Below are 288,358 nucleotides of genomic sequence, written 5' to 3'. Positions count from 1 at the left end.
GAAAGAAAGTAGTCATGTCAGCTCTCAGTGCTTCATACTGACACAGCAACAGTGATTTGATCAAAGAAACAGTTATTGATCATATATCATACAGTATGACAGCATGCAGTAGACCCTCACACCGTTGTATTCTCTTCTACAGAGGGACAGAGAATGGACAGAAGAGGAGAAGATGAACATGGAGGAATCTGCTCTGCTGACCGGTGAGGATGGACATAGATATCTCGGAATATATGTGTGTGTGTGAGTATGTGTGTGTGTTTTAAGGTTATCTTGTCAGTGTTTATAGTTAAGACTGCTTGTGTAATGAATGGGCTGTGACAGGCTGCATGGGTTGAGAGCAGTCCAGTACTCCTCATCAGATGGGCAGGCAGGAGCAGTGAAGGCATATCTTTACCCTGGTCAGTAAAACAGCACAATGGACAATGGAGTAATTCAATGAACTCTAGTAACAGAAACGTCTTACTGAATAAAAGAACCTCAGAGGCTTTTGAGGAGTGCTCATTAGGCCTGGGACAAGTCTTAGTTGAGACTTGAGAGGAGCCCCATGTGAGGGGTGGGGCTTAGCCAACGTACATTGGAGCATGTGGTCATTCATTGTGATTAAATGAATTTCAGGATTAAATAAATGAGGTTTTACCCATTTAGAAATGCTACATGCAAACAGCACCAATCATTAACTGTCATAATAATATATTCCTTTATGCTGAAGCGCTGATATTATATTAAGGAGAATTGATAATGAATCATGTGATCGATTTTCCAGGCAGCCGTTACTTCTTTGTATTAAAAAAGATTTGCTACTCTTTAGATAAATAAAGATAAAGATTAAGATAACAACACAGATTAACAACATAAGTGTTTAATCCTGTTTGATTAATGATTAATGCATAATTAGCTGTCTAAGTTTTAAGCAGTGTTGCTTTTCATAAACACTGAGTAACACTGAACACATTTTCAAATACACAAATTCAAGTTTATAGCTTGAAGTGGTAGAATAATGAATCTATCATAACTGATTATTTCAGAATTAAAGGTAGAGAGCTTTCCTGGTCCTGTACTGAAGAACTTAATGAGCTTAATAGAAGAAAAGAAAGCACAGGAGGAGCAGATAAGGGAAGCTGAGACTGAACTGGAGACCTCAGTCAAACAAACAGATAGTAAAGAAGAAGCACTGGAAGAGGAAGAACATGGAGAGAGAGAGCGCATCAGACAGATCAGTCTGGAGATCAGAGAGATGCAGGAAAGAAGAGTGAGAGAAAGAGTGGAGAAGAGACAAAGAGAGGAAGAGGAGAGCAGGGAAAAAATGAGGGCTGTTGTGGAAGCTTTGAGGAGCTCAGCGGAAGCAGTTCTGAAGCTGAAGAAGAAGATAAAGCAGCACAAAATACAAGCACATGAACATAAACAAATGTTATCAGAGGAGAGAAATAAAGAGAAGAGGAGAGAGCTGAAGAGAGAAGTAGAGAGAGAAGGTGAGCAGATGAAGGAGGCTGAACAGGAGCTGAAAAGGCTGCAGGAGGAGAGGAGGAGGATGGTGAAGGAACTCCGACTGATGGAGATCAGAGAGAGGAGTGCAGTAAAGGAAGACAGATACTTCATTAGGACCCTGCCTGAACTCCTTACTCCGACTGTTTTAACACAGAAACTGAAAGAGTTTGAGAGTAAGATGGATGAGAAAGACAGACAGTTAGAAGCACTGAAACAGAAGATCTCAGAGATGGAGAAAAATGGAGAAAAGCAGCTGGAGGAGAGAAATAAGAGCTTAGAAGAGAAACACAAACAACTTCAACAAAAGGACACAGAATTAGAGGAACTAAGAAAGACCATAGAGAACCAGAATAAAACTATACATAAGAAGAATAAAGAGCTGAATGAGAAAGAGACTCTACTGGAGAATGCAGAGAAAGAGGTGGAAACCAGTAAAAAGCAGCTGGAGACACTGGGAGAGAAACTGCAGGAGAAGAGCAGTGAACTACAGGAGATGATGATCCTACTGGAGCAACAGAAAACTGAACTGAAAGAAAAAGACAAGCAGCTTGAAGAGAAGGAGAGACTTCTAATAGAGAGAGACACACAGCTACTGGAGAGAGACAAGCAGGTTGAGGAGAAAGACAGACTTCTAGAGGAGAGAAACAAGCAGCTGCAGGAGAGAACAGATCCAGACCCACCACTCAGGAGGAGAAACAGCAAGGAGTTGGATCCTCCAAACAGTGAGTAGTGTGTTAAAAGATAAAATATGCTAAAAGTGGATTTAAAATTTATTACTAATTCTACAATGTTGTTTGGATGTGTAAAATTAGAATTGAATATTTATTTACTGGAATAAAAAGTTTTATACTGCCTTATATGAGAGAGTTGTCAACTTTGGTGGAGAAATGTCCTCTAAAGGTTAATGGTTACTGTATCGTTTGGTGTCGTCAGTATTTCACAGAGTACCATAATCACCAGAATTCACATGTAATGTTGTGTCTCTCTGCCTCTTTTTATGTTCTTTACAGTGAGTGAAGAGTGCTCTAGTGCAGCCTCTCCGGTGTCCGTTCCTGTAGCAGAACTCAGGCTGGTGCTGCTGGGGAGGACTGGATGTGAGAAGAGTGCAGCAGGAAACACCATCCTGGGCAGAGAGGAGAGGAGCCAGGCTGGAGCGTCTACAGTGAGGCAGCAGAGTGAGAGCAGACAGGGGGAGGTGGCTGGGAGGCAGATGACTGTGGTGGACACTCCTGACTGGTTCAGTCCTGGACTCTCTCTGGAGGAGCTGAGACAGGACGTGGGACACTGTGTCCATCTGTCTGCTCCAGGACCGCACGCCTTCCTCGTAGTCCTACCAGTGAAGCAGTCTACAGGAGAGGAGAGAGGGATGCTGGAGAAAATGGAGGAGATGTTTGGAGAGAGATGTTGGAGGAACACCGTGATCCTCTTCACTGTTACTGATGAAGACCAAGAGAAGAACATTGAAGAGTTTGTCCAATCAGACAACCAGGAGGTCCAGAGACTTGTAGAGAAATGTGGGAACAGGTTTCACTGTCTCAACATTAAGGAGGGTGGAGATGGTTCTCAGATCTCAGAGCTGCTGGAGAACATAGAGAAGATGGTGGAAGGAAACAGAGAGAAATTCTACAGCAGTGAGATCTACCTGGAGACACAGTCTCAGATCAGAGCAATGGAGGCAAAGATCATGAAAGACAGAGAAGAAAGGAAGGTAAACGAAGAACAAAAAATCAAAGAGAAGCTAGAAAATGAGGTGAAGAACTCTCTGAGGAAGATAGAGGGAGTAATCCAGGAGCATGAAGGAGATATCAGACAATTAAATGACCGAACAACTGAACTGGAGAGGAAGATGAAAGAAGAGAGGGATGAGGAGAAAAAGAGAGAACTGCAGAGAGAGCTGGAAAGAGAGTTAGAGCGAAGAACAGAAATGGAGGAGAAGGTGAAGAGACTAAAGGAAAACAGAGAGAGGGAGAGGAGAGAGATGGAGGAGAGACACAGACAGGAGATGGAGGAGATCAAGGAGACGTATGAAGGAGAAGCCAGAATTGAGGCGGAGCGAGACCTCATGAAGATCATCCTGCCTGAACTCCAGAGAAACATTTTGGTCTCCAGGTCAAAGATGCAGGAAGAGTTCAGCAGACAGATGGAGCAGAAGGACACAGAGCTGCAGGAACTGAAGCAGAGATTCTCACAGCTTACAGAGACTCACTCACTTCTGGAGGAGGTTTATGAGAGAACCGTGAGGAGCCGCTCAGGCTCGGAGAGAGCTCCTCCAGCAGCAGAACAATCTAAAGGGATCCCTCAGAAGTTTAAGGATTGGTTTCAGTGATGAACAGAAAGCCCAACGACTCAGGATACACTGTGTGTTTAATGCATTTTAGGGCTGTTCCCAATTTGACTGACATGGACCCACACCTCACAATTGTGAGTGCCTGAAGTAAAAGGTACTAAACATCCCTTGCTGCTGCACTGAATAGCCTACATTAGGATGAGAAACAGTTGCAGTGTAGTGCTTTGAATATCAGTGTTTGAATATCACCCTTCCTTTAAAGTCATTTGAAATTTAAAAACAACCATAGTCTGTGTGACATTAAGAGTCTGTGTGAGATTCATTTTTGTGTAATTAAGGGAATTACACCAGCACAGAACTGGAAGGGTATAATTGAAAAAAAAGATTTGCTTGTGGTTAAGTTGCTGTGGATTACAGAAATACAAGACTGTACCTACTGTACCTTTTGCACAAATAAATGAAGGGATGCCCTTTGTTATGACCTCCTTCACCACTGGGAAGAAGACTATTATAGCTAAGATGTGCCAAATCACTTACTCACCTTTCTCTGCCCAGGAAAACACTATTAGAACGCCACTGCCACCTTGTGGAGCTAATGTTCTAATGTCTAATGTCTAATGTATAACTCATAATAAATAAGCACTGGTGCTTTCATGCTTACAGACAACAACAGAAGTAATGAACATGCAACTTGTCCTGGTGTTCACATAGTGAAACAACATGAAATCAGTCCCTAACCCTGGAAACCTAATGATAGCTAGACGACAAAAGGCCTCACCAATAGGCTGATTTGACAGAAATGAGCTTGACGCAACACCCGATGCCTGTAAAGTGAGCGAGTGTGTGTCTGTGCGTTTTTCTACTAAGCTTTTCTCCCCTCCTCATGGCCTGCGGCATGTGAGAGTTACTGGAGATCAGTTGTATGGAGTTCAGAATGATACATGATTAGACATGGGCTCATCAACAACAACAACGTCTCACAAGAGCAAACATGATCTCAGAGCAAGAATATATGCCCGGTACAAGATTCACAAAACACTTGGAGGATAATCATAACCGGATATTGGGCCATCATATCCTCTGAGCCTTACCTATAACTGGCTGATCCTGCAGTTCATTCTCAAACAGATTTCAGCTGCCATGTTATCTCCTCATCGTCTTGTCTGAGTGTGACTATGGTAGAAAATTTGGACCAGCTCAGATCAATTCAATTCAGATTTATTTATTTAGGCTTTTCACACCGAATGTTGTCACAAAGCAGCTTTACAGAGACTTGGGTTTGAGCCTCTTTTGAGCAAGCTAGTGGTAACAGTGGCAAGGAAAAACACCCCCAGGTCAAGAGGAAGAAACCTCTGGTCGACACCGGATCATAAAAATAATAAACAAAAAAGGAATAAAAACAACAATAAAACTAAACTGAATTAAGAGAAAAATAGTAAAGGTGCCGTCAAGCCACACAAGATGAAAATGTGAGTGAGATGATAAAGTCCATGCAGATAAACAGTCACAGGCATAATCACAGGCCCGAGAGCAGCACAGCGAGCAGGAGGGTAGTGAAGAGTCAGGTCAGACGGTACCAGGGTGGAACAGTTGGATCCAGGTATCCTAACACATGTGAAAGAGACAGATAGAAAACAGAAAGGAGGGAGAAACACAAGGGGTTAGGAGGAGCACAGGAAAACGTTAGGGGAGAGAGGTATATAGCATGAATCAGCATCAGGCAGACAGCAGGGGGCAGCTCAACACATAGAGGAGAGAAAAGAAAGGAGAAAATTAAGATGTTTTATTAATTAAGATGTTTATGTAGGAAATTAAGAGTCCTAGTAGGACCAGGAAATACAAATCCCACAACAGAGCAACATGACACTCCCTCTAAACCACACTTAAATCGTCTGAAAAACCACCAATGCAAAGAATGTGCTGAAATTTCAGTGTAGATGATTTTTAGATGAGGATTTTTTGCAACTACAACCTGAACAGGGAGGGACATTCTAACATCTGATTTGTCAGACTGAGTGTCACCAATTTGAATCATGCTGCCAGTTAGGCCGAGGACACACAACCAAATCCTCTGTGAGCTCCATAAGCTTACTTAGCTCAACTGTCCAGCCAGTTAGTTAACTATTGGGATAGGCTTTTTAACATACGTAGCAAGACTGCAGAATGTAGCAACGAATGCCTCTCTGTCAGCCTGGGGACGATATAATCAGTCCAAAGGATGTAAATGTGCCAGCCATAAATGTAGCAGTGTTTAATTCAGAAATAGTTTTTGACTCATTTTAAATGTCGGTGGCTACATGATTTATGTGGTGTGATTTCAATTTCAATTTGCTTTAATCCCACAGCCTCATTTTTTTAGATAATTATGTTTTTTTAAGGAAATAATTATTTTCGTATTTTCTTATCTTATTTTATTAATTCTATTTTATTCATTTTCATATGTAAATATGCTGCAGATTCCTTTTAAAAACTTGAACTTGGAACACATTGGAACTTATTTAATCTTTTGAATATAACGCTTCCAGATCTACAAATGAATAGACACTGTTTAAACTGAGGAATCTGAGGAAGATCCTCCTCCTCTCATTTCATTTAAACACTCATTTTTCATCTTTGGAGAAAATGTGAAATATATGAAATACTGTGATTGTAAAAGGTTTTAATGTAAATGTGAAAAGGGCCGGTCATGTGTGCCTGTCAGTGTGTGTATGTCTTACGTTGAGGTGAGTGCGTGTGTTCTGTGTTTATCTATAGAGAAAGTCAGTAACTCTCTCTAGTTTTTCTAAAACTTTTCTAAAAGTTTAAATTGTGGATCCCCAGCAGATCAGAGAGTAGGTTCACTACAGAAAAACTTGCTGGTAACATTGGCTTTAGATTCCACTCTGTAGGGATAGAGCGAGGGAGGACCATGGATACTGTTTAAAAAGAAGCTCTCTAAGCCATGCATCTCTAAGCCATGTATGTGTATGTGTACTTGAATTTACTTTTGGTTCCCCGGTCAGTCAGCCTCTGTCCCCCTCTAGCCAGCATCACAGGTGGTGTAGAATGTGTGGTCAAGTCCTTTAGGCAGGGAACTGAGCGAGAACACTGCAGTGAGTACTGTGTGTGGTGCTAATTAGCATTAAGTTTATTTATTGATTTATTTTATTCATCAATGTTAGAAGTGAACGGAAAGAATTGAAAAATCTGTCAGACAGGAATCCCTGTAACCCCAGTAACCTTCTCTAGTCGGCTTTTGTCGGTAGGACTCACAGGCCTGGTGGGACTAAGCTATGGTGCGACTGAGTCTCTGCTCTGTCTGTAGAGGTTAAGGATGCAAGGAGAGTTGCTTGAGCTGGATTGGTACAGGTGAGGTTTCAATGCAGTACATGGGACATCACAGCAATTTGGTCTTTAGGTACAGCTACTATTTTCCTAAATAGATCATTCAGAGACCAATGGAGTCCACTTATAGTCCCAAGCTAAAGGACAGCAGGGCAGTGTGTGTATATATAGCTGCAATCTAAATTATTCAACCTCCATTGCAAACTAGGTTTATTAGAAAATGTACAAACCTTCAGCTGTTTGCAATAAACCAATCAAACAAGAGCTATCTTTATAGCCCCAAATTCAGCACAAAATGACTCTTTTCATGACTACTTAAGATTTAACATTATTCAACACCTTCATAAGTCTTTAATACTTTTGCTGTTATGATCTGTGCAAATATGATGCATAGCCAAACACCATCTTCTGGCAGTGAGGAATCTTAGCCCATTCCTCATGGCCAGTTCACTAATATTCATGGTATTGTGTGCTGCAACCGCCTTCTTCAAATCCTTCTTCTGATGTCTTCTGAAATCAAGCCTTTGGTGGACTTTTGAGGTATGCTTGGGAGAGTTGTACTGTTGGAAGGCCCAATGGCGCCCAAGCTTCAGCTTCCTCAGAAGGCATGAATGGACAGTTGTGTTTTATTGTTTATTGTTCAGAAAAGTATCCCAAAACTTCTGTGGAGCAATGAAACTAAATTGGAACTTTTCAGGTATGTTTGAATCAGGAGGAGAAAGAATGAACCATACACTGAAAATGTACACCCTGCTTACAGTGAAGCTTGGTGGTGGCTTGGTGATACTCTGGGGCTTATTTGCTTTCCTTTGACACTGGAAACCTGCAGGGTGTGCGGGGCGAGATGGATTTAATCAAGTAGGAAATTCTAGGAGAAAGCATCATGCCTTCTGTGAGGAAGCTGAAGCTTAGGTGTCATGGGATCTTCCAACAGGACAATCATCCCAAGCATGTCAAGTCCACCAAGGCTTGGTTTCAGATGAAGTCCTGAAAGATTCTAGAGTGGACGTCACAGTCACCTGACTTCAACCACATTGAAAACCATCACACATACACAAAACTCCCTTTCTCTTCATCACTCCCCAAACAACTCTCTGAGACATGTACCAAAGTTTCACAACCTCAGTTGTCTGTTATGACTTGTGTAAAGCAGCCAGAAACTCCTGAACAATCAGGTGCACAAAGCTGAACACCTTCCCCAAATGCAACCCAAACCTGTTTAAAGATTTAAAAGATTTGCAAACGCCTGAGTACAATGACACATCTCTGACGTCAGAGCCACAACATTTGAGTCAGTGTCTTAGGGATCTGTTCATTCTCTGCTTTGTCCATAACTCTCAATCCGCAAAACAACAGAAGACTGGAATGTGGCACATGATGACAAGACTTCTGAAGGACTTGATGTATGTGATTTTCTTCCTGAAGTGTTCCCTTTCTGAGCTTCACCGAAACCCCAAACTTCTGTTACCTGGAGGGATCTGATTGGCTGAGGCTGGTTGAGTGGTTTTCCAGAAGAGGGCAGACTTAAGCAGATTCTCCTTGAGGAGGTGTGTTAGTAGAACATACGCAGAGGCTGATTCTGTTGCATCCCACAAGCTTGCATTGTTCTGGAAATCTAGAGGAGGTCAGCATTCATCCAGAACATCATGATGAATATAACTTTTTGGGCATCACAGTTATTCTTTTGTTCCTAGGAAAAAGTAGTGAAGTAGATCCTTCAGCCTGAGCTTATTCTCCTTCTTTACATGTAGCCCCCTAAAAGGGAGGTGAACTATGAAGAGGACATTTTTCTTCAGCTTAGTCCATAATGAACATCTAAACATCTTGATATACAGAAACCAGTCCTAATAAGAATATAAAGAGTTTGGGAATGAATATTTTCCTGTGTTATACATCAACTCCAATATTCCTTGAGAATACATATCTATCCATATGCCTCCTAGACAAAAAATGAGACACCTTGCATCTTTAAGGTGGTATTAACTTCAGGCTCCTGCAGATAGCTTTGCACAACGATGGTCGGGCTATAAATACCTGTGGGGTGTGATGGGATTCATAGATTGAGAAGAGGTGGTGCAGTGCAGTGCAGTGAATGTCCCTCACCCTGCAGGTATTTATAACCCCACCATCCTTGTACAACGCCATCTGCTTGAGCCTGAAGTTACTACCACTTTAAAACGCAAGGCAACTCATTTTTTTTTATCTTGGAATTTGTTTATATGTATATTTATTTATTTATTTATTTACATCAATTAGAAAGCTGTTTTAGTGATCTACAAAATGCATCAAGTTAAAGATGAAACCATTTTTAACATGCTAAGCTATGGTTTGTTCACAATCAGTGACTGGCCTGATAAATATCAAAGCTTTACAAATATTCTCCTTATATCTTGTTCCAACAATCAGTAGGTATGGGATCCTACAAGCAGCCGACTAGCACCCTGATAATTAAGATATTTGATGCCCACAAAGCAGGAGACCCCTATAAGAAGACAATTCATTTCCTCGATTTGCTTGGTTCTTTGGGCTTTGGGCTTGTCCTGTAGCCAGTGGCATGAGGCATATTTCAGTAGAAGAGGAATGAAGGAATTCCATTAAACTTAAGCACATCATCACAAGTCTGTGGGTAGATCTCTAAAGAGCAGTGCGTGCAAGACGGCCCAAGAATCTCACAGAACTAGAAGCTTTTTGCAGTACACTGCATAGACAGTGCAGGACACTTTAGACTGGCTGTTTGAATTGTAGTGCCAGGTGGTGGATGTAGAGTAATGCTGTCATGCTTTTCAGAATATGTCTGTGTATGTCTGCACCAAATCTGCTCTCAACAAGGCAATGTGTAGTTGTGATGCTGCCAATTAAGCCATAAAAGCTCTGCCCTCATGGTTTGACTGAAACAGTAAAACTACACTGTGATGTTTCAGCGGCTGAGTCTCAAAGTTCAAAGCTAGGTCAGAAATCTAATATTTTTTTATGCTGAACCTTGACCATAAAAACAATACAGGCCTTGCCAGTAATGCAGAGACACAGCCTATTGAAAATGTCTTTTAATCGAATTAAATCTATAATGCATATTAGGACCATCAGTTGGATTATTCAACCTTTTAACTAAGTTACAAGACTTTAACTAGCTAACTAACTTGTCAGAATACACATGATAATAAGCTCAAAATATACAAGCCTAAATTTAACAAGACTGATCATTCATTACCATCTGAACTTGTCAAACACAGACAATGCTTTTGCATTCATGTAGAGTACAGTGAGTCTATCTAATCTACTTTTTCATATTGATCATTATGTAGATCACCAGTTTACCCCATCATAATTTATTGTTTTATGAACCAGTAAGGTCCTTCAGATCCTCCAGACCAGTTTGTCTCTTTCAGCTGTTCCTACAAGCAGGACAAAAACATTTGGTGAGGCTGCTTTCAGCTGTTACGCCCCAGGGGGTGAAAGTAGCTGAGGAATATATTTAAATGCAAACCAAAAAAATTATTTATTACAAATTTTATTTTTATATAATGTTTTATAAACATTTCACAGTCTTCATTTTCAGTTATTTGTATTTACTGTTAATAATATTTATTTAACATTTAACACACTGCAGTCAGGCTTTACTGTCTCATTTACTGAGACGGCTGTGGAAGTCTGCATGTGCTGTTTGGTGTGAGTTGCTCTGAACGGTAGTGGGATAATGGACACGGAGCTGTACAGCTAAATGGGATTTTTTTTTTTTTTTCATTTTTCATATATGTACGAGGCAGTGAGCGAAACTCTTTGAAGGGGTTTACAAAGTCATCCAACTATTTTATTAAAAAAAAAAAAAAAAAAAAGTAATACGGGCGCTGTAAGAGCAGGGAGGTAAACGGGTGAAACGCGTTTATGTCTATAATGTACCTCCACGGATTCCGTCCGTTGCGTTGTCAACGCTACCAAAACAGTGGGGCTGCAGCTGCCCCGCCTGCTGCTGTCAGACTGAGGCAGCGGGCGGGCTGTCCAGTGCAGGCTGCGGCCAACTGTCAGGAGGTAAACCCCCGTACACCACAGTATGCTCTGCTCGACTGACTCTGCACATTAAAGCGGCGGGTGTACAGCAGTAAGTAGCCTGCTACTCAGCTTTCCTCCAGGAGAGAAAGAGGACCGAAGCGAGGACGGTTAACGGTCCTCTGACTGGGAAGCGAGCTAACGGCTAACGACGGGGCGTTGATTTCAGCAGACTCCGAGCACTTTCACATGTAGCTAGCCGTGAAGTGCTGTGATTTGTGCCGTCAGTTTAAAATGGTTTGTGGAGGACAATGGCCATTTTCTTATAGCATTAGCTAGGAAATATGTAGCTAGCCAGCCAGCTAGTGCTGGTACATACCGACTGTAGCTAGCAGGTTAACACAGCTGTCGTTTAGGTGGTCTGTAATGGGAGCGTTTGTCAGCTGGTCCACTTGAATTGGAGGTTTTCTAAAATCATGTTGTCTTCTAAAACTCAACTCGTGGGCAAAATGAGTCTCGGCCTTTTAATGTTGCACATTTATTGAGCTCAAAGAAAATGCCAGTTTGCTGGTGTCGTGCTGGCCAGCGAACATGTTAGCTTGTCTTACTCGCCTGCCCAGTTAGCTAGCTAGCATAGTTACATCAACATCGCATTAAATGCACTGGTGTAACCTTAGTCCGTGTATTGAAGAGCCAGCCCGCGAGTAAGGAGATTAGCTAATGAACCGCTCGGTACCACCATCACCTCCGTGGCATTATGAGTGAGCACTATGAGAAGGTTAAAGTGCAGCTTGAGCAGATAAGGTCGCCGGCTGAGGATGCGGACGGCGATGCTGCGGCGGCCCCGGCCCCCGCGCTCCCCGCTTTGTCCACCGTCCCAGCCTCGGCCCGGTCAGCCCGGAGGGAAACCTCCAGGACCTCAGTTCACCTGAGAAATCGCAGCAAGAGCCGGGGCAAAGCGAGCAGTCGTGACGCGAATGCGAATGTCAAGCAGGACTCGGACAAGTCGAGGGGACAGAACCGGCTGGGCAGCGAGCAGATGCTTCAGATAAAGGGCACGGGGAAGGTCCTGCAGGGCAAAGCAGAGACGAATGGCAGCAAAGAAGAGGACCGAGCCGAGAACGGGAAAGAGAAAGGGAGCAGGGTCGTGCAGAAGAGAAGATCTGTCACAGTGGATACATCCAAGGCGAAAACATCACTGGAGGCGCTGAAGCTCAGCATCAGACAGCTCAAGTGGAAAGAGGTGAGGAAAGCAGCCCACAGCTCGCACCCACAGGAGACAAGCGTGTGCAGCGTGGTGGTGGTGAGCAGCATACACAGTGCTTCAGCACTCGACTCTCAGTTCTGCATGTTTTGCACTTTGTTTACCCCATCGATTTTTCCATTTCTGCACAGTTCAGAAATTTCAGCAGTTGAGATGTAAACAGTGTCATTCGGTGTGGGTTCAAAATGGTTAACTGCAGAGGAACTTCACTTGACAGGGGTGGTCAGGGCATTAGGATGTCTGTAATGCAAGTGTAGCCTTTTTAATTCTATAGCACCGGATTTAATTTCTATTTAAATCTATAGCACCAGTGCACCTTTACTTGTGTCCTGAGGATTAAATGCAATGCTAAAATAGTGCTAAATCTGAATTTAGTCTTAAGTAGTCTGTATAATATTTCGGGGACTATTTTGCCTCACGATTCCCTCCATGTATCATTGCTGTATATGTTAGGAATTACGTTAGCAGTCTTTACAAATACCTGTATATGTTAGGAATTCCTATATATATATATATATATATATATATATATATATATATATATATATATATATATATATATATATTCATATATGTATATGTGTATATATTCCTATATACACATACACATATACATTTACTAACCTCTATAATTTATGTTGAATATCTATATTTCAGCAGACATCACCAAGTCTTAACCTTTGTCTCTCAGCAGTGCATGACCATGCTAGCATATGGTCCCTCCATGTATCATTGCACCTTTGAATATCTTTCAAAATAGCATTTTAGACCACAAGCTTTAGAAAATAATGGCTTTGTTATTCAGGCAGCATTTTCATGAAAATTTAATGATAATAGCCTTCTGTGAGGGAGCTCTTAGAGGCATTAAACTCTGCAGACATCTGGTTCTGTTCACATCATTGTGAATAGTTCTGCCTTGGTAAGTGTTTCACACTAAACCCACCCTGAATGACTTTGTTAGCATCCTAGTGAATTGTAGTATTTCTGAATTGTTTTATGGAAATTCAGTACTGAAAGAGTTTGGTTTAAAAATGTTTTCATCTATTTTTGTTTTCTTGTAAAATAAGTAGTTGGATCTGAGTTTACACATAGAGTAATTTAGTGGTATGATGATTATTTAGCCGTTTTATATTATTAGAGAAAGACAATGTTCATTCAAAAAACAATAACATCGTTAACAACATTGTGGAAATCAGTTCGTCAGTTTATCTGATATTTACAGGAAAATAATTTTATAAAACAAAAGAATAATTTGCTAAATATTTGTCTGCATTTGAATATAACCCAACTGATCTTATGGACAAACAGACAATTATATTGTAGTAATATTTAAACATATTTTGATCTGTGTTGTTCAGCTACAAAAGCCTATGTTCTGCCGATGGGCCGAAAGTGTTATTACAAACTTCTATTACCAAAGAATAGCCCCACCAGTTTGTACTGAAGCTCCTGTAGTTACTGAGGAATAGGCCTAGTTAATGGGTTAAGATGAAGATAATACTGTGAAGCTGTAGAGAAACTTAGCTGGGGTCAGTCGGCTGTTCTGTATCTGGTCACCTGTACTATCTGCATTAGTTTCACTGGTGCATTACTGGGAAATAATAAGTCACTGCAGGTAATAGGGATCATTTCTGACATGATTCTAGTAGCAGAGAGCTCACAGCACGTTGTCTTCACACAAACTGGTTTCTGGGTGGAACTTCTGCTTGCAGTATGTGGTCCTGCATTACGTTAGCAGTCTTCACAAATACCTGTATATGTTAGGAATTCATATATATATATATATATATATATATATATATATATATATATATATATATATATATATATATATATATACTCACATATACGTGTACAAACTTTACTAACCTCTATAATTTATTTATAATCCATATTTCAGCAGACATCACCAAGTCTTAACCTTGGTCTCTCAGCAGTGCATGACCATGCTAGCATATGGTTTCTTTCCATCGTCTGTGGGAGTCAGATGGTATTAAAACGAAACCATTACGCCCATTAATATATTAATTAGCTGTCAACAAAACCCTGCCCTCAACCTTACGTGCTGTGTGTCAGCTGCCTGGCGCACGACAGTCCATGCGCACACTGAATGAATGTCATCACTCTGGCTCTGTATCCACACGTGCGTTAAGGGCCATTGTAACATTAGGCCCTTCTCGTAAGACTCAGGTTTCAAATTAAAACGGTACCTGCTTCACCTTTTGTCCTGTCTCGTTCACAGACGACAAAGACATGGCTATAGTCATGACATTCTCGGTTAATGACGCTGACAATGACCATTAAACAAAACACCCTTTTATGCTACTATGTCGAACTCTGTTGTACTACTTTCTCCAGATATATGGGTCAGCACATTTGTAAGGTGCATAATTGTAAATGTTTAAACATGTTGAGCGTCATCTAAAGTAGGTCTAGTGATTAAAAGCATTAGACAAATTCTGAGGTATCAAAATACTCACACTACGGTATGATGTTCAGTTGTTATCCTGGAGTTTTAAGGTGAAGCTAAAATGGGAACATTTAAGGGGTATGTTGAGAATAGATGAAAGGAACACATGCTTTAGAAATAGACTAAGCATTGTAAATGCTGTATATTACAAATTTCTTTTATGGGTATCCAATATCCTTCAATACAGATCTGTCAACCTGCTACAGTGCAGTGGTATCTGATGCATTCCAAAGGCTGGTACCTTTTTCACTATTTAAATGAGACTGTATTGATATTTATCAGGAAATCTATGAGATAACACTACTTCGGTTTGGGAAAGTCCTGACCTACAGTGCAGCTTTAAAAAGTATGAGAAGCCAGTACAATACAATGATTGTCTTGCTCAAGGAAGGTCTCTACAAGCCTGAGGGCCAGTTTTTGAGGCTGAGCCTAGTCCTCAACTGAAGGGATATTAAGTGGAGGATCCCCACTGACAGTGTAATTAATCCTAGATTTAACTTAATCTGTGTCCAGAAACCACCCGTAGTGTTTTAGCCCTCAGCAGAAGGCACGACCACACAGCCAGGCAACCACACAGACGAGTGCATGTCTAAATCAAAGCTCTAATATAGCTCTTTAATAAGTTCCATCGTTTCACACATTGTTACTTGTGCTGATGGGAGGAATTCCTCGTACTTACTTGAGAAATCTCAGAATGGAAAGTGCATTTAGCAGCCTAGTTTCCATTTTCTACATTAGAGTTTAAAAGTGAGGATGAAGTTACAATAGTCTGATGCCTTTGGTTAGCTTTTGATGTGTCATGGTCATGTCGCGGCACTCTTTCAACACTGGTGAAACTGCTACCTGCTGACTTTAGGCATGTGGTCATGTTTTAGGTAGGAAATGATTAAGCATAATCTAGGATAATCTTAATCCATTCCTACCTCACTTCCCTTCCTGTGTCCTGCAGTTCAGCGCAGGCTAACTTATCAAAGCTATGCATACATTCTTTAGTGAAGTCCATTTTCATTATTTCAAATTTTGATACTGATATTGAAATGTTGAGCTTGACCAGTATCAGTGTTATATTTTTCCTAAAACACTGTTTGAGAGCTGTTTTAACTGAAGTGCATTAACTACTTAATACTCCAAGGCTTATTACACACGAACTACAGGGACTTCTGTGTAAACTGGTGGGGCTATGCTGACCGTTTAAGAGGTTAAATAATAATTAAATAATAAGTAATCTTTAAATAACAACGTCTACATACGTCTTTACATACAGTACATACGCCTTGTGGTATTTGGGTTATTCACACGTCACATTAACACCGGTGTGATTTATACAACATTATACAACCGGATTGGTTGAGAAGCGCTCTAGCTGTGCTGTTCTTTCGCAGTAGAACACAAGAGGGAGTGTGTTATCTTTAAATAACAGTATGGCTGGGATGAAATATGCCTTTGTGTTCTATTACTTTAATAACATCTTTTGCTGTACCAAACCTGGCTTGTGTGCCCTCAAGTGGTTGACAATTCAGTTCTTCTGCATCTGTAACTCTGTAATAGAGAGGATTTTTCCTTCTCTAACATGGTGTTGGTTGGTTACCTTCCGAATGTTGACACTCACACTGGTGACTGTACTGACATATGAAGCAGAAGAGTCTCTGACTGACTGCTTTTTACCTTGCCTATGCTTCACTAGGTCCCTCCTCCACACACTTGGTCTGCCCTCATATTCTAACCTACTGACAAGTTCCGTGACTTCCTGGCTCTTGCTTGAGCTTTTCTGTTTTTTATTTTTCGTGCCAGTCTCACGTGTCCTGGTTGACCTGCTAAACTCTGCCAAGTGATATCAATTAGGTCAGGATAATGGTAATTGGCTGGAAGACCCATGGCCTCATTCACTGGGTTTACACTAGATCTAACTAAGGGACTGCCTTATTCATGTACTCTACTCTGTGGTGCAAGCCGCTCTGCTGTAGCAGCATTTGGTGATGGGGAGAGAAAATTCTTTTGTTTACCTTTACTAGAAGAGAGATCATAGACAAGATAAATCATGACATAAATGATACGGCATATCTGTAATTGGTCTACTGCTACTGAATACGTCTGAAGGGCACCCAATACATTTACATGGATTTTTGTCACATAGTGTTATTTTGTACTGAGATTATTTAATTGTGGGTATGTTTATTTTTTTGCTGTTATTTTTCGAACATCTATTCAATTGCTTCCTCGCTGACTCCAATATAAATGGTGTTATAGAAAATATTGAAATCTGTAAAATCTTGTTATGGGCAGATAATTGCTTTCACAAATATTGGCATCTGTTAAAGGCTATGTACATTCTTTATTGAAGAGGTAAATAATAAGCAGGAACGTACTGATGTATTTATTAAAGCAGCAGTTGCATACCATAGTCTTGGAAACCAAGATTTTATTGTTTTGCATTATTTTATTAATCATCTAAATATTTAGTATATTTTTCTACTGGTGCCCGTCAAAGAGGTATTCCTGCTTTGCAACCAATGATTCTGGGTAGGCTCCTGACCAACACTACCCTGACCAATAAAAAGTGATTAAGAAGTTGAATGAATGAATAAATGAATGAATAATAGTGTAGGTTAAATGGCTGAAATAAAGAGTAAAGGTATTTGGAACACAGTGGTATTAGCTGTCTATTTGACCGTTTGATATGCTCACACATGCTGATGTTCATATCCTTCTCTCTGCTGATGTGGCTGTTTCTGGTGGGCTTTACTGGGTGAGGAGTTCAGGAGGTGCGTGTGTGTGTGTGTATGTGTGCACTCCTAAGAGACCTCAGGGAATATAAATACACACATACACGCACACACTCTGCACACATTCCTAATCTGATCACAGATCCTACTTTCCTTGGTGTGCCAGGTGCCTAATATAGGAGCACTGCTTCAGTCTCTATTAGCCTGTTAAACAGTGACATAATCCTCTGAGAATCCCGCTCAACCACGTAATCTTACATACTTGCAATACAACATAGCTTTTAATAGTACAGCCTGAAAAGGCAGGACTGTTTCCAGTGTCTTTCAGCAAAACATCTTTTTGTACATACTTGCTTTTTCCTTTCATAATAACTAATGGCTTTTGGTGCCCTTCAAACAACATAAATTGCAACACATACTTGCACTATATCTGGTAGAAGAGGCAAGGATACATGTGTGGATGTTAGTGGAGGTCTAATGCATGGAAAGTTAACCTATTAGGATTCAAGCAATCTGTAAATGAACTATACCATTTTTGAATTAAATGCTGTTATTATTCTTTTCTTTCCCATATGTCCCAGTTCCCAGTGGGCAGACGGACAGCCTGTGACATTTACTGGCATGGTGTTTCCTTCCATGACAACGAAAACATTGTTTCAGGACAGGTCAACAAGTTTCCAGGTAAGCAACATAGTTTGTCACTGAGTGGTTTCATGCTCATATCTGGAACATGGTGACCCATGTCTTTTTCCATATTACCTCACAAACCCTAACAAGAATTCTTTAAAACCAACATTCAGAACCTTTAAACCTCCCCCATGTTGATTATTTCAATAAAACAAAACACCAACACATGACTCCGCTCAGTCAAATCTGTGACATGGAAGCAAAAAACTCGAGCAGCTTATGTAATCGTTCATTAATCGCAATCAAGGTAAAATATGCAGTTAATTATGAGACTGATTTGAAATCACATCGCCCAGAAATATGTAGAGGGGTTTTAAGCTTCCCAGCATTGGGCTGTGGAGCAGTCGAACTGTATTCTCTGGAATGATGCTGCTCCCTCCAGTACTTTTGAAATGAGTCCAACATCCTGACCTCACTGCAGTCAAATTGCTGAATGCAATCAAATGATAACAGCAGTGTTCCAAAATCTAGTACAAAGCCTTTTCTGAACAGTAGTGGCAGTTACTCCAACAAAAGCAGAATAAACTCAAGAAGAAATAATGTCGGAGTAGGTGTCCCAATACATTTGTCCATATAGAATAGCTTAGTGTTTAAAACATGTTTGTTGTATTGTGTTAATGAACTTTTTGAGGTGTGACAGTAACAAGCCTATTATTATGAAGACGGTTAAGCCACAAAATCAATTATTCTGTTGGTTCACAAGAAATAGCAAAGTTCACAACAACTATTAAAGTGTGTTTTGAGTTGTGAAGGTTTACATACTCAGGTGGTGTCTTTTGGCCATGAGGGAGGGGATTATTGTCTGGAAAAAATTATCCCCACTAAGTGGGCCCTTGAATTAATTGAGGCCTTGAATTATAGATGAAACTCATTGCACTGATATAATGGGTGTTTCCAGAACAGCACTGACCGTAGCTTATGGAAGTTCATTACTACAATGCCTTTTCATTCTCTTGCCCCTGTGTCAGTTACACTGACCCTGAACTGCTATTGTAGCTTCCTTGTGATGTTAAGGGGAATAATGCATTTGGATTACTCCATGCCAACTCACCTAGGGCATGTCCAGGCACTTCATGGACTTTGCCATGCATATTTCTCTGTCCAGTTCTAAATTGAATTTTAAAAATAGAGTTAGCTATGTAAAGTATTACTGAACTGTAAATGGGTGCATAAATACAACACTATTAATGATTTTAAAATCAACTATTGTAATTCATAAAAATGTCCACAACATGATACGTAATTGGAGGATAAAGATTTTACGCCAGAAATGTAGGGGCCCTATTTTAATGATCTTTTGGCAAGCTGTCAAAAGTGCACAGCGCAGTTTGATTTAGGGCCTGTCTGTGTGTCTATCGTAATGATAGGAAAAGTACACCTTACCCGGAAATGCGCAAAAGGCATGTACTAAGTCCCTTAAGTATTCATGGCTGTTTTGGGCATAATGTGCAATAAACCCTTTCATTCCCTTTAAGAGCCAGGGGCGGCCTGACTTTGGTGGATTGCTATTTCAATGGCGCAAAGCTAGGGTGTAAGCGTGTTGGGCACACGCCTGTGACAATTCACTGCCCAGATAGCAATGAATGTCTGCCTAGGTTTTTTTCAGTCAGTGGCGCAGCTATGTTTTCAGTTGCCAAGATAGCAGTACACCAGAATTTTACCTGAACACACATTTAGAGAGCACTGCGATATATTCGCAAGCACCGTTGCTATTTAAACAACGCAGGCAGAAGACGTGAAATAGACTGTCGGCGGGGTGTAAGATAGCTATGAGCATCGCGATGCACCTTGCAAAGGGTGTAAGATAAGACCCTTAATCTTTCAGTCAGTTTTCTAAATTACAGTGAGTCCAAGAAGTATTTGATCCCTTGCTGATTTTCTTCGTTGGCCCACTAATAAAGACATGATCATTCTATACTTTTAATGGTAGATGTATTCTTACATGGAGAGACAGAATATTAAAAAGAAAATCCAGAAAATAAATCTAAGGAATATATATTAATTGATTTGTATTTCATGGAGTGAAATAAGTATTTGATCCCTTAGTATTCATTAGCAGTTCTGGCTTTTACAGACCAGTTAGACACTCCCAATCAACTTGTTACCTGACCTGAAGCCACCTGTTCTCACTAATCACTTGTGTGAAAAACACCTGTCCACAGAATCAGACAGATCACACAGATTTCAAGTCTCCAACATGGGTAAAACCAAAGAGCTGTCACAGGACCTCAGAGTCAGAATTGTTGACCTTCACAAAGCTGGAATGGGCTACAAAAAGATTAGTAAGGTGTTGGATGTGAAAGTAACAACTATTGGTGCAATTATCAGAAAGTTTAAAGAGTATAACATGACAATCAACAGACCTCGGCCCGGTGCTCCAAAGAAGATTTCGCCTCGTGGGGTGGCAATGATGCTGAGAACAGTCAGAAATCGTCCTGCAACCACTCGGCAGGAGTTAGCAAATGACCTGAAGGCAGCTGGGACCACAGTTTGCAAGGAAACAATTGGCAACACTTTGCGCAACAATGGATTCACATCCTGCAGTGCCCGAAAGGTACCCCTGCTGAAGAGAGCACATGTGGAGGCGCGCCTCAAGTATGCCAATGATCATTTGAAAGATGAACCAAGTTATTGGGAGAAGGTTTTGTGGTCAGACGAGACCAAAATTGAACTTTTTGGCCTCAACTCCACCCGCCATGTGTGGAGGAAGAAAAATGCTGCCTATGACCCCAAGAACACTGTGCCCACCGTCAAGCATGGAGGTGGAAGCATAATGTTTTGGGGGTGTTTCTCTGCCAAGGGTACAGGGCTACTTCACCGCATCACTGGGAAGATGGATGGAGCCATGTACCGCACAATCCTGAGGGACAACCTCCTCCCCTCTGCCAGGGATCTGAAAATGGGCCGTGGTTGGGTCTTCCAACATGATAACGACCCTAAACATACAGCAAAGGCAACAAAGGATTGGCTCAAGAAAAATCACATTAAGGTCATGGAGTGGCCCAGCCAGTCGCCAGACCTCAATCCGATCGAAAATCTATGGAGGGAGCTGAAGGTCAGAGTTGCCAAGCGACAGCCCACCAACCTTCATGATTTAGAGAGGATCTGCAAAGAAGAGTGGGCCAAAATTCCCCCTGGTGTGTGTGCTAAACTTGTGGTTAACTACAACAAACGTCTCACCGCTGTGCTTGCAAACAAAGGCTTTGCCACTAAGTATTGAGTGTGTTTGGCAAGAGGGATCAAATACTTATTTTCCTCATTGAAATACAAATTAATTAAAATATATTCTTTAAAATTATATTCTGGATTTTTGTCTTGATATTCTGTCTCTCCATGTTAGAATATATCTACCATTAAAAGTGCAGAAGGATAGTGTCTTTATTAGTGGGCAAACAAAGAAAATCAGCAAGGGATCAAATACTTCTTGGACTCACTGTATTTGGCAAAGTGAAAGTTGTATGTAGTATTTCTTCATATCTAGCGCTTCTTTGAATTATTACTTTCTGTATGCAAAATTTCTCTAGATTATCTCAAAAGGCATTAAAGCTGGCATTATGATTCAGACAAAAACTGACATCTTTTTGGGCAAGAAGTTGTTTTGAGTTTGATACTGAGACCAGTGTGGCAGCTCCTAAACAGAACTCATAATCACTGTCTGTTCGTGTTTGATCGGGTTGCCTGCATCATCGTCTAAAATAACCTTTATGATGCTTCAGAAAGTCTAAATTGACTATGTTCTTGTATTATTTGTTGTTGGCCCAAACTCTCTTACAGAGGAACTGGTATGCATAATGCCTTGCAGGCATATAGTCTGCATTGCAGGAAATTAAATTTACTAGTACGGAAGCTACAATACTTGTTCTTAGGTTAAACCAGGTTCATTTTTTGTTAAACAGTTACAACTCGGCTACTGTTATTGTAGTATAACATCCCAGTTTTTCTGTTCAATTTCAGGAATGATAGAGATGTTGCGTAAGATCAACTTAAGTCGCGCAGTGCGCACTATGCAAGAGCTGTTCCCGGAGGAATACAACTTCTACCCACGCTCGTGGATACTGCCTGAGGAATATCAGCTCTTCTCCACTCAGGTACGGAATCACATGGAAAACAACAGAACAGGATCATACTGTAAGGTCGAAGTACTGCACTGAACTATATTATGGTTACATGATTTCACAACTCACTAAAGTGGAGATGCTCCAGGGGTCCTACAGGCTTGGTCGTTGATTTCTCTGCTCTAACACATATACTAATCTTAGTAATGTTCAGGTGTTTGTGAAAAGAGAAATGATCAAATAAAACATTAATGGTATCTTAGTAATCATAAATGTACTCTGAGTTGCTGTTTTATTAGGTGTACTTGTCTATTTTATCAGCTCTATAATCTGGGTGCACTTTGTAGGTTTACAGTGACTGACTGTAGCCCATCTGTTGCGGCAGTTTATCAGCCACCTTTTTTTGTCCACCAGAGGATTCTACTTAAATACTACTCGGGTGGTGGACCATTTTCAGCACGGCAATAACACTGGTAGCATAAAAGTGGCCTTGTAGTAAGTGACAGTGATCCACCAACCAAAAATATCCAGAACCTATGGTCAGAAACAGATCTCTGATGAAGGAGGTGCAAGAACAAAATGTGCATGTGAAAAAAACATAAGATAAGATAATCCTTTATTAGTCCCGCAGTGGGTAAATTCTCATTCTCATTCTCAAAACATCTTTCGTCTCTTGACTGTGCACCCACAACATGTGCCTCCAAGGTGCTGTGAGTGTGTCTAATAAGGTGGACAGTAAATCTGAGTTTACATTATTACAGTAGACAGACAGTGGCAAACCAGATATTCGCAGTCAGTGGAAAATTCTGCCACACCTAGCAGCAGTGCTAAAAGTTTCCTTCCCCCAACTTTTGCTGTCAGCTGCACTGGCAGAATAAACAGGATATATATATATATATATATATATATATATTTTTTTTTTTTTTTTTTTTTTAATGGAAACATGTTTTTTTCCAGAAACACTGAGTGCTCGCAGTTGAAGTCCTGGCATACAAAAACACAAAGCCATTGTTATCCTGGCAGTGTAACCATGTTGCCTTCAGTTGCGTACTGCTGTTTTTCAGTGTTAACATGTGTTAACTGCAGAAGTGTTTAGAGTGTTTAAAAACCCTGTTGAACTTCAGCTATGCCTGTTACACTCATACCAACACACCAGTATCTAGAAAGTAATACTGCTATGCAAAGAATGACCCACCAACCACCCAAATAGATAAACTGGCAGCTTAATGTAAATTTTAATGTATCACTAACAGTTTTGACCACAGTCCAGCACAGTTTCTCTGACTCTGTGTCTTCCACAGGACCGCCTCAATTTTATTCTGGTCTTTATTTTAAAGAAAAAAAGTCATCATTATTGGGAATGAAATGTAGCTGTACAAACAAGATAAGATTAGGAATCTGGGTCCAATATTTGCACTTTATAATTTAAATCCTATGTAGAGCATATTACTATGTAGAGCTTTCCTGCGTTTAAGAAATATAGCATGAGTTAAGCCTTTTATCAAGCTGCATGATGCTGAAAAAATGACCTATACTTTTGTCTTCTCGCTTCTAGACTACTGCAAAGCATGTTTCATAGGACTTAGACACATTAGACCAAACACAACTTGTTAAAAATGTGGCAGTGAGAGTATGAATACAACAGGCAGGGGAGAGCATATTACATTTGTTCTAGCATCTTTACACTGGTTATCACCATCATACAGTTCCGAATGCCTGGCAGAATATGGTTGAAATTGTGTAAAAAAAAAAAAAAAAAAAAAAACACAACCAAAAAGGTATCAAATGCTGGCTTGCTAAATGTTCCAAAAATGAGTAAAGTGGAACACTTTACCAGATATTTGTCAGGCACCCACCATTACCAGCTTTAAAAAGCAACTGAAAACATATGTATTTAGATTGTTGTTTTTATAGAAATAGTTTAATTGATATTTTATTCGTGCGCATAACAATTTTTAATCTCTTATTTATTTAAATAATCGTATTTATACTTATATAATTTGCATTATTATTGTTGTAATAAATAAATTATTTATTTATTGTTAAAAGTTACATTGTTTTACTATGTTAATTTCCTGTTCTCGTTTCATAGATTTTTTTTATTATATTATATTGTGAAGCACATTGGGCTGCATTCTTTGTATAAAAAGTTCTATGTAAATAAAATAATAATAATAATAATAATAATAATAATGATTATTATTATTTCTGCCTTGCCCAGCCACAGGACCTTATATGTGGTCAGAGGTAGAGAGGAATACATGTGTAAGAAACTAATTCTGCCTAGCACTCCTTTACCAGAAGCATTTCTTATATATGGCATGCTGAACATAAATTGCTCCCTCTCACTCTTACACGCCCAGAGGCTATTTCCTAGGTCTAGCTGAGTGGAGGGTTACGTGCTAGTGATTGGTAAACTCAGAATTACTGTAAAACCTGGCTAAGCAGTTTAACTGCCAGCATCAGCTAATTGTGATTGACAAGTATGTTACAAGATCTAGTACAAAATCTAATTCTAAGCTCCCTCTGCATGCAACACACAGTGCTTTAGGGGTTTAGAACAGGGTTCTAAAGATCTTTGGGTTGGATAGATTGAACACAATCTATTGTTTATATATGAACATAATTTGTAATCGAGTCTTGTGACTGGTTGTGTCTGAAGTGCATATGTAATTGCAGATGCTGTAGAGGGCAGCAGAGTTCTTCTGAAGTGCATTTGCTGCAGGTTGAGTGGGAAGTGGACCTGCCATGTATTTTGTTTCTGTAGAGAAATTGTGTGGGCTGGAATTATGCAAAGTACAATAAGCCAGTAATGCCCTTGAACATAGACATATAGCATATATTTTCCTTTTCATCTTATTGCACTAAGAAGACATGCTTTTGTATAACAGTACACTATATAAGAAGTGCCTTATGTGTGCACTGTGCTCATGTCAGTGTTCATGTGATAATTTTTCCCTAATGCACATAGCCTATATGCATGTAAACAAGTGGCGTAACAGTACACAGAATTTCAGGTTTGATGCATCATTTAGTTGTGAGGTCAGTATTTGATTTGTATTTGATTTGATATTGTCTTTTGAGTTAAAAGTGTTAAAAATAAGTCAAATTATGCACAACACCAATTAGCTCAGAAAAAAAACCCAAATAACCCCCTAAAAACACTGTCCTTTTAAAGCAGCATTATGTGAGAAATGGTATTTCTTGCTCCCCCTACAGACGGAAAGTGTAATTTTACGCTGTAATTTATAAGCTGAGAGATACAGAACTAGCATCTGAAGTGAAAGAAGCATGTGCACTGACATGGTGGTGTAATATTAAGGGTATATTGGGCTTTAGGCATAGTGCAGTTTCTGATAGTGATACCATTTTTCTATTAACATTCCAGTGGAGCTTCAACAACTTTACTATGACAGGCTGCATTAACAGCATTAACAACTTCCATAAGGGCCCCTTAGAAGAGACTGAAGATTTCAAATTCCTCAGTTTGAGCAGTCAACCCTAGTAGATTGTAGATAGATTGTAGTAGATTCGTCACATTCATAGATTCATCTTGTCTTTTGTTCTTCATACCCTAAAGAGATAAACAAAACTGAACTGAACAAGCAACCCCATCCTTTTCATCACTGCAAAGTAATTAGCAAGTGCCACAAGTGGGGTATGCATACTTATTCACACATTTGAAAGTTTATTTATAAAGAACATTTGTGGTGTTTCTTTTTGCCATGCCGCTTGTCAAAGCCCTGCAGAGATCTTTGCATGGCTTTTGTTCCATATTGATTGCTAAATCAAGCAGTAATTTACAAAACCCATTAGTCAGAACTGCTGGTAAACACACCCTGAGCAAGCAGTTCCCCTAAATTAAGCTGCAAATCAGAAGACCTGGTTCCAGGCAAGTTACAAAATAATGAAATGTAATATTTAATTCATTTTTCGTTTCATATTTCATATTAATGGACTGGAATAATGAATATCTCATATTAAATATTTTATTTCACCTGTAACTCAGTATGTTAATCATATATTTTATTTACTGGGAGCTGCTATGTATTTGCTATAAGGACTAAAGGCTGATGTTTGATTCTGTATAAAGCAGAAGTGTCCAGTCTTGGTCCTGGAAATCTACCATCTCTGAGAGTTCAGATCGAACCAACTTGCTTCTCATATTCAGAAACCTCTGATGGTCTTAATGACATAGATTGGGTGTGTTAGATTAGATTTGGAGCTAAACTCTACAGATGGTGAGTAGATCACCCATAGGTAGGTAGGATTAGATACAATTTACGATCTTAGAAAGCTCACAGATGTGGAGCTTGTTTACATAGGTATCAAAGAAAACCATTATTTAAAAAAGGAAAACCAAAAGGCTTCCAAAGGCTTAGAAAGAGTATACAGAATTGTTTCCTGCACTGTCTTAAGGTTTTTCACCTATGCCTTTGACCTACCAGCCACTGTCATAATTGGAGACAATCCAGATATGGCTGGTCCTTAGACAGACAGCACCAGTGTTTGTCATTGTAACGGTGGTATGTTAAATCGATAACCTTGAAATTGGTTCAGCACAAAAAAATACCTGGGCACAAGAAAATATGTATCCTTGGGATGTTTGGTCTTAAACCACTTATTTTGGCATGAAGAACATCTCAAATATAACAGGAGAAATTACTGATGCTTTTGGAATGTGTTAAACCAACAAAGATTCCAAGAATGGCACAGAATCTGCCCCCTGAATCTTTCTTGGGAGCACAAAAAAATGTTAATCTTTCCAGAAATCCAAAAAGTAAATTAAATAAAACCCTCTGAGATTAACTGCAGGGTCTGCTTTTATAACACTGAAGAAGGAACAAACTTCTTTCTGAGAGAGCCTTGGCCTTAACCAAGTCTACAATAACTGTAACCCTCAGACCTCTATGCACTTGGGGCTGGGAGTGAAACTGTAATCTGCCCTAGGAAAATGTCACCAGGACCCATTGCTCTGACAACAGCTCAGATTGTTGAGTTTAGTGTTGTTCTTAAAATTTTTTTACCACTGTTTCACTCCCATGTTTCATTGCCAACTAAGTTTTAGAGGAACAGTTGTATGGCATTTCTCAGAGACGCAAAACCGGACTTAACTAGGCATCTCGACTAGAACATCAATTATAGTTAGCATGCTAGCTCAGTCTAGGGTATTAACTCATAGTTAGGATAGCTCGGTCTAGTTAGGATAGCTCAATGTAGGGTTTTTATACTACCAGCAAATAAGCGGTTCAGTATAAACGGTTCAGGCTAAACTCCACTGTGGCATTCTAAATACTCTAAAGGACTTTCATAATGTTAAATACTATTAACATACACTTTTGAAAAAAAAGACAAAAATCTTAAATTCTGACAATTGCTATAATTTACTACAGCATCACTACTAAAGGTATAGTTTCCTATTTAGTAATTGCTATATACTTGTTTCAGCATGACGACTTGGAAACCGGTTGTACGTGTAAGTTTAATTTTACTTGTATTAAGTGAAACAGAGCACTGACCATGAAAAAACACAAAGAAAAAAGTGACATGGATGACACAGAGCAATTTCCTTCAAAACTGACACAAGATTAGACCAAGAAACACTGAAACATTGGAGGGCTGCTTATAGTGACATCTGGGATAGGAGGGGTAACATGAGAAAGAAGGGTGGATACGAGGAGGAGCTTGAAGCCAAAACAAACATGAATACATGGGCAAAGACACATGAGACAGGTAAACAAGAAGGGCAAACAAAAATGGAGGTGCTGGGACTGATCATATGTTACAATACTCTATATAGTAATAATAATAAGTCTATTTTGATATACTCACTTGACTGTTGAGGTTTAATCTTTGTCATATTTCTGCTGGTTGTCATATATATATATATATATATATATATATATATATATATATATATATATATATATATATATATATATATATAATTGTTAGATAAGTAGTGATGGTCATTATGAAGTGGAGTGACAGTTTCCAGATGCCTGAACAGACTTTTCTCTACAATTCACAGATCCGACTCCTGAAGGATAATGACTCTACCCTGAAACCAACTTTCATTGTCAAACCTGACAGTGGATCCCAAGGAGATGGTATCTACCTCATACGGGACCCTGCTGACCTCCGAGCTTTTTCAGGCTCTCCAGTCAAGCAGGCAGTAGTTCAAGAATACATCCAAAAGCCCTTGCTTATTGACAAGCTCAAGTTTGACATCCGTCTCTATGTTTTGGTTCGTTCTTTGGAACCTTTAGAAATCTACATTGCTAAAGAAGGCCTATCCAGGTTTTGCACTGAACCCTACCAGGAACCCAGCCAGAAGAACCTCAGTCACGTCTTTATGCACCTAACAAACTATTCGCTGAACATACACAGTGGGAATTTTGTCCATTCGGACAGCTGTAGCACTGGAAGCAAGCGTACATTTTCTAGTGTTCTTTACCGCCTGGCTTCTAAAGGAGTGGACATTAAGAAAGTTTGGTCAGACATCATTGCATTGGTTATCAAGACAGTAATTGCACTTGTTCCTGAATTGAAGGTCTATTACCAAGCTGACATACCACCAGGAAAACCGGGACCTACTTGTTTCCAGGTGTGTACACATATCTATTTCTCCTTTTGCCCTGTAAAATGTGAAATATTTAGGAAAGCAGAACATACGTTCACATAAAAATAGCATCTCTATATGCAGTGGCTCAATACTGAGTTAGATTTGGTTTCAGTGCTGTGGAAAGAACCACATTTTCAAATTCTTTTTAGATATAATTATTTTATATAAAATTAAGCTTTCATTTCATTCTAACCCTGTCTACTGATCAAAGTCAACCGATTGATTTTTAAAGCAGTACCAAAGAAAGGAAAACATTTAGTATGATACACCATTATAGTACTACAAGTAGAGTTTTACAGGCATTATCCAAGTTACCCACACTGCAGAGAGAGAGACATTTGCTAAAGAAGATGGTTATTCCAAGTAGTTTCATGATTCCAGCACTGAGAGAAGTAAAGCCCATCACGCAACACTTGCCTCCTCCATTTACGTTTATTTATGGGATTTAGCTGATGCTCTTAGCCAGAGTGACTTACAAGGTTACTTGTATTACAGAGGTGGGTTAATGGAGTGTTAGGAGTCTTGCCCAAGGACTCTTATTGGTGTAGCGCAACATAGTCACCCAGACCGAGAATCGAAGCCCAGTCTCCCACGTGATGTGGCAGCTCAGCGGCAGGTAGTGGTGTTTTCTGTTGCGCCACACCAACCAATAACCTCCGGCAGTTACATATTGTTTACTTCAAAGCAAGACTCTGCACATAATAACTTTTTTGATCAAAGGTTATTGGTCTTGGTTGTGGTACAAACTAGATACAAAGTGTATATTTCAGAAACAGATTTCTGAAGTGTGCACTAAAGGTTCATTAAATCACAGCTAATTTATGGCATGCTGTTTATATTTAAGGTTAACTAAATTCAGCTGTATAGCAGCCCCACTGCTTTTGGAAGCTGGAACAAACCTAACCATTCGGTACTGGATTGTGTATTACTACAGTCCTAAATACAAGATTGAATCATTTTCACCAGTGTTACATTGCATCCATTGACATACATGCAATTGAACATTGGAATTTACAGCTTGTTTTACTCTCCAGACAATCTATGTCTATACTTCTGATACTGCTATTGCCTCATACAGTGTCTGACTGAAACGTTATGGTTTTGTCTGTTTCGTTCATATTTACTGCTGCACAAAATAAGCTGCTTAGCCACTGATTAAATATTCAACCAAGTAGCAATGCAAACCTGTGTGTTTACAACTATTCTAATTTGGTCAATTTAATTTCAACTGTATTTTTAAAGCAGTACAAAAGAAAAGAAAACATTTAGTATGATACAGCATTATAGTATTACAAATAGAGTTTTACAGGTATTAGCCAAGTTACCCACACTGCAGATAAGCTGCTTAGCCACTGATTAAATACTCAACCAAGTAGTAATGCAAACCAGTATGTCTACAACCATTCTAATTTGGTCTATATAATTTCACCTGTTGAAAAAGAAAAGCATTTGTATTAGTAAAGCTACAGTATGAATCATTTGTAGATACTGGGCTTTGATATCCTGCTGATGAAGAACTTAAAGCCTGTCCTGCTGGAGGTAAACGCCAATCCCAGCATGAGGATTGAACATGAACAGGAGGTACGTACATCACAAATATTATCAAAGAATATTTACACATATGCATTATAATATAATAATTATAATATATTTAATTATAATATGTAATTAACAGTGGCTAGCTGGTTGAATTGAAAGAAGGGTGTATGTTTAATATTTATTCACAGTGACAAATAAAAAAGGCAAATTTATAATGGATGATAATGAGTTATTTATTGTTGGTGTTATGTGCTACTGTGCTGCAGATCTCACCTGGTGTGTTTGAGTATGTACCCAGTCCAGTCGATGAGGAAGTCAAAGTAGGAGTTATTAGAGATACGCTGCGTCTCATGGATCCTGTCCAAAGAAAACCTCACATGTGAGTCTGCGCTCTCTCTCTCTCTCTCTCTCTCTCTCTCTCCCTTGTTCACTCTCCAGCACATCATTGTGTATTTTTGTCTTCAGTATCATATCAGTGCAACAAATGTGGGAGGGTGGAAGAATCATATCAGCACTGAACTGGATGCTCAGGCCTGGTACTTACATACATCAACAGTTATCTTATTTGTAGCTCTATAATCATTTCTTGGTCATACGAATGTGTTAACAAATATGTGGTTCAGCACAATATGTTGTTCCACATGGTATGTTAATGTGACATATGCCTGGCTCATTTCTACATGTGGAGCAGCACACGAGAGAGATGCACACAAGCATATTACAGTCAAAGCCTGACTGTACTTATCAAAAAGTAGACAATTACTTTGACAGATTGGTGACCGGAAAGTCTGGTAAAAAGGACAGCAGAATAAATCATAAAAATGTTATACTTTCCATCCCTTTATCCCTTTATGTTTTACGGTCCATTCCATCAAGGGTTCATAAGTGTTGTTAGCACACTGGTAACACATAAACTGAAAGAAATTTGCTAACATAGAGTTCTATGATAAGTTTATTTCCAAGGAGCATTTCTGATTTGAAATAGACATAATCACACACAAACATCTATGGACAAAAAAACTAATAATACCCTAGAAAAGATGCATCCTGCATGTGGTCAAACACTACAGCACTGACATTGGATGAATAGGTAACTGGACATTTTAACTGTGCTGTGCGATTATGTGAGACTGCTTACACTATTACTAGCTTGACAAATAGCATAGTTATCTAAGCCACTGAAAGCTGGACTGAAAATGACTCTGAAAAGACTGTAGGAATTGCTATTATGATCTTCTGGATAAGATTAGTCTGCAGAATTTCTTTTGAGGAATATAAACCATTTTCATTTGTTCTGCACATCATGGACCCAACTCTACTATTGAAGGTATATTGCTGCTGTGACTTAAGTAATGCTCTTTTGTTGGAATGCATAAGCACCTTCATTCCTTCATTCATCAAATCTCCCACTGAAACAGGAGCTGTGAAACGTCAAACAACCCTGAGTGATTAGCTCATTTGCATATTGAGGCCTTTTGCTGTATTAGTGCTGGAAAAGCCAGATTTGTGGTGCTGGTAAAAGTTGGATGAAAGTTGGACAGTATGCTATTATATATATATATATATGTGTGTGTGTGTGTGTGTGAAGGTTGAAAGTGAAAAGGTTGAAAAATCCAGCCCTAACGACAGAGAAGTGTGTGCATAGGTGCGCGTGTGTGTGTATATTTGTGAGAATGTGCATGTATGTGTCTTCGTTATGGTTCAAGGAAGTTGATGGTCTGCTGAGCCTCCTGCCTAATCCTTTGAGATGGAAAAATTCAATTCTGGAAATCCTCTGATGGAATTTCACACTTCTGTGGCTGCTTTCCTTCTTCCTCGGTCAGTCATGTTAGCTCTTTGAGGGTATGTGTGTGTGTGTGTGTGTGTGTTTGAGTTTGTTTTTGTACATTCTCAGGACACACGTCTTAACTTTGATTATATGGCCAGTGCAAAACTAATGGTCCTAATTTTCTGACTTTTCCGTCTTTTACTCCATGTTTCAGACTTCACAATGAAAAAATTGATTCCACTAAATATCAGCAAATTCTGGAAGCATAAGTGGCACCATCAGTAATGAAATGGAAGCTTAGAGTGATACAATCAATATCTCAAATCCACCATGAACTACTTAAAGAAATACAAGCTGAAGCTTTTGGCCCTTACAGTCTATTGACTAATCTTTCAAAATCTGTGGGTAGATCTTAAACATTCTGTGCAGCCCAAGAACTGAAAGTGTTCGGCAAGGAAAAATGGATGAAAAATCTTGAACAATAGAAAGACTCCTAGCCGGCTATTAGAATTGTTTGCAATCAGATATGTACAAATGTGTATTCATTCATTCAAGTACTGACATACCAAACTTTTATTAATTATTTCTGTTTTTTTAAGTGCATCAAAAATAAAGTAACAGTAAATGAGTAATTGCGGAACATATTGTAAGTTATTAAATAGTTCCTGACAATGACGGGGTAACAGACCCTCCAGACCCTCCCTTGCCAAATGAGCATGAGCTTTGAAGAGAAGGAGAAACTGGGGTGGCGATGGGGTGTAATTTTCATCACAAAAAGGTGAGGGGAGAGGAGCGGTTTTATAATGGGGCACATAATAACGGAGAGTTTGGGCATGATCCTTCTCTTTAGTTATTTCATAACGCAGTACCATGTAAAATTTGATCAGTTGTTATAAAACTTTTGCATACATTTATATGATGCAGATGAGACATTTAATAATAATAATAATAATAATAATAACAATAATAAGTATAAAGTAAGTAATAAATATTATTATTATTATTATTATTATTCTGTCTCACACATGTATGCAAAATGTTTTGACCTGTTTTTTTGACGGTTAATGAAACAAACATTGCATTTTTCAACATCAAATTGTTTATTTGTGAATAAAAAACATAACTGCCATAACCTTTGTACATAACAATAATATTATTTTAGTCAAATAATAAAAATCAGTAGTTGTGCAATAAGTTCACTTATTCACACTTTAAAAAGTCAGCACAACATGCAGTTTAACCAGGGGTGCCTAAACTTGTGTGTGTCTGCGCTTCTGTGTGTGTCTGTACCTTCTCCTGCTATTTTACACTTTGTCTTCCAGTGGCTCCACAGTGTCAGACCTTATTACCCCCGACTTTGTAAGGACACACACACCGTGTTTATGAACTCCAGGGAAATAAAAAGTTAAGTGTTTGTGTTTCTGAGGAAAATATGGTGTCATCCTCTTAGATGAGATGTAACTGAGACCTGTGTGTGTATGTGTCTGGGTGTGTGAACCAGATGCCTCATTACACATGGTTTTGACTTTAATACATATTAATTTATCCATCTAATCTGAGTTGTTGATATTATAAAGCAGGACCGTTGTGTAGAGCTTGGATGTCACAGAGGAAATACGGAAAACAGATTAATCAAGCTCTGCTCTGTGTGTGTGCGCGTGTGTGCGCGTGTGTGTGTTGTTTGTTTAGATTTTTCCCCTGTTCCCAGTGCAGCAAATCACCACTAGTGATCATTATGAATTCAGATCCATCCTGAGCATTGCATCTCAATCTATGACTATGCTCTTGTCTCAAATGATCTATTAAATTAAAATAAATGAAGCAGCAAAATTGTCTTCAGCCTTCAGAAACACGGTCACCACAGGTCCCAACTGGCTTATGGAATAGGGAGCTGAAAGTACCAACAAGAATTCTGTAATCACTCCCAAAGTTAGTAGAAGGCATAGAAGTGTGTGTACCCACACATCCACACATGCACACGTTAGGCCCAAACACAATTTACACTGGAAATGCATATCTGTTTCAGTGGCTCCTAGAATAATGTTTTTAATAATTGTTCTCATGACAGTACATTAGTAAATATGATCACTAACCATATATAACCAGGGTATTAAGGCTACACCAGTCGAGAAGCACAGCCTAGTAGATATGACAAAGTGCATAGAAATGCAGTAAAAGTGCAGTATATAAATAAGACAATATTTTTATATAAGACTATATATTTTTAGGGAAAATGCTGTCAAATTGTATTCCATTAAATCTAAGTAGCATGAACAATGAAACTGAAGGTGAATAAAAATTGTGCTTAGTTGTGCAAAACAAATAGACTTAGGCTAGTACCACTAGCTGTAGCAAGTTGTGGCAGATTTGTTTGGCTTGTTTATCTAAATTGCAATCTAAACGGTCTTGTAATCTTTAAATGTGTACCTTATTAGATAATCAATCATGGTAAAAATCAAAGGAGATTATTAACTCACAAATTTTACTCCACTAATAGTTCATGTTCATGTATGTTCTCTGTAACACCACTGGAAACTTAAGGCCACTAACTGCACAGCTAACGACTAGCGTCATGCTCAGTGGTGTGGCGGGTGGCCCGAAAGAGGTAGTCCTATTATGCTCTCTTCTTCCCAGCTACAAATGGCTGTTGCATCGCCAAGAACTAGGGCTGGGCAAGTTGGTAAAAATACTATATCACAATATTTAAAGATTTTTTCGTGGTACATGATATGTATCACAATACATGTAATAATATCAGTAGCAACAGATTCTTAAAAACTACTATTTAGATCCTCTCCCATACTGAATACAGTGATTTATACTGGACATCTGCTGCTCTTCATCTAATTAAACCAGTCTAATTACACTGTTAGTAATGGAACCTTCAGCTGATCAGTGTTTATTAAGCACTAACAGTATCCTCCATATGCTTAGAAAAGCATATTATCATGAAAATGTATCATAATACGATAAAATATGATCATAATGCCCAGCACTAGAGATTTAGAATTAATCTAGTAGAGAATTAATCTTCACAATCTTCCAATGATAGAGTCAACGCACCTTTGGTGTAGTTTCAGATGGGTATAATAGGTAATACGGTTTTTCACACCAGCTTATCCAGGTCCTACACCTCTCCTCTTGTGACTTCACTTTAGGAAATAGGTTGACATTCCCTGCCCTGGAAACCTCAAGGTATTGGCTGTCTAGTTTAAAAGTAATGTGATTATATTAGTGAAGTTCTGAAAGCTAGAGGTCCCCGTCCTAGTTGCCAAGCTATGACTGGACAAGCGATATTAAGGGAAGGGTTTAGTGAAAGGTCAGTAAAAAAAGTTTTGTCCCACTTCAGAGTATTGGGTAACGACACAGGCCGAGTAAAAAGAGGGATATTTGAAATGTCCTGGAGTGAAAGTAAAAAGTAAATAGCTTTCAGAAATGGAAGCACTTAATTTTTTATAAGGTTAATTTTTACCCAATTTTCAATAGCCAATTACCCAACCCCCTTGGGACCAGTAATGCTCGGGTCATAGTGGCAGCATCTTAGTCCTCTGGACCACTCAGAGCCCAGAAATGGAAGCACTTTAATAAATTACAGATACTTGAACAAAGTATTTAATGGGAGTGCTGACTGTTGAGACATGCAAGCCTCAAAAGTGCATACATGTCCAGTACTATTAAATTATGTACAAGCAAAATAATTGATTTCCTATTAAAAATGGAGCTGTTTTAGTTGCAGTGAGCTAAATGTCTAATTTAACTCAGCATTAATATATCATTCTGCATTTCTAGCTGTACTTAGAGTGTGAAAGCACCTAAGAGAATTAAAGAGAATTTACTGGTTTATCTTATTTTCTGTAGGAAAGCGCTAATGTGTGAACTTTCATCTAAAACAACGTTTTAAATTTTTGGATGTTGTGAGTGGTCACAATGCGCTTGGTGTGAGGTTATGGCTCTCGCTAGATGATTATAGAACAATCAGACTGAAACAACATAAGATAATATAATGTGCTCCTGCATCTCCTACATGGTGAAACACTGCTGTATTTTCTGTTCCTGCATGAGGATACTGTCCTTTAGACATGCCCTCATGACTTTACATAACTGTAGTGCTGCAAGTCATAAAACTTGTCATGAAAATAGAGCCCTCTTTCTTTCCAGCTCCAGTTGTTTACAAGATATCTCCCACTTTTGTGGGATACAGGCACAATTCCCAGTGCTTGCGCATAATATCGCTGATGTATCACTGATGTTGCAACCAAAGACGCTTGTGGTGTGACTGCTTTTTCTTTTTCTTGTATTCTGCTTTCTCTGGGATTTAATTTTGATTCATTTTTCTCAGATTTTCTCTTTCTTTTAGCAGATGCATTTTGATCCCCTTTTGTTTATTATTACAGCCTCTGCAAATGATTCTGCACGTTTCTGACTTTTCAGAGAAATACGTTTGTCAGTTGGTTATGGGTTTGTGGTTCAGGGTTGAGCTGGTAAACAAGTCAGTGTTCTTTTATGTTACTTCTCTAGAGAAGATTTTAAAACATTAATGCTGTACTGGGTTGTGTGTGTGTGTGTGTGAGAGAAAGAGAGAGACAGTAAGAGAGTGTCAGAGTCTGCAAGTAGATTTGTTAATGTGTTTATTAGGACTGTTTGTGAAGATCCTTCAACTTTATCTCTATCTGCATGGTCTGGATTGTGTGGTTGATCACCACAGACTATAAAGGAGCCGAAAACTTCCTCAATTAATGTTTCAAATATGGGACTAGGAAACATAATTGCAAAACTACAATCAGTACAACATAATTTAACATAAACGTCTGAAGCTCTGTCTGACTTTTAATTACTGGAACAACACGATAGGAAAGTAGTTCTGGTTACAATTTGCCTTCCACGTCACGGCAGACTTCTATTAGAACTTAATGAGTTTTGAGACAATTTTGAGAAGTTTTCTGTCTTACATAAACTTCACCTGTTTTCAACATTCTAAGCCTATCATGGTCTTGCCTCTACCTTACTAAGCTCCTTTATCTCTTCTGCATTGGAAATCTCGTTGTCCCACGTGCAAGACTCTCGTCAGTTGGTGGCAGGTTTTTCAATACTCTTGCTCCCAAACTCATTGTGGAACTCAATGTGGCCACAATCTCATTGACTGCTCTGCCCTCTCCTCCTTTTAAAACCATAGGTAATATCTTCCTCCTTACTCACCTCTAGTCTTCTTTCTGCAAGTTTTTCTTACTGTCTAGTCCAAGACCGAAGATACGATGAACATGAAGAATTGTTCCTGCGAAATGCATAGTCACAGATATGTAGGTTCACACCAACACATTGTCAGACACTTGAGTTATGTGTGTGTGTGTGTGGTTTTATGTGTTTGCCTGGTTGTGTATTTTGTATGGCCTGTCTGTGAAAAAGAGGTGCATGATTTTTCTGGCTGTTGCCAAGGTGACTTTCCCTAAGATATTTCGGTCTGTCTGCAGCGTCACATGTGAGAACTGCAGCACAGTAATTTTGTAGACGATTAAAATGTTCCAACCAAAGACAAAATCTGAGTGCGTTTCCATGTCAACAGGGCAACCCTTCTGGGTGGAGCTTCAGAAGATGCCATCGCTGTAGAGGCGGGGTCAGATGAGAAGGCGCAGCTGGTGGAGTCACTTCCCTCTTTGTGTTTAAAGCAAGTCTTCCCGAAGTACATGAAGCAGTTCAACTACCTACGAATGGTGGAGCGAATTGCGGACATTTTCCTGCGCTTCCTCGGAGTCAAAGGGACCATGAAACTTGGTCCGACTGGCTTCCGCACCTTCATCAGGCAGGAACATCCACTCCACTTTCATACTCCATTCACAGAGATGGCTATAATTAGTGCGGAGTGATTTATCATTCATGTCCAGATTGATACTGGTGTTACAACAATACAGATTCAACGTTTAAAGTATATTAAAAACATAGGTTTGGAAATGTGAGTAATGTATTAGAGAATGAAATGGGAAAATATGGAGCCAAAATGTACTTAGGTGAAGGGGAAAAAACTATGTTTAATCATACACAAGTACATAAAAGTAAACATTTTAACAAATAAAGGCTTTCTTTTCTTGGTGATGCTAGTTAGTTATTAATGAGCGTGCAGGTCCACAACAGATGTGCATAATAATGGGCAGAACAACTCAATCAAAATATTAGGAGTAAAAAGTGTTTTTCTCTTAAGTTATATAAACATAATATTATAAATATTATAAAATACAGTACAGTAAGAAGAAATCCTCTTCTGCACATTTGAATGCACAGTTGCTTTCTTTTTGCTGAATTGAACAAATGTGGCACATTTTAAGTTATGTTGGATTTTTTCCCCCAAAAATGTTCAATTCTGCTATAAAAGAAAAAGATTCTATTTTGATCCTAAGTTAAAGATTCTAAGTTTGCCATGAAGGATTTTTCCACTAATTTGCACATAGAAAATCAACAATCCATGTCATTTGAACAGTGATGGCCACGAGGGGCAGTGGTGGCTCAGCGGTTAGAGCCGGGATATCGATAACAGGGTTGTGGGTTCGATTCCTGGGCTTGGCAAGCTGCCACTGTTGGGCCCTTGAGCAAGGCCCTTTACCCTCTCTGCTCCCCGGGCGCTGGAGTTGGCTGCCCACCGCTCTGGGTGTGTGTGTGTACTCACTACCAGATGGGTTAAATGCGGAGGACACATTTCGCTGTACAGTGTACACTGTACAGTGACAAATACGTGCACTTTTACCTTTGACCATATGTCCAATAATCAAAATAACCACTGGGAGTAGCCACCACTGTCACTTCAACCACTGTACAACCAATACATTCTCAATGGCTCTGTATTCTCAATATTAGTATTGGCAGTGTGTTACATGACGTTTGTTAGATTTTACTGTTAGAAGTCTTCTTATTTATTTCCATAACTATTTGTCAACTTTTAACACTCATCCTGACTCCTGGCTCTCACACTAACACACTGTCTCTTTTAGGAATTGTAAGCTAAGTAACAGCAGTTTCACCATGGCCTCAGTGGACATCCTTTATATTGACATCTCACGCCGGTGGGCTGGCATGGTCCCAGACTCCAGAGAAGCTGGTAAGTGACCCATCAGCCAGATGAGCATGTACAGTATTTTTCAAAATGGATGGTTCAGGTTCTAAAATCTGATTGGCTAAGCCATGTTTTGAGCATTTTAAAATGTTAAAAATACACACGTATGAAATGAATTCAATGTTCTTTAATGTGCCTAATTATTAAAAGCATTGTGTAAAGTAACATTTTGGAGCAAGCAGATATTATCCTGAAATATTATAGGTTTTGAGAATGTAACTAAAGGCAGATTTCTAGAAAGTACTGCTTAGAAATATTTACTTTCACTCCTGAGCGTTACAGTTCAGAGTTTAGAGATGTAATACCTAAAATCATTTTAAAGACTTAACGTGACAATTCCCTTATTTTTTAGGGTTAGGTTTAGGACACAGTGGCAGGAGTGAGTTGCTTCACATCTAAAATCTTATAAGCAGTTTGTTTTAGACAACAGAATGCTCTGATCATTATACAGATTGTATGTTTTATCAAATGTGGTCACAGATCAAGGCTCTGAAGTGCTGAGTAAGCACCAGTAAGCAGCAGTCAAAGACAAGCAAGCTCAAAGCTAAACAACACTTATTCATGCGAAACTTAAAAAGCTTGATATTATAATGGTAATTAGAATTAAAACTACAGAAAAGTTCCTCAGCTGCTCAGTCCACCCCCACAGGTTTGTATGATAGATGAGTTTTATATGTATATTACAGTAAGCACATGTAGGCACCCTGTTGCAGTGAAAGCAGATAAACTAGGCGCCATAATGCCAAACAGCCATCATCACACCTGACCTCATACACTTTTCTCCTCCACTTTTTTGCAAAGAAATGTCTAGTGTATGTGTGCTTGAGTTAATGGCCCCAGAAAGTAATGCATGCCGCACTTTTAAATTAGCTCTTCTAATATGCGTTGTGATATGCATTAGGTTGGGGTCATGCTGGTATCATTTTCCTGCAGGAAATAGGTCCAATATGAATAATTCATACCTCATCTTGCCTGTCCTGATCATCAGAGAGTGAGAGTCAGAATGAGAGAGAGGCGGGAGACTTCTGGAGTGCGAGTCGTTCAGATAGCCAGAGGGGTGTGCCGTGAGGAGAATTCCAGAATGAGTTGTTGGTCATGTGCTGTGAAGGTTTAGTCAGAAACGTAAACATATCCTGAGTGGCGGTGTGAGGAGGCTAATAACAGGAGGATAAGGCAAGTGTTTATGAATAATAAAAGTGTGTGTTTGAGAGAGAGATTGGGCTGTTTATCCCTGAGGAGGGCAGGGAGAACACGGGAACAACTTTCATTAATAGTAATAAGTTTACTATAGCAAATAGCTGACTCAACATTTGCTCAATACACAGCTCTATAATTCTTTAATAAGTTCTTCACACAATTTCTCTCAATTTCATTTTTTAGGGGGGGGGGGATTAAGAGATTTTCTTTATTCCTCAAGATTCTTAACCCTCAATAATACAGAAAGACTTTACCATGCTATAAAAGAGGAGGAATAAAAGTAAAGAAATAAGCACCAGTAATACACACTCATTTGCCATTTTATTAGGTAAATCAACATGTAGCTGCACTTTATAGGTGTACTTTGTATTGTAGCACATCTGTTGTTGCATGATTTATCAGCCTCTCTCCACTCTGTCCATCAATAGACTGTAGGACCAGCTCAGAGCAGATAATATAGCTATATGGGTGCTGTAGCATTCTCACAACGATGGTAATAGTGCTGGTGCGTATAAGTGAGTGTCAGTCTTGGGGGTTTTACACAATGTATACAGGTAATAGACACCTTATTAGACACACAAACTCATGGTACTTCTTGTAAGTTCTCAATTTTCTCCACACATACTTTGTGTTAGCCTTCCTTTAGCACTTTATCAGTGGTCAGTTTCTGATCACAGAACCAGAGGACCAGTGTCAACTGGATTTTGTCTACTCTCAACCCAGCAGTGACACTGTTCATACCAGCCACTGACACTCACCATGCCACTACCAAAAGATGAGTCCAGAGAAGCTGAATGAAAGTGAGAGAGTATCTACATGTAACATTGGTGTGCACTATTTATGATTTTTTTTATACTCAAGTAAAAGTGTAAATGTACTGGTTTCAAAAATACTTAAAGTATAAAAGTAGAAGTAATGTAAGTAAAACAAAGACCAAAAGCTTAGGCTGTGCCACAGGGGTCTATAGTGCACTACCCCATCTCCTCAAAAGCACATTTTTCTGAAAGCTGTAATGACTGTAATGTAATATTAAAATGTTAATGTTAAAAAAACTAGGCTGCCTGTTTCAGCTGCATATCTGCCCATTGAAAATTTGTGCATTTTAGTATATCAGATATATTACAGGAGCATCTGTGTGCACTACTGAGCATTAATGTGTTTCATGGAGTGAAAATATGAATAGTAGTTGCCTATGAGTATTGAAATGGTGCAAAAAGTAAGGAGTAGAAGTAAAAAAGGCTGAAATATAATTACTCCAGTAAAGCGTAGATAACCAAAATTTCTACTTGGGTAAGATAAAGTATTTGTACTTAATTACTTGACACTTCCGTACACTATATGGACAAAAGTATTGGGAAGAGTCTTTCTCTCCTGTCAATAGAAGGCTTTCGTCTAGATTTTATAAGATTGCTTTTGATAGCATTCAGCTAGATGAGCGCCACCCTAACTCATCCCAAAAATATGATGGAGCACCATCATCCCAGAGAACACAGTTCCACTGATCCACAGCTCAATGCTGGGGGGCTTTATAGTCAATTCAAGTCAAATTTATTTGTATAGCGCTTTTTACAACTGTTGTCACAAAGCAACTTTACATAATCAGTATTTAGTAAAAGACAGAAAATCTGAGACCCCCAGTGAGCCAACGGCAACAGTGGCAAGGAAAAACTCCCTCAGAGCTGGAGGAAGAAACCTTGGGAGGAACCAAGACTCACAAGGGGGACCCATCCTCCTCTGATCAGAACTATTTATAAATTATTGATAAAAGTTACCAAACCATTGATACTGTTAAACTGCTCTGATCATAATATATTAATCATGGTGTAGTAGAACTTAATATAGTCATGGCAGTGATGGTCAGAGTAATGATAGTTAATAGTGGTAATATTAATAGTGGCAGATAGTTAAGAGTCCATTTAGGTTTTAACATGGTCATCAGACAGGTATCCTTGTTATTTAAACACACTAATGTATATGAAAGTGAAAAATATTATAGTTAAACAAGTGAATATATAGATGTTGAGTATTAGAAGGGGCTCTAACTATTGCTAACACTGTGGACTGGGAAAAGTTTAAATCCAGAGTCATGCTGCTTTGCCACCAGAGGCCGTAGTACAAGAGAGCACAACTGGCCACACTCACTCTTAAGCGATGTTGGCCGGCACAGGCATCTGTTAGCTAGTGTGGTGGTATAGACATACAGAAGCATTGTGTCGGCTGCCTGGCACTGCTGCATCAGCAGCAATTCCAAATAGTGCTAGGGGAAGCTACAAACGGATGGGTTAATTTGCAGTAATTTGCAAAAATTCAACAAACAAACAAAAAAAGTTGAGTAACTGAGTTGTACAACAGTGAAATTTCAATAACAGTTTGTTTCTGCCTCATGGTGTAGGTGTAGCTTTCACCTACAGCCAAAGAAATGCTTTTTATCAAATCGAGGTACACCTCAGCTGAAGGTGCAGAGAAAACCCAGAATTTCTCTCTCCCTCTCTCTCTTTGGCTGAAATCCCCTTTCCTCTGAAGTTCAGTATCATCTGTGCTTCCTTCCAAACTTTCAGGCTGCTCGATAACCTTGAGGAATCTCTTGTGACAATGCAGGCTTGTAAATGAAGTTTTAAACGGAAGAAATATGTAAATATAGAAGGTCTGTGATTAAGTTTTCATTGCCGTGGGGATTTGGGTTAGACTGTGTGTACTAAATAATAGAGAGAAGATACCCTGTGAATGAATAAATATGCAGAGAGAAATTCAGATGCATATGCATGACTCTAATTACTGTCGATGTTAATAAAGCTGAGTATCTTACTGTTTTGACTGCAGTAAGATAACTTCCTGTTTGGGAAGAAATTATGTCTCCAAGGTCTTTCTTCAAATCACGCTTAATGCTTAATTGAATGTCTTCATCTGTAACTTAAAGAGGAGGTTCAGTATTTAATTAAATCACCACCACTAAACAAACAGAACCTGGAACAGCAACAGCCTTTAAACAGCACCTTAGAATTCACTACCTGAAATGCTGAAATCCGTGTCCTAAAATGTTCTGAATAATACTTGGTCTGGCTCTTTGTTTCTGGACACCTTACTTGTCTGGAACTTGGTCCAGTAGCCCAAAGCCATCTAAAGAAAAACTGGTTGAGATGAAGAAAAACAAGCATGAAAACAGTTGAAATGTAAGACATCCATCTCAGAGGCTTCCTGTGAGAAATGTTTTACCAGTGGCTCTGCAGGTGATGAAAAGGGCAGTCAGTAATGTTACCACTCTAATGTGGAAACAGGTCTACTGCACCAACTTGTTACTGTACTTATGTATAATAATAATAATAATAATTGTATTGTGCTTGAGTATTATTCAGATACAACACTTTGCTAAATTTGACTAAATTCATTTTCAAGAGAAAAATATCATTTTTATGCTGAACATTTTCATCTTTTTTTTTTTTTTTTACAAACTCAAACTACAGATTTTCTTTTGTCTTTCCACTGTTTTCCAGCTTAACTGTTTAAGGTAAGTGCTGATAACAAAATGCAGAGATGTGAAGGCTGTGTAAAAATATTCTTAATGTTGCTCATTTTAAAATGATTTACCCAAAACCCAAATGTGTTTGACTTACAGACAATAATGCTTTGTCATTTTTCTATGATTGTAAATGTTAGTAAGCTGATATGTTTAATATGATATGTTGTATTTGCATTTACCCCAACATGGTAAATGCAAAAGGGTGATGGAAAGCTACATAGAGTGTCTCAGTCTGTGTATCTGAATGTGTCTCTGAACAGGGATGGGTCTGCAGGCGTTTGTGGAGGCGTTTTTCTATTTGGCGGCTCGTAGATTTAAGGCATTACCTCTGAGGGAGCAGGTGCTGTCTCTGCTGGAGCTCTGTGAAAGTGCTCTGGAGGGACAGGGGCACGTTGAGAAGTCACGGCCTCAAAAACAGCACTCAAGCATCAACCCTGTCCCACTTCATGCTACAGCACTGCCCGCACTCAACTCCCCCACCACCACACGCCGTCACCAGGACGACCGAGCCGATCAGACGCTGTGACCTTCTGCAAAGGGAAACGTGGAATGTTGACTACTTTCATGGATAAACTGAAGTGTCTGGTTTGAGCCTTAGAGCAAGGGAAAGAGAATGTATACTCAGCTTTAGATGAAGGAATGAAGACACCAACAAGAAAGTACAGGACAAAATCTTTGTCTGGGGACTGTAGTTGTCTCTTGCGCAGAGAACTGAGCTTGGGTCAAGTATGTATGTATATGTGTGTACACACACACACACACACACACACACACACACACACACACACACACACACACACACACACTGCTCAGTTACAGCTTTTTCTCCCCACCAGTAATCACACGCACATCAACAAGGAGGCTTCAGTGGAGTAAACCCATGTCAGTTGTGCGCTATGATGCCAATACATAGGGACTGCCTTATGACTGAGAGTATGCATACAAACAAGGGTTGTGTGACATTTGTGTGAATCGTAGGAGAGACACTTTACTTTTACCACAGAATCAGGGAAACGCAGACTCTCCATTCTTAAAGGGATTGGACCACACCATTGACTTCTGACTTCAGACAAGCAGCTAATCGTCCAGAACAGCCGTCTACTACTAACAAGCTATTCAAAAGGGCGGCCTTATATCACCACATGGTGTTGACACCAGGACATGGCGTTGAGTGCACTAAACGTTTACTTAAACTATTGTATTTATATTCATAGATTATTTTATTTTATTCAAAGTTGACTTTTTCACAAAAGAGTGACTTACCACAGTAGAACGGAGTTGGTTAGTAAATTGAAAAAGGCAGGTCTTTGTGAAGATCTCACAGGAATAATCATATATGATATTATTATAGTCTGATGAGGACTTTTTATTGCACTACCACTTAAGGCATCTAAATAGATTGGCTGATGTTTGCTTTGGATGGTCATGCAAAATAAACCTTGGGTTTCAGAGTTACATGTTGTATGTGATGTTTTCTGTTGCTGATCACTCTAGTCAGGAAGCTGCCTCAGCTACTTCCATTTACTTGAAAATGTATAGGTAGATTAAAGAGCACATTACACAGAGTATGTCACATTTGGGCAGCTGTACAATACCAGCCAAAAGCTACCTCACCAAATTTTACATCATTGAAGTGTTTTTACATTGCTCCTCAAAAACCTTGTATCTCCATGTTGAATCTGGCAGTTGTTCTTTGTGTCAATTCCCTGATGAGTGGACCAATAGAAAATCCAAAATGTTATTATACTGCGACTATACAGAGCAAACCAGTGGTATTAAAAGCAATATTCAGGGCTGCCCAGGCCAAAGAATGGAAGCTAGAATGTTGCTAATTGGTGGTTATTTGTTTCCATTCACAGTTAGCAATATTAGCATAACTGACCAAACATTTCCTTTAATAACATCTTTATACAGATTATTTCCATCTAAGCATTTGGCTCTCGTAGAAAAATATATTTTTAAGTTTTAATATAAATGTTTACACATGCAAAAAAAGCCCTGATTTGTAATATAAAACTGTCATAAATAGGTTTTGGGAAAATGCAGTAGGTTCACACTAACTTTTTAACTGTGGGCCTCAAAGTTTCTTTTATAATGACAAGCATCAGAACATCTAAAAGAACAGGAGGAAAACTTCTAGTTCTGGAAAAGGGAAATATGTCTGAACCCCCCCCCAAAGAAATGAAGACAGACAAGCAGATGTATAAAATAGCTAAATAAAATTTTTATTATCCTAGTTGCAAATGTACATAAATTGCACAGCCACAATTTTATAGTTCTTAACATGGACATATCTCTCTGTACATTATTGTTCTCGTCATTGTCCTCAAAAGAAGCCAGAGTCCAGCCAATACTTTACTTTAAACATACTTACAAAACTCCTTTCTACAAGGATTATAAAACATACAACGTAGTTTTGAATTCATTTATAGATTCAGGTCTCTTTTGACAAAGCTAATATACCACACAGACTGCTGAGAACTGATGAGTAAAGAACATGTTCCACTGTGAGTTATCTGATGTTCTAGATCTAACAAAGAAAAAAATGGCAGAAAAAGACACAAGTCTGTCGATAAAGAACCTGGAGACATCAGCAAATAGTCCTGTCTGTAAGCTGCTCTGTACAGTTCATGGCGCTTCTCAGAAATGTGGCGGTTCATCATTTGGCCAGCCTTGGTGACCACAGTTGGATGCTAGCAACGGAAACTCTTGAAATGCGTGGTCCCTTTATGCTACCACTCTGAATCTTAAACACCGGTAAAAGAAAACATCGCTGCAGCCCATGTTCACACATGGTGTCGTTGGCTACAAATCCGCTAGATAGAAGTGTGAGAATTAAGCACCACATTAAAAAGAATCAATAACAGACTCTAGTAAAGTGCTAGGACTGTAGCACTGACCCACGAAGGAGCACCTTGATTAGCTACTTATACATGGGCAGATCGACTGAGTACAGCCGAAACAAAAAAGTGTACGTAACTGAACCTCTTCACTTACACGTCTGCCTGTCTGGGTCACTGAAATGAGAGAAACGCATTCTGATCTACTGCTACATGTTCAAATGCTTGATTGTTGGTTTCAGATTGTTGGCCGATCGTTTCAGTTCAAAACCAAGAAATGAAGCATTATGTATGCTGGAAATGTCTTATCAGGTCAGTGACAGACAGCGGAGGAACTGAATCTGAAGTTCTGAAGAGGAATTTGTCAAAATCTGGGGATATTACTTCTGCATAAGAGAAACTGTATGCAGTTCCAGGAAAAAGAAAAACAGTGCATAGGCATTTAACAGGGCATAATGAAGCTCGAGTTTGTGCTTTATATATTCAGTAAACCAGCGTTAACACCTCTGAGTGATCTACAGCCCCCAAATCTTTTTGCTTTACAGACCAAAACGAATTTCGTGAATCAACAACGAGAGAACGCCGTCCACAGCCGACTACTAAAAAAAAAAAAAAAAAAAAAGCGGAAACAGCAGTAAGATCTTAAGTTCTAAATCAATGTGTGTGTGTGCGTATGTATATTTATATATATATATATAAAAAATCTATGTATATATTTCATTTTCTTTTATAGATTATTTACAGGACACACCTTGTCTTGCTACAGCAGAATTAATCACTGATTGACCTTTTAAAGAAGATTAGGTCAAAAATCTTCAACTATGTCCCAACACCCAATGCTTATGCATCGCCATATATTTATATATACTTAACAAAAAAAAAAAATTAAATAACAAGTGCCACATTTCTCTCATGTTCCTTACTGGCAAAATAAACTGTAAAATCAAATCTGAAGCCTCACATCTTACTGCTTTGCTAGGCTTGAGGAAAGCAGGCGACTCTTTTTGTACAGCAGAACAGAAATACAAAAATATACAAGCTCTGTGAGCAGAAACCTGGACTACACCTGGTAGGGCTGCGAGAGTGTCACACAAATCACCAGATTAGTGGACAACCGACCTGGCCTTCGAAGAAAGCAGTAAAAGCTTATAAAGCGATTAAGCCAAAGGTTTGCTGATAAGGTTATATGAAAGTATATATAAGAGCTTATACAGGAGTGATTGGGGGGGATACAGTTAGAATTGAAACTGCAGCTTGTGCGGATTACAACGAGGAAGTAGCTCAACTAGGCACAGAACAAATTAACTTCTCTATCCACGGCCAATCGCATCAAACTAATAAATTTATGAGTCTACAGAGGCCCCTTTAAGTGTAAATTATGGCAATAAATAATGCATAATGACCCAAGACTGAAACCAGGTGCACACCTGGTTTACTTGGTCTCAGGAAGAACTGATCGACTTCAGTGGATAATATAAAGCACATTGTAATGCACAGTTTATAATTATTTGCTAAACAAATAAAACAAATAAAATGCGTCATTAGCTTTGTCTATGCCACATGTTTTAAGTGTGTTCAATTCAGCAAATAATCAGTATTTGTGGATTAAAAAGTGCAGAAGTGAGTTCTCTGCAAAAGATTGTATTTACATTTAGAAATCAAACCAGTGGTGCCCAAAGTGCTGCATTCGACCATATATATATATATATATATATATATATATTTCTGCTTATAAAACCAAATCCATCTATTTGCAAAGACTAGGTTTTATACGTCACTCTTTGCAGCCATGCCTTGTAAACACTTGAAACATGGTTTAGAAAAACCGTTAATTTCTTCAGGAAGAGATGGAGGGGGGGGGGGGGTGGGTGAAGCTGCATTCCATTCTTAAGGCTTCTCTTTTTGAAGAACTTTCAAAGTGCACTATGTAGGGGAAGCTGGAGCATGTAGAGAAAGTGCAGTAGATGTGGATGCAAGGCGAGCGCTCGATGTTCTAGGAGGAGGCAGCATTACTCATTTGCTAGCTTGGCATCTAGGTTAACACCAAAGGGGACCGAACGCATGAGTTATTATGAATAATAAAATACAGCTTTTTCAACATAACCACTGGACACTGGAGATTTGAGGCTAGAGCTACTGCGGAGGGACAGAGAAGGTAGTGTCTATACGTCAGCAGTACGTACCAGGTAGGTCACTGTTTGGAAGTTCACTTGTTGACGTATAGGTACTCTAGAACAGAGATTTACATCTAGTGGTTCACCCTAAACTGAAGTAGTGGACACCCCTCGAGGTTTACTGCTTATCTTTGCTCCACAGTGCTCATCATATTATTTACCAGCTCTTCACAAGCACGGTTCAGGAGCCAACTTCCAAACCAACACTGTCTGCACGCTGACATTTCCCTTGCCTTTCCAAGTCTCTTTCCTACATCAGCACCGTCTTGGCTGTGTCTTCCCTGCACTCCGCCCTGCGCTTTCTGTCTGGATTAAGCCATAAATCTCTGCAGGCTGGCTTCAGCAGTTGGAGCTGTTCCGGAACTCTCCGTTCTCGGTGATCTGCAGTTTGGTGGGGTTGGTGGGCGAGATGCCGTTACGTGTCTGCATGCTGTAACGCTCCTTCAGCTGCGACAGAGCACTCATCAACCTGGCGTTGGCAGCATCCAGAGATGCTATCCGCTTCTCCTGGAGAGATGCACAGAGAGAGAGAGATGCACACACAGAGAGAGAGAGACAGAGAGAGAGAGAGAGAGAGAGAGAGAGAGAGAGAGAGAGAGAGAGAGAGAGAGAGAGAGAGAGAGAGAGAGAGAGAGAGAGAGAGAGAGAGAGAGAGAGAGAGAGAGAGAGAGAGAGAGAGAGAGAGAGAGATAGATAGATATATAAGTATGGTATACAGCAACAGAGAGAGGTTTCCTCATTTGAGGTGAGCGAGAGAAGGAAGAGAGAGGGGTTTGCTAATTTGAGGAAAGTTTACAACAGTTTGATGACAACTGTTTTAAGAAACCTTGAATATTTCCATGATTTGAATGAAACAAGGACTGGAGGAACTTTTTAAACAGTAATGCAGACAACAAAACAAACAACACAGTAAACAGAGAGTAAGGCCAGAACACAAGACTTAACTAAAGCACAATTACTTTCACATGATCATAACTGATCAGGATATTCCAGTAATAAACCCCACCTTTAAACACTCTAACCGTGCTGATATTTGGCATTGGCTTTATTACACTACAACTGTATCACACATTGATGGCAATTTACAAAATGCTGAGCTGAACCAAAGGTATTTCCAGTCACACAAGAGCAGGCTCTCATCTGTGAATAGGGAGAGACCAAAATACTGGAAACTGAAAGTCACTGATGTTTTTTTATTTATTCTAATGTAATAGCGTGTAATTGCAGTCAGAAAAACCCTGTTGAGATATGTACAGTACTGTGTATATAAAATCTTAAATGTTCCATTATGATCCAATATTGATAACATAACCATAACATTCACAGTCCAGATGTTGCACTGTGTCTTGTGCCATTAATGCATACTGGCTGAATTTAACTGATGAGTATGATAATGGGATGTAGTGTCATAAAGAATCAGACAGACATAAGACAGGAAAAATGGGAAGTAGCACCATAATTCTTCGCAATACCTCGGTATCTCTACACGCTGGAGTTCTGCAAAGAGTATTTTCCAGAGCCACTCATGTACTACTTTAATGATTAATCAGTGAAAAGTGAATTGGAATTTAAATAAGTATGTAGAGATGATCAAAGGCTGCTGAGAATGAGAGACCAGCGGGGGGAGGTAGAGAGAAGTTTTCTAAATTAAATTTTAAAGGCATTTGGTGCCATTTTGGCTCAGATTCACATCACTCTCAGTCCACTGCTGTATTTTAATGAAGTTTTCATGCTGTGTTCAGAGTTGGAATAGTGATCTTACTGCAAATGTGTTTATGTGCACACTCATTTCTTATTAGGAAAGTGCGGGTGGTTAATACTAGAGAAATGTGAATGTGTGCGTTTTAAAAGAAGTTTAAAAGTACAAAACCTTTTTTTTTTTACAAAAACTTTTCTCTAGTTTTTACAAAAAAGTTTTTACTTGCCGATCTCAAGTGAAGTAAAGAAGTATTTTGAAAGAGATTATATATATATATATATATATATATATATATATATATATATATATATATATATATATATATAGAGAGAGAGAGAGAGAGAGAGAGAGAGAGAGAGAGAGAGACATAGAGAGGGAGAGATAATATCTATCAGAAAACCAGGCAGGTATGCCATGTCCTGAGTTACGGAAACGATTAGCATATCAGCAATACTGCTGATATTAAAACCATCTCCATAACAGCAGATCATTTCTTTTCAAATCAGCAGCATTAGACTAATAATTATATTTGACAGATATTTCTAACCAATATTTAACAATGTATTTATTGAACTCCAGAAGAGCAGAATATTTGAGAATAGGTGATGCTGGACTAAATTACCTTTTTTTGGTTCATTTTACTACATACGTAATCTTATACAGAAAGTTACATTTGTGGATATCACCTACATACATCTATCTACGTAAATCTATACATAATGCTTATGTATTGACATCTAAGAGAAAATAGCCATTAGTTCATCTGTGAATTCCGTGAATAGGAGTTCATTCTTAGTAGTAATTGTTTAGTAAAGAATCACAGGAAATCAGGGCATTCTTCACTGGTTAAAAGGTCACTGGATTTAGGGTTCCAAGTCTTCTTTTTATTTACCCAAGACATTTCATTAGTTTTAGAAAATACAAAATAAAAAAAATATTAATAAAAAAATGCACATTTTTTTATTTCTGCCAAAGGACCATTTTACATGGACTGTTTCACTAATTGCCGAATGCCCTTTTCATTTAAAACGGGCTTCAGCAGGGGGCAGACAGAACACACACGTACCTGTGCATCTATGATTTTCTGTTTGGAGTCGACTATGGCCTGCATGTCAGCGTGATCTTTTTTCAGCTCCTCCTCGACAGACATCAACCTGCATCAACAACACAGAGGCATTTTAACACTCAGTATGCACGTTTTTGCAACTACAGAGAAGCAATTTCCTCTCACTATATAAATGTATCCCAGGCTGCTCGATCCTCTCCGTCTGGGTTTCTAGACACTTTGTAATTGTCTCAAATAGCTGTCTGCTCTATCCCTGTAGAAGACAGCTCTCAATAAGCAGAGACTAGATGAAAGCCAAACGCACGCTGACAGCTCCCCTCCATCCTGCCCGTTAGAAGCTCAGCGCTAATGATAAAGAACGGCAGTCAAATAGCAGCTTGTGCGCACCACACAGCCCCAAGTTCTGTGTTTCAGATTCTGTTTGCTTCCAATTCCATCCTGACCTGGGTGTAAAAATGAAAAATGATACCTGAAGGTGGCGTTTCTGAATGTTAGAATTGATTCTACTTATTATAATAATAATTAAACTTCTTGGGCAATTTTTTAGTTGCAGACATCTTTAAAATATGCTTGATGTAGTAGCTATAATTCACTGCTGCATTTACAGCCCCTCCAGGCACGCTTGTTTGTTTAGTGTGTTCTTAAAAATATATCAGAATAATGAGAACGCTAAAATAATTGAATTGAATCAAACTCTGGTGAACTGTGAAAAGAACTTAACTGTTTCATAAAAAATGAAACTACAAACTTTTAAATAACTACAAAACCAGTAGTCTTAAGGTCAGGGATTTAATTGTGATCCTCTCTCCCACCTGCTGATGATGCTCTTCATCTGCAGGTCCTTGTCATCCTGCTGGCGGCGCAGGCGTTCCTCTGCCTCTTCCAGCTGGGTCTGGTACTCCAGGAGCATTTTCTGTGCTTGCTCGTCCTGCCCCTGCAACTGCAGCTCACACTCCTCCAGCTTCTGCACAGACATACGCAGCTTCTCCTGCAGCATAACTATCTCAGCCTGGTACTGAGGAAGAGATGGAGAAAATGGATCTTTGTTAGTCAGTTGAAATGTAAAGAACTTGGTAAAGGTACAAAAAAAGGAAATGCTGATCAACTTGATTCAGTTCAGTTTCATTAATAAAACATCATTCTTTAGCCATGCTCACAAATCTAGGGATAGTCTGATCTAATCAGAAACACTGTTCTTGGTTCTGATCCAGGCATAATTAGCATTAGTGAATTTCCCCGCTCATTTCTTACTTTCTGTCTTTTAGCAATGACATCGGAACAAGAAAACCTATCTGAAAAACAACAAACCTTTATCTCTGTTTACACTGATCATCAATCACTCTGATTTACTCCTCAACGCCCCATTACTCTACTCTAATCTCCATCTGTTTTGCTAGAAAAACATGGCGGAATCCAGTAAGCTTTCTGTGTCGTGGTGTGCACAAAAAAACGTAAGTGAGAAATCATGTTTGTCCCTTTATGCAGAGGCTACAATAAATTAGTTTTACTGCACAATTGTAAGTAACTGGCAGATAAACACATCAATTGAAAGAACAATACTGGATCTGTATTTCGTCATTGGAACTGGATCAGAACTTTTTTTAAACAAACATTGTTGGAAAGCAGTTTTCCAGAAATCTGTTTGTCTGTTGCGGGCAATGCATATATGAAAGCAGTTCTAGCCACTTACTCCAATAAAACACAAACAAACACTAAACCAAATCTGGAATAGAGCAGAAAATAAAGGGAGTGGGAGAGGCAAAAACAGAGCATAGATAAGTTCAGGGGACAATACAAGAGCATCATCTTCATCATATAAGAAATTCAACACCAATATAAAAGATGCTGTTTGATAAGCCAGTGGCACTGCAAGTCAGCCTCATGAATATTAGCTGCTCAGTGTCAGTCTTACATTAAACCCCTTTATTGAGCATTAAACATGGTTTCTCAGTATGAACATTTAACCATTTAAAAAAAAAAAAAAAAACAAAAAAAAAAAACTAAACAACTGTAGGTAGCACAATCCTGTGGGCTACAGCTAATTTAAATAGGCTGGTTTTCTTGACAGAGATTTAGCCAGGATTGTATTTTTCTGGAACTGGGGGGGTGATGGGGATTCTCTACTACAAATACTTCATCACCCAGGATTGGGTTAGATGTTGGATCCTCAGGTGAATAACTACGCAGTCGCTCTACCATGCTATTATAGGTAGTGTCTTAGACTGTAGAAGCTTGTTCAATTCAAGGCCATATTAACTAGTAGACTTTAAGAGCTGCTGACTACAGCCCTGGCCACCAGGGGGCCTTGCAAGCATGATCGGGAATGTAATCACATTGCATCATTGCTGCCATAGCACAATGTCATTACTCCGAAATGAGGAAACCATTTTTAAAAACAGTATACATTACTCCAACAGTGTACTATGACCAACCCTACCTCACCCCACCCCCCGATTTCCATTGTCCATTCCACTGTCCATTCAGCAGGAATTGTTTACCCAATGTAAACGACAGGTGCCATTTTCAAATGGTAAAAAATGGATTTAATAAGTATATAGAGAAATACAGAATTTAGCAACAACAATGATATGCAAAGTATCTTACAGACACTTTGTACAAAGGTTTGTGGGCACCCCTTCTAATGAATACATTCAGCTACTTTAAGCACTCATAGCTTGTATAGTCCCTGTAAAAAAGTACTGCCAATAGAAGAGGACTTTTTAAAGAAGGAGATAAACATGAACCTACTGGCACCATAACAAATGCCAGACATGAACTATAGGGGTATAAAGCCCCCCCAACACTGAGCTGTGGAGCAGTGTTCTCTGGAATGATGATGCTGCATCCAGTGCTTCTGCAAAAAGTTGGGGATGAGGTGGGTGGTGATCATCCAACATTTCAATCTCACTAATGCTCTTCTTGCTGAATGCAATCAATAGTCATGCAGATCTATTTGTATGGCTTGTATACAGTCAATTTGACATGCAAGTGTTTGAAAAACAAAAACTGGGAGAATTCAACATTATTATTCTGATACACTTCAATGACACTTCAATGCTTTAATATGGTTGTTGGCCCTGAACCTCAGTACTTCTATATGCAGTACTGGGTCGCTCTCTCTCTCTATATATATTTTTAGAATTGCAATCATCTTCACAGCAAAAACAAAAGCAAGAATTCACTTTAGTTTCAAAACAGACAGATTTATAAAAAGCTTTCCAAAGACAGGTTTAGGTGAACTGACTCTCCTGTCTCCTCACAGCTGCTTAAAATGTCCTGTGTCTCACGAGAAGCACTTTTTCCTCACATTGCTCTGACACAATGAGTTCGGCTTTTGTTCAGCATTGTACTTTTCTCTCTTGATCTTGGGCAGTCGAGCAAGGCCTCTAGTGTTGTTGCAAAGTGTCATTCAGTTCCGTAGAACAGACCACAGTCGCCTTTTGCAACTGCTCAACAACGCAGCACAAATACTGAATCATTTGCATTCCTGTTTCTTCTTTAGCTCTGCCACTGATGTGTTTGATTAAGCCAGCAAAAATTTACAACACTAAATAAGTCCATCTGACTAGCAATCTCTTGCTAAAGAAGGAAATGATTGCATATGGGGAGCATTAACACTTCTAATAATTATAGAGAACAGTTTTGGACCTACCACTGGTTACATATTCCGCATTATACTGAAGTGTGGGCATAAACAGCATTGTCTCTGGAGCTGAACTGGATTAAACAGCATAGACGCCTAATTACAAATTGCCTCCACAGTGAACTGGCAAAAATTACCTGGAAATTTGCATGATAATGTATATTTACAATTTTTCTACCTTATTAAAATAAAAGTTGATTCCTCAATTAGTAATATAAACAGTGACAACCCTGATTTTACATCATTGCAATTAGAAATAAAACTGGTTACAACTGAAGGGACTTTATTCATATTAGATGCAAAAGCAGCACACCATGCTAAACTGCTGTCCCTGACCCACAAGTGGAAGAAAAGATGGGAGGCCCAGATACAGAATGCCCAGATGCCCTGATACAAAAGGTGTCAGACAGGGAAAGCAATGGAAAATTAAGGTAAATGCAACAAAAGAGAGCAAAGGCACAAATCTCTCACACACACTCAATGGTGGGGTATATTACAATATAACCTGACATATAGATGTAGTGTCACACAGGCATACAGTATCACAAACTACATTAGATCTATTTGAGCTGACTTTGAAAAAACATGCAGTTTGAAGCAAGTGAAGCAACTAATTGGTTTTAAATGCTATCTAGTTTTGCTGAATGGTCACTTTAAGGATGAATCCGTTCAAAATGACCATGCTAATGTCTTCTTAAACAGAAATGTGAATTGCGCCTTTAAATTGAACACACAGGAAATACACTGGATACACAACATGTGTGTTTTGGCGTTGGTGACGGTTGTGCATGTGTGTGAGGGGCTTGTTTACCTTGTCGCTGAGTGTATGCTCATCCCTGCGTGGATCTGTCTCTGAGTCTTGCTCCAAGTATGGCACATTCATGTTCATCAGCCAGGCAGCAGTTCGGTCCAAAGCACTGGGAATCACTGGGGAAGGGGCCTATTTCACACACACACACACACACACACACACACACACACACACACACACACACACACACACACACACACACACACACACACACAAGCATGAGCACAGTGAAGCTACATGAAGAAACATTCATGTGAAGAAACATCCAAAGTCACCACAGGACAAGCACATGCACAGTAGCAATCAAAATTGTGGGGTCACCAAGATTTATTATTTTTTAACTAACCTTGGACTTCATAATAAGGATGGCATTTTGTTGAACACGAATAATGAGGGTTGAAGTTAAATAAACCCAAAATAACAACTACCTGTTTTAAGACAACACAAACTTACTTCATTAAAAAGTAACAGAGAAAAGCCAACATTCATTGGAAAAGAAAAGTCTGTTCAAACTTTTAATGGACAATTGGTCTATATTCAGAAAAACAAACGCACCACACCACCAAAGGATAGGCATTCTGAAATACAGTTCAACACAGACACTGATAATGCCACAGAATTGTGGATATTAATTAGCATGACAATATGGGGAGAGTTTGCACGGTGGAGGTGTGTGAGAATGTAACAGGAGGATTCACTTCCTTTCAGTTTGTTCGATCTGTAAAAGTGGAAAAAGCATCAGAAAGCATCTTTCTGTCTATGTGCCACAAGATAACTTCCTAGCGCCTAGAGCCATCTATTCACCCAGAGATATAGATATGGCCTTGGTAACCCCACAGTCAATAACAGAGAGCGAGAGCGTACGCAAGAGCAAGAGAGTGAGAGCGAGAGCGTACGCGAGAGCGAGCGAGAGAGAGAGAGAGAGAGACAGAGAGATGTACTGGTGCAGCCCAGAGTTTTCCATCAATCATTCAAACCAATCAATCAAATCCCGGTAGAGGGTGCAAAGCATTGTGGGGTAGGAAATGCCCTTGCTCTCCCCTTCATCGCTGGACCGCTGAGTATAATCATCCTCCTCCTCTCACAGGGATGATTATAGTCGATGTGCCACAACACATTTACACTACAATGGCAGTCAATTATTTAAATCAACTACAGAAAGTATCATTAAGGTATAAGAGCTCGGTATAACTGAAGCTCTGTTACGACAGTGAAGATATGCATAAACGCTTCTGTCTGACTTATCCTGTTAGAATGTTTTTTGTTATATCCTGATAAGGGCTGTCAAAAATGTTCCATTTGTGATTAATTGAGCTATGATTAGTTTTTTTTTTTTGTTTTTTTTTACTGAACAGGAAAATAACATTATATACGAATATAAAATTGCAGTTAAACCCAGCACAGAACAAGTCATTTATATTGCGACTTTGGCTAACAGAAAGTACTGGAAATGTTCTAGTGTGTGTCATGTGTTGATTCAGCCTTCTCTGTGGGAAATATGGAATTATAATATGCTAATATAAATAATAATATTAAAAACAAAAATAGGAAAAGTGGTTGTCTACCAGTCCTGCTTCTTACTGTAAGGTAATATAAACGCTATGGACAAAATATTGGGACATCTGCTCATTCATTGTTTCAGTCAATTGATCTAGGGATCAAAAGGAAAAAAATGCTCCAATTTTGGAGCACTGCTGTGAATTATTATTTTTTGCATTCAGCAACAAAAGCGTTAGTGAGGACAGCTCCCCAACTTACCCCAAAAGTATTGGATGTAGCATCATCATTCCAGAGAACACAGTTCCACTGCTCAATGCTGGGGGGACTTACATTCCTATAGACCACGCCTGCCATTAGGCATGGTGCCAATAGGTTCGTGTTTATCTGCTTCATTAGAAGGGGTGTCCAGAAACATTGACATATAATCTACATGCCTACCATTATACAATATGCCATAATAAGGATTGCCTTAATTCTGTTACTTATACTCAAAAAAGACATTTCACTGTGTTTAGGTGGAATACGGCTCCTTTTAAAATCTGCAGGTTATAATTTGGCCACACAGTGGCCTCTAATGCAGGATAATATGTTTGGATAATATGTGGTTCTAACTTAGTCTAATCAAATAATCAAGTAATGATATGAAATTCATCGTGAGATCTACACCCACTACATAAGAGGAATGGTCTATGGTTCAAATGGAGGACACACACAATGTCGGTCATGTGGTTGGGCATTCTTTCTTTTAAGACAGATTAAAGGAAGTAACTAATTGCAGGACCTCTGACCTTGTGTCACTGTGAATGAAGCTGTTAAAGGTTCGTACAAGACAGATAGGGGAGTTAGGACAAGGGGTCAACTCTAATAACCATTTAATGACTGTGTGTGGGTGCACCATGTGTGTATTCTTCAGAGATTACAGCCAGAGGGAGACCGTAATGCACAAGGGGTGAACTACAGTGCCAGCCTAATCTGGATGTGTGTGTATATCTACATGTATCAAAGATGGATAGAATAGTGTTTGCATGCGTGTGTATGTACAGAGCAGAGCAGATAACACACTGTCTCCACAATCTAAAGAGGCTTGTCATTATCCACTCTGCTACAGACACACACACACACACACACACACACACACACACACACACACACACACACACACACACACACACACACACACACACACACACACACACACACACACACACACACACACACTCAGGCCGTCCATTAATTACTGTGATTAAATCCTGATCACTGCAATCTCTTAGTGCAGCACAATTACTGAATATACTGAGAAAGAGGCCAAGAGCATAAAAACAACTTGAAGGATTTTCCACTGATATGTTCTAATTACAATATTCATTCATCCAGGCAGCTATCTGTCCATCTGTGCTTTCATGAAAGGGTGCATCCATTCAGCCAGTGTTCTGGGACATCTTTTGACGCTCTCATAAAGAGTTTTGAGAATGATTCAATTCAACTCTCTCCTTACTGTAAATAAGCTAAAATAATAACAGAAGTTTACAAGCAAGCGTTATCCACAATAATCTAAATCTGTAGTGACAGAGGCTCAGACCACAGCCTGCATTTTCCCTGATATTAAGATACGCCATCCCTCTATCCACGCAACCCTCTTTCCATCCATCCCTTATATTCAAATCATGAAGAGGATGGATGGAAAAACCAACCCTTTATTCCATACAACCTACCCATTCATGCATCCCTTCCATCCATCCATCCTAGCCCTCCATCCACCCATTCAATCTATACAATCATCTCTTCTATCCTATAACCCTACCAATTAGCCAACAATTATAGCCATCCAACCCTTCCTTCCATTAATTTATCCACACATTCAACCATTTAATCCATCAATCCTTCCCATCCATTCAATCACACCATCCTATCAATCCTATACTATACTCTGCACAGACAGCCGGTGATACAAGTGGTTCTGTGTGTGTCTGGCATGTTGGCACAAATTCTTCTAGACATAACTAACCATTATTAACTACCCAACTATTGAAATGACTGCAATATTGGGGTAGGTAACAGACAAAGCACCTGTTTGTGCTGCGTCCGCTGCTTCATCTCTGGACTGTCCCCTTTGGAGGAGGAGCTCTGCTGCCTAATCCGCGCCCCACTTCCCGGCCAATCGGGCGATGAAGACATCACGCTGCCACTGGAAGGACGCGGATAGGGTGTGGAGTTGAGCATGCTGGGCGGAGTCCGTCCGCGAGGAGCACCGGCTTGCGTAGGTGGAGGAGGCTGATCTATGCGCCGCTGGGGACCAGCACTGTTTTGCCGTGGGACGGTGGGCTGACTTGAGTGTTGCGTTTCCGTAAGCGACAGCTGCCTCCGAGAGAACTCTCCTGAGCGCCTTGCCAACTCCTCATGGTTCAGGAAACTGGAAGGAAGCTTGCTTGCCCCTGCCCCGCCCATTTCCTCGTTGTTACTGTGAGAACTGACTGAGCTGTGGCATTCGGAACCTGAATCACCACCCGTTTGCCCTCTGGGTGACAGGGGTAACCCTGCTGCCATCTGATACACTGGGTTCTGGAAAGACAGGGGCGCCAGAAGTTGTGTCGGCCGCCCTGGAACCCCATCCGCTCCCGGGGCAGTGGGCTTTGGTCCTGGCCTGTGAAGCGTGGGACCTCCCGGCAGGTTGCCCTGGGGTGTCCGGGCATTCCAGGCCACCATGTGCTTCTCAACGTGCCCTTCCGGGACCGGCACGAGCTCTAGAGCTTTGGTGGCTTCCTGCAGGTCCACCATGGACAGGCTCTTGCTGCCATTGGCTAATCCCAGCTCAGGCTCGTTGGCCTCTGAGTAGCTAGAGCTGCGGGCGGGGGAGCCCTGCAGGCCGGAGGAGCGAGTGACAAAGAAGAGGTCCTTGTTCTCGGGGGTTGGAGACGGAAGCCGTGTGAAGTCTACCAGGCTGAACAAGAGGAGCAAAAGGAAAGGGGATAATATTAGCATATATTATTTTACTGGGTCACAAACGAAACAGAATCCGGTAGTATTAGTTAAATAGTGACTGTCAGTTCCACACAAAAACATAAGATGACAGTATATGACATTTATTTCTTTCATAGATTGCTAAATATGTTCACACTTAGTTCTCAGGTTTCTTAACCTACATCCAGTTAAGCAGGGCCAAATATGTTCTCTTGGGTTTCTGGCCAAGACCCTCTCTTCAAACTATTTTAATGACTTGATATACTGCATGCAATAAGACACAATTCATCTTCATAACACTGTTATTTGACTTTCCACTAAAAGTAAGCATGCAAATGACTCAACTAGAACCACACAGGTAACTGGAAGAAGTACGAGCAACTAATTCGGGTTAAGCTTGTTCACTCACTCAATTTGCAGAAGCTATTTTTCATGACAATGACTCATCAAAATCCAAAATCACACTCAGCACTGGTTGTTACTTTATCCGCAAAGGCTGTCCTTATTTTTATCATTGCTAAGCCTCTCTTCTCAAAGAGCCTGCCCTTGCCTTATCTAGCCAACCCCTCTTCTAAAGACACTGGGCAGTCTGCTTTACAGCTCATTCCCTGACGACATTTATGGAAGCCAGAGTGAAAAAAGGGCTTTTAATTGCAGGTTGTCAAAGACACAGACACACAGACACACACACACACACACACACACACACACACACACACACACACACACACACACACACACACACACATATATATATAAAAGAAGATAGAAGAGCAGAGAGAATAAATATACTGGGGGATCATATGAGAGAAACACAGAGGACAGAGACAGACACAGAGGGATAGAAGGAGGGGGGGCAGGGTTTTGTCTGGCCAGAGATTATGTTAAAATAAATTAGCAGTGTCTGGCTTATTAAAGTTAGACAATAAAGGCTGTCTGGCCGCAAAGAAAGACGGACAAGGAAAAAGAACGAAAGAGAAAGGCTCATTTCACGTCTTGTTTCATCTGTCTTGACTTGACTGTGGTCTGGACTTGCTGTCAGTGAAGACTGTTGTGAATCTTCGCAAACCCTCAAGAGTGAAACAATATTTGCATTCTAAACGTCTCGACGGATCTTACATGTTGTGTGCAGTATATTTAGCACTATTCCCAAATATATATTCAAAGCAGCAATATGTAGCATTGGTACTTTAAAATATAAATAATCCATTTAAAACAAGGAGAGCAGTGTTTCTGCCGTTGCTACTCTAGATTCAGCACTGCGGTTTCTGCACTGGTGAAGCAGGCAGGATAACTTTGTATATGTCTGTAAAATATGAATATACTAATAATACAACTGTACTCTACTGTAATAAAGCGCAAATTACACTTTCCGATTGTGAAGAAATGCCAATTCTGGCAAAATATTGCTTTAATTACTGCAAGGTATCAATAAAATCATAATTACTTTACATGCACTTCATACAAGTCCTAAGTTTTTTAATTATTATAAAGCAGAACTTACAGGCTGTACCTATAGTAGTATTAAAGGTGTACAACCAAACAACATTCATTGATGCTATGCGTCTGTCAACAACCAAACATTAAAGAAACTTGTGTTTAAAAGTTTAACATTGTTTAACAATTTAACAAAGTTAAACTTTTATTCATCTCTTTAAAGGTTAACATCATGACTACATTAACCTGCATATTAGTTATTATTAGGTACGCTCAAGCCTTACCCTGACAAGTCATTGTCAATGGACATTTTCTGCAGACCAGTGGAGATGCTGCAGCCAGGGACGGGAGGAGAAGGGACACGATCAGAGGGTGCAGCCACCTGAACACTTGATGGATTGGTCAGGGCAGTGTGAACATCCCTTAGGATTCTGGGAAGTGGACCCAGTTTGGAGCCTGCAGTCTGAGGACAGAAGTTAAAGGCAGCATTAAAACAAACTATAGGTCAGAGGTTTTTTGAATAATATAGAAGCAATTAGGTAAAAAAAAAAAAAAAGAATGAAATGCAGTGTGCTGGTTTCGCAATTTCATTGCTTAAAAAACCCTTAACAAACAAAAAACAATAAATAAAAAAATAACCACCTCCCCACAAAAAAAAAACAACAAATAAAAAACTAGAATGTCCTGTGATGTGGGGATCTAAGGGTACATAACTTGGTAAACAATATATGGTAAATTGTTAATTTATAACAATTTATAACTATATATATATATATATATATATATATATATATATATATATATATATATATATACACACACACACACACACACACACACACACACACACACACACAAAATGACATTTGATCAGAGCCTGGAAGAGACAATCTTACACCTTTTTTTCCTACAGAAGTCAACTTTCCAACGCTCCTCTGAAGTGTTTAAAAATTTTATAAAGCTTTAAAATGTTTGGCCGAATCTTTAATCATTTAAATGGATCTGGTTCAGCTGCCTTTTGAGTAACTGCAATGTTTCTGTCGTTAAAGAGATCAAAGGCTTTAGATGGAGAGGGCAACATCATAGATAGTTTTTGTCCCATGCAACCTAGCACGCAACACCCTAACAGTGGTTGCTCCATGGATCACATCTAAATCTATCTTTGATGCCGTCATGTCCTTTATCCGACTATTAATCAGTTATAGCCACAGGGGACCAATGGATTTTTCATGTTTAGCTCAAAACCTGTGAGCGAAAGAGCCTTTTAGATTATGTAAACAGGCTATTCATAATTCAACACCAAAGTGCAGCCATGAAATTCGCTCTTTTAGAGTAGAGTTAGTCTCAGAAAGTAGCTACAAGAAGCTCAAACTTTAAGAGTATCATAGCAACTGAGCTCTCATACAGTAATACAATTCATGAAAGTAGAGGTCGGCAAATGGACAATATTTTAGCATAATAAACAGTATGCTTTGCTGAATGTAGAGATCATCAATACTTAAAGAACACTGAGTAACTGCATATTTAATTACCTAGAGCATATCAGTCCAGTTTAATTGGATATAGTGCAGCAATTATCATGATATAATATTTTTCCATATCATCCAGCTCCACAAAAAAAACAACAACTGTGCATTAGAGTGATTTCAGCACAGTTAAGATGTGCTGTTAGACACATCTGGAATGATACAGTGACATGGCACAACATGATACATTTGACAATGTTTAAGTAATTTAAGTTAGTCTGGTAAGGAAATCAAGAGGTTATGGTTGCAAAGCAACATAACAGTCAAATAGTGGTCCCTGAACTGCTCAATGGTGTTAAAAACTTCAACAAGAGTGTGGGTCTTGAGCGTATATAGCAAGCACACTGCACCAAGAACAGCAGATTAGAGCTAGCAGAGATACAGTTCTGCTGCAGAAAACAAATAATCCACTGTCTTTACACGGCACTATCCTCACTTGACCTACCTAAAGTGAACTTGGACTCTGAAGTGTGTACTGGTACACTTCACACTATACACTACTCTGCATACTACGCTGCAGGGCATAGGAGATCCGTTTCCTACAGTAATGTAGAAAAGGCACTGTGAGAGAACTCACCTGATCCATTTGGGACACCACCTCTGCCAGTAAGGAGTGCAGGGTGGAGAGTTCGCGGCCCAAGTCGATGTAGCCCTCAAAGCCAGCAGTGTTGGAGATGGTCTCTGGGTTCGAAATTTCCAGCAGAAAGCGCTGCATGTTGGTCCACTCATGCTCTAGAAACTGGTTCATGAAGGACATGTACTCCTCTTTGTTGCCAAACCTGAGAGAGGGAGACAGTTTGGGTATAAGCCTTCATTATTTGTTACCCACATCAGGCCCATTTCCAGAACAAAAGTGACTTTGGCATGGGTTTACATCACCATGCACAAGCAGGCAGCAAAACACAACATAACATAATTAAGTAATGTGAATCACCTCTACCTGCCACCTGTCATCTAGCAATAACCATGACGTACTTGGTGAAGTTGGCGAGGTTCTGAGTGACCTTGGCGATAAGTGTGAGTGTGCGAGCTGTGCGGTCGTCGGGGTACTCCTGGGTCAGATTGAACAGCGAGGGGGACATGATGGCTGGACACAGGAACCGCAAAAACAAAGAGGCGCTGATCAAACGCTCGCTGATGTCTGGTCGCCCTCGGTTACCACACTCCTGTCGCCATGATGCAAACACCTCTTTAAGTTCTCGTGGGAAAACGCTGTAAAAAGCAGAAGCACAGTAAGTACAGTCTCTTAGTTTCAATTCTCACCTCTAGTCCAAATAAGAGGCCAACAAAACATCCACCAAGAATACAACACTTTTTCCCCCTAACAAAGTGAATATATATTTAATGTCTCCAGCACAGACACATTTCTGTGATGGCCTTTCCTAAGCACACTTACTCATGCTCTTATTTCTTATGTGTATAAACGATGTCAGAGAGTCAGGTATTATAATTCCAAATGCTTGCATTTTACTAAGCATCATCCACTGTAGCGAGATTTTGTACTTGGAGTGTTGCCTGTTGCTATAGTTACCAGTAGGAGTTGATGATTTTGCAGAAAGCCAGCTCACAGCACATCTTCAAGTTGCTCTGGTGCTCAGGAAGATCATTGGGGGAACACTTTGATGGGTCTACCTCACAATTCTCATCTGACTCATACAAAGCTTTAATAAACTCCCCTACAAAGAGAGAGAGAGAGAGAGAGAGAGAGAGAGAGAGAGAGAGAGAGAGAGAGAGAGAGAGAGAGAGAGAGAGAGAGAGAGAGAGAGAGAGAGAGAGAGAGAGAGAGAGAGAGATCAAAGCTTAATGATTACATATTCTATGCATATAGTATTCTATGCAATAACTTCATATTGTTATAGTAATTGGACAGGGGATTAAAGTAAATTAAAGGTATGATTTAACAAGTAGTTCATGTGATTTTTTAATTCGTATAATGTTTTTTTTTAACATTGTTCCAAAGCATCTGTAAAGAAATCTAGGGTCCTAAACCTAATAAGAATCAGAGAGCAGAATTAGAACCTTATATGGGACATATATGAGTTAATGACTGACTGATGTGTCAGTTGGCCAATAACTCATTACTCATTTCTGAAGTCCCACAGATTTATTGGCATGAGCAAAACGTCTACATACGAAGCTCTGATGCTTAGTTGTATTGTGAAGACTTTATGAATTCCTTTTAATGTTTTAGAACGCAACTCAATTTTAAGAATCATACCTGACCCTCAAAAAAAGGTATCAGAAATGTTATCTCCATGATTTAGTACAGAAGTGTCATATTGGCAAAGCTGCAGTAATTAAGGATTAAAACATGGCAGGTAAGAAGTTGTGCATCAGCACATGGCAAGTTCAGAAAAAAAGCAAGCTAATTTTACAGGGTCACGAGGTAAAGAGGTAGAAAATAGCAGTTAGACTATGTTATAAGGAGAAGGCTTCCCCCTGCATAAGCCTCAGTAAAAAGAAAGCAGCACATGTGGATGAGTGCAGTTTAACCCATGTCCAGTCATCTTTGGCACTGATTATTCTAATCTTGCTCTGTTTGTCATTGTTTTGATTATGACCAAGCATAAAGTGTTCTCTCTCAGGTCCTCTGAGGATAAAGACACTCAGGTCTATCTCTTTTTTTGACTTTCACATGTCTCAGCCAATCCAAAGAAGTGAGCTGTTCAATAATGTAACAGTGCTTCACAGACACATTAATCTAAGAAAACAACCATACATTATTCAGCACCAGCAAATGTGCTCCTAATGCAAACCTAAATAGATACATGTACACAGATTCAACCACATTTTACACACACACAGACACAGACACTACTGATATAAGTAGTGTGAAATGCACAGCCATATTTTTGCAGGTAAACAGGCATTAAGGGCATTCTGGGGTCTCAAGTGCATTCATTCATTTTAGAGATTACCTGAGAGTGTGTGTATTGATCTAAACTTATCAAAAGGTCATCAGCAATATAGTATAGTTTAAACCCATTTAACCTTATTAAAATATTCATATTTCCCTTTTGTCAAACTTTAATGACAAATAGCCTAATAAAAATAGGTCCAAAATTATTTAAAAGAAAAACTTATTTATTAAATGCCAAAAATGTATTTGCTTCTCCTGAAAAGCAAGTATTTGTTCTGAAAGTTACAATATGCTGGTTTGCTAGTTTCTTTAAAACACCAACAATAAGCAAAATATGCCATTGTTAGCTTAACAACAATGTTGGAAATAAGAAAAGCTGATACTGATATGAGGATGGCATCTTCCTTGTGTATACCTGTTGATGTTGATGCATAAATACTGATTAAATACAATGTATATATTAGGAGAATATCCACCTGTCTTAACATTTAAAAAGGCATTTATTTGAAGCAGGTTACAAATGCAGAATCATACAAGTACATACTCCCCTAAATGGTAACAGTTTTTTTTTCTTAACATATATCTGCCTGTATTAGGATCATAGCAAACCCATGGAAAATTGGAAAACCCATACCAGTTAACAAATGCCTGCGCCGGTCAACATCGCTTTAAGAGCAAGTGATTAAAATACAGATTTTTAGATAATTAGGGCTGCTCTTTTTCTCTCTCTAACACACACACACACTTCAGATATCTTACCAAGTGCATCCTGTAGATACTTCTGGCCCACAAGTTTTAGGTATTCCTCAATGGCCTTGGTGCCCAGTGTGTTCTCACGAAAGATCAAGTGCTCATTTTCCCCACACCGATCCACCTCGGACATCATCAGATCAGTCAAGAAGTCCTAAATAAACAAAGAAACAACGAAGGTTTCAGTCTGACAATATACAAACATCCACAGACACAAAGAGCAAACTAAACATTACACTTCACATCACACTTTAATCTGTTCCTGCGGTCACTGTGACTGAGGCTAACAGACAGCCTCTCCTGACAGGAGGGCAATATGACAACATTGTTTTTTTTTTATATTGTTTGATAGTCAGTACATAAAGAACACCGAACAACCGCATGTTTCATTAAAAAGAAAGCACAAATCAGAATATATAATACATCATTTTATTGGATTTAGTACAAAAAAAAAAAGTCACTATACTAAAATATGCAATAATAGTTGAGAGTGTTTGTTTGACTCGACACTGGCACTACCTTATTTTTTTTTTTATTGAGAAGTAGTAAACAGCCACTGTACCTAACCCAACAAACGCACTGTTTTCAGCAAACTACTAATGCTCAGTTACTGTCTTTAATATCATAAAAAATAAATAAATAAATAAATAAATAACAATAAATTCCAACTGTGAAGCAAGGGGGTGGTTCCATCAGGTTTTGGAGTTCTGACTGGTATTGAACAGGAGTAGAGGCCTGGACGACTGGGGAAAAAGTCTAACAAGAGCTGAAAGCCTTTTACCAACAAAAGTGTTTGCAAACTTAACTCCTGCCAAGGGCTGCCTCTGTAAAGAGTCCAAACTTTTGCACAGGCCATAGCGATGATATTTAGTTTTTGATGTTATGAAAGGTGCAGCAACTAGACTGACGCCCTCAAATGAATCACTAAATGTTTGACTGATATGACACCCTGATCTGTCCGTTTCTGAGGGTGTCATTTATCCAATAATACTGCAGACTGATTTCTTGTATGATTAATCACTATATATAGCAATATAACCGCAATTCATTTTTGCAGTCCTAAAATAAAATCAGGAAAATAAAAGTGAAAGAAAGCTTTTTGCACTCAAGTGCAATTCTGGTCTAATCAAAGCTAACCAGCAGGGAACCAATCAGGAGTTGATTTGTACAGGGCGCACACAGAGTTGTGCATTGGTATGCACAAGCACCTGCACTCACAAACACACTCAGAGAAAACAACATAATTTAGTTCCAATACCCGGCAGGTTTGTACTAATTCAGTAGGTGTAAATATGTGTTCGGAACAACAGACAGGTTGGTAAAGGTCTGAATCAGGAATAGTACCAAGGTTGCCTCATATCCAGCTTTCCAACAGAGAGCGTGGAGAATGTACACACTGTACTCCCTGCTCCCACCACTGGTTTCATTCTTCAAAAAGTACAGCAGGCGATTTTATAACGCAGGATTGGTCAGTTAGCCGTACAACTGAAGCCAAAAAAGTCAAAAGAAGGCTGTCAATTTAAATGTTCCTTATTCCTCCCCCCAAATTGGAAGGAGCTTTAGTACTCTTTTGCTTAAAATAACTGTTCAGAAACAAAGCTGTATTACAGTCGATCAATGTTATTTATTAAAATGTGATGACCATACCAGATGATCACTTAAAAATAAACACTGAATAAATACATCAGAGAGAACAGAGATGTTTCTGTGTTATAGGTGTGATTCAGTCTGGAGCACAGGGAAGACACACAGGGAGGCGGAAGAGTGAACTTCCTGCACTTTTCATCACAAAGCCAGCAGCAGGACAACCAGTGAGTCAATAAAGGGGCCTGTGGGAGAGTCTGCAGCTAGAAACTGAACAGTGAGCAAAAATCACTAACAAAAACATCGCAGTAACATTATTGACCCCATTTACACCTGGTCACCTGTATTTGGATTGTATCCTGGTAAGATGTTAATCACATGCATTTACAATTGGTAGTCAAAAGTGTTTCCTGTTAGTCGGACGGAAATCTGATTGCTGTGTGGGACAGAATATGCAAATCCACTCATTACACAGCAACCAATCGTTTATCCATTCAGCCTTTTTCTGTGCTGTGATCCCTTCAAATTTGTAATTTTACATGCCATGATGCATTTCTTCAAACTTCCACACTGTACGAGAAAACATCTGTGTTTGGACTGCCTGGGAGGAGGTTTTGGTCGTGCAAAGAGGAGTTTTGGTTGTGGTGGGAGAGGTTTTGGTTGCTGAGTGTGTATTGGAGAGACGGATGCGTTTCCACTGATTAAATGCATCTCAGACCACCTCCTGAAGTGGTTTGGGCTATTACATTACCATGCGTTTAGAATGGTGTACCCGGCTCTGATGCATCGGCCAGCACTGCACTGAAGTGATGTGGGGAGAAAATGCCATCTGCCCACCCTGGAGAGAGCAAGGCCAAGTGTTCTCTCCAGGGGCCTTGGCTGCCATCGGCTAGCATCATGACCCTGATCATGGCTTCTTCTGGGTTCTTCATTCTTTTGTTTCACATTATTTAACAGCTCTACAAATATGCAACCAAGATGCTAACAGCAAGCGCTAGTCTCAAAAGCTACAAACTAACCACTCATCATTGAAGCACACAACAAACAAGAAGGGCCTTAACCAGGGTGAATTTCAAGAGCACAGCTTTGCCATGTGCTGGATGCAAATAGCACACTTACTCGTCATTCATCCGTACCAGGGAAGTACCCAAGTAATTTCACAGCCAGTTAATTGAATAAAAAAATTAATGAAGACTAACATCAGAATGTTTTGACATCCCCCTAAGGTCACTCTACCCCAGTGTAGTCACAAACTTACTGTGCCTCAGTTTAGCCCACTTTACTGTACCTCAACTGAAGAAAGGAGATTTGTGTTACACCTGGCAGTTCTCACAGTAGTAAAACTCATCCTGCCAAAGAGCAGTGAGCTCTTAACTCTGGGTCTAAGCTTCTCATGTAGAAATTCAAGGGAGAACGCTGTTCTCAGAATGATGACTCTTTCTCAGCCCATCGATTTTCCCCCTCTTTTTTCTACTTTTCTGTCAGAGCGCTCTTCCCTCGTATCGCTTCCTCTCTCTCGCATTTATCCAGCCCTCGCACTCCTCCAACCACATCCCTCTCTGTCTTTTTCTCTCTCTCTCTCCCCTTCTCTCTCATGACACAGCACAAATGTAAATAAGAGAGCGCTGAGCTGAATATTTTGCCCGGAACGAAGCGGTTTTCTGCCGCACCGCTAAGGACAACGTTCTCTGAATCAGCTAGTTGTGCTACAGCTTATTCAACCTTGCTGTAATAAAAATAACCCCAGCCATGCCTGGAAGCCACCGAACATGAGGCTCAGATCCAGGATCAGTCCTCCGCTCAGTCACTATTGATCCAACTCACTTTGCGTCAAAAGTTACGCTGATCCCAACACGATATTTGCAGCTTTGGGCTTCAGCAACTGTAGGCAAAAACAACTTTCATGGGTGCAGTCTTGAAGTTAGGCCCAAGAAAACATGCACTTGCCACAAGCATTCCTGGGCATGTTCCGGCACATAATCTGGGTATGGCAGGTGCAGGAGAACGCTGCCTCCCTAAATACTGTGCCAACTGTAGTTTGGTAGAGGAGGAATAAAGGTGTGGGTTTGTCTTTCGTGGTTTCAGGTCCTTAGTTCCAGTGAAAGGAAACCTTAATGCTATAGCAAACAGTAACGTTGTAGATTGTGGAACAATTCGGGGAAGACACCTGGCCGTTCTAACATGACAACCCACCACCCAGATAAAATGAACTTCATAAAGAGTCTGATGAGTTCAGTGAGAAGTGCAAAAAAACGAGAATACAGATAAAAATGAAAGGCAGCATTGAGATCAACGCTGCATGCTGACTTTGGAGTCAACGTACTTCTAGTACTGCATGACTGACAGAAACTGGTACATGTGATTACTTGGACGTATTACTGTATTTGCGATCACTGAACTGACATTTCAATACAATCATTGAGAACACTTGAGATTTGTTGGCGCATGTTTTTCAGAAGACACAACGTACCCGCGAGGAACAAGAGAAATTGGTCATCGCACCCTCATCAGAACTTACTGTGATTCATTAGAATGCTCCATTTACTGAGCAGTGCTATTTATAACTGTGCGAGCACTTGATTCTGATTCAGCCACCATGAGTTCTGGCTTTTTGTTCTTAAGACTAAATTAGAACTGAACAATAATTATCATGCCATTATTTGTGCACCTCTCACACAGTCTTAAGAGACTCTTGCACAGCCCAGGAAGCCAAAATCTGCCAAAATACCTAGATAATGCAAGATAATGTAGAACCAAAAAAGAGAGGAATTATTTCTGTATCAGCTACCTGTACACTGTCTGAGCAAAGATTATACAAAGGAAAGATTCCCAATGTTCACCTAAAAGTCTATCCGAGACGGGCTACCGAGTGGCGCAGCAGTCTAAGGTTGGGCCCATCATCAAGAGATCCCTGGGGATCCTACAGACATTCGGTCAGGGACAATGCTTGCAATGTTAGGTTACGTAACAGAATTGACCGTGTTCTCCTTCGAGTGTGTTCATCTGGCCATAGATGCTGCATTTGCAGCAGTTTAAAAAGGTGCAGCTCAATGTCCATTCCAGCACTGGTAGCACTGTGATATGGGAGAACTGGCTATTATGTAGGAATTGGAAATTACAAATATTTTGGGGGAAAATTAATTACAATTTAAAAATGTGTGAAAAACAACAAATGAGAACAAAGCAGCATGATTAGTCTTGTGCAGGATTACACTCTTTTAGAAGCAAATAAACAGGGGTCAAACATGCGACCTGCAGGCAGGAACTGACCCAATTAAGGTTCTAACCTGGACGGTTAAACAACTGGATGACCCTTGTTCTCAACGGTGATTTTATAAATTGGAGTAATACTGTTTACTAAGAGAAATCCTAACCTCCCCACAAGTTAAAACAGACCGTCAGCTGAGCCGAACAGAATATCCATTTGAGCCGGGGGCAGGACCAATCTGAATCTTGACTTGTCAGGGGCGGGATTTCTACCAACATCGAATTCAATGAGAAAAATGCCTCAACTTACCTATGTAGAAAGCATTCACACAGCAGGTCACACTGTGTGGAACTTACCAAATGTCAATCACAGTACGTCTTCCTGCTTCCTCAGAAGGACAGAACCTGATGTTCTTCGGAGATGTTAGCTAGTACAGTTAGAGCTCTGTGTACCTGCAAATACTGAACACTTTCACTGTTCATTAACAGGTTTAATGGAGCATATTATGATACTGCTGAGAGGGGCTGTACAGAGGGCTGAAAGTTAGTGTTAGTCAGTCAGTGACCCAAATGTCAGTCAAGTTGATAAGCGGTCATTTGCCAGTCAGTCGGCAGGCAGGGCGATGTTGCACTTGCACACTTCAGCTCGAATGTGCTAATGATCTATAATTCTCCATTAGCAAACTAAGAACTTCTTACCTCTTTTCTAAAGACCGGATCACAGTGTTGGGTTTTCTAATAACAGTCAGTCTGCCCCGCCCTTCATAATGGGCTGTGTGAATGTTGCCTGTTACCTTAAATGAGTTTGACACCCCTGAAATAAACAAATCATGAGCGTGTCCAAGTGTGTGCTGGGGTTTTACACTGAAATGAGCTGAAACAGAATGTCAAATTCTTGTTCTGTGAGATTCTCGTTTTGTTACCTTACTCTTAGGAGGCAGCCTGGTTACTAAACATCAGTTGAAACACCACCTCTTTTTTTTTAGCACAGATTATTAAGTAAACTTCAAGGCAAAGGAAACAAGAACATTTTTTAAAATATGGGCCCTAAAATTCTCACTGCCTTTGGCAATTGGGGAGCCAAGAGAAATAGACATTTCCCAAGCTCTGTGACATTCTTGCGAAATAAACCACAAAGTTGTTTTGTATTCACACAGATACACACATACATACACAGCTCTGAGGCTAGACGCTAATCAGAAATAGCCAAGAACATTCCATATTACTGTCAGAACCAATCAGCTAACCCATACCTTATTCAAAATCAGAGATATACTTGCGCACCCACACACCCAACCACCCACCCACCCACACACACACACGCGCGCACACACACACGCGCGCACACACACAAATGAGGAAATCGGGCATAAGAGGAGAGAAAGAAAATGCAATAGAAACAAACATATGAGAAAAATCTAAAACAGGGAGGGGAGAGGGAGCAGGCTAAAAACAGTAAGGAGAGGGAAGGGGTGGGATAAACAAGGCACAGGAGAGATAATAAAAGAAGGGATGGGAGGATTAAAGAAAGGATAAAATCCCAGAGAACAGAGCTCCCTGGAGGCTGCATAGCCTGGCAGCGAAAACTCATAAAGGCAAGACCATCTGACAGACACAAGCAATAATGTGTGTGTGTGTGTTTGTGTGTCCATACAAGCAACTTAGTACCAACATTATCTTTATATAGGAGTGTTAGACAGCTCTGGACTGGCCATGGAGTGTGAAAAGAATGTAAAGGTCAGTCAACGCCTGCATCAACACCTGCATCTTACTAACTATATGATTTAGTATTGTGAATTTTCTTTTATTTTATAGGTGTGTATCTGCAACCAACTAGTCTTCATATTACTAAAACACTGACTGGAAATAGAGGGAGAACACAGCAATTAGGATAGAAGAGCCCTGAGCATCAGCAGACCTACTGCTACCCAATCTAATGTCCGACCTGTTTCCTTCTGCAGAAGAAAACACACAGCTTACATCACATCACACAGTGTGACAATTTAAAGTATCTGAATGCATTAGAAAGGGGTGTCCACAAACATTTGGACATACTGTACTTATCCACATATCCTCTCTAACAACAAAACCTTTTGAACTGATTATAAAGACACACTCAAATGCTTTAAATAAAGGGAGAAGAAATTTCTAATCAGGTTAGATCTGGGATGTGGGAGGACCGTGTTATTACAAATGCTGTTAGAAACAGGGAAAAGGAACAACTGGGATCTAATCTGTATGTGCAAGTTGTCAAATTGGCAGAGTTTGTGATATCCGGAGTGTGTGTAGCTGTGTTTTGTCGTTCCCCGGACACTGTTATAGCTTTAACACATGCTGTGGCACATATTAGACTTGCTTAGCTGAGGTGCACATCCAGCACAGCCATCCAACAGCTGGAGTTCTTCTACTCTCTTAGCTTTATGGAAATACTGTAGAGAAATTCTGCCAACAACACAGGGAATAACAGTGTTTCTCAATCCTGTCCTTCATATTGCAGTGATCTCCCTGCTAACTCTTTAGAGTTACATTTACAAGCTATGCAGGAGTCTGAAATGGGAGTGCCAGGGCACAGAAAGCACTGGATTGTGTAGCATGGTAGCTGAAACCTAGACATAGGCAAGGGAGGTTACTTGAGGCTAATCAATAGCCTCCTGCTTGGTGTTTCAGGGGCTGTGTTTCTCTTTTCACCCCCAACTGATCTCAGGCAGACAGGCAGAAGATAGGGTTGCAGGGCTAACAGTATGCCTCCTGAGCCTTCTGGGTGTGTTTGTGTGTGTGTGTCTGTATATATCTAGTGTCCTCAAGGTACCTGGAAGGCTTGCTTGTAGCCTTATGTGTGTATGGGGAACTAGAGTGCTAGTTCACAGAGAAATAAAAATGTACACAATTTTGCAGCTCAAGCAAGTTGATCAGACAGGGACTTTTAATTCTATAGTTTGTAATGTAGCCAACAAGTAATAGAAACCTTAACATTGATGGCATCACTTAAACAGCTCTTTTATGGAAGAAGTAATGCAGGTTACTACAGACTAGACATTAGACTAACTGCACTTTGAGGTAAGTGTGAGATTTACCAGTGCCTGTTGCAGATGCTAATTGGTGGATTAGAAGATTGCATTACTTGTTAGCTACATTTGCATTGTAGCTCCAGTAAATTCTTTAGACAATGATTTGATTTTAGATTTTAGAGAATGACTGCTAAATAGAGTTTTCACCATTGTTTTCTAATGTCTGCAATCAAACACAACTCAGCAGGCACACAATGCACAGAACAGTTCTTCTTGGGATATTGCAAAAGTTGCACTGTGGGCTGACTGAAGTGAATGGCACTTCTACAGAGGCGCATGACTTGTGTAATAGCTGCCAGGGTGATGTGCTGTCTTAGACCAGAAATGGCATCCTTTCAGAAAGAGCCTGCCTTAAAACCCAGCAGAGCGTGTGAGAGAGAGAGAGAGGGAGGGATGAAGAAGAAGAGAAGCAGAGAGAAGGCAATGGAAGGAAAAAGAAGGAGTGTAAGACAAGCTAAGAGGATAGGGCGGTGGAGTGGTTGCAGAAAGAAGAAGCGGGGGGTGGGGGTAGGGGAGTAGAATGTGGCAGGCTGACGAATGGGGAGGGGAGAAATGTGCACCGGAGGAGAAAAGAGATAATGACTATGCCTACGACAGTAATAGAGAGTTAATAATGAGAAATACTAATTTTGCTCCACCTGAAAGCATTTCATTAGCCATTATTAGGATTACATAAAGCATTATTACAAGTAATTTCGTGAGGAACACACACAGATGTAAAGGTGCACAGCAATAAGGGTGGGTAACTCCCCACAATACTTTCTTTATGATCTATGCAGCTGTTTAGTGATCCAGAGGTACTGAAGATACACATAATAAGAAGCATCCAGATTTATACGACAATGATGATAGATCTACTAGGTATGCATTGATATGATGACAAGTAGTCTGATGAGGGCATCCAGTGTTTTACTGCATACACAGTATTTGCAGATAGTAAGACATTTACAAAATGTAGAAACTGAGACTTTATAATGAGTATTATGAAGAATTATAACAGTGTCTGTTTAAGGATAACAAGCACAGCAAAATCAATAAAGTACAGACGTTGTAGATCAGTAGTACAGCATCACCTAAGCATCCGGCACTTCTGGACCATTAAAATAAAAATAAATAAAATATAGATTGTTGAATTTAATGTATAAAAGGGAAATGGGAATGTAGCAAATGTAGATTTGTGGTACAAATGCTTAAAGCTACTTTTTCAGCTACTTCCAGCATGATTCAGGTTACCAAATATACTGAAAAGCGTGTCAGGGCTGAACATAAATGACAGAAAGATTGCACTTTTAATCAGGTATTTACATGAACAGTAATATCTGAATAATCCAACAATTCCTTAGCAGCTCTGTCAGTAAAATATTTTTTTAAACCAATAATAGAAATGTATTCTCAGCTACTCTCTTAAGTTCTCCAATCGTATAAGCAGCACCTCGTTTTACATGCATAAGCTGCTAGTTTAGGAAAGCTTATTCTAGTTAGTTTAGCTGCTTGGCTAAGTGGTTTTACACACTGCAGTTAATCACCTTGTTTGTGGGCTTTCATTCAAGCTGTCATTCTCTAATCTGAAACACATAAGCACGGATTTGCAGCATTCTGTGGAAAAAAAACATTTCTCCGCAGATGTCAAAATAAGGAAATCATGCCTTTTTTGACAACCAGCTCACAATTCATGAGCCACGTTACCAGCTCTAATTTGCAGTACCAGTCATAAAAAAAAAGCATCTGTCTGGGGCAGATCTACATTTTTAGGGACCTATGTCAATCCCAATATGATTCTGATCTTTCTGCATCCCCAATATCACCATAGCGCCCACTCCTAAACAAGAGAGACCTGTGTTTTAGCAACTGCTAATAGGAGAGGTACTGTGTAGTGTGTGTGTGTGTGTGTGTGTGTTCAACAATCAAAAACCATCACAGTGCGAGTCTACTGAATCACACAAATCACATTCATGTTAGTAGATGATAAAGTTGGTCATATAAGCCACCGAAACAAGCCGCACACAAACATCTAAAAATCTCCCGCCACACTTAAGAATGTCTGTAGATACAAAAACAAAACTCCACAGCCTCTATATTTTCCAATTACGGAAACAGGAGTCATCCAAATGTCAAGATTCCTAAAATAATTGTCCTGAGTCATAGACACGGCCGGCTTTGTTCCGACTCTGCTGGGCTCGGCCTAGTTCAGCTCACCCCGGGAAAAAGTGCCTGCGACTTCCGAGACACTGCAGACCAACAAACCTCATCAGCCTGACAAAAGGGCCAGCTTCGTCTTCACCCTGACCTAATTTGGCCCGAGCTTATTTTGGATCCAAATCTTTTTGCTTTTTCCAGCACAGGACAGCGTGCTGGCACGCTAGCAAGTTAGGCTGGGACCAAAACTGGATGGTATGGGATCTATTCAACGCTCACTGCAAGTCAAGATGGACTTAATAAAATCTCACCAAGATCACACATCTCAGTACAATACCACTAAACTCCAACTCAGCAAAAACAGTTCTTTTAGCAAGTGAAAACATTTTAGACAGTCAACAGAAGTAAAAAGCAGAACCACCTAGTTTAGGATTTCAAAGAAATTTAATTAGTAGAATTACAAATGCAGTAACAAGAATAAAATGATTATTTTAGTAGCTCAGTAGCCCAGCCTCACCATTCTGCTCGTCATATCTAAACATGTGCCCAAATTAAGAAATTATTGCGCATCCCTAATTTCCACAGTAGCATCTTAAGGAAATCTTATTCTATTGGGAGATAATTTAGCTTGTTTTGTAATACTAAACATGAAGAAATTATATGAACTACCAACAAAATTAGAATTTTACTACACGAAAGCATTTAAAACAAGTAAAATATACATATAAATTAAATAATGTTTTGAAGTTTTTAAATATTAAAAAATAAGCACTAGATTAAATATCATTTCACTTGCCAAAATATTATTTTTGCAGTGTATTGACTAAAGTTGATGAACTTGATCTACAATTAATTTAAATTGAAGACATTCACATTTTTACTGTATTGCATTGTATTTCTACAATTCTAGTAATTCTAGTACAATACTTGGATAACTACTCCTTCCTATGTTAACGTTACATGTCTGATCCAGCATCTGTATTACACCACATTGTATACAAGGTATTGTATACAAGGTAATCAAACTGAAATGTTTGGGGAACTAGTCACATCACTAAAATGACTGGCCAGGCTTTGGGCCAGCTATGTGCAGTCTTCCACAAGCCCTTTCAAGAGGATCTAGGCCACTGTCTAGACTGTTTAGTGCACTATAGGACTAGGGTGATATGAAATGTTTCTTTTCAGCACCAATCATGGAGCATATTAGTGTGCCAAGGCGTGAACACATGCTAATGCACATGAGAATTGGGTTTTTACAGCCTTCCTCATAACGTATGCCCTTGGAACGCCCGGACATTGATGTGGGTATTCCAGTTTTTAACAGCCCGTGTCCCTCAGGCCTGCTTTCAGGGCCATGGTAATTGAGTAACAATAATTAACAACCGTAGGCTAACAGCCCTGACCATGTCTCTTGGGACCAGTAGGGATGGGTGGGCCAGGGACAGACGGGGTGTATGTGATGCCAGATCCCTCTGCAACTGAACTCTGCCAGGACCGATTGGGTCCAGTCACTGCCAATCACCCTCCGCCATCCTCCGTCCTCCACAGTCGATAGGGTGTAAGTGCAAGTGACCAGAAAAGCAGCAAGCTAATGACATGCTAATAATGACACCGGGGCAGAAAGCAAATCTCAAAATCAGCGCTTGGCACATAATGAGGCGGAGCAGCCATTCCTGGCCTACTGACCATGTCTAATGACACTTAGGAAGAGTGGATGGTGAAGCAGCACAACTTTTGCAGCACAGTATGCATTTTCTCTGTGGAAACGCTAGCTGAAAGAACGAGGATCGTTAAAATATCGGTTCAGATGAGACATGATAACTAAGGCTGCCGAGGTAATCTTGCTCTGTTATTATTCTGAGGATTAATCGGGTGATTTAACGGAACGAACAAGAGCGATGTATAGTCTTTCAAACTAAATACCTACTTTATTGGAAAAGGCAGACAGATTAAGGAATTACCTTTCTTTTCATTTTTTTCTCCCAGTATGGTCCTGCCACTTAGCCCACCCATTCATAACTCCTCTTAGCACTAACAATGCTACCGGCACTAGGAGGGTAAGGACTTAACACAGGTCTCCTCCTATACATGGGATTGCCATCTTTTTGAACTGCCACTGATGTGGCATCGCTGGACAGCAGACACACTCTAGCTAGCTGCACTAGCCAACAGCCACACCAGTATAGTGCAAGTACAGTGTATGCTTAGTATAAGTTAACTTGCATGTACTCAGCATTTCTATTTTATAAATATCTGTTCTCTTTTGGTACTAAATGCATATTTTCTACTCACTTTTGCGCCTGTGTAATGTGACGTGACCATAAACATGATTTGATCTGCCAATTTGCACAAACGGTGATGATGGGAAGAGAGCACAATCATCCACCAGGAGAGAGCATGGTCAATTGTACTCCCTTGGAAGGGTGCTGACGCCAAAGCAGCATGGCTCGCTATGGGATCCTGGATCATAGAGATAGTGCATTTGACAGCTGAGCCAATCTAAGCCCTTAGAGGTGTACAGATGGACAGATTTGACCAATTTTTTAAACTGATATTAGACGTTATATTTGGTGTTTATTGTATATTTTGGAAAATGTTTCCATTATGTTTATTTTAGTGCATTTGTAGATCCACAGAAAACAAACATATTTCAGAAATGCACATTTAGCCCCAATTTCTACATTTTGTGCAGACACAAACATGAATAAATATAATCATATTGTGAGATTCCTTATGTGCAGACCATCACTGTCACACGAAAACCTTGCATATCCAACATGGCAACTTTATAGAAGATTTATTTTTTTATACATTGTAAAAGACAGCATCAGATTACGCCAAAAGAAGATAAGAATTATCAAAATTACCAGCCTGCAGCTTCTTTAACTGCATGAACCTCAAGGCCTATAGGCTATAAGATCAGGCATCAAAGTATTGAAGGCTTTGGTTTGGAATTTAGTTTTTGGTGTCAGCGGGTTGATTACATTCTCAACAGTAAACGCATCTGCAACTCTGCAGAAGGTTCTGACCACACAACCGAGTCACTGAGCCCCTTTGCAACTTACGCAGTTGCTGAAACGCTTCTGTAACAGATTAGTCGATTACTGAAATAATCTTTGGCTGCGGCCCTAAAAACAGATTATGAGTCATGTTCCATCAGCTGTGAACGGCTTCACTCCATCGATGGGCATCTTTCACTGGTTGGATGAAACGCACACAACGAGACACATGGAAAAGGAAAACGAGGCTTGCTGAAGCTCGGCGCCATTCATGTATATCAATTAACTTGACTCCAGCTGATCACATGGACAAATATAGGCACCACGCTGTCAGTCCACCCACAGTACAAACCTGTTTCACGGTTAATTTAGCTGATTTTCTACAGCCAGGGAGAAAAGGCACCAGTTTCTGATTGTGCGAGCGCAAAGCTCAGAGCGGGGGATGCAAAACCATACCTAGTTCCAAGCTTCAAAAGCAAATAAAGATCTGCAGTGCTGGCCCCCTGCCAGACAGCCTTTAGAATGACCCTAATTACACACAATGGTGCAGTCAGTCACTTTTCCAAAACTAGTTTTGTGCCTAAGCAAGCTAATGACCTATCATGGGAAGGTGATGACTAGAGCCCAACAGATAAGATATGATTAAATCTTGATCATATCTAGTATTTTGTATTTTGAGATTATTGTAAGAATACAGTATGATTATTCAACTTGTCCCCAGACATTTTTGCATTTCATGTTGTGTAGTTAAATCATTTTATTTTTTCAATCTTATTTTATTGGCAGATTCATTTAGCTTGTTTAAAACAAGCATTATCACAAATGTTTTGGGATATGCAAAATGATCTGCCAACAAAATGATCTGCCGACACCCCCAAAATAAGGTGAATAATCCTACTGGATTTGTAGATCAACTCAACTTACTGACTGACATGCATTTGTTTTTGTTATGTTTACCAGGACAGTGTTTGGGGTTTAAGTTTACCAGTTCATCCCGTACTAAGAGCAATGAGTCATTATTAGCTCCAAGAGAGACCAAATAGCATAGCCCTATTCAAATTCACAGAAATCTGTAAATTCTTGGTTGATTTTATTGATGAACTGTTTGGGCCTTGATCAAGACAACAAAAATGGTCGAGAACAGCTTTCATAGGTCCTACAGTGATTACGTCTGAAGAGGTTATCAGCAGTACGTCTTTACTCTGTCCTGTTCTGTGTAAAACGTGAGCATGACAAGAACCTCACTGCAGTCTAAACACGCTCTCTAGAAAATGTCATACGTAAACCAGAGACTCCACTCTCCTCCACCATCTATGGCCATTTTCCTTTCTGTGTTTAGATCACCCTGTGAGTCACCACAAATGCACTAATCTATCGCAGTAACTGAAACTCCGCCAGTCAGGCCAGACAGAAGCTCAGGCAGCCAACAGAGATGGCAGCTGTTGAGTTAGTCCCTACCTAGCTGGGGTGAAACAGGGAGAATTAGTTATTTTGCTTGGTGGAGGGTGTGGTGAGGTGTCAGCCCTGGAGGGGGGGATAATCCCTCCTAGCATGAGAAACACAACAGCGATCCACATTAAGACCCCAAATGTACCTCTTTACCCTTGTAGCCATGCCGTTTTAACAGAGGAGGATCGGTACACATTCAAAAACAGGACCTTTTGCAATCAAAAAGTAACGCTGTTTACAGTGCTCTTCTGTATATTCCCCTCCAATCTCTCACTGCAATCATAGTACATTCTTAAAATATTCTCTGAAGCTGAATGACACCAAGATTTCTTAGAATAACTCGCCATGCAGCAAACACTCACTATTCCAATAAAACAGACACAGAACAGTCTCATATGACAACAGTCCCTTCCTGTACTGACCAACCTGCCTAACACAGGGACGAGTCCCTTATTCGGTGCCCCAGAATCGCCTAATACAGGCCTGATCGGATACTTGTGCTGTCAGAGATTATAGTAAATGCTTCAAGCACGCGCATTAATGTCAGCAAAATCAATTTAATTAAAGATACGCTAGACGTCCAATTCCTCTAAAATGCTACAGCAGAACAACAAGGACATCAGAATCCTACTAGTATTGGCAAATGACTCTATAAAAAATGCTTGCAGGCATGGGACCGAAGTTTAGAGCTGACTGATCTTCAAAGTTATTCTTGGCGATTTGATGATTTACACAACTTTACCACACTTCTAGGGATCAACATTACAACAATACATTTCATTACCAGCACCGGCAGATATGCACATGAAAAATATGGGATATTCAGCATTAGGCCTGTCACGATAACAAAATTTTCTGGACGATTAAGCGTCTCCTAAATTATTGCGATAAACGATAATATTGTAATTTGCAGAGTAAAATGCGATGTCTTTTATCTCCTTCAGAATCCCGTCTTTCACTTCATTATATAAAGCTGGCATGGCAGTTTGAGAGATGTACGTTTTCTTTGGCAATTCGTACTGCCTGTCAAACATTTTCAGCATGTTTTCGAATGCTGTTTTTAAACTTATCGTGGACACGTCCATTTATCGTACGATAAATCGATAACGTAATTAACGCGGCAGGCCTAGTCAGCATCATTTCTTTTTTGACAACCCTTTCAAAAATGTCTATTTGTGACTTTCGAAATATGCAACCATTTGTCATCATCAGAGTGCAGTGTCTTACCTAGTGCATGTGCACTATTTAAAGGCATGCAAGTGTTACCATTCAGTGCTCTTCTGATCTGATAAGCAAGGGTCTTACCTTGGCTTTACCAGTGCTCTGCAGGATGTGTACCAAAGCGCAGGCCATTTCCTCCTTGTTCTTGACACTGATGGCTGGTTCCAGCACGGAGCAGAGCAGCATGTAGTTGTTTGTGGTGTATTCAGCAAACTCTTTGTACATCTCCATGGGCAGAATGTTCATGCTCTGGTAGCGGGCCTTGATGCGGATCATGGGGCCCGCTGTCTTCCCTTTGCTTGGGTTGGGTGTGCTGACTTGGTACCACTTCTCAACCAGCTGCCTGCTAGTAACGGTCTCTACTGGGATGTTCACCAGTCCCACGTAATTGTTCTTGTCCTTTTTCTTCTTCTTTTCGGAGTCCCTGTAGATGTGAACTGTGATGTTTTGGACAGCAGGGAGGTTAGAGAACTCAAAGTGTTCCCCCCAGAAGACATTGTCCGCCTTGAGCTTACAGGTGGTGCGGGCGTAGAGGGCGTCGTCCAGGCACAACTCGCAGAAGTATTTCTTTTTGGCTGGCAGGTCTTTTGCTTCGATGACCCACAGCCGGAGCATGTTTTCCACCCGACGACTGTTGTCCTGGAGACAAGAGAGAAAATGAGTGAGGTCGTTGAATTGCTGGAGCATGTAGGGCAGTAAAAGATGATTACCGTATGAGCATGATCTCGAAAAATGACCACCAATGCAGATACAGCTGCCGGTTTGACCTGGCAATTAAATAACCTTCAGTTTCGGGTCATCTACTCCTGCCTGGCAATTAGATGGTTTCTGCTATATATCATTTCATGCCCTCTACTATAAAGGCTGGGGGGGGGGGGGGGGGGGTTATAAACATTGCATGACATCATTCAGCAGTTAAACTCATTCACCGCTGACTGTGAGAAAGACTGCTCAAAAAGAAAATCAGCATTCCAGAATGAGACCAACTGTGCTGGACCTCCAGCCAGTGTACCTGAAACCATCTACTCTAGAGTAAACCAATATTCACATCCATTTAAGTTAAGAGTGAGTTTAGCTTTCAAACAGGTGGTAAAACACCTCACTACATTTTCAGGGACTTAAAAGTTGTTTTTGAACTAAAACATCTACTGCAGAGGTGCCCAAACTGCAATGCATGTTATTTTATCTGCCCAAGACACAAAATACCAAAGTAATTATAAAGGTAGATAGATGAATAAAATATTAAAAGTATTTTATGATGCATTATAGTTTGTTACAAAAGAGCTTCACATTTGCAATTTAATAGGAAAATAAGAAATTAATAACTGATATTCATACTAAAACTGACATTTTTTTAATGTCAGTTTAATTACTTTAATCATGTTTATACTAATATGCATACTATACATAAAAAAGCAACAAGGAAATACAGCTAACACCTTTTTATTACTGATTAAATCTCCATTTAACAGGACAAAATTACACCAACAGTAAACAGTTTACACAAAATCAACTCAATCCAATCAAATTATCACTTAACTTAACTTAGAATGTGCTCTCTCAATAACAGTTGAGAGTAAAGTTGGTAATTTGAGAAATTAATTCCATTACTTTTAAGTGATACTTCGTACTTTACCACGGCCATTCTAATTTTTATAATTTCAAACCTGTTATTAAAAATGGCATTGCTGTTCTAAAGGGAACTTTTCATTTCTGCATCAGATGTTTTACTGTGGTCTGTGCATGGTCTTCAAGAGGAATCAAACTTTGACAGTCAAGCTATCTGTGCTTTAAACTGGAATGTGCATACAAACTTAAGTTCTTGACCATTGTATCCTCTCTTAATGCTCAGTTAAAAAAACAAAAACAAATTGCTTGTCTGTTTTCCGATTCATTCTGTTTATTATTCTAATTTAAATTATTTTAATGTTAAGACTTTAACACTTTGTGGTTAATAGCCTATAGATGTTTACTGAAAAAGTAATATATATATATATATATATATATATATATATATATATATTGCATTAAAAAAGTAATATTTAGTAATATGAATAGTTTTAACCATGTTTGGTCAAAAGGTCTCAGCGACTGAAAAGTCTAGTGCATCCCTATTAATAATATATACACCAATCATCCATAGCATTAAAATTGCTGTATAAACAAACAGCTCTGGCCTTTCGAGGCATGGACTCCAGTCATAGCCAGTATGAACTTTTTCTGCAATTTGTGCTACAGTAGCTGTTCTTTGAAACTGGACTAGTCGGGCTAGCCTTCCCTCCCCACTCCAATGTCTTGAGTCTTGGGCACCCGTGACCCTCCTGCGAGTTCACTTTACCCAATCAGTGGTTTTAATTCTATGGCTGATCAAAAGGGTGAGAGGTGGGTTTAGCTTATGGACAGGCCAAAATAAAAGCCTGTAATGATGATAATGAAACAGCATTATATTTGTTGATAACTAGCTATTTAAAATGTTCCCACAAGCCACCACACAAACAAACAATCAAAACCAGGGAGTACCAGCTGATTTTGTAATCTGGCTTCTAGTCACACACTATGCTAATTATGCAGACAGAAGAAGCCTCCTATTTCAGTTACCGATAGCTGAACTATAATATTCTCCTTCTCAAACTACCAGCATCTGCCGGTGAGTGCCGTTTGTTTACAGCCAGACATTCTAAACCTTATGGCAAGGCACACCCTAGCAATCTATCAGGCAATTAAAATTTATATCTTGAATGATGGAGGGATCCTCACCACATCCTGAGACAAGCTGCAAGCAAGGCAAAAAAGAACCCATTGACAGACACAACCTACTCTCTCTCTCTTTTTAAAGAACTAATTAGTTGTTAATTTGTTAAATAATAAAAGATGAGGGCGGGGTGAGCTGTCTTACTGCCATCATTTCTTGGCGAGCTTTAAGGAGCCATATGTTTTGTGGCTCCCATGTCTGAGCAATGGTTTAATTAAAGAGAAGGGGAAAAAAAAACACCTGCCCTCATTTCAAGCACTCAGAAAACTTTCCTCTCCTGCCATCTTTCCCAGTGTGCTCTGCACATCCTGATGATAGAGTTCAGGTGTGTCAGGTGTGACAGCACCTCTCTACAGTGAATGGGGTAAGCACAGCTCCATGTAGTGGTCTTTTACCTTGTTTGGGTGGACAGCTCGCCTCAGGTTTTCCATCCATTTGTCTCTTTCGGCGGCTGAGCGACATGAGAAGCACTTGCTGCCAGTTGATGTGCTCACCTACAGTGAAATATAGCTAATTAGACCCATGTTGGTCAGATTACAGGTCGTTCAGGCTTTAACAGTGGTATCATCATTTGATATGCTTTCCTCTCTTCTCTCCTTCAGGACATAATGGCTGCTGGCACAATCATAGAATGTAGTGGCAGGTAAATGCACAAACGTTGCTTACATACCTCTTTAAATTTGAATTTGTTGAAATGTGATACCAATATAAATGTTGAAATGTAGAAAATGTAGAAACTTTTTTCACAAACTCCCTGCGAGAACCTACGCCCTGCAATCTTGTGTATAACTGGGAGTAACTGTTTTCTTAGTCCATTCTGGTCTAAGCTATAACTTGCAAATTAGAAGCTGACCGAAGACATGACACAATGTAAAAGTAAGACCTAAAGAAGGCAATGAGAGTTTAGCAGCAATGGTAGACAGTCAGTTAATTAGAGTGGCAGGTGGGATAATTAGGTGGCATTTTTCTACTGAAAACAGTTGAATAGCACTCACCACTACTGAAAGCACACATTTGGACCAAAGGACTTCCTAAAGTCAGGTAATATTTTGAGAAGGTTCATATTTGTATTGACAGTAATAACACGGAAACATTTAAGCAGCTATTAAATCGAGATGTAATCTCACAGTTACTATCTCATAAATCAGAAAAAACTCAGACTAGGGGGGAGTTGCATTCTTTTCATTGGTTTTTGTTTGTTCAATTAAAGAATTAAGCATTTATAAAGTTCTGCTTGCAACTATCTGTGTCAGTTATTATTTGTATTGTTACGCCTTCATGTCTGCTGTTGGCAAAAAAATGATAATGATAGTGAAATTATAGTGAATAATACAGTGCCTTTAAATTATCCAAGATTTCCTATTAATTCCAATAAATGTATACAGTTTACATTTTGGAATATTCCAAAGTTCCTGAGCTAAAGATTCCATGGAAAGTTAACAGTAATTTACTGGAAAATTTCCACCCCTGTGCATCCCTATAGGTAGATTATTTCTTTGTTGTAACAAAGCTCTCTTGGCAATAAATATTATATCGATGGGAAGCCTGTTAATTTCCCATGCGTTTGTGGGATGACCAGCAAAACTGAGTATGTGGGATGTGCCCATGAAAAATTTGCCAAATCTTCTCTGCCAATGCCAAACAGCTTATTTTGCTGTTGCTATTGTCTTTTGTTTTGAGCTTTTGGTACCCCAGGTGTGGCCTGATTTGCACCTGATTGGCAGCACTAGCATGGGCCCTGCTACAGTGGTCAGTAGTCTCCAAGAAACGGTATGCCACATTTGACTGATCTGGACATGAAGCTGGTGTTCAGCAAAAAAAAAAAAAAAGTTGCTGCATTATTTGGAGTGAGCCCTAGTACCATCTCCAAATTGAAAGCTAAGTTACATATAACGGGGGATGTCGGAGACAGGCTGCAAAGTGGCCGTCCCAAACTTCAATCACCCAGCCCACCAAATGAGTCAATAGCAGAATAAGCTGTTTGGCATTAGCAGAGTGGATTTGGCAAATTTTTCATGGGTACAACCCACATACTCAGCTCTGCTGTTCATCCCACAAATGCATGTTCCTTACTAATGTGGCACCATTTCAAAGAGAACTGAACAGGCTTTCCAACGGTATAAGATTAATAGCCAGGAAGCATTGTTACAACATAGAAATAATCTACCAAACACACCATTTCCTTACTTTTTGTGCTACGTTTATATTGCAGGTTGATTTAGCCTTGTCTGGAATGGTAAAGGGGGGGGTATTGGGGGAAAAGTGCAGCTCCTGATCTCCAGAAAAACAGGACACCGTTTTCACTGCTTTGGCATTTTCGTTGAGTTTTAGTTCATTTTATTCCCAAACTCATCTGTTTCATTTTTGGAAATTAATGTTCCGTTTAGATACAGGTAGCAGATCCCAGTGTCTTCATTACCTTCTGGCTCTCTCCTTTTAATTAGGCTGTCATAGTCAGATCTGCCAGAGTCGCTAAAGTATCTCTTTACCTTTTCGAGTTAAATGACTGCCCGCTTGTCTGGCCTGAGTCTTAAAGAAAACTGTTAAAATGATTATTGGATGTTTTTTGACCAAATGTGTTTGTGTGTCTACCTCAAAACAGTAGTCCTGGCCCAGGATGGAGCTGTGTACAGGCTTGATAAGGACTTCCTCCTCCATGCTGAGGTCCAGAGCTTCCACTGCACTACTTGGACTAAGCAATGACTCGTGAGAGCGCGATTCTTTCAGTCTCGGCATCAGATGAGATCTGAGAACAAAAAGAGACAGAGGAAAAAAAAGACCATGAGTGGCAATGAGTGACCCAAGCAGTACTACAAAAACTAATTTACCCACAGAGGAAAACTACCATGCTCATAAGGGGAGCAACACAAACCTAACATTTCTTTGACATCCATAAGTCACATTCAGTGTACATATAGATCTTCCAGCCCATGTCTATAGGTATCAGTATCACATACAGTGCCAGAAGCCACACAAGCATATCCACAACTCAACATGGCTTACGATTTGCATAATACTAATCTAGCAGCCATAAGCTTCTGATACGCCAGTGCAAAACCTAAGAAGCTAACTTCAGACACCAAGCACGTCTGGACTTGGAGGCCACATTTCAGACAAAGCGAAAACTGAGCGAATTTGATTTGGGGGCCCAAGACATCACTTTAAATATGGTTAACCTAAAGAGAAATTAGACATCATACACTGCAACACCTGAAATAGATGTGAAGAAAGTCTAATTATTTTTGTGGGCAAATTGTTCCCATTACCTGGTGCAGCCGTCAAGAACTTAGATTACCTTCCCAGAGTTCTAATGAACTATTTATGAGTCCGGCTAAATGTAATTCTCCACTGAGACAGCACAGCTGTGCAAGCTAAAATTTAATGAAACATGGTGATAGATGGGACTTTGTCACCTTACAATTTATGTTCAAGAAAGCGAGGGGTAAGTGCGCTCCTAATCAGAGATATTTTAATGTTTTTAAAATGTATACACATGTTCACTAGGCTCTATGCAGACTGCAGTAAATATCAAAAGGTTCTACACAAAGTTAAATTTCCTCAAACATTCCATCAACAATCCCTCAACATTTCAAACAGTGCAAATATATTTACAGTTACAGATGGACTACTGCAGTTTAGCATCTGTAATTAGACATGTAGCAACTTTTTATTAAAATAATTATTCAATTGTATCTTGATAGCAGTCACTGGGATTGCAGTGGTATACTGTTTTTGTTTTTTTACCATGGTATAAAAACTTTTTAGTTTTTACATGTGAAGATTTGCTTAGTACCAGACAAAAATGCAACTCAACAGAGAATTAACTGATTAATGGAGAAAATAAAGACACACAACTTAAGTTAATACACATGGAAAATTATTGTTCCACTGAAATCCTTCTGTAACAGAGAATATATCGGAGATCCACTGTTCCTGTATAGATTATTAATGTGTAATTTCAGCTATTAGCAGCACTGGATATAATAAAGTGTGATCGATAATGACAGGTAATAATGATTTGCAAACATAAGTCAAACAAAAGTCAACGTTATTTTCTGAAAAAGAAATGTAGTCACACAGAAGGCTCAACAATTAAATATAATATCAGATGTTTGAGTATTTAGTGTGCCCATTCTTTCCCTTTATTACAGCTTCCACTACTTTCAGGTAAATCACTCCAGAAATCAGCATATTGTCCCATATTTCCAAAGTGCTGTTTTAGACATCGGCGCATTTTCTGCTTCTTACCATCCAAGTCATCTATGCATTACAATGTAGAGGTCTGGACTCTGGAAGGTCCATCAACTTATATTCCTTTCATTTTCACATATTTATGCATGCAGATTATCTAATTCTCTACTCACCTTAAGAAACAGTAAGGGCATGAACTTAATGGTTGCTCTGACTGGAAATGTAACAAATGAATGGTAGTGCTTCTGACGTTTGCACAGTACTGTACAAAAAAATACAGACACTATGTGAAAGTTGCATAAGTTAGTATAAGTTTTACAAAAGTGTTGCAAGTGTTTCTTGCAAGCTTTTTTTTTTTTGGGGGGGGGGTGTCAAAGTCATGAAGCAGCATATTGCAGGTACTCTCTTTTGTATAATTCTTCTAGAAATAAACATGTACAGTTGTTTACTGCCTGACATTACTGTTCACCAAAACCCGCTGGAGCTGCAACAAGCTAATTAGCACTTTCTCCCAGCAGCAAATTATCTCCAAATTTAAGCTCAGAAAAGCTGCAGATCGTATTCATAAGACCAGCACAGAGTGGGTGAAGAAGTACGGGGGTAAGCAGGAAGGTAGGACAGTACAGAACACCATTTTTATTACCCATATCTAAGTCTTGTATGTGTGCAGAATAGGTAGAGAGCTTCCTCCATTACATCCGAACGCTCTCTCAGCTCTCCAGTCACTTTAATTTAATATGAACAGCGTTCATAATGTGCTGTAATACGGCTGTAACAAGCATGTCATTGGAGACTGGTGTTAAATAATGTGTTCATGGCTGTAATGTGAGCCGTAATTGGGGAAGCTGAACTGTAATACTGTATAGCGGATCTGTGCAATACTGCTGTTCATGTTAAATACACTTCTGATCATTTTCCTGCTGGAGTTCATACTGCCAGCCATTTTGAATGCTGTGATAATGTGAATAAGCAAACTTGAGGAAGGCATTTCATCAGTCAGTTACAGTCAGATTAGCCTCAAAAAAAGTCAATAGTGTGAAATTATTTCACAGTTTTTATGAGGGATGTTAGACAAGCAATCTGTCGCTGCTCATGCCAAATTACTCAAGAACGTCTCCACTGTGGGTTTGATTCCACTTGAATACATGTTGTCCTGGTTGATATGCTGGTCTTTTTGTGTCTGTTGTTTTACTAACAGTACACATAGTCACATGTAGTTATAGGCCCCGTTCACAACTGGCATTAACATGCGTCTCGCGTGATCTGATCACAATTTTCTCACATCATTTCCACTGAAGGAGGGGCACGGCACACGTTCATATACCAATATAATACACAGGAATATCGCCTTTATCCATTAGTTAGTTATTGTAGTGTGCTTAGCTAACTAGCTGGGGCAGTATCGGGACGCATCAAGGCGCTTTGGCATTCACACTACAAGAATAATGTGGTTATATGGGTCACAAAGCATCCTCAAGACGCACTGCATCTTGTTCACTTGTGTACTTTGCATTGAACATTTATGATCAGATCATCCGGGATGTATGTGAAAGTAAGTGACTCAAAAATAAAACAAACAAACAAGAATGTTGGATTTTATGGACAAGGTTTGTAGCAATATATAAAAGTTTTTGTTTACTTTATGTACAGTATTATTTGTCAGCCAAGTTTGGGTCTGAAAGCAATCTCCTTCAATAAATAAAGTTCATTTCCCCATATTTTTATAATATATATATATAGCATAAAATGCTGTAGTTTCCACAACATTATGGTTACATTCATCTAGAAGTAGTTGCTGTTGTAAAACTCTCAGACATATACATAACATGCTAACATTACATGTTTTTGAAAATAATTAAATGACATAGAAAGAGCTGACAGAACTGCGAGTCTTTTGGATGACAGCAATGATTTACTTACAAACTCTCTGTATAGCAGGCAAATGCCCTACTCTAAATGCAGGGCTTGATGGAGAGAAAGACAAGAGTCTATTGAGTGGCAGAGCCTTAGATCTGCAGCCACACACACACACACACACACACACACACACACACACACACACACACACACATTCTCTCTCTCTCTCTCTCTCTCTCTCTATATATATATATATATATATATATATATATATATAGAGAGAGAGAGAGAGAGAGAGAGAGACATAGCTCTTCTCTTGGACCTGGACATAAAGGCACATTTCCAGACCAATTTTAGAAGTTTTCTCTTTCTCTCCCACCCACCCACACACACACACACACACACACACACACACACACACACACACACACACACACACACACACACACACACACACACACAATCTAGTGCAATACGCAACTTTTCCTACATCACCTTAACAGATTCTTGTTTTTCTCCCTCCCCCTCTTTTCTCCTTTCTATCTCACCCTTCTGCTCTTCCTCAAAGACTTCCAGAGTGTACTCCTGAGATACAGCCTGTCTCTTAAGCACTGAACCCTAAAAGAGCAAAGTAATAGTGAGAGAGTGAGAGAAAGTGTGTGTGTGCCTCCCTATTGGCTGAGGTGAAACCAGGCAACAGACTAAAAGAGTCATCGGAGCAAAGGGGTTTTCTGGATTGATCCATGTTCGCGGTCCCTACTGGGAGTTGGAGTATCGAGCCCCGTGTTCTAAAAGACACGTCGGGTTTCCGGGAGGGGAAAACAATTCATTTTCCTGCCTTTGACACTGACAGCAAGACTACTGGGAATGCTCATCAAAGTGCAGTCCATATGAAAGGATGGTCTTTGCAAACAGTACGAGAGAGAGAGAGAGAGAAACCATGGACGAGCGCTCCATCCAAGCAATCATCAATCAACAACGTGTCTGTTTGACAACAGGATATGAACGTTTTCTTTGCTACACTCAAAGATTTTTGGGGGGTTTTTTTCCCCCAGCTCTCAGGTGCAACTCCACTCCGGAAGGAGGTTTGATGAAGTTAACTGAGGAGCCAAATTCTATCAAAAACACAAAGCAGTGGGATTTATTCGAGTTTGGCCCCTCAAGCGCTTCATAAAATAATTATGTAAAATCTCCTAAAAAGTCTGGGCTTTGGATGTGTATGGAAAAGGAGAGCGAGAGAGCGCGCAAGAGAGTGAAAGATTATTCCAACTGATTTATGGAGAGATTTTCTGTTCTTCTGAGTGAGTTCAGGACAAGATCAACTTGGAAACAAAAACACCACCCCACTTTCTCTAGACGTCCTCTGGCATGCGTTTGCGAAATAAAGCAATCTGTTGAAATCTATACAGTACACTCATTAAAAACCTTAAGTAAAGGTGATGTCAAAGGGTGGGGAACAAACATGAGTGGGCAGAGTTAATAGAACTGAAAAATGCCACGCTGTGCTAAAAAACCATAGATAATACTTTTAGCATTGTGCCTGTTTCCAATATTATTACTGTGCCCACTTTACTACTGGTTAAGTCCTCCATATCTATCCAGTCTTTATTTCCCTGTCCTGCTTTTGCCCTGTCTGTTTACCTCCCTGTCTTATTAGTAGTCCCCGTCCCTGTGCCTATCCTGCCTGTTCACCACAAATAGTCTACTGTGGGCAACAACTATGGCCACAAACAGCCTTTTTTTTTTTATTAAGAAATTCACTAAGGTGGCGCAGACAGGTGTACGGAGTTTACTTACTGTGAACAATAAACAGGAACAGAACATCATGTAGCTAAATACAGGGAGCAGTTTTTAGGTATTTTAGGTATAATGAACTTCTATTCACACAAAGATACTATATATATACACATATATATATATATATATATATATTCTTTTTTTTTTTAGATTGGTAGATTTTGGCCTCCCATCCAGACTTTTCAAAAACAGATATTATTAAAGACTCTGTTTACACTGTTGTCATGTGGAAAACGCTGACCTCACCTCAAAAATGCCAATAATTCTTGAGGGTACTGTACATATGTATAGGTGTTACAATGCAGTGGTTCTCAAACCAGCGCTTAGGGGCCCTCAGACAGTCCAGATGTTTGCTCCCAAACCAACACACATGGCAAAACTGTAGACTTGTCGTGCTGCTCTGGAGGTTTAGGAACCACTTTTAAAATGCTAGACCATATTGCGTAAATGTTTTGAGGTATGCACAACCAATGCATTACATAACAGTGGGTGAAGGTTAAGAAATGCGTGTGTGAGGGAGGGACATAAGCATCTTGGACATAAGACAGACATGCCGAGACACGGTCACTGTGCAGAAACCTTAACACACTGGAATGTGCGTATGTGTACACTGCACGAGAAGGACGGGACCAAACCGTGATGTTATACATAATATACATATTGAAAACACACTGGATAATGATTTTAATAATCATTTTTTTCAGCTTTGATCAATCAACACACAGAAAACTCATCATAGCCTGTTCAGAATGCTCACAATCCCATAACCTGATAAAAGCTGTCAGGATTTTATCTTGATCAGACCAAGACACATCAAATGTAAGTGTGAAGATGCACTTAAAACAGATACAAATCCGATCACCCAAACAACTTCAGGAGGTGGTAAAAGAGACATTTGAGCCACACATTGTAGCTCCAACCAAAACTCCTCCCAGTACAACCAAAATACCAGTAAAATTTGCCGCGCAACAAGCTACTTTGCATAATCGGCCCCACAATCGGATTTCAGTCTGCCTAACTGGAGACACATTTTTTATTTTTACTACAAAGTGTAAATGCATGTACCTAAAATATTATCAGGATACAATCCAGATCCTACGCACATGAAGTGGCAGTCCCTTTAGAGTCTACAAGCTCCAATTTGAACTACTGTTTATATTTGCACTGACTATACCCAGGCTTTGAATCAGCTACATATGCCACTTTACTATTAATGTCAATCTCAGGGACCCCTTTTTATTTGTTTATACAAACACTTAAACTCCACATTCCTACAAATGAGTAAATTACCATTTCTATGCTTTGTGTTAATTAAATGTTTATTTAAATGTTTGATGTTTATTGCTGCACCATGGGTCTGAGAGTAACTTGACTTTGACTGGTGTAAACTGCATCCTTACATTTTTCACAATATAAATACCCCCCCTCCCCCAAAGTATTTCACAACCTCTGAAAAGCTCTGCATTACTGTTCCCGTAAGGCAATGTCTAGTGTATGGCCTTTTTGTAAAAATTACAATAGTAGATTACATTTACTGATCTGTGTTTCTAAAGCAGCTACACAATTTGGGTAAAATGTAATGTAATACTTTAGTAAAATCACATTGATTTCAGATTTTCAGTTTATTTAATGAAACAGTCTGGACTGATGTATTTGAATTTATGGCTTACGATTTTATAATGGCCATTGTACAGTGTTTTTCATATTTTACAACACAGTCTGACTGACTTACTGGAACCATTCAGCTCCCAGTTCTTTTGAAACACTGGCGTGAATTCACTTTATCTGTGAAGTGTGTATATAGTGGTACACATTCTGAACTTTTCTGCTTCTGCTTCTGTGCAGTACTTCTGCTGGTAAAACACAACGTTCCCTTGATAGACTTATTTCTAACCAGCCATTTAAAAAAAAAAAAAAAACACCAAGAGTAAGGATGTGGCAGGAGTCCTACATGGTTTACATGGCCTAGGAGGTTTATGCGGCCTACATGGTTTATGCAGCATGTACAAAAATGTCAGAACACAAACAAATACATGGATGAAAAACAGCTCAAACATAGTTGCAGCACTGGAACCACAATTAATTCAAGTTTTCATGTTGCTCAGTAAAATAGTTCCATACTGCAGACCCTAAACTGCTTTGTTACCTTCTGAGAACAGGCGTTTCAGGCTGTACTTACTTGGGCTGGCTGTAAATGTGTGCTAAGGGTATCTAGAGGATGCCAGAGTGCTCTGCTAGAACAAAAAGGTAAAAACAAAGGATATGAACTAGACTAGGCTTTAAATGATACCTAATAAATTAATATATTCCTGATTTGGATCAGAACATTCTTAGTTTAAATAACTGGTCGAAGGCATATTTCCTAATATGATTGATGAGAGATCCTAACTAACAACAACAATGATGATAATAATAATAATAATAATAATAATAATAAAGCCTTCTAAATCATCAGTATTGCAAAATCAATATCCAATATCATCATAATAATAAACCTACTGTTCGGCTTAGAGACCCTGTCTCTAATCCATCAAACTTAACAATTTAGGTAACGGATACAACAACAGGCACTCAATCACTACACTCCAGAGACGTAAAGCAATATTAAGAACCCCCGTGCATGCTGAACACACTGCATGCACATATGCACATCTCTCTGAGGTGAAATCCCACATCAATCTAGAGTTAATGTCACCATCACGTTGCAGCCAATGAAGAATGCCACTGAAGGCTATATTCCCACTAATGGAGCTCTGTGTGTGTCGGCATGTGCTCAGTAATGTGCTGTGCATGCTTAGCAGCATGTGCTACAGCCTCAGCCGTGGCAACACACACCCACGCTCTCGCACTGTGTGTGTAGGAGTATTAACATAAACACATAAAAACTGTTAGAAACCAACCCACACACCAAAATCATTTGTCCATGACCTTTTTTGCCTTTGTATCTTCCCTCAATCATTCACTTCCTCCCTCTTTCTCCTGCCCTTTATGAATATTTACCTAAGATTACATCTTCCCAGATGAATGCTTATTCCTACTCATCTCACTTCAGTAAATATTTCAGACACTGCACCAAAGACAAGTCCTCGCCATCTTTCTTTACTCACACACACATGCACACTCAACTTCTGAACACTGAAGTAAGTACTTGTCTCTCAGAAAGAGACAAGTAGGGAACCTAGAACAAACTCAATCACACACTCTGTAACTCATTCTGCAGCTTTCCGGCATTATTCAACTAGCACAAGATACATATCCAGCCCAGAAAACCCAGCCGTGTTTTCTCCTCAAAATAAACCGAACAATAAAGCCAGAACATTAAACCCACAGGTGAAGATACATCGATTATCTCATTAGGCAGCAACTGAACAGTCAGTTATTGAAGTTGATATGTTGGAAACAGGGAAAAAGGGCAAGTGTAAGGATCTGAGACACTTTGACAAGGGCCAAATTGTGACAGCTAGACTATTGGGTCAGAGCATCTCCAAAACATCAAGCAAGTCTTGTGGGGTGTTCCCCGGGGGTTAGAACCTACCAAAAGAGGTACAACGAAGAATAACCAGTGAACTGGTGACACAAGGATCATGGCTCACTGACGCAATTCATAGAGCCCCCACCTCACAACTTACAGGACTAAAAAAAGAGGACCTGCTGCTGGCATCTTGAAGCTAGACACCACAGGGCACCACCGAGGTGTCGTGGAGTGCATGCCTCATTGGGTCAGAGCTGTTTTGGTGGCACCAGAAAGACCTGCACAAAATTAGGCAGGTCGTTTTAATGTGAAGGCTGACTGTTGGCTGTAACTTTACAAGAGTTTTACACATTTGTAACAGAAGTTCATATAACAAGCTGAATTTTCAACTACATGTGTACCATTTCTATTGGTTCATTGATACAAAACAAGAAGTCAAAAACTGAGATAGACGGCTTCTGCCATGGGACCCGCCCTTTGTGTAACAGAGCTACAACTGAAAGATCTGACTGAGCTAAAGGGTGGTGATGGAGGTAGAGGTAGGGTGTGGAAACTTTGTCAAGGCACGCACAAGCTGGAAATTGACATTAGGACATTGGGAAAATGAGGAGGAGAAGCTTTAGGCATGTTCCTCTTTCTAAACCTGTTACTTGTTAAATGCAGTTCATCAGTGTTTGTTCTTCAATGCTAGGCAGAGACGTTCTGGTGCTTAATTAATTTGAGAATTATTAAAAGAAAGTAAATGAGTTTTTATTCTGTTATACAGAACTGAGCTTTAACACATCACACAGTCATTTTAACAGAGCATGGTGGGTTTTTTTGTTGTTGTTGTTTGCCAGGCAGACTTTTAACGTTTAACAGGCAACTCCAACAACAGGCTGCAGGCCGGAATTGCTTCCAGCCTTATGTTGTGGCAAGGATATGGAAGAGAACCAAAGGATCCACACTCTCAGTGGACCGTCCCTGTAATGTTAGAGTAAAACACTTGGCAGTTCTAATTTAGCAGTCTACATGACATTACTGAACATTTCTCTATTGTTATCTGTGGAGTATTAAGTAATGATGCTGGGCTGGTTTTCAAGATGCTAATTTCATATTTTTAAGGCTCATCTCTAATTTTCCCCACTACGACTCTAAAGGACTAAAACCAACATAGTAAGTGCATCTCATCTCTCGTATTAAATCAGATTTCCAGGGTACCAAGATCAACACTGGCAAGGTAGTGTATCCTCAAGCCATTAGCTTTAATGCGATTCTACTGGTTAAAACTGAACAAATCAGCGCTGGATTCCTCCATTTTACTTAACTTTGAGCAGTTCGATACCCCTACAAAGTTATTTACACTTGACATCTGCTCCTACTGAACGCCTTTCCTACAACCTCCTCATACCTAAAATCCAGCGTGTGTGTGTGTGTATATATATATATATATATATATATATATATATATATATATATATATATATATATATATATATATATATCTCACCGACACAATCAGTGACCCACCAAATCTTTAACAGACCAGAGGATAACTTTACGGATATTTGGTGGGAAAAAAAATGTACACAGCAGAAAAATCACTAATTCAAAAGGTAAAGGTCCAAGTAGTGATATTCTATTATTTTACCACAATCATTCATCTCTGCACATGTATTAATGATTTCTATGAAAACAAAGTGTTCAATATTTAATTATTATTCTACTGTGTATTTAGGCCACTGGTCTCAGAGTTTAGGGTTTTCTCTGTTCATCACAAACCTGATCCAACTAATTATTATTAATAAATATAAATAATTAGGAAGTGGGTGTGGTACTGTAGCAAAACCTCAAAATGCATTAGTCTTAAGTCACAAAAATGGCACAGCTTTTTTCTGGGAAGACTAATGCTTCCCTCTGTGGAGTCACTGTTAGGATACATTTGGATAGTGTAGTGGATAACAGAAAACCAGGGTTCCAACTGGTTTGAAATTGACTGGTTAACTTTGACTGGTTCCATAATAAACAAACAAGTTCAAACACTGTACATACAAAACTGACTATGCATATTTAACAGCAGTAATTAATGGTGTATATCACTGCTTAATTGTCACATATTGAATTATTTATTTCATACCCCCCCTCCATAACATTTTTTTAAAAGTAAGGAACGCAAGCGAGTGTCGAGAACAGAGCTAAAACACTCCCTACAAATATATGCAACAAAGCTATCTTCACTAGCCATGAGTGCAGTGAGTTTCGCATGTCCCCTTTCTATTTCTGATGTGTCGCATCACATCTCACTGATGTTTCGCCTCAACAAATACTGCGGTTAAGCCAGACATCATGTCAAAAAGCAATTAAACTAGTCAAACTAGTTTCAATAAGGATATTAAAACAGAAGCGAGGGGAATTACTAGGTTAGGAGGTTAGTCACTGGTAGTGACAACAACATTATTTGTTGTTTTCTGCTGCAAGCTGCCAATAGTCTACTCATACTGTGTTAAACTCATGTAAAGTAGATATGGTAACATCAAGACAAAAAAATTCACACTCGTATTCTCAGCTGATGTCTCCAGCTATCCGCTGTTGGGTCTGTAGTGTGTTTAACATGTGAACTTGACATTTTGAGCGTGGACATGCTGAAGAAGTCGCACCAAGACGCGATTCAGCTTTTGGACAAATGTTTGCTGTTAGGACAGGCTTGGTTGTCTCTGTGTGTGGGCCACTTCAAGTTTCTCTCAAGCTGGATTTAGCCAAGGGAAGAGGGCCCAGTGTGGGGTTTTAGAAACAGAGCACTGGCTTGAAGTTCTTGGTTTTCATGCTATTGGAAAAAGGGTAATACATATAGCCACCATCTCTTTCTGGTGGTGGAGGAAACTGGGTGGAGAAACTGAAGGATGAATTATATAAAGCAGTGTGGAAGTCCTGAACGACAGTGGAAGGAAATAAAATAACATTAAAAAGAGTAAAAAAGCAGATACTAGTACTGACTAAGTACGTACCAGATCAAGCTAACAGAAATACACACTACACACACTCATTCATTAACTTCTGACCCTCACATTTCTGCAATAGATAAAAGTAAGCAGAGACAGAAGAAGAGACAGCGAAACTGTAAAAATGAGTTGTACTCAAAAGACACATCAGTACAACAACAGACACTTTCTATGCTGCCTTCATTCCAGAGTGAGAGTGAAAGAGATTACACCCCTACCATCCCTGATAGACTTCCTGTTATGGCTCTGTGTGTTAGCGTGTATGCGAGTCTGTTCTACCCAAGTCAGTATCTGAGAACTAAATCGGTCTTTTGGCCATTCAGGGAAGTGCTCTGTCCGCAGTGGGGCAGACACTCAGCATGATAACAGCTCCTTATAAAGAAAGCAAGCAACCACAAACAAGCTGCAAATATCACAAACACAACCCACAACAAGTCAAACAACAGTAACGAGGCTTATGTATTCTTCCTAAAGCAGTTCGGAAAATAAAGTGTTGTGGTTGTGCTACTTGTGACGCACGTCCTAAGCTCTTACTTACAGTGTACGATCAGAGCAGAGCATAGAGCAGGATAAGATAACTCTGAGGTAATGCTAGCAGAAATCTTTAAAAGCAAAGAAGCATTCAGACGAGAGAGGCCTTTGCTTTTAAAACAGGAAGTTGATGCTGACATCACTGTCAGAAATATTAATACATTGAAAAAAGTGTCATTATTTTTATTGGTACAAAACTGAAAATAGCTGCCAACTAGAACTGACAATTTTGCATCTTATTTTTAGGCCATACCCGCTTTAGCATGCGTGTTGGCTGCAGTGAGAATTTCTGTGCCATGGAAGACAGAAGTGGATGTCACCACAAACTGCACTTTAGTTAGTTCAATATTTCACTTTTTTGTATTAGAAGATATTTGTTTTTGATTTGCTTCAAATAGAGTTATGGAGTAAAAGTAAAAGCCGCTTATTTGCCAGCTTCTTATTGGCCTTTTTCAGTCCTCCTTTAGTGGTGCAGTGTGGACGTTTTGCCATTCCTGCATCACGTAAAGTGGAAAAGAACATTTAGAATGAGAAGCTGGTGCATGAGCAGCTAACACAGCTTTACTGAAACAAGCAAATAGGGGTTATCCCAGGTTCACTCTGAATGCAGCTTATCAGGTAAAACCAGAGCTAAATAAAACACACAAGCAAGGAACTACTGTCCTTTCATTATTTTGATTGAGTTTTCAAAAAAAAAAGGATGAAAACTGTAGCCAACTTTTAGGCATGTTATGTTAGGATTTTGTTTTATGGCCTAATGTGAGGTGTGTTCACTGTTGGGTAATGATGACCCTGCCGGCTGTTGTCAGTGGTGGACAGTAGAGGAGCACCTGTTCTTTTTCCAAGTAAGTAAACGGGAAGTGCAATTCACAGACTACAACAACTTGGTCAATTCCAAATGAGGAAAAACGGTGCCGTCCCTGCCTGTCCTATTTCCCCTAATTCAAATTCCAGCTTTCCTTGGATTCATTATTTAAAAATAAATAAATAAATAAATAAATAAAGAAAAAAGAAAAAGCAATGTAACAGAGCCCTGGACGTCACAGCCACACCTGGCAGGGTACAATTACATGGACACGCTACACCTTATAATAATAGAAACACTACAATGTAACTGTAGCTGTAATTCTAGTCTGATGGCCGATCCCTCATTCTTTTTCATGACATTCATGCCATTTTTGCTGCAATAACTTCATTTTTCAAACTTCCTGAGAGTGCGCATGTGTGTATGTATCAGTACATTTACATTAGTCCTTTATCCACACATTCTTATCATCTCTAGTTCTGCACAGTGTTACTTTGACCTTGTCCAGGTTGCCAGAACCAAGATTGAGAGCCCCCAACCCCCAACGCTCTTCAGCTCCTCCAGATACACACACAGACATCACACATCTATTTCACCTTTCAAAAAGACAGCAGCACATCTTTTGGTGAAAAAAACTTTCTTCTTGGTATCAAAAGGGGAAATGAAGGTCACTAGCACACACACACACACACACACACACACACACACACACACACACACACACACACACACACACACACAAAAAGGATGAGGTGGTCTGATGTCTATAACTCGTGCGCGCACACACACAATACATTCATGTTACAGTCTAGTGGACTTGAAAGGACTATTAGCTCGACATATGTAGGTTAGGTTAACACAGACGTACCTCCTGATCTCACATTATAGAACAGACAGACAGCTGCTGTGTGTGTGTGTGGGTGTGTGTGTGGCCAGTTACAAGATTATGCTGTCATCATCACACTGGCATTTATTTGCCTGGAAACGACCGGATCAGAAAGGGAGACAGAACACCCTCCAAGGCTCCTTCACAGCTCAGGTTTTGCCTCTACCCTTGAATGGACCATAACTACGAAAAAGGTGAGCGTTTCCATGGCAACTAGCTGACAGGTACTATTTTCGCCCCAAAAGAAGAGCACGACCCCTAATGGCTGGAATGACGCTCTCATGCACAGTACACAAGAAGTACAAGTGCAAAATGAAAAGGACCTTTCTTTGAAATGACATTCACTGGCCCTCCACAGTAATTCAAATAGGCCTATGTCTGAAGTGAACATACAGCCCATCCTATTATATCTGAGCTGCAACAGAGAAGCTTTAAACGCAGCACTTTCATAGCAGGGTTTCTAAAGCGTGGTGATAGAGGTGCAAATCAATTGGTGGGTAAACTGCAAATGCATCAGTCCATCAGAGGAATGGGAAATAATTGAACATGTCAGGGGAGGCAGTAACCAAAATGACCTCAAAAAGGTGCCTCAAAGAAAGCTCGACAGCCAGAGCTCACAGACAGCCACTAATGAAGGATCGTCTCTATGAAAAAAGAAAGAGGAAGGTGGCACTGGACTAGCAAGCATCGCCTCCCTGACCCTGGCTCAACTAAAACTCCATTAGCTTCACAATGCGGCTAGGGCTTTAAAAAAAACACACAATGTGGAAGGGGAAAAACACAGCTGAGTCATCTTTGGGTCCTGGTTGTCTACAGTACGTATGTAAGGTTTCTCCTCCAGAGAAAGCCAAAGCCAGGCCTTAACCCGTATTGAGAGGGGGGTCAGCACCACTTTTTATTTTCTTATATGGATATTAAAATCTTGAGTATTGGCATCATCTTTATCCTGATCCTTTTGCTTAAAAAAAAAAAAAAACAACCATACTTTTGCTTTAAAAAAATCTGAAGAACATCAGTTAAGATGTGCTCAAACTACTCAAATACATTCGACTGTCCTACGGGACGAAACACAGCTAACGTCAGCCATTTGGCCCACCTGCCACTGTTCATACCCAATCCACTTAAAAAATGCCCTTAATTCTTTTGAACAAGCTCAAAGGAAATGTTAAAAAAAAGGCAAGGGCATTTTAATGTGTTACATTTTGTTTGGCATAACATGTCATACATATATCATTTATTAGAACGCGTGGCTGCCTAGCGATGCTTCATTGGCGGCAGTTTGGAAAAGAGGTGGTGACTGACTTCACATGTGCTTGTCCTTACCCTCCCGGTGTCAGAAGCTTTAAAAAACGATGGGGAGTCCTAGCGAGTGGCTCGTTTAATTGAATCGGCTAAATTGGGAATAAATCTTTTTTTTTTAATAAGTAAAATATGACTGTATTCAGATCACTTACATTACAAATATTTGCGATTTGCAATAAATGTCAATTGTCTTCAATGTTCCTAAATTCAGTCATGTCACCCCACTGCTGCGTTCTCGTCACTGGCTTCCTGTAGCTGCTGCCCGCATCAGATTCAAAACCTTGATGCTGGCCTACAAAGCCAAGAACGGACCAACCCCTCCATACCTGATGGCAATGGTCAAAAGCCAATCCACACCAAGAGCCCTCCGAGCTTCATGTACGGCTCGGCTCAACCGGCCATCCCTCAAAATCCCTCGTGGAACGAGCTTCCCCTGGGTGTCCGAACGGCAGAGTCGCTCGCTGTCTTCAAACGCAGACTGAAGACCGGCCTCTTCCGAGAATACTTGGACGATTAGAGTATTATGGTCACCTTAGTGACTTAGAGGTATCTTTTGAACTATTAGTCTATTCTAACTAGCTAAGGTTTTCTTGAGTAAATAGCAAAGCACTTTGTAAGTCGCTCTGGATAAGAGCGTCTGCTAAATGCCATAAATGTAAATGTCAAGGGCTGTAACAAATGGCTTTGCCAAAAAAGAATGCCAGTGTTTTTTTTGTTTGTTTTTTTTTTTAAATATAATAATCTGAATAACTCATCAATCAACATCATCAACATTTCAAGAACAAAAGTGATATTATTGGCATTTAAGAATGCAGCACCAAGTCAGTATAAGAGCATACAGGGCTACATACGCTCTCTTTGTAAAGAAACGTAGGTAATCAGTGTTCAGGGAGAACTGCCGATATCCATTTTACCAACAGTGTATCACTATTACGCAGATAAATTACAATCATAAACAAAATAGCTCAATCTCATCATGCTGCCCACCCATATTCAGTAGATTGTGTTTTATTAAGCATTTAAAAAAGCAAGTGACTAAAGTGTAATGCTTTAGTAAGCCTGTATTTTACAGCACTAAGACCTAGTTGCTGGCACCACACAGTGCTGCTCTACACAGCAGGACGTAAATCAGCCAAAAGAAGTGCAGCGACCTTAAACAGCAAGGTCAAACGAGGCGAGGGGTCACCACGAGAGCCGTGTAAACACACAGAAGAGGGGGACGCTCGCAAAGGGGAAAGAAACTAATGTAGGTCCAGCTTCTGAGCTTCAAGTCTCTGAAATGAGCCTTGATCGTGTGACGTTTACTAACTGAGCGGTCTACCGGTGTGTGGGTGTGCGCAAAGAGCCGGGTCTCCATCAACTGTGGGCTAGCAACTAGCCTGAGCTCGTTTAGGTTCCTCCGCTGCTCCTGAACCTCTGGAGAAAAACGTGCTCTAGCTACGGGAATAAAAGCCAGGACGAAAGACGCTTTAGCCATCGGAACAGCTCGACTGAAGCTAGCTAGCTACGTGCTGGCTAACACCTCCAGCCGAGAGCAGACTGTCGACCACAGAATCCGAGGTCGCTCATTCGGGAGGAAGGAAGAAAGAAAGAAGAGCGAGGACGAGGACACACACACACACACACACACACACACACACACACACAACCAGGGTTCACAACAAGACACACAGCAACTCCACCACATCACTTATACTTTTTATAGACAAGCCTAAAGCCTCCCAAATCTCATGATGGCTAGTTTGCCTCAGAGGGCTCATCGTATCGCCCCCATCGTATCGTCCCAAAATGCTAGCTAGTTAGCTAGCTAGTTAAACAGATAAATCAACATTGTTCGTGGTCCAGCCTACTTGTTTTTGGACTGTGCCAATTTATCAGTGTCCTTTGGGAGAAAAATTAAGTTATTTTCTATGAATAACGAGTTTGGATCACGGTTTAATCAATGGTGGCTAATGCAGGTCCAGAAAGTGGAAATCCGCTCCAGGATTTCGTTCCAACTGCCAGGCCTGGGCTGCTGCAGCAGCCCAGGCCTGGCAGTTGGAACGAAATCCTGGAGCGGATTTCCACTTTCTGGACCTGCATTAGCAGCCATCTCTGGGTATAGGTCCTCTGAGGCAAGCCGATAGCAGCACGGCACAGACTGCCGGGCTAAACCAACGTTACGTTTGCTGTAAAGAAGACTATGGCAGTTTATCCTTCAGGCTTTTTCAAACTAGCTAGCTAACACTTCCAACAAATATGAAAAAAAAACGATGATAGCTGAGCTGAAGAAGGGCCTGGGTCTGGTTTCGACTCAGCTTTTAAAACATCCTTTAAATAAATAATAAAAAAAAATAAAAAAAACCGCCGACAAGTGAAACTGTGATAACGAAGTTGAAAGAAATTCCGCCGTTCCACCTTAAATGCGGCGCCCGGCTGAAGAGGCTGCACCGTTTAAGGTGGACCGGAAAATTCGGCTAGGAAGCCAACTTCAGCTCGCAGAAACATGGCACTTACACGTTAGCGGAGCGCGGAAACCTCGCTTGTTAACGCCAGACTCGGCCCTGAGAGCCATGGCAGTCCCTGCGGAGGAGCATTCCCTCACTTTTGAGCCAACCCGGCTAATTCTGGGCACTCTCTGAGCGATCGCTCGCCGCTGTGCCTCGCCATTAGGATGAGAAACTTCCCATGGGATTGCTCGGAGCACACAGACGCGGGCGGGCGCGCGCGCGCGCACACACACACCCACCTACCTCCCACCACACGTCCCGTTTACAAAGCATGGAAAACATGAAGCCTTTTCGGGTTCATATCGACGGCTGTGCCAATCAATTTGCAAGATTTTGCTACTAATAAACACTGAAAGAAATAGTACTCTGAGCTTATAGGATTTACATAAAACACGGCGTATTAAAACTAGTACACACACAAAAAAGAGCCCCCCTATTGAACATGAAGACCACAAACAGCGGCCGAGAAGCCACCACTTGATCATGCAAGGAGAACCCAGGTGCACGGACTCACTGTTTAAACACAGCAATGGCTCCACACATACTTGGACACAGCAGCCTTTATTACTGCCTTTGGCTTTTGCCTGTGCTTGCTTACATAAGAGAATACTATGCTTTATCTGATCTCATTACACGTTGAGGCTTGTAAAAGAGCAAGGAAGCTAGACAGAACACAGCCAAGGAAAGAAACGGGACAATCCTCGGTCGACTTTTTGCGCTAAACCACTGCCAGATGTATCCCCTTGCTTATTTTCACAGAAAAGGAGGATATGACATCACACCAGAGACATGCTGAGGGGGAAAATAAGTGACATGAGGGCAAAAAAATGTCAGAGCTGGCCATTACACTGCTGTCTGACTACATACGCTGACAGGCCAATGCTTTACAAGTGACCAGAGGCCAACGCATACAAACACACTCACACAGGCTTCTCCCACATCATAATTGGGAGGGAAAGGGTAGAGCTCTATATATGGAGAGGCTGTCCCAGGGCTAACTACTAACAAATCTAGGGAGCCAAAGCTGCAACAAACAGACACATTCTTCATATCTGATGACCAATGTCCAAACTAGGTGCACTTCAGCGAAACAGGGCCTTGCTATAAAACACTTCAGCACTTAAAGAAATGGAGAGCTAAAGTAGGCACTATTGACCGCCTAGCTCTGCCAGTCACTTCCGGAGTCATCTTTTAAGTAGGCCCTGCTGCTTGGCCACTGTATCTTCCGCCGTCATTCATTCAGACATTCACCCATTCATTCTCTCCCTCTCTCTGAGTAGGGATGTAACAATACTACATAGGTTTCGGGCTGGGGTGCTGACACTGAAAGCAGTACGTACATGACAGAGAGTGATGCAATGCAAAATGACAGGCCCTTAGTTTCATGAAACTGTTGAAATCATTTACATAAAGCAAATGTGTGTGCTATAATGTTACAATAGACACCCATAACTGACACATCAAAGCACTAATGCACACCTTACTTACTATTTCAGGATCGCCTTGAACTGGAACACACACTGAGCAGAAATACAAGTTGATTAAACTTTAAAATGAACTTTTTATTTTAAATATAATATTAGGTCGATTTTACGTCTAGCTAGGACTTTAGCAACATCACAACCCTGAAATCGAGTCTTGTAGTGCCGTAAATAGCAAGTCCGCTCGTGGCTAGAGCTTTTGACAGGTTGCACACCCACACCCAGATCAGATCTGCTTCGGTAGACTGCTCCGTTAAATGTGACACTATTAAGGCGTTAAACATGTTTCATTTTAGAGACTTTCAGCTCAGAAGCTGGACATACATTCGTTTCTTTCCCCTTTGTCAGCGTCTCCCAGCGTCTGAGTGTTTTTGTTACATGGCTCTTGTGGTGACCTCTCGCCTCGTCTTTGTGTTTCACAGCTTGTAAACGGCCAAATAAGCAGAAAATAAGAGCTCTGGCTCTTTAACATAAGGTCCTTTTTTCAGCCATTACTTATTTTATGTAGCAAATCAATACACCACTGTATTGCGCCAAATCAAAATCGTTACACTCCTAGAGGACAGGTGCGCGTCTCGGCACAAGGCCAGTTTCACGGCTACGTCATGTATACGAATACACTGAGCATGTCGGGACCTTAAAAATGTAAAATTCAGCTGTGCATTGAGAGAGCCAATGAGAAGAGAGAATGACTGATGAGGCTGGAGTTTATCAATTATGATATAAAATAGATGCATAGTTTCGGGTCAGACTGGAAACACAGCACACACACAGTCTTATCATCAGCATACAGCATACAGAGTCCTTCTTATTTACTCTGCTAGTTAAAGACTAACTATTAAGAAACTTCTGGGATTGGCACTTGTGCTCCTGTATGAGTTTTACACACACACACACACACACACACACACACACCACTCAGCCACAAGGGTTGTAATTACTAATCACTTCTGCCTTCCCGCGCTAGTCCATAGGTCAGTAAAAGAAAACCTTGAGCTCGTCTCATTGTTTTTCAACACCACGTTTCTCATTGCTACACTATTTAATAGGGACGTAGTCATACGACACATTCTATTAAACTGAACATTATTATTATTATTATTATTATTATTATTACAGTATCATACCGTACTGTGACATGCTCAGATTAAACAATCCTGAAATCCTCACAGCCTCAGTGTGCCTGACATATCGTAGCACTGTAGCTTTTTGTAGTGCACTGTTTTGCATGCTAGAGCATTAGATTGGCAAATGGAAACTTTAGCATATTAACAGCTACATTTAGCCATCAGGTATGTCTTATTTTTCCTATATAGAAAACTTCATATTTCAAGTGGCAATGTGACAACATTTTTTCCTATAGTGATAAATTTAGTTATCCTGCGTAAAGAACACTGATCAATTGCATGTTTCATTACGAGTGTAATTAGTCCTCTTTAAGTGAATGAAGTGCAGCACGATGTGAAGAGAAATCAATGGGCTAAGAATGAGACATTATCCGGACAGCAGTTTTTATAATATGCTGCTGCTGGTTTATTTGTCTGTGTGTACAAATATTATAATAAATATTGTTTATTGTGAACATTTCTTTAAATATTTTGATATATATTTCCACCCTGTCATATGAAGACTCCACTGTATTATCAACCTTATATTTTGAGTATTATTACATCTAGTATTTAATTATAAATGCACCATATACATGATTCATGTAAAAATGACTTAAGACATTACATATTTACACTCTACATCATTAAATTAAATTCAAATCATATATTTATAGACTATAGACTCTCTCTCTCTCTCTCTCTCTCTATATATATATATATATATATATATATATATATATATATATATATATATATATATATATATATATATATATATATATGTTATGTTAGTTAGGAGTCTTTGTGGACTCTTAATTGTGTAGTGTGGTGGGCTTTCCCAGTTGTGGAACTGACTCACACTCTGCCATGTGGGAGGCAGTGTTGTTACCCACTACACTCCACCAACCACCAAAACCATGATAAAGCAACTACCCAACTTACAAACATAAATGTGGTATTGACTAAAAGTCTAGAACAAGTACTTTCCACACACTGTTCCTCTGCTCATTTCTGCCATTGAGAAATAATGCTGTTCCTGCTGATGCTAACTGGAGTCATATCCAGAAATACAACAGCAAAGAGCAACCACAATGTTCTCTTTATCTGTAACATCACCTGCAAGAAGAGGAAAAATGCATCAAGCTGTTTTCAATCACACATTATTGTGTTTTTGTTATTTTGTTGTGACTGCTGTGTTTGATTCCTATTCCCTCCCCCAGGCTTTGTTCATCGCTCAAAGAATGCATCTAAGCGCATGCCAGCAAGATGTAAGTGAAAGTGGCTTTGAGTTGCTACAAGTCATCGTGGGATTCATCTGCCAAGACAAGATGGGAGCGATACTCTTCCTGGGTGCAAAAACGCACTTTCACACCCATGGATGTCCTGCATTCCAGGCAAGTTGCCTCATGCCTCATGCCTCCACCTAAGACCCAAAACCTTGGAGAGAAGAAGGGGAGAAAAGAGAAGGAAATAGGAATGGGTAAAAAGAGATCCACTGCTTATCTCCAATCTGCACTGTTCTGCATTCGGGTAGTCCATCCACGTCTCTTTCATCTCTCTCTTCATCTCGTCATGAAATCGCTAGAGAGTCAGAGATGGCAGCAGGACTTAAAGGAGTTTAAGTGTTGTAGAAACTAAAAAGTGGGGGGGGGGGGGGGGGGGGGGGGGTGTATAGGACTGAAAATGGATAAGTTGACTCAACACAATAACAATACCATCGTCAGTGCTACATAGAACCATCTTTAATAGGTCTGAAGAGCTCTTTTATTCAGGCAAATGACCGTTTAACCATCTATACCATACAAATTCAGTCACCATATTTCTATATTGAACCACTTCCTTTTAATAAAGAACCCTTTATCCAAGTTTGTGTTTTGAGGCAATTAAATTACAAAGTTTCAATGCAGCTGTGCGCCATGTGCAACATGCCCAGACCCCGAAAACGAGCAGTTTGTCCCCTACACATACATACTTGTAGATTTTTTTACTTGACCTAGCAGCTCTCGTTTTACAGGATGGCAGTTACGTAAGAAATCAAAAACTGAAATCAACTAAGAATCAAAACTGAAAGTTAAAGCAAGCTTTCGCTTTCGACATTTTGGCAAAAAAGAGTCAAGATAATGATTATGACATCATACTTCCTATCATTAGACAAAATAATACAGTTTAATAAATTTCAACAAAAAAACAGCAGCAACAAGCCACTTTCAGTGGACAACAGGCTAGACTCCTGCACTGAACGCGATACACAGATTAGTGTTCTGCTGACTTACTTTTACAAGTTCAAAGTCAAAACAAGTTCACGTACTGTTGTACAGTGTGCAGAAAGCATCCTGTAAGAGGTGTGATTTATATACAACCAGTATTTTTACATCTATGGCGTTTGGCTGACTCGCTTAAATCTAGAGTGACTTACATGTGAATCATGTTACACAGGTTGGTTAATATAGTGTTATAGTGTAATCAAACCCTTCCAGGGCTGGGCAATATAAAGATATATAATCGTATTGTGATACATTTTGTTAGCGTGATAACAATATGCATTTCTAAGCATATGGAGGACACTGTTAGTGCTTAATAAACACGGATCAGCTGCAGGTTCCATTACTAACAGTGTAATTATGGTTTAATTAGATGAAGAGCAGCAGATGTTCAGTATAAATCACTGTATTCAGTACGGGAGAGTATCTGAATGGTGGTTTATAAGAATTTGTCCTCACCTGATATTTTTAGTCTGTGATTACAGGTATCGTTATAAATCTTAAAATATCATGGTATAGTATTTTTTACATATCGCCCAGCCCTAAACCCTACTCCGCCATAGAGAAGGTGGTGTTATCCACTACACTACGGTCCTCTAATATACTTTCTGAATTGCGTCCGCTGTCAACGTAGGCCTTTGTAACATGTTTAACAGAGATACTTATATCGCAATGATGGTAAAATAGGATATATGAAACTCCTCACACAGCTTCCTACTGATACATGAAGGAAATCCTCAATTGTTATAGAGCCACAAAAAATGCTCTGTTGTGAATTTTTGGTTTTGTGGTGTCACAATTATTTATACAGCATCTCCCTAATAAACTACAACAGAAGTTAAGCTCCACCCACTTGTGCTGAAGTCACACAGGGTGTTTCAGCCCGAATTGCTGCTTGAGTAAAAGGCTAAACAAGACAGCCAGAATAGAGGCCATTTACATCTCGCCATCTTAAAGACGTGAGGAAAGATGGCCGTATGAAATGAATTATGACTTGTTGTATAAACCCACATGAAGTGGAGATCAAACGAGAAAAATCTGTTTAGGATATGGACTCTTTATGCAGGAGTTTTTAGATCAATCCTTAGAGTAGAATAAATGAGCAGCTGCCCTCAGTGATAAGTCAGTGCTGGGAATACTACATATACATCACTGCTGTGAGTCACTGAGAGGCACGGCAGTGAAGTGCACACTATGCGGGGCACATTACTGTACATCTGAAGAAGAATGCAATGGAGACAAATATGTATTCTTCATATTTGGGAGGGAGGAGGGTGATGGTAAATCAGGACAAAATAGGAGTCTATTTTATTTCTCTGTCTTTGCCTTTTGTGTTTTATACCACCATCCCAACCCACCCCACCCCACCCGACCCGCCTCACTCTGACTCTCGTGCGATTTAGGTATTATGTAACTGCAGCTCTTCTACTCAGGCCAGTCCATTAACCGTGCCATCCATCCATCTATTCATCCGTGATCCCCTCTATCCACCCCACCTCCCTCTCTCCCTCCCTCGCCCACCCATCCCTGGATCCGTCCGCCCGGAAAAGCGGCTTACCCCTACAGCCGTCCAGAGAGAGAGAGGGAGGGGAGAGAGATAAAGCGCACACGAGCACACACACGTGTGCCTACCCATATGCCCCACACAGACCCACTCGCACAAGCCAAAAGTGTTTTCGATTATTGAAGAAGTAAAACTGAGGGAATTTTCCACTGAGAGCATTTCTCCTCTGCCTCCTGCAATCCTGCTACAACGAGAGCTCAAGGATGTCTCAGCCCTGGAGAACGACCTGCATGTTTTATTCACGTCCTGTGTGGAGAGACAGTGTCAACTTGTTACTCATACAGACACACACACACACACACTTGGGTCAGAAATACCTTTAGGAACTAAGGCAGTCACAGGAGCATTCAGACACTTGCGTAGCCCATTTCATGGAAAACAAGACTGTGTTTAATACCTTATAATACAGCCTGACTGACTTCCCTGAGCATTCAGCTCCCAGTTACTGTGTGTGTATACAGTGTATCACACTCTGAACTGATGTTCTTTATTTTTTTCGACTATTAATGTGAAATAACTTTTTTGTAGTCTTGTGAATGTCTTGGGGCATTCTGTCATCTTAGCATAGATCACAAATGGCACACAGGACTCTGCTAAAACAGTATTTCCACTATAGTTTTCTTTCAAACCTGACATAATACAACAGTACAGATGTGGTAAGAGTGTATTTCCCCATGTGGTTTTAGTGGAGTTGGCAAAAACGTCTGGGAAAACACCTGAAAAGCAGCTGAAACAAAGTCAAAGCACTACAATCACAGATCTTACATTAACTTTTCATATTGCACTGTGTAGACTCTGAGATGTTCTGTGACCTTCTGAGAGCGCTCCTCACTGCTGTGGCTGGGAATAATGACGGTGTCTAGAAGATGCCAGAGGGCACTCTACATCACAGTGGTAAAAATAAAGGATTGAAACTGGGCTTAAAATAGTGAATATCTGATCCATTAAGACATCTGCCTGCATCAGCCCCGATTCTGATCCCATTGGGACATCCGGAGTTTGATGTACCTTTAAACGTTGTGCTGTTCCTGACTGTTAGGAGATCAACATATCAACATATCAAACCTCAGTCATTCAGAATGATAAACTTCTCGCATCAGCATAAATGGGAAATATTCAGAAAATGCTGGATTGAATATCAGAGGGGGAAAAATACGTTCTTATCAAATGCTGAAACTCAAACTGCACTAAAACTGCACACTGTCAAGCTGTCATGCTGTCTGCGTTTCTTTCTGTGGGGTAGCCAGTAGTTATCAAATGCTCCTCTTAAATGAAGTGCTTTAATTAAAAAGAGTTGGTTTTAAAGCTCATTCGTTTATAGAAAACACACCAAAGTCTTTTCACACCTTAGCACAATGCTTGTCTCTGACCAGAAAGTTCCCAACTTGCATTTTCTGGCTTCGAGTTCTAGCCAACACAGAACCAAACTTCAAAAACATGAGCCAAAAGTCTTGGAGTGGCTTAGCGGTCTTATGTGCTGCCACTATGGCCCAGGGGTCACAAGTTCAAATTCTAGCCATGCCGCTTTGTCATCAGTGGCCAGAGTCTGAGTGAGGACAATTGGCCATAATCTTTTTCGAATGGGTAGATGGTATTCTCTCCCCTCATGACTCTTAAAGCAATCGTCTGTTAGCCGATGCCGGTGCTTTCCTCTGAGCGTGTTGGCTGCCCAGCGATGTTGCATTGGCGGTAGTTCGGAAAGAGGTGATTGCTGGCTTTGCATGTATCGCAAGTCTTTACCCTCCTAGTGGGAAGACCATTGCAAGTGCTAGCGGAATTAATGGCAGTCCCAAATTGGGAGAAAAAGGGAGAATAATGTCATATAAATGTTATTAACTTTCAAAAAGAGTGAAAAGTCACCAGACAAATCAGATGCTGTGTCCCCCTGCAACCCCAACCCCCTCCACCAATGTTTATCTCCACCGCCTGCATCCACTCTTGGCTCTGAGGACAAGAATAACTATTTCCAAAAGATTTGATAAGAACCTGCCATATTTGTCTCCATCCATAACAATAACAAATATGGTAATGTTACGTTTCTGTCTTGGCAAACTGAGTGCACGGCCTAGTCGGGGCTATCTCGGTCCGTTTGCCTGCCTGCCATTCTCTGGCTGGCCATGTGTCTGTCTGCCAGGCTGTTTGTCTGTCTGCATCTTGCGCAAGCTATCGAGTTTCCCTGAATTTCATGTGACAGCACTGCGGAGCTTTCTAAATGGGAGTTCCTCTTTAATGAGCTTGTCCCCCTGTCTGCCTGTCCGCCTGTCTGTCTCTCTACACTCACTAGATTTAAATAGCATTGCAAAATGATGACAGCAACTGTCAGCTGAACACACCTGCAGGACATCTGAGGTAGTTCACGGCACACATTTCATGTAGTGATTTGATACTTTGCCCATTTGTACAGAGCAGGGTTTAGTGTTTGCCTCACGTAAAATCAGTATGGTGTTTAATCCTGCATTTTAAGGGGTTAAACGGCTGTCTGCCTACTCACTCGCCAGGTGCCAGATCAGGGTCAGGCTCCAGGGAGAACGTCCTAAAGCCTGGACAGGGTGACCCTCTCCTGGGGAGACTAAGCCACCCGCAGCGTCCTTCCTTCTTCTTTTTCCTTCCAGAGAAACGGGAGAATCACTCGCTTCAGTAGCTCTCAGCAAATCAATAGACAAGAGCGAGATTGGCCGTGGCAGCACAATTACAGAGGGAGAGAGCCCGGAAGATTTCAGACGAGGTGGTCATATCAAAAAGTACAAACACACACACAAACACACACACACACACAAACGTGAAAAAGTTTTTTTTAAACCCCCTCGTCCCCGTATGCTTGATAAACTCATACCAGTTAAGCTCACAAGATATCAAAATGCACTTCCAGAGGAACCCAGACTTCATCTCTCGGTCTCTCCCTTTATCCCTTCACCTACTTCTACTAGGTGTAAAGTGCCTCCTTCATGTTTTTGCATCACCAAAGACACTTCTTGTGTTCAACATATAATTAAGTGCTTTATCATTGTTTTGCTCAACCATTAAAATGCAGTTACTATGGTTGAGTCTGAATTCTTATCATGTTCATTCACAATTAAAAAAAAAAACAGGTTAACTGAGGGGGCTCTTAGTGGCTCAGCGGTCTAATGCGCAACCACTATCCTGAGCCAGGCTGCTTTGCCATCAGCGGCCGGAGTCCAAGAGAGCACAGTTTTCACCCCTGGGATCTCTCTGGTAACCCAGCGCTTGTCAGATGCCTAACAATGCCACATTGGCGACAGTTCGAAAAGAGGCAGTGGCTCGTTTTGCATGTATCAGTGGAGACCTGTGTTAAGTCTTTACCCTCCCTTTCCGTTGTTGGGAGCATTGTTAGTGCTTGCGGGAGTTACAAAAAGGTGGGTTAATGGGCAGATTCGACCATAAAAATGCATTTTTACACAATGTAATTTTTAAATAATGAATAACCATGAAATGTCCAACTGTATGCTTCACCCAGAGGCAGTGTAGATATTTTAAAAAGAAGCTATACATTCGCTGTAGGAGGATTATTTTCAAATATTTTTTAAACACCCTCAGAGCTTTCTAGGCCTTCAGAGAACATCCCAGGATTTCACAGAACTAAAAAACTGTCTGTAATTTTTAGTTTCCTTTTTTTTAACAATAGAATAATGCTTGTGTTTCCCATTTGGTTGGGAACAAGGGAGATGAATTCGTGAAACAGCAAACACAAAAGACTGTTCAAACTGGAAAACAAAATTCACCGCGGTATGTAGGCAGGTACAGCCAAGCGTGTTCTTCCAATGGTTAGTAGATTACGCACCAAACACCAGAAGTTCTAGACGGGTCCCATGTGTCTGTGAATACAGCTAGTAGTCTAACAAGGATTTTGTCAATTGTTAGAAACAGAGAGAGAACAGCGGTGACAGCTCTGCATCTGAGCTCTTTACTGGAATGGTCACTATGAATCAGGGTTAGAATTTAGGCTGATATGTCTGTTTTAAGCTTCAAACAAATCACAGAATGTCCTTCAGTTTTGATATTCATGACGCTTTTCCATTTTTTTTTTCACAGATATTTGGGTGCATACAAGTGAGTGTGTGTGTGTAAAGAAACTCATTATAAAGACTATGATTGACAGCTTGCTTGATGCTAAACATTAAAGATTAGAGTATGATCCTGTTTAAGCCTTAACGTCCTTTATCCTAGCATTTGGATTATGCCGCTGAGAAAATTAGGGAATAAAGAGGCGGCAGCAGCCCAGTGAATTAGCAATGATGGGAGAATTTGACTTTGGCTCCAGAGGTCAAAGATTAGTATCCCAGTGGTATCTCGCAGCCCTGGGCCCTCCGTTTTGTCAATACCACTTCGAAAGCTCCAGCTTGATGCTATGTGATAAAATCACACCGATGCGTTCACAAGATATGGATGTTATCTAACATAGAGGGCTCTTTTTCAGGTGTTTTAACAGACTATAGTATATATTTGTTTGAGTGTTGCTATGGTACAGTGTTAGGATAAGTAGGTTGAGGTATTGTGGGTACACTGGTTTAAATATGAGTTCTTATATATCATAAGTAAGTTTGATTGGAGTGATTGGAAATGGCAGGATAATGAATCCATAATAAGAGTACGTGTGTGTGGGACATACATATTTTATACAGTGCGGGTTACTGAAAGCTCTTCGGCACAAGTTAAGAAGTAAATTGTGTCTATGCAGTGCATGATGATTCATACACCAGTGGGGTAAAGTTCATCACCTCATGCCAATAAACTCATGCCAGTTAGCAACAGCCAACCAAACACGACAGCCACAGCCTTACACTTCTCACATACTGCTCCAAACATCCTGCAGCAACACCAAAATAGCAGATCCATCACAGTCTGAGCTCTCCAAAGCTAAAGCAGTACACATTAAATCTCCAAAACAGTTTCCTTTTTTTCCCTATAAAAAAAACTGTGTAAACCACTCTGCTTTAAAACTAGTTCAAGTCAAACACCTGTTTAAAAACACCAGCTAAATTCATATCTGTTCAAATCCAGTTCAATTCATACACACATTTGTTAATCAGTGTGAAACCAACTAAATGCATGCATGCTTCAAGACCAGTTTAATGCTAACACCAGTTTAAACCCAATTAAATTCACGCTGAAACCAGTTCAATTCATTCATCGGTATAAAAAGAGCTGAATGCATGCTTGTCTCAAAACCACTTCAATTCATACACCAGTTAGAAACCAGCTAAATTCATGCTTAAACCAGTTCAAATCTTTCATCAGTTTAAAATCAACTACATTCATGCCTGTATCAAAACCCAGTTCAATTCACTTATCAGCATAAAAGCAGTTCATCCATAAGAAGTCAAATGACAGACACTCAACATCCTGAGTGGAAGCCACACACAAACACACACCCACCCACACCCAGACCCAAACACACACACATGATTCATGCAGTGACCTGACAGAATTTCCGTGTCAGATGATTTCAGACTGCCCTGCTGAATACACACACACACACACACACACACACAAACACAATGCATAAACCAAGCACACACGCTTGCTCCTAAGCAATTAATATGCGTATCAGAGCATGTGCACAAGTGTGTTTTTATCCACTTGTGCCTATGATCATACTCTGCCCCACTGCCACTCCTATTCACCATGGTTTTACACAGATGCACACACACACATATACACTCACATACACACACACATACACGTCTGACTGGCATGTGGTAGCTGAGACACTTACCAGGCATGGTCTGAATCGGGTGGAGTGATCAGAGACTGTGCGGCGACGGTGGGAAAAAAAGGAAGAAGCGTGGGGGAGGATGAAGAGAGAGAGAGAGAGAGCAGCGGACGAGTGCAGGGTCCTTCTCATGGCTTCATTCTCATTCTCTCTCTCTCCCTCTCTCTCACACACACAGTGCTCCTGCTTTTTACAGGGAGGCGGGGCTCACTCTAAGCACACGCGCTCTCACTCTCTCTCTCTCCTTTCTCTACTGCCACCTTCTGGGCTGCTGGCTGACCCCCCTGATCTCTCCCCTATCCCTTCCTCACTCACTCAACCACTCACTCACTCTCCCTTCCTCTTTCTTCCTCTCCTTTTATCTCTCTCTCTTAAGTCTGTGTGCTCACATTAGCTGTGTTTATAGCATGTAAAATGTTTTACACACTGCCCCCCCCACCCTCCCTCTTTCTCTCGTTCCCTTTCTCTCCATATCCAGTGATTGCTCTATGGATGTGCTGGTGTGTGTGTGTGTGAGTCTTGGTGTGTGTTCCTGGTCTCGTTAGCTGTGTCAGTGACTTGTTGCCTCCAGGGCATGAAGACGAAGTGGCTGCTCTTGGGACGGTTCTACATTAATACATGTTCAGAAACAGCAGCAGTGAAGGGGACTGATTGTTGGGCTGTGTATTTTTATGTAAATGTGGCTTGATGATGATTTACACTTATAACAAAAATTCTTTCCTCTGAAAAAGAAGACCTGGGTAAGACAACATGCCACAGCACCCTTGCAGCAGAGAGGTTAAGGGCCATGCTCAAGCATCCAACCATTAGCTTAGTGGGCCTGGGTCTCCAAGCCACAAGCCTGTGACCAATAACCACCACAAAGTCACTATTTATTAAGGGATTTTATTCTTAAAAATGACTCATTATTTATTAATTTATTTAACATAAAATAACTTAATAACCAAATCCATAAACTGAAATGAAGAATCCTACAGTTTTGAAGGAGACCCTGCAGTTCTCTCCGTAAAACAGGAGCCTTGACTCGTGTAACATTAAAATGATTAACGTTCGGGGCAGAAAAAAGAAGAGTTTTGTGAGGCTTTTAAAGCTGAGAGTCTGACAAGCCTCACAGCTATTCAGAAGAGCAATTAAAGGCAATAAATATGAGGATGCAGCATGCTGGGGCCTGCTCAGTGAATGTCACTCGTGTGTGTGTGTGTTCAAGTTCAACAAAATCCTCTTTATAAAGCAGCAAAACTGAGTGAAGATCTTCCACTGAATGTAAAAAAGAAGCCAGATTCTCACTTCTAAGTGCAAATTATTGCAGTGTATTGTGTTTGTGTGTGTGTATATGTGTGTATTTACTGTATCTATCTATATCGTCACTGTCAGACTAAAACATTGCGTGCCCTGAAAACTTCTGCCTCTTCATTGTGTTCAAATGTCACAATGACTGAACCGTCAGGAACTCCCACTGCAAGTTCCATCCATCCAAGTGCTCTTTGTTTCTCCTGTAAAGTTACTGTTTTGGAGAAACAAGGTTCTGACAGTGACTAAACACAGTATGTCTTAGTATATTTCTTAGTATATGACTGTGTGTTTGGAGAGAGGAAGGGAGGGGGGGGGCTCACATTCTAAATTCCAAGCCATAAAATCTAAATAGCCTTCAGCATTTAAAATCAATTTAGCCCTCACCTTAATCATCTAAAGGGCAGAGAGAGAGAGAGACAGAGAGAGACAGAGAGAATATCTCACTGTGTGTGTGTGTGTGTGTGTGTGTGTGTGTGCGCACGCGTGCGCATTATTTCCGATTGAGTTCAATTGCCATAATCTTTTACATGGAAAAAGGGGGCTCTCTCTCTCGCTCGCTCAGTCTCTACCTCTGACACATGAGGCATCACAGTGGTATTGTTGCTGGCCAAATCACGGCCTTTCATCCCAACTGAATACACACAGCTGTCTGGAGTTGGGTGAGGACTGAAAGGCGAGCCAGGCCGAGTCTGTAATCAGCAGAAATGTATTAGCACTCATAAACTGCACTAATTCAAAACAAATATTTCAACTATACAAGCATCAAGTGTTTCCTTCAGCATACTTCAGCTGTCGTTCAGAAACAAACATCCAGCTGTTTGCAAAGTGCTGTCTGAGGCGTCAGGAGTGTGGAGAATTAGAAGAGGGATTAGAAACACCATTAAACGCTCCAGTTACATGTTGACTCAACAACTGTAACAGGGACTGGTTTGGTGTTACTGTTGAGCAAAAATAGTAACAATGTACACAGAAGCCACCGCTACATCAGAAAGACTATATCATTTAAAAAAATAAATAAAATAAGACATTAAAAAAGCAGGTATGTTTTTTGATCCAATCACAGTCAGGGTCAGAGATGTCTCAAAACAAACACTGCAGGTATTGGGACAAATCACTGTTAGGGGGAGGTCTTACGATGAACAAGGTGGTTGACAGGACCAATGTCAATCAATGGGAGGTCTCAGAACAAATATTGCAGTTATTTGAACCAATCACAGTCAGAGTCATGTCTCAGAACAAACAAACATTGCAGGTATCTGGACCAATCACAGTCAGATGGAGGTCGTAGAGCACACATTGCTGGTATCTAGACCAATCATAGTCAGCGGAATGTCTCATAACCAACATTGCAGGCATCTGGACCAATCACAGTCAGATGGAGGTCTTAGAGCAAACATTGCAGGTATCTGGACCAATCACAGTCAGATGGAGGTTGTAGAGCACACATTGCTGGTATCTAGACCAATCATAGTCAGCGGAATGTCTCATAACCAACATTGCAGGTATCTGGACCAATCACAGTCAGATGGAGGTCTTAGAGCAAACACTGCAGGTATCTGGACCAATCACAGTCAGATGGAGGTCTTAGAGCAAACATTGAAGGAATCTGGACCAAACTTAGCCAAAAGGAGGTCTGAGATTCTTCTTATTCTTATGATGTGAATTGGACCAGTCACAGTCAGAGGGACGTCTCAGAACACACGCTGCAGGTATTAAGGAATTAATATTGCAATGTCATCAAACAACCAACATTTGTTACAACACTTATCTTTTGAAAGTTTGATCCCACCACCCTTCCACTCTCAGGGAGGGAGGGTTCTAATACAATGTGTGAGTGTATACGCTTGACAGATACACTGAATGCCACAGACTTAATGGTAATTAATTACTGGTTTCTGTTAGATTGAATTGAATGAGCTCAGGCTGTAACAATATGTAAGCTGTTACATTAAATTTGGCTTTGTTACAAGAAAAGTAAGATAATAACAGTGCACAGTTGACTTCAAGCCAGCAAATGACTTCATTCGTTCCTATTACCAGTATACAAAAATAATTAACATCCAGGCAGCTTTAGGAATCTAACGACAGCATCTGAATTTGAGGCCCTCTTTTTTATTAATACAATCAAAGCCCTGCAAAAACAGCACTGACTTGACAGTTTGATTAAAACTGGCTCGGCTCAGGCCTTCCTTCCGCCTTTTTCAAAGAATTAATCTCTCCTTTTATCAAATGAAATTTATTAAGCAATAAAGTCGTGCTGAGATTTGTTCCGATACCACTGTTTCCTTGACAACATTGCTTTTCTCCAGCTCTGGAGGGAGAGGGAAGGAGAATAAGCAAAGCAACTGACCTGAGTGGTAAAAACTAACTGTGATCTGACCTCAGGAATTCATTACAATCCTCTTCTGAGCATAAGAACGCACATACAGCGCTCGCAGAGCAAGTGGGGTATGTTGTGTTTGTAAATAGTTTAGACAGCTCGCCCTTCTGCAAAGTGATGACAAACAACTTGTGCTTTTGCTGCTGCTGTGAAAAAGAATTTAAATTCAGAGATTATTATTATTAAATTAAATTGAAGCAAATGTTGAACATCCAATGCATTAAAACTGCTCTTTACCCAGGATCTACCTAAAGCCAGCAGGGTCTCTCTTTTCTTTCTCGTCCTGCTAATACCCTGCGCTAATGCAGAGTAGACAGAGACTGGGTTTTACCACCCAGATCGAGTGAAAGGTTGAGAGACTCTTTCAAGGTATTCATAGTTTCATATTTTGGGAAATGTTTGATATGGATACGTGCAGTAAGAGACTAATACTGCAGGTAGCAGCGGTCAGTCAGTCCCCCCCCCCCCCCCCCCCCCCCCAACATGAGGTGACATCTGCCTGGAAAGTCACCAAGATGTCTGTCTCTGGACGGATGAAAAACAGTTGGTGAGTCAGCCTATCATTTTTTCAGGGGAGGAGGGAGAAAAACACTGACCTGGCTGATCCGGATGGAAATGAAATCCTACAGTAGCACCTGTGAAAAAGGAAATTACCCCAGCACCCAATGTCTATTTAATCTCGCCTGAAAAAAAACTTGTGTCACCTGTAACAGCAACAACAATAATGCACATAAAATACTCTGTTCATTATTCCAGCCCTTTAACTACAAACTGTTTTAACAGATCGGCTCAACTGCGTCTCAGTGCAATCTGGCTTTCTGGTCACCCCCAAACTCTAACATTGCTTACATTCTCCTGTGCTAGTTCAGAAACTAGAAGTTAATAAGCTATAGCAAGTAATAATGGGCAAACATTTAGAAACAAGCAGATGATATATATATTTAATAGGTCATTATACCATACTCAACCAATGTGTATCAATACTCTAGGCCTGTGGGTGTCAAACCAGTCCTTAGGGAGCCCCACATTGTCCACATTTTGGGTCCAAACCAATTCATAACAAAGGAATAGAGGTAGACTATGGACTTCTGAGCTCCCTGACCACTGCCTAACACCAAATAAGCTATTCATGTTGTTGCGATTAATGTAGAACATTGGCAAAAACTTTGAGGAGGGAAATGATTCACATTGGATTGCTTTGGTGTTTCTACAGTTCTTAAATTGGCTCTTTGACTCATAACAATAGTGAAACCCTGAGTTGTCAAGGTTCTACATAGACCCACAGCTTTTACACTGCTTTCACACTGCTTTCACTGCCCTTTACTACTACTTTAAGGTAAACCCACTGCTGACACAAATGAGCAAATGCACACACAGCTTCCTTAGTCCTTGTAGAAAAGTACTGCAAAAAGAAAGGAGTCTCTGGTGCAGATAAATATGAACCTATTGACTCCAGACCTAACGTCAGGTGTGGGCTAGAGGGGTATAAAGCCTTCCAGCTTTGAGCTGTAGAGCAGTGGAACGGTGTTCTCTGGAATGAGGTGGTGGTGCTCCATCCATTTTTTTGGGGGGAGGGGGGGGGGGTGAATTGGAGACTTGGGGATGAGATAAAATGCTGATCATCCAGCATCCTGACTAATGCTCTTGTTGCTGAATGCAATCAAACCTGACAGCAATGCTACAAAGTCTAGTAGAAAGACTTCCCTGGACAGTAGAGACAGGTACTCCAACAAAAGCAGGATGAACTCTTTTTAATACCCTTGATTTCAGAAGAAGCCATTAATGAGTCATATGGTGTATCTCACTGAGCTGGATGGATGTACGATGGAAATGACCATTTCCAGCCTAGATTTTTGTTGCATGGATTTTGTTCCACCGTGCAAACCCTATCTTGTCTAGACAACAATAAACGAATCTTTCCTAACAGTGACATTTAACACCCATCTAGTATAGATCTCATTTGAAATGATACCACTATTGAAAATTGAGTTCTCATTAGAGTGAATAGGACTCCAGTCACAATGCTGTAAAGTCCAATCTCGCAGTGATAGCTATGAAAGAACATTTGTGGGAGGAACATGGAGCCTATATTCATAAAACACGCATTTCTTTGTAAGCCATTACATAGGCCAAATGTTCCCTAATGTGTTTCTACGCCTTGTCAGTCAATAATATCTTGAAGCAGGACTGGCATTTGTGAAATGCATTCCTATGGTCCACGCAATAACAAAGCATCTACATCTCTTGTTCTTTTCACTCCCCTTTAGAGCGGCTTGATTTCTTTGTTAAATGGCTAAGCTGGGCTTGCTATCATCTTACCTAAGAGTCTTAGTACCATCTGTGCCAAGAGAACCGACTAATAGTAAAATCTAACCCGTCTACTGCATTATGAATGAACACGAGGGAGAGAGAGAGAGAAAGAGCTCCAGTTGCTACTTAAGGGAATAGTAAGAAAGGAAGTAGGGGAGGAACGCAGGGAGACATTGGAAATCAATGTTAATTGCTGTATTTATGTAATGAAGAACGGCAGGGGATACCGTGCAAATAATGGAGGCCTGAGAAAGGCAAAAGGAAAAAGACACGGGGCTCCAGGCTTCACAATCACCTCGATATTACAGATGGGCCACCTGGTGAATTTTTCCTCAGTTTAATAAGACTAAATGTCATGACTTTATTAGATTTAAGCAGAGATGCCTCAATGAAAGAAGAATGCACAAACACGGGCATGTGTCTTATTTCTGACCTGCCTGTTAAACCGTCTCAAGCCCCATGCAGTTGTGTGTCGCACAGTCACATATAACTACACACACATGCACCGTAGCAGTGGTGTGGTCAGATCTGAAGTAAAAGGGTCACTGTTCACTTGTTCACGCTCAGTCCCACCCCTAGACATAACTGAACACATAAACATCAGGTACAAGCCTCGAACACTAGCATGCAACCAAGCTTATTATTATTATTATTATTATAAATTCTGTAATCTAGTACAAATACTGTGGTAGTAAAGTAGTAAATGCTCATGCTAGTATATGCATCTCTAAACATACACAACCAAAGGTACAAGCACCAGCCTCTACAGGTTGCACCTACAGTTACATTGGACTTACACCAACCCTTCCAACCCCAGTTACCTAAAGTCTATCAGATTGTGCAGTGGATAATTGAGACTGTAGTGGTAAATACACATGCTTAATGCTTTGTCTGCGATGTGTAATGGGCAAAGCAAAACTCAGCTTCATTGGCTCATTAAAATCACTCACATTTTCAGGTGATTTGTGTTTGCTTGGATTAGCTTCTGAAATCTTGTGCTTCACTTCATCAGTGTGGGCACTGAGACAGTGGTAAATGCTTGCCTTTAAGAGGCCTAAACCTGCAAAATATCCTAAACCTGCAAAATATCAGGCTGTGTGGTCTGTGTTTATACATGTGTGTTGGAAGGTGCGTGTGTAGGTTCCAGGTTTTTTTGCAGGTCTTCATACGACCTTCAAGTAAAGTCAAGAAGCTTTTATGGTCATTGCATCTGTGTACAGGTACACCGTGGAGTGAAATCACGGTCCTCCATGACCACGGTGCAACAAGGAGCAGAAACAGCACCGTCCAGACTATATAAAGTGCAATGTGGAAACATAAACATAGAAAAATGCTATGAATCTATAAATACGACAGACATTAGACACAGTAAACGGACAGGATAGTGCAGCGCCAACACACGGTGTGTATGAGGATAAAGGGCAGGGATTTGTAACATGCTATGACATAGCCATGACCTGTTAGCATTTATGTGTTTCAAGAGATTTCAATCTTGTTTGTTTGTTTAATTATTTCTATCATGTTTTTTCCCCCATTATTAAAAGTGTGTTCTACTGCATCCCAGTAATGTGAATGTTCCCAGCATCTACTGGATTTAGCAGATTCTGTAGATGCGTAGCACAAACACACTGCAATATTTTATTACTGAATTCTTGTCCTTTTTCCTGTTGAAGAGAACCTCAAACCTCTAATACCTAATATCATTTTTAAAGGCTGAAGCACTCATAAGATTTCATACCTTCTCATCTATGACCTGTAGTAGCAGAAAACCTGCAGAAAAGGCTGTGTTTTTAATCCGTCAGGCAGCTTAACGAAGAGAAAAGCAGCATTCACGCTATTTTGGCAAATGTGTGCATTGCACACAGCTCTGTCCAGCGGAACTGAAGGTGGCAGAGGAACTTGTGCGCAGTTCTTAACTGATTGCTATGATTCTGTGATTGTGGTTTCACTATTAATTTGCTACTTTTTGTGTGAGTAGAAGTAACATACAGCAGTAATCATGGTCAACAGTGGAAGTCTCTTGCTTAGCATATACAGTGTATACCAGTGCATTCATGGATACCCTATTAGGTACTTGAGTACTTCAGGTCTGTTTAGGTCTGATAAGTGTGAACACCCCACAGAATTTCACCGACTGCTGCTGGAGGGAACTCGTCTTTGTAAGTCGAGGGATTCTCAAAACAAAAACTCATTCTGTGGTGGTGTGGACTTCAGCAAACAGAATAGGTATGACCACAGCCTAATGCTGCCTTTTCATTATGAGGGTCGATAGATAATGGCAAACAGGCAAATTCCATGTCATGCATAGGAGGGAGAGTGAGATAGCTAGGGATACTCCAGCGATCGGGCCAAGTTAAATATTAAACCAGATCTAAACCTACGGTACCATCTATCCACAGAGACAAAGCACACATAGTTATACTTGCATGAAAAAACAAACACACTTACATAAGGCCAGGATACAGGAGTCCAACAGCAATCCATTTTGTTCCACAAAACTCCAATGCACTCATTCCCCTCTCTGTCCTAGCACAACACACTGTCTAGTCGACTCATGCTATCCACACACAGACAATTACTCCACTTAATCCAGTTAAACGAGATGCTTTTAGGATTAGCGACATCCACACAGCATATAATCTCATTTGGAGAAAGAATGGATGAGCAACGGAGCTTAGACTTAGGTTAGCTTGCAAAGAGAAACACAGCACACGCTAAGGTCTCGATGCATAAGAGATGCTAACAGTTAATGCAAAGCTGAACAGGGGACATGCTAACCGCTAATGAGCAGATTAGCGAGAGAAACGGCCGGTAAAGGCTTTTATTGAGATTGGAAGTAAAAGAGAGTTGGCAAGGTGAGGCTCAAAGACATTATGGGGTCACAAAAGAAAAAGCAGAGGGAATCTCGGGGGCCAAGCTTTAGCTAAAGATAGCAACAGAAATATTGACGGCTGGGTGGATGAAACAAGGATTGTAACAGTATTTATGACACATGATGCAAGAGAGCGAAACAATGTGGTTTGAAAGCTTTGAAAGAGGATCAGCAAGGCGGTGTAATTGGTGAAATGCATACGCTAGTGTAGGAGTGTGTAGTTATAATAAACTTATTCAGCATGTACATGATTGTAAAAAAAAAAAAAGCTTCAGAATTTACACTACTGGTCATATTAAAGGCAACTGAGACTTTTATAGCCCATATTCTAATGTTTAGGGATGTTACCTTCCCATAAGAATCACCTTTTACATAGCACTGTTATTTTTTTCTCTTTGACATCAAGTAAATCTGACAGTTGTTCAATATTCTATCAATATTTTAAGATGATTGGACCACTGAATTGCACCATTGATTTCCATTGAACGTTAGGTGTTTATTTCCTTGCACCTTTTTTGCAAGACTGTCCAAAAGTTTAAGGCCACTAGTAAAAATGCTTCTATTCATTCTCTCTTTCTGATTGAATATAATTTTGTATTACACATTATGTTAGTAAACATATTTGGGTCAAATATTAGACCATGAGTTTCAGATGTTCTTACTATTTAGTGCCTCTCTTTGCTTTATTGTGCCTTCAACCTGCCATGAACGCCACAAGTTTCTGCAAAAGCCCCTGATTCGCATATCAAAGCTACCTAACGTTCGTCTAATCATGAGAAAAACATCTGATCATTCTGCACAAAAGCATTCACATGGTCAATATCACAAATAGGCTGGTATTTGAATATTTACTAAGACAGCACCTAGTCAATGTTTCCTTCATGTTGCTCCTCAAAACATTACTAATTTTTACATTTTAGAGGCCTCTACATATGTAGGCCTCACTATTAATGAATCCGCAACACATTTGAAACATGAATTTCTGAGGGGCAGTTTTATTTGTATGACCTCGGTTAGAACTCAAGAGAGAACAGTCCTGCAGTCTGCTCAGGCACTGCCTGAAGTGTCAGTGCATGAAGAAGAAATGTCAGGATAGACACATTACACATTTATGTTCACACTAGACTGTGAAGCAGAACATGTAGGATTAATAAAACCAGTTATTATACCCTTACACTGCTTCACACTCTGCTCCTTTGCCTTTAACATGCCTTAGCCTGTATTCACTCGATCTTCTCTCTTCTCTCTGGATCTGGCAAGACTATGAGAACTGATATTGAAATGCATTAATATGCTCATATACTCCACTGTTCAAAGGCTTGGAATCACTTGCTCTGTTAATAATTTAGGTTATTTAAAGTATATGAATAGCTCCAATGTATAATACTATAAATGCATTAAAAGCTAGACACCAAATGGTATTTTTAGATGTTTTCAGTGGTTTGTCTTTTTGTTTAAACATTTTTGAATTTTTCTACATGTTATTTGAAAGCTATGAAATTGCACAGGAGTAGCACATTTAGATTTATTGTAGCACGCTTTAGATTAATAAAATAATTAATAACGGATTGATCATGTCATTATTTAATCCATTATTTGTGTGGTGGGCTATTTTCAACACAGCAGTCACACCGATGTGGTAGTAGCATCAAGAGCTGTTCGGTGGTCAGAAACTGAAGGTCTAGAGGATGACTAACACCTACACTATACATCAACAGATGGGCTACTGTATAGCAGCAAGCTGGAGCCACAAGGTATAGGTTTCTAATGAAGCTTAATGCAACACTTTAGCAGAAAAACTTCCCAAACACCTTACCTCATTTTACAATCAAATAACAGAAAGCAACCAATGAACGTTACAAAGCAATGCCCTTAATCCCACACTGTCCTCTCCATCACAGAAGACAGGCGGCATTGAGCCATAGAAAATTAAACAGCAGACAAAGCTGACAGAGGCAGGTCTTGATCTAAAATGAGAGATATTTATAAGAGAGTGGGGAAAAGAAGGGATGGTGGAGGGATGGAGAAATGACAGACTGGAGTGTAAAGCTCTGTCAGTTTTCACAGCATGTCAACAGTGACCTCGATAACCAGCTACCTGTCAGACGCACACACATACTCGCCACGTTTCAGTGTGTATACACACAGCTAGAACCGCACATTTATACTTCAGTAACAGCTGTCAAAGATAGGAACTCAAGCCCAAATAGACTTTCTTCAGTTTCTTCAGGACTGTAGGGGCTTGTGTTTCTGTCTCTGCTCTTAGACTGGAGGTTAGACATGTGAAGCAGTAGTTCAGTAAAACTCAAAAATACAATACTTTCCTCTTACCACATGTTTACAGCATGTTTGCTGTTTAAAGTTGTGTCCATCACTGTTGCACAGGAGCGATGAGGCTACATAATCATGCCTATTAAAGATACTTTAACAACACAGTAAGGCATGGATGTCACACTGGTTTCCTTCTGGGCCTCAGCTCTGCAGATATAATTATGTTCCTTATTCAAACAACCAGGGTCCAACTTACAGAGCTTTCTGCACCAGTTTCAAATGCATGTATATTGTCCCAAAGTAGCTGTTGAATATAGTCTAGAAAGGCATCTAGTGTGCTGTAGTACATTTAGTTGGAGTAAACTGTTACACAGCAGTTTTGGGGTTTTGTCGTTTGCCCATTTCGCAGTTGTGTTTTGGTAAAGGTGTATTATCCTTTCAGTGAGGAGACAACAGTGTTTGAGTGTTTGTTTCATTACATGTCACTTTCCACACCTTTAATAAGAAGCACAGGCAACATTTCCAATGGTAGTAGGTGACTAGCAAAAAGCTTTTCTATATTACCTGCAAATGTATTTTGGCAGCAAGTCAGAGTACACCACAAAAAACACACAGTAAAGTCTGCAGACCCGTGGCCTGGACGCAACCCAGTTGGACACACCTGGTTTAAGGTAGGTGTATAATTTAGGCGTACAATTTGCACAATGCTTATTATTTGGATGGACACTTTCATTACTTGTTAGCCACAGCACTGTACACAGTGATTCGTAGCTCCAGAGCAAAACTAAAGAAGCGAACTTCAGCTGCCATACGAGTCTTAGCTCACTGACTGCTTTAAGACAAGAGGAAAACTGGGAACTATTCCTTTATGTTCTTACCTCTCATTCTCTATGGGTCTGAAGCCAGGCAAGATGTGCTTAAAACTGCTGTTCCTGTCCAGCTTGGGTTGACTCTTGGTCCTCTTTATAGATCCCTTTAACCTGCGGCTCAGGAAACCCTAAAAAGAGAGAGATAAAGAGCGAGAGAGAGAGATGTTGAGAGGTGGAGGGAAAATAAAAGGGAGATTCTTTTTAAAAGTACATTCACCATAATGACATCTTACAATTATTTGATTAATTCTTTTATTCATATTCTCCCTCTCCGCATGTATCCTCTCCTGTCACATTTTCACCGCTCAAGAATCAACTTCCCCTGTGCAGAGGTTGCCATGGAGACAGCAGGCCAGCATCGAGTGTGCAGAATGAGAGAGATGAAGGAAGAAAAGCAAGAAGGAGAGAGAAGGAGCGAGAGGGCGGTAGAAGGGAAGGACAAGGACACAAGGGCAGTGGAGGTCAAAACTGAGTAGAAAGTGCTCTGACCCTCGGCATGGCAGGAGAGCAACGGAAAACCATGGCAGAAGAGAAAAGAAAAAGAGTGGCAGAAGATGGTAGTTGCATAAAAAATGTACAGAAACATTGTGATCTAAAAGAGATGGTAAACAAACAGTCAGCAGGCTGCTCTCTTCACAATTCTAACATTTGCATAGTCTATGTAATTAACCCCCCCCCCTGATTACTCTATCCAAATGAACACACGCTATCCGCTTTGCGCACACTCGTAATCACAGGCTAATCACTCACTGTTTCAACGCACCAATCAATTACACTGTGAAAGCACCGTGAATACATGTAAATAGATGTAAATTAGAAGAGGCAGGAACACAAACTCTAAAGTAAAGATATCTGTTGCTTATACATACGGCTAGAGCAAACACACCAACTTCGAGATGTACACAGAATCATTCAGAGTGGTTTGGTCAGCAAAGTGTTATGGTGTGAGATGGTTTTTACTGACTCAAATTTCTTTACATTGGTGGTGATGGGAAACAGGGGTTGTGATGTCTATATCTGTTGATAATTGTCAAAAAGGGATAAAATAATAATGATAATAATAATAATAAAGTCCTGTTGGAGCTGAGTTATTTTAACTGGGATGGTCCTGTGATCACTCTCAGGATCTGTGATTAGCTTTTTACAAGTCTGCTAAGTAACAATTCCAGAGTACAGCTGCAGTCAAAATTAGTCAAGCCCTGTTGCAAAGGTGTATTAGCAACATTTACAAACCCAAGAATATTAGTGAACTGGAGGCCACTGTCCATGAGGAATGGGCTAAGATTCTTCAGGAACGCTGCCAGAATCTAAAGTCTGGCAGTGCATCGCGTATCATCAAAAAGGTGCTCAACTAAGTACTAAAGACGCTGGTCATGAAGGGTAACCCCACCAAAGAATAACCCCACCAGTTTGTACAGAAGTCCCTGTAGTTACTGAGCAATACCCCTTAGTGTCTAATAAGCCTTTCTGTGATGCATTCAGCCACATTAAGTTGCACACTTCTGGGATAAACTGGGGAGTTGGGGATGAGGTAGGCTTATCATCACCCAACACCCTGACCTCACGACCACTCTTGTCACCGAATGCAATCAAATCCCCCAGCAATGCTCCACAATCTAGTAGAAAGCCTTCCCTGGACAGTAGAGACAGTTACTCTCCAACAAAAGCAGGATAAACCCTTTTTAAATACCCTTAATTTCAGAAGAAACAATGAATGAGTAGATGTCCCAAAACTTTTGTCCATATAGTGTAGTGTTCCTCACAACTGCTTACATGCAGGCGTCCAGCATGAATCGCATGTTAATAGTATTTTAGGCCAAAACCTTCTGTGGAAGCTGACATCTCTTGCATCAGGCAGAGAATTTATAACCATCTCATGGTTCATGGTTTTATGGTTCATAACCATTTCAATAGCTTTCTGTGAGGTAGCTTTATGAGGCATTAAGGTAATAATAGATGTCTGCTTCTGTCTGCTTTCTATCACCTACTGTGAACAAAAGCAGAGCTGTTTAAATCAAACCACTTTGAATAGCTTTGTTTATATCTTAACCATTTAGTTATGCAGAACTTTTCAGAAATCATGGAAACCCCCTTTAAAGGGCATCACAGGGCACTGTCTGCTCAAAGATAATGCCAAAAAAAGAACCCACAAAGAGTCCATGCTCTTCAGCTTGATCCAGCTCACCAGCAATGTCTCCAGTATATCTGGAAGCCCTGCAGATGACACTTTTTCCTCGACACTAACAAGAAAGCAAAACACTTGAAGTGTCGAGTTCAGTTCTAGACTGCAGTTTATGTGCCTATAGACTGGCTCCCACACGCTCCTCCGCCACTTCTTTATCACAGCAGCGCTGTCACATACAGAGTGTGGGAAAGCTGGGGGCTGTTTAAAACATCAGACCCCAGAGTCCAGCGTAATCTATCCATCTGCAAGTGTGTGCTTGTGCCTACCACGGAGCAGTCGGTGGGCTTAAGCCTGATTCGAATGTCCCTCACATCTGTTAAAGCAGTTTGGGGTATGGTTGGATTCATACGGCTGGATTCTTCTTTACAAAGTTCAAGCCTCAGCTTCGTCAGGGATATCAGGATACCAAACTGTTGCTTCATGTGGTATTCTGATATTTAGAATTGTTGTGACTTGCATTTTGGCACTGTCCCCCTTTCCTTTCCAATCCCTTTGGCTCAATGTGATCACACTCACACACACACGTCCAGCCCCTTTGGCTCATTAGGTCATATGATATCACTGAAAGGGCCGTAAACCTGGATGCAAATATCATATTTCAATGACCCTAAAGATTTTTAGATGAAATGGAAAGGCACTGATGTCCAGTACCTGTGGCCTGTGTACCACAGTTGGCTTTTTCCATTTTGTATGACTGCAGTGGTAAGTGTTGGTGGCAAAGTAGGCATCAGACTAACACAAGCATAGCACTGTGGCTAAGTGATTATCAAAAGCACCAAATCATTTAGTCAGCGTCAGACTAGCCCAGCAGCTCAGACATCCAGTCACAGCAGAGGGAGAGAAGGATAGACGGAACAGCCTCATCAACAAACTCTCCAAGCTCTGCAAGGCACAGTTTCACTAGTGTGATATTGTGAAACTGATCTTTCCTAAAGCAGGCACAGCTTATACATTAGATTCTTTTTACTTTAAGCTGTGTTACAACAGTTAGTTCTGGCCACTCTGGCTGATTGTTTTTTTCCACAAACACTGTATCCCTAACACTAAATGCCCTAAGCAAGAGAAGACAAGAACAACCTTCAATTAAGCTAAAGGGATAAAGACAAGAAGACACAATTACAAACAAACAGGCCAGGAAAAGAAACCTGTTGGTCTGTGTAAGAAGCTGGAGAAGGAACTGCAGTGTGTTCAGTGAGTGAGTGGAGTTTCTTTGATGTAGCAAATAGTTATAATTCGGTGGAAGGAAATGCCACCAATAAAACATATGAAAAGCTTCTTTCACGGCTAAACTGATTTATTTCTCACGTTATTTATTTTCTGAACTGTTGTATAAAAGCAATAGAACACTCAAGGTTGTGTTATAATCACACAAAAACAGCACGGCAGTGATGACATACTGTACTCACACACGTGTCTGCTTCATCACAGCCATGATGTTATTTCATGATAATACATTCCCTCTACTGCTTTATATTAAAACGAGGGGTCGCTTAAAAATCAGCTCCAATTCTGATTGGTACAAGAACACCTGACAGCAGTGTCTTTTAGTATAGAACCCACCCAACTCCAATCCAACAAAGCCTTTCTTCTTTATTTGAAAATGATCAGTAAGTTTAAGCAGGAGCGTATAGCTTAAAGCATTAACAAAACAAATTGTGAAATTCTCAAAAAAATCCATTCATATTTAGATCTAATCACTACCAGTCCACAAGCCATTAAAATTATCATTCCACTGCAAAACTAAAACTAGGAAAACTAGATCCCAAATATGTGTTGTTTCATTTCTTGTTTGATCAGTGATCCTTTAAATGTATGACTTTTTAAGGGAGTCTCACTGTCCATACAATAATGTGCTTAAATGTGTACCCTGCATGGTGTGGTATCTCACTGGCCAGTAGTGGTATTATCTGTTGCGCCACACCAACCATGCATGCGCTCTACCACTGAGCTACATCCCCCCTTGATATTGTGATGTCAAATACTGCAACATGAAGTACAATCAGCAAGGAGGTGCCAAGCTATTCTGCAATATGCACAACAAGAAGACTAATAATGATGATGAGGTGCAGAGCGATAAAAAGGTGAGAAGCATTTAATGGTTCACTTACTCCAACCTACTCCAACCTTTAAAAATCCCCCCTAACTTCAATGTTTAGCTTCACTGGCTGATGACAGGCTTTTTTTAAACTATTGAGGGGGTCAAGTTGCCCAGAATTCGATGGCCAAGGAGTCAAATGAATTGAATACAAATCCCACTATGGCTGATATCTAATGCACACATTTCCATGTACATTATATGCTCAAATGTATCCATTCACATCATATAATTAGTGAATTTAGCCATGTTGCTGACACAGGTGTTTGACTACACACACATAGTAAGTATAATCTCCATAGACAAGTACTGCCAATAGAACAGGACCCTCTGGAGCAGCTGCATGAGTCTAAGATCACCATGTCCAACGACAAGCATAAGCTAGAGGGGTATAAAGCCCCCATCACTGGGTTGTGGAGCAGCGGAGCTGCCTTCTCTGGAGTGACAGAATGCGATTCAGTAACTCTGGGATGAGTTGGAGTGGTGTCTGTTGTTCCAACATCTAGTGGAAAACAGCCCCACAAGAGTAAGTTCTTATTAATCCAACTTCCTTTTTGAATACCTGTGATTTCAAAAGAAACATTACTCGAGCAGGTGTCTACAAACTTTTGCACAACCTATCAAGTCCCATCAACTGTCCTGCTATTGGTTGCATGGCTTTCTCTGGAGTTCTTTCTTTCTCACTATGTATATATAAAAGAAAAACAAAGTACAGGACATCCTTAGCAGGTTAATACAACCTCAGCTGAACACCACACAATAGATTCCACCATGTCACCATAAATATATATATATATATATATATATATATATATATATATATATATATATAAACCTAGGCCAAAGTGCAGAAGCAGGGTGTGAAAAAGTAAGTACACCTTTACTGCTTCCATAGGAATTAAGAGGGTAGGTAGCAGCCAGGTGCTGCTGATCAAATGCTCTTGATGAACTGATTATCAGCAAGTGTGATCACCTCTGTACAAGCCGAAGTTGTGGCAGTTTGCTGGTCTGGAGGATTCAGATGTCACACTATGTCAAAAAGTGAAAACCGGATGAGGAACCATTTTCAACAGCAAGAGCAGGGACACTATTTGATGGTGCTTTCAACTTATAGTCCACCAACCACAATATCCAGTGTGTGGTTTTCTGCATGTTCATGTGGTCAAAAACTGATTCAGGTTATTGACAGTGTACAGAAATCTACCATTTAAAAGATGCCAACTGTTTCTATTGGTAAGTGTGCTGAACAAGTGCATAACACTGATGTGCATTTTTAAATATCACACACTAACATTCCACTATATGACTATAGTCAGAAAGTGTAAATCTACAAGGTGCATCTTAAATGGTCAATGGATGACGGTAGGTAGATGATAGGTATGTGTAATTAACTGGAAACTCAGGGTAAAGTCCCATTAATTAGATCAACAACAAACATTAGCATGCATTAGGGCTGGGCAATATGGTAAAAATATTGTATCACAATATTTAAAGATATTTTCGCGATACACAATCTTCATCAGGATAGACATTATCGCAGAAAAATGCATCAGTAGTTATGGACTAATTACACAGTTTATAATGAAACATGCAACTGATCAGTGTTATTTGAGCACTCATCATATCCCTGATATGCTTCAAAAAGGATATTATGTACCACGATAAGAAAATGCATAAAGATACGATAAAATACTGTCATATTGCCCAGCTCTAGGATGCATTATAAAATCAGTATCAGTTATTGGCTTGTAATTACTTTAAAAATGATCAGTGTCACACAGAAGTTTAGATTAGGACCATGTTTTGAACTGATATAGGATGATGTGAAGGATGATGTGAACTTCAGAGCAGAATGTTATGTTGGATTACTGCACTGAATTACCTGCATTCTGTTAATTTCACTGCATTTGTACACCTAAAGAAACTAGTCTAGAAGTCTGAGCTTGATGTCGGAGCCAAGTTGCTTATTTTAGTGGCTTGTCTTTTTATGAATTAGTCTGAGTGGATGTTTTTCTCACTCTTTGACTTTGGTCATTTTTGGGGTGGTCGCTATCGCCCCCTGCCTGCAATCCCAGGAAAACCAACTGTCCTAAATTTCAGAGTTGTCTGACAGCGGTGCCAGTGCCAATTTCATCTCGCTGAATACACTTTCACTTCAATCATCTGACAAACGTTCAGCATGTCTTTGAACCTCCTTGGTCAAAATACTGTTTCTGAATATGAAATCCGCTGCCGTTCCTTTTGGTACAGGCCTCAGCAAACCAGGGTGTGTACCACTTTAACAGAACAGCGCAGAAACAAATAGACTAATTCTGGCTAAATGACACTGGCAGAGCTTGTTCAGACACACACACACACAAAAATTATGACTCAACACACTGGGCAAACTGTCATGCTGTTTCTCGCTGCAAGATTAGCAGGCAGTCTAAATCTAGAGCTATGCATTTTATTTCTCTGCTTAGCTATTTTAAGTATCTCTACATTAGTTTGGATGCCTGTGATAAAAATAAATGCCCTGAGCACTTCCTATACTTAGAAGGAAAAGTCTGAACATCGACCTTGGCTGAAGTCAGATGTGTTTAGCAACGTTTAGCAGAAGCAGTAACAGTGACAATCTCAACCATTTGTAAGGGCAGGAGGTTAAAAGATAGAAAAACACTGAGAAAAAGCGAAGAGTAAGAACAGTGGCCACACAGAGACTGAAGGGAGTCAGTGAGCAAATCCATCTCTGCTGCTCATGACAGCAGGGGCAATACCAGCAATGGCCAGCAGAGGAGACAGTGTGCTGCTGAGTCTGGCTGAAAGAGCCCGACCATGGGCTTTTTTAAATTGGATTTGAGGTTTTGTAGTGGATTGTAGCAGTTGGACGTGCAGCCATTACATTTATTAAAGCTTTAATGATTTATGGTTACTGTAAAACTGAAAGACGTCAAGCCAACAAAGCAGCATTATCTCCACTGTGAGAGCGTTAATAATGCATGAACCTCTGATTAGGTTTGATTCCAACACTCAAACTTCAGACTTCCAGACATTATGCATCCTGTCCACTACATGTATGAAAACAAGCAGTGATCTTTATGTTTTACAACAAATTTTACAGTTCAGTCAATGTGCCACCAACCGACCTGTACACCTGGTCAGATTCGTAGAACACACCTCCGGATTTAACCCTTTTATGCACAATGTCCGTATACATGGACAATTCCATAACGTTTCATTGTGATATTTGAAAGAAGATAAGATTTGCATTTTTTATGAACAATAATAATTGTGTGGCCACAGTTTCTGCTGCTTAATCTACATTTTCTATATTGATACTGTTACATCACTGCTGTTGATGTATTTACTTAATATTTATTTTTCATTTTACCCCAATTGTCCCCCTATTTTTTAAATTGATGCTAATGCAACCCCACTCCCCCCAACTGCTTAGAGGGCTACACCACTTGGGAACAGAAACCCACATAAATAGGAATTTACATCCCATCATTCATATTTCATAATTTTTGTGGTTAATAAATAAATAAGTGCTTGCAATTCTGAATGTGTTTTCATTCAAAATTCATTCAAAAAATCTCAGCACATTCAGCATTTTGAATGCTCTGATTCCACATAATGATAAGAATCACATTCAGCAATAAGGAAGTTTGCCGTCTGGCAGCAGATTTAAACTAGTGAAACCTGTGGATGTGTATTCTGCATGTGGAATGGCCAATAGGGGGGCTTCGGAAACAGGGCAGGGCCACTCCACAACTCCCCCAAATCACCTCACATAAAATCAATAAGTCAAGCCCCCCCACCCCAACATTCCACCCATCCTCTACTCTGCCCTGTGAAAGAGACAGATGGTTAATTCCCTGGTGAGGAGCTACAATGTTTTCGGACATGTTTGTTTACACATGCATGTCATCAACAAGTTCTGCACGTACACCCTCTCAGCTGATTAACTGATATGTTTAAAATGCAGCTTCTGATCTGCCCGGATTAGCATGGCAAGCCAGAGAGGAATGTATGAAGAGAACTCAATCTATGTAGACTGAGACATACACTGTATGTCCAAATGTCTGTGGACACCCCTTCTAATGAACGCATCCAGAACTTTGCACCCATTGCTGACACAGTTGTGCAAATGCACACACACACACACACACACACACACACACACACACACACAGCTTGTCTAGTACCATCTAGTACCAGCTTGTCTAGTCCATCCAATTTGGAATAAGTTAGGGAGTTGGCAATGAGGTGGGGTGTTGATCATCCAACATACTGACCTCACTAAAGGTCTTGTCACAGTATGCTCCAAAATCAACGTCTGAGGTCTTCCCTGGACAGTTACTCCAACAAAAGCAGAGTCCTTTTTGTTTTTAACACCTTTGATTTTAGAGGTGTCTCAATACTTTTGTCCATTCTATGTTTTCAGACTGAGCCATCATGATTAAAATGTCTACAAAGCACATCCAGGAAGTCTCAGTCAAGTGCTAGGACTGCCTGTACATCTTTGATGCAACTTGTCCATTTTGGCACCCCAACAGGTGCTGGCCAACAATGTGCAGGACCTCAGTGACGTGAATCCTGACCTGTGCATGGAGTGGGTCTCCAGAGGCACTGATGAAAAAAAAAAAAAAACGGAGAGAAAAAGAAAGAAGTTCTCTCTCTCTCTCTTACCACAGTGTGTTTGCAGTGTATCAAAGGTTGGGTTGTACCACTCTTTGAGAGCTTGTAATTGTGTTTACAAGCGTGGAAATCTGTGTTTTAATTAAAACAGCAATACCACAACTTACATTTAAGACCTGAAATAGGAAATTAGCTGCTTTCCTCAAAATCTCTTTCAGATCTTTAGTGCAGCACAAAAACCTTTCATACTTCACGTTTATACACACACACACACAGGCATGTGCAGATGTGCTACTTGCAACACAGAGTCATCTGGAGTCCAGACCAACTTCACTCAGAATCAAAAGAGTCACTTTCGCACATAAACACACACACACACAAACTAATCCCTATGCTGTGTGGCTCAAATCAAGTACTTCAATAATGCATTAGCCACTTTTAGTGCAGCTAGTATGTCTGCAATTGGATGTGGTCTTCTGTTAAAGGACCTAATTCCCGTCTGCCACATCAGTAGCACACAGTTGATTACTGCAGATAATTATTCGGACACATGACATAGTACTTTGAAAAAAGTATTCATTCATTCGAAACACACTCATAATACAAACCAATCTCCAAGTGCTAAAGCAACTTTCTAAACACTGGAGTATTCCTATTAAGTGTTGCACCGATACTGGCACTTACACACAGTACTGGTATCAGCAATAGAGAGCACAGACAAACTTACACCGACGTACTTTTTTATTTTTATTTTTTTTTATATAGCATTGCTTACTTGGTTTTGAAACCAAACGTTTAAACAACTACTAAAAGCTAGTCATAAAGAGTTATTACTATTAAACAGAAATGTTTCGGAACTTTACAGCACTTTTGTTTTTCTGGTTCTGAAACCAAAAGTTGAGTTTAATCAACTTGTTTAAAGACACACACTGAGGTTTAATACCTTTTTGCCTAGAGACGTGTACTGAATAAGCACTTTTAGTTTCTAGACTGCCATTTTTCCACTGCTCTAAAATGTTCAAAATAGACAGCGCACCCCAAACATTGCCACTACACGCACTGTGCAATTCTGAAATAATCTTTATCTTTACATTATTACTGGCTGTTTGTATTAAGGCTAAACCTGTGTACCTCAATGATGAGAGTTACAGTGTAGTAATTCTGCTATTTGGTGCACATGGTTATTGTTTTTTTAAGATGAAACTGTGAATTTATTTGTGATGGGGAGAGAACAAAATTCCTGAAAATGAAGGTCAAACTACCCTTTCAAATTTAAATCACTCAAATGAACAAAAAACCTCAGGAACGGTTTGTAGCGGTCGGCTAAATAGTGCACGATAAAGATCCACATCAAGGCTGGCTTCCCCCACTAGCACCACAATATCGTTGACCAGTAAAGCTGATTGGCTGATTTTTGTTGAAGGGCGGGACTTTATCTGTAAACAGATGCCATTCTGAGCATTCATATTTCCACCAGTGCCGAGTCCCCTCATTTATTTAGTTTCTGTTGGCACATACTAATTGTGTGCGTGGAGTCCTGCTCTTTATTTCAATGCTCACGCTAACAGTTTGGAGCACCCAGACAGTGGTGTTATGCCTCATTTTCAACTTTGGCAGAGAAATGTTGAATGTTGATCATTTGTCATTTCAACACTAATTCAACAACCAAAAGTTTGCTGGCTAGTGAAGTATGCTGTGAAATCTAAAGAAAATGAATAAAAATTTAATTTAATCCATAAATCACAAAATATTACTTAAGCAATTCGTGCCTCTATATTATAAGAGCTATTTAAGTCGACAGTTTTCTAAGTAGAGAGCAAAGCATGGAAATGACCGTGTCTGTGGTAACTGTCCGCACACTTCAGATGATGTGATGCACATATTTCTGTATGAACATTTCCAAGTACATTTTCCAGTATCTCAGTCTTGATTTCTCAACTTCCCAATCAGAAGTGCACTCTTTTACCAATTAGCTTTTTAGAAAGAAATGTCTTTGCCTTTTAACTTGGTTCCAGGCAGTTACTCCTGCTGTACCATTCTACTGTAAGTGTTATTAGCCAGCACAGGCAGCCGTTTAAAGTCATCGCTGATCCATCACTCATATCCATTCAAGTTAGTCAGCAGATACTACACACAAACACTATTGTCCTTTGACAGCAGTTCCATTAGCATGCTGAAGCCAAGCCAACGTTGGTTTTTCTTCCTTGTTTGTTTCAAACCAATCAGTTTTGCAATGCTATGCTCTTCTGGAGGCGCAGCATCACCCCTGCATGAGGTACACAGTGTAAAACTTAAGAAGAACATAGTGTGCCCAAACTGAGATGCAGACACTCACTGTTACTCTGAAGGGCGTTGCAGCAGCAGTGGGCTCCATTGTGGGCGGGGCTTTATCAGGGGCGGAGCCTGGCATGCTGCGCCTCCGTCCCGTTCGCTCAGGAGGAGAATCTGAGAGAGAGAGAGGGAGAGAGAAAGAGACAGGTAGATAGGGAGATATTTAATTTGGCATACAGAGGCGGCTATGCTTTTGCATGACAGTCACACCAACGAAGCTATGAATGGAACTGAGCTTGATTGAGTGACTGCTGGCACAACACAGACAGCATCAAATAAACCACATCAGATACGAACCGCAAGCAGCTGAAAGCCGGGACCTCACCAAAAACATCAACACGACAAAGGCCGGGTTCCGACATATACATCCCCCACCCAACAAAACAGATCTCGATATAGTTTCTTATCTCCATTTACGAGGCAGATCCGAGCATGTCCTCTGTTTGTGTATGGAGTGTGGACTGTGTGTCTAGCGGGCATGGAATGTGAAACTTATAGAGGCACGCTATCCAGCCAACAAACCCAAGGGTCAGCCGCTGTGTTGACATTGACTCACACGTAAAGCGTCCTTCCCTTATGAACAGCCAATAACCCTGATGATGTATGTGTCAGTCAGAAAATACCATACCTCATGTGCAATATATATACAAAACAGAGCACAGCTTAACCTGAATAACTGAGCTTTTTGAAAAGCCTGCCTTGGTAATTATTTTTAGGTAAAACGTCTTCACTGAGGCTGACCTAACAGCATGTTGCTAATATTTAGTACTACTAAGGAAAAAGTTTGTTTAGTGAGGTGTATGAGTACTCGAGTACTCGCTTAACCGAGTGCTTGAATTCATTGAAACGCACATCTAGAGGACACACATCTTGCACTATTCTGCCCGTTCTGCCTTTATTCATCAAATAAAGGGATTTGAGTACATCTAGTAAGGATAACTTTGCAATGTTTGGCTCATTTGAAAGTTTAATAGAACCTTAGATCATCTTAGTCTGTCTCGTCCTAGTGATCAGACACACGCAGCGACTGTGAGCCCATGAGCCCAGGGAGCAGAGATGGTGAAGGGCCTTGCTCAAGGGCCCAACAGTGGCAACTTGCTGAACCTGGGTATTGAGCCCACAACCTCTAACCGCTCTGACCGCCAGTGACCGTCTGTGATAACTCTCTGCACACTACAAATGATGCAGATGACGATTAGGCTGTAAAAAACACTAAAGTATTCCTTTAAAGCAGCATTATGTAAAACAATCTGAGCTCCCCCTACAGTTGGGAAGTGTAATTCACACTGTTTCTGTTACAGAACCCCCAGTGAATGTAAAAGAAGCATGTGGAGATTTTACAAAGGATATGACACTAACACAGACAACGCAGTTTCACCCGCTTCACCAAACTTACATAGTGCAGTTAGCAGCTAGTGCTAAGCTCAGAGTAGCAACAACAGTGACGCTACTTTCCCTGTTACGGGTCAGAAGTGTCACAATGATTTTGAAGTCGTTTTATTAAAGTAAAAATTCTACATATTGATGCTTTAATAACTTTATTTTTGAGCACCTGACATACTGTACTTTGGGTTACTAGGCTTGTGTTGCTCATAAGAGGTGTGGACCTGGATCTCTGTAAAGCGCTTTGTGACAACATTTGTTGTGAAAGGCACTATATAAATAAACACTGAATCAAATTGAATTATAACCAGTGTACGAATCCTCCAAATCTGTCACTGCCTCCTTTCATGTGCTTTATTGTTTTTGGCCTGTGCTGGCTAGAACACCTGAGTCAAAGCTGTTATGTTTTAAAAGCATTAGCATAGCATTAGCACTGTCAAATGTAATCCAAATTTAGTGTCGCCCCACCCTTTAGAGGAAATCTTCAATGAAAGGTTCACAGCAGAGAGGTTTGGAACTTGCATTAAGAGAGGAGACAGCTTTCACTATCCATCAGAGTGTGTGTGTGTGTGTGCGTCTGATAAGCAGTAGATAGTTTGTCTAAGTAGAGATGAGCGAGAGACAGACAAAGAGAAAGAGTGAGTGAGAGTGAGTGAGAGGGAAGAAAGAGAGGACATTAGGCTTCTAAGCGGAAACAAGGAGCAAAGCAAAAGGCCAATTAAAGAAGCCGTGTGCAGACCAGCCATCTAGGTACTTTCCAGCAAAAACAGCCAAGAAGTTAAACGTTTTCATTTTTAGGAGATATTTCTATGGTGATTAGGTAGCGGATGATCCACTTTCAGAACAAAAAGAGAAAGTCAAAAGGAAAATAAGTGAATGAATAATAATTGAAGCTCCACTCTCGCTTCAGATCCAAGAACATCCACAGGTGTTTCTGCCCATCCTTCCATTGTGAGAAGACAACTGGACACTGTGGGTCTGAAAGGATGTGGAGCTCACCAAGAAGCCCTTACTGAGAAATGAAAACAGACAGAAAAGAAGAAATCAAACTGCTGAAGCTGCTGCTGTTCCCAGAACAATGGAGTGGCCACCGATGGAGAATCCAGACATCAACGTAACTGAATAATCTCCTTGTATGAAGATGTGAAAATTAAATTAAAAAGAAGTGAATGGGGCTACCAGAGTCCAGACTTCAAAGTCTTTGAATGTGTTTGGAATTACATGGATAGTGAGTATAAGAAGCTGCTCCAGCTTCCATGGTTGAACTTTGGCGGAGTTCCTGAGAAGTATAAAAGCTCTAATAAAGTTGAAGAGTGGAACACTCAAACATCTGATATTAGATTTAATTGTTGAGCCTCATTTTAAGTGCCAATTAAACACACATGCACACACTAATACACACATGCACACACTAATACACACATGCACTGCTGTACACGAGTCAATTACCAATTTTATTTAGTTACCAATTAAAATGGTCAATTAACGTCTATGGAATCACGCCATCTGCAACACTGAGTTTATGGAGCTACTATTATAGACACACACACACACACACACACACACACACACACACACACACACACACACACACACACACACACACACACCTCTGTAAAATCACAGCATGGCCAGTTCACTTATTCAGAAATAGATCCATTTTGCCCTCTTACAGCCTGAACACATGTTTCTGTTAGACCTTCTTTGTCATCAGTGACATTTTGATTGACAGGTCCCATCCCACCGGTCAGCAAGCACAGTCTCCTGGCCCTGCTGTTCCCATGGCAACTAGATCTCAGACAGTGAGAATTTGGAATGCATTGGCTTTCGGGCATCAGGAAACAATGCCACCTGTCAGCACACACACATACACACACACACACACACACACACACACACACACACACACACACACACACACAGGAGTTTTATCCAAGAATCCAATCCACAAGATCCAAAGCCAGTTCTGGGCTGCCAAACAGCTGTGACTTTCCTCATAGCTGGCTCCAAAACCCAGACCAGGTCTGTAAGAGTAGAACAATGTTCAAATCTCATCTGTCATTGCAGGTTATCAGACTTCGTGACATTAATACATTTATGCTACAGATTTTAAGAAATGTTTGAGATGTATGCAAGTTATTGTATGGGAGTTATGAAACGTATGCAAGTTATTCTTCATATAAGTTCAGTTACAGAAGCTGAAGCATTTTCTGCTTCTCACCATCCGAATCATCCCAAACACATTCAATGATGCTGATGTCTAGACTGGGGGAGGAGTTTGTGTTCAGCAGTTTGATTTGATCAAATCTTCTTTTGTGTCTGTTTGTTTTTCTCAGTAAGAGCTTTTTGATCAGCCCCACATCCTTTTAAGCCAACAGTGCCGAGTCGTCTTCTCACAGTGGGACAGAAACACCTGTGCATGTTTTCAGATTCTAAGCAAGAGTGGAGTCTTATTTTCTCCTCTCTCAAAGACTAAAGTTTTGAAGAGGAGGTACTTAGTTAGTACTGTACAACATTCTATATATGTATATATATATATATATATATATATATATATATATATATATATATATATATATATATATGCACACACACCTCAACTGACACGGACAAAACTGTTCCTCATAATGACTTTGCCCACACTCTTAATCACATAGGACATTCCAGAAACCAAGCACATCTAGTTGTAACTGCCTTTGCATGTTGATTTTATTTTGAATGAGTAATTTAGCATTTTGTAGTTTTAGTAGTCAGGATGGGCTTAGAAACATTTCTTCCATGAAAATATTCGGCCATTCTCAATCTGATGACTTCATTGCCAACTACAGGAAAAGTAGGTATTATGTTTTGAGAAACTTGACACCGATGCCTCAATTAGCATACGTACATCCATCTCATTCATATTTTGCAAAGCAACCACTGGAGAAGAAGATCCATAATAAATACTGAAACTACATGTATTCACATAAAACTGTTTGGTGGATCTAAAAAAAATCTAAATCTTAGCTAACAATGATCAGACATATGTATTATATATAGATTTATGTGGACTCCCCCTTTAAGTGCTGTTTTTCTGATAGGGCAGGTCTTAGACAGTTGTTAGGGGTCCCATTTTCTCTGTAAACAGAAACAAAAATGTATTGATCTTCATTATAAACAGACTTTCTATTTTCCAAGTGCATTATCTCTGAAAATGAGTAACTTCATGTGTGGAAATAAAAAAAAAAAATGAAGGGTGGTATTTAACTTTTTGAAAAAATGGAAATGAAAAAAATGTCACAGTACTATAAAAAATAAGCAATAAAAAAGGATGGGAGTTCATAATGTTACCATGGCAAAAATTATGACAAATATGAAACACAAAACCAACAGCCATCTGTCATACAATCTGCTCCTTAAATATGCACGCGCAAACACATGCACACAGATCTGTACATATCTGCAGAGTCGGGCTACAACTAATGCCAGCCAGGTTTTCAGAAATTGCTTCCACATTTTCACTCTTCCTCCCTTCCACACATGTTTACACGCACAAGAAGAGTGGATATCACAGTGGGAAAAAATATAGAAACATTCACTAATCTGAACAGTGTTGAACCCTCAAACCACCTCAATCCACACAAATACACTCGCACACACCCTCACAAACAAAAACACACACATTCACAGGGTCAGAAAACACACTTCCTGCGCTGCGGGCTGGAACAGCATAGTGTTTCCCCGTTTTCCGGAGCACAACATTCCAAAGCTAGAATGAACCCTCGACAATACACAGACAAGTTCAACCACTAACACGTCGCTGAAGCTGTTACATACTCCAGTTTGGTGAGCTGACAGCTGCGCTCAGAGACACTGACTGGTCTAATTAGTTTCAGTGCAGTAGATTTCATGTCTCAGACCAAGACCCTGTCCTACACCTTACTAATGACCTCACTGTCTGACCTGAGTGCGCCAGTGAAGCCCAAGTGAAGCCTTTCGGTATTGTGTATTGTTAACATATTTGTACACTTGGACAGTACAGAAAATTCTGTTCTCTGCATATAGCCTGACTTCCAAAAGCCGAGGTCAGAGTGCAGAGTCGGGCATACTGTGACTCCCCTGGAGTAGAGACAGTCAAGTGCCTCGATCAAGGGCCTAAAAGTGACAGCTTAGTGAACCAGTGTATTGAACCTACCACTCTGTAATCCATAAGACCAGGTACGCTATAGTAGTGTACCCCCCCCCCACCCCCTCTGGAACAATTATTGAGTCAGTAGAGCATTGGTTGACTTTTATGCACTCTTCACCTCAGCACTCTGTGGCCCTGCTCTGTATCTTCACGTGGTCTGATACTTTGTGGAGTTGCTGTGGTTCCTGCATGCTTTACTTTTCAATAATACCACTCACAGTCAATGATGGAATATCTAGGAGGGAAGAATTTTCATGAACTGACTTGTAGCAATGATGGCATCCCATTACAGCACCACGCTGGAATTCAATGAGAACCACTCATTCTTTTACTAATGTTTGTTAAAGCATGGCTAGGTGCTCGATTTTGTACACCTGGGGCAACGGGACTGAATGAAACACCTGAATTTAATGATTATGGTGTGTCTTTTTGTCCATATAATGCATGTGTTAGTTAGTATTCCATTACTTTTTAAGGACCCTTGACAGATGGGGGAGTGTATTATAAAACATTTATAATAATTTTATATTATAAAAGAACATCATACGGAACTAGACAAAGTGTATTGTGCTGTGGGCGTCCAGAATGCAGATTATTTACTTTTACAAGACAAGGACTTGGCTTAATCCCTGAATTTGAAACCCACCCATGATTAGTTTTCAGAAGTGTGTCAACATGTGAAATCAGATATACGCACAAGAAAAACACTAAAAATATATATTTGAATAATAATATAATGATACAATTCAGTGTTTTACATAAATGAACATTTCTAAAGGGGCAAAAAGTGGCTTAGACTCTTATATAAAATATAATAATAATACACTGGCTGACATCCAATCAACTCATGAGGTTATGCAGGCACTTGGTTGGACACTGGTTGTTGTTCACAGGTTCTTTAAAACAGGACTAACTGGTCCTTTTTAATAATATGCTATGATTCAATGGTCTAGAAGCCCTGATAGCCAGTCATACATTCATATAAAGAGCATAGTAATATATCCCATTACGCTTACAACAGCACACAGTCATATTGCGCTCCGGTAATGGAGATTACTGTGTGTATTTTCACAACCACTTGAACTTTTGTGTTTGTCAAGTGAGATGTTTTTCTTGTTGGGAATTCAGGAATTGTGTCACTACTCTGTTAACCTCTGCCGTGCATGTGTTATTTTCTCTGTGTAACAAGTGGTCTAGAATTTAGGGCAACTTTAAAAACATGTGTGAGTCATTTGAGTTCGAGTTCAGGCCATCAGCCTGGGATAACAGGAAGCAAGTTCACGATCATGAAAACGTCAGTAACTATTGTCATATTAAATCAGTACTGTAATAGAGTGAGCAAACAGTAACAGGTGAGCGTAATCATATAATAAATGAGAATGTTTGGGGATAAAATGAATCTCCAAGTTTTATAAATACCAGAAATCAGGAAATTTCTTTAAAACAAAAAATAGAAAATGTAATTTCCCCTGTTGCACCACAGCACTGCAAATACGAGAGGCTGCTGGGTCCTGTGCTGGCACGACCAGCCACAGAGCATCTATCCATGGGTCAGTGAAGTGTATGGGGCCATAGCTATAGACTAGTCAGAGTGTCCATGCTGACCCGGTTTTGGTGGGACATGGAGTAGCAACAGCATGTTATGGTCATAATAATTTGACTCATCACTATATATTTATACATATTTCCATGATACCAGAGCTGAAAACTCCAGAGCGTACTGTCCAATGTCCTTGCCCTCATTGTTGGTAGCCACTGTCATAACAGTTAATAAAAGCTGTGGGTTTGTGTTTATTAAAATACTACCTTATTATTTGAGAATTTAGGACATATGTACAACAGATAACGTCTTTGTTTCTTTAAAATGTGTCTGAAATTAAAAAAAAAAAAAAAAAACATGTTCTATGTGCTGCAGAAGCTACTTCAGTTCAGTTCCAGGTACGCTGGGAACAAATGAATAAAGACTGTGAGCAGAGGCAAACTGGCTGTGTTTCTCAAGGCTGATGTCATTGAAAATTCATTCCACTAGAATCAAACTCCTGTTTGATTCGAACCCCTGTGGTAGCAGAACACTCACATAATACAATACATAGGTTTCTGGTCTTTAGAAGAACAGCTGTCCTTGAAGTTCTTAGATGCTTTGAAGAAAGTCTACCAGGAAAGAGCGACTGTATCAAACAACATCAGACTGCAACAGACACTCGTCATGTCGAGCAGTTCCATGCAGGCAATGTTAGTTGAAGACTCATCAAAGTCGAAACAAAAGAGTAAAGCAACAATTCATTGTTTGAAACGTTATGAGATTTTTGCAACAAAACAGGCAGAATGGTTTTAATCAGTCGACTAACTCATCTTCTCCCCGCATGGATTGCTTGCACTGGATCTACTTCTATCTCTCCTAAGGTTTTTGTTATGATGAATGGCTTTTGGGGTACTCCGTTAACTAGATGCTCCATATTATGCAAATACAGCTCTTCTGTACGGTTGTCACTCAAAGGTCATTGAAACAAGCAATGTACTATTTTACTAATTATGAATCAAATGTAATGTTAAATCTGAATCAAAAACATGTTTGTGCCATTGTTGAATTAATAAACCATATATCTCACCATGTGGGAGAGACTTAAGGCATCGGGACTGACTTAAATATCACTTTGTAAAACAAACTATAACAAATGAACAGTCTGTGTGTCGAACAGTTTGTGAGAAGTCTGTAAGAGCAAAAAAAGAGCTAGCAACCCTCTCAGTTCTCCATTTATAGAAGACCAGCTGTAGCAGTGATGTCTTTACTTTATTTACAGGCACAAATCTTCAACTGAGCAGTTCAGCTCTCGTCTCTCTGTTCTGCAAAACACATCAGAAACATCAACATCAACAGCTTTTGCTTTTAGTAACGGAATTGAGGGATTTATTTTGTGAAAAATCATGTGATCTATTGATTTTGGACACTTCTGGCACTCAGAAACAACAGTGTTTGGCCGTGTCTGCCTGCACGTGTGTCTGTGTGTGTGAGAGGTCCCCTGCTCAACCCTCCTCTCTGAGGTGCTCTTGGGTAAACAGAGCAGGCTGCTGAAGGAGATATCTGATCCTAGTATGGGATCAGTGCATCTCCACTAAATAGACTGACAAAATGTCTGAGGTGTAGCACAATTACTTATATTTTAGGACACCATTTTATTTAACACAAAATATGTTTTTTACAGTGTATAATTAAGTTCTGTAGAAACGTATGGGTGTCAATGTAACTACTGTTTTTTAAATGTAACTACATGTAACTATTATTAAAAAACTACATTTATACAGTTATATGTATTCATTATACGTGTGTAAATACATCTAAATATTACATCAGTCACATTTACATTTTAAAAATGATCACTGTTAATCAAATCTTAAAATAAACTATTGGTTTATAGGCTTCATGTCAAGCCCTGGCCAACTTATTTTTATGTATTTATGTATTTAGCTTTATGTCTCAAATGATCCCACAGAGCTAAAAACACATTAAACCAAATGCCTAATCGTGGACAAACTAGACTGCACAATGTTTTGCTTTTTTGTACTGAGAGGTTTATTGTTTATTGCTTTATTGTCCTGTCTGTCCTTCTGTCCATTTCAATTAATCTCAATGGACAGTCATGTCCACAAAATGAAAGAATGTTGTGTTACCACCATTTTTAATAGACTTCGATAATAAATAATTAGACCTCACTCACAATAAGCGTATTAGTTACTTGCTAATTACTGCACTGTAAACTAAACTCCCCTCCATTTCTGCAATTTCCTCATTCTTTCTTTACTCTCTCTCAGCTCTCCTCTTTTGATCTTCACTCCTCTTTACTCTTAGGTCTTACTCTTTGTTTTGACTTTCTCAAGTCTCAGGTCTTGGCTACTGTAATCCATATTTATGCACTTCCCCAGCTCATCTAATATCTTTACATCTGTGCCAGAAGCACAGAAGAACTGTGCAGAAGAAGGGACACGCTTTCTCATGTGATCCACAGACGTATCACAGGACTTTGAGCTGCAATGTGCTGCAGTTTTCCAGAGTTTATGGGTAAAATGTAACAGCTAGGGCACGCTGCCAGGTCGGGCCAGACGTTTCCCATATACGACACTTCCTTCTTTCCCGACACTGAGTGACGCTCCATTTACAGGACTTTGAATCAGTGAAAAACGTACGCTGAGACAAACATCAACAGCACTCAAAGCATGTGAGCAGCCACTGCCGTCTATGGGTCATTAGATCTGTACAGCCCGTTCCCACGGGTAAGAGGTGCAAAGCAGTTGTCGATATTTTAATAATTGACAAAAACATAAAATATGATCATACACACATTCTAAATATAAAATGTTAATATTAATAATTATCATCATCATCATCATCATCATCATCACCACAATTAATAACAATTGGTTGGTAAAGTTGTACTAATGCTGTCAGTCTCAAATGGCTCCTTACTCACTATATAGTGCACTGCACAAGTCCCAAAGTAATGGCCTCTTCATTAAAACAATGCAAAATATACTATATGGACAAAAGTATTGGGACACCTGCTCATTGTTTCAAAGTCAAAGGGACTAGATGTGGAAAGCATTGCTGTGAGGATTTGCATTAGTGAGGTCAGGATGTGTGTGTGTGTGTGTGGGGGGGGGGGGTTATACTGCTCTAGCCCACGTATGGCATTAGGCAAGCTGTTTGTTTGCATTTGCACATGGGTGCAACCTAAAGAATGCATTCATTAGAAGGGGTGTCCACAAACATTCGGACATAGTGTAAGTCTAACTCACGTAATGTAGAATGTAGGGAGTACAGAGGCATATGGGATCCAGTCTGGGTTTAATACTACTTGAGGCAGATCTAAATAAAAGCAGGGCTGTCAGACAAGTAACACATTTATAAAGGTTGCAGTTTTACAGTAGATCATTCAGTAAATACCACAATTCTACAGTGAATTATAGTGGGAGGGGGGTTGTTAGGCCTAGCAACTTTTAGCATGCTAGGTATCTTACATTAATGATTCGCCTGTATTTCAAATAAAACCAACCAAAAAAAAAACAGTCCATTAGTTGTGCCCAAAACAGCACAACAGTTTTGGTGATTTGGCACATTAATGCAATGGTTGTGAGGCAGTCATAGGTGTGTTTGTATTTTATGCGCAGTCAAACAGGTTATAGAACTGGATTATTTGTTTTATAAAGATAGATTTAGACCAGTCCCAGAGAGCATGCTAACAACAGTAACTACTGTACAGTAACATACCTTGTATAGTATAGTGTATATTAACAAATAGATGATGAAATTATTTTATTTGGACAAATGCTAAATGTTATTATAAAAAACATCATACTCATACTTCAACATAGCTGTTTTATGTGGTACTGCTATTTTATTGTTATTTGTTCCAACTTGTTCCAAAAACACAGAAAAAAGCCTTAAGCTTTGCTACATATACTGTGTGTCATGATGTTACATTTTTGCCATATCGAACACGCTTACTTCCTGACATCCTCTAACTCTCCCAGCTCACCACTGGAAAATGTGTGATGTGTGAAAACAGAGATGAAAGCTGCAGACCCACAGCCGTCAGCAGCTGCTGTTTAAAGCTAAGCAGGACAGTCGTGAACATATTTGTCATCCCATCAGATCCTACTGAAACAAAGTGTCCCACAGTGCTCTGCTTATGGGCAAAAGCTGGGGTGGTGTAGCCTCCACAGACAACTGTGTACTTGTGCAGGCTACATACTGTATTACTAGCTGAGACTACTGCAGTCTTCAAGTCCTGCTGGTAATCTCGTACTTAGGAGATTTGCAAACATGCATGTCCATGTTGTACACACAAATGTACACAAACACACAATAGAATAGAGTGTTGCCAATTGAATAGGACTCTAGAGAAGATAAACATGAACCTATTGGCACCATGCCTGGGGTAGAGGGGTATAAATCCCCAGCATTGACCAGTGGAGCAGGGATGAGGTGGGGTGGTAGTGAATGCGGTTAAACCCTCACAGCAATGCTCCAAAGTCCAAGCTTTCCCTGAACAGTAAAGACAGTTACTAAATTGATTTTAATACCACTGATTTCAGAAGAAACAATGAATGTGCAGGTGTCCCAATACTTTTGTCTATATATTGTATAAACTGTAAAAGCTAAAGCTTCAGTTTTTGAAGATCTCAATAGCAGTGCATGGAATAGGCGTTTATTAAAAAAATATATTATATTATATAATAATAAAAAATATATATAATAATAATAATAATATATGTGTGTATGTGTGTGTGTATGTTGGTATATGAACAGGGCTTTATTCAGCTCAGGTGAGCTCATGTCTCCTTTCATTCTTCCCTGATTTGCATAACCAAATGCAGCCTGACGCCTTCCTCTGTTGGCCACCAACTGATAAGAGTTTTAGAGGCCTGCTGTTGTCTTTACCAGCACACAAACATAGCCCCAGATAACACTGTCCTAAAAATGTGTGTGTGTGAGAGTACAACACAATACTATCTTTTCAACAACATTTTGAACAAGATTCATAGGTTTTGTTTACAGGGAAAAAATAGAGAGCGATACACACACACACACACGCACACACACACACACACACACACACACACACACACATTCAAAAGACACAGCTCATCATCAAGAACAGTCAGCCCACTGGAAAAGTTTCTCTAATCTTTTCTTTTCTCACTCCATCAGCAGGCATTTCCATCGGACACCTCGATGGCACTGGGCCAAAACCAACAAACACACACAGACACACACACAGTCTAAAAGGCCGGTTCAGGAATTGTTTATTGCCATTGTGTACTACTGTATTCAAACCAGATAACCATCTCTCTCTCTCTCTCTCTCTCTCTCTTTACTGTCTACAGTTGGGTTGCTAGGCTTGAGGTCATTTTTGTCACTTCAGAGGCAGATGATATGATGACATGTTGTAGTTACCACAAATGATGTCATGACACACTCTGCTGAGCACTGGACAGGTATTGCCAGCTCTGGCACAACCGGAGATTTCCAGGGGGTATGAGGAAGTATGCAAAATAAAGCCGCTGCAGAAACAGGAAAAATGCACAATCCTGATTGGTTAATCATTTATCTCACTATAGCAGATGGTAGCTAAACAAACGAAGAGGCGTCATACACCTGACGGACACTGACCTGTAATGAACATCATTACAGCACAAAACCATGTAATATGACATAATAAGCTGTGCCTACAGGGCCTCCTACATAAGCCATAAATAATCATTTGTAACGCCCAAAATTTCAGGGGTTTATTGTGAATATATTGAGTTATAATGTATTATGACTTCTGATACCGATCTGATATTTTGTTACTTTAAAAACCAATGAGTTGTTTTTAAATTAATCACTTTACTTAAGATGACAATCTAAAAGTGGACTGTCACGCTCCAACTACTTAAACACAGCTTCTAAACCACAGGAAAACACACACCACACACCAGCTAACACTGCGTGTGTGCCTGCTGTTTCAGGAGAGACTTGTTAGGGGATAGGACTGCATTTGTTCTCTGATATCTGATCCGGAATTTTCCACTGATATCAGCCCGATACAGATATGATCATCTTCAATTGCTGCTAGAACACTGCTCACCTGCATGCTGCATAAAAAAAACAAGACATTTAAAGCATTTAGAGTCTGGTAACAACAACCAGGAAACAGACTGTCATATTAAAAGTGCACAGCATGACAGTGCTGATTGGACATTAGTACAGTATGCTGTTGATTTATTTTTTAGATTTTTTTTTAGTAGTAAGTTGCATTAAGAAGAATGCAACTGGCCCATATCATCACTGGCCCATATTTATCAAAAAAACTCATAGTAGGAACACTGGTCTGGGATCAGGTCTCATGTAGTTCCATGTTACATCTAGATCAGCATTCTTCTTATTACAGAAAGTTCATACAGATCATTGTTATTATTAGTTATTATTTTGGTGGGGTATTGTGTTTGCTCTGAATGTGGCAAACTTAAGAATTGGTGATTTGGGATTTGATACACTTCACATTACTTTCTTATGTCTTCATACTGAACCAATAGGGACATGGTTCAGAGCACACAGTCACGCAGATAACCCATGGTACTCGGTAAGCTATACACAAAGTGTCCATGCGATGAAGACTGAGGAGTGTGATGTGAAATGAAACCTTACGTTGTAAGCCAGTGAGCTGCAAGTAAAGTTTGTATTTACATTGTATTGTGGTATTGTATTGCTATGGTAACTGTAGTCATGGTAGTATGGTAACAGTCAGCGGACAATTTTAGGGTTAGTGTGTGGAGGAACTATACCACACTAAGTGCCTACACTAAACAACCTAGCATTTTGTGTGAACCTTGTGTAAGTTGTTACACACTCAAATATTAACCTGTAGTGTCATGCCTAACCTCCTACCTATCAAAAAGTAAGTAAAATTTAGCGAGCTTCCACATTCATATAGACTTTACCACATACACACATACACATTTGTGAAACAGTGCCTCTACATACAACTAAACACACCCCTGTGTGCCTTATAGACTTCAAACGTAACTTCAGACTCCAACACGTAATTAGCCACACTGGATGTTCTCTTTGAAATGGGCTTCCAAAGTCAACTTGTTTATGGATGCTAGGTGCTGCTCTCTATCATTTAGCCATAGTCCTGGTTGCCAAGGCTCAGCGTTGTCCCGTAAGAAACGAAATCTCTCTCAACCAACCCCAAATTATTGGCAGAAACAATGGAGCGAACTAGAGAAGAAGTAATATAATATGAGATTAGCGTTAGACTGGCCTACATAGAGCTTCAAGGTGACACTGCAGGAACAGATGCTTAGACGCAAGCACTTTGGTTATTTCAACAAATCAAAAGGGAGATTACAGACTGCCTTGGCAACCTTACCATACTTCAGCCTACGTATGTGTGGTGAGTGTGCATGCGTGAGAGTGTGTGCTTAGCTCAGTTTGAAAGTGACTGGGCTGTATATGAAGGGTTTGCATTGGAAAAGCTTGCTGATTCAGAATTAGAGGTTTTGAAGTTTCAGCATGTAAAATGACATTTGTTTGGATCATTTACATAACACTGTCATAATGTGCCATCATGTCATGGCAGTGTAGGGGATCATCGGGGGTAGGGGATCATTTTCCTATAGCAAGGTCATCTGCACATTTAGACAGCCATCATCCGGATATTTCTGCAGATTCGTTTAAGTACATAAAAACTTTGTCTTAAACATACAACTCCGCAATACACATTTGTTGAAGTCATAGAACTCACACTCCTGTAGTGGCATGCAATAAGTTTGGGCACCCCTGATCAAAATATCTGCTACTGTGAATAGTTAAGAGAGTAGAAGATGATCTCCAAGAGACAGCAGACCAAATATTTTTTAAGGTTCTAAGCAAGATTAGTGTATTACTCTTTGTATAATTTTAAAGTGAAAAGGAAAGAAGCAAAGACAGATCTCTCAGTTCTTACTCACACCTTAACTAGCCTGTGAAGGCTAGGGCCTGTTTATGGTCATAGTTAGAAAAAGGGCAGGTGCTTATTATATAAAAGTATATAAAGTTATATAAATACTCTTGACTCCTCCAACCTTATCCCAACAAACAAACGACATGGAATCCTTTAAACAGCTCCATAGCACTCTAAAAAAAAATAAATAATTGAAGCTGGAGAACACTGTAAAACATTGGTAAAGTATTTTCGGGTCGCTGTTTCTTCAGTTTGCAATGCAATTAAGAAATGGCAGTTAAAATGGAAGTGTAGAAATTATGGTCTGGAAAGCCAACCTTTTAGAGAAAACCACTTTTCTAGGATTTCTAGAAAAGCAAACAGATGCTGCACTGCTCTACTGTGCAGCAATACCTATAGAAATATGAACTTCATGGAAGAGGCACCTAAAGAAAACCTGTCCTGTGTCCTCACCAAACATTCAGTGTCTCAGGTATTTAAAGCAACATCTAAATAACTGAAAACAGTTAAACAGTTTAAAAAAAAAGGTTTTGAAAAAGCTTTTGGGTTTTGGGCACAAAAAGCAAATGCATGTTTGGAGAAAACAAAAACGCACATTGTCATACAGCACAGGGCTAAATCAATATAGACTGCAACACAATTTGGGATGTATTGGGAGGTATTCAGCAAAAGCAAACATCACACCGTCCATGAAAATGCTGACTATGAAAAGAGGATGGGTTCTACAACAGGATAATGAAGCTAAACACACCTTAAAATCCACAATGGACAACCCAGAGAGGCGGAAGCTGAAGGTCTTCAGTCCTCCAACCTCAACATGACTGAAACTCAGAGTCTCGTGCCATCATCCAGCGTTTTGAGGTCCATCCACCGACAGAACTACTTTTCTTTTGCAAGAAAAATCTCACCAAACAAGAGTCGAAAGATTCTTAGCTGACTACAAAAATGTTTACAAGCTGTGATACTTGACAAAAAGGGGTTAATATGCTCATGTTCACTACACTGCGTATTCATAGTTATTATACAAAGAATTTATCCTGCTTTTGTTGGTGTAACTCTCTCTGCTGTCCAGGGAAGCCTTACTACTTGATTTTGGAGCATTGCTATAAGGATTTGATTGTGTTCAGTGACCAGCGCATCAGTGAGGTCAGGATGTTGGATAATCACTTTACCCCCAACTCCCCAAATCGTCCCAAAAACACTGAATGGAGGACCATTATTCCAGGGAACACAGTTCCACTGCTCCACAGCTCAATGCCTGGGGGGGTATACCTCTTTATGTCTGGCATTTGGCACAAATAGGTTCATGTTTATCTGCTCTGCTGTTTATCTATTCTATTGGCAGACAAGCTGTGTGTGTGCCTGTTTGCACATCTGTGCCTCTTATTAAAGTAGCTGGATGCACTGGTGGTATCCACAAACATTTGGACACACAGTGTATTTCACAAACTTTTGCGTGCTCTGTATATTGATCATAATGATGTCAGTTAAACAGCATCATTATGAAAAGCATGTCTACAACTCACACTGGCAGCAAGCCAGACAAAAGTACAGCCTTCGCATGGCAGGGCTTAGTTTTATTCATTTAATTAACTATGTTTATATTGATTTGCTAGACATTTAAACCACTCATGGGGTTAGTTGTAACATTTGCACTCCTAACACATAGAACGCAGCTTAAATGAAACAGAATGTGCTGGAAAGAAAGTTTATGATTTCATTTGTAGCAGATATGGGAAGCCTATTCGTGTAAAAATTATTCGTAATCATGCTAAATGACTTTTCAGGTATTTAGCAAAAAACAGCCTACTCTCCCATACACACACACAACTGAGACATCTAACCCTTCTGCTTTGTCTTCTTCTGGACAAGCTAAGAGTCTAAAATCACTGAAATTCGCAACAACAAATACCTCAACAACAAATACCCCCCAAACACTGTACAGGTCAATTCAACTTTAGACCGTGCAGCTCACGGTCTGTGAAGTCTAATACTGAAGTCAGTTAGATGTCATAGGTCAACACAAAGTCAACATAAAAGAATAGACTGCCTGCATTTGAGAGGAGCTTCAGTGGACTCAACTCACACAATAGCAGAGTAACCCGAGTCCACTGACTTACAAAAAAAACTTAAAGCATCTGGTGGACTAGAGCAACAAAGTTGAGGAAATGCTGCACTGCCATTGTTAGAGTACTGCTCACAGAAGGACTGGGTGAATGTCTGAAGTAACAGCAGTATGTTAACTTACCCTGGAATGCATGAGCCGGTGCATCTGTGTTGTGCTGGTAAGTAATGCATGAAAAGCTTTTACATTAGATATTACTATGAATAAGCCATGGCTCAGAAACTCAAATACAGCTGCAGTTACGTTACAAATACTATAAAGTACTTACTGTAAGTAGTTTCTAGTAAATAAAAGTACTATGTAAAGGCATGGTATGGTGAGACATCTTCAAGATTATGTCTTCAAAAAAGTCAAGAAAACGTCAGAATAATGTTTACCCTTGCTGTTTGTAGGTCTACTTCTGCTTCTGGATCGGCTGCGCTGTCTCTGGAGCCTTGTCCTACCCAGTAGCCTGTAGTAATACCCGGGCCTTCCAGAACCTTTCCTGCTTACTCCTGACATTGTCCTCACCCACACGCATCCAACCTCACACCAGGATGTCACTTATTCCAGATCACACACAGTCAAGCTCCTTCAGTCCACATGCAAACATGCTGCTGCAACTGAAACCATTCAAAGCAAGAAGGCAGCTGGACAGTTCAGAACTTCAGAGAAGAGTCTTTTTTCATGATTAAATCCATTTGAACACTGAGGAAAAGTCCGGGTGGAACAAAAGTCTTTTCTTCCTTCACACTTTCTCGTAAGGTCTCTCTTCAGTCAGCAAACACACACGCTCCACGCTGTTCACAATCTGTGTGTGCAGGGAAGGTGGAGGTATGCCATTGAGTGCAGGGAAAGCAGTAGAACAAGACAAAGTTTTGAGCTAGCAGGAAAAGCAGGACTGGATTTCAGAGGAGTACGGAAGGAAGGAAGGAAACCAACCAAAGAGGACCCAGTGATTCAGTGGTGCATGAGAACCAGAGAAAATCACAATAAGTCAAACAACAATTCGAGTAGTCCTAGCGTCAAGAGATCTGTGACTCTGAGAAAAGAGGTCTCAAAAGATTTGAGTGATGCCATAGAAGAACTACCTTTGATATTCTCAAGAATCATGTTTGAAAAAGATGAAAAGGAAAACCCGTTTAAATGAATTTTAGGAGTTGCTCTCAGAATCTTCACATGATAATGATATACATTATGTAATTACATAACCATCTATTCTAAGTTTTTTGGGGAACCCACAGTGTGTCTTTCATGGTATTGGAAAAAGAGCTCTTCCTGGCACCTTTATCTTTAAGAGTGTAACTTCATTCATATTGTATAAAACTAATCTTTGACTTTTGCCTAGCAAACATAGTTTTTTATTATTTTCAATTACCACCCACTATGTAAAACTTCCTTTCTTTGTTTCTGCGAAAGCTCTTTTCACGTCATTTGACAGCTGAACACACTTATCAGGAGGCAATTCTGTCATTTTATCTAACTGGCGGCCACAAGGGCTGGCAGCCACCTAAGCGATGGGAGGGAGAGGGAGGTCCATTCTACCTTACTAATACCTTATAATACATGTTATTATTTCATATAAATTTGTGTATTTATTCTGTTGCATTTTTTATCAATTTAATTTCAGAAAGGTTTATGAAACCTTTACAGCGATGCTATTCACCCACCCTGAGACAAATATAAAGAAGGAGAAAAAGAAGTCAGCTTTGGAGTGGTGAGTAGTTTGGCTATTTGTGAATAATGAGTTCTTAATGATTAACACATGTAACAGACACCGAGCATTGTAGAAGGAGCTGGAATCAGAAACATGTGCACATGTTATGGCTTTGATCAGCTAACGGAGAGGAAGAAAGAAAACTGGTCAAATTCAAAAGTACTGAGGAAAACCAGTGCACCAACATATCCATTAAGTTTTACTCAAAATATCCAGTTTGTTTTCAGCAGGGCATTTTTTATTTTATTTATTTATTTATTTTAACATTTTCTCCCTTTTTGATGCTGCAATTATGCCCAATGCCCATACTGACCGTTATGACCACAGAGCCACTCTTGGCTGGACTTGGAGTGTACTCCAAATCTGTTATTTGCTATTTCTAACTCGATTATGACTGTAGTTCATGAAAGGCCATTAGAGCCCTTATATGTAGTCAAACTACGAGAATATGATGAAGTGATATGAAAGGTACAGTAACCTCCAGCATGGTCATTTTTATTCAAAAAGAAAGCCTGAGATTGCAAGGGCTGGGGTGTTTGGGAATGCAACACACTTTGCTGACTTTGTGTCCTTATACTTATGTACATTTAGGCTAAGCCATTTAGTCAGTGACCTGATGCATGAATGCTCTATTTATTTCATTTGTATTTGTACAACAAAAAAAACAAACAAAGAAAAATATATATTTTCACATAGCTTTGTTGTTCTAGTAGTGAAATGCATTGGTCCAGTTCCAGTGTGGATGGATTCCAGCCCATTGTTTGAATGTGTGCACCCATAAGGGGCCCAGACTAGTTTCTCCAGGCATGGCCCTTTGTAGCCAATCAGGAGTCAGCTGAGGGTGTGGGTCAAGCAGCTGGAGTACTGCTGAGCAGATGGACACAAAGAGACACAAATGTGCACACACAAACACTCCTTCTCTGTCTGTGTCTCTCTCTCTGATTTTCACACACACACACACACACACACACACACACACACACACACAGACTCACTTGTTTTTAAACCCGATCAGAACATGAGGTCATACACATGTTCCATTGGTATAATAGATATATTGTTGTTGTCATGCAAAAACTTTGAAACCACCAAAGTTTACAGAAGAAGGAAATAACCTATTAATGGAAGTCAGTATAAAAAAAATCTTATTCCAAGTCACTTTGGAGCATTTCTATTGGTCCATTTACCATGAAATTCTGACACAATGCAAAGAACACCTGCCAGATTCACCATGTGAAGGTACCCTAGGACTTTTATTTGAAGGCTACCTTTTTTAGGAATTTCATAGCACAAGCTTAAGCAGGGAATAAATTATTTAAAAACAAATACTTGTTAATAATATACTAATGCCAGTGCATGTTAAGTTCTTATGTAGGTAGCCTTCAAATAAAGCATGATTGAACATTCTAAACTTAATCCTAAACCTCAGACTAACCCTAACTTTAACCTCAATAGCTTTCTGATTTTTGCTCTTTCAGGTATAAACAATAGTGAATGAACAATAATGTTAGGTCCATATTGCTGACTAGAACATTCTTTTCTGAAAAACGTACTGAATCAAACTTACACACACCTACACACACATTGACACACATGGTGACATACACACACACACACAGATTTACCTAAAAACAAGAAATGGACATGGAAAGACAAAGAAAGCAGACAAACATGTTGCCAATGATGTCACTATGCACACAGCCCCAAGGGCAAAGCAGCAGTGTCTCAGTTTCTATGGACACAATACAGCACACGCCTCAGCACCTGTTGGGATGTGTGTGGGGTGTGTGTGTGTGTGTGTCTGTCTGCTTATGCCATTTGACTGTTTTGGAAAAGGTTCCACATAGAAGGAAAATACACCCACAGAATTTTACAGTATGATATTCACAAATGAAATAAATCAATAGATAAACAAATACATAATTATTATCATCATTATTGTTAACAATATTAATAATAATAATAATAATAATAATAATAATAAGTGTTTGTGTACCCTATGTTACAGACTGATTAATCTTAATATTCTGAAATATCTTCTGTTATTTTTTTTTTTCCAGACACACTTACACAGACACACTGGCTGTAAACCAGTTAAATGCAAAAAAAAAACAGACACAAGCACATGAATTGTGTACTAAGTTGTCTGAGTGAGTGTGTGTGTGATACCCTGTGGACCCATAATGACACATACTCGTTCTGTTCCTGGCTGAAATGGTTAAAGCTCACGTTGTATTTTGGGGTCACTTTCAGGGAGCAAGCTGAATCAGGGTCGTTTCCTGTTCTCAAGACTTTCCCTGCACTCAGACACTCTGGGGACTGACCTCATCTTAACAGCTTGTGTGTGTGAGGCTGTTTGTATGGGAAGTGGAGTGCCCCAGAAGTTTCCACAAGATAATTTGCCTCAGGAGTCTGGCCTACTCTCCCTGGAGCTGATATGGAACACATATGCACATACTTGAAGACAACACACATGTACAAAACACACACACACACACACACACACACACACACACACACAGAGAGAGAACAATAATTAAAGTGTCACAGAAGTTTATCTCTGCATGATATACACTACAATTTTTGTCAGTACTGAATACTATTTATTTCATAATTAATAATAACCTACAGCGCAGCTTAAATAAACGATAAACTAAACACCAGAAGGTATTGTAGCTGTTTTCAATATTTAAAATATATTGGAAACAATAAGCAATGTATAAACAATGAAATGTAATGATCTATTTACAAATATTTTCTATAGATTATGGGTCTGCATTCCCACGGGACCCCTTTATTAGCTAATTATCTGGGTTGTGTGGGGAAGTATATGTTTCAATAGCCCAGTAATTACTTTATGACAGCACACGGGGCAAATATATTACTATAATCAAATTAGCTTTACTTTATTGAAAAAAAAAGATTATTCTCTTTCATGAAACATATTGCAGAACTAAAACTAGCAATTAAAAAATAAACAAATAAAATATGTCAATTACATTTAAAATCGTAATGTCCACTGTGACATGAACTAATGCCAATAAATGTTAGTTTTGGTATTTTCAGTTCATGGACAGTGTAGAAATGTATTAATATTATATGTCTGACTTGATGACTAGTTTAGCACCATCTACAGTTATTTATTTTTTTAGTTCTTTTTTATTTATTTTATCTACCATTTTAGCATCACCAAAACAGCAACAACTATAATAATAATAATAATATTAATTAAGCATTAATATGTGTTTAAAACATAAAATAGTGATAAACACAGTGACCGTGCAAACAGCCAGCACTCTTGCCATTGGTTGGATACTACCAATAAGGCACAGAACCTTTTTTTTTTCTTCTTAAAGACAACATGTAAAGCACCATGCTGTGTATATTATATATACACATCCATTCTTTGTTCTTTGACATTCTAATTTAACATTGTTTTATACAATCAATACAAAAGGTATTAGGAAAGCACCAAGTTGTTTTTCTTACGCAATGATGGTCCTCTGAGCTTTACACAACCTTCAGAAGCAATAACACTACAACTATTATGAATGGCTAAATTTGATTAGAATAGCTGAGGCAGCCACTGACCCTCTCTAACCTTTCATTTACTGAAGGCCTGCAGCCGCTGAGGCTAGCATTTATGTTTTTAGCGTAGCAAGCTGGGCTGTGATATAAGACTATGAAGATAATGAGAGGCAATTTGAGGGCCACACTGCACACTCTGTGTGTTTATGTGTGTGTGGGGAAAGAGTAAAGCCAAAAGAAGTTGTGTGCAAGTGTGTACATGTGTGCATGTGTGAGGTGCTGTAGGGAACAATGCAGGCCTCCCTTTTGATCTTTGTATCTTTGTTCTCAGAGTCCAGTCCTAATTCACCCGCTGTCTCTGTCCATTTGGGTGTCGCCCCCCGCCCCCCTTCTAAACCAGTGTGTCTCTATGCCTTTACTTAAAAGTTCTTTGAATTCTCAGATAATAAGTACCAGCAATGTCTGAACAGAAGGTATAGCTCAGACTTGCCTGAATTGTGTTGCGTTTGGATTAGGAGACCTCTGTTATCTTATCTGTGAGCCATGAATGAATGAAAGGTTCCACATGAGCTACCCCTCTAAAAACAACAATGACAAAGATGAAATCAAGGAAGGCACAAGAACATGCAGTTCTTGAGCATAACAATCCATATCCCACACTTTGGTGGACATGCACAGTTGGACGTCATGGTCATATCTGTGTCAATGGTGTCTTTGAACTGTTCCTTTTTTCCTGGGGCAGAATGAATGGCCCTGTACATCATACATCTTAAAGTAAAAAAAAAAACAAACTGAAAACAAAAAACAAAACAAGAATAAGGTGCACAAATTAGAATATTTATTAATTAATTTATTTATTCATTGATTGATTGATTTATTCATTCATTCACTGATTCTGAAATTAAGGCCTTCTGGGTTTCGGTTCCAGTTGTTGCATAGAAGCTAAATGCTAATATTTAGTTCTGATTCTGGGCTTGACTAGCTGACCCATATCCAGAAATCTACATTACCAGTCAAAAGTTTTAGAACACCCACAATTCTTACGGTTTTTATTGATGTTTAAGAGCTTCACCTCCACAACATAACCTGAAATGGTACAGTGACTTAAAAGTAAGCAGGGAAAACAAAATTAAATTACATTTAAAAAAGGAGGTTGTACTTTGAAATGCATTGGTTAACACCTTCTATCTGCATCAATGGAAGTAAATTATGCTTTTAAATGGTTTCTTCAATTTTCAAATGTGCACATTTTTGGTTTGTATAAAAGCAGTGTTGAAACAGACTGTGTTACTATGCACTCTACTGCATTTAGAAAATTCTGCACGTTCGGCCTGATATCTTCACTTTAGATGCAGGTTTGACAAGTGGAGTGGCAGTAAGAAAGTCATTAGGGGTGTTCAAAAACTTTTGAGCCGCTGTGTAGGTGATCTACTTTGTGTATGTTCTTTTAAGCAGACCACAAATGTATTCTGGATTTATAGACTAGTAGCAGTACTTTAAATCTATTCTATTCTGTAGCTCACTGAAAAAAAAACAGCATAGTGATTTAAACCAAAAAAATGAAAGGAGGTAAAACACACACACACACACACACACACACACACACACACACACACACACACACACACACACACACACAGTAGCTGGATAGTGGCTTCTGTTGAGTCTCATAATTGACCTGGGCTGTAGAAGCGGAGAGAAAAAATAACAAGAATGATGTAGGTGAGGTACTTGAGCAATGAAAGAGGGAGAAAAGTCATGACAGAGCGGGGGGTGAGGGTTCAAAGTCAGAAACCAGGGACCAATAAAAGGGTGAGAGGTTGTATTAGTGGCAGACAGAGAGAGAGAGAGCGATTGAGCATTTACAGAAGAGCATTCTTCTTGCCCTCACTCTGTAATGAAAAACAGCAACTCAAGCATGCAACACACACACATGCACATACTTACACTTTGTTAGGTAGTTCCACAACAACACCTTTATGACCGTAGATAAATTCTAAACCTCACTGAACCCTAACTGAAAATAGCCAAAAGATCATTTTTTGGCTACTTTCTCTGGTAAAACTGCTAAATTGTTGATCTATCTGGTAAAACGTTGGTATCATATTTTACACACGCATACACATACAAATTTCTGTCACTCACAAACATACTGTACATACTTTTCAGAAATTATGAAAACACTAGATCGGGTAGACATTTCACAATGATTGGATCAGTAGAAATGCTAATAAATCACATATTTACAATGTTTATATATAATAACAGAAAACAGATATAAACAGTGTAAACAGATATGAGATTTAGTTCAAATCTTATTATAGCAACCTATTACTTTGGGCGGTTCTATCTGACCCAATATGGAGATGAGGACTAGACTGGACGCAGAGAGCTGATCTGAACCTGTGCAGATGTTTCACCTTAAACTAATCATTACCTTCTTCCACTCTGTAGTCTGGCTAAACTGGATCTACAAATGCAGTTCATTCTTCACAAGGGCACTGTGCACCCTGCATCATCTCTGCCAGGGAGCAGATGTGTATGGTTTCTATATTGAGAAATCAAAGGAAGCTTCTTTCATAAATCATTCACTGCATATGGTTATTACTGCAACACACCGCGCCTGGGGAACAGAGCCCAAATTCCTCTACTTTTGACTTCACCTCAGGGAATCGCAAACTGAATTACTGACGTTTTCATGGAATGTTTATTTAAGCCAGAGATAAAGCCGTTATTAATAGAACAATACACACACGTAAATAGTAGGTGTGTTCGCAGAAGTATGACAGACCATGCCAGCACTGGACACTCATCTTAAGGCTCATCTTCAGAACTCACTTAGAAACATCTGAAAGAGTCTGAACAGGCTGTGTGGGCATGCCACAGCTAACTGATCTAACCTTGCTATAAGTGTTAAAATCCTACCTATATGAATGTTTACAAATGATACTTTACATTTCATTATATGTCAGTGTAAATTGTCAAGCTGTATTTTCTCGCTATGCACAGTTGTTCCACACATTGAGGGTTGTAGGTTCCTGAAGGGAACACTCTTCAGTTACAGAACAGCTGAGAAACATGTTTTTTCTTGGGTACAGCCTATAGTTAGGAACACAGCAATCATTCACTATTAAAAAACTCAAATATCATATGTAAATATTCACTATCATTTAACCACACAAAGTCTTGATGATGTTTGTTAACAGTACTTTATAAAGGCTTGTATAGTTCTGTTTAGACTGATGCAATTTTGCACTTCTGTCTGTCTGTCTACGTAAATACTTGCAGAAACAGGGTGTGCTGCAGTGTACTCAGAAGGCCACTCGTCCAAATGGACACTTATTCACATTGTTAAAACCATAGGTAAAGGAATAGTTTGGAGATAATTCAAATTAACACCCCCCCCCAAAAAAAAAACAAAACAAACAAACCCAAATGTAGCTAACATCTTATGTGTTGCACTGGAGCTACGAGGCTAATATACAGTAGCTAACAAATAAGGGAAGCTCATATCCACCAACTAATATGATGCAAACTACTAGTCTAAAACACTGTGGTCTAACTGTGATCTCTGGAATGATGGTGCTCCATCCAATACTTTTGGGAAGGGAATCGGGTGGTGCCCATCCAACATCCTGACCAAATCCTCACAGCAATGCTCCAAAATCTAGCAGATCTAGTCAATCTAGAAGCCTTCACTGGACAGTGGAGACAGTTACTCAGGATAAACTCTTTGGAATCTCATTGATTTCGGAAGAAACAACGAATGAGCAAGTGTCAATACTTTTGTCTATACAGTGGAAGATGCAGCACTTTCCTATCTACAACAAAAAACATTAAATTGCTTTTACATATCGCCCCTATCTACTCGAATCCTCAATCAAACACCACTCTGCCACACTGCATAAATGCAATAGCACCAATAGAAATTACTTTGCTGGACAAAATCTCAATACATGTCCATGTAATGTAATATACTTTGTATATGTTCAGTCTCTTGCAAGATTTACATCGCAAAGTTTTATTACTTTACTGACTTGAAAAAAACATGGTTCTGCTCACAAACTTTCCTCAGGGTTACACTGGCACCGTCTTTCTTGAAGGACTTTTTAACATACTAGTTTAAAAAGGCTTTGGATAAAGTCACAATTTAAAGTGCTGCCACCGTGACCAGGCGATCGCTGTCTGAAATCCCGGTCATACTGGTAGCCATCGGCAGCCGGGGCCCTGACAGAGCACAGTTGGCCCCCTCCAGGGTGGGCAGACAGCACATTCTCCCCACATCATTGCAATACTCTCCGGTGCTGATGTCTGATGGGCAGAGTACACCATGCTTTCCTCCAAGTGTGTTGGTTTTCCAAAGCCGTAGCAACAGCGGCAGTTTGGAAAAAGAGGCGGTGGCAGACTGTGCATGTAACGGAGGAGACGCGTGTCGCTCTTCACACTTCCAGTGTTAGGAGCACTGCTTGTGATAGAGGGAGAATATGTATGGGTTGGGTAATTGGGGAGAAAATGGGGGAAAATCTTTTTTAAAAGGGAAGGGCAGAAGAAAGGGGTATGCTCTATTCTAGCCTTAGGCCCACTCAGTCTGGTACACCCACAGTAATATACACTCAGTGTAACAGAGATCAGTGGGTTTGGTGCGCCGGCAGATCAAACAGCATACCTAATTAGCAGAAAATGCTGGACTGCCAGATGTGCAATGATCCTGTAACCATACCGATTTCATTCACGTTTTTCAAAATTCGGCTTAACAAGGAGGAGTTAAAAGAGGGGGAGTTACTTTTGAGTGTGTGTTTGTCTTTACGTTTTTCCTCTCCTCAATTTTCCAATACTGATCAAGCCTCTTTAATTTGCCTCATCTACAAAGTTAGCAGTTTAGCCTCACACTGATTTTGATGCATTATGATTATTGTTTTTTTTCCAAACCTCTTTAAACAGAAGGCCCAGGAGCCTGTAGACATAAATGCACTCTGATCTGACTTCACAGTTTCGTTATGTCAGTTTCTAATGTGAAGGGTCTGGGTTTGATTATGGGGAGCTATTAGCAGATTAGCAGAGATCGCCTATAACTACTTACTTCTAGCAGAAGCATGTAGTTAATAAAAAGTCACTTAATAGCAAAAATGCCCACTTAAAAACACTGACAGCACTAACAGTAGGTAACTTGTGGTCTTCATGATAAAGGTAATTAGTGTAATATGCTTCAAGTGGCAAACCGCCAGGATGGGCTATAATTGCACCTTTGCACGACCTTTGAAAGCACAGAAGTATAGAGAAGGTTATTAAAAAAGCTTCACATGAGGTTCACAAGATGTCTAATTTAACCTTTCGTGATTGTTGGTACCTGTATTGGACAGCACCTTCTCCACCTGGTTAAGTATTGCCATCTTCTGGCAAGTCCAAGAACTACACACACAGGCACAAAAAGATAGAATTGCTCCTGCCAGTATTGAGCTTCAACCCAAAACCTGCCAGGCTGAAACACTAACTTGCTTTAAGTATCTGAATAGTATCTGGATCTACTTTGACTGGATTCTGTTTACACATATCACTAAAATGTCTCTTCAGTGTGTCCAGATTAGATCCGATTTTACATTCCCCACGTAAAAAAAAACATCAACAAGTACTTCATTGCTATTTTACTTCCTGTAAACAATGGTTTCTCATCAAAAATGTCCTTCATAGAGAGACTGTGAACAGTTACGGTGGCAGTTCTACAACTCAGTGGAACATTGGATGGTTCTCACATTCCTGTAATGGCAGTAAATAAGCACGAGTGCACACACAAACCAGAGATCGAAAGAGCAAGAAACTGAGTGAAAGAGGCCAAGACCAAGACAGAAAACAATTACTCATAGCATTTTTTCCCAACAGACATATCCACTTACCAGATGGAATCAAGACGCAGCCCGTTTACACTTGTGTTAAATGTGGACAGGATCTGTTTCAGACCAACTCTTAATCCAATTACAATTACACCTGCCTTATTCGTGCAATTAAAGTGAAACATGAACCAAATCTGTTCACCAAAAGTATGTATGAAAGCCCAGTGTAAACAGCCTTAGAACTTCAGTGTGATTGGGCAGGGCAGCTACACTTTTATAGACTGTACAGGCGGATATATGTAAACATGTGGTTGGTATCCATAAAAGGGCTGTATGTGCTGAGGAATGTATGTGGTGTAGGAATTTGTTTCCACACAATATTAAACATTTTAAGTTATGTGAATATTCCACTTTTCATGAAATACTGCCTTGATTTTAATCAGTTCAAGGTTGTACAAAGCTCAGCATTCAGTAAAACACACACACACACACACACACACACACACACACACACACGCGCACACACACACACACACACACAAGCCACCTGGCACTGTGCACTTCATTGAACATGCACACAAATACTCAAACTGCACACCAGTGAATAGTCCTCTGAAATCTGCTCAGCCTCTCTTTAAACATGTGCACCACTACCACTTTGTACACATGTTCAAGGCTATGATGAATGAGAAAAACACTGCACCGTCAATGCGAGAACCTTCTCTTTATGCTTACTCACAGTAGCAATCTCTAAAGTGTCAGCACTAATTACAGAGAACACATCAGACCCAGCAGTGCTGCATTTGAACACACATGGCTGGATAGCTGAATGCTGATATACTACACCTGAGAGATCAAAATGCAGCTCCTTCAGCCAACAAATCCACAGCTCAATCACCTTAGCCATGCCTGATGATGGAAACTCCCTCACCAGTTATTTTATTATACATATCTACCTTGTACATCTACTCACTGACCACTTTCCTAAAAACATTCAGAGGGGACTAGATTCACTGAGATATACCAGTGATAATTTAATTACCCCATCTCCCCATGTGTAACTAATTTCATCCCAATAGGACTGCATTCATCAAAACTCAACTCATCAAAGGAGATCACAGCTAAACAGAAAGAGACCATTTTTCTTTTCTTTTTTCTTTCGTTTTTACCCAACTGCCCTCCCCAATTATAGACAGCCAATTACACATCCCACTCGTTAGTACCCTCCTCAGTCACATGTAATGCTCCCAACACTGGGAGGGTGAGGAGGGACACATGCCTCTTTTTGAACTGCCGCCAATGCAACATCACTAGGCAACCAACAGGCTCAGAGGACAGTGCCAGGTACCTAGTTCTGATGCATTGCTAGCAGACACCTGTGCCGGCCAGCATCACACTAAAGTGATTGGGGGAGAGAGAGCGAGCCATCTACCCGACCAAAGACAGCAAGACCAATTGTGCTCTCTCAGGCTCCGGCTGAGGATGGCAGGCAGCATGCCCCATGATGCGAAACAGAGATCCACAGGTCATAGTGGTCATACCTTTGCCCTTACTTTAGTTATACATCAGCCTATGATTCATAATAACTTCATGGAACAGTTAAAGACGTTAAATTTCAGACACAAGGACCCCTGGCCTGGGTGATCCATTACAAAAGATGAGATCAGATCTTACATTCCTATATTTAAGACCAACATCCTTCACTCTGATGCCTAAAGCCACATTTGATCTTAATGTAAGGTGAAAATGAAAGTAGAAGATGACTGCAGTTCATTATAACTGACACATACATCATAATTCACTACTGTTGACCAGCTCAAAATTGTCCTTTATACCTAATTAAATCTATTTACCATGTTTAATGGCTGCTTCCACCTAGTGACCGCTATCATAGGCTGCATTTGAACTTGGTCAATTACATTAACTGGACATTGATTTTTGCTGACTTAAGGCCTGACATTTTTTCAGATTGAAATCAGCATTTTGTAACTCTAACATACCAGAAATCCACTGAGATTCAAAGCTAGTTACTTTAACCTGCTATGACATATCAACCCAGAACCTTGTCTGTAACAGTGTATAAGAGACTTTCTGATACCTAACATTCTGTCTGTTTATTTAGGTTTATGCTGGTTGTCATGAAAGTGAAATTTCTTATTTATTTAACCACCAGAGGGAGTAAAGTCACCAGCTGGAGCTTCACATCACTGTGTTGGGTTGGAGTATTAGAAGGGCAGCTTTAGCAACACTTCTTACTTGTTTTAGTTGTGTTACTGTCTTAGACTACAGCTCGACAAAACTCTTTTGAAATCAGTATTTGAGGAGTTTCACTACTACTTCTCAATTAAGTAAGAGTTCATAACATAAAACATACAAAATATTACAAAATATACTACCCTTCGGGTACATTTTGTAGATCTGTGTTATTCTTTGGTATGAACAGCACACATCTGCCTAGAACAATCATACTTTCCAATCTATTGTTCAAAGCTTATGTTAAAAACTATTGAAAGCCAAATGTGGTTAAACAACCTGAAAGGCAGCGCAACAAGATACAATGTGGCAAATTGCACTATTCCCAAGGTATGACTTCTGCCAGTCGAAATCTAAAGGCAAAATCAAGTGTTCAGGGTAATTTAATGGTTATTTAAGACAACAGGCTCAGGTATTAAAAACATTATGAAATGCTAGGCGCCCCCCAAACATTTTACAGACAGACAATGTTTTTCACACAGTAAAGCATGTTTACAATTCATTGTATTTCACCGACAGTGAATGCTTGTGTCAGTTGTTGGTGGTTTCGATGGGACCAAGCGGTCTAAATGTTCAATGGCTCTTTAACAGAACAAGATGATACAGAATATCACAAGATCTTTCTTCATCTCTTTTCATTAAGTGCCCTCAAAAAGTTCATTCTTCATGAGCAGCAGTCTATGCTGATGCAGTGAACCCAGGAAAAACAGAACGCTCCTTGATATCATCAATGTCTGAATTCCTTCTCTGGCCAACCTCCCCGAGGACTTTGTTACAGAAGACAGCAAGAGGCTTGCAGCTCCGTAGAGATACACAACTTTCTCACACATTTCTTATGCTCTCTTAACATTGCAGCGACAAATCTGTACAGCCTTACACACTTAAAAAACAAGATACCCTCATCCAACTCTTAGCTAACCCTCTCTTAACTACCTCCCATGTGTCAGCATGGAAAAAAGTGAAGACAGCACAGAGAGAGAGGACGCCTTGATCAAATATGAGGACTCAATATCAAATTTCTATAAGTACATATGATCACAGATATCAGTATTGTATTGTTATGAATTTTTTTTAAATGCATTCATTTAAAAATAGGGAAAACACATCGTTCTTTAAAACACTGTCTGTTTTTATTTAGTGGGTCAGGATTCTCAAATGTACCTCCCAAAAATGTAAAAGCACCATAAGCTCCCCTGATCAAAAATGAGTCACCTTGCTTGTTTGAGGTAGTAGTACCTTTAGGCTACTGTAGATGGCGGGGCTATGACTCCCTGCAGGGTGTGTGACAGGATGCAGATGTTAGCAAAAATGAGTGACTGCATTTGGGCATGCCAAAGACCCTAGTGTAATGGAAGTAGTTAAATTTGCAGATGTATTGCAGAAGCATACAGTCATACAGGTCTACCAGCAGTGGTAAAAGTCGATAGGAGTTTATTTATATACCTGTTTCACAAACACTATATTGCCAAAAGTATTCGGTCACCTCCCTTTGCACGCATATGAACCTGCCACATCCCATTCTTAATCCATAGGGTTTAATATGAGGTCAGGCCACCCTTTCCAGCTATAACAGCTTCAACTCTTCTGGGAAGGCTTTCCACAAGGTTTAGGAGCGTGTTTCTGGGAAATTTTGACCATTCTTCCAGAAGCGCATTTGTGAGGTCAGACACTGATGTTGGACGAGAAGGCCTGGCTCTCAGTCTCTGCTCTAATTCATCCCCAAACTGGTACCCCAAAGTTGGGAGCATGAAAATGGCACAATTTCTTGGTCTGCTGAAGCATTAAGAGTTCCTTTCATTGGAACTAAGGGGCCGAACCCAACTCCTGAAAAACAACCCCACACCATAATCCCCCCTCCACCAAACGTTACACTTGGCACACTGCAGTCAGACAAGTACTGTTCTCCTGGCAACCGCCAAATCCAGACTCATCCATCGGATTGCCAGCATGATGATCTTGAGCTAATCTGAAGGCCACATGAAGTTGGAGGTCCACAGCGATTGACTCTGCAGAATTTCTTCCACTTTGTTGACTGATAGCTGACAGTGGAATATTTAGTAGCGAGGGAAGTTCACGACTGGACTTGTTGCACAGGTGGCATCCTATTTCTTAGTTCTGCAGCAACATTCATTCATTCACAATGTAACTTCTACACCATTCAGGTGAACTGATAGTTCTAACAAGAAGCCAGTTTCATCTTAATCATAGTCATTCATGAACTCTCTCACAAATATGTACATCTTTCACACACTGTGTAGCTAGACAGCCTTTTCAGATAGCTGACATTTCAACTAAGGTTAGTTAACTACAAAGGACTATATATTAACAATGTCCTGATTTCTCTTAGAATTGTCAGTTGGCATTTTTTTATTATGGTTTGCCACAGAGTTACTGGGAGACATACATATGTGCCCTCATTGAGTTAGCTACATTAATATGGTGTTTTCTGGAGGCTGGTGTTTGTGGAACAGGCCGTGTGTTGCGGCAGCGCAGTGTATATAAGAACTCCAGCAATAAGAGAAATGCAAGCATCCGTCTAATAAAAAGTTTTGCAAAGTGAAGAAGGAGAAGATGCAGAGAGAAGCAAAGAAACAAGTGCTTGTTTTCTGGAGAAGAAGGATCCCTCGGAGATAGCAATGCAGAGAAATCCTTGATCAGAATGTTTTTTGAATAATAAATGTGAGTAAAACTTTAGCATTACATACATAGCCCTATACTCACCCTCATTGTTGACAGGCTGTCTCATGAAAAGTGCACATGAGTACCGCTTGTCTGCGAAAGTTTTTCAACTCGATCCACGGCTTAGGATATAATTCTGTTCTAAAATGAGTCCATGTGATGATGCTACGCAGCTTGCACTTAATGAAGATGATGTGCTGCATTAATACATTCAGTAAAATCACTTTAGTTTTAGTATCAGTTTCTATAATGAGACATCCTGGACTGCCTGATTTAGTTTAGTGGAGACTTTTCTTAAAATGACTTTCATAGTGTGTTTAGCATCTTATAATCCAGTCTGACTCACTTCCCGGGCTGTTCAGCTCCCAGCTCCTTTAAAACACTGCAATCAAGTTGAGTGTGTGTGTGTGTGTGTGTGTGTGTGTGTGTGTGTGTGTGTGTGCATGGGTGTGTGCAGTGCTACATACTCTGGACTGATATCTCTTGTTGTTTGTTGACTACTGATGTGAAATAACTTTAACAGTGTGGTGAAGGTGCTCCGACATAGATTTCAATAGTGTGTGTATTAGCAGTAGCGTCAGCCTTCAACCGGTTCTGTTTGCGATGTTCCGTGCTGGTTAAAAACAAAGAAAGGCGTGTGGTTCTCCCGCTAGTAAAACAGTGCATTTCAGCAATACTTTTTATAAAGTTTCATTTTATGTTCTGTTTTTAGGTTCCACTGTAAAATAGTTCCACACTGCAGACTCTAAACTCTTTATTTACCTTTTGTATTTATTATTGAAGCCTTGAGAATACCAGATAATGATGGTCTAAACACTGTGGTGAAAACAAAGAATCGAAACTGGACTGGGATTAAAACAGCCGATCCTCAGTCCATTAAAATATGCCGCTGGATCGGATTGGGGCATCCCTATTGTTGTACAATTGTACAATCAGCCACACAGGCTAATTTTCCTGTGGCATCGTCTAAAAATATCTGCATGATTTGATTCACACATGATAAAGTGGTGGATTACTTTAGGAGCAAATGAGTGTGCTTTGCTCACACTGTAGATCCCTATTTAATCAATGTATGGAATAATTTAACAGTTAACTAGTTTGGGAGCTGTATTTTGATTTGTCAGAAAAGAATATGACAATTATATATTTATATTATATATAAATTATATATTGATATTATATATTATATAATATATGTAGCAATATTACATATTATATAGATATTAATAGTTGTTGGACCTTGTTTCACCCCAGTGTCTTCCTTACTGTGCTGGCTCTTTGACCATTTGGATGCAAACTGTATGAAGGGAGCATGATCATGTGATGCAAGCCTAATGCAAACCACTCATCCTGTGGTGATTTAATTTTCATCCGGATGCGAGAGATTTATTTTTTTATTATTTTATTACAGGCGTCCCTCTGATAAACCGATTCAATTCAAATAGTGCTTATGAGCAGATGTGTGTGGTAGGGGTGTGGTGTGTAAGGAAATAAAACCACTGCGCAACCAGAAACTTGCTGGCAGGTGCCTCTCCCTCATCAGCGATCTCCTCTTATGATCCGTACAACTGAATAATTTATCATCCTACATGCTGCTCTCGGCCCTTCACTTTTGTTCTTTATATAACCCGCTAATCCATCCTCCCTTTTTTATTCCTTTATTTTTAGACCTCTGCAGCTTGTGGGGTCAATTGATTTGTCTTCATCAATATTCCTGCATGCTATCTGATAGTTCTGCTAGCTATGAAAAAAACTGTGGAACTTGACCTCCCCTGCCCTACTGAAAACCCTGTTAAAACTCTAAAAAGAAATTGTGGTAAAACTTTATTTAAAAAAAACAAAAAATAAGTGAACTATATTACACTGAGAAGGTCCTTGTAGACTTTGGTGATTAAATATGCATGCATTCCCTCCTCTTTAGGAGTTTAAAAAAGTTCGTTTGCAGCAGTAAACACTTCATTTTGGACATCTGAATGTTATTTAAGAGGGTCCGCGCTGGGCTGTGCAAAACTGGGCTGAGATTGATTCACCATCAAACAGTTCCTGCCTCCCCCCTACAGAACTGTACTTGTCCAGGATGAAGAAACATGTGGGGAAATCATGACCCCTCACACCCCGGTCATTCTCTCTTGTAAAGTTTTCCTCCAAAGAGTAAAAACCCTGAAGAGTGGCATCACCTGCGCAGACTTTCCCCTAAGGCCATATTCCATCCTTAATACAAGAACTCTCATTGCTTACTTAATACTATGCATAATTGTATATTGTCTGTATATAAGGGCCCAACCGATATGAAGCTGTTCTGACCGAAACCAGCATTGATACATAAAAACTTTGAAGTTACTGTCAGTTGTCAGCTGTAATACATAATAACTACATGCATATATAGTAAACATTTAGTGCAAATAGTACCTTTAGATGGCAACTACAGGTTAAATGTAGATGATAACGACAAAGGTTTTAAGAAAGGTTTTATCCTTTTCTGGTACAGATCTACACTTAAGCACTTATACCATCTGTGTTTTTTTTTTAAATCCACATAGTAACATCAAGCAAGTTTCAGAAGGTATCCACACAAACACACTCAAGAATATAAAAAAAAAATTGTTGATGTATGCGGTGACTAATGATCCTAACACAAAGCTGGTTTTACATCAGTTGGTCTCCTTGCTCATCCATTTGTCAGATTCCAAACTCCAAATCTCAGATGGGCAATTCTGTGATTTTATTGGTGTGCTACAGACACATAATCTAGGTGGAGTGCATGCAAATAGACAGGCTGTGCACTTTTTGCTATTTTACTATACTGCAAATACAGTAAAATACCCTAAAAATTGTTTATATATTTATTTCTTAGCACTTTTAGTGAGTTTCTGTTAATCAGCTATCTTTTATTGGAGCTTACCAATTCATCTGTAATGCTGTAATAGAAGTAAGCAGATCCCCACTGTCATCTAAGTGGCTCTGATGATTGACTCGTACAAGCATAAAACTGTTAAATCATTTAAACATAATTTGCTGCTGCTACTGCAGATGTCTGTAGTTGTTTGCTCTTCTGATATCTAGACCTGAGATGCGCAACATGCCCTTCAACTTTCATCATTCACTAGACTTGTTAATCTAACTATGCATTCCCAGAAAGTCTGTTAGCCCTGAAGAATGTGCATAAAGTTAATATAAAACACAAAACTACCAATGATTTTCAAACATATGCTTTGATAATTTTGTAATTTAGTTTTAAACCTGCCAATCAAGTCATAGAGTCACTTTTACACCTACACTCACTGGCCACTTTATGAGAAACACCTTCTTTACAGGTCACTATAAAAGATCTACTAGTAGACATTGTCGTCTATGTGCTTTAATGCACAATTGATCTCTCAACCTCACTCATCATTGTGATAGTTTCTGACCACAGCACCACTGTTGATGAGCTACGCTATAGGTCGAAATGTTTGTGGACACCCCTTCAAATTAATGCATTCAGTGCATTCAGCAACTTAAGGTTGCACGCACTGCTGACACAGATGTGCACACTGTGTTTCTAGTCCCTGTAGAGAAGTACTTTCTGATAAACATGCCAGGCATAAAGGTATAAAGCCACGCCCTCCCCAGCATTGAGCTGTGGAGCAGCAGAACTGTGTTCTCTGGAATGAATGTGCTCTATCCAATACTTCTGGGAGTTGAGGTTAAGTAGTGATCATTCAACATGATGATAAATGCAATCAAATCAAAATCTAGTAGAAAGTCTTTTCTGGGCAGTAGAGACGGTTACTCCAAAAAAACTACTTTTAATACCCTTTATTTCAATAAATGATCAGGTGTCCCAATAATTCTGTCCATATGGTGTCCTAGGTCCACTACCAACAATTTCCAGCCAACAGCTGCTTTAATGAAGGGTTAGAGGATGACTATAACAAACTGTGCTTCAGCAGATGGGCTATAGTCTCTAGACCAGCAAGGCTGAGCCAATAGGCAGAAGGAGGCTGAAGCAAAAAAGCACAATGAAACAGAAATGCTCTTTTCTTGGAAGCTTTGCTCACTTTTACAGCATGTAGCTCTAATTCCTGGTGTCTAGCTAAAGAGCTACTAAAGGGTTAGGGAAGCTGGCGGGAATTACCAAAGCCTGCCAGACAGCCAGCATATACAAACATCACATAACATACAAGCACAAACTGTCATTCACATAAAACACATATTCGCATAACAATTTTCTCAACCAGCTGCAATAAAGACTACATTACAGGTGGCCACAAAGGGCTCACCAGTATGCAAATCAGCTGAACATGGCCACAATACATCCCTCATCAACTATATGTACAGTAACTCAATCTACACTACACTGCAGTTCTATATAAAGCCACCCGTTACACCATATAGATTGTAACATGAGGGATGCATTACAATACCGGCACTGCACAACAAAACAAATGGTAAGTGCATATTATGTATGTGTGTGTGTGTGTGTCTGTGTGTGTGTGTGTGTGTGTGTATGTGTTCACAGTGTTCCTTGTTAAATGTCTTGTCTACGTTTACCAGATCAAAGCAATTCTACTATGTGAAGCAATCTGACCTCTGATAAGGCTAATGAAGAGAACCCAGCAAGTGTGTGTGTGTGTGTGTGTGTGCATGTGTGTAGGAAGTTTACTTTCATCAAGTATACATCATTAGAGCCTTGAGACTCTTTTTTTTTGCCAGCATGTCACACTAGTTGTTAAATAATTGAGTAAGTCTCTCTTTCTCTCTCTCTCACTCCATCACTCTTCCTAACTCTCTCTTCCCACTTCTCTCCCATGCCCTGTCTCCTCAATTTCAATTACATTCCTTCCTGATGTGGATAGAAAAAGAAAAAAAACAGTAAAATGACATTTTGGAACATTTCTAGCACTACAACTTGCTCCCAGACACTATGTGACTAATTCCCAGTGTAGTTATAAATTGTTGGGGTTGGTAGATATGTGTGCATGGATAAACACTGACACACACACACACACACACACACACACACATTCCAAAACAGAACAATTATACAGAACCAGAATCCAAATCCTCTGACCCACTTTCACAGCTCAGATGCCGCAGTGCTCTCCAAACGCTTTAAGAACGATTTCACAACGTTTGGCACAACACTTCCTCAATCCTTCTGAAACAGCTTTTCAATGCTGACCATAAAGGAATAGTTTGGCAAATTATCAAATGTTCCCGGTTTCCCCCCTCTTCCCAAATGCAGTCAATCAGCAAAGGCATGTTTGTTTCTGTGAGGTTTGCTTCTTTTGTTTTGCTACGAGGCACACAGCTCTACCACCCCAATTAGCATCAAGCAAACGGCAAGCCTACACCCTCACACACTCGCCTTAAACTGCATCCATTTGTTAATGAATCTTAAACGGATATTTACTGCGGAATAACATATATAGCATTGCCCAAAACAATATTTTAGAGACTTCAGTGCCAACTTTGCCAACTAAACAAACAGAACCCAATTAAACAAGCTGCATCTTTACATTTATTTACTGACATTAAATACGCTATATGTCCAAATGTTTGTGGACACCCCTTCTTATGAATGCATTCAGCTCCTTTACGTTGACACAGCCTGTCTATTCAATAGTCCAATAGAATAGGACTCTAGAGCAAATGAACATGAACCTCCATCCAGTACTTTTGGGATGAGTTGGGGAGGTGGGGGTGAGATAGGGTGGTGAAATTAGAAGATTAGAAGATCAGATACACACATTTGACCTGAAATGTGAATATATCCCCAAGTTGCAGTAAAAGTGTGGGGAGTGGGGTGTTTTCTGCATAATATGAATGTATACACACACACACATATACACACACACATAAAATGTAAAATTCTCATTTAACTGCTTGTCAATTAAATGTTTCCTACAACTCAAAGCACATCCTGCTTGCTAATACCTGAATGCCTCTCTTTCCGTGGCTGTGTAGCTACTTCTATTGTTTTTAGCTGTTGCATGTAAAATGTGCAGTGTGCCATCAGTCACTGAATTTGTCATATTTTCTAGAAGAAAATAAGAACATTTCGTGCTCCTTCTGTTCTTCAGTGAGAGATGTGACCCTGCTTAACTGGAATTAGCACTAATTAAACATTCTGCACCTGACGAAAGATGCAGTGAGAAATGCACATTGTAGGTGGGTTCCTTTCTCAAATATCAAAGCTAGCAGAATCCTCTTAGATCACACAGATCCTGGTGTTACTGCACATGGAAGAAGCACAGTGTGTATGTGGCAGGGTTGCTCTTTCTGTGTACATTTCTAAGCTGTGTATGTTTGGAGTGCAGTGTTTACTGTAGATTCTGAAAGTTTCTCTTGTATCATTTTTCCTATTTTCCTGTTTACTTAATATAGTGCTTTTTCCAGCCAGGTTGGTGTGCAGTTGTGTAGCGTGTTGACACACATTCTGAAAGTTGACTGATTCCATTTAAAAAGCTTGTTGTGACTATTAAAATTCTCACCATCGCTGGTCGGTTAAAAGTCCAAAAAAATAGGCTACACGTGTTGATTTGTGCGCCCTTGTTACTTTTCTACATTTGGGTATCTGCCTGTCTACCAATATACAAACTGGTAAGAAGACAACCCTGTCAGTTTTTTGGGGAGCTGCCTAGCAGAGAAAACTGTATGTGGTAAAACTGCAGACAAGGGAACATAAAGGTTTTTGCTGTACTGGAAAAAGATTATATGTATAATATATAATATACTGAATCAAATTCTGAATATTGTGAATTCTTGCACGCATGGTGTGTGTGCTCATAGGTGTTTAAAAGCATTTAAACCTCAAGTGATATTTCAAAGCCTCACATCCTTCAATTTAGGCTTGTTAGTTAACAATTCATATATAACGAATTATAATTATTGGTCAAAAGAAATAGTATATACTGACTCAGCGTAGAAACTACTAACAGTATATACAGTATCAGTACATACAGCAAAACTTTAGAACACTGGAAGAATTCATTTTCATTTATTTACTTTTTCTTTTGTGTTACTACAGTTTTCACTACATTACAATCTGCCCCTGCAACCAAAACAAATTCAATGGCATAAATATCTTACTGCCTGTGACCCACAGGCAGTTTTCTGTTTCTGCTATACACTTTGGACCTATACACATACACATGTGCTATACACATTGTGTGTGTGTGTGTGTGTGTGTGTGTGTGTGTGTGTGTGTGTGTGTGTGTGTGCGCGCGCAATGTAAAATGCTTTGTTTGCCATTCTGAACATACTGTCACACATCCACGCAGGTCCACTGACGCAGCACTGTCAGTATAACTGATAGCATTTGGAAATCACTGCTCTGAGTTCTATATGTATGGTTATTTTGTGTGTGTGCGCGTGTGCATACTCATATTAGCATATCCAAGCTGTGATTGTGTTTCATGGTTTCCCCTCCACATCAGAGAGCTTCGATCTAAAACAGCTTCTCGTATAGGCATGCAGACGTAGATGTGAGGGATTTATTGAAGCACAAACTGAAAGCAGGAGTTCTGAATTATTGAAAATGAAAAGGGTAAAAAAAACAGGAACAAATGAAAAGTACAGCACCCAAGATGTTTAGGTGCAGAGGTCCACGTTGCCCTTTTTTTGAGGTCGATATAGCAGGCCGTATTCCAGAAACCTCCCATCTCTGAAATGTCTCTGATCTGTTACAGCCATGACAACTTCAGTTTAGACTGAATTTAAGACCGAAGCTCTCACAGAATTACATTTTTCAATCTTATGCTACTATCACAAACGACATGGATAATACAGAACTGCTTTTCCCATGATAATTTAAAATTATTTTTCCATTGAGGTTATAAAATGTACAGTTTATGGCACGCTGTTTTTTGTTTGTTTAGTAACTTACTTGTTACACCGTTGTTACATTATTATTTATATCATTTCACTTATGTGTGAAAATGCAGTATGTGTATATTCACACAGCTGCACTTGATTAATGATAAACATAATGTAAGATATAAATTCTCACCTGAAAAAAATTAGATTTTCTTCTGTGATAAGAATTTGTGAAAAATCTTATCTTGATCTTCTCTTGACTTTAGACATTCAGAATTTCAGAGAGGACACTTTTGAAATATGGCCAGTAAACACCAAAAACAGAATGCACTACAAAGAGACTAGCTTTTCAAACATTTTTTAATAAAGGGGCCTTTGTCATGTCTACAATAACTTAACGTACACTACATGGACTACAGTGTATCACAAAAGTGAGTACACCCTTCACATTTCTGATGTTTAAAATGTATCTTTTCATTGGACAACACTGACAAAATGACACTTTGACACAATGAAAAGTATGTGTCAGTCTGTGTGCAGCTTATATAACAGTGTAAATTTATTCTTCCCTCAAAACAACTCAATATACAGCCATTAATGTCTAAATCACTGGCACCGAAAGTAAGTACACCCCTTAGTGAAAGTTCATGAAGTGTCAATATTTGTGTGGCCACCATTATTTTCCAGAACTGCCTTAACTCTCCTGGGCATGGAGTTTACCAGAGCTTCACAGGTTGCCACTGGAATGCTTTTCCACTCCTCCATGACGACATCACGGAGCTGGCGGATATTCAAGACTTTGCGCTCCTCCACCTTCCCCTTGAGGATGCCCCAAAGATGTTCTATTGGATTTAGGTCTGGGGACATGCTTGGCCAGTCCATCACCTTTACCCTTCAATGAAGCAGTGGCCGTCTTAGAGGTGTGTTTGGGGTCATTATCATGCTGGAACAATGCCCTGCAACCCAGTTTCCGGAGGGAGGGGATCATGCTCTGCTTCAGTATTTCACAGTACATATTGGAGTTCATGTGTCCCATGAAATGTAACTCCTCAACACCTGCTGCACAGCCCTAGACCATGGCATTCCCACCACCATGCTTGACTGTAGGCATGACACACTTATTTTTGTACTCCTCACCTAATTGCCGCCACACATGCTTGAGACCATCTGAACCAAACAAATTAATCTTGGTCTCATCAGACCATAAGACATGGTTCCAGTAATCCATGTCCTTTGTTAACATATCTTCAGCAAACTGTTTGTGGGCTGTCTTGTGTACAGACTTCAGAAGAGGCTTCCTTCTGGGGTGACAGCCATGCAGACCAATTTGATGTAGTGTGTGGCGTATGGTCTGAGCACTGACAGGCTGACCCCCCACCTCTTCAATCTCTGCAGCAAATCAGGTCTGTTCTGAGTGGACCCTGCTCTTTTAAAACACTGAATGATCACTGTGCTGCAGCTCAGTTTCAGGGTGTTGGTAATCTTCTTGTAGCCTTGGTCATCTTCATGTAGCACAACAATTCATCTTTTAAGATCCTCAGAGAGTTTTTTGCCATGAGGTGCCATGTTGGAACTTTCAGTGACCAGTGTGAGAGCTGTACTACAAAATTGAACACACCTGCTCCCTGTGCACACCTGAGACCTAGTAACACTAACGAGTCACATGACATTTTGGAGGAAAAATTACAAGCAGTGCTCAATTTGGACATTTAGGGGTGTAGTTTCTTAGGGGTGTACTCACTTTTGTTGCCGGTGGTTTAGACATTAATGGCTGTATATTGAGTTATTGAGAATAAATTTACACTGTTATATAAGCTGCACACAGACTAATTTTCATTGTGTCAAAGTGTCATTTTGTCAGTGTTGCCCCATTATATATCTGCAAAATAACACCTGCTCGGTTTTTGTTTCTTCTGAAACAAATCCTTGTTTGTTGGAGTGGTTGTCTCTACTTTCCAGGGAAGGTTATCAATTACATTTTGGAGCACTGCTGTGAAGACAATACTGTTACTAAGGTCAGGATGCTGGATGATCACCACCTTCCTAACTCATTCCAAAGCTATTGATTGGGTAGAGCGCTATCAGCACTATTACCAGAGAACACAGATCCACTGCTCCACAACTCGATGCTGGGGGCGTTATACCCCTCTAGCTCACACCTGCCATTAGGCATAATCCCATTAGCTTCTTGTTTATCTGCTCTATTGTATTCTTTACAGGAACTAGACAGTGTACTTTTGCACATCTGTGTCAGCAACGAGTGCAACTTACAGTATCTGAAAGCATTCATTAGAAGGGGTGTCCACAAACATTTGGGCATATAGTGTATTACAGACAAATCATGTTTATTCTGAGGAAAGCAACATCACAGAGACAGGGCTCCCTATTTTTAGGAAATAATTTTCCAGGTATTCACATGTATATAGTCCTGTGCCTGGCGAAGGTCAGCTGAGTTACAGGGTGCTTTCTGTGTTCTTGCGCTTGACAAAGATTAAGCTTTAAATCACTTTCATTGTTTTGTACTTCAGTGCCAGGGACAATCTCAATGTTGCTTTCATTATTAGCAGTGTCACTCTAAGTGCCCCAGTAATGCTTCTCTACACTTCATCGCTGATGTTTCTGGAAGCATCAGCAGATGTAGTGGGTCAAAAATGCTTATCCTGATTTTCAAAATAAACTCTTTCATTTCTGTCATGAAGAAATCCAACTTAGTGCTCCTAATATGGGCATACTGCCAATTACAGAACGACACACAACTTCAGAAGTCTACAAAGGCGGCTTGAGGACCAGATGCTCAATCTATGCTGTATCATCTGATGCTGTACACATTCTGTACATTTTGTTGTTTACTTACTCACACAAATGTTTACAAGTTATTGTGTGATATTGTTTTCTTCCAAATGTTTGTCAGGAAGTGTATATGCAGTGATGGGCAGTGATAACATCTTACTGAGTTTTTTTTCACTTTCTGGTTTCTCATTGCCTCATCTCATCTCATTCTCATAAAGGACGCATACTTCTAGCTATACTTCTAGATTATGCAACTCAGTGTCCAGTTCCCCAGTTTATTGTTTACCAGCTACACTTGGAATGTGTGTGAAATCAAGTAAATCAGACTTTACTTGCTCTTAAAAATGTTGAAATGCAAGTTACCTTTCAATAACTGCTATATACTAGCGCTTAACAAAACACCAGAATTAGACATTTATGCTAAAAAGATGTGCATGCTTTTCGGAAGACCCTAAATAAGTGTAGACCACAGAACTGCCCTGTTCTTCTCCACTTTGTTCAATTTACTGAACAAAAACACTGGGGAGCAAACAACGGACTCCACTGCACCACAGAAACACTTTCTGTATTCAGCTCATAACTGACTCACAGGCATGCGTTGGGGAGTTTGGAGGTTTAGACTGTGGATAAATCTCTGACTGTCTTTTCCTGTTTTTTGTCTGAGACATTAAGTCATTGTGTGTGTGTGTGTGTGTGTGTGTGTGTGTGTGTGTGTGTGTGCATGCTCAGTTGTACAATCTTGCTTGATTACTTGTGTGAGACAAGAATAGCAAAGTACAGTAAGTAATAAGTGTTTGTGTGTGCTTGTGTATGTTTGTGTGTTTAAAGAAGGTGAGGGGGAGTATGTATGAACTGACAGTAACGGTATGACACATCGCAACAATAAGAGCATTTCTTGGCATCACACTCACACACTCACAGGCATGACAACTGCGAACAATTCTGGCTCTCCAGCAGCGGATGTATTTCACACTTTGTGGGACGCCAACAGCTTTGGTTTTTTTTGGTACTAAATTAAGATTCAGGCGACTTTGCGCTCTACTTGGACAATTCCTACATCTACAGCTTTTCTACTGCTGTAGAGGGAGAGACATTTTAAAGATCTTTAACCAGTTACAGCATAGGAGTGCTGCTTGTGTAAAAAAAAAACACATCAAATTCAAATCATGATAAAATGAGTGAGAAATAATGAATACTAAATTATCCCAAGACTGAGTGATAACAGGTATTTCGCTGAAGACAAGGTGAGTATCTACAGGGCCTACAAGGAAAATAGACATCAAGGTTTTCATACCGCAGTGTTAGTTAGGTTTCCACACTGCAATTCCAATTGTCTCACACTGCAGACTTCTTTTAGAGACTACACGTCAAATGAATATGCAGATTTCCCTTTTGAAACAGCTTCTGGAATGATGTCTGAGCAAGGTTTCTGCAACCATAGGCAGACGCTGATATAAAAACTATTATGTAATTTAACGCTATGTTAAAGTAAATTGTGACGGCTCCAGAAGTCATCTGTCCTTTTTTTGTAGTCTTCTCATCAGTTGAGCTTGTGTCACCCTTTCAAATAACATCCGTTCATGAAGAATGCAGATGTAATGCAAAAAAAAATTCACTGGAAGCTCATACTCACACATCACACACAGAAAGCAGGAGCCCATCATGTTAAGTGATGAATAAATAGACCTACTGCAGCTGAGCCTTAGATTATTTTAGGGACAGAGGTCTAGGCAAAACACCATCAATTAGCAGGCATAGTTTTTGCTGGTAATAACAAAGCAATGTTGTGAATTTACAGTAATAATTTAGCACTTTTAGTTCATTAGACGTCTAAATGACATTTGTGTGACATTTGAGTGGAAGTGGAAGAGGTTTATTAAGACTAAATGAAAGGTTACTGTGCATCCGGTCTAATTTTGCATAACAAGGTCCTCCTAGGAGTGAACAATATAAAATCTCTTATTGTTATCATTACACATTATGGCTAAATTCACATTACAAGCCTCATTGATGAATTTCGAGTTCTTGTTCAGATCAGATTTGGCTATCCTGACGGTTCACATTCATTAATGTAAGTGACCTGTATTTGTCTGTAATATGATTCAATCTGAAACTGCAAGCATGCACACATTGCTACCTTTATTCATGTCGCGCTGCAGGCATGCGACTCACAACCCCCGGCCAGAATCCGACTTTCTCAATCCTACGTATGCAGGCGTGTCACACAGAAGTATATATATGCGACAGATTATACTCACGATTCTTGTTGTTTCTGTTTATTAATGACTAATAACCTTCCTTCACAAGAAACAGAACATGACTTAAGCATTCGCTGTGTTTCATTTCACATGTTCTAGGAGCAGCATGCAGGTTTTCAGATGTTGCTCCATCCTAAAGATGGGTTAAGTGCACACGTCACTATGCTGACAAAATCTGACCAGTAGAAACCATTGTACTGTAGGAGGCTGTGGCTAAGGGGAGAAATGATTCGTTAATGACAATTTAAGCCTTTATTGATCAAATGTCTTATTCTTCAGATTTAACCCTTGTTGTGCTTTAACAGTACTTGGTTTTACTGGTTTTGCTACCATATAAAAAGGGTGTGTCTAACCCAGCTCAATAAACACATTAGATGAAATACAACTAATGCTTAACCTCTTAACACTCCAAGGCTTATTACACACTAAGGTGTATTACTGAGTAACTGCAGGGACTTCTGTACAAACTGGTGGGGTTATTCTCTGGTAATAGAAGTAACATTAGTAGTAACACTTTCAGTCCACCAGCGGGCCATAGCCATTTTTAAGGGGTGTAAGCGATATTCTCTTTGCTGTGAAGGAAAACTGAATAATAATACTTACTCTTAAACAGAAAAAAAAAGGAATCGTGAACGGAATCTGTTGTGCCCAAACCGCTGTGTGACACGCATGCATACAAAGGAGAGTTTGTGGGGAGTTGCCAATCGCTACAACACCAGTGCTGGGTGATGACAACAGCACTTCACGCATGTGTGCAGGCAAAAAGATGCACAAAATCTGATCTGACCTTTCTCATTTATGTCGCATGCCAATGAATTGGAAATATATCTGATCTGGGACAACATATGAAATTAAATCAAATCAAACAATCAGTAAAAAGACAAGAAAATTAACAACATAAGACGACATGAAAACCTTACACCACCAGTGAGCGAGCCAAAGGCGACAGTGGCATGCAAAAACTCCCTGAGAGCTGGAGGAAGAAACCCTGGGAGGAACCGAGACTCACAAGGGGGACCCGTCCTCCTCTGGTCAGAACTATGTATAAATTGTTGATAAACATTACATACGAAAGTGATTTAAATCTGATATTTTCGACTTCAGCCTGGTAATGTGAACGTAGCCTATAGACTTTTCTTTTGTTGTGCACGGCTCATTTCGGTTTATTTGCTCCATCACCGGTATCCACTACAAACACATTATTACCACCTACTGGATATAGTCAGAAAAGCAGTAATGAACATTATTAAAATGATTACTTGATGGTTACTTATAAACAATATTGTACTACTGTTGTACTACTAAGGGTGATTCTTAAAAAGAGTATTTGGGTACCCAAAGCATGCATGCTGTTCAAACCAATCATAGAAATTCTTGTGTTTTCAGTCACCACAAGTCACATGGATGGTCACATGCGGTGACATGATTCTATTATTGGACAATAGCCTCCAGTGTCACCCCAAATACTTCAGAAAACACCCAAAACCCAATGACCTCATACACAAGCCTCATGACCACTTCACTGTTTAAATTCATTGTTTTGATACAAAAATTCACGTAAAAAACAAAAGCTATTCAATTGCCAATTAAACCAGATGTTTTACATAATTGCAAAAAAAATACAAAGAAAACCTTCAATCTCTCTTGAATAGAGTTATCTGGGACATTATAAACAGAAAAGCATGTGGTCGGTGACCACAGTGCAGGAGAGAGAGAGTGGCCTCTAATAATCAGACTGCCACAATAGGCCTGTGTATATCTCTCTGCACTAATGGAGTTTTCCTAATAGCCCATGACAGGACGACACAGCCAACAGATCCTTCTTAATGAGCAGAGAACAATCAGCATCCTGTAGCAACAATGATAGCACACACATACGCACACACACACACACACACACTTCGGCACATCTGAAGCTAAGCATACTCAAATTGATCATTGTCTTTTAAACCAAAAAATCCAGTCCTGTGTTCATCAACCTGTCTGTGGACATTCCTCTTCCTACAGTGTAGCTTTAACCCCAGCTGGCCACACCTGCTACAGCTAATCAATGTTTATTCAGACAGCCTGTACCAGCTGGAGCTGAACCCAGCAGGAAGGATCTCCAGGAGTAACACTGATGACCACTGATTAGTGTAGAGTTATTCATTTCAACAGAAGGCTTCATACAAAGGCCACAAGCAGGGATGCACCGATTTGGAAGCTTTATCATGGTTACTTTACTTACTGATACTGATACTGATATTTAACGAAACTTCAGATATGCAGTACAGTGCATTATCTGTGTGTTCAGCTGTCTTTTTTATTTTTATTGTTTTTTTCTTTTACATTTTAACATTGTTTTAGAGAGGAAGTAATGTGCTCTTAAAGGCTTAATTTGCAAATAAAAATATTCTACATTCTACATAATTTCTACTTAATATGTTCCAAATGTATGCAGGAGTGCTAAAACAGCTAGGGATGGATCCAGAGGCTACTAGTGCCGTCTCTTAAAAAAATTAAGGTATATTTAAGCCTTCTGGTCAACAGGTGACAACATTTAAGCTGCTGGCACAGGTAATTGACAGACAGACACATCCTAAAGGAAAAATGTCTAACAGTGTCCCAATCTATAATGGATCATCCAAACACAACGAGTGCATTACCTGCTCCATAGATACTGCGTGGGAAGCTAGCCCAAACTCTTTTAGGCCTGCTGTATGGTTATTACTAGTGTTGCACAGATAGCGATACTGTATCTGTATCGCGCCGATACTGGTACTGTATCGGCAATAGAGAGCACCGATACCATGAAGCTTACTGATGTCATACTTTTTTTTTTTTTTTTACATTTTAATTTTTGATCTGCATACTTTATGAAACCAAACATTTAAGCAGCCAGTAAACACCCGGTCATGAATAGTCATTACCATTAAACAGACATTTAAAGGCGTTTTTGACACTTTTTCTACAACCAAAAGTTGAGTTTAAGCAGCTTGTTTTAAGGCCACTCACTGAAGTTTAGTATCTTTTAACCTGAATGTGAATTTTAAACATTAAATAAAAGGCTGTTTGGTCGAACTTACCAAGAGTATGCTTCCCTACCTGCTTACTGTATTGTGGTAATTTTCATTGTTTCATAGCTCTGAAACTTTTCAAATGTGCAGTTACTCAACCAGTACATGCTATTCTTTTTAAGGAGTATAAGGATTTATAGCCATCTTTTGAGTCAGAGATGGTATTGGTATTCAGTATCGGCAGATACTTGAAAATCTGGTATCGGTATCGGAAAGGAAAAAGTGGTATCGGTGGATCCCTAGTTATTACCCTCTGTCCAGTAAAACACATATCTGTCCTCATTTTTCTCCATTTGTATGTAGGTTGATGTAGATATCCAATATACATGTCCAGTGCTGGTACCAATGCTAATGCATATAGAAACACATAAATAAATTACACATAGAACTAGATGAATTTCCCACCATGCTAATGCTACCTTGACACAAAGCAAAAACACATATCTTTACAGAGCAAAGTTTACATGCCTCTAAAACAATACTGATAAATAACCAAATTATTAAAAAATGAACAATACATTCTAATTTCACACTTTTAACAAAAATATTTTGCCCAACATTTTTTTTTAACACCCAATGTTTTTTTCTGTTTGTTTTTATTGCCAGCACTCTAAAGTTTGTCCAACCTTGCATAATTTGAGATTTTTTAAAGTCACCTTGTTCTAGCATGACAATCCATCAAGGGGAGATTTGACTGACAGTAGAATACCTACTTTTTCTCCAGCAGACAGGGGAGACATTGGGTGTTGGGGAAAAGGACAGGGTAGTTAACATTCCACAGTCAAAGTCAGAGCCGGATAATGCCAGAGTACGCACACCGGCGGAAAACTAACAGGAAAACTCAGCAGGATGCAGCTACTTTTGGGAAGAACAACAGAAAAGTAAAAGAAAAGGTCTGGTCAGAAATGACCTTGTCCTTCTTTCTCTCTTTGATATGAGACGCCAACTAGACCAAACTAACACTCACGCACCAGCTCTAAACAGGACACTATGAGTATTGCAACATTTTGCAGCAAATCTACGTTGACTCATGTACGTTAACACTGTGCATACGTCACACAGAGCACTGTAAATGCTATTACGCTCTAGCCTATGTAACATGCAGTAGCGTTCATTTACCTGTTTCTAAATAGAAATCCTGCACAACTGTACCAGTTAGTCATTCAGTATACATCAGTGTACACTATATGTACACATGTTTGTAAAGAAACCCTCTAATGAACACATTCAGCTATTTTAAATTGCAACCATTGCTGACACAGATGTGCAAATGCACACACACACACACACACACACACACACACACACACACACACACACACACACACACACAGCTTGTCTAGTCCCTGTAGAGATGTACGGTCAATAGAACTCTCTGGAGCAGATAAACATGAACCTATTGGCATCATTCCTAATGCCAGGCATGGACTAGTTTCATACTATGGTATGAAAACTTATGGCTATTATACTGTGTGCATTTGTTTTGAACCACTGCTGAAAAAAAAAGATTAGTAGATTAGTTAATCGATTGATTAATCATTAGCTTAAGCGACAATTGTCCAACCAAACGATTGTTAATTCCTTTAAAGGTCAGTGTATAATAATAATAATAATAATACAAAGAACAAGAATAAGAAGTGAAAAAAGTGAAATACTGTGTACTGTGATGTAAAAACACGTGATAACCATCTCACCTATCATACAGTCAAAATCTCATACCATTGCAAACCTAGACCTCACTAATGCTCGTCACTGAATAAAATTAAATCCTCACACCAATGCTCCAAAATTTAGTAAAAGGGCCTTCTCTAGTCAGTAGACCATTATTCCAACAAATTGATTTTAGGAGAAACAAAGACTGAGCAGATGTCACAATACTTTTGTAAATATAGTGTATACGCTGCGCTTTACTGCTACACATATCCTGTACAAATATATAAAATATTACAAATGCCAGTATATATATATATATATATAGTAGTCTAGAGTAGTCTGTACTGTGTGAACCCCGCGTGGATGTGAGTTGTTTTTATTTTGCGTTCTTTTACAAATTTATCACCAAGACAAACGTCTCACACATGAGGGTATGAGACTAATAAAGTGATTTAACAACCACAGTCCATAAAACCACCACATCAGGCTTTTTATTTGTACATATATATTTGTTTTAGCCAAAAAATGAGCAGACATCTTACTGTGAATTACTAGAATTAATTATACTTGGTCTAATGCAATTTTACACCCCATGAGGTAGTGTGTACACTCACAGCCCCAACAGGGCTGTATACTCAGTCTCTCTCTCTCTGTTATGACAGTGATCTGAGGAAGATTAAGGATTAGGGGATAGACAACTGTTGGTCATATTTGAGTGCAGGAGTTTTAAGCAGGCATGCTATTGTAGACGCGCACACACTACTGTTAGCATAACACTGTCAAGATCAAGGTTCAATTCACTTGGCAGAGCATTTCTAGTTAAGGCCATCCCAAATCCATCCACTCATTCTCAGCAACACGCAATTCCAGAGATTCCGTAATTCCGGACTTTGGCGCATGACCCCCTGTGCTCCATCCCGGTAATCCCTCTCCTCGCCGGGCCCATTTCCTTCCCGCCAGCTGCCGGCTCACACACACTATCCCACCCCAAGCTATTAATAGAGCAACAATGAACTCGGAATACCGAGCATGGAATCTCTCAAAAAAAGGCCACACCACAGATTAGTAAGGTGTTCAAAACAAAGCAGTGTTGTAAGATGGGGAAAGCAAGGAAGGGATGACACAGCACTGGAATTGCGCAAATCTTAATGAAATTCACACACATACATACCATGAACAGAGCTCAAGTTCTGAAATTGTAAATTTCACTGTTGCGAAAAATAAACAAATAAATAAATAAAGAAAGAAAAATAGTTTTAACATCTGTCCACTATAAAAATAGAATATAGATAGAATAGAATAAAAATAGAAAAACAGAAAGCAGAGAGATTGACATACAAAAGTCTTATGACATCAACAATATATGTCGTACAGCAAATTCAGAACCTAAACGTTGTACATGTACGTAAACACACATGCGTTTGTACATTTGTGCACAAGCACAGCAGACTGCACAGCAGTTCTAAAAAAAAACAAACAAGGTAGACGTTTCCAACAGCTTCCTTAACTCGACAAGTGACCCTCTGGGCCCTCAATATCTGCACATAACAACATATCGTAAAAAGGGGTAGAAACACGGATACCATCAGATTTTTCAGAGACTGACAAGTAACAGCTGACACACACAGACACACACAGCTCCAAAGGCAGTGAAAAACTATGTGTATATACTTTTATTACATTTCACATTTAAGTAACAACATTTAGATTGTATTTTGATGCTTTGGGTCAAAATCACATTCCTAAATTCTAATTATTTAGAATTGGAATTGTTATTATTTAGAGTCTACGTTGCCCGTTTGACCTACACGGCCAATGCACTCCTACTTTACACAAACTTTTCCAGATTCCAAGCATTAGGATATATACGGTCAATTTAAAGTGTTCTAATTGAGATTAGCAGTTCCACACTGGAATTTTAATGTTCATTTCACCAAACGCGAAAATATATGACTATTGCGTTGATGTGTACGATCAGTAAGAAGTTAACGGACCATACGGACCTGTATTTGTTCTGGATACGAAATCTGCATAAACCATCTCAGCAAAAGTGTGTGAAATTGCAGTGATTGTGTTACTAGAACAATGTAGAGTGAAAAAAGAAAAAAAAAGAACTCATTAGAGAACCACAGTACTTTTCAAACATGCTGGCTCACTTTCTCACACTGGCCATGTGTGTCTGTGTGTGTGTGTGTGTGTGTGTGTGTGTGTGTGTGTGTGTGTGTGTGTGTAAGAGAGAGACTGCGTGGGATTCTAGCACTTGGGATTTTGGTTTTCCCCCTTGTACAAACACAGTGTGACACAAAGGTAAAGGGAAAGCTCTAAAAACACCAAGTCCGTCGCTCTTGCCGCAAACACACACACACACACACACACACACACACACACACACACATCAAACAGTAGCAAAGGAGGGGAAAAGCACTCTCTTACCTCTAGAAACTCCTACAGCAGTGTGTAGAAAAAGTGTAAAGCCATTCTCTTCTCAACACATGGACAGCCACCAATAGCACCACATAAGTCCAGTCAAAGCAATGTCTGCCCTCTCTCTCTCTCTCTCTCTCTCTCCCTCTCTCTCGCTCACTCACTGGCTCTTTTCCTTTTCTCACTCACACACTTTCCATCTCTCTCCCTCTGCAGTGAGAGCAGCAAAGTCTGGAGTGTGTATGTGTGTGAGAAAGTAAAGGGGGGAGCGTGTGTGCGCGCGTGTGTGTAAGCAATCCGGCGGGTGCTTTCGCTGCAAGCCGAGATCAGATCCACCCCCTTTTTTTTCAACATCTAAGTCATGCAAACAAGCAGTGAGAGAAAAGGTGTGTGTGTGTGTGTCTGTGTGAGAGAGAGTGAGAAAGAGAGCGTGAAAATGTTTCTCCTTAAAACTTTCCAGCTCCTTCTTTCCTAATTTGACACATTTCTTTCACCCTGCAAGAACAGAAAAAAACTGTCATCACAGAGAGAGAGAGAGAGAGAGAGAGGGAGAGAGAGAGGGAGCATATATGCTGCATGTACCTCATGTCATAAACTCACATCCCACTAACTGCAAACTTGGGAGTATCCTTTCCTTTACTTAACCTACACACAGAGACACACGCACACACACCTCTCCCTGCATTATGTGGGGGGAATGCCGTTGTTCTTTGACGCCCCCAGGGCGATGAAGGAGGCGGGCCAAAAGCCCACAGAGTGGAATTCCAGACTGAGTATGGGCCAATCAGAGCAGAGACAATGGAGCAGTCAGAGTGCAGGCTGCGGCTGAGTAGGCAAACACAGCACGCTTGGATTTTACAGCTGCACAGGCTGAGAAAGCCAAGACACTACAGAGTCCCTCTAACATCAGAACATGAACTCTAACGCCATAGCACAGGTACAGTCTTGTGCAGCTGTGCGCACCCCTGCTCAAATGATCTGACATTTCATTTTAGAATTACAAATAAACTTTTACAAGAGTTTTCCCTCAATTTGTTCAATTCAGCAAACAAACCGCAATAAGGACATTAAATAGGACATGTAATTCTGGTACTTAAAATTCTGCGCAAGACTGCAACATGAAGACTTTTACAAGCAAAACTGAAAGGTTTTTCACCTGTTCCATCCCAGGAACCTAAGGTTCCTCACTTTCATTACCGCATAGCTTACATACTATTTTTATCCTAGATATTTCTAATAGCACTAAATTATTTATAGTGTTTACTGAATCATTCACAGGAGTTACTGAATAATTTCCAAAAAATCAATAGATGATCCTAAATAACTAATAGTAGATACTGAATAACTATTAGTATTTACTAAATAACTAATAGTAGATACTGAATAACTAATAGTATATACTAAATAACTAATAGTAGACACTGCATATTTCACAGTAGATCCTAAATAACTAATAGTAGATACTGAATAACTAATAGCATATACTAAATAATAATAGTAGATACAGCATATTTCACAGTAGATAGTGAATAACTAATAATAGATACTTCATGTTTCACAATAGATAGTGAATAACTAATAGTAGATACTACATGTTTCACAGTAGATAGTGAATAACTAATAGTAGATACTACATGTTTCACAGTAGATAGTGAATAACTAATAATAGATACTACATGTTTCACAGTAGATAGTGAATAACTAATAATAGATACTACATGTTTCACAGTAGATAGTGAATAACTAATAATAGATACTACATGTTTCACAGTAGATAGTGAATAACTAATAATAGATACTACATGTTTCACAGTAGTGAATAACTAATAGTAGATACTACATGTTTCACAGTAGATAGTGAATAACTAATAATAGATACATGTTTCACAGTAAATAGTGAATAACTAATCATTCATAGCAGTTACTGAATAATTATGCCTTATATTTAGTCATTTTATTATTTATTATCCTTATTTTAAGATTTCACAGATCTCACAAACATACACACACACTTGTGCACCAAACCAGTTTCATATGTCTCCCCAGGTACAAGGTATTTTCTAATAAAACTGACAGAAGTGTCCATTCATTCATCCTTCTGTGATTTGTAGACCATGAGAGAGAGACTGAGAGGGCAAGAGAGAGAGCACATACCTGCAGGTATGTCTACAGGAGTGTAGAGTTTCAAAGACACAAAAGAGAGCAGAAAGGACACAAAGGTCTTCCTTTTGATGAGACCATCTTTTAGACTTCTTGTCTGGGGTTTCATAATTAATTATTCTATGATTCTATATATGCTATGGCTACAGAATGATTGGTAACCTTGTTAAAGTCAAGCTAAAACTACAAAAAACACAATGAAACACTATGGAAATGCAGCTTGTTTAGTGAATATGTAAAAGTCTGACCCAGTTCTTATTCAAAGAACATGTATTTCAGTTTACTGTTGGGTTTCATATCAATGCAGACACAAAAATATTCCAGCAGACGTACGTTCAAAGGTTAGAACCCTTTCACCATTTGGAAAGGAGAGCAATCTAGATGTTTTTCTCTGACACTTTAGTCATTAACATTTAGTTGCTAATTCCTTTCTCTGGACTCTGGTTTTGGTTTTTGCACCTGTACTGCTTTTAAGTTGCTCACACCTTTTACTCTGGTGCTTATCCTTTCATTTGCACTTAAAAGGACGCAAAAAGAGAAGTACATAGCGTAAAAAACGTCTCTGCCTGAAATACAAGTTAAAAGTCAGACAAAACCACCAACTCAGCCATTAAAATTATTTTTTTTTTTTTAGAAAACAACTAAATGTAGTATCAGATGTTTCAGTACAGCTCCCATTCTTCTCAGGAAACTCACTTTCAGCTTCTCCAAAGTTCAGTCTTTAAGGTTACAACCTTTTCTGCTTCTCACCATCTGAGCCATCCCAAACACATTTAATGATGACCCACAGTGTTGAGTTATCTTCCAACAGTGGAAAGATGGACAGGAACACCTGTGGATGTTTTCAGATCTGAAGCTAAAGTGGAGCTCAGTTTTCTCCTCTCTCTCAAAGATCAAAGTGCTGTTTATCCAAGAGGCAGTATTGGTGGTCCATCATGTCTTGCACAATTAGGGGTCCCATTCGCTCAGGATCTTTAAATCCTTTTCTGGCCTACCTTTGTGGATATTTAAGGTCCCTTTTACATTCTTTTTCCCTATGAAAGTGGGTTTCCTTCTATCTATCCTCTCTGTCTGAACAGGTTGCACATAATGGCCATTTTGACTGGAAATGAAATAAATGAAGGGTGGTTACTGACCTTTGTTTACAGTATTTATGTCGACAGATACTGAGTGTACAAGACATAGCTTTTGATCTGCTACTTTTGTACTTTATGCACCCAGTGAGAGTACAGTTGTGTTTGTCGTTGCATCCGTGTATCTGACCTGATCGAGGTATATGAACCCACTCGCAGCTGCCTGACTTCAAAATGTGTTTGCAAACGAAAATCCCATTAAAATTACATATAGACTTGTTACATCCTGCAGTCCTATGAATATACATGGTCTTCATGCATAATAATGTTATGCCGTTTTGCTCCTAAAGATGCACACTCACTGCAGAGGTAATGCAGTTCCTGGCAGAGTGTCCATATTAGCAAAAAAGGCAAGCTACTTATGGAGGAAGGTATACTTTTTGCTCTTGGGTATTAGAAAAATGTTCTCTAGGCTTCCATTTTCAAGCCATTATGGTCAGCTCAAAGTCCTGCTTGAATCTTACTCATGATTCTCTCTAGAATCATTTTGTGATATCGAGAACAAATCATCCAACACCATTACCTCATCAATACTCTTGTGGCTGAACACAATTAAATTCTCAATCAAAAATTTCCTACAGCTAGTGTGTTCATTTCAAGAAGTTCAAGAAATTTTGTATAAGCGACACTTTATATAGTGTATATAAACACTGATACATAGTGTATGTCAGTTCGTTTTTTGCGCATGTTTTCATAAAGTCCTAGGGATGCCAACTGCTGTGACCTTACTTATTGTACTTTTATTTCAATTGACTGCATCAATGGAAGAGTTTTGCACATTATTTGTATATACTCACCAAGGTACCAAGAGTTTCTGAAGGTAATATGTCTAGTAAATGTAGCATGTCTTAGTTAACTGGCTTCAGGAAAATGTGTGTTTAGCATCTGATAGTGCTGAGACTGGACAGATTGTCAAGATATAATTACTAATGAAAGGTAGCTTGCTGAGAGAAACCCCCATTGGAACTTGATGTTGGCACAGTATTACAGCTTTGACTTATAGTTGCTTTCCTACTTATTTTACTGAATAGGTCAGCTTGTACATTTTCAAAGTGATGTGATTGGGTCTGGCTTCACCATGACCTGCTCAACGTTTTTCTGCAATCTGCCACTAGCTTTCTGCTGCGTAACTTCAAAACAAATGGGCAAGTGGTAGGCGACCTCCTGCTGTTAGTTACTAGTGGGATACTAGTTTAATCCTCAACCGTAAAGCCCACAGACTGTCTGATTCAGCAGGTGGGTCAATTTTCACCCACCCAGGCAGCTGCCTCAATTACATATGAGGAAAGATCAGGAGGACGAAGGATGAAATTGCATACCCCACCCCAACAAACAGAAAGACATCTATTTCCACTGTATATTTTAGGTTTCCTAAAGAACCTTTCAGCATGTGGATATTTAAAGAACTCTTTTGGTAAACGAGAACCTTTTTAGTTAAAAGAACCTCTACATATGTATAGGTTCTACACCAAGTAAAGATACTGTTTTGGACTGGCAATTCTGTGCAATGACAGGTGGAGTTATCATAAAACCATAACATATCCAGTACTTGTTGACTTTAACTCTTGCTGGTGGCTGTAGCCCATCCACTAATGCAATTCGTATTAGCCATCCTCTAGCCCTTCATCAGCAGTCAGTTTCTGACCACAGATCCGCTCTTGTCACAGATATTTTTGGGTGGTGGACCACCCTCAACCCAGCAGCAACACTGATGTGTTTTGAAACTCCAGCAATGCCAATGGGACTGATTCACGGTCACACACTAGTATCTGGTCAGTGGCAGTCCGGTGGTCAGAAATTGAGCTGTGATGAAAAGGGTAGAAGGCTTTGAGGTTTTCAGGATGTTTATACCCACATTAAGTGAACCATATAAGAGTCACAGAACCTTTTATACATAGTCCTCTCATTTCAGGAGACCAAAAGTACTTCTGCAGGCTAGTGGCACCAGCAGGATTTATGCTTGATTGTAAACCTTGTGGGTAACGTTCTACACAAATAAAATTACACAGCTGCACCAACTTGTCCAGGTGTAAAATTTACACCAAGCCTAGAAGCAAGCTGCAATGGTATGTGCAATAGGGTGTAAAGTTCTCTCTACAGATTATCAATTACCTATTTAGCAGCTTAGACTGCTTTAGAGTTAAGATCAGTTTCTGCAACCAGGTCCAGACCACACCACCATTGTAAAACCATATAATTACATTCCGCTAATCTCTGCATGGAGAGTTGTAACATTTGGTTGTAATTCAAATGAAGCAAAAGTAGATGAAATGCAAGTTTCTGATCAACACATTATGAATAGAGAAATGAATGCATATGCAAGCTGCTAAATATATGACTAGCAAAGTGCTTGCAGATTAGAAAAGTAGTTACATGATATATGGCCACAAGCATTTGCATAGTAATTGCACCCTTTTTACCATCTAGACTTGTCACAAGTGTTTTGTCTATCTGCGTCCTGAACATGTCGTGCAGTGTACAGTGCACTCAAACTTAATAAAAAGTAATTAACCAGTGACAACAATTATTCTACAGCAAACCCATCCAAATTGCTTGATTAAATGGCAGGAAAGGCTTGTTCCAAGCCTACACAACTACAGCATGTAGCTATTGACATAATTTACATGCACGTGGAACACGCAGACACTCAGAAATTAAGGGGTTAAAGCTCGACTTCATGCCTGAAGAGAAGAATGTCAGCAGCTGCCGTCGCCCGACACAAAGCCCCCCCTCCTTTGCATAGCCAACAGGAGGTCTAGGATGTGCCTGCCTGAAAAAGGCCAGCAGTCCTTGCAAGCCCCAGTTCCGGAAGGGCCCACACTCTCAGAGCAGCCTGAGAGCCGCATTCCTGCTCACAATGACAACTATGACATTCCTGCCAAAGGAGCCTAAAAACTGCACAGGAGGATATTGCAAGTGGACCGTAAACCAGCACAAAACACAAACTAGATAGTTTAACTCTGTAAAATTCACCTTAACAATGAAAACGTACTAGTGCTGAACCATTTTTTATTGCAATGCTTAGTTTTGCAATTTTGTCTCTATGCAGTTATGCACTTACATTTAAAGAGTATATCAAAACAGCAATAACCATTGATGTCTCAACATTAACACTAGCAGTGAACGGTGAGAACAATCCTGTGTGGAACAGTTCTTGTTAAAAACGTGATAAAGAAAAAACTAAATTTTTTCCTTAGAAAGTTTAAGCCCTTTTTTGTTGATTCATCTGTTTTCTGTACATTTTATTGCTGTTTTATTGAGAGAGTTGTTTCGTTCTCCCTTATTTGCTGGTTTCAGTCTCTGAGCTTAAGAAACAGAAATCGCCTACAGCATCTAATATCCATGTGCTTCAAAATTATTGGTCTTCCGCTGAGACCTCTGATTGTATTGCACAGACAAACACTGAAAAAGGATGCTCTATCATTACTGATCCATCACATGCTCTTCATTTTGTTTTTAAGCAGTTGCCTCTTGGCCATCTGTACCATTGTCCAAGATGTCAGATTGTAGACGGAGAGTGGCTTTGTGTCTGAAGCCCTCAGACTGCTAAATGAGCACTTACAATAATTGCCTGGATGTTAGCAGTATTTTTTGGCAACTATAGGTATTTTTTATGTTTTGTTATATTTATATTATATATATTATATTTATTTTTCTTTACTGCATTGTGTAGATTTTAGCATATTTCATGCTAATTTTAAAATATTCAATGTTCCACACCAGCCAAAGGAATCACAGCATGCTTAAGCACTACGGTCTACATTGAGTCTGTACTATAAATACATTCATTAAACAAAAGCAGAATTATCTTATTCATCATGAACTGGATTATAATCTGCAAGTTTGTTGTGAGCCAGGCTTTGTTGCTTAGATGAAGAAAGCTTAGACAGCCTGCTAGCACCCATGGTCCATTCATTGGAATTCAATGTGCCACTGGCTCAGCTGAAACCATTTACAACAGCAAACAGAACCAACTGCACAGCTCAGTGGTTTTCAACATGTAAGAAGGGATTGGATTCAGCACTTGGCAGCTAGGTGATTTCTTAAAAACACAATGAGGAAACGCACACAAGGCTTTGTGTATACTTGGTCACATGTAATTTGACAGACAGAGAGACCTATAATAGGAGCCTACCACTGGATGTGTGACGTAGGTGGTGCTAGAGAGAACTGTTGCTCAAAGCCTGAGGATCACACTTCTAAGATCATGTATGTACATATGTATAAGTTACAAACTGTACACCGGTATCGACAGAGTATTTTTATCTGTTTCGGCCCAATTTTAGCAGAACAATTTAGATGGGATATCCAGTCCAATGCTGTAAAAATCTAGCTTAAAAAAGCACATGCTCACATTGGCTGCTATTCAAAAAGCAGTCCAGCGTCAGACCAGATTCCTCCAGATTTATGACTGTTTTTGTGACAATGACCAGTTCTGGAAAAATACTCCAGAGGTGGTTTATGAATTCAGGCCTTGTGTGAGGTCATGTGTGTCCTCCTGCTCTTACTCTTATAACTGAGTAGGTTTAAACCCAAAATTGTCAAACAGCACTGGATAACACGCAGGTGCATCTCTGCTTAAAATACTACAGTGCTACATATTTCCATGTAAATGTACTGTAAGTATTTGGATACTAGTTCTATTACACACATTAATTTACTGAACCATTATAACAGTAAATACAGTAACTATGCAATTATGAATGTATACTGTAACCTAACAGCCACAACAAGGTTTCTGTGATATACTGTGTTTAATTCAACAGACAAAGGCTATGTTGACTGATTTTTATTTTTACACAAACCCTTCCAAACATTGCAAACTGACCTACAAATATAATGTTAGATATGATTCTGTCAAGAACCTTGTAATGATAATGACATAACTCATGTGTATGGGGTTTTGCATTGCTGGTGTTGCATGGTTGTGCTACTGCTACAGAATAAACCAGTGTTATTATTGTAAATTCATTTAATTACATTTAAATAATTTGAACATGTCAGCACTGCAGTTACTCTTTCCTATTTTGTTTGCTTCCCTATGCCATCTCTCTCTTCCACACACAGCAGGGTTTCTATAACCAACAAATGAAAGCAAATGCCCCCCTGCTGAGCTGTCTTCCCCAGTGCACTCCCTCCCAGTTCACTTCCCAACAACCACACTAAGCCATGGGGTAATATCATGCCAGCAGCTGGCACTCCTCAGCCATCAAGTTTCATTTTCCCTCCCACAAATATAAATAGTGAAGTTGATGCATACATTGCTTATAAAACAATCACTTTTGAGTTAAGAATCTTATACTGTGTAAATGTAAGAAACCACCCATTGTTTATTTAATTTCCAGTCAAAAATGAAAAAAGCAAAATGTTTTATATATATTTTTATATATTGGATATTTAAACATTATAGCTAAAATTAGGGCCCCTCATCAGATAAACAAAAACAGTGCCACTTTTGCATCAGATCTGAAAACAACCACAGGTGTTTCTGTCCATCTTTCCACTGTGAGAAGAAAATGCAATAGTGAGAGGAGGTAGAGCTCATCCTGAGAAAAGCAAACAAAGAAGATTTGATCAAATTAAACAAAGAGGCTGCTGGTGTTCTCAGAACAATGGACTGATCACCTCAGAGTCCCCATCTCCACATCATTTAATGTGTTTGGGGGGACTTTAAGGAGAAGAAAATGTTCTAACATTGAACTTTGCTGGGGTGGAAAAATCTCCTGAAAAGATTTTTGCAGAAAAATAAAAGTGAGTACACCAAGTGGTTTTCAGACAGCCAGCAAGCGCTTTGCACATTTTATATTTCCTCCTGGATGCATCGGCAACAATAAAACTCTATCTAGCATACCATACTGTAGCGTATTCAGCAATATTCTTCAGTTCTGGAAAACAGCATTTTAAAATCAATCCAAGATGTGGCATTCTCAGAGTGGGTGTGTCTAAACTTTTGACTGGTAGCTTATATCATCTGGGAGAACTTAAAATCTAAAATTTTCTAACTGAGACAAACTGTATTGTAATGGACTTCATAGGGTTGATTTTGATATGTGTTTTGGTCGAAATGTGACCTGACCACCCAGGATCCCCGGAGATTAATCCTGATTCAACCTGACTTTCTCCTGGTGCCAGTATGTTTGCTACAGTCAAAACTGTTGACAAAGGAAAATCTACTTCAACATCTAATTCTACTGAAGATTAAAGCTGAAGTTATATTAGTAGTGCTGTAATAATATTCAGATCATCTACTTAAATAAATGGTGCAAGCCTCTAAGTAAGCTTTAGCCTCTAAAGAACGCTTTCATGTGGCTGTACTGGAGTATTTTCCACAGTTTTCTGAGCAGTGATTAACTAAAATTACAAACCCTTGTTTGAGCATCATACTGATGGTAGTGCGAAGGATAGCTGCTTTCATAATTAACTCTACAACTGTGTAATTACTGTATACTGAAACAGACAGTCTGGAGAGTCGAGACTTCAAGGAAAAAAACAGACGAAGTTGCAAAGACAGAACGCGAAAAAGACACTGTAAACTTTGTAAACAAAGAGAAGTCCCTTCAGTCCCAACATGGTCGTAATGAGGTCCGACAGAAAGTGTAACAACAGAGTACCGAACTTTCTCTGCTCCTCCTGGGCTTTCCTCACAGATCTCCTTAGAGGACACACTTACAGACACCACTTAACATACACTGATGCACTCTGAAACTATGAGGGAATTAGAAAGCAGAGAGATGTTTTTAAGCTCATAGCAGGCTTAATTAGACACACGTACACACATCCACACAGTATCTGTTTGGGCTTCGGTTTCATCATGTGGAAAAAACTTTGAAAAATCTCCAGAGTCTGAGTTGGCAGGGAGTATGCAGTGTTTCCTCGAGGCGAGAGAACGAGAGAGAGAGCAAGCGAGAAGGAGCGGCAGAGAGAAAAACAGGGAGAAACTGTATTCTCATCACTTGAAAAAATCTCAAGTGTATCTCTCCCTCCTCTTCACTAAATCCCTTCCTCCATGTTTTTTCCTTCACAACAGAAAAATGAAGCAGGACAACAAAGCCCGAGACCCATTTACATCCCAACGAGGGCCAACAACACTGTTTTGCTCTCATTACAAAACAGGGTGTCCCAAACACCCCTCTTAACCTTCTAAACCTTCCACTCTAGCTCTTAAATCCTCTATTATTACCTAAACCCCCTAAATACTCTTTAAGCCTGGCACTACACCTTCTAAACCCTCTACTCAATCCAGGGATGGTGAACTGGGTTCCGTTACAGGCCACAGCTCTGCAGAGATTAGTGTCTTCTGTCTTCTAACACTCCACGTTCAACTCATGAAGTGCTTGAAAATTAGCTCATGAGTTGAATCAGGTGTCATTAATGAGAAGCAACACTAAAGTCTGCAGTGCTCAAGACCCTTTCATTATACCACTCCTTAATTATGTACTACACTTTCTAGCTCCTCTATATACCTTCATACACTCTGCTACACCCACTAAGCCTTAGGCATTAGGCCCTCTGAATCCTCCACTATGCACCCTTAACCCTGCATTATACCCCTAAGTCCTCCATACACCTCCCACCTAAACCACCCACCATGCCACAATGACACTGCATTATAACCACTACACCTCTAAACTCTGTATTATACTACTCACCAATCACTTCTTTATATCTCAAACTATGATAATGTGGATGAACAAAAAAATAAGTCCCCAAATTCACAACCCTAAATATCTGCACAGCATATCCTAAACCCAATGCTACATAATCTGTAAACCTTCCCTCCGACCCCTGAAATGTCCATATCCACACTATGCTTACTGATGTAATTTTTACCAGCATAAAAATGCAGGTTCTATAATGCTACACAGTGTTTGTATATTAATCATTATAGTAATCATGGGATTGTACATTTAATGGGGCCGCTACAATGCAAAAATATCTGAATTACCTCAACCCTGCAGGCAAATATGTTTTTCTGCAAAAGTCAAATGTGCTTATTTACCAAGTTTTCTAAGAACTTGAAGAAGCAACATTATTAAAAATGTTTACATTAAGTGACTTTTTGTCATTGCCACTCCAGCTCCAGACACCTGCTGCTCCACTATGTAATTCTGGACAAGACCACTTGCGAGCGCTGCATAACAAATGTCATATTTGTGCAGAATCCGTTAATATTACTGTGTCCGATCACATACTTCTTTCATGTTCAAGGCATGAATAAATCGGTCAATGAGGGGGGATCTCATGGTTTGTTCTTAAAGCAGTACTGCAACAGTGAAAAACACTTCAAATATGATGATCTCACATAAAAACAACCATATAGGTCAATAGTTTTAGTCAAAAAATAAGACTTATTTGGTTGTTTATTTTTTGCCCATCCACTAGTAGAGTTGTTGAGCAAAATATACATAAACACCCACACCCACACACACTTACATGAAGAAGAATTGATAAAACAGTGCTGGGAGATAGTGTTGAAGAAACTCTTGCTGTTTATGAACTTTTTGGAGATAAAAAGACTTACTGGAGTGGAATTACTGGAGAACTGGTAAGGATTCATCATTTCAGTGTGGTTAAGGTGAGAATAAGGATTTAGAATAAGGGTTAGGTTTAAGTGTAGAATAAGATAAAGGAGTAGATTAAGATAATAAAATGACATTTTACAGTTTTGTAGTTTTTACTTCATTGCAGTCGATTCTCAGTTGTGTGGACTCTGACAGGAGTCTTTTCTTTGCCCATTTCCTTTAAACATAAAAATTGGTTGTTTTACAAGATTAAATAAATGACTTTTGTGGACATTTACACTGTGAGCAGCAATTGTCACATAATACTGCTTTAAATAATAGATTGCATTTCAGGTCATTTTTTACTATGTCAGTTGTAGTCACAGATATATTTGATCATGTCTAAGTTATAACCTGAGTCAAAAGCTGATATCATTCTGACAGTGACAGCAGTACTTCTCATACACCAGTCACATACACAGATACAGTTCTCTTTTTGTAGTGGCCCATTAAGGGACAGTAGTTCCTCTTTAAAGTTCAAATGCTACAGTGCTACAGTAGATGGCCAAATGAGAATCATGTGCTTCTAATGAACCTGGAATTGCCAATGACGTGCCAATGAGGCTTTAGTATTGCATAAGAGCATTTAGTGTTGAGAAAATGAACTGATTTTGAACAGCATTGACTTTTTTTGGAACTGTATCTAACCTATCCAAGTTTTGCCATATTTTTCCAAGTTAGCATAATGTCATTAAAAAGTTAAAGACAATGGGCTTTTTGTCTTTTAATATAACTTACATAACCATACAATTACAAATGCCTAGAAATCACCAAGGAAAAGGGCAATAGGCAAATTCTGTGTAAGATAAACAACTGTCCATTGTCACACAGAAATTCAATATTATGATGAGATTTTTTTTGGCTGCTCCAATAAGGGACAAACTTCACTACATTTTCAAAAGGTTATCGTACTGTATGTCTCTAAAGCAATTCAGCATATGGAGCTTCAAAATCTCTCCACAAATGAATTTACTAGATATGGATATTTGTTGATAGCTTGGTTGCAGCTACTTTCCATGATTTGAAACTATTTTTAACACTGATTTTAACATATAGAATAGGCACCTATGCTAACGACACTCTCTAGATCCTGTAATACCAAAATCAAAAGTAACTGCTCATATAAACATATGTAATACAATGATGTTCAGCAGCTATTTTGATGTATTTGAAAGGAAGGTGGCTATACGCTTTATTCACATTAAGAAAAAAAAAAAAATACTGCATTTACATTTATATTTAAGGCATTTAGCAGACGCTTTTATCCAGAGCGACTTACAAAAGTGCTTTGCTATTTATCCAGGAAAAACCTCAGCTAGTTTGAATAGACTAAAAAAATCAAAGATATCTCTAAGTTTAGACTCTACTAAACACAAGTCAATAAGGTGAACACTCTGCTATTCGTCCAAGTAAACTCTGAAGAGGAGGGTCTTCAGTCTGTGTTTGAAGACAGTGAGCGACTCTGCCGTTCGGACACCCAGGAGAAGCTCGTTCCACCACTTTGGTGCCAGGACAGAAAGAAGCCTGGACAACTGCTGCACTGGTCTTCCGTGGATTTTGAGCGATGTTGGGTCGGGTCAAGCCGAGCCGTACTGGCTTTTGGCGGATTGGCTTTTGACCACTGCCATCAGATACGGAGGGGCTGGTCCGTTCTTGGCTTTGTAGGCCAGCATCAGGGTTTTGAATCTGATGCGGGCAGCAGCTACAGGAAGCCAGTGGAGAGAACGCAGCAGTGGAGTGACATGGCTGAATTTAGGAACGTTGAAGACGACCCGTGTTGCTGCATTCTGGATGAGTTGCAGGGGCCTGATGGTGCGCAGAGGGAGACCAGCCAGAAGAGAGTTGCAGTAGTCAAGTCTGGAAGTGACTAGAGACTGAACAAGCACCTGGGTGGCCTCTCTAGAGAGGAAGGGTCGAATTCTCTCTACTTTGTATACTAATATACAAAGTATATGGAAAGAAGACTCAAGATTCTGTACTGTCAAGTGGAGGGGATTGAGAAGGTGTACACTTATGATGACACAGCTACAATACCATCCAATTTAAAAATCCCACTGAGAACATTATAATCCCACTATGATGACAATTAGACCCCTCTGAAAAAAGCCTAATAAAGTGAGGGAGCTCAAACAATCATAATTACTACATAATTACAGCTAGTAGTACAAAACACTGATCTTATCATTGACAGAAATCATTTATAATACACAGGAGGATACAATGTTAAAAGACTTCTCTGGATGGAGAGGAAGTCAGCTATGTGAAGCCATCAATTTCTCCCTTGTTGTCTTGACCTGACAGTGCCTATATAACAATAATATAATATATAATATAATATATAATAATAGATTGATGTCCCACCATTCAGCTCTGTGGAGAAGTTTGTTTTTATAGACTAAAGTAAGTCATACCTTGTTCTAAAAGAAACACATGAAAATTCTGTACATTTTGAGGGGGTCACGAGACAAGAGACTTGATTAACACAGTTTTGGGGCAAATATTTAAATCTTGTGTATGCTGAACGTGATAGAGTGCGCTGATTAAAAGTACACAAACTCTTTTGCAAGAGTTTTAAGTTTAAGTTTTAAGTTACAGGTACTGAGAGAACTCGTACCTTTGATTTCAAAAGTGCAGCAAGAAATCAGTTCATTCACAGTTTTCCTCTTCTTAAAAGCCCCGCTGAACACTGATTATTACAAAAATGTTTCTGCAACACAGTCTATGATGTGCTACATGAACTGAATTACATGTGTTAATTAATCTTGGCAAAAGAAAAGGTTGGCCTCCACTGCACTTAAACACCTCTGCAAATCTAGCACTTCAATTTCTACTGATGTATTCTTCAAAAAGGGACAACATCTGGTCAACCAACAGTCTGACTTCAGCAAAATGACAATAATAACTCCAGACTACTGAGAGTGAACACGTCTTCCTTAATTGAAGTGTGTTAAAGTAAGAAAACACCAAAACATGCATGGCAGGGCTGAACAGCGTTTTATGCAGATTCGTGTGAAGTTACCAGCAGAGCGGGACTTCAGGTTACAGAGCTAAAGGAGTAGCACTCCAGTGTGTTATTTGGGTTTATTTTGAGATATTTTGGGGTTTGGCATGCACATACCGCAGATGTTGGACCTGACTACTGCATGGTGGTTTTGGGTTGGCTCAACATGTAGAACTGCCAGTGCTCTTGCACTTTTCTTCTCCTTTGTCTTTCCCTCAGCACCTCGGTGTAACTCCCTCCCTCTTGCTCTCTGTCACACTCTCTATCCTCTTGAACTGTCTCTCTTTCTCTCTGAGTGATGGCACTAAGCCATCACGTGGTGTTGTAGCACAGTTGGACTACAGTGGAGTAGATCGAGAAAGAGACATTTCATTCCCCCTCTGCCTCAAATATTTCAGTAGTTGACTCATTTCCACAAACTACACTTACGCATTCTTCTCGGCAGAACTACCAACAGTGAGGGTCAGTCTGTGCAGTGCAGTGGAGGTCACTTCATGTAGACACATGGAAAAACATTCCGTTAAGATTTTTATCCACTTGTTTACAATAAAGGTGCACACACTGCCGACATTTAGCTCTGAACGTCAACCTGCAACTTCCAGCTCAACTGCCTTGAGCATTTTGACATTACTGTATTAAATACAGCATTAAAAAACACAAAAGTCCATAATAGGGGCGTCACTTGTTACGCCCAAAAGGTTGTCAACCCAAAGTCTCTAAGGCCATGTTCAGACTGCCAGCCCAAATCTGATTTCTAGCATATCTAGATTGTATCCAGATTGACAGCCATAAACCACATGAAATCCGATTTCTACAAACTGGATCCAAACCACATTTAGAGGTGGTTTAAAATGCGACCACAACATAGCGACCACAACAAATCCAGAACGATGTCCATCTCTAATGCTTCTGCATAACACCTTTTCCACACAGACCGGCAAATCCAATCTGATCACTTGCAAATAACAGTGTGGACAAACTCAAGTTCATGAAACGAATAGGTGTCAGATATAAGCAGGCAAGTACCATGAGGGCAAATCCATAATCACCAATCCAAGAAGAAAAACACACACATAATACATATACAAAAATCAAACCAGAACATTGCTTATTAGTTGGACAAGGAACACAGAGACTTCACGAGGGCAAACTGAAGCTGCGTCCGACACCACGCCCTATTCACTATCCCCTACATTTGAAAATCTACAATATTATATAGAGCACTATTAAAGGAATCTGAATTTGACAACATGGGGGACGATTTTAGACACAGCAGACTGAATAAACACACAACACTCAACTTATGTAATTACTGAGAAGATAACTTCTGAAAATCTGAAAGCATTTCTTTAGTTAACCTTCTTCTTACACTTGTAACAGCCAATGCAGTCTCTGAAGACCATCATCCATGACCTCTTCAGAGAAGTGACGAGCGAACCAACACAATGAATCATGGGTATTCCATATCCATTAGGGGATATAATTTGTACACTGCCTATTGTGGTGTATTGTGGGAGTGTTACGGTGTTATGAGATTAATCACACAAAATCGTAATCAAATAATTCAATTCAATGCAGTTTGAATATGTACCATTTACTTACCAGCTCATGTTGTCCATGTGTGGAAACTGCAAAACGTAACCCTTTTACCACAAAAATCTTTTATTATATCCTTGATTTTGGAAGAAACTATGAATGAACAGGTGTCTCAATACTTTTGTTCATATTGTGTATATTCACCCATTCAGCATACATCAGTTTAGCCCTGCCCATTTATGCTGAAGTTACAAGAAATGCTTAAGACCAAACTTATTTTTGGTATAAGGCACAATACAGGACAGCATCTCAGACAGATATATAGAAAGTGGCCAGGTAAAACTGAATTATGGTTGGTCTTGGTACATAAACCTGTAGTTTAAAAAGTTATTTTTTTAGAAAAAAAGCATTTATGAAGTTAGTTGAACTGATCTCAAAGATAATAAATTCACTACAGTATGGTGGAGGTGTTAAAAAGCTAAAATCAAAATTAGCAACAACAATATAAATAAAGTTGTAAATCACAGCATTGAGTGAATGTCATACTAATACTCATAATACTGGCATACCTCTGCCTCAAGAAGATCCTGAGTTATTTATAGTGGTTACTGAAGGCTAATAAATCTTAAGATTATTAATCTAACAATAAGCCTAGGGTCAAGGGGTTAAAGATGCGATCTCAAAAGCGTACAGCTCAGAGATAGGAGCGAATGGAGGAGGAAGGGGAGAGAGACATCATCCATCTAGGTTTATTTGTGTTAATTTGTGCACTCGTTGTTCTTCCCTGTGCTCTGTCTGTCTCCCTCACTCATACATACCACTCTCACTGACCTACAAAGACAACTGCCAGAGTGGTGTGCAGCAACAATCCACTGCATATCCAGATACAAAATTTACCACACGTTCCAGCCACCCTAATGAAATTACAGAAATTCACAAGCTTGTCTTACAGGATTACACAACATGTTGTAAACATTCATCAAGACTGTAAACACTACATTTTCCACTCACAGCCAGCCATCCCAAGTTATTGCATCATTTTCCAAGCATGATGATAACGACAACATTTAGGGAACCATAGCCACAAAGTCAATTCGTAAAAATAAAGCCACCAAAATAGGTTATTCGGACCTACGTCATAGCCCAGTGGTTTATCACTTGCCGGAGGCCCACCATCCAGCAGTGCTTTTGCTTCTACCATCACAACGGACCCAACTAACTCATTAACAAGTGCTTAATCAGTTCAGGTGGGTGCTACAAAGAGATCCTTAAGGGATCCCATTAAATAACCACTTGTGGTTCCATAAAGAATTAGTTTGTAAAAGAGATGCATGACTGTGATGAATCTTGAAAGGTTCTTTACACTTTACAAGCATGACACAGCTCAAAGAAACCTGTGTAGTACTGAATGTGTTTAAAAGACTTGATAGATATAACATTTAAAGAACCTCAACATAATGTAAAGTTTCTATACCAATTCAATGCTTTTATCCTAGAACCTTTACACAAAGAACAATTCAGCAAGCTTTAGAAGATAAAGTTATTGCCAGCAACAACATAATAACTAAATTATGATTGTTTCCCACTCACAGCCCATTAGGATAGAGAAATTCAGAGACATTACATCAGATTCTAAACTTTCTGCACCATACCACATTTGTGGATATGAACATAAGAGGAAAAACTGTATAAGTGCAGACTCAAACTCAGTGCATTGGTATATGTGCATTTGAATAAAATAGCAAAATGAAAGAACTCTCAGCTTCCTAGCTCTGGCAGTTGGCCATCTCCTGACCACTGGCACAGAAGCTGGGGTATGAAAGCATATGCACGAAGGGGCCTCTTTCCCCACATTTATCCCAAAGGCACTTACCGGCGTGACCCTCATGCTCTGGACCTGTGTCGGGCTCCATAAGCTAAGGAGGAAAGAGGATTCCTGTCTCGCTGCTGAGCTGAAGGGACGGACGGGAGCAGGAGAGAAAAACTGAAGTGTTTCTTTCACTCCGCTTCTCAGGAGTCGCTGTGTTCCCCCCAACTGTTGTTCTACATCCGCACGAGTATGACTCCACAGACAGAGACACACAGATAGATAGAAAGATAGATAGAGACAGAGAACAAGAGAGAGGACGCATGTGGTGCGCATGCAGATCACTCTTTTTTCTAAGTTGATCTGCTCTCTTTCACTCCCCTTTCTTGCTTCGTTCTTAAAGACACAGTAACCATCTGAGCTTTATTTTACTTTTTTATTCAGGACAGTATAAAAAAAGAATGAACCGAGCCGGTTCTGTAACAAATATAGCGTGAAGCAGCACACCTTCACACTGCGTTGTGTAATGTTGTTACCGGTTAGTGTGTTTTTCCCTGTTGGAGTAGTTTGGAATGTGGATCTTAACTGAGTGCTGCAATTAAAAACAGCTCATTTTAAAGCCGAAGTAGTTTTAAAAGAAAAATATCGCATATGTGTTTAAGATTGGTCAAGACTTCAATAGTGATATTGGTTTAAAAAAAAACAAAAGTGGCATTGTGCCATTCGAAAACACAAGCTTGACCATTATTATCATTGTATCTTATAATTACTACTCAGGAAATACATAGAAGGTATAAGGTATACGAGCGAGGAAATGAAAGTCTGGAATGGCCGGCTTGCTCATGGATTGATTACACAACTACTGCATGGACTGATTACTCACATGTTGTTTCAACTGTTAGATGGAACTATGGAGCTTCCGCACGGCTGAAGTAATTCATTAAAGCCAGAGATGTACTACAAATAGATGTACCACAAATATACAGATACCACTTTTTTGAGTACATCACTTAACCCAGTACAGTGAGTGTCAGAACACAGCAGCAAACAATCACCTCTAACCACACAAAAAACAGCAAACGGTGCAGACCACATTTAACCACGACCAAAAGTACAGCAACAACAGTCGGAAAGCTAAAGGGAAACCAAAGCGATTGAGTTTTTAGCACTATATAAGCAGCCCTTTTCAGTGGTGTTTCCACTTTTAGCTCCACAGTGCAATTTTGTATGGAATACACTCTCTGCTCATGCTCCTCAACACTTGTTGTGGTTGATTCCAAAAAGAATGAAAAACTTTTCATCTTGAGAGGAAATGAAGGAAATTCATTACAGAAGTGCTGAACGTCCATGCATTACCAAGTTTGTCTCGAACAATTCATGTAGCTTCCTGCACCAACCTCGATCGATTTTGGTGATCAACCGATGAGTATCAGCCCCAAAAACACTGACCAGTCCATCTTTACTGTATAATGTTCCTGAAAATGACTGTTGATATTTAAAATCAACAGCAAAATAAATACAGCCATCCCTTCAAAGCTCTTTTGGAAGTAATCCCACTGTGCTAGCAAACATTTAGCAGCTTCTGCAACTTCTGTCTTTCACATATTGTATTTTTTTTTCTGAGGCAGACACTTAGTCTAGCGTGATATCAGTATCCTGGATAAGGCACCACTTTCATGGTCATGGCTCATCACACTTTTTTGGACCACATACCAAGAAAACCTTTCTCTGACACCCTGCCATAAAAATGTCAATTTATCATGAAGTTCTCATGCTCACCTTGTACTTACAGGACTCGTCTATAGAGAAAGTCATGTGTGCCCATCATTGGTAAATGCTTTCTTACTAGTAGGCCATGACCACCTGCAGTGTGCAGTCAACGATTTGCAATAGTTCCAACAGAGCCTGCTTCTTAAAGGCTGCTGGATCTATGGGGGGCTTTTCAAAGCACTAGGACCATCCCATTTTTGATTGAGTTCAGGCCGCTTACATCTAAAAAAAAATATCTCAATTCTCCCAAAGCCACATGGTTCAATGACCTATAAGCACACTAGACAAATCACACAGCAGCAGAATCAATAAAAATCTTAATCAGAATCAGAATCAGAATAGGACTTTATTGGCCAAGTATGCTTACACAATGCACTTCATATCTCATATTCATCATATATCATAGGAAATAGACAGAAATCAATAAGGTATATGAGCGAGGAATGCAAGTCTGGAATGGCCGGCTTGCTCATGGATTGATTACACACCTACTGCTGATTTCTCCAACCTGGTTCCTCAGTTCATGGACTGATTACCCACCTGTTGATAATTTCTCCGAACTAGTTCCCCAGTTTATGGACTGATTACTCAGAGTACATCACTTAACCCAGTACAGTGAGTGTCAGAACACAGCAGTTTTTGTAACATGTTGTTGTATTATAGCTGTGGTCTAGGCTATATGCACTGTTAAAAAGTGGGAATTTTTATGTTGTTAAATTGTAACAAACTAACAGGCCATTTTTTCCAGATGAAAAAAAAACACTTTAGTCTAGTGACCAATGTCATCATTTGCATATTCATACTCAAAAGCCAGATAGTAGCAGTTTAAGTTTAAAATTATGACAAGGGTGAGTACAGCAAGGTGATCATCCTCCATGAGCAAGGTCTCTCCCAGAGAGAAATTTTGTAGCAGACAGGTGTTTCCAGATGTGCTGCCCAAGCTTTTTTGTAGCAGCATAAAAAACAGGCCAAATTCAGGACTAGAAACACAGTAGTCAGCCATGGAAACTAAAACTTGATGTACCTCAGGCTTACTTCTCTTAGAAATTATATTATGTCCAGCAGTGCTAGAAACGTGCAGAAACGACTGGGACCACTGGTACACCCATCTACAGTCCAGAGAGGTCTTGTCAGAGTTGTGACTAAAAGGTTATGGCTCAGAGGGAAAAACAAAGCCAAGCGACTCACCTATGCACAAAGACACAAGAACTAGGGTGTAGTACAATGACAGCAGGTGCTCTGGGCTCTGGTTTGTTTAGGCTACAAAAAAGGGCAGGTTTTCCTGCCGAAGGCCTGGAGAGTGCTATATGAATAAGTGACTACATTCATTGCTGAAGGTTTGAGGTTGTATTTCAGCAAATAGAGTTGGCAAGTTGGTGAATTAATGGCACCATTACTGCTGAGAAATACAGGCAGATTATATCCATCATGCAGTTCCATCAGGGAGGCGTGACTGGTCCTAAATTCATTCTCCAGCACTACAAGGACCCAAAGACATGGCCAAAGTCATAAAGAACTCTTTAGCAAAAAAAAAAAAGAAAAAAGAAAAGAAAAGAAAAAGAACAAGGGGTCCTGCAGCAGATGACCTGGCCCCTATTCTCCAAGATGCTTGGAAGAAGTCATCTGAGTAATTACCTAAGAAGCATTATCTAAGAGAGGGGTGTCCGATCTTATCCGTAAAGGGCTGGTGTGGCTGCAGGTTTTAATTCAAAGCTGAAGAACGTGTGACATGGTGTTTGAAGACTGGCTATTTGATTAAACAAGTGGAATCATGTGTGCTGCTGGTTGTTTAAAATGAAAACTTGTAAAGGGACACACCCGGCCCTTTACGAAAAAGACTGGACACCCAGCTCTATTGAGAAGTTTTAAAAGTCACTCTGCATGTGCACGTATCCAGTGATGCACATTTGTCGACAACTGATGTGAACTAATTGTTTTACCATGAGGTGAATGTGCTATGAATTGGAATTCTGTAGTGTGTATTAGCATTAGCGTTAGCCTCCACTCAGTTCTGAACATGCACTTCAGTGCTGGTTTAAAAATGAAGATAGATGTGCGATGATTCTTGAAATCTTTAAGACATTACTACTGCAGGCTCCACATGTGTAACTGGCTTATGCCTGTGAAAAAGAATAGAGAGGATTCACGATTAAACAGAAGCTTTCAAATTGGGTCAGTGTCTTGTCACTCTGCCTGGAGTATTTGCTGCACTCTGGATGGTGCTGAAAAGTGTTTTGCTAGTGGCTGTCTGTGCCGCAGTTACTTGGTCACTGAACACTAAGTTGGCTCTACAGAATCTGTTCGGTCTTACCTTACAGAGTGTGCTCAGTGGTGTTACTTGGAAGTCATTCAGTTATGCTTTAGGTGAGTCCCATTTTGCATCCACTATGGATGACAAATAGCTTTTAACATCTACATTTTGTTCCCATTTGTCATCCACAGTGGATGACAAATAGGAACAAGATAAAACTGCTGTTATATTTATGTCTAGTGTTTTATTATTTTGATGGATGTTAAAAAAAAAGGTGCCAGAAAAATTCTTGGAAGAACCAGTCATGAAATCTTTCCCAAAAATTGCAATGCAGGGACTGTTTTTTTTTACGTTCCCACCTTTTTAACGCATTGTGAAGATGTGGGACCCAGAAAACTGCATACTCATGCCCATCATTTCACTGACAGCTCCTGCATCCAAGAATAATACCAATGCACCACACTAGGACAGCCTTGATTATTAGAGTATATACAGATACCCATACTCAATTATAGAAGTAAAAGGCTGGACACAAAGAGCCTGACACACTGCTAACGTGCTAACAGACAACTCCAATGCTAGTCTAAGTTAGGCTTTACGTTAAGTACTGTCAGAAGGATTTGCTGAAAATCTACACAATCCACCTAATATTTACACATAAATGTTATGCCTTAAAAGCATCAAAGTCTTAGTATATGTATTTAAAAACTCTAGGAAAGTAAACAAACAGCACATTTAGCTTGAAGCTAACATAGTATATGCAAACTAATGATGTTGTGGGTACCTACACAGATCAATGTTGATTACACAGTTCATGAATATGCAATGTAAGGACTGTAATTCACTGTAGTCACTCGGTGTCCTCTTGCTAATACCAAATGAAGTGTAATATCAAAAGAAGGCAGTTAGGGGGCAGTGTAACAATGCTCTAAAACTACAGATGCAATTTCATGCACTTCTTAGGCCACATCATGTACTGTGCTGGTATAAAGCAGTGATGGATCATCACCATATCAACTCCACATAATGTAAAGGTTTTATGCCAATTTTACTGATTCAGCCATTTAGGCCATTCTTTAACAGTATTCTTTGAGTATAATGGTTATCAAGGCCATACACTTATGTTCAGCATTTTTGTTACATCAATAAAACTTGAAAGAGTGACAGGAAAAGTTGCATCAAGCACTGGCGCTCACTCTGATGTGAGAACGCTGTGACATTTAAAAAAAAAAAAAAAAAGCTAATGAAGATGTAAAAGCATCTTGACATGTTAGCATCTGGCATCCTGCACGGCAGTGTTGTACACAAGCCAAATTAGCCAGCTGGAAACCTGTGAGACCAAGCAAAGCTGCAAATTTCCCTTTGTGGAGCTGTAATTCTGACACTTGAGCTATCTGTGAATTACAGCGTTTAACTACTAAAGCCAATTTTTGCTTTTCCAGTCATAAGGGCACAACCCTCATGAGGAAGCCAATTAGTTCCATAGTGAGCAGTACAGAGGTCGAAATTGTTGTCACACAGATGTATGCTGAAACCACTGTAGAAGCTCAGATCAAGGTTGGTTGGTCAATGATGTTTGTCAGTAGAGAACATGGGAACATTGGGATGAAGCAGAAATGCAAGTTGAGAAGGTGTATATTTAACAAATGCACAAAAAAAAGTATAGGTCTTTTTTATTTTACTAAATAAAGGCCTGTTTCCCCATTTCACCTTATAAGAAAAAAACAGAAAGAATGAGCAAGGCTGGCGGTTGTTTCTAAAGTTCATAAAGGAAAATGGCAGCAAGCAGCGCCCACTCTCCCTACTCTGCTGAAATTCATCAAAGGCAAGATGGTGTACATTTTCACTTCAGATCCGGAGATTGGAGCGAGAGGGAGAAATGAAAGATTTACTTCTGCTATTCTTTCATCTCTCATCAAGTCCTTGCTGAGAAGTGTGGCTGGGACAGAAAGCAGGCACTCATGAATAACAAGGGTGCAACAGCAGGCATTTGAAGTAAAGGTCTGATGCGCTTCATTCAACTAAAGAATTTCTACTAAGATGAAGAGAGTTGCTGTCAGTCAATGGGTAAAGGAGGAATGTGGAGGAGTACAACAGGTCCCAACAGAGAAGAAACAAACTGAAGTTGGATGACCTCAAAAAACAAACCCAGCAGCATTTGCGTCAGGCTCCGGTCCTGGTGGGCCACAGCACTGCAGACAGCGTTCAGCGTTCTACTTCACTTAGCACACCTGATTCAACTCATCAGCAAATTGGCACAGTTTTTATGTACGGAGTTTAGTGCATTAGACGGGGAAAAAACACCAATCTAGGGAATCGATGTTTGGGATTTGACAAAGTCAACAAAACCTTCATTAAGTTTCAATTTACAAGGTTTTTCGGGAAACTCTCACAAAATATACTTGTTCTTTTCTCACGTCCCTCATTAGTTGGTTCACTTTTTGCTAAGACTAATTACTTTCTGAAAACTCACTCCTGATCTTATCTGATCTTTGTATAATAATACAGCCCCACAACTTAGGTAATTCATGCTGTTAATAAACTTTAGTAAAACCACTGTATTTTTTAGTGAATAGTTGCTATACTCATTTATTTAGTTTGTTAGCAACCTTTTTTGAATTACAGTTTTAAACTTTATAGTATGTTTAATATCTTAAAATCAATTCTAACTGACCTTTCTGACCATTTGGCCCCCAGTTACTTTAAACTCTGAAAGGGTTTTCATACTGAGACTAAAAATATCTTTTCTAAGTCAGCCCTGACACTGTAGACACTGTAGTTTGCTTTTCTATAGCGTGTGCATTAGCCTCCTCTTCTCACTTCTGAAAGCACTGTTCAGTCTTAAAATAAAGCCGCTAAAATGTCATATATTATCCTTCAAGGATCCTTAAAAGGAATCAATTTTGTTTCAATTAATTATTTGTAATAATCTGATTTTGAGATGGGTAAATATGAAGAAATATGAAGCCTCCACTCTACTAGCTTTCCTAAACCTGTATGTATAGAATATATAGCTGGATGTTTTAACTTGTAGGTGCAAATCTGAAGCACATATGGCCAGTATTCATAATGTGCATCAGAGTGGAAATACACATTCCTAAAATTCCAAGAGTTCTTCTTTTATATCTACCATTCAGGTTAATGTTTAACCAAGAATATCCCTTTAACAACATTACATACAGCAATAGTTTACATAACTTGCAAAATGACTGAAAAACATCTATATTTAAATACACAAAAAAAAACAACTTAAGAAAGATATCTTATTGAACTGCATTAACCAATGTGGGGCAATAAGAATGAGGCAAGCACCCCCCCTGGTGGCCAAATTGAATTTGATCAATTTCAAGGAGTTGAGATTTCAAGGATTATTGTAACTATTATACCGTAGGATCAGACCTCTGTTAAATTTTGAATTAAATAAAATGAACTTTAGTTAAATAATATCCCTAAATGCAGTTACATATTTCAAAAGATTGAGCTGGTAAAACAGTGTATAGCGCTTTGTCTTATACATTACCTTAATGAATAACTTCTACATTACTGTAATATTATATATATATATATTTATATATATATATATATATATATATATATATATATATATATATATATATATATATACTGGCCTGAGACTCACCACTCTCTGTGGACAGCTGACTGTGAAATACTGGGAATTGTGACTCCACAGGAACACTGATAGTACGCCGGAGTAAACGCACTTTGCACGTATCAGCCCTTCTCTCCTGCAGGAGCAAAGGGTGAACCTAGAGAAGCAAGAAAAAAAACAACAGAAAGAAATGATGAAAAAAAACAGAAGAAACTGTAACTGTGTCATTTGCTTTTTTATGTGTAATATTCATGTATGGTGTGAAACACCGTATTTCTAGGCATTAAAGGTGTTCTAAATAAAGTTCTAGCGTTTTTATCACTCACAGCAGCTTTTTATTTTTAATGCTCAATGTAAAACACCAAGGTGTTCAGTTGACCTTTTAAGTATTCTATATCCATCTGAAACAGGGGTTCAGGATAATTGGCTACTTCCGTTGGACTGCAATGTTACTTGCAATGCAAATTAACTTATTCTTAAGCTACAGGAGTAAGATATTTGTGTCTGAAACCAATGGAGGTTCAGTCGAAATAATATCAGGTGAAATGATCAATTTTGCAACTCTTTGTCCTACCTTTCCTGTTTTTTATATTAACTTGACATGTGCATCAAAGAGGAAAAAGCATTAGACAGTTCTTTTATTCTAACAAATCAATAATGTAATAATGTACATTATGCACAAAGAGGCCTTGCGCTGGATCATCCTTGGCGAAGCAGCAGAGCCAATCCGTATTCAGCCGGTTCTATGCAGAACTGCAGTTTTCTGCAAGCTCAGCAGTCATAAACAAAGGAGTAAGGTAGCAATTGGCTGGTTGATATTAACATTTTTATTATTTATACCCTCAGTTAATGAAAATGATTCAACAACTTTTACAAGAGAGCTAATAACTGCGTGGGCATCACATTTACATGATTAAAACACAATATATTACAACAACCTACACTTCAGTACTTCATCTGGTCCAGGCAAAGAACTGGGATTGAGGTCTGGTGATTTTGCAGATCAGTCAAAGAGGCCCAGTTTTCATCATGTCTACTGAACTGATCAATAACATATTGTGATGTCTGGCTGTGGAGAACCATTAAATTGGTGAAGAACCTTAACCTTCTATGGCATCTCTCAAAGAAGCATTTGAAGCACCATTATTTGTAAGAGTGAAAATCGGGTACAAACAAAATAGCAAAACATTAAATCTAATCTAAACTAACACATAGCCTTTGTTTCATTAATGCTGAACAAATGTACACATTTGAAATACACAGTTTTTCTATGTACAGCCACTATAGGTTGGTGACCCAGCTGTTGTTTTATCAGCAGAAAGTAGCCAAATAATACTGTGCAAATATTAATGCACAGTAAATTAACGGATATGGTAAAACCAACTAATTACCAGGCAATGAACCTCAACAAACATCATCATGTGTTTGGTCACTTCTGAGTTGACCTATACAAAATGGAGTAAATGTTCATCTGAAAGACACCCAGCGTGACCCATGGGTGATGTATACAGCAGGAGCAGGAAGTATTATATATTGAAGACAGTGTAAGGTATGTATTCTGTACAAGGTCAGATTATCTATCGATTGTCTCTGGCAGATGGCTTTTGCTTTAATCATGTGTGAAATCTGTAAGCTACAGCAGTCTGGTAATGTGCTGTGCCGTTAAGGTGTCATAGTGACAAACTACAGGCTGCCAACACGCTATATGCTTCCATGAACACTTTCATGCTCTGCTGTTGTCTTGGTCACAGGTTTGTGCAGCTCATACACACACACAAACACATTTACTTTTTTAGGCCATGGTCCATCTACCCGGGCCTTTTTTGTTATTTGTTACAATTTTCCACTTTTCTGTATTCTCCCCCTTTCCATCCTGGTTCCAGTTGTGGACTGGCCAATTTATAACTAAATAGTTTTAAAATATCATCATTGTATCAAAGTTCATTTCCTTAAAGAAAACTATGATGAAATATATTTTTTGGCTACCTATCTTTCACAACAATAACGAGATGAGAACTAAACAAAAAGTAACACCTGAAAACGAGAACTATGACTAAGCAACTGATGATAAATCACATCTTAATCCATTACCTGTCCATTGATCTGCACATATTCAATAGAACACAAACCAGCTGCACCACATTGTATCCTTAAAAACAAAATGCGGACACTGTTGTGGACAATGTGAGATAAGGAGATAAGGAGCCTGTTGGTGTTTGCTATAAAGTCTTGAAACCTAAGAGGAGCGAAACGCGAATATCCGCTTAATATGTACTATCACAGTTATTTTACCAAGCTCAAAAATGTGCATTAAAAAGCATCAGAAAGTACATACCACCCAAAAATGTCCAAAAAGGTAAGCTAATGTTGCCTTCAGATTTATAGAGGCATGTTGTGCACACAACTTATGATAATGTTTACTATGACTTCAGTTTAATATGTTTCATGTTTAGTTATTAGAATCGTGTAATGTTAATAAGATGTATAACCCATCATTGTTAGCTTAGTTGTTCAGGTTATGTTCATTACAATGACCACTTAAACTTCAGTCTTAATGAGCAAGTCAGCATTTCAAAGACTGCTGAATTATTAATATAACAAAACTAAGGGGTAACATAGTCTCTGTTCATATGCATCCCCTAGTTAGTTTTCGCAAAGTACACCCTCAGTCACAGTTACACCATATTGCATGTACACACTGCACTGTATCTGTTTAATTAGCCAAATGTCATCTCAGTGAAATAGTCAGCATTTGAAAGTTATACAAATGCAAAATGTTTTTGAAGAATAAAAGACGCTATATTCCTTCTTGATGTTCAGATGTTAATGTGTTGTTAAATGTAACATAATTTTAACCTATTATTTATGTAAGTTAGCATTAAATAATACATCTAAATAATCTAAATTAGTAAAACCTTAAACATGCAGACTAACATTAGACTAAATATTTTAGAAACTGAATTTACTAAAACTCAACTACAAAGTTCTTGTTTACTAAAACGACTAAAACTATAATGACTAAAATGTGACTAAAACTAAGACATTTCAGTCAAAACACTGACAATAAAACTACATCAAAATCACCTGTCAACACTAACGCTGTAGTGTAGTGCTAAACATATTGTGGAAAACAAAACAAAATGGAGAGTAACTATTTAAATAAACAGAAGCTGCCCGTAACCCAAAACCCAATGCAAAGTCCATTGTTAGAAAACAGTAGAAGCAGCTAAAGAAATAACTGAGAAATGCTTTTTATGTTAGTATAAATATTAGTATTGTACACTGATGTATGGTAGGAGATCTCAGATACAGCCTTAACTGGAAATATTTCAAACAAGCGTGTTTCTAATGGCTGGTGACTGTGGCGTGTGTATTGGTTTCCATACCTCTTCTTGATCCAGTAGCAGCATTTGACCATCTGCAACCACACAGAACTTTGGGTTCCACGCTGTATGCTCAGGCCATGGATGACCACATGACATCCAACGATCTGCAGGGCCTCTCATGTCTAAGTAAAGAGAGGAGATATTCTGTTATGGACAATTTTACAAAATTACAACCTTCTGTGGAAAGACATAAATGACATTGTAATTAAATTAAATACAAAACTATGCAATGACTGGTGTAATCCTATTTAAACAGTTTAACAAAATGTAAATAAAACATTCCTCACAACCTCAAAGACATAACAATAAATAAATAATTGCTAATTTGTTAAACAGAAAAAAAGGTAAATGGTTCACCCCCACAGTTGCACACTTTGATTATACACCAAAAGCGCAAAATACAGTCACAGTGTGCAAGTATGGAAATTGAAAAATGGCCACTGTTTTATTAGCCTATTTGGAATTTCTGACATTATCTTGCTCTAATCGTCAAGTCTGCATGATTCAATTTGCTGTGAAGTTCAGAACAGTCAGGTAGAACAGTGAAAGATCCGCAGAACAAACAACCCCCTGAACCAGCAGCAAATAGAGCCTCGAAATGAAACGAGTGTGACGGAACACATTTATATGGAAATGAGCTTGCTGCTGGTGAGCACTGACAACAAAAGGAGTGAAACAACTTCAAATAGTTCAGAAACCACAAGAGAGAAACAGGTCAGTTTAATTTGCTGAGTTTGACAACGGGAAGTGAACGCAAAGTGAGTATGGAGCCCGTGGAGATCCAAATTTTTTTTCAGATCTCATCTTATGAAGATTGAGTGGAACACACACTGTTGAACAGGAGAACACCATGAACTGTCACCAAATTTCAAAGCATGTGTGTTTAGTTTTTTTGTTTGTTTGTTTGTTTTTTTTTTGCTGTAAGGATTAAGAGACTCTGTGAGGAGGTTTCTAGTAGACTATTATGGATTTTGAGGCATATCTGCCTGGGTTGTTCTCAGGGAGATTTTGAAGCATGACATGTCACAACTATAAATCAAGGGTTTCAACAGTTTTGATATAATTCGGTCATTTGTTTTCAGTTATGAACTATATTTACAGCCCTGAAACTATCGGGGTGTCCACAGTGATGATTTAGATGATGCCACTTGGATCATTTTAGTAAGGTTTACAAATTATAGCTACCTCTAATGCAAAGGAGTTCTCTCATTTCAAAGTCTATTGTTCTTCAGTGATCCTTTTCTGCCTTGAAATGACTTTCATTAAGCTTTAGTTAAATCTCAAGAGCTGTTTTGGGTATGAATGTTCTATTGATAAATTCAGACATGACAAAAAGTCAGCCTTTAGGACAGGCTTACTAGGGCTGTGCAATATATAGTTTCAGCATCACTATTGCAATGTGCACCATAGGACATGTAATGTCTTGTGCAATGTCAGAAATACATTTTTCATGAAATATCTACCAGAGGCAGATTATATCTGCTTAATAAGATTTTTCCTTATTTTACTCCAATATTGGATACACAAGCTGAGTTCCAAAGTCTAGGCTGCAGCCGAGGTAGGCTGCATTTCTCAGCTGCTACGTCATAGAAGGCTGTTCCACAGACATCTACCTTTGTTTGCAGCTGCAATCAGCCAAGGAGCAAACCTAACAGTTAGCAAGGAAGACTGCTAAAATCAGCTGCTAAAATTTGCTCTTCATACAAAACACTGCTCCTTCAGAAGTCACTGCATTCATAGCTTTTTTTTGGCCAAGAATATAAACTTGTGTGTCAAAGTTAAACTTCACACTTTCACAAAAGCTGATGATGATCCCATCTCCCTCTCACACACAGGCAAACCAGAGTGCTGGGAGACAGGATAAATCAATATCAAATCAATCTCATAATTTATTGAAATTTCACCATGATTAGTTTTATTATTAGTATGTAGTATGCTTTTAAGAGGACAGTCCATGAACACAGCCAGTGAGGAAAGCATTAAAATTACTTTTCAAACGTATTACCAGAATGAAAAAAAAAATGAAATTATCGACATGGGCAAGATCACACTGAGGTTCTGAATGTTGGTTTTAATTCATTTTCAAATTATTGCACTTTTGTTTGGTTAGTGGTGTTTGCTAGTTCTGCTGCATTCTGATCCTCACTATACTGGGCTGAGTGATGTACTCTTAGTGTGAATTAGGTTTATTGTGTTAAAGGGTTTATGTTGGTCACCCGAGAGGCTTGGAACACGCAGCAAAATCCCACCCAGCAGTTCTGTAGCCGTGTGCGAGGTCAGACGCAGTGCGCATGAAGGTCCAGAACCTTTCCATTATGCTTGTTTTACAACAGACACAACATACATGCTTCAAGACCTAAAGACGGTCTTGGTCAAGTAAGGTTTTAGATACATGCTTGGTTAAACTGATGCATGGGTAGATGCATCATTTCTGGCTCGAACCATTTCCCAAATACAGGTCACAATTCATGCGGCAGGAGGAACTGAGAGAGTCACAGTGAGAGAGAGTCTTTAATAGTAAATTAACTGCACTGAACTTGACCATTCCAGTTCTGAAAGCTTACTCAAACACACAGCAGCTATAAAATACTTGGCATACCAATCTGACCAAATGGTGAACTCAGAATTCTGCATTAAAGCATCAAATTATAAAAAGAAATAAATCACACATGGCATTGCTTGGCAAAAGAATAGTAATTTATGCTAATTACAATCTTTTCCTCTTATTATTATTATTATTATTATTATTACTACCAAGGATTAAGATGGGCATTTCTTTTTTATTTCAGATATTTGATCAATTTAAAATGGCATGCTTTAAAGTGAGCTGAAGTAAAAAGAAACAACATAATTTATTGGTAAAATCCCTGGAATGCTGGACTTCCTTTAATGCTATATAATTTAATGCATTGATTCTTTGAACAGTTTGAAGCAATTACAATGGAGCAATCATTTTGCTCTGTGCAGTACAGAGCATATGCTGTCAGACCACATAGCTTTTTGTAAATTAGAGTTGTTTTGCTGAGGCGGTTTTAAGGTTTTTAAAACATCTGCATATGACTCTGTAGGGCCTACAAGCAGATGAAATCACACACACACACACACACACTTTAATGTTTACTCAATCAATCCTATTTACTCTCTCATATGTGCATGCAGACACAGATGTATGTGTGTGCATGTGTGTGTTTATATGTGGTTTTAAATGGATGGGCCCAACAAGTTCATAAATCTCCCAGGCCGTTAAAAGACCATTTAGTTGAATGTCCTCTTAAAGATTCATAAAATATAAAAAGACATTGGTAGTAAGCATTGAACTGAATCCACTGTGTTCATGTGAAATGAAAGCTCTTAGCATTGTTGAGAAATGAGAGTTGTTTTCTATCGATCTATGACAGATGAAGTGAACCCAAAGTGCATTTTGAGTTCTGTGCATCCTGTTCTGCAATCAACTCATTACTTTTAGTTTGCTTCAGTTTATTGGTGAAATGGTACATATCGTGCTGTGTGTTGTGCTGGTTTTCTGTAAAGTCTTCTAAAGTAGTTCATGTTAAATCCATAGGTTGTTTTGAATTAGCTACGCTATTAAACAAATACCAAGGCAGAGAAGCAGAAACGGCTGCACCTGGTCTTGTTAAGACTGTAAAATGTCACACATTCCACTTTCTGCTTTTCTTCAGGGTTATGTTTGACGTTGGCTTGTTTTATGATGACATGCTCTTATTAACTTATTTATTTGGGTTAAAGAACATTTCTGATAGTTCTTTTACAAAAGGATTGTAATTTAGCACTATATGATCAGTTACAGTCTGAATATCTAATAGTCTAATATATGCTACATTACAGTCAGTTTATCATTATTGTTAGGACTGTGTTGTTGGAATCATGTGGTTGAAATTGAGAAAAAAAAAATCTTATGGCCATGAAATCTGAAGTCTCTGAACTGTTCACAGGAGGTATGCTCTTAAACTGTATAGTTGGTAATAGCCATGTGTACAAGGTTGACAGTACCAATGAAAACATTGCAATATTTCGCAGTAAGGTTATATGGCTCATTGTGGTTAACAGATTTTCAGAAGAACGGTCCCTGGCGCCCTTGCTGAGTTTCTCTTCACATGGTTTCCCCTCACTTTGCTTCTGATTCTCTAGTTTTATTGCTTTTAATCATACCAAAGATTTCTACTACTTTCACTGAACTACTCAGACCCTGAAGTATTATTACATTACATTAAGACATGTATTGTTCCTCTGTCTCTTTGCTTTGGCTTTTTTTTTTAATTTAACAAATCATTCTTGAAATAAAAAAAGCTATACATTGATACTTCAGGAGCTCCATACTAAACCACTCACAGTAACTATACATTCAAAATTGCACTTTGGTAGCATTACACACAGTAAATGCACCTACAGCAACCGATTCAGTCACAATATGGACAAAAGTATTGGAACACTGTTTCATCTAAAATCAAGTGTATCAAACAAACAAAAAAAGGATCCTGTTTTGTTGAAGCATTGCTGTGAGGGTGTGACAGTTTTCAGCTACAAGAGCGTTACTGAGGTCAGGATGTGCAATGATCACCACCCTTTCTTGGAGAGAGCGCCATCAATCCAGAGAACACAGTTCCACTGCTCCACAGCTCAATGCTCTAGCCCACACCTGACATTAGACACGGTGCCAACAGGTGTGTGTTTAGTCCTATTCTATTGGCAATACCAGAGCCAGATCCTATAACCAGGAGGATGAATGAATGAATGAATGAATGAATGTATAAATAAAAAAATAAATATTCTTTTTTTATTATTATTTAGGCGAGGCTCAAACTCTTGGCTCATTAGCTAGCTAGCCAGATATTTTTTCAGAGATGTAGCTAACGTCTCAGCTCTTGCATTTTAGTCTAATCGCATGGTTTAAAAAAAATAATATATATATATATATATATATATATATATATATATATATATATATATACACACACACACATATATATATACACATACACACACACACACTTTTTATTATTATTTATTTATTCTTTTTATTATTTTTTTATTATTTTTTTTAGGCGAGGCTCAAACTCTTGGCTCATTAGCTAGCTAGCACTAGATATTTTTTCAGAGATGTATCTAGCTAACGTCTCAGCTCTTGTATTTTAGTCTAATCGCATGGTTAATATATATATATATAATCATTTTACATCTTTACACGTTACATCTCTGAAAAAAAAATCTATCTATCTACTAGCTAATAAGCCAAGAGTTTGAGCCTCGCCTAAATAATGCTGATAAAAACAGATATTCTAAACTTGTGTCACTAATTAGTTTAAGTTGCAGTAAGATCTCCTCTCACAGTTTACCCAGTTAAAGGTGAGCACCGTGGGGTCTGTATTTGGATAATGTGGGTAAACTGACACTATCTGAGAAGTAAAGGTAGCGCTAACTAGCTAACGTGGTTAGTGCAAGGAAGCTAGCCTAGTTAGCACTAGCTGCCCTACCTGCTTCAGCAGCTTCTGAACTCGGTGCGTGAGCTTCCTCAGACACAGACACATTTTCTGCTGGGAGGAGAAGGGCTGTTTTCTTCCACAGCTTTTGAGCGTCCTGGTTTGAGGGAGACCACCTGTCCCGCTTTACGTTGTGCTGTACAGTATTTTTACCTCTTGTCACGCAAATTGAGCATCCTGACCCTACCTAATTAAAAACACAGACGCCTCCGTGGACAGGCTGACTGTTGACTTGCGTCCAATAGTTCAGAGGAGCGCAGTAAAAGCGGCAGTCGACAGGCCGAGTCGTGTGTCAGTCAAGCTGTTGACACGCGCACGAAACGCCTCCTCAACCCGGTCAACAGTCTCAAATTTGAGAGCGCGCTGTTCGGCCAGGTCAGGCAGCTGTGGCCAGTGTGGCCAGGAAAACGAGAAGATGCGGTTCAGTGGGGAATGGACCGCGATGGAGGATGGCGGAGCGAGCTTTTTGCATTTGATGTAAAAATCAGTTTTCTGTCGGACATGATGGAGAATATTATGTGAAGCGACATGGTGCACGTGAGCCTCACAACCACAAGAAACATGCAAATCAATGCAGTATTTTTTCATTAAATATTACAAGATTTTGGTTTACCTTAGTTACACTGAAATTGTCAAGTTTGGTTTAGGCCAGGCCTAATATTTTGCACTGAATTGATTTAGCTTGGTATAGGCCAGGTCTAACATTTTGCACTGAATTGATTTAGCTTGGTATAGGCCAGGTCTAACATTTTGCACTGAATTGATTTAGCTTGGTATAGGCCAGGCCTAATATTTTGCACTGGAATTATTTAGCTTGGTATAGGCCAGGTCTAATATTATGCACTAAATTGATTTAGCTTGGTATAGGCCAGGCCTAATATTTTGCACTGAATTGATTTAGCTTGGTATAGGCCAGGCCTAACATTTTGCACTGAATTGATTTAGCTTGGTATAGGCCAGGCCTAACATTTTGCACTGAATTGATTGAGCTTGGTATAGGCCAGGCCTAATATTTTGCACTGGAATTATTTAGCTTGGTATAGGCCAGGTCTAATATTATGCACTAAATTGATTTAGCTTGGTATAGGCCAGGCCTAATATTTTGCACTGAATTGATTTAGCTTGGTATAGGCCAGGCCTAACATTTTGCACTGAATTGATTTAGCTTGGTATAGACCAGGCCTAATATTTTGCACTGGAATGATTTAGCTTGGTATAGGCCAGGCCTAATATTATGCACTAAATTGATTTAGCTTGGTATAGGCCAGGTCTAACATTTTGCACTGAAATTGATTTAGCTTGGTATAGGCCAGGTCTAATATTTTGCACTGAATTGATTTAGCTTGGTATAGGCCAGGCCTAACATTTTGCACTGAGTTGATTTAGCTTGGTTTAGGCCAGGCCTAACATTTTGCACTGAGTTGATTTAGCTTGGTATAGGCCAGGCCTAATATTTTGCACTGGAATTATTTAGCTTGGTATAGGCCAGGTCTAATATTATGCACTAAATTGATTTAGCTTGGTATAGGCCAGGCCTAATATTTTGCACTGAATTGATTTAGCTTGGTATAGGCCAGGCCTAATATTTTGCACTGAATTGATTTAGCTTGGTATAGGCCAGGCCTAACATTTTGCACTGAATTGATTGAGCTTGGTATAGGCCAGGCCTAATATTTTGCACTGGAATTATTTAGCTTGGTATAGGCCAGGTCTAATATTATGCACTAAATTGATTTAGCTTGGTATAGGCCAGGCCTAATATTATGCACTAAATTGATTTAGCTTGGTATAGGCCAGGTCTAACATTTTGCACTGAAATTGATTTAGCTTGGTATAGGCCAGGTCTAACATTTTGCACTGAAATTGATTTAGCTTGGTATAGGCCAGGCCTAATATTTTGCACTGAATTGATTTAGCTTGGTATAGGCCAGGCCTAACATTTTGCACTGAAATTGATTTAGCTTGGTATAGGCCAGGTCTAATATTTTGCACTGAATTGATTTAGCTTGGTATAGGCCAGGCCTAATATTTTGCACTGGAATTATTTAGCTTGGTATAGGCCAGGTCTAATATTATGCACTAACTTGATTTAGCTTGGTATAGGCCAGGCCTAATATTTTGCACTGAATTGATTTAGCTTGGTATAGGCCAGGCCTAACATTTTGCACTGAATTGATTTAGCTTGGTATAGGCCAGGCCTAATATTTTGCACTGGAATTATTTTGCTTGGTATAGGCAAGGTCTAATATTATGCACTAAATTGATTTAGCTTGGTATAGGCCAGGTCTAACATTTTGCACTGAATTGATTTAGCTTGGTATAGGCCAGGCCTAACATTTTGCACTGAATTGATTTAGCTTGGTATAGGCCAGGCCTAATATTTTGCACTGGAAATATTTAGCTTGGTATAGGCCAGGTCTAATATTATGCACTAAATTGATTTAGCTTGGTATAGGCCAGGCCTAATATTTTGCACTGAATTGATTTAGCTTGGTATAGGCCAGGCCTAACATTTTGCACTGAATTGATTTAGCTTGGTATAGACCAGGCCTAATATTTTGCACTGGAATGATTTAGCTTGGTATAGGCCAGGCCTAATATTATGCACTAAATTGATTTAGCTTGGTATAGGCCAGGTCTAACATTTTGCACTGAAATTGATTTAGCTTGGTATAGGCCAGGTCTAACATTTTGCACTGAAATTGATTTAGCTTGGTATAGGCCAGGCCTAATATTTTGCACTGAATTGATTTAGCTTGGTATAGGCCAGGCCTAATATTTTGCACTGGAATTATTTAGCTTGGTATAGGCCAGGTCTAATATTATGCACTAAATTGATTTAGCTTGGTATAGGCCAGGCCTAATATTTTGCACTGAATTGATTTAGCTTGGTATAGGCCAGGCCTAATATTTTGCACTGAATTGATTTAGCTTGGTATAGGCCAGGCCTAACATTTTGCACTGAATTGATTTAGCTTGGTATAGACCAGGCCTAATATTTTGCACTGGAATGATTTAGCTTGGTATAGGCCAGGCCTAATATTATGCACTAAATTGATTTAGCTTGGTATAGGCCAGGTCTAACATTTTGCACTGAAATTGATTTAGCTTGGTATAGGCCAGGTCTAACATTTTGCACTGGAATGATTTAGCTTGGTATAGGCCAGGCCTAATATTTTGCACTGAAATTGGTTTAGCTTGGTATTGGCTAGGTCTAATATTTTGTTAAACTTAAATATAGGCTAGGCTTGATTATTTTTGTTTTGTATTTTAAGTTTAATTTGAATGAAAAATTGAGAGCATACTTTTAGTTGCATTATGCCTGGTCATTTGGGCAGTTGACTTGCTAATTTGATAGTCTAAATAAAGCAAGAATTATTGCAAAATTTGTGTTTAAATGCCTACTGTAGTAACTTTGTGTTATCTTTTGGGTCAGATAGTGTATTAATCTTTTGGTCAGTGGAGTTAAAAAGCAGGAATAAACGTTGTACAGTGTATAATGACTGTACAGTGTAACAGGGTGTCTTACGGATCACAGCTGCCCGAACAGTGTGTTTGATAAAGATATTAGTAATAGTTATTTTCTCAGTTTAGTGTTCAGTCTCAGTCTAAAATTAAAATGATGAATTAGTCCCATATTTCATAAGTGTCTTTTTGGTTTGTTTCTTGTAATACTCATTAAACTATTGATCTCTGTCCTCTCACAGCTGTAACAGACAACCTTAATATAAAAAAGATGTATTATTAGGAATGTTGTTATTGGTTTATTAATGCTTATTTTTGTGTATAGTAATTTATACTCTATTTTTACCACTGCTTTTGCACTTGATGTAAATAATACTGTATTTTGCACTTCTGGTTGGATGCTAACTGCATTTCATTGCAGAGTACTCTTTGTACTCTGCACTATGACAATAAAGATGAATCTAATCTAATCTACAGTTAATGTACAGTTATATGCAAAATCACCTTTGGTCAAATTTTACATTTTGTAAATTGAGTAGTACTAAGTACTCAAACATGGACAGTATTATGAACATCAAACATAAAAAAAATGTGGAAATCCTTAATGCAGTTTTTTTTTTATCTAAAAAAAAAAAAAAAAAAGTTGGACACTTAACACTTTGTCAGAATTTTTTTTGTTAGTTGATAGATTTTTTTCCCTCCTTTTCTTTGCCAAAGGCCTCAAGTTTTGACATTCTTAGGCTGGCCTGCTGCACAAGCTGCATAACCCATATCTCCCAGAAATCCTTCACTTGTAATGGTGCTAATATTACAGCACTGCTTTTGACCTGCAATGTAATAACTTCATATTAAATGTATTTAAGAGTTATGTTCAGTCTTATTTTTGCACCAAAGATGTAAATTACCTTGCCTGTATGGAGGATGGTCTGCCTCTGGGGTCAACACAGTCTAAATGAGTGTGTATAAATCAATTTGAATGAATTCAACAACATCAAGGTCATCTCACAACAGGGAACAAGTTATAAATGTGAAAAAAGATTCAGTGAGTCATGCACATTTTGTCCTACTTTTTAAAAATATGAATAAAAAAAGTGAGTTGCCAAGGTTCCTGATAGAGAGGTTCATATCTCGCAGTGCACAGCAAGGACTAGATCGACAGCTGGAATGCATTTCAGCAAAGGTCGCGTTCCTGCCACAGAGCCGGCCTGCACACTCGCTGCTTCAGCTCCATGCTCTTATCAAGCAATTTTCGGAAGGTTGTGAACAGCCAGTGGAAGGGTAAACAGGAAAGTTTGTGCCTGAAATAAATTCACTCTCACTCTTAATGCAAAACGCATCTTGTGTTCTGGGTATAAATGCAGTAATGCTTCAGACTTGTACAGCTTTTATCAGTCTTCAAGGAGGACAAATGAAGGCTGCGGCTTAGAAAGAGCAGCAAGCAGACTAAATTACTGCAAATATCTGTGTTTAACCAGTTGGACATGGCCATGAACACTACAAATTGATGATAAGCCTTTATGAAGAGTGCACCTTAAAATTGGCATTCCAGTTTGAAGGGGTTATGTTGTGGTAATGTCCTTTTGCTTTTTTTTTTTGGTCTTAAGGAGTAGGATATACTCGGTAAACACTGTTAAAGTTTTACTACATACTGTTCGCTGTCCATTTCATGCATTACATATCCAAAAACAAAGCAGTAAAACATTTGCTGCTAATTCTTGTTGAAGTGGTGCAGCATATCTTTTTCCTTTAAATGCTCTGCACCAAAGGGGTCCATAGTGGTCTAGTGGAATAAGGTGCTGTCTCTATGGCACTACTGGTTCAAATCCCGGTCATGCTGCTGGCCATCGGCAGCCGGGGCCCAGGGAGAGCACAATTGGCCTTGTTCTCTCCAGGGTAGGTAGATGGCACTGTCTCCTCACGTCACTCCAGTGCATTACTAGCCGGCACTGGTGTCTGCTGACCAGTGCTTTAGAGTTGGATACATGCCGCTTTCCTCCGAGCGCACTGGTTGCCAGGTGGCATTGCATCGGCAGCAGTTCGGAAAAAGAGACCATGGTTGGCTGCACACATGTCAGAGGGGACGTGTGTCATTCTCTCCCACAATATCCGTTAATGCAAAACTATGAAGTGTTTATGGAGATTGGTGACAGTCTGAGTACAGTGGCTGTTTGCACCATTAGCGTAGCATCTGTCTTTTGAACTAAAGAAACAGATATCAAACATGTCTTGGCTGATTGACTTGCACTTTTTGGCTTTAAAATCATAAGTAACAAAAAACAGGGTGTTTTATTCTAAGGGATAAAGATCTCAAATGAAAAGTACTCAAATGGTATAAGTGCACTTCAGGACAAAAAATTCAATACGAGATTGTAGAATTCAGCTCCTTTGAATAACCTGCTGTTAAATTGAGGCCGAGCTCATTGGCCTTCCCTGATGCTGGTCCCATTCAGGTTTCACAAAGCACTGAGAGAAGCGCGGGGCTGTTGTGATGTCTTTGGGTAACTGATAAAGGGTTTTGTCAGGCACTGAGAGTAACAACTAATTTATCACTGAGTGTGTTTAATCTCCTCTGCCCATTCGCAACCTGACCGCATAAAGAGAGGAGATTGTTTTATAGCGCTGGCAAAATGAAAGGCTTATCAGCATCATAACACACCCTCAGGTTTGGTGACGTTGGTGGGTGGGGGGCAAAGCATTCTCATTTTGTCTGCTTTCTCAAACACACGGACACACACACACACACTCCACATGCACTTGTTTTAGTTGTATTATTAGGGTGGTTACCACTGACTTCTGTAGAGCACTGTAGCTATGCCAAGTTGCCAAAACCTACAAATTACAAAGACGTACAGAGATGGTGTGGCCAAAAATCCTTCATATCCCCCTTACCCCAAATATAGTCAATCAGCCAAGCCATGTTTAAGTTTGCTTCTTTAGAATTCAATGTAATGTAAAAATTTCTCCAAACCGCAAAATAAAGGAGTAGCTGTAGATGGGTCTTGTGCTAATATGCTAATGTTTCCATTTACCAGTACAGTGGATCATTCAACATGAACAACCTACAATATTTAACACACAAGCTGTGTCTTAAACTGTCCTAATCTAAAGCCAAATATTAGACCCCAGCTAAAGCCATAGTCGCAGGATAACATGTTTGTGATGATACAGTACAGTTACAATATAATAATCTGCAATACAATAAGCAAAAACTAATTTCCAAGGCTAATAATATTTCAGATAGCGTAATCTTTTATGTTTCTATTAATTCTATTAATTGCTAAGCTGACTGGGTGGCGTGTTAACTTTAGTCCTATTATAAATTTTACATAACCAATAACTGACTAATGACAGCAAAGCCAACGAAAGCGATTCGGTTCCAATTCTTTATTATAAGGTTTATTAAAGAAGTTTATTAACATACTTTAACATACTTTGTTTCCTATAGAAGAGACTTCTAAACAACAGTAAGCATAAACTCAAAACAAGATGGAATATCTGTTAAAGTATGTGGCTACACTACATACTGTTATTTATAGGTAATGGTGTCATACAGCATCAGAAACAGACCCACCCTCTGCAAGCATTGAGCTGTAGTAACCATAATAAGAAGTGTACACACACACAGAGGCACATACTCTAAACCACAGTGACGACATCCTGCTGTAGAGAAAACATTACAACATGAAGCCCAGATAATACACAAAAACACTGCATGTGTGTGAAGGCCTCATTTAGAAACCAGGCGTTATCATGGATTTCGTCTAATTAGTTTCAACTCTGAGTTAGTGATTAATCTTATAATTAGCGTCCTGTGCAGCTTATGAAAGCGTTAGCATGGACAGAAAGGTGGGAGATAATTGAGCGTGGGTGCTAATTGGAGGGGGGAAAAAAACTTTTGGCTTGAGGGAAGGTCTCTGTTTTTAGAACTGCAGATTTAAAAAAAAAAAAAAAGTGGTAGCTTGAAAAAGATGATGCTCTGGCTCTGGCAAAAATACAAGATCAAAACAAATAAATATTTCTGGGATGTTATAAAATCATTCATGTTTTGTTGATGATATTTGTTGTGTAACACTAAGTGAACAAGTCTACAGGAAATAATACAGGAATTTTTTTTCTTGCATATTCTCATGTTTCTAATTATTTATACCATATTACATGTGTCCTAATTTAACAACAAATTGCAAATACACAGTAATTGAGCATTGAAATATGCAAAAGATTGTTCTCTAGAGTGGATGTATACTTACACATTGAAAAATGAACAAAACCTGTAGTTGAACCAGGGGTTTGCATATGTGTTTTTTCTTTTCTTTTTTTCTTTCTTTTTTTTTATCTACCTTCTGCTTCTTCTCTTTAGCCACTTTATAATAAACAAATACACGTATTTGTAGTGTTTCATTCTTTGTACAATTACAGACTGCAGTCCAATTTACTGTTGCACAATTGCACAATGCACAATTTCTGATACCCTCAACCCCAGGACCACTGCTGTTTAGAAATTAGTTGTGTCCCAGTTACATACTACACACTAATACTGTAAGGTATAGACTATATACTAATCTTAATAGTGTGGGTTTGGCAGCTTAGACTTTCAAGAACTCTGCTGGATTCTCCAGCCTTAGCTTAGTGTGATGCACTGTGTTAGCGTTAATTTCAGCTGACTGACCCTCCAGTGAGTGCAAGTAAGAGAATTAAGCTGTCAGTCCCGTTCTGGAAGTATGGTGAGTATTCCTGTGTCTAGTGAAATAACTTCCTGGAGAAGTCTGTGGCAGTTTGAGCAGCTAGGGAATCTGATGTACCCTGAGAAGCCATAATTTGTTGGCAGCATCCCTGGATTCTGTCACTCCAAATGCTGATATATTCACAAAAAAAGTCTCTCACTTTGAATCACCAACAAAAGTCAATAATGGTTTTCTTGCTGTGCCAAAACAAAGGTATAGACATAAGTTTGCTGTGTCATCATATAAAGGAACAGGCACCCCAACCAGCCCTTTTGAACGGGACTGTTTAGGGTGCTGCTGATGCTGATGAATTTTGTTATTTTGATCAAATGTCACAGATGTCATTTAATTAAGACCTGAGGGAACTGTGTGGAACTTGTGGAAGAGGAGTGCAATATGTTACCTTTAAAGCTATCACACATAAGGTATAGACTATATACTAATCTTAATAGTGTGTGTTTGGCAGCTTAGTATACAAAATATTGACAGACTAACATATTTTTTGCTTAAATGAAGTGATGAAGCGCTGCTATGCCAACATAACCGCCATTTATTCTGAATAATTGTTCCATATCCAGCCCCCTAACTGGCTTGCTGGGTTAACATTAGTATTAGCTTTCTGATCTATGGTGTGGAGGATGCTATGTTTCTGGCTTTGCACCAAGCTTATGCCGCCACTCTCCTGAGGTTTGGTTCTGTTTTTCAGTTTTGATTTTACTCTGTTGACTTTCAAGAACTCTGCTGGATTCTCCAGCCTTAGCTTAGTATGCAGTGTCATCATATAAAGGAACAAGCACTCCAACCAGCCCTTCTGAACGGGACTGTTTAGGGTGAAAAGGGTGCTGCTGATGCTGATGAATTTTGTTATTTTGACCAAATGTCACAGATGTCATTTAATTAAGACCTGAGGGAACTGTGTGGAACTTGTGGAAGAGGAGTGCAATATAAAGTATAGCCCCATCAGTTTGTACAGACGTCCCTGTAGTTACTGAGTAATACCCCTTAGTGTGTAATAAGAGGGTTAATTGTTAATTGTGAAAAAGGACATTTGGTCATATTCATTTATAAGGGAAAGCCACATCATACACAAATATACACACACACGCACTATACCCAATATACCCAACCGCTTCAGAACACAGCAAAAAAAAACATTATGAAGGGCATTGTACACAGACCCACCCAAAAAACAAGCAGAGCTGCCACATATCACAATCATCCCTTTCAGTTCTCACCCCTTTTCTGAAAGTGTCAGCAGTTCCCAAGAAATTCTCCTTTCCCTAATGTTCTTGAAATCTCTAAAGGATTAAATTATAACTGACGTTCGAAGGTGTGAAAGCAGCAATGCTTTGGCAGGTCATGAATAAATTGAAGACGCTGCATCTGAACAAGTCACTGTTCTATCAACTCCTGAATGCGGGCTTGTGTAATGCGAAAGAAAGAGCAGCGGAGATTAGTACTGTAATACCTCACAGGCTCCCACTTAGCTGAACTGAAGGATTTGGGTCCTTTTCTGGACAGGCCTGATTCATGATAAGTTATATTAATTTGGTCACTAGGATATGATTGGGTTTTTTTTACAGTGCTGTGTAAAACTTTGTTATACTTTCTATGGGAAAAATAAATAGCGTTTTTGAAAATCACTGCTATTGTGCCCTGTGGTAATCAGAAGTTACTCTGTTTGTCCAAAGGTTTGTAGACGTCTGCTCATTTCATGATTAGTTCTTTTTACAAATGCTACTCCAATTTATCTGCCAGGTATTGATTACAGAGCTCCATTGCTCCACAGCCGATATCAACCAAAGCTGATGCTTGGTATGGTGGCATGTGGACCTTAGGTGTGTGTGACTGCTGAATCCCATACTGTTATCCCTTTCACAATATCAGTGGGTATTATATAAGCTGTATGCATGCCACCAAGTCTCTTCACTAATTACACAGGGTGTCTAAATACTTTTGAACAGTATAACAGGCCATCAAAATAAAGGGTGACCCAGAGATACATTTTGCATTCTAGCAGTATAATATTATTCATTCTAGTTAGCAGAATGAAAAATATGGTATACTGCGTTCACAGTGTCTTCCTTCTTTACCATAAGTTACGCGTCCAAGTCCATACTGGTCATAAAGCACTTTCATACTGCTGACAGTTACTGAACAAAAGCCTAGGCATCACTGATGAAATACTACACACACTTCACTCTAAGTAGGTCATCACATTTCAGTGCATGATCCATTTTGTACTTTTGTATCCCTCTGTTTCTCTCTCTCTATCCCTCTCTCTCTCCCTCTTCCCACAGCTGTTCGTTCTGTGTGTTCTGGCCTACTGTATTTCAGGAACAGTCATTCAGGGACATGTCTCTCCAGAGCATGCAGACAGATTTTGCACACACACACATGCATGTACATGAGTCGAGTTTGTGTAGTCATATTATAACATGCATAAACATACACACAAGTATTGTATTCTTTGTGGGTTATTTCTGGGGGTGTAATGACTCGGAGAAAGGGAATATCTCTGATGTAGATGACATTATGATTATTAAATTTTTATGTGTCAATTCGGATGAATTTTAGATTTAGATCGGATTTAGATTTTGTCCTATAGCCTAGATCAGGTGTGTGTGTGTGTGTGTATGTATGTATGTATGTGTGTGTATATATATGTGTATATGTATATATATGTATATGTATGTATATGCTATGCCTATGCTGTGAAGATACGAAATGTGCAGCACCTGAAAGTACGGATACTGGAAGCCTGTGCTAGCATTTCTTCTGCGGTGTTGCTATCAGTGTGTGAAGAGTGGGAGAAGAGGGTTGCATTGACAATCCAACACAATGGACAGCACTTTGAACACATTTTACAAGTGGTCAGAATCACTGTCCATTGGAAAAAACATGCATGTCCAAAGTGGCAACTTTACAGGAAAAGGAAAAACCTTTTTTAACTTTCAATAAAAGTCAATGATAAGTATTTTATTCTATGTCATTTTGGAAAATTTTGATTGGTCTATTTTTTTTTTCTAGGATTACACAGTGTACAGAAGCAGCTGCAGGATTCAAATGATGAGGAAAACTAAAAATTGACAAAAATGGAGATGCTTGTTTTTCATTGGAAAACAGCTATATATTTTATTTGTTTGGAAAAGATTTGTTGTTCTTTTGTTCTTTTTGTTTTATTTGTTCAACAGCTACCGCCTTTTTACCGCCGGCACACAGAGGAAAGCACAGAATCCCCAGCTTTCAGAATGAATGTTGTATTGTGTTCATTGAATAGAACATAGTACTGAAAAAAAACAAAGAAAGTGTTGTTCTCAAGTGGACTCACAGTACGCTTTGTTTCTAACACTCCCAGAGTGCATAACGCTTAGCATTTGCATATTTCCATCATCCTGGGAACATTTGGTCTCAACAAAGCGGTAAACACACACACACACACACACACACACACACACACACACATTAGGGCCCCGGTGATTAAGTCTGGTCAAAACTAAACTTTGACAGACCTCTGACTGACCCTTCTCTCTATAGCTGTATGTAATGTATGCACATGGACTATATGGACAAAAGTATTGTGACACCTGCTCATTTATTGTTTGTTCTGAAATCAAGGGTAATGAAAAAGATTTGATCTTGCTTTTGTTGGAGTAGCTGTGTCTACTATCCAGGGATGGCTTTCTGCTCAGTTTTGGAGCATTGCTGAGAGGATTTGATTGCATTTGGCAACAAGAGTGTTAGTGAGGTCAGGATGTTGGATAATCACCATCTCACTCAACTCAACAACTCATTCCAAAGGTTTTGGCTGAGGCACCATCATTCCAGAGAACACAGTTCCACTGCTCCACAGCTCAAGCCCACTTCTAACATTGGGCAATAGGTTCAAGTTTATCTGCTTCAGAGAGTCCTATTCTGTTGGCAATAATTCTCTATAGGGACTAGACAAGACGTATGTGTGCATTTGCACATCCGTGTCAGCAATGGGTGCAACTTAAAGAAGCTGAATTCATTCCTTAGAAAGGGTGTCCACAAGCATTTCACATTTGTATTCTATTACAAATAGGAGCAAGTTAGTAACTAAGGCATTATATTAGATATACAACCTTTTACACATTAGTCACTAAGACATATAAGATATAGAACTACTACAAATGAATAACTAAGACTTTCTATTAGATCTAAAACTACTATCAATTAACCTAGACATCCTGTTCTATGCTACCATATGTTTGAGACTTTGTCTGAGACTCATTCCAGCCACTTGGACAACAGGTAACATACATATGTTCTTTAACGCATTCCCAAATAATTACTCACCTCCGCTCTCATTTTCTCTATCACAAATAAACACACACACACACACACACACACACAATGCAATTCTATTGCTATTAGCATCAATCTCTATATAAATTCTCTAAGCACACTCATTTTGTTCCACAGGGCAGAGGAAAATCACTTTGCAAAAGAAACCAAAAAAATATAATGAAAAAGGAAAGGATCTATAACAGTCAGCAGAGAGGCACAGAGGAAGGGTATAAAGAGAGAGGAAAGTCTATTCTGTTTACCTGTGATGGACTCGGTGGACATGCTTGCTTGTCTGTCCATTGCCTCTTTCACTGTTTACGCCTTTACTGCTGGAGCGGCATATGTTAGAGAGTGTGTGCAAGCATGCTGCAGCTAAGTGTGTGTGTGTGAGAGAGAGAGAGAGAGCGTGTGTGTGTGTGTGTGTGCGCTGTGTTTTATGCTTCTCAGGGCTATTGGCTGGAGACTTTATCACCGTGGAGATTTCAGAATCTCTCTCTCGCGCACTCTCTTTCTTCCTGTCTCTCTCTCTCTCTTCCACTCTTTCCCTCTGTCTCTCTCTTGCTCACTCTGATATTCAGCACCCTCCCCTCCTCTCTCTGTTTCTTTCTGCCTCTTGTCCAATTCACACACGTAAATACACACACATCTATTCCTCTAATCTGTTCAAGACATGTCAGATGTCAAGAAAATGGTGGGAAGACAGGAATGTAGGAGAGGGATGAAAAGCAGGGAGGAGAACAGTAGAGGAATATTATCATCTTCAGAGCACGTATACACACACACATACACACACACACATACACACTGTGCTATTTTGTGCTGGTATCGCATCTGTCCCTGAGATCCACACGAGCTGTAAATTAGCTTCCTCTGTCTAGGGACTCCGTATCAGTGTGTGTTCTGTCTTTCTGTTGCTCTGGCCATTCACTAAGATAATAAACAGGGTTCTTCAAGGGTTCTCTGTTAAAGACAGTTTGTCCTGCCTTTTGCTGCATTTACAGCCTTTGCTCTTCTAAAAAGGCGTTTCACTAGGTGATGGAACATTGCTTTGAGGGTTTGATTGCATTCACAAATATTGCTGACACAGATGTGCACATGCACACACACAGCTTGTCTAGCTTGTCTAGTCCCTGTACAGAAGTACTGCTGATCCAATAGGACTCTCTCTGGAGCAGATAAACATGAACCTATTGGCACCATGCCTAATGCCAGGCGTGGGCTAGAGTGGTATAAAGCTCCCCAACACTGAGCTGTGGAGCAGTGGAACACATAATGCTGTTTCTGTACAGGGGCCCATATTTGTCCTCCTGCAATCTGCTAGGTAAATATTACACCATTTGTCTGATTAAAATGCTGTGCATGAATCATCTGATCAAGGACTGCAAGCTATTGTCTTTGGCAGGAAGTTTGTTCTTTGCTACTTTGCTCAGATATCACTTTTTAATGATGTTTAGGGCACCACTCCTTCAATCTCTTTCATCTACTTTACTCTTTCGCTCATTCTCACCCCTCAATTGAGGAAGTATTTCATTCAGACAGTGCCATTTAATTTCGGATTCCTCAGCACAGAGTCAGACTGAAGGGATTGAGCTGTGGCGAAAGCACAGACTCTACAAGCAGACATTTCTCAAGTTATAATGAACAGCACTTCATGAATACACATCAGGCACTTGAGTCTAAGGTCTATTGAAGCTTTAACAAATACCTAAGACATCCTTGTTGACTTTCAGAAGTTGGAAGTGTAATGAGTGGGTTGAGGCGAGCTGCAGGAGTGTGCAGAGTGACTTTATTTGGGGCAAATCGGAACTCATTGTCATAGCAAGCATAGTTCAACTCCTAATCAGACGCCGTAGTCTACATGAAAATGTGCTCAGATGTTTGGAGATGTGAGGTCTTGCTGGCAGGTTTTAAGGATCAAGTGCACTGCTGTTTAAGTTGCAGGATTACCATACAGAGTCCTCCTATCTTCAGAAGTTTGTACTCACGAGTGTCAAACTTGGCAAGTCTATACTAGCAAGTATGCTAGTGCGAACTTGGTGTACTGTGTTTATATGAATGTGGCAAAGAGCATGGGGAACAAGTTGTCGAAGCCTAACACTGCTGTGGACCCTGTGCAATGTCCAAAAAGACCTGTGGGGGAGCCGTTGCGACCAGATTATTGTTAAAAGTGTGTGTGTGTGTGTGTGTGTGTGTGTCTATATTCTTCACCTACGAAAAATGGACAAAACAAATGGTAAAGGTGCACGTATTTGTCACTTTACAGCAAAATGTGTCCGCATTTAACCTATCTGTGGTAGTGAACACACACGTGAACTAGGCAGTGAGTACACACACACACACAGAGCGGCGGGCAGCCAACTCCAGCACCCAGGGAGCAGAGAGGGTGAAGGGCCTTGCTCAAGGGCCCAACAGTGGCAGCTTGCCAAGCCCGGGAATCGAACCCACAACCCTGTTATTAACAGCCCGGCGCTCTAACCAGTGAGCCACCACTGCTCAGCTTTTTGTGGGATAGGTTTCAGAAAGTACAATTGGACTAATTCTCTTTCTGCATGGATAGGCTGGCCCTCCTCTCCCATTTTACACAGCTAAATGCTGCCAAGCATAAGGATTGGTTAGTTGACTTAAAAGAAATGACATATTCCTAAGCTCTTTAATAATGTTGTTACCAGAAGTTTGAAGAAAAAAAAAAAAGAAAGAAATGGGCTGCTTCACATATCTCAGAGAAAGCACATGCTAGCCTTCACCATCCCAGCACTGATGGCATTGCGTGATTAGAGGAGACTCAAACTAGTGGATGCCCTTGAACGTGCTTTTAGAGCTTGATATCTGAAAAACATTTTCCTGAGCTGAAAAAGGAAAAACCTACAGTTCATAACCCACCTCCTAAACCCCCCTTTGTTTTTTAAACCTACCTTGCATCTTGAAACCCGTAGAAATTTGACCGCAATCTATTAACAAACCCCACAACAGAGGCTCTGAATGCTTTAATATGGCATTGACTATCTGTGATTGGATATAATGCATGATATTGCCCTGAGCCACAAGACCATCAGATCATCCAGGAATGGTTTCATGAACATGACAGTAAATTCAGCTTAACGCAGTGCCCTGCCTGGTGACCAGAACTCCAACCAATTAAACATCTGAGATGGAACAAGTGGAGAACTATCAGCCGAGCCAAGGCACTGCAAGAAGTATTGGAGAATGAGATGGAACAAGCTATTTGTCCTACAGATTCACTACCAGCCAACTCAACACACACTGTGTCAGCAGGGGCTGACACCCCCATAGAAGGCTTTCAGCACTATGTTGAGTTAATGCCCTGACAAATAGAGGCTGTTCAGAAGGCAACAGGGGGTGAAGCACAATAGTAGGAAGGCATCCCTAATGTTCTCCACACACTTGTGTGTATCACATAGTGCAGTTTCCAATACAGATGACTTGGGCTTTACTGTTGAGTATTTTTCTTCTACAAGAACCCAATTCTGCTGAGTTTTGCTTTGATTTCTTGTACAATTTTACAGTGGTACCGAGGAGCCCGGGTCTGTTTGTACACTGAAGTATATTTTATTGCATTTGGTTCATTACACAGCCTGCCGAAAGCTTTGGGACAATGTTTTTAATACAACTCAGCTTGATTTCTTTTCCAGTTTGCAAAAACTGAACATGTTGATGGCTAATCAGGTTTATTTTTGAGTAAATAAAATGTATTGGGAAATTAAAACATTGAAGTATTTCAATTAAGTAAATTGGATCAGGTGATTGGATCAGCACTCTGTTTACACCAGCTGGGCAGGTTTCTGTGACGTCATTTCCATTCATGCATACTCTTTATCTGCTTCTCCCCGATAGGTCCAGAGCCTGCTTGGAATTGTTAGGCGCAAGACAGGAATATCTCCTGGACAAGGCACCAGTCCATCACGAGGTACCACGCACACCCATTCACTCACACACCTAGGGTTTAATTTAGCATAGTCAATTCACATGCCATGTGTGTTTTTTGGAAGGTGGGAAGAATCTGGAGCAGCTAGAAGGAGCCCCTGTGGACATGAGGAAAATCCACAAAAACTCCTCACAGATTGAGACTTAGAGCATGGATAACACCCACAACACGCCCCCTGGATCTGCATGGCTCACACACTACCTGTGAAAGCCCATGCCACCCTGTGACGATTCTTTGAGTGTATTTGACTGAAAACCCTTTTTTTATATTATTAAAGAAATACATGTACATTTAAAGCATTTAGCAGACGCTCTTATCCAGAGAGACTTACAAAAGTGCTTTGCTATTTACCCAAGAAAAACCTCAACTAGTTTGAATAGACAAAAAAAATCAAAGATATCTCTAAGTTAAGACACTACTAAACACAAGTCAATAAGGTGAACACTCTGCTATTCGCCCAAGTACTCTCTGAAGAGGTGGGTCTTCAGTCTGTGTTTGAAGACCGTGAGCGACTCTGCCGTTCGGACACCCAGGAGAAGCTTGTTCCACCACTTTGGTGCCAGGACAGAAAAAGCCTGGATGCTTGTCTTCCGTGAAGAGATGGTGGGTCAAGCCGAGCCGTACTTGAAGCTCGGAGGGCTCTTGGTGTGGATTGGCTTTGACCATTGCCATCAGGTACGGAGGGGCTGGTCCTTTCTGAGCTTTGTAGGCCAGCATCAAGATTTTGAATCTGATGTGAGCAGCAGCTACAGGAAGCCAGTGAAGAGAACGCAGCAGTGGGGTGACATGGCTGAATTTAGAAACATTGAAGACGACCCGTGTCGCTGCATTCTGGATAAGCTGCAGGGGCCTGATGGTACACAGAGGGAGACCAGCCAGAAGAGAGCTGCAGTAATCCCAGTCTTGAAGTTTTTTTATTATTATGATGGTGATTAAACTATCACTGAAATAATTTCCCTTCAGGTCATTAGGGCAAAATACACACATGGGCTGTCTTCATAGTACCACACAGTACAACTGATGACCGGTAACCCTTTATAGGCCTCAGTATAATACTGTAATATAGCAGCAGCCCATTGATCAGTCTTTGAAGAGGACAGAAGTATGGATAAGCTTCATCCGCAATCTTTCTTTGTAGAGTATGATTAGATCCAACCAATTTTATGTAATGTGGGGATTTAGGTAGTGGAAGTGGGAATAAAGAGAAGATGAACAGAAGAGTATAGGTTTATAGTTAAAATTAACTATTAACTCTTCATAAAATATGTTTGAATAGTTACTTAGATATGAATAATCTTGCTAAAATATGCGCTTTCTTCTTGTAGTTTAATACTGACATCTACTGGTAGAATGAGTTTCTGCAGAGGGAACCCACAGACAATCACCAGTTCAAGGACCAAATCCACAACCCCAGACCCCTGGAGCTGTGCACTTTGCCATGCTATTCTTAATGTATTGTTTTTACGTTAAGTTAATAATCTCTCTCTCTCTCTCTCTCTCTCTCTCTCTATATATATATATATATATATATATATGGCAGAATTGAGGGGCCAGTGCAATATCTTTAAAGGGGACCTGTCTGCAGTTTATTAGGAATTTTGTGAGAAAAGTTAATGTAAAGTAAAGTAAAGAGAAGTTTTTGGGCTTGACCGAGGAATTCTGTGTTTGGCATGAATATGCTATATATAATTTAGCAATTGCCCAATAGCCTCTCTAACAATATACATTTAAATGAGTGTGTTTTCTGTTCTTTCCTGTGTTAAGTACAACTTACTGTCTCTGGTTTTATAAACTTATTATCTCTGCTAATATATGAACATTAGGCTGAAACAAGGTTTATTGGAGGTTAATTAAACAATAACACTACAATACAATACAAAAAGTAAAAACATTAAAAACTAAGTATATACATATGGATTATGGAGGTCTAAAAGATAGACACGTTGGCCAGTGGGCCTCCATTACAAGCAGTGCCCTTCTATGCAATAAAAAGCGTATAGCAGCAAGTTTAATAAGCCAGCAACCAATAATTCTGTGTTTTAACAAATAAAACTAGGCCTAGGCCTAAACTATTGGTAAGTAAATAAAATTATATACATTATAAATCTTTTAACTTGGTTCCTAATTTTCGGACTCGCTCTAGTTTATATGCCTCAAAAAACCCGTGAAACTACATTACCCAGCATGCAATGCACCAGCCGCGTGCGCGCGCGCGCCCTCTGACGGGTGATTTCACACTAGCGCTCGAGCAGCAGCAGCATCTCCAACGGCTGTAGAAACGCAGCAGCAGCAGCAGCAGCAGCAGCAGCGTCCAGAAGAAACAGGTGAGTACAAACAGCCGCCTGGGTGTTTTTCACGTGTTTTCAGCTCCCACACGTCCACTTTATCGTCTGCTCGCGGACTGAGAGTGTATGAGTGTGTCGTTTTGTGTGGGTAAAGTGCGCAGTTGCCGGTGGGACGTAGGTGACGTGGAGCGGCGGTTGACAGTTAACGTTACTTCAACGCACTTTTTTCAAACCAACGGACCGTTTGGCGATTTGGCGCGAGGGATTTAGCAAGGAAGCTAACGCCGAGCTGCTCGTTAACGACACTTCTCTGTCATTTCCACAGCGCAGGAAACAGAGACGGCTGTTAGCTAAATATGGAGATATATGTGTGTAACGGCGAAGGATGTGGGTATACTGCGGAAAAGTCGGCTCAGTCCAGCGGTTTGTCAGACCAGGTTTGAAAAAGGTGGTCTTAAGTTGGAATATGGGGCTTCAGGCGTGCCTACGAAAGCGTCTAAGGCAAATTGTGAATGACAGTCAGTGAGTAGCGGACCTGCAGCAGCTTTCTCCCATCCATTCAGCCCCTTTTCAGCGTCACAGCCCTGTGGATCATGTCCGTGTGTACGTCAGTTTTCTGAGGCAAAGCGGGAGTGTGTGAGACTCTGAAGACCACGTTCAGTTTTCCACTTGCTCCTCATTAAAATAATATGCAGCGGCAGCAACCTCTGCAGTTTTACTGTAGGCATCTGTGAGGAGCTGCCGCCTGTTTCTTTAATGGGTCTTTAAATGCTTCATTATGACCCATATTATAGCAGGCCTGCCATTCTTACAGGAGAATGTAGCCACAGCATGCGCTCATAAACAGTGATGGGAGACTTGAAGTGTTTAAAATAGGCTGAAGAGGCTTCTTAAAACTCATTAGCAAGGTTGGAAAGCAGCCCCCCCCCTTCCAAAAGTCCCCTATGTAGCCTTTCTAATGATGCAACCGCACACTACACTTCTGTTTTTTTACCATATTGATTAGTTAATAGAGGGAGACCAAGAAACCAGTGGACTGATAATGAGGAATGAGTACAAGGGAAAGGGGCATGGCTGATCCTTGATATGCTTGATCATAGAGAAGAGCAGGGGAGTAGTGACCATTCACAAAATTCAGAAGTAGATTTGAAAGCATTCAGTAGTGTCTCGATCCCATTCATTTTTCAGTAGCTACACTAATAGAAATGAGTGGCTGAAAATGTGCCTCATGTTAATGTTTTAATTTTCAGTTTATTGGAGCATAATAAATGTACAATATCAGGTTTGTTTGCCACATGATAATACAGTATGTTATTCCCTAATCTAACAAACAAACCACAAGCTAGCATGCTAGTCACCGTATAATGCTGGAATTGATGCATTGTATTGATACATCCCTGAAACATAACTGAGCTGATCAGTGATTGGGTTATGTATATCAGCGTCAGATGCTTACATGTTTGAACACTTTCAGAGTTTGTATTTCACAAATAGATATGCAGTAAGATCCTGTAAGATGTTGGCTTTAACAGATATCTGCTTGACAAATGACCCAAAAGATTAGATTAGATTAGATTTGACTGATATTTCAGACCAATAATTAAGGAAGTGTTTTTTGAACCCCAATAGAGCAGAATGTTACTATTTTTACTGCATTTGTAACTCTGCAGAAATGAATGTTGCATTTCTTTCTGGATTTAATGGATAGATTGGATGGATTTTACATAGAGAGATGCAGTAATGTAATTGTACTACAGGACGTCTGTGAACCTAAGAAATCTTGGCGTAAATGCCAGAGGTAGAAATAGCTACTCAATTTAGACATGGCCATCATCTCCAAAAAACGTCATGTTTCCACTGATGGATAATAACAATCATATAACCCACTTATTAGTAAAATGTCTTTTAGTTTAAGGAATTAGCAGGCTTCATGTTCTTAATATGTAGGCCATAGGCTCTGCTACACGATGATTTAACTAAAGGTGCCAGATCATCGTGCCTCTGAGAAGCCCTAGTCTTCTGGATTTCAATGTTGTACCTGAGATTTGCCACAAATCCGTATCCGTGCCAGTGCTTTCTGGATTCCTTCCATACTTGAGAAAAAATGCAGGATATGATGGAAAATTTAGCCACATGTTGATTCGCCCTGGACTAATACTCTTTTTACAGAATGTAAAATTCTTTACTGCTGCGGCAGCTTGCAGTGTGTAAAAATGACTGACAATGGCACATTGAACCAGAAATAAAATCTTGAAAAATCTCAGGTAATAAATACATTACCCCACCTCCCCGTGTAAAACTAAGCATGTTGGAATAGGACTGTAGTCCCAGTTTAATTCCAGTGTTTGTGTATCAGTATTGTCAGATATTTAGGCCTACATAAAATATCAGATATTGATATCAGCCCACAAGTCCCATATCTGCATGTTCTTCAAAATTGGCTTTGACAGAAGCTTGAAGACTGAGCTTAAGCAAGGCTACAGATGGTCTTATGAGAATCCACTGCTCTAGTATGATTAAATGGCACTGCAGCCACAGTATGAGGGAAAATCTGAGCCTGTAGCATTTGCTGTTGGACATTTGTGGACGTGTAACCCTCAAAACAGCCAAATATAGTTTGTCAGTATTTGCCTTTTCTGTTTTCCTTTCATGGAACTACAAAGTAGCTAAAAACATCATAGAAAACATCACTCCTCTGCTGGTTTTGTAGACGCTGTTTGTAGGTAATTACACCCTTGACTTGACTCAAGCCAAACTATCTAAGAAGCGGAAAGAGCAAGGATTGTGTCTGGAGCGTTTAGGGCTGTGAGCTCGCTTTAGAACACGCTGTCCTAGATGTAGCGGTCTAAACCAGAGAGAAAAGACTGTGTCATCATTTGATAGTAGGGTAAAGCACACGCTTTCCAAGGAGACAGAGCAGAGTTTTCTGCAGTTTTTGAACACGTGAAGAATAGAATTTTGTTTTTTAAACTCTGGAACCTCTAGAAGCTGAGGTTTTCATATTTTTTTTATAGTTGATTGACTTTCTTCATTCTTAGATAAAGTAGATTCATTTGTTGACAGGTGACAGTAGGGGTGGACAGTATGTTGATTTATGTCATTGTTATGATAAATAACATAACCAAAATGTCACAACATGCTTTTCTCAGTGTATAGTGGCTTTAATCAGTACTTCTACACTGAACAACTGCGTACTTCGTTACAAATAGAGCACAATTAGTCTTGGTTAAATGGATTTAGTGTAGTGCAGTTTGTGAGATGCTAAATAACTATGTGCTTTTTAAAACATGCCCCCACTGTTTTTTTTTTGTTGTTGTTGTTGTTTTTTTAATCCATTCCACGTCATATCAGATGTCGGATAATATTGTGACGTGTTGTGATAATGAAATATTGTGTTAGTGTATTTATGTCATATGTCATTTATGTCATGTCATCACCCAACCCAGGTGTAAAGAACATTGTACTTTATGTACTCTAGTTTGACTGCATGAACTACTCCTGCACCGCTGTTTTTCTAGGCTTCATAATTCAGGATCAGAGTAACTTACAGGCATGATACACATATAGCAAGCATCAGGACTTACCATATCTAACCAGCACCCTTGACCTGTCAACAACTACCAGCAAGTAATCCAGCTGAGAAAAACAGCTAAACTCCATACACATCACCTTCAGCAGCCTGCTCTGTTTACTCAGGAGTAGAGCAGGTTGGAGGGGTGAGCAGGGGATCTCTCACACACAGAGGCACACATGCTGGCAGATATGGCTGAAAAAGTGTCCAAAACAACAGATTACATGTTTTTTGTAACGAAATATTCCAGATTTAAATCTCCTGTCGCCATTAAAAAAAAAAAAACGCAACCTTGCTGTTTTTGCTGTTTTCAGCAATTGATAGAGACTAGAGCTGAACTGTTCAATTGAAGACTTGCACCTGTAACCTGGTCTATCATATAAGGAGAAGGATCTGCTAGCTCTTTTTTTTGGTCTCACATACTGAATTTCATTTAATCCTGATGCCTTAAGTCACTCCCACATGGTGAAGTATATGGTTTATTCAGCAATAGTATAAGATCGGTTTTGGGTATTGACCGATACTCAAAGTTTCTGCCTCCGCATATAGGTTTCGGAACAAAAAAAGTTGGATTGGTGCATCCCTAAAATAAAGCAGGGCAATTATTAACCACATCACATAAAAGTAGAGGGGGGCAATATGATAAAAGTATTATATCATAACACATAATATTTATCATGATAAATTGACATGCAGACAAACAATGTGTCAGATTCTCCATACTCTGTGCAGTGATTTGTATTTAAAAATCTGCTGCACTACATTTAATTAAACACTCTTTAAAATGAAATGTGCAGTTGGTCAGTGTTCTTTAAGTACTGATGATATCACAGTATCACAGTAACACAATTTATCGATAAAATATTGTTTATTGCCCACCCCTACATCAGAGGTGAAGTAATATGTTTCCATATTGAAAAGTATGCTGCAATTGCAATACATAGCAACATGATTGGGCTTTGTTGTATTGTCCATTTTGTCCCCAAATAGAATGCTAAACTGCTGCTTTAATTGCCCCTCAAAGCGCACCCTTTTCACTGATCAAGTAATAATTAGTTCCATTTGGGATTAATTATCTGGGTATGTTTTTTGCTCCTTTTTTATTTTTCTAGTATCCCAATATGAACTGCAAAAAAACTAAAATGTGACAAAATAACATTTCCCCCCCAGTATCATTCAGCCCAATTACTGTATTCATGTTGAGAACGAATGAATGATCAGGTTACTTAATTTTTCAGTAAACTTTCTACCATATTGTCCTCGTAGTAGCTGATCTGTTTCCCAGTCACATCGTCCCCTTTCCGGCACAGGGCTCATTACAGAAACAGAATCAAACACACACACACACACACACATACGCTCAAGGGGAATGGAGTAGCTATAAATAGTCTCTGGCCTCTGGAAAGAAGCGGGTAGGTCCAGCTGTGTGAGAGAAGCAGGGGTGGTCTATTCTCATTGGTAGTGGACATGTCTGTGTGTGTAGGCGGGCAAAAATAAATTCCCATAGAAAACATAAGAGGAAGTTAAAAGGTTTATATGTCCGTTATGTTTAGAGGCGCGGTGCATGGTACTCCTTCCCTGTGTTAAAACAGATTCATTGGAGTTTTTGCATGCCTCACCACTTCCAGCACACATGCCATACCTGGGCTTAATGATTAATGTAAGTAATTTCTGGTATATTTATGTATGTATGTATGTTAATATTTGTGTGTGTGTGTGTGTATATATATATATATATATATATATATATATATATATATATATATATATATATATATATATATATATATATAGTCTTAAAGTATCACAATATAGCAGTATACTGAATCTTAACTTCTGTATTGTGATTCTTATTCCATCTCCAGGTTCTTGCCATTACACAGTCCTAGTCAGGACTCTAGACCTTTTTTTAACACAAAAACAATGAAAAAAAAAAAAAAAATGAAATAAACCAAAAATTGTATCAAATCTGAAAAATGTTCATGTCTCACTCACAAGTAGCTCAAATGATGACTGTTAGAAAAACTGTTTCCTCTTACAACTAACACTGGCCAGGTTGATAAGGTGACTAGCATAGCCCCTTTCTTTCTTTCTTATATGTTATGCATGTTGCTCTCGGTTCATAAATGACTACATGTTTGTCCAGATTCTAGGCTGTGATTCTGGGGGCTTCCTTGATTGTTTAGAATCACTACATGTGACATGAGCTTGACATGAGAATATGTATGCAGGATAGTGTGTTTTGCTTTAGCATGTGTGTCCTTGAATGAAACAGGGGGGGAGGGTTCTAGGATTTTTTATTGCAGTCACCTTCCCTTGTCATAGCTTGCACTGCAGTATTGCTGTCTCCACACATGCTACTCTCCCCCTTCAACACAGACTAATATATATCCACATGCAGGCTACACACACTATGGCAGACCACTACATTGCCCTGTAGTGATCAGTACATTACAAAGAAATGCTAGTAGACAGCTCACAGCAGCTAATGTTGTGGTGAAAGCCAAGCCTAATGCATAATCTTTCTTTAGCGTAGGTGCTCTACATATTTCATTTGTGATATATGGCACTGGGCTAGATTAATAATGACAATAACATTCTTACAAATAGCTGTAAAATATAGCTTTTCATGTTTCAGAATTAGTTACATTCTATATAAATATTATATTGAAAAAAAACTGACATTGCAATGTTTTTTTATTGCAAAATTTTAAAAACAGGATTTTCATGGGAAGTCAGTGATCCAACGTGATACTAATAATGCCTTCTGTGTGTCCAAGATTGGAGTAAAATAAATATTATTGGGTAGATATAATCTATTGTGCAGCCCTAACGTGAATTCCTTTAAATAATCAGAATACGCAGAGCAACGCATGTACAGGAATGTCTGGGCTTTGTCTTAAACAACAGCCGGTTGCTTATTCTGTGATATCGATATTTCCTTTACAAACAAAATGTAATGCGGCCTTAACAGCAGTAGTAATTACTTTAGAAACCCAAATATACAAGAATGATCATAAGCATGTTATGTTGTCTTCTTTGTTTATGAAGATCCATGTGCGTTTTAGATGCTGGCTGATAGGTGACTCCAAAATATGAAAGAGTCCACCCAAGTTACATTCTTGTTTTTTTCCTAGGCAGATTGTTTCCTGGATATTGTAGTTGTAAAGTGGTCCAGCAAGCCGCACTCCTGGCACGTGTATCATGATTCCCGTTATCATCATTAATGCTCATCCCATGGGCATTTTAGACTGGCAAGTTCTCTGGAGTAGTCTTATCAAGGTCACAACAAATATAACTGCCTACAGCTCAAAAGAGTCTAATGTCGCTGTTTTGAGCTTTTGTAAGATTTTTTTTTTGTATTGACTGGTTTCCCTTAAAGTAGGCCTAATTCTTCTGTGCTCTGCTTCTGGAGCGTCTTGCTGTTTTTCCTATCCCTCTCTCTCACACTCTCTCTCTCCCTCTCTCTCTCAATTTCTGGCTCCTGTTATAGAGTAGCAGGCCTACAGGCAGATCAGTGCTTTAGTACCCAGGAAAGCGCAGCTCCAAAGGGGCACGTCCTTCCCTTGCTGGCTCTAATTGCAGAGATAAGGGCAGTAGAGAAAGGACGTGTTCCGATTTGGCACTCTCTGTATGAGCTGGGAGAAAAGACTGTATGTCTGCTTCATGCCACGCACATTCTCTCCCTTTTCGTCTAGGTTTTGTTGACGTCTGGCTGTGGAGCAAGGAGACGCAGCACGAACGGGATTTATTTTCGAGCCTCAGGGAAGTACAGCCAAAGGTATCTGAAACATTCTTACTACTTATAGACGTAAAGTATGCAGTTATTCTTGACTGATCTTATCAATACATGTAACCTTACTTTGCTGTTAAGTTTGCAAATAGGATTTCACAGTAAAAGGCTAGCTTTTAGGTAGTATTGATAGTTGTGTATGTAAACATTTGTCTCTGTTGTAAGAAAACCTTGTATATTTAAAGGGAACCTAATATAAGAATAAAGCATGTCCATGACTTTAATGTAAGGTATTGTGGCTTGTTTTATTTATCAATATATCTGATAGTCCCTTCATCATGAAATGTTGCAAGAGTAAAGGGCAGCTGGTATTTTGTTATTAAATGGTGTTTAAAAACATAAATGATGAGTTGCAATGTTTTATGTGAAATAAAAAGTAGGGTTGATTCTAGATCTGCACCCTTGCTCTGAGTAGTTTGATAAATAAAATCCATGATACTACCCTGTTACGTCTTATCAAGTGAACTTTTATTCTAAATATTTAAATTCATATAGTTTTTACTGTGGCTGGCAGATGGATTTGTGTTTCAGCGTCTCTGACGACTTGTGATGAATTGTTCTTTCTTTCCTCTGACTTGGCCTGTATGTCTGGCTCGCCCCGTTCCTGCCTTCGCCAAGTGGCTCGCCCTGTTGAAAATTAGAAACCTGGGCAAGTCTCCCCTTCTAATTTACGTCAAAAGAGTAAGGCAGCTGCTAAGAGGTCATCAGTCTTGCCGTAAAGCATTTTAGAATACTGTACCATGGAGGCTATATGCATTGGTCAGGTAATATGCAGCAGGCACAATGTATAGAGTAGCTGAGCTGTAAGGTTGCCTCATGTCCAGGGCACATAAAAGGCTTTCTGGTGAGCGTAACTGTTAAGTTGATTGAAGCTCATCACTTTTCCCGGGATAGAGACCTAAAGTTTAGTGCACGTCTGTATTTTTGGCAGGTCTAGACCCAGGGCAGAGGAATGTGCACAGGAAATGGACTGCATACTTGCTGTGCAAATCACACTCAGCCTGGGTAACTGTGTGGAATTCCATCCATACAAATGTCATTTGCGCCTAGCCCACAAATAAGGATGGCAAATATTAGTCTGTCAGTTCTGGTCTGGATAGAAATTAAATCCATATTGTTTGGTTATGCTACACTGTGCTAAAAAAATTAATTAGCCTAACCAGTGAATGTCTCATGGCCATGAGGTTGAAACAGCTGAATGTAAAACTATTGTAAAGAAACAGCGCTGTTTGACTTTATTGCAGGAGGGCAGCTCTACCTGTTCAGGGTAAACCGTGTAAACAGGGCGGTATATTAGTATCTCACATGGTCTAATGTGAGATGTGGGTGTGTATGTTTGCAATGATTTAAAAGCAGTTGGAGCAGTTACCACAGCATACAAGAACATCAAATATGTCAAACAGTCTAACAGTCTACATCAATGATGAGGAGGCATATGCCTGCTGATGATTAACTGAGATGTTGTGGGAAAAGGCCTCGGTGATGGTAAAAAGTAATTTACTGTAGGTTCTAAAGAAAGTTGTTTATTTATTGCATTCAAATCATAGCAAAACACTTGCAAGACACCCATCTACTGAAATGAGATCAATAATAATGTGACTGTTGAATGTGCTTGGGGGAGGGAGAAGTGCTACATATTGGTACATATTATATACGTACAACTTGGTAGGTAATTCTCAGACCACCGTGACAGGGTTGAAGTATTGTTAATTGTTATCTTTCTCACATGTAAAAGTACAAGTTTCTTGCTGTGATAGGGCTGGGCAATTAATCAAACATTAATCTCTTAATATATACATTTTTATTCTGTTAGTACTTTCTCCACTGTGTGTGTTCATGTACTGTCCCCTTAAAAACATACTTCCACGCGTGTAGTCACGGGACTCCATCCTGTCCAGTCTGCGACATGGAAGCAACATGGAGGAGAACTCAAACAGAGCCAACTGCAGCAGCTTCTATAATCACTCAATAATCAGAATCAAGGTAAAATGTTCAATTATCGTGATACTGATTTGAGGTCTTATCGTCCAGCAATACTGCCAGATACCCATGGCTTGTGGTCTGGAGTCTGGTCCCGCATACAATTGGAAATCATGTGAAACCATAGAAAAAGGCATTAGACTAATCAGCCACAGTGCTCTGTTCTTTCTTACAGTTTTGTGGCTGAATGAAATATGTCAGCCTGCTACAACCACTTTTACTGAACCAGGTTTTACTGAATTCTTCTTTTATTGTTATTTTATTGCACAAACTTAAAGATGTACTCAAGTGGCAAATCCTTTAATGATAGATAAAATTTATGATCATTTTATTTGTCAATGAATGTCAGCTGCTTCTGTTTCATTTTTTACAGTGTACTTCTGTAGTATACTAATTAGATTAAGATGTTATTATAAATATATTCCACAAGGTGCCAATGTGTATATAAGGCACCTCTCTGTCTCAGTAAGTGAAGGTAAAAATTACCCTAAGAAAAGCAATTTTTAATCTGTTTCATTCCTGCTTTTTACCAGTTGTCTTTGATTTACACCGAGGTTAGATGAGGTCACAGAGTCAGTCCTGACTGTGGCACTGATGGGAGCTTGTTGCTGCAGTGTTTATTCATTCAGAACACTGACCCCACTCATACAGGAAGCCCTGCTCCATTGGGACTGTGCTGCTCGGAGAGATGAAACGCACTGTAAAATATACATGAGGTTACTCTGGCTCCAGCGCTTACTCTGAGAAAGTCAGTAGTTCATGAACGCCACATCACAAAAGTGTCAGCTCGTAGCTCTCATTTGCTAAACGACACTGCGATATAAAAGCGAAGTAGACTCGGAAGCTGGGAGATGCAAATTGGGCCTTACTCTGGAAATCGCTGTAGAGTCAGCCTTTTTATCCCTTACGTTTTGCATTTTCATGTGTTATCTCTCTTTTTGATCATAAAAGTGCTGATGGGGACTAAAGTGGTGTTTCATCTTCAGGCTATTTCGCATTCTCTGTCTGACACGGCCGTTTGAAGCACTGAACTTTGAATTGGAAGAAGGATTTGGATGTAGAACTCACCAGGAGAGTTCTCACCAAATTTTGTATAGCTTGGACTTTGGAGGGGGCTTAGGCTACTTGACAGTTCACCTCAGGGTCCTGCAGCACTGCTGTAACTAATTGCTTTGTTGTGATGGTGTAGCAGATTTCCTTGTCTCTGAGATTGCTGTGAGAGCAACACTGTACATTTAATCATGTTCTAATCAATATTTTCTGCTGTAGATTAATCATGGCAGACTTGTGCATTTTGCTTAGTAGAATTATGGAGGCATCAAAATGAAGCATTTCAAGTTACAAACAGCACTACTCAGTATGACCTGTCTCCTGATCACCACTCTACCTCATCTCCTACTCTCTGGGCGATAGGGTAAAAATAATGTAATCACAGACTAAAAACATCAGTAGCAACAGATTATTATAAACTACTATTCAGATACTCTCCCGTACTGAACAGTGATTTTTATTCAACATCTGCTGCTCTTCACCTAATTAAACCAGTCTAATTACACTGTTAGTAATGAAACCTGCAGCTGATCAGTGTTTATTAAGCACTAACAGTGTCCTCCATATGCTTAGAAATTCACGCTAACAAAATGTATCAAGATACGATAAAATATCATCATATTGCCCAGCTCTAAGGGGTCGTTGTTGTTTTTTTTTTTTGTTTTTTTTGTACAAACATGTCTGCTCACATCAATACAAATGCTGATACATAAACATGTATAAAATGTGGAAATTTGAACTTAGTATTTCAAGATCAAGATGATAGATGTTTGATGATATTTTTAGTAGTTCTGTTACTAAGTTAAAGTAGTTAGAGTAGTTAGACTTGTTAGTGATACAGCCATTCTCTCTATCTCTCTATCTCTTGACTGCTTAGTCAAGTTCTTAACAGTACATACTTGTGGTCTTGCTCATGTTATGGCACTCATGACATTAAGTGTAGTATAATATATTCCTCCGCATGTTGTAACACACATGCCAGTAAAAGCATATAATTATTGGCCTGTATATTTTCTCTGACTTTCTACAGGTAGTAAATTCCGTATTTGAACAATGATACCTAGAAAACCTCATAGTTGTGTATTCTTGTAGTTTCTGTTTTTGATCAGTTTTTCTTGGCCCTATACAGAACGCTGATCACTGTTCAGCTCTACCAGACACAGGTACTGATCAAGGTCTGGCTTGGATGCTACATGAATCTTTCCGGGCAAACTTGGTAATGCATTATCATACAGGCCTTTCAGGAATGTTCCTGTATTGTCTCTCAATAGGAAATGTACTGTAGTTTGTAGAATCAACTACATTTAAAACACTGTCAAACTTTGAGCACTCACTGTGAGAGCTTGTGCGCCACTGTAATGTGAAGCTCAGATTGGAAACACAACTGAAAAGGGCTGCTTATCTAGCATTAAAAATACCATCACTTTGGACATGTGACCTGTAGCTTTCTGACTGTTGCTGATGCTGTTCTGGTCATGGTTAAATGTGGTCTGCACTATTTGCTGTTGTTTGAGTTAGGGGTGTGTGTTAGCTCTGCTGTGTTCTGATAGTCACTCTACTGGACTGAGTGAAGTACTCCAGATTCACCAGATTGACAAATGCAGCACACAGAGCAAAGTGTGCAAGTTCCCTAGTTTTCTGAAGCTGTTGAATAAGGAACTGCAGCACCCTGTGGCCGAGAACTCCTGTAATGCTTGCATATATGATCTGACCTGTTCTCAGGATACATATATTGATTATTTAATCTCTAGTTGTGACGTATATCATTATTACATCTCCATGACTGGTCATTTGCCAAAATCACATTAGCAATTTTTAGGTGAATTTTCTATTGTTATAAACATGCTTTGCTCCACCCTATTTTAAGCCCACCTTAACTTCTACTGCTTTTACAAGAAGAGCCAGGAGATCAGAGAGGTTCTAGGAGAGTTGCCACCTCATGGAGGCAGAGCGGTTGGGGGCTGAAGACATCCTGTTCAGCTTTATGATTCCAGCCTTCATGACTTGGCACTTTACACGGCAACAAATTGACATGCGCACACACATGCACACAGCGCAGTCCCAGGTGCAGCACAGATGGTGAAGCCATGCTGACGTGGAGGAACGTTCCCACTGATGCAAATGAGTTTACACACCACACAGGAGTGTCTTGTCAATGTTTGTTCAATGCAAGTACTAGAACCCCATAATAAAGCTGTCCAGTCTTCTGCTTACTGGGAGGGTGTTGTGGCTCGTTTAAGAGAGAAGCAGTCACCATTTAGTTTGACATCTAGAGATTTGTTTCATGGAGCCAGTACACGAAACAGACTGATAAAACTGACAGATATCGAGGCCCTACTGATCTCGTAGTGTTGTCGAGAGTCCCAATGATTAATGCATTGGCTTGTTTATATTGCAAAAAACAGCCTGATAATTTCAAAGAGCTTCTGTGCTTGTATGCCACTATGTTATAGAGACTGCTATTCTGAGAGTCACTATGTCTTCACTTCTATTACAGCAGTACAGTCTGAGCTGCTAAAAGCACAAACACAAAATTTTGTAAAATAATACTTTCAGACCTCAGCTTTAGATTAAGCATAACATTTAAACACTTTCTAAGGAGAGAATAATACAAATATGACAAACTAATTTGCAGAAAACAACTGCAAAGAAATATGACATGCTCACTTTAAAATATTTAGATTACTTGGTATCTTGGTGAGCTTTTGTCTGTTTTGTTTCAGAACTTGAAACTGCAATCATATTTTACAGTTGACAGTTACACAGTTCAGCCACAACATTAGCAGGTGAATAACATTGATTATCCTCTTCCACAGAGGCTGGATACACCAGGCTGCAAGTGAAGTTCTTGTAGTTGATGTGTTAAAACCAAGATCTAAGGCATTTTGACAAGGGCCGATTGTGATGGCTGGACAACTGGGTCAGAGTATCTCTAAAACATCTGGCATGCAGTGGTCAGTATCTACCAAAAGTGGGCCAAGCGGTAAACCAGCGACAGGGTCATGGGCACCTAGGGTTCATTGATGCAATTCATGGAGGTCCCACCTCTCAACTTACAGGACTTAAAGAACATGTCCTGGTGCTATATACCACATAATCCTTTCAGAGGTCTTGTGGAGTCCATGACTCGAATGGTCAGATCTATAGCAGCACAAGGGGTCCTTTACAGTGTTAGGCATGTGGTATCAATGGTATTGCTGTTTGGCGTATATTATTCACTAAAGTGAGTTGACTGGGATTAGTGCTGGGCGATTACAGTTTAAACACTTGGTGTAATCAAGACTGTATTTAGAGACATTTTATCTTTTTAATCAAAAATATCCTGTACTAACTGTGATCTCTCTGTTCGGTTTATGCCACCTCATGAATGATACAAGGGCAGGAGGAATAGACCCAGAGCTTTATTCTTTTTTTCTTAACTGAATGATTGGGTTCTCAGTCTACTTTTCACACCTTTAAGTACTTTAACCAGTTTTAGTCCCCACTGAAGGGACTGAAAGGTCACATTCTAAAAGCGTATAGGCATCAGGTACAACAAATGGGCATCACAGACCTGTACACAGGTAATGCTTATGGCCTAATCAGTCTGCTTGCTCACCACTTTTCTCTCTGCCTCACAGCTAACTCTCGACCATGCCCCAGCTGCCACCGTAATCGAATGACAGAAGGAACAGAATCATTCTAGTTGTCAATAGGGTATCCCCAGACTGGTAAACCAGTTTGTACATTAAACACAGTGCAGTCTATAGCTTATTTATTCCTTACTAATGTCTGTAGAAATATTTTTAAATGTCTTTGTGTATGTATTTCCCCGATTAATTTCGTTCATATGATTTTCAATGTGGTTCGGAGAATGAGTCATGTCTGCACCTTGAAATCTGATTATGCTATTTTTAAGAAAAATCCACCATCAGCCAGGCACACCCTCCTGTAAGCTACTCAAATATGAGGATCAATGGCTTCTTGAAAAATGTCTTCATTCAAAGGTTTTCATAGAATTAACACTTGCTCAAATCATACATTTTCAGAGTTTCAGAGAGATCTATAGACAAAATTACATCAAAACTCTGTGCTGTGGAGTTTTGGCACACAACCATTGTTGGCCTAGTGGTTTTGTGGTAATGTCAAATAACCACCACACCATAAAGGGGCCTCTGTGGAATAGTGGTTGAGGGAAGGGTAACCAAGTACAGCAACAAAATTCCCTTGTTGAGGGGTCTAATTATGGGATGTGCTGCTGTAGATTTAAAGTTTAATGTGCTTGAATGTTAAGAGTGCGCGCCTCAGTAACAGGACCTTCCTCCATAGTCTTGATGACTTTTTTCCTGAGTGGGAGCCATCCACCCCCTCCGGGCTGAAAGCCACAGCTGCTGGTGCATTGGAAACTAGGGACAGTTCTCAGCTCGGCCAATAAGATCATAATGTGTTTGTCTTACAGAGCGCTGGTCGCGGCATGAAACTCAAAGCCATTCTATTGTTCATCTGTCATGTGGGATTCAGACATTTTGGGCATAAGTGCAACCGACATAAAAAGGTTGGAAAATCAGGATCAATTTGCTGCTGGCTAGTTCAGTGTGTCTATTTTGTTCATGTATGTACTCTGCGACCCATGATCATTGCGTAGGGGTGGACAGTGTCAGTGTCCAGGCTCGGTCACTCTGGCCCTCGCATTTGCCTTTGACTGTGTGTGCTCTTTCATGGTTACAATAGGATTCTGTTGTTTGTAGGCTGAAGGAATTCAAGCAGTCTTTTGAAAATAATGAGTCGTGCTGCAGGGAAAAGAGTGTAATTCTCCTACTCAGGAATCATAGTGCTGTAATTGACTGTATGTCTCAGATTTGACGTCCCACTCAGTTGAACAGTATGATATTATCTCAGTGGACAGTGTTTTTTTGACAATGCTCTTTAAATAGCATATTTAAGAAAAGCAAGGCTGTTGTCTCAAAGCACAGTCCCATTTCCTGCCTTTATAGGGATTTCACACGCCCCAGTAAAGCCATGACACAAACATGATTCAGAATTTGCTTTCAGAAAAGTAATCAAATTTGTTCTAGTAGGGTTTAAATGGTAAACAGATGACTGATATGTGTTTAAGGAGCGATAATGCCTAATACAGTAAAGAAAAAAACGGTAATAGTTTTAGTTAAACTGTGTAATAATACTGATAAGATTGTCAGTTATCACATTCTTAAAGCATTATTATTATTATGCAGCGTTATGTATGTTTTACCTTATTGTGACAGCTTCAAAATCATTCTTGTAATAGGGAGAGTGGCTTCTCTGTCATTGCCTTTGTTTACCACTGCATGGAGCTCGGGGGCGATATCACTCCGGTTCAGTTTAACTCTTGCTTCATTGGTTGCCTCGTAAAAAATGACACTGGATGAGTGAAACTTTTCAGCTGAGTTCAACATTTTTAAACTATATGGTGTAGAAACTCTAGTAAATGTGTTTGGTTGAATTGATGTATTTAGGAACGGGTAGGCTTAGCTATTGTTTACAACACGACCAGAAGGCGCTCCACAGTAGTATTTATGCTTCAGCATTAATGTGGGTTACATGCTTTAGATAAAATATATAGACATATACTTTTCAAGCTTCAAATGTCTGTGCTTGAATAAAAAAAAATCACACACACACCAGTTTATTATCTTTTTGGAATGAAACACTATGCTTTTCATTTCGGCTGACACATGAAATGAAATATGAAGCCCACAACCCCCATAAAAGAGGAAATCAATAACTACTCAAAATGAGACAGTTTACTTCCTCAGCCCTGAAATACTGAGCCTGTAGTCCCTCTGCCTGCTCTCTCATGTTTCTATCACACAACAGGTGGCTGTTTCAAAAGGGTTGCGTTCATTGCCTTCAGGCCTGCTGCACTGCTCTGCATTATTTAAACTGTTACTTCAGAGTGTGACTGCAGATTCTCTCTGCTCACCCAGTCCTTTCACCATGACTGCATGCTGCCATACTGTAAGATAGTCTCCCGAAAGGATCCTACTTTGAATTTAAGCAGTACTTTGTAAAACCAAGCTGTTTCCTGTGTTACTGTGGTAGACCAAAGTCTGATTAAAGCATCATTGCAGTTTATAAATGGTTTACAGCCCCTGGTAGGCATCATATTTCTGCAACATGTTTGAGTTACATGTTAGAATTAAGGCCGGTGCTGCAATCAACAAATCTATACATTAAGGTTAATACAGTGTTCTGCAAATGCAGGCATTTTGGTGCCTGCAATAAATGCTTGTCATGCTTGTATCTTGCCGTAAAACCAGATTATTTGCCATGACGAGGTAACACACCCCTATAGGTGTGAAAGTTGGGGTGTGGTCACTCCAAATTTCCTCTTCGAAAGCCAAGTCACCTCTATAAATGGATTCTTTAAAATAAAGTAATTGCTCCCATGTTGAAAATGTTTGAATAAGCAAACACTTTTTGATTATTACAGTCAGTTATAACATTTTACATACTGTGGTAAAACTACCACCTTCACTGACCTTGACTGATTCACCACAATGTAGGTGTACACCCATGTTGGTACTGTTGGTGGTACAGAATAATGCTGTAATATTAGCAAGTTTATGAAAGCTGAAATAAGCGTATAGTGGCCTCAGTTGGATTTTTTAAGAATCTCTGCACTCCAAAATTGACATTTGACATATGTTTTATAATATTTGGAACATTTTCATATTTTTCAGGGTGTGATAAGAGGCAGTTGTGAAATGACCATGTTTGGTCATTTTTTCATTTTCCCTCAGGCAAAAACAGCTTGAGTACCTAAAATAGGCATATTGCTGACTTTCTAAATTGTTTGATTATGAATATTCACAATCTTCACATTCATTTTGCAGAGAAGTTCCTTATATTTAGTTTCACATCCTTCAGCTGCCATTAAACAATGCTTGCAGTTCCCTTTAGCAAACGATTGTACAGGCACAAACATGAGCTTTACACCTTTTATTATACTACATCAATTAGCCATGTTAAAGAAATATTATGGCAAATGCCCAAGTGTAATATTTGCTTTAAACATGAGTTTAGGCTAGAGAGTGTTATCTATAGGGTAATTTGCAATTTGCACAGTTAATCAGTAAATATTTGCAAAAAAAAAAATTTTTTTTTGGTAATTTTCTCCCCAGTAGTCATTTCCAGTCCGATCTGCTCGCTAGGTTTCCTCCTATCATGTACAATGCCACTAATCTGGGACGGTGGGGCTAGCATGTGCTTCTTCAGAGTTACATGTGGCACCACTGCTGCTAGTATAGTGTCATTGGATAGTTGAATAGGCTTGGAGGAGAATGTTAAATATCAGTTATTTTACCTCAGCTAACAGATGCCTGCATGGCTTGCATCAATAATGCTCTCTTGGACTCTATATATGCATATTAAATCAAAAATATAACTGTTCTTTAACTCTTTTTATGGTTTTAATGTAGGGGTACTTTTGGGTTCATGCTTTCAAGCAATATGGTGAAATTTTCCTTTTGGCTGAACCTTGTAGTCTGTCTGTCTCTAAAACCGAAAGCTTGCTCTGCCGGCAGGCGTGTCGCTTCCGTGTTGCGCTCATGGTGAGGGGTAAGCATGGCATACAGCAATAGCTTGTGGCTTCTGTGAGGGCTGGGTTATGTGCCTGCCGTTGGCCTAGTATGATAAGTTGAATGTGTTACACAGAAAGAAGTCCTATCCAGTAAGTGTCGTTTTCTCTTATTTGGTGTATCAAGGTCTTGCATTTTGAACATATTGACTTTAGCACCTGTATGTATGTATGTATCTTAAAATGTGTGTGTGTGTGTTGTGTTTTTGTTTGTTTTGAGACAGCATGCGTCAAGTTCCTTGTCTTTGGTTTCACATCCTTTGGCTATCATCTGAACAATACTTGCAGTTCCCTTTAGCAAGTAGTGGTCCAGACTGGAACAAGTTATGGCAGCTGTACATCCCTTATTGTACTATAGACATTAACTACACTGTTAATGGAAATATAATGCCAATTGCCCAGATGGAATATTTGCTTGCTTTAAAAATTAGCATTAGTATGTGTAGAGAGAATATCATGAAAGCAATGTGATATTCAAACGCAACAGCCTTTCAGTCCTCGCCAACATGTGCAGTGCTCTAAAGCTTAGAAACTGAGAGCTATGTTAGTCATGACTGGCTTCCTCCCTCTCTTCCTTAAAAACACTAACAGGAAGTTGACAGCTAGCTATTAAGCATTGCCTCATCCTCACCCTATTAGGAAGCAAAGACGACTTGTTCTTGCTCTCATGATCTGTTTTTGAAAGAAAGGCCAACAAGGATCAAAGGTACTGCGTCTTCTCTGTAAGAATGACTACATTTCTTTAAGACTTTTCTGTATGATTATGATAAATAACCATTTTCTTCAGATTTTAGCAGAAATAGTCTATCCTGTACAGTATTTTCTGTTAGTTCTCTGCAGTCTCAGGATCAAATTCTTTGGCCTTTAACACAACAGGAAATGGGTTATTCCACCTGCCTAAATCAGCTGGGAAGTACCACATGAGCAGTGCTGATTGTACGCTTCATTCTACTTTGTATGAAAAAACTTCTGCTGACATAAGCAGGGATTGAATGCTTTGGCATGAAGCAAGTTTGATTTTATGTGCCAGTATCTGTGTGCTGCAGCCTTATTGTAACCCATGCAGTATCAGCAATTGCAGGTTGCTCCTACCGGTAGGAAAAGCTAAATATAGATGCATGTAAGTGTTTGGTCACCCCTGGTGAATATTTATGTTACTGTGAATTATTAAGTATGTAGAAGATGAACTGACCTTCAAAAGGCATAAAGTTAAAAATGAAACATTCTTTTAACATATTGAGAATGATTAGCATATTATTTAGTTTTTTATATATATGTATGTATAAGTGGAAAAAGGAAAGAAGCAGCATTCAAAAGTTTGAGTTCTCAGAAAACGTTTACCGAGGTCTCAGACTATGATCTGGACAGAATCATTGTTAGGAAAGACCAGGTGCTGCAAATTCCAAAGTTTTATAAATACTCAAACCTTATTCCAACAATCTGCAGCAGTGGGTGTCTTTAAGCAGCTGTCTAGCACACTGAAAAAATAAAAAATGATGCCCACAGAAAGAAAAGGTTAAAGGTAGCAAAGTGTTTTCTGTGTAATTAACTGCAAAGGTCAAATTGAGGTCTTGAAGACATCAAATCCCCTTCAGAAAGATTAAGCAGATTTAATCATTTCAAAAATGATTACATAAAACAAAGATTACACTGTCTGTAAACAAGCTAAAGATGTATAGAGGATGGCTTCTTCAGCAGGATAAACAAAAGACCACCTCAAGAGATGCAAGCTGAAAGTTTTGCCATGGCCATTATAGTCTCCCGACCTAAATATCCTAAAAAATCTGTGGAAGCTCAAAAGTGCAAGACATGTAAGACGGCCCAAGAATCTCACAGAACTATACTCCTTTTGTTAGGAAGAATAATTGAAAATTATCAATTAATTAAACGAAAACTGAAATAAGCTAGCTAAAGCTACAACTAAAAAAGAATTGAGCATGCAGGGTGCTGAAACCTTTCAATCATCATACTGTAAACATATGTAAATATAAAAAACATTCATTTATATACATACTTTTATAGTAGTTCTATAGTAATCTGGAGGATTTTCTCGCATATAAAGATACAAGGTGATAAAATAAAGTATGAGACAATATGAAATAGTACGAGAAAATACGGTGAACAATAACAAACATTGCAGTATGTTATGATACAATTATTACAACACAATAAACTCTTAATCTAGATCTCTTGGCCTTAGCAGTAAAAAAAACTTTTTCAGAAGAGAAAAAAGGTGTTCTTACAATGACCTTGGTTGTAATAACTATAAAGAGCAAATGTTTGATAATATTTTTGACCAACCAGTTAGCTTGAGATCCAGACATGCTCTTTGTCAAATAATTACTATTTTAATAATAGTAATTATTAATATTGTGGGTAAAATAATGCACAAAAACTGATATTTGTTTATTAGGATTATAGCCTTTGAATATTTGTAGCCATAGTAGCATGTTTTGTGAGTTCTGTTGTAATTGTTTGCAGGAATCTTACTTGCCAGTGACTTTCTTTTTAGAAAAGAATTTGCAATATGTCTCAACTGTTCTGTAATTAAGATCAGGAATACTGTTACACCTTAGGTCACAGCAACTGTGGATGTGAAGATCTTCTTCTGCTCGTCTCTTTCTTTCAGCCATCTGTTAAACAAATGCCCAGAATGGTGATGCCACAGGATGCCATAGCGACCAGAGTCCCAATTTAGCACAGCCATAGTCTTTGGAGGCTGCAATTTGTGCTTCCCTTGAGGTACACAGAATATGATGGTTTTACAGCATTGCCCACAACGGAATCTGCACTTTACACAAGGGGTCAATTGCTTAAATCGAGTTGAGCATGTTGTGTTTTCTAAACACTTAAGATGTTCCCAGGAGATTTTGGCTGCATACGTTCATTCAGACTCTTTGTCTTTGTTTTTATGATGCAGCATGTGGTGAATGTTACTTGAGTTTACTTGAGGTAAAGAGATAGGTGTAAAATTTCCAGTCATTGCTATATAATGCAGTACAACTCAGCAGCTTAGTCTATCTAATTCTGGCACTGCTTTTGTACTTTTAATTGGGTCAGTTACAGTCTTGGGTAACTGGCCTGGTTTTCACAGAAAATGTAGAGGTCGTCTTTATATAAGTGTGTGCCCAATCTGCCAGGACTGCAGTGTGCAAGGCCACAGTCACACAATCTGTGTTTTGCACAGAGATCTAAAAAAAAACCATTCCCCATGACAGTCAGAAAACAAAAGGACGCCTGGGTCTTGTGAGTCAACACTGTTTAAATTATATATATATATATATATATATATATATATATATATATATATATTACACTGACTCAGTTTCCCCCTTTTTCCAAATAGTCACTCAAGACTCAGCATGAGTGAGAATTAATATTACTTGCTCCTGGGCTCCCACTGCAATCAATAAGAGTAATTTGCAAAGACATGCATTTGTGGGCAAGCTGAGAGATACAGATAATACAGGAGCATGTGGACTGACAGGGGAGAGTAATTTTTTACACACATGAAAGTTTTACACACATATGAAAGTTTTACACACATATGACTTGGGCTATGCAGCATTGTCCTGCCCACTTCACCAAAATCACACAAAAGTTCTCTTAGCAGTATGTCGAGCCCAGAGATGTTGTTCTCCCCATTACGTGTCAATGATCTTAAAGCTGTTAGTCTAAGGTAAAATGCTATAGAGTGTTGCTTTAAGTTGAAAGATGACTGTGGCTGCAGCTACTTGCTATTCAACATACTTTTTTCTGTTTTAGAGATAACAGCAGCAAAATGTCATGCCGTCTCTGAGACCACTCTGTTTAAAAATATCCTGATATAGTTTGAAGCTTTTAATGAGTCAAGTATGCATCATGCACCATGCTATTTGGTGATAGTTAGCTTCTATGAATCGTTAGCTTTATTAAACTCTTGGCTCCAGAAACTAATGGAATATAAAGAAGCCAACTTGGTTGATCGATTATATTCAAGTTTCTTATTCCATTCCTACTTCTTCTAGTTTTAGTTCTTTTTCCCTCTCTCCCTGTTTCTTGCTGTTGCCTTATGTGGCTTTGCTCCCCACACAGAACCAGTGGGTTTCTCCATCATATGACTGCTCCCTCAGCCGGCTGTAATCAGATAAGAGCCTGAAGCCTCTCTCTCATTACACGGCCACTCATAGTGAATGGAGCACTGTACCTCTTCACCAGTCACACCAACAACGCTGCTTTGAACTGTGGCATGGGTGAAGCAGGGACATTTGTGTGTGTGTGTGTGTGTGTGTTTTATGAGCTGACAGGGCCAGCCTACAATGCCAGGAAACTAAACAGGGCTTTGTAAGGTGTTTTCGTAACAAAGGCTACAGTTTTCATTTTTTAGTACTGAACGGGCAAAACCATTAACCACAAGGTAAGGGTTTAAGAGGCTAATGAAAAAAGTTAGGCTAATGAAACAGTCTCTGGTTTAATTCCTAGCACCACCTGGTTATTCCAATGGGCAAGGCTCCTCCACGGCAAGTGGCGTTGCTCTGTTATTATTATTATTATTATTAAAAATAAAACAGTACAAATAAGGCATTACATGTATGTATGTTCTTTTATGTAAGTACACTTTTTGTATAAATGTTTGTAGACACTCATTCTAATAAATTCATTCAGGCCCATTGCTAGTGGGCTAGAGGAATATAGTTTAAAACTTCCCATACCTTTCTTTAATTTAGTAGTTTTAAAGATGCTTTTGACAAAATATCATAAGGGATTAGCTAGGGTGTTAACCAAAGTTCACAAGATGGGAAGACTTGGTTCTTTTTAGCTGTTTTCTGTTTGTTGCTTTCCATTGCTTACTTGACTTAGCCTGTAGTATACCTCTAAATGTGATTCAGGTGACGTTTTGAGGAGAAATTTGGATTTCTTATTATTACTATAAGTACTACTATTACCACAATTGTAGTAGTAATAATAAGAATGGTGAAATATTATCATCAAATCGGGTTTGTTAAAAATATTATACAATTGTATCGGTTTTGCATATAAAAATATATTCACATTGAAATGTTTGAAAATGATGTTTGAGCAGAATGGTTAGCTGATGCTTAAAAACTGTGCTACAATATCTGCAGTCTATTCATGCTCCTGCATTCTAACCTCCTGAGTAAGTGTTGTATTGATCTGTAATGCTAATCCATATAGATGTATATTTTATGAATGTATATGTTTTGGCATCAGCAGATTTGTATGTGAGAAATATCAGCATTGACTCACAGTTCCCATATCGGTGGATCCCTGGTAGATTTATTTGCAGTTTATGGCACATGCTTTTGTTAAATATGACTAGGACACGTTTGCCAGATGGGAAATGTGTATAATATACAATTTACTTCTGTAAGCATTGCTTTTCTAAATATACAAGTGCATATTGAGGTCTGCACCCCTGACCTCAGCAGAGCTCTGCGGAACAACAAGTTATAATTTTAGTCTTTTATTTTTGATCTCTGTGTAATTCCTCCTAATTACAGAATCTTTAGAAGCAGGCTCATGCTAATCTGAGTGTGAGGTAATGAATCATACTCCTACATTATTCACAGGTAGCCATAGAAACATCTCCTTACAGAAGACCACCTCCGACTTAGCAGCGGTAATTACACCTTCATATTTAGCCAATAAGGGGAAGTATAAGACTGACTTTGTGCGTTATGTTAGTCATTAAGGATTCTGATCTGTTTACTCTAGTGTTTACTCTGTTTTGTCTAGTGTTATGTTATGAAGGCTAACTAATATGAACTGAATTGAACAGAAACAAACCTGGAGGAGCCTTCAGAGATTCCAAAATATGTGAAAAAGAACACATTTTAAAACATTGTTAAAAAGTGTATGAACAGAAAGTGAGAGTAAGGAGAGAGAAGAGGGAGCACTGAGAGAATGTAAACATTGCAGATTCAAAATAAATTGTAGTTTTTATTCAGTGTTCACTGTTGTGCAGTTCAGGACTACGAGAATGAAACAAGAATGAAGTGGTGGAAGCAGGTCAGTAGGGGTGGGCGGGTAATGGAGAATAAGGATTATAATGACTTCTGACCTAAGACGACTTCTTTCACTGAATATCAGCAGTGCTGCCCTGTAGTGCTTTTCCTAGACTCTCGATTTCACGTCTCTAGAGACGCCAGCTGGTAATGGCTGTGTCTGTGCACCTTTGCATCCCACCATTCGTCAAATCAATGAGACCAGTCCACCGGGGCTGACCAGAGGCTACAGCAAGCTGCAGAAAACATTAGAGGAACTAAGGCAGACCGATTTCTTTCCCTCTCTCTCACCCACTACCACCAGTCTCTTTCCTATCCATGGTGAAGTGCACTTATGCCTCTCCAGAGAATAGCAGCCCTTCACTTTTCTCACATTACGTCTACTAAGTGCACTAATATGTTCTGTGCTCTGAGCAGTTCATTCACTCTTTCCGGATCACAGTAGTTTTTTTTTTTTTAGCAACTTTTGAGATTCATTGATTGCTTGAAGACAGATTAGACACAATATCACAATATAACAATCAGTAGTGTCAAGTTAAAAAAATAAAAATAAAGCCAGGAAACTATATTGTAAGTGCTACATAAAATATAAATGATAATATAAAGACCTGTCATAAAGACATCCAGTCTGCGTCTTACTACGTCTTACTGCAGTGATTGGTCAGTGTTACATCTGGTCGTTGCTATCTGGCTTCTGGCTTTTTATGAAGCAAATTATGCAGTGCAATTACACAGTATTGTAGAAGTACTGAGTTTACTTTCAGTGTGGTCCAGATAATGGATCATGATAGATCTTTTGTGATAATAATAATAATGATAACATATTGGGACATTACCCATGATTATCGTGATGCACTTGTGGTATTGAGGTATTATAGGCCCTTCTATTTAAACCTCAGTCAAAGTCTTACAGTTTGGGTGTAAAGATAATCAGTGTTAGTGTGCTGCAGGTTTACATTCAGTTGCACGTTCAGTTACATTTAAAATAAAATTCTATGAAAAGTGGAAAGTCTATACTTTCATTCTGTGACACATATTTACCTTTTGCAACGATTCTGCCATTAGTTTGACTTTGAAACATGCAAGCTGTAGATGCAGAATATAGAGCACTTCCTAAGTTATGTTCTGGCTGACTATGTTGGGCACACCCACTTCTACTTACTGAGATTAGGCTAATACGCTCATTGGTGTCTGACTGTGGCCTGTTCCTTTTCTGTGTTCACAGCCTGTGTAAAAAGAACCAGTGAAACAGAACCATGCTGAAAGGGGGCACCGCCAAGGCGGCGTTGCCCAAGGCGGCAGCCCCTGAGCGGACACGGCTAATTTCTTCCCTTCCACACACCTCCGTGTCCAGCAGTACCTCCATGGGCATGAAGACGTCCCGCTCCTCCAGCACCATCGCCTCTGACTTGCGCCTCAGCCGGGTAAGATCTTTCAGTTGGATTTAATTCATGCTTTATTTAGCAAAATTGGTTCTGAACATGTGGTCATAGGCTGTGGTCATATGCTCATGGAAAACTAATTGAATACAAAGAAAGGCTTTATACATGTAGCTGCCTTTATATCTTAAAATTATCCAGACAGGACTGAAAATGATGAGATTACTGCTGAGTTTACTGAAAAACGATAAGCAATTTGACATGTAATTTTCTCAAGGGAAGGAGAGAGAAAAACACTGACATGGCTTATCTAGGCAGGAATAATGATCAGTTAATCCTGTCTAAATTAGGCGAAAGAAAAAGTAGCTGAAGAGAAAGAGAAAGAGTGGACGGTGAATGGAAAGGAAGCCGTACGAGCAGGATAAAGGGAATGACTTTTTGAAACAACTATCAATGTAGAAGGGAATGAAACATTGCCAGTGTGTGCTGACCTTAAATGTTGAAAAATATTTTTAAAAATGTTGAAAAAATAATACAGAGGAAAGCCATTAAAATCATCTAGTCAGTAAATGAAAAAAAAACGCTGATGTTGGCATCAGAGAGAATAATAAAGCAATGTGAATGGAAGTGAGTACATTCTGTTATGTACTGTGCAGTGGTGACAGCTTGCAGTTTCCAAGATTATGAATGTGCAATCCAGTCTTGCTACTGACTGTGCTTACCCTGATTTTAAAGGAGCCTTAGTAAGCGTCTCTGAGTCATTATGGAGGTGCCTAATATTTTACGAGAGCTTGTGAGCTATAAAAAGTTCTAGTAAACAGTTACAGGACTGAAGAATTTGTATTTCAATTACTCCTGCATGCAGTATAACATGACTGCAGCAATTGGTTGACATATAATTGACTCAATTATGAAGAAATGATGATGTAGATCTCTTTTTTTGTTAGCGTGTATTTTGTATGTTAAAAGTGCTCTTCATCCATGTCGTGATTCTGACAGATTGCAGTACAGCATGTTTTGATACACTGCTAGCCTTGGGGACAGTATAACTTCTGTTGTTGAATATATTCTCAATGATTGTGGTGGAGAAAGAAGAGGAGTCAAATAACCAGATAGTGTAACTGTTACACTGTAGTTTATAGAAGGGCAGAATGCACCAGTTATGCTTGGCATTACATATGATTATGGTTAAAGATGGGGCCACTCAGTTTCAGCCAAACTCAATATAAAACATTTCTGTGATTCATCAGATCACTTACTGCACATCTATTAGATGGCTCTCAGGCCGGTTTTTGTGCTGATACAGCAAGAAGCAGAAATGCTTGTGGTTTGTTGAGCATTCATTTGTCAAACAGCACTTCTACAACTAGGGGTGCTTGACTTTGATGGAGTGGTCAGATATGGACATAAAATGGATTACCTTGATGCAGAGCCCATACAATGCTCCAACTGTGTAAAGATATAAGATGTTTTAAGCTTGTGTGTGGGCGTGCATATTTGTCTATGCAGCTGAAGCGGGCAAGCAGTGATGATGCTCTGGCAAAGCCTGCCCTGGGCACAGCAGCTGCAGCTTCACGCATGAAGAAGACTGTCACCACTGGAGCCATCTCAGAGCTGGCAGACAACAGGCCACGCAGCCTAACAGGTAAACAGAAAAGCTTTAGATAAACATGCAAAGTACAGACATTGTGCTATATAGAACTATCGAAAAGGTTATTTAAAGAACCTCTTTATTGTTGTGAATACAAGAAATTCAACAAGCAAAGAAATGGTCATTTGAGTTGTAAAGGTTCCTTATAAAACTAGTGCCTTTACTAAAGTATGCTTGGATGCTCCTAAGGATGTGCTGTGCTATTTAGGTACAGACAAGCTATATTTATAATAAACCTAATATCCTGAATAACTTGTATTTCAGAAGAAGTTCACATAATGGCAAATAATTTAATAATTACTGTCAATAATCACAATTTATCACATTCTCTGGCACTTTATGCCTGAAGTTTTGAAATGGTGTCTTCCTCCAGTGCTAATTGACTACGTAAATTAGTGAAACAAAAACATTTGGCTGCATGCGCCATGAACCCAAGAATTAGAGTTGATTGGCAGCTGTAAATCATAGTATTGGTTGAAGCAACAAATCCTGGAGCCTAACTGTCAATGATATCTAGACTTTTATGACTTATATTATACATCTATAAATAAATTGATATCATTATTTAGTTTTGTTTTTCACTCTCATCCTTTATCCTTAAATCTAGGTGGTACACATTACAGCTTGTCTATTTTACATTTTGTACTACTATTTTGTAGCTAAGAAAGGCAGCTCAATATTCAGTGTTTGCTCTGTTTACTGCACTACAGTTTAATGTAATGCTATATGACTTCCAACAGAGGGCAACAAGAGAGTGACACACAAAGCCTATTCCTACAAAGTTTGATTTGTAAGAGTTTATAAGAAAAGACCATATTCAAACATTTGTAAACCAAAGGGTCGTAAGGCTCATAACACTTCTGAGTGGATATGGCTAGTAGATCTGAGTGGCATAAAGCATGAAACACTGGGAAATGTTAATAATACCTGAGTTGCAAAAAAACAATTATTTTTTCTGTCTTCATCTCATGGGAGATGTCTGCCCTTAGGTTTTTTACACAGTAATGTTTCTCCTTAATAATCTCTAATAATCAATAATCTCTCTCTGTCTTGTCGCGAACAGTCGAATGGCGACCGCCATCATAAGAACAAAAATCTGTATAACATGTATAAACTTTATCAATACTGCTACAGAAGTTACATTGCTCACCACTATACAGACTAGTCTGCTCTGTTAGTTCATGCTATCTGGCATGTTCTGGTTTGCTATCAGAGGTAAATTTAACTGTTAGCCTATTAATGTTGTAGCCTACAAACTCAGCTAATCCAAAAGTTAAGCAGCACAACTGAAGTCATATTCCCTTTAGAATTTCAGTTCTAGTTCAGATATAAAATGTTTTCTTGATTGTTTTCCTTGGCTATTAATTTATCAGCAAAGCACCTCTTGAAGCAAGGCAGGCAGTGCTAACCACCCAGAAATTGGTTTGTTATTGTTGTGATGGCAAGTGTTTTGGGATGTAGAGTTTGCAAGGTTGGCATTTTTGGGTTTATCGTGGTATCCACAATATGGTCAAATCTGTGTCATGGATGGGTGTCATGCTGGTATGCCTAGGGAGACCTTACACACACATATTGTAGTTGGCAACAAGCTTGTTGAATTTGAATAATGTCATACTAGCCTTCGGAGCTAGGTGACATGCCCCTGATGTTTTTGTGTGTATTCTGGAAGGACCATGTATTTTACAGGCTTATACCAAACCTTTCCCATGACCTCTAAAATCTGAAACCAAAATAAGATTTTGGTTTATTACCACTAGAGGGCGGCACCCCCTCATTATGCTGTTTACCTTATTATCCAGTTAGTCTGTTATCCCAAAGTGGACAAAACCCATTTTCATCTGTGATGCAGCTGTTTGAAGATTGTTTTTCTATTTGTATCTTTTTTATCGAAGTATTTTTGGCTCTGCCGTAAAGAAAGGATGAGTATGAGTTCATTTCAACCTAGAAGACCTGAATTTGTTTCCAGTATTAGCTCATGGAAACGGAAAGGACAGGAGGGCTTTGATCACTGTTTACTTTGATTAGCATTGTTCTCTGTAGAGATTCTCTTCAGGCTTATATAGTGCATTGTTTTAAACTCAGAGTGAAGTAGTGATTTGTGCTTTGTGTAAGTGTGTGTATATGTGTTTGTGTTTGTGTGAGTGCATATGTTATGACACTCAGGGTTCAGATTCAGGCCACAGTAGGGCAATGAACAGGAGGACTCCAAGTCTTATTTTTGTCTGAGCTGGAATAACATTCATATTAGTGAGCTTTCCATCACTGTGACACACACACACACACACAAAGTACAAAGGCCCCACATGTATCTGATCTCTTGTGTATTTCTAGTTATCATTGTAACAGGCTACTGCACGAGCCCTCATAGTGTTTTTTCTAATTGTCATTAGAACAGTTTGTTGATTACAACAATTGCACCAATAACTGTTGGTTCTTTACTGGATCCATTTTCACTCAATCAATAATAATCAATCAATAATTCAGTGTAACCTAAATGGTGCCCTTGGATGGAAAACTGTATTTAGCTTGCCATAGTTGAATAATAAGAGTGTGGTACATGGAATTGACATGCCATGAACCTCAAACACTATTGTGTCCTCCTTCAAAAGCAAGCCCTACGTAATCGAAAAAAAATGATAAAATAGGCAAATTCCAAATTCCCAAAACTCCTACTTTCCCCCAAACCTATACTTTACTGTTAGTTTTATTTCAGATTTTTACTCATTTTCTTCCCAGTGTGGATCACCAATTACCCATCCTTTGGGTTTTCACAAAAAGGCCAGGAAAGTTGATGCTGGGAAGCCAGGATGCTCGGTTAAAAATGAACCCTAGCAGACGTAACTGTGATCTCTTTAATTACTTAACCGCGCACCCTGCAAACTAAACACTGAGAGGACACAGAGAGGCCTTGGGAATAATAAAAAAAAATAGTAATTACACATGCTCACTGTATATATATATATATATATATATATATATATATATATATATATATATAACAACAATGTAAAGCACTCAAAATGCATTCTGTGGTGTAACTTGCCCAATTTTATCTGCAATTATATGAGTTTGTATTATGATACTGATAATATATCAGTCATGCCCAATGTGTGTTATGAATGGTGGTTATGAATGAAAAAGGACATTTTGGGCCCACTAAGAGTTTTAGAGGTAACTATGCCTTTCAGGACTATTAAATTATGGGGCAGTGGTGGCTCAGTGGTTAGAGCTATCGATAACAGGGTTGTGGGTTCGATACCCGGGCTTGGCAAGCTGCCACTGTTGGGCCCTTGAGCAAGGCCCTTTACCCTCTCTACTTCCCGGGCGCTGGAGTTGGCTGCCCACCGCTCTGGGTGTGTGTGTACTCACTGCCCCTAGTTCACTAGTGTGTGTGTGTGTGTGTGTGTTTGTTCACTACCACAGATGGGTTAAATGCGAACACATTTTGCTGTACAGTGTACAGTGACAAATACGTGCACTGATTGCAATCATTTGAAGTGGCTGCAACTACTTTCCAAACTTCCACTGGCATTCACTACATTCTTGTCACAACCAACAGAGTGTGAACTGAGTGGAATTTCATTGGTTGAGATGAATCTAATGTTAAAAATGCAGAAAGGTTTATTGAGTTTATGTTTGTTGAGGCATATCCTGGGTCTTACTACAATAATGAAACTGGACATTCAAGTGGGCAGCAGTGAGTGAGCAATGTTTATGTATTTTAGCTTGAGCTGTGCCTGTCGTCAGTTGTCAGTACCATCAGTTGTAAAGCAAGATAGAGTTTGGCCACTTGAGGCTTATATTTTCATACTGTTGCATTTAATGAACAAAAAAATTGTTAATTGTAAATATTTATATGACACTCATCAGATAAAATATCACGATCACGATTTGTGTTCGTAAATGGAATGCCTGCATGCTAAATATCCATTAAGAAAATAGCAGAGCTAGGCAGTGTTTAGCAGCAGTGACCTTAGACATTCCATTCATACATAAAATTTGTTTTCCAAGCTGTGTCTCTGCATGTGTTAGAAAGCTTGTGTAATTGGCCTGTGCTGTTCTTGTGAGAGTGTGTGTCTGACTATGTATTTGCATATATAAGTGTGCCAGTCATGTGAATAGGTGTGTTACGCCAACGTTAGAGTTGTGTTTTCTCACATTGAGAAGGAATGTGAGATATTGGGCGTCTCTGGGTTTGGCACGGTGGTTGAATACCAAAGCCTGGGTGGAGCTGAACCTCACACATTTAAACGAGCAGCCTCATGGACTGTAGCTGTTACACACTCCTGTTGTTATTTTGTTTTTTTCTGCTCAGGTCATGCCCGGCACGTCCTATTAGCTAGTCTGGTTTTTCAACACAGGGTGGTGCGCCAATGATTTAGAGAATTTGATGCTCATTGCTCATAATTATGTAATGTATTATAGGTCATTTTACAGCTCTCCATATAGCAAGACTGCTTTTAGCAACCCAAAACATTCCCATGGCATAGTCCTGCTCAAACAAATGGCAGCACATGGTTACCCTGTTATTTAACTTGGCATTTGTGAAAATACATTTATTTTAAGAATAAATAAGCATGCTATACTTGTGTACGCTGCATTGCAAATGTATTTCAGACCATTGTTTCATGCTTTAGCACCATTTTGTGTTGTTAGTTGTTTCACTTTATCTGAGGCCCCCAAATAACTCGTTTAAGTTTTTTACAAATTGTGAAATGAACAGAGACTGATTGTTTATTTGTGGGTTGCTCTGCATAGATTAAGGTGATTGATTTTGAGCCAGCCAAAGCTACAGTAAGACTCAACTTTGAAATGAAGCCAGACATTTTTGTTTTGCAAGCGCTCTGTCCTACAGTTAAGCAGGGTTTTTTTTCCTCCCGCCAATTATTTTCAGGCTTGTGCTCTGTTTAAGCATATGAACCCTCCAGTAAACTCTATGTGGCTTTCTTTCACTGGGGCTTTCAACCTAAAGCTGTTCATGAAACTCATTTTTTCCCCTTCTTTTTTAGCTAAATTAAATTTCTAAGTGTGACATGTCCTGTGGTTTACCCTGTGATTATAAGAGTTCTGTGTCCTTTCCTAAAGACAGACAATGAGCCATGTAGCAAAAATAAATACACTGTATGGACATAAGTTTTGGGACATCTGCTAATTAATTGATTCTTTTGAAATCAGAATCGGAAACAGATACAGAATGTTTTCTGCTTTTGTTTGAGCAACTGTCTCTACTGTTCAGAGACTATTGCTGTGAGCATTTGATTGCATTCAGCGACAAAAACGGTAGTGAAGTCAGAATGTTGGATGGCCACCACCCCACCACATCATCAACTACCAAACTCATACCCAATGTATTGAATAGAGCACCATCATTTCAGAGAACACAGTTCCACTGTTCCACAGCTTAATGCGCTATACCCCTCTAGCCCACACCTGGCATTAGACATGGTGCCAATAAGTTCATGTTTATCTGCTCTAGAGAGGCCTATTCTATTGACAGTACTTTTTTACAGGTACTAGACAATCTGTGTGTGTGTGCATTTGCAAGAGTTAATGAATGGCAGATGAATAAATGATCCGTTTACCAGAGAAACTCTTCACTGTTTCTTGACCTGGATAACATTAGCTAGAGAGGTTTCTAATAGATAACAGCTGCTATAATGGCAACATGCTCACGGTTCATTCTTGGACATTCTTGTTTCAGGTACACAGATATTTATGTGTAATATACATACAAACCACACATTTTGTACAGTTAAAACAAAAATAAAATGGGTGTTTCATTAAATTGTATTGTATTTTCTCCATCTTTCTGTGACAAAATGTAACTGTTAATCCTTTATAGGGAATTAAGTATTTGAATACTGGCACTGCAAAAAACCCATTACTCAAGTAGCTGTGCACATTCCTAGTGTAAATAAGTCACATCATTTATGTATGACTTACGTTACTTTAATCACCCTCTTGGTGGATGTTAAGTTGTATCGCATCATTTTGAAGTAGATAAAGAACTCCCAGTGAAACTGGGGTCAATTAATAAATAGGATGTAAATCCTATCTGCCTTTACCACAGCCTTAAGAATCTGACCTAACATGTTTACAGTGGACACAACTTCAGCCTCATTCAGTGGGCAGAAATATTTTAGCATTGCATTTAATTCACTGTGATGTTTTATTTTTCTTCAACATCACATGTTAAATATTTGCCAGATATTTTTTAACCATAATTATTTAACAGCAGCTTTATGATGTTGCTGATGTTTAACGGGCTATTAAGTAAACATGATTAGTAAATTAAAAAGGTCATCTTATATGTTTTATTTCTTTTTTTGTTGGTTCATGCATTGTGCATACATGCAGTATTCTAAAAGTTCTGACAATATCCATGACGTGCTCAGAAAGAGTATTGTGATATAATTTATATTAAAAATGACAGTAAAAGCATCACCAGACTAAGTGCACTTTCTCTGGTCAAACAAAAAGATTACATTACACTACAGGCACAACTTATACAGTACTGCATAGTTATCATATTTTTTTATTCATCCACTCAGAGCAGGTGCTATTTCTCTCACACAAGTAATAATAATAACTATGATTTACAACTCATTTCTTAAAGACGTGAAAGCACACTACTTTCACTTTAGGATGACATTAGACTAGGTCTGACAGTCTCAGGGGCCGGTCTGACAGCTCTGATGATGACTGGGCAGGCGGTATGATCCCATTAAACACATGATCTGAGTACAGCAGCCAGTCATGCATAAAGAACAGACAGACAGTTCCGGCTCCTGTATGTACCACTGCATTACATATCGCTGAGTGCACACCAGTAAGAAAGCAAGATAAATCAGTCTCCTTTAGATTCCGCATCTCCGTCTCTGAAGTGAAATGGAAGGGTTTCATTGAAGCTGCAGAGGAGAGTGTTTCAAGACTTGATGGATTCTTTTCTTCCATTTAACATTTCAATGTTGACATTTTGGAGGGAAATGTCATGTTTTTGAAGTCATAATTGTTGATATAGGATAGATAGGAAAAAATATGTAGTATCACCCATTCCTTCTCTGAAACGCAGAGAAATACTACTGAGATAGTCTTTACCTCTGGGATAATTGAGTTAATCCAAAGTATTAATTTAGTCATTCGAGCAGGTGCCTTTGTATAATTGTTCTTTTAGAAAAACAGGTTTGTCCAGTAACATAATACATGATATGTCATCTGTCAGTGTGACATCTCTGGTATTACTTTATCATATTTTTCATTTATTGCAGAATAATGTACAGAATTTTAAGTGCCAAACCCCACACTGCTGTATTTATTTATGAAATAAAAATATCTTTAACAAGGTTACACCAATTTCAAGCACCAAAAGCAATTTGAAGAGTAGATAGAAACTAAATAGAGAACTAATAGATAACAAGTAGTACTATTTGAGTAGAGAATTTGTAGAGAATTTTCAGCTTGCAAGTGAGCGTGAGGTTGAATTAGATAAATGAATGCACTTTATTAAAAAAGCACAACTGCTCTAGGTAAAATACTCTAGGTAAGCATATGTGTATTTTTGGTGTGACGTGACATATGTAAACTATAACTGTAAACATATGTCACAACTGTAAATGCCTGACAATGCAATCATTGCAGAAAAGTAAAAGATTTATTTCTGTAGGGTTACAAGTACACTGAAATTAATGCACAAAATGTAATGCAGGGACCCAGAGTCACCTAAACATTCTGCTCCTCCTACCACAAACATCCCACAACACAATCAACAGATGCCTCTGTGAGCAAGTTATATTTAAACACAGAAGACTCTTAACTAAGCTTCACCCAGCTTTGGTATGTCATACTTTGCTGGGTTAGATGAGGACTAGGTTGATGTAATGGTGTGCAACAATGCTTTTCTCACACTGACATTAGATTTTTATGGCAGCCTGGGAAAATAGTTGTGGGCTAACTGAAGCACAGTTTACTTCTCTATGGGTGAGCTGCAATGGCATTGTGTTGTCTTGTTCATTGTTCATTTAATTTATTGGAATAAAGTATATGTATTTATATTTTCAGTGCTAAATGCATTTGTCAGAACACTTATGCTGTTCATACAATAGCCTGAATGTGAATCATAAGAGGCTTTACAAGCTGTCATTTTGGGTAAACTAAGAAATTGGAAATACTTTGTATTTATTCATATTTGTAATGGTTAATGGAGTTATTGGCTTTTAAGCATTTATAATGCTTTTTTACTAGTCATACACAATAAATAGGTCTGAAGTGTGTTTCATAAAACGCTTTGGTAAATGGATCTTTAACATAGCCTGAAATACCCATGCCACATGCCACATTCACTGAGCAAATAATGAATGAAAATTATACACATAACCCAGGCTTACACAATCAGATTTTACCTATATACTGACCTCAGTCATGTCTCTGGAGCTGTATTGAGCTCCTTGGATGGCCTACATAAATACAACTTAAAATTCTAACGAAGGAGATGGTGTCAGTGGATATATAATGCATATATTTAATAGAATAATGAAAGTCTAGTTCACTTTGAGCTCCCATAATGTGTATCACCAAACTCTGTCAGCTGAGGGGTTAAACCCAGGGCTGTCCGTACGAGTTAGTCAGGCACATCATCAATATTTTACTGAGGCTTTTCCATGCTGCGAGCAGCTTTAATGCTAAGTGAAGCATGAGGAGCAGAGGAACAGAGGTGTGTTGCATGCGTGGTCTTCTCTATAAATAACATTTTGTCTACTGAGGAACCAAGTGGACCTGAGCCTGTGACAGAATCCTCTTACTGGAATAACCATGTGCAAAATAAAACAGTGGTTAAAACAGGTTCTGAGGGATGAGTGGACTAAAAATTAGCTGCAGAAAAAGAGTTGCTGTTGTTACTGCGTCATTCTCTCTGTAACTACATATGGTGATGCCAGAAACATCACTGATAATGAATAAAACAACAGGATAGATGTGCAGGGCAGTAAAAGCTGTGGTTGTAGTATAATGTCATCTCTTTATTATGGCCGTATTGCATAGTGCAAATAGTCTGCGGAATGCTGCTTAGTGTGGCTTGGTTGCATGAGAGCTGGAACATGACTGTTTTTTTTTTCTGAGAGATGAAGCTGTTTTGCTCAATGTGTGAAACAGTATGCCACACATCATGTTTGACCAGCCTTGCTCAACAGCCATGTTTCAGCCTTTTTGCTATGAATTGCATTAAATGTTTCTTTCCCATTGCAGGGGGCTGGTACAGTAATAGCTGAGTCAACCGTCATAGAAAACAGATCTTGAGCCAAGGCTTCTCACAGGTTTAGTCATCTGAATTGTGTAATCATTAGGCCCGAAACATGCTTCACACAAGGACGCAAACTAGTACTTTAAGCTACGCAGACTGGGTTTTGTACGTAATTGCGTTAACAAATATGTCACAGTGCAATTCCTAACACAACGCACGTGCAAGCTGCGTTCTGAGCATTGGTACCAAGCTCTTATCACAAATGTACGCTAAACTCTTATTTTTTGCATTTTTGTTCTAAATGGTCCTTTGTTTGTAACCTTAGTCTGAGGTAATTATTTATTTTTTAGCCTTGGTAACCTTGTGAAAAAAACTGCAGTTTATTGCACTTTGAGGCAAGGTGCCTTGGATGCCAGACTTGAATTTAGAATATTTTACTATGATTTATTTGCTCTGAGCATTTTCTATATATTAAAAACCTTGGTGCTTAAAATGTTTGTGGCAAATCTAAAATACTAAATAAACAGATGGATGCAAATGTACAAAAATTATTCAACTTTATTTTTTATTAATGCATTGAATTGTTTTGAATGTACTGTACTCAAATTGAATCATTTACACTCCTAGCATGGTGACGACAGCTAACATGCTTGCTAACAAGCTTAATATGACACAAACCATTTTACTTGGGCTGCTAACAAGGTTAGACAACCATAATTTAAATGAAAAAAGAACAACATATGTCATATACTTTGTTTGTCTAGGCCTTGGGACATATTAGCGGTGCCAGGCCTGATGCGGTAGAGCATATGTCATCGTCAGCAACAGCTAACTAATGACTCAGTGTTTCTGATTTAGCTCATGAGACAGCGGTCACCATGTCCGCAGAGCTGATCCATGGTAGCTGTCTTATTAGGCATTAGCTAAGAGGCCTTACGCCTACCTACCACTGTCTATCAGTGATACTTCTAAAGATAACTGCTGGTTAATTAGCCATCAGAATAGTCCTTTCTTGGTCAAACAGGTGTTGGTGATGTGCTAATGTATATGTGAAATACTTTCTCAAAACACGGCTATTATAATACAAGAATTCCTCTGCTCGCCAAAGTATCATTAGTTGGATTGTTTTCTCAAGTCTGCCAAACCCCATTATTCATATGAAGAAAAAGATTTCATGTAGTACATTTTAACTGGATAAAACCATGCTTGTAAGACTGAATTTGATTCACAGTATTTTCTTCTTGTTATGATTATATAACAATTAGTTACAAACAGCACAAATAAAATATATTTAATGATACATCAAACATCATTGTTCTATGAAGATCAGTTCTATCAGTCTTCTCGTGTGCTGTTAGTGGGGTTTGCCAGTTTTGCCCTGAGAGTGTTTTTATGCATGAACCAAAACTTGCCACTGATTGATTTGACGAAAATTGGTATTCGGTAGTACCAACCTAATTTAATCTGTAATCTAAAAAGTATTGATGTAGATACCAAACCCTACTAACAAAGTGTCATTAGACAGATCTGAAACTGGTTAACACCAAACACATTTTAGATGGCATTATGCACTGCTTTACAACCATGTAAAGTGTCTTGTCCTGTCAGAGACATGCCAACCAGTTTGTGTTTATTTGCTGCCTCAGCAGTTGTGGTGCACATATGTCCATTTTGGGCATGGTAAATTTTTTGTGTGCTCCTCCATTTTCTAACCAAATAAAATATACATGAGGCTGCCTACATTGTTGGATACATTGCAGAGTGCAATGCTACAGTAGAAGAGTGGATTAAACTATATGTTTATAGTCATCTTTTGCATCTGTTTCTTCATTGTTTTCCTCAGTGCAAAATCATTAGTTTGCTGCCAGATTGAATGCCATATGGATCGACCTTAAAGTTTAATGACATGAATAAAGAGCATTATCCATCTTGCATTAGCATGACTGTGCTCTGAAAAAGATAAATTGGCTTATAGTGCAGCCCAAAGCTTCATTACAAAGAAATAAAATGAGTGTTTTTCAACCCACACCTGATAAATGACATTCTTCAGTGCTACTAATGAGGGATAAGAAGAGAAGACCTGTTATGTTCCACAAGCCCTTGGTTATCAGTCTCAGTCAGTGGATATCAGTCTCATGCAGGATCTCATGCAGGATTGGACAAAAGTAGACTGGACACAAGGATTTTGTGATGATTGGACCAATTGAAATGCTTTGAAATAAAAAAAGGACCAGATTATGATATTTAAAACAGATCCACACAAATCAATCACAAACAAGTGATAGTGTCTAATATGTGTACAATTCAGCCTTTGGCTCGCTCTCACAAGCTGTCATTCTAGGAAAGGGATTAGCTAAACAAGGACTTATCTCTGATCTCAGATGAGATAACGGACATTCTCTGGCTCTCCAGACTGATTAATAGGGTGAAAGTGTAAAATACATGGCTATACTGCTGTCAGCTCTCCATTCACTTACACAGGAAAACGGCCTGGATTCATTTCTCTGAAGTGATATCAGTGTGCTTAGATGGGTTTAAACTGTGCTTATTGAAGGTGGCTTTTTATGGGGCTCCAGTAGATCAGGGGGGAGTGAGCAAATGAGAGAGAAAGAGGAAATGAAAATCTAACGATGGTCAATGGAGAATGAATCAGAGATGTATTGAGGGAAATTATGCTGTAAGGAGAGAGAGACAGGGTTAAATAGACAGAATGAATGATCGAGAAAGAATAAGAAACAAAGAGAGTATAGAAAAGGGAGAGAGAAAACAATGGAAGAGATGCATTTAGTTTATCAGTGGGCAGAAAAAAGAGTAACAAGAAAAAAGACTTACAGAAAGAGGCGAAAAACAGATTGAGTGAAATAGCGAGTAGAGAAGAAAGAGAGAGAACGAAAAGAAAGAGAGGAGGGGGATGTTATGAAGGCAGAGGCAGCAGCGCTTTCCTGTTTTCAAATCCAGCCGGCATACTCGCTCACCCTTAATTGGATTAAACAAGAGGCTTACACTGTGCCAAATGGCTACGGCTGGCATAGTTGAATAAGAAAACAGGGAGAAAGAGATAGAACTAAGACTACTAGAAAGTGAAGATATTTCCCCTAATGAAGCAGAGAAGAGCAGAGGAACAGGATTCAGAGTCATCAGAAGGGATTTGAAGGTGAAAAACATACTGTTGCCAGACTGGGAATGAATATATATATATATATATAGATATAAATTTAATTGCATTATTAAAAAGCAGACTAGTGTTCTCTCTACCGGAGGAGTGTATGCATAGCATATAGGCTATGCTGTGTTTGCTTTATAAAATAGGTTGTAACTGCAACTCAAAGCATTCCTGGCAGGAGTTCCAGGCAAAGGAGTTCCAGGCAAAGATGACATTTAATGAAGATTTTGCTTAGCAGCCACAACTAAGGCACAGTTGACAGAAAAAAAACAGGGTAAAGTCAAAGCCAGGACTGCAGGGAGAATTGCATTCTGTCCTTCACAGGTGGCAATTTTCTGTCAGCTTTTTTGTGTTTGTGAGCTTATGTTTGAATACACGAGCAGATGGCTAAAAATAACCGGTTTTCCAACAGAGTCTGTAGCAATATTGAAAGTTATGGGTGGAGCGCACGTGAAGTTGGGCTATAAATGTAGCCAAGCTGCCCACGTTGCATTTTTACACATTGACACATACACAAAGATCAGATCACAAAACATGCGTGACTAACTTGGGATTACCACATTCCAGTTACAGAATAGGGCTACAGGTGTTGTGAGAGTGTACATTTGTTTTTTAGGAGTGTAAACACCACCACCAGCACACAACCCAGATATCGAATGTCTTTTAAAACCAAGTCTAAATAGGGCAATAAATATTTATCTGTGTATGTTAAACAGTGTACATTGTTCTTGTTGTATATGTACTATGTGACAAACCAACGACATCACTGACACAAAACCATTAATGTGCTAACCTGTTTTCCCTCAAGCTTATGCATTCCTCTGTGGATATGCCTTCCAAAGAATCATTATAGCTTTTCTTCACAAATACTTTCATTAAATGCAGGTATGCCTTTGAATGTAAGAAATTATGTGTCTTAGATATTCTTTTGTCTTTGAAAGATTCAGAGAAAGAAAGGTATTCTCTGTAGCTTGTCGTCAAGG

At 39.4% G+C, this 288,358-nt stretch overlaps 5 protein-coding genes across 15 annotated transcripts in view; 3 read left to right on the top strand and 2 right to left on the bottom strand.

The window, feature by feature from the left end:
• The window catches only part of LOC140551588 (uncharacterized), a 7,939-nt gene extending 3,489 nt beyond the window's left edge, over positions 1–4,450 (top strand). Inside the window, exons 4-6 of one of the 2 annotated variants that reach the window (XM_072675072.1) lie at positions 143–203; positions 1,029–2,210; positions 2,499–4,450. In XM_072675072.1, coding sequence (XP_072531173.1) covers positions 143–203; positions 1,029–2,210; positions 2,499–3,814 — 2,559 coding nt within the window. In that variant the 3' untranslated portion in view covers positions 3,815–4,450. Of the gene's footprint in view, positions 1–142; positions 244–1,028; positions 2,211–2,498 lie in introns of those variants that run through there. The other variant, XM_072675080.1, reaches the window with a different exon arrangement.
• A 6,608-nt stretch (positions 4,451–11,058) lies between these two features.
• Positions 11,059–45,482, top strand: ttll11 (tubulin tyrosine ligase-like family, member 11). 3 transcript variants are annotated; one of them, XM_072675036.1, is made up of 10 exons: positions 11,059–12,326; positions 18,122–18,221; positions 22,182–22,315; positions 28,314–28,889; positions 30,393–30,488; positions 30,713–30,825; positions 37,775–38,011; positions 39,192–39,298; positions 44,002–44,015; positions 44,288–44,344. In XM_072675036.1, exons 1-9 carry the CDS (start codon positions 11,841–11,843, stop codon positions 44,004–44,006), a joined length of 1,854 nt encoding a protein of 617 aa, XP_072531137.1. In that variant the 5' UTR covers positions 11,059–11,840; the 3' UTR covers positions 44,007–44,015; positions 44,288–44,344. The 3 variants fall into 3 exon arrangements, with proteins under 3 accessions (XP_072531137.1, XP_072531128.1, XP_072531121.1); XM_072675027.1 differs by lacking the exons at positions 44,002–44,015; positions 44,288–44,344 and adding an exon at positions 40,247–43,950; XM_072675020.1 differs by lacking the exon at positions 44,002–44,015 and having other exon boundaries at positions 11,061–12,326; positions 44,288–45,482.
• Positions 45,483–46,229: 747 nt separating this feature from the next.
• On the bottom strand, positions 46,230–212,792 carry dab2ipb (DAB2 interacting protein b). Of its 4 annotated transcripts, none has more exons than XM_072674954.1 (16): positions 212,778–212,792; positions 141,392–141,501; positions 130,166–130,284; positions 88,300–88,453; positions 86,103–86,201; positions 83,040–83,594; positions 67,301–67,445; positions 65,213–65,357; positions 64,657–64,893; positions 64,259–64,460; positions 62,440–62,618; positions 59,828–60,698; positions 56,261–56,389; positions 52,619–52,821; positions 51,807–51,894; positions 46,230–49,548 (listed from the first exon to the last, which is right to left on the bottom strand). In XM_072674954.1, the coding sequence occupies exons 2-16, from the start codon at positions 141,464–141,466 to the stop codon at positions 49,381–49,383; spliced, it is 3,369 nt and encodes a 1,122-aa protein (XP_072531055.1). In that variant the 5' UTR covers positions 141,467–141,501; positions 212,778–212,792; the 3' UTR covers positions 46,230–49,380. The 4 variants fall into 4 exon arrangements, with proteins under 4 accessions (XP_072531055.1, XP_072531050.1, XP_072531042.1 ...); XM_072674949.1 differs by lacking the exon at positions 212,778–212,792 and adding an exon at positions 194,523–194,666; XM_072674941.1 differs by lacking the exon at positions 212,778–212,792 and adding an exon at positions 158,926–159,193.
• Positions 212,793–215,631: 2,839 nt separating this feature from the next.
• Positions 215,632–242,070, bottom strand: LOC140538036 (ras/Rap GTPase-activating protein SynGAP). Its single transcript, XM_072660434.1, has 4 exons — positions 241,984–242,070; positions 223,729–223,850; positions 220,373–220,499; positions 215,632–215,669 (listed from the first exon to the last, which is right to left on the bottom strand). Exons 1-4 carry the CDS (start codon positions 242,021–242,023, stop codon positions 215,632–215,634), a joined length of 327 nt encoding a protein of 108 aa, XP_072516535.1. The 5' UTR covers positions 242,024–242,070.
• A 5,840-nt stretch (positions 242,071–247,910) lies between these two features.
• Positions 247,911–288,358, top strand: part of specc1 (sperm antigen with calponin homology and coiled-coil domains 1) — a 131,355-nt gene continuing 90,907 nt past the window's right edge. For 2 of the 5 annotated variants that reach the window (XM_072674972.1, XM_072675009.1), the window contains exons 1-4: positions 247,911–247,990; positions 255,221–255,303; positions 273,173–273,371; positions 274,836–274,971. In XM_072674972.1, the coding sequence (XP_072531073.1) occupies positions 273,204–273,371; positions 274,836–274,971 (304 nt within the window). In that variant the 5' untranslated portion in view covers positions 247,911–247,990; positions 255,221–255,303; positions 273,173–273,203. Of the gene's footprint in view, positions 247,991–255,220; positions 255,304–265,977; positions 266,036–266,563; positions 266,665–273,172; positions 273,372–274,835; positions 274,972–288,358 lie in introns of those variants that run through there. The other 3 variants (XM_072674996.1, XM_072674987.1, XM_072674977.1) reach the window with 3 other exon arrangements.

The sequence above is a fragment of the Salminus brasiliensis genome, chromosome 1 (assembly GCF_030463535.1).
Source record: "Salminus brasiliensis chromosome 1, fSalBra1.hap2, whole genome shotgun sequence".
NCBI classification, from domain to species: Eukaryota; Metazoa; Chordata; class Actinopteri; order Characiformes; family Bryconidae; genus Salminus; species Salminus brasiliensis.
This window is presented reverse-complemented; position numbering and strand designations above follow the sequence as displayed.

What these genes read in the sequence shown, in the direction of transcription:
- ttll11 (XM_072675020.1), top strand. Translation starts at nt 11,841, where the DNA reads ATGAGTGAGCACTATGAGAAGGTTAAAGTGCAGCTTGAGCAGATAAGG. An exon ending in ACAGGTCAACAAGTTTCCAG is followed by an intron (nt 18,222 to 22,181) that starts GTAAGCAACATA and finishes GTTCAATTTCAG; the next exon opens with GAATGATAGAGATGTTGCGT. An exon ending in ATCAGCTCTTCTCCACTCAG is followed by an intron (nt 22,316 to 28,313) that starts GTACGGAATCAC and finishes TACAATTCACAG; the next exon opens with ATCCGACTCCTGAAGGATAA.
- dab2ipb (XM_072674941.1), bottom strand. Translation starts at nt 159,049, where the DNA reads ATGTCAGGAGTAAGCAGGAAAGGTTCTGGAAGGCCCGGGTATTACTAC. An exon ending in AAAATCATCAACTCCTACTG is followed by an intron (nt 64,894 to 65,212) that starts GTAACTATAGCA and finishes TGCTTTTTACAG; the next exon opens with CGTTTTCCCACGAGAACTTA. An exon ending in AGCATACACTCAGCGACAAG is followed by an intron (nt 52,822 to 56,260) that starts GTAAACAAGCCC and finishes TCTCTTCCTCAG; the next exon opens with TACCAGGCTGAGATAGTTAT.
- LOC140538036 (XM_072660434.1), bottom strand. Translation starts at nt 242,023, where the DNA reads ATGGACAGACAAGCAAGCATGTCCACCGAGTCCATCACAG. An exon ending in GTCCACCGAGTCCATCACAG is followed by an intron (nt 223,851 to 241,983) that starts GTAAACAGAATA and finishes CTCTTTACTTAG; the next exon opens with ACATGAGAGGCCCTGCAGAT. An exon ending in TGCTACTGGATCAAGAAGAG is followed by an intron (nt 220,500 to 223,728) that starts GTATGGAAACCA and finishes TTGCTTCTCTAG; the next exon opens with GTTCACCCTTTGCTCCTGCA.